Source organism: Carassius gibelio, chromosome A20, assembly GCF_023724105.1.
Source record: "Carassius gibelio isolate Cgi1373 ecotype wild population from Czech Republic chromosome A20, carGib1.2-hapl.c, whole genome shotgun sequence".
Classification (NCBI taxonomy): domain Eukaryota; kingdom Metazoa; phylum Chordata; class Actinopteri; order Cypriniformes; family Cyprinidae; genus Carassius; species Carassius gibelio.
This window is the reverse complement of record NC_068390.1, coordinates 8,530,535-8,801,719: the sequence shown is the minus strand read 5'-3', so window position 1 is coordinate 8,801,719 and position 271,185 is coordinate 8,530,535. Positions and strand designations below refer to the sequence as shown.

Below are 271,185 nucleotides of genomic sequence, written 5' to 3'. Positions count from 1 at the left end.
TTGAACTGACCGCGCAGGGGCGTCGGACTGGGGGGGTAAAGGGTACCGAGTACCCAGGGCCCGAGGCAGGGGGGCGGGGGGGCCTTAAAAGTCAGTTTTCTACACATACATATACATGCACTAACATTTGTATAGCATTTATGTACAAATAAAAAAGTTCCTGTGCAAAACTAAACTTGTAGTTAGGCACTGGTTTGGTATAACAAAGTCATTTTCATTCTGTGCAGGGCTCCACCACCCCTCTCGAATCAATGTAAATGGTACGACCCGCAGTTCAGGTGCTTCAGCTGCGGACCAGCGGTGAATCAGTTAATGAGACAGGAGCATATAGACAGTAAAATAAGACAGGAGCTGGAGTTAGCCGTGATATGAACTAGGAAGACAGGGGAAGAGTCATGTCTTTCCTTAAGAAAGGAAAATCAGGGGCTCAAAAATGAAAAGAAATGACCCACCCAGCACCAGACGTAATTTGGACGTCGTTTTCTGGTCTAAATCAAGTCGGCCCGTCATGGCCATCTTTTAGACCAAAATGCGACGTTGAAAATTGGTCTTCATTTGGTCCGTCGGATTTGGTCCAAATTAAGCCCAAAAAGCGACGTTGAAAATTGATCTTCGATTGGTCCGTTGGATTTGGTCCAAATTAAGACCAAAAATCAACATTTAATGTCTTTTTATTTTATTTTTTTTATCCAAATTTAGCCCAAAAATAGATGTAGATGGGCTTTAGTCCAAATTTAGCAGAAAAAAAACTTTTATTTCGCACCACAAAGCCATTAACATAAACTAGTGAAGAAATATATTAGACATCATGTCTGAAGCACTGTTAAATATATTGAAATATATTTTGAAAACACTTGATGGTCACGCGCTGAACTGCAGCTGAGGAAGTCACCATGGAAACGGGGCGCAGCTCAACCGTCAAGCAGCTGAACGGACGCTGTCTCTCATGGTTGTTTTCACTAATTTCAGGTAAGTTTAATCCCTAAATTACACAAATATTACATAAAAGTGTCCCTGAAACTTTATTTAATGTAAATGAAGATTAAAGAGAGAAAGGCAAATGAGGGCAAGCAGTTGCTCACTCAGTTTTTTTGAAAAGAAAGGTGAGCTCCAAATGCATAATCGAGCATTGACATTGTTTTAACATAAATATCTACTCTTGGAGGAGTTCTCCCCAGAGTCAGAAGTTTACATGAAAACACTGTATATTTCCCTCCATTGTCAAAATCTAACACCCGCGAAAACACAGATCGTTAGCGCCTATTTTACCGCATTGTTATGCAAATTAGCTCGCACACGCTCAGGATTGTTATCAGTTTAATGCACATCTTAATGATTGAAAATTACTTATTTTAAAACGTAAAGACTGAATGTCTAGTTTGGTGGTTAGTGTACCCTGTGATTCTATAGTCTGCATTTATTTTAAACAGACAAATAATCAGCAATTAACTTCCCTTACGAAAATTAACCATGGTTTTACTACAAATAAAACCAAAAAACCGTGGTTACTGTAGTTAAACCATGGTAACCACAAATTAACCATGGTTTTGCTATATTAACCATAGTTTAACCATGGTATTTGTAGTAAATGTGTGGTTTTACAAATGGCAGTCAATACGCCAAAAAACCATGGGTTACTACAGTTTTACTATAATAAAACCATGGTTATTTTTCGTAAGGGTTGTACTTAGCCTACACTTTAGAAAAGGTACAATGACAATAAAGGATATTTTAGCAACCATTTGAAGCCATATATTTCAGTTTCAGACCCTGCAGCAGCAGGCCCCTCATCATGGCCAGGTGAAAGCAGTGACAGTGAGGTGGATGTGACAGTGAGACAAGGTGAGCTTTTAGCGGAATTGCCTGTTTTAACACTTAGTAATTAAGTGTTAAGAGGAAATAAGCAAAATGGGTACATTGTTATTGTACACATTTAAACTTTAAAGGGGCAGTTCACCCAAAAATGAAAATTCTGTCATCATTTACTCTCCCTCAAGTTATTCCAAACCTGTATGGTTTCCTTTCTCCTGCTAAACACAAAAGAAGATAATTTAAAGAAGGTTGGCAATGAAACAGTTGCTGGTCCTCATTGACTTCCATAGTATTTTTTTTCCTACTATGCAAGTCAATGGGGTCCATCAGTCGTTTGGTTACCGACTTTCTTCAAAATATCCCACCTATTGGTATCACTATGGTATTTGGTACGGGGGCCCAGCAAGATGGTTTGTACCCAGGGCCCAAAATTTGGTGCTACGCCCCTGTGACCGCGATTTGACATGGCGCAGTGAGTCCCTTTTCAATGATAATGATTCAATAGATGTAGAAGCCTTTGACATTTGTAAACGATTTATTTTCCCTGTAAAGCTTTTATAGCAGTATTGGTGATAGCCAATTGTATCCAAAGACAAGTCCTCTAATTTCAATGGAATCTGTTCACAAATATCCCTCATGTGGTATGGTGAACTGATGTCTTCACAGAGTCTCATATCTCATATCCCCCACCCAACTAAACTACCAACACTGCTAGTCAAGAATACAGATTCGATTTCCGAAAGCCTGTGATTATAGTAAAAACTGTTGAAAAAAATCACTTTAAATTATGACTACAAAGGTATATCTTAATTATAGTTTCAAGTACTTACTGAAATTTTTCTAAACGAGAAAGCAGTGGGAGATGGCGATCTGCAGGTATGAACTGACGACCACCAACTGCAAAGCCCCAAAATTCAAAAACTTGCAGTTTATGCTCCGTCAACTTTTTGGACCATTTTGGATTTTTTCTGTAGTTTTTTTATTTATTTATTTTATTTTATTTATTTATTTAAGCTAATTTGCTTTGTTTTGTTAACTTCAAAAATAAAACTATTTTAAATATCTTTAGGTTCAGGATAGGTGAAGTAAAAGGTTCAAATAAACCCTATTTCAGGCTAAGTATAATAAAAACGCTGTCAAATGAACTTTTTTTGCTCTTTTTGACCACAGATGGTCAAGATGTTATAAAACATGACAAATAACAATTTCTGGGGTCAAAATTGTATTAAAAAATGTGTCCATTTGTCTCTGTGAGATGTTTACATCAAAAGTTACGCCACTTTAAATCATTTTTAGAGTTTTCGGGTTTGGTGCAAAGGGTTAAAAATATAGCATTTTGGAGATTATTTCAGCTTGGTACCCAATTTAATCTTAAAACAGACACTTGAATGATAAAGAAATAATATGTTGTGGAAAAAAAATCACCCTATGCGCTTGAGAAAATGAAAAAATAGTTGATCCTCTACACATCTTTGGCCATTTTTTGCTATTTTTGTCCAGAAATAAGGTCAATATGTTGTAAAATGTCAAAAATAACCATTCCATTAAATTCCTGGGGTCAGAATTGTATGGGAAAATGTGTTCATTTGTCTCTGTATGTTGTTTACTTCTAATGATATGCCACTTTCTATTTCACTTTTAGATTTTTCGGGTTCCGGTCGGGTGCAGCAAAGGGTTAAAAAAGAACCCTTTGGGACATTATTTCAGCTTGGCACCTGGCAGATTATGAAAATAGACACTTTAAGGATTTTAAAAAATCAGGTGGCATAAAAAAAGCCAGGGGGTGCGCGTGGACCCCTATTTCCATCTAGACTATTAAGCCCCTTTCACACTGCACGTCGGACCCGCAATATTTCCGGAACATTGCCGGGTCGCCTTCTGTGTGAAAGCAACCACGTCCCGGAATTGATTATCGAATTGAACCCGGGTCGGGGACCTAGTAACATTTCGGGGTTCGACCCGGGACGACCTAATTCCGTGTCGAAGTGATGACGCGTGTTATCTCGCGACTCTTTTACCGGCTGTTTTGAAGGAAGATCAACGTTCGCGACGAAAACATATGTGCAAACTGTAATGAAGCAGAGATCAGTTAGTTCCTCACTTTCCGCGCTGACGCCGAGATCGTTTGCTTGCTTCAGTGAAAGTATAACGTGCCTAGCGTTGTCGACTCGTACATTACACGTCAAAAGTGTGTGTAAACACACATAGTGTTTTCACATATGGAGCAAATCTAGCCATGAAATCGTACTTATTTGACTTTTGCTGTAGTCGTAAACCTTACACATACCTCTGCTATTTTCAGCCACAAAGCAAACTACATAAGCATTGCATTTTAATGATTTAATGCTTTAAATATTTCTTTAAATATTTCTACCATATAAACTGATTGTCATAGATATTAATAGCCATTAAATATATTATCTTTATGGATAACTTAAGCTCATTCATGATTTGATCTAAGAAATATTTAAATGTAACAATTTTAAATGGTTCAGAATTAAATTTTAAAAATAATCAGTATTTTGACCTTTGATTTATTTTTCTGTAATGACATTGGTGGAAATATGTGGGATCAATGCAAAAAATGGCAAAATGCCAATAGCTGATTAAGCTGCTGTTTGGTACTGTATACTAGGATTGCCGCGATAGACGGTGTTGACAGTGATATCGGTGTTAAGCCAAAACACCGGCTACATCACTTGTTCACCGACCCCCATGTCGTTTAGAATTATTATTATTATTTATTTATTTATTAGAACTATTAAAATTACAAAAGAAAAAAAAAAACATAATAGATATACAGATGAGTACCAAAACCACCAAAAAATACAATTGTTTTTTTCTTTTTTCCCTTCCTTCATCACATACACTCAACCTGTTCGAAATAAAAGAAATGTAGGTAGAAGCCCTAAGTTTATTAAATCCTACCCTCAGTAATTACCAATACCAAATCACAGTCAGCCATAATAAATCAGACATACAATTTTAAATAATACAGAAATACTACTCCAAAGTACATCATACTTTATTACATTTACATTTAATCATTTAGCAGATGCTTTTATCCAAAGCGACTTAAAAATGAGAACAATAGAAGCAGTCAGGACAACAAGAGAACAACAACAGTATACAAGTGCCATGACAAGTCTCAGTTTGTCTAGTACAGAAAGCATAGCCAGTTTTTTTTTTTTTTTTTATAAATGAAAAGAAGGAAAAGTGCTAGTAGTTGGTTAAGTGCTGGCAAAAAGATGAGTCTTTAGATGTTTCTTGAAAATGAATTGAGATTGGGAGGTCATTCCACCAGCTGGGCACAGTCCAGGAAAAGGTCTGTGAGAGTGATTTTGATCACTTCTTTGGGGTGCCACCACAAGGCGTCGTTCACTTGCAGAGCGCAAACTTCTGGAGGGGACATAAGATTTAACCAGTGAGTTTAGGTATGTTGGTGCTGTGCCAGTGGCCGTCTTGTAGGCAAGCATCAGTACATGCAGGAAGGCCCACCAGGAGAGCATTACAATAGTCCAGTCTGGCGAGAACAAGAGCTTGGACAAGAAATTGGGTGGCTTGCTCTGACAGGAAGGGCCTAATCTTCCTAATGTTGTATAAGGCAAACCTGCAGGACCGGGTCGTTGTAGCAATGTGGTCTGTGAATCTTAACTGATGATCCATCACAACTACTAGGTTTCTGGCTGTCCTCGAAGGTGTAATGGTTGATGAACCCAGCTGTATAGAGAAGTTGTGATGAAGCAATGGGTTAGCTGGAATCACCAGGAGTTCTGTCTTTGTAAGGTTAAGCTAAAGGTGATGGTCATTCATCTAGCTAGAAATGTCACTCAGACAGGCTGAAATGTGAGCAGCTACTGTCGGGTCATCTGGTTGGAATGAGAAGTAGAGTTGGGTGTCATCAGCAGTGATAAGAAAAGCCATACTTCTGAATGACAGATCCTAATGACGTCATGTAGATTGAGAAGGGAAATGGTCCAAGTACTGAGCCTTGAGGAACCCCAGTAGCAAGGTATTGTGACTTAGAAACATCACCCCTCCAAGACACACTGAAAGATCTGTCAGAGAGGTAGGACTTAATCCACAGGAGTGTGGTTCCAGAGATGCCCATCTTTCTGAGGGTGGACAGGAGAATCTGGTGATTAACAGTGTCAAATGCAGCAGACAGGTCCAGCAAGATGAGTACTGAGGATTTTGAAGCTGCTCTTGCTAGTCGCAGGGCTTCAGTAACCAAGAGCAGAGCAGTCTCAGTTGAGTGGCCACTTTTAAAGCCAGATTGTTTGCTGTGCAGGAGGTTGTTCTGTACAAGAAACATAGAAAGCTGGTTGAACACAGCTTGCTCAAGTGTCTTTGCAATGAATGGAAGAAGGGATACCGGTCTGTAGTTTTCAAGAAGCGCTGGATTTAGAGATGGTTTCTTGAGGAGTGGGCTTACCTGAGCCTGTTTAAATGCTGAGGGAAATGTTCCAGAGTTAAGAGAGGAGTTGATAATGTGAGTAAGCAAATGTATGACTGAAGAAGAAATCGCTTGAAGGAGGTGAGTGGGGATCAGATCAAGTGGACAAGTAGTAGGATGATTGGACAGGAGAAATTTGGAAATGCCCATCTCTGAGAGTGGGGAGGAGGAGGAGGAGAAATCGGTCCTTGTGAAGTTGTCCTCAGTCTGCGGTGTGGCGAATTGGTCACTGATGGTTCTTGTCTTATTTGTGAAGAAAACTGCAAAGTTGTCTGCTGTAAGAGTCGATGGAGGAGGTGGTGGAGGCGGATTAAGAAGAGAAGAGAAAGTTTTGAAGAGTGTCCGAGCGTCACAACAGTTGTTAATTTTGTTGTGGTAGTAGGACGTTTTAGCCGTGAAGACATTTGCAGAGAAGGAAGAGAGGAGAGACTAATACACACTGTGGTCGGTAGAGTTTTCTTGATTTCTCCCACTTCCTCTCTGCAGCCCTGTGTTTAGAGCGATGTTCACGGAGAACCTAGGACAGCCAGGGGGCAGATGGTGCGGTGCGTGCTGGTCTAGACGACAGTGGACAAAAGTTGTCCAAGCAAGATGCTAAAGTGGAGCAAATAGTGCCAGTAGTGATGTTTGTGTCCAGAGCTGAAAACTGAGAGAGTGCAGGAAGCGAGGATGAAACCACAGAAGATATTACTATGGAGAGAGTGAGCGTAGGTTCCATCGAAAGGTGACTTGCGTTGGAGTAAGTGCTAGATTAGCAGTAATGAGGAAGTGGTCTGAGGTGTGCAGTAGAGCAACTGAAGAGTTGTCCACAGAGCAACAGCTCGTGTAGATGAGGTCCAGTTGGTTGCCTCATTTGTGAGTCACTGTAGTAGACACTCGCTTGAGATCAAATGAGGCAAGCAGAGTTTTGAATTCAGCAGCCTGGGGTTTATCTAGGTGGATGTTGGAAGTCACCAAGCAGTACCAGAGGAGTACCATCTTCAGGAAAGTTTGCACATCCAACTCCTTTATCTATCTATTATGATAAGACAAACAGAAACTAAATCAAGCAGCATTAACAACATTGTTGAAATTCTCTCTCACCCCCCAATTCTAGATTTAGCAAAAATAAATCTTTTTTACCTTATTTTAAATTGCAACTTATTAACACTTTCTTTGATATATCCATTTAATCTATTCCACAATATCACCCCACAAATCAAAATACACATACTTTTAAGTTTTGTCCGTGCATTTTGCTGTCTCTTATTTAAAGCCTCTAAAATTATAACACCCGTCTATCTGAGAATAATTGTTGTTTATTTCTGTTTATTTTTTTTTATCATTTGTGCAATTTGTGCTACCAGATCATTAAACTTTAAAGTATTAGATTTTAAAAACAATAAATTATTATGCTCATAATATCCTACTTTATTTACTATCCTGATTCCTCTTTTTTGTATTGTACTTAGTTTTTGTAGGGTGGTTTTATAGGTGTTGCCCCATACTTATACACAATTTTTTTTATATGGCAATACAAGTGAACTATAAAGTTCTTTCTCATTCAATACATGCCTTGGTTACGCAATTACTCCAATACTCTGTGCTAATTTTGCCCTAACATGTTTAATGTTGGGTTCCCAACAGATTTTGTAATCAAGAATCATATACTCTTTCTATTTCAACATTATTAATCATTACTTTTACTTGTGTATCAGTTTTGCAGTTTCTAAAGTTCATAAATTTAGTTTTATTTAAATTTATAGATAATTTATTCATCAAACCACATTTTTATCTTATTCATTTCTGCTGTGACAACCTCCAAAAGCTGCTGCAAATTTTCCCCAGCACAGAAAATATTAGCAAATTTGCTCATCAGCAAAAATCACCCTACATATGACACTTATATACAATATAAATAATTTTGGACCCAAAATCGACCCCTGTGGGACTCCACATGTGATATCTAAACACTCAGATCTATGTTCCCCAATTTGTATGAATTGAAGTCTTTTAATCCAATCAAGTACAACCCCTCTGATACCATACGTTTCCAATTTATTGATTAATAATCAGTGATCAATTGTATCAAAAGCTTTTTTCAAATCTATAAATACTACCACTGCATAGTTCTTATTATAGTACTAGTAATATTTTCAGTTAACTCCATTAATGGCATGGATGTGGATCTGTTCGACCTAAATCCATACTTACTGTCAACTAATAATTCATGCTTTTCCATAAAGTTTTCCTGTCTATTAACAGACAATCTTTCCAGTATTTTAAAGAACTGAGAGAGTAGAGAAAACGGCCTATAATTAGTAAACTGATTTCTTTCTCCAGCTTTATATAATGGAATGACTTTGGCAGTTTTAATTATAATTTTAATTTTACTTGTTTTAAAAGGCAAATTACAAATATAAGTTACCAGTTTTAAAATTGCCCCAATGACTTCCTTGATTAAAGCCATATCAATGTCATTGTCACAACCACACCTGCTACACTCCCAGGATCGGACACTCACGCCACACCCACTCGTCCCCAATCACCCGAATTCTAAACACCTGTGCATCATCACCAGCACCACATATAAAGCCACCAGTCACCATCACTCAGTGTCTGGTCTTGCACCGATCTCCTCACTTGCCTGAACTACATTCGTCTACCTACCTGATCTGCCTTCCCCTCTTCATCCTCATCGGAACTCCTACTACCATCGTCTGAGTCACCATCTGCACCACCACTCACCTGAAGGAAAGTTGTGTTGTTTCTGTGTCCTCCACGTGTCAAGATTCACCTGTGTCTGAAACCTCTGATTCACATTAAATACCGTTTCACTGAATCCTCTGTGTCCTCGTCTGTGTCTGACAGTCATGCTAGTCTGTGAACTTTTTATTCTTAAATTTGATAATTTCAATAATCTTATTTTCGTCAGTTGATTTCAAATACATAGAATTTGGTTTGTTGTCTAAAAACTCCATAGCCTTCACCTCTCCTATTACTGTCTGTTGGGTTTCAGTTCCCTCTGCTAGTCTTGGTCTGACACTTACCTAAAAGTTATTAAACCCAGTAACCACATCATTCATGTTGCTTATAGTCCCCTCATTATCTATAAAATACTGAGGATATTCTATGCTCCTTGATCCATTCCTGATAATATTATTAAACACATTCCATATTCCCTTCATATTACATTCCTTTCATATCATGACAGTCGTTTCACAGATCAGATATCATTTAGCCAGTGAGGAGAGTGAGTCCAGCTGACTGACAAGAGTGAGGTGAGACAGTCTCTAGACAATGACGGATGAGTTTCGGGACGAAATGCTAAAGCGCATGTTTGGAAATATTTTAGATTTTGAAAAGTCTGTTAACTTTTGCTTTTTAATCTAAGTTATTTAAAAGTGAAAGAAAGAAAGGAAAATAGGGAAAATTCAAACAAACAATTGCTTTATGATGAATTTCCGCTATTTGAAAAGTGAGGTAAGGAAGGAAAAGAGGGAACCCCACGGTGATACTGGTATTATCAGTCTTGTCACACGTCAATTAACCGGTGGGAACATTTCCTCACCATCACAAACCTCCTGTAGGCTATACTTGATAGCAGAATAAAAGTCAAAATATTTTAGATACAAACAAGCTTAGGGTGGTTCTTAATAATGCGTTTTTAAATTCAGTGGAAAGCTTTGAAGCTGGAGTTTAGGAGCACAGAATCCAGTATTTCCTCAAACTTAGTATGGTTACTAAATGGATTCTAAGTTAGGTGATTTTCAGTAATACCAGCCGCTGGTATCAAATGGTATTATCAAAACCTGTGAGCATGTGTATTTGCATATTGTGGAGATTGTTTCATCAGGTATTGAGGATTCTCAAACATTTATTTGAAATGTTTCTCAAGAAGAAACTCCTACTATTGTTGAGTCATTTCAGGATCTGACTACTGTTATGTAATCTGTCAGTGCTGTTTTGCAATTTAAGGTGTTGATGTGAGTCCAAGCGTTGCAGGCAATGTTTTCATCCGTTCATGTGACTGATAGTCTAAAGTCAACACACACTTGGGAGTGAGAAAGTGGTTTGTGATTGTAGCTCCGCTTTTCTGCTGAATATCTTACTATAACTCTCTGTTGTCTAAAGTGATAAAATATAAACTTAATTCCCACCATATATTTGATATTATCTATCAATGTAATTCTAATCTGACTGTCGATTTAAATTTTTTAATTGCAAGTGCAGTGTGCCTACAGTGCATTAGCATTTGTTAGCTGATTAGCTTGACATTCAAATTTCTATCCACATTTCTATTTGCGTCTATTATCATTTTCCTTTCTTTTTCTTTTGCCTCGTTTCTTTTCTCTCTTGTGCCGTTTTTAAAGATTTCATCAAACAACAGTGGTAAGTCAGAATCATTTTTCTGCTGTTGTTGTTTGCACCACTTGCCACATGTAAAGTTTAGCTCTCTCTGTCAACAATGAGGGATTCCCATGTGATAAATGCAGGGAAATAGTTAGGTTGACAATGTTTCAGAATTAGAGACATGCATCCAAACTTTCATTGAGGACAGTAAGAATATGAGGGCTGTAGATACGGCTTTGGATTTAACAAGCTCAGGGAGTCCGGTACATTGTTCGGTTCAGCTAAAGCACCTCTACAGCAGGGCAACTAGGTGACTGTGAGGCGGCATAGTGGCGGGTCAAAACACCACTCTTCCGTTCCAATCAAAACATTAAACCAGTTCTTCCCACTCAGTGACGCACCCACTGAGAAACCTGATGAAAGTACGAACTTGCAAGTACGATGTCAGACACTGTAATATGCTCTGGTCCCCTCTCTGCTTACTGTGGTGATGATATACATAGCAGATTATCATCACTCAATGGCTGGTTGTCTAAGTGGTGCCCACAGAATAACATAGGTTTCATAGACAATAGGATGAGTTTTTGGGACAGACCTGACCTGTTGAAAAGAGATGGTCTACATCCCTCCTGGGGTGGTACCAATCCAAATATGGCACATACTCTTAAAGGTTGCACTTGACTAACTGGGACCCAGGTCAGGAAGCAGACAGACTGGATAGCTGCCTCATGCTACAAATATCAGTTATTTCTCAGCACATAGAGACTCTTTCACCAAGAAATCGCACTAGAGAGACTGTGTCTATTCCCCGAACTAGAAAAAAAAATTCTCAAACCAATATAAGAATAACAATTTAATTGATGTTCAAGAAAAAAAAAGATGTAATATGGATAAAACAAATGATAAAGCTCGGCTTATTTAATATCACGTCTCTTTCTATGAAAGCACTTTTTGTAAATTATATGATCACTGATCATAACCTAGATGTGCTCTGTTTGACAGAAACCTGGCTAAAATCTAATGATTACATTATTTTAAATTATTCTACCCCCAAATATTACATTTATAAACATGAGCTGCATCCAAAAGGAAAAGGGGGAGGTATTGCTACAATTTATAAAAATACTTTCAGTATTTCTCAGAGGGTTGGCTTCGGGTACAGTATAACTCATTTGCAGTAATGGTGCTTCATATAACATTATCCAGAAAACCAAGTGTTAATGATAAATCTCCTGTGATGCTTGTACCTGTACTGGGCACCATACAGAATTTATTAAAGAATTTGCTGTTTGAGTTAGTGCTGGCCGCAGAAAACCTTTTTTTTTCTTGGTGATTTAAATATGTTTATAATGAAAAATATTGGGATCAGCATTCATAGACATTTTGAACTCTGTTGGGATTAGACAACACTTGTCAGGTCCTACTCATTATTGAAATCATACTCTAGATCAGTGATCCTCAAATCTGGCTCGCGAGATCCACTTTCCTGCGAAGTTTAGCTCTAACCCTAATCAAACACGCATGAGTTTGCTAATCATTGTCTTCAGGATCATTAGAAAATCACAGGCAGGTGTGTTTAATTGGAGTCGGAACTAAACTCTGCAGGAAACTGGATCTCGCGAGCCAGATTTTAGGATCACTGCTCTAGATGTAATACTGCCACATGGAATTGATTTTGATAGTGTTGAAAGTATCAGATTATACTTATCTGTGTCTACTGTTATCTGAATGAAGAGGTGTCATATTTATCACAAGTGCAGTATGGAGTGCCTCAAGGCTCAGTATTAGGGCCGTTACTTTTCATGCTTTATATGTTACCCTTGGAGAGATATCACCAGGAAGCATGGTGTTGGGCAGCCGGCAGGTGTCCCCCGTATCCTGCTCCACCGCATCATGGTGGACGGCAGCAGGCTCCTGCCTCCAGGCGAATGGCGGTTTACTCCACTCCCTCACGGACGTGAGCTCGTCTGTCCCCGGCAACTCACTCCAGCCCACTGCCTCGAGCATCCCCGGCGCCCGACTGCTACGCCTGCTCGATGGCACCACAGGTTCACCCCAGCGGTGAGGGATCTTCGGCAACGCGTACCTCCTTCCTCCCGGGCCTCGGCCCCAATGTAGCAATGTTATTTCGTGGGAAGAAGGAGGAGGGAACTGGCAGACAATCAAATAAAACTTGTCAAGACCTGGTCCTCTCTCGTCCTTCAATATTGTCGCTCCCCTTTTGTATCCTGTGTCGCAGGTGTCATTCATTTCCAGTCACTCCACCGGCCTTGCTCTGTTCCCACAGATCTCGGCCCCGCCCCACTCATTACAGAGGACTTTCCGGTGGATATCCCACACGATAGTAGCACCAAGTTTACTACCGGGCTAGCTCCTTTAACTGGGCAAGAGAGTAGAAAATGTCCAGAGCCACCACTATATAAGCAGAGTCCCCGGGACCTCCGCCTCTCTCTCTCCTGAGACATCTGAGCTCTACCCACCTGCATGGGCTCGTGATCGAGGATGAGACCCGCTGTGTTCTCTCTGCTAGGGTTGCTAAATGTTGTTCAATGTTGTTCAATGCAGGCATCCACCCGAAGAGCCAAGTCGATTAACCCGTTGAGACTCGATGAAAACTCAAGTAGATCTCCTTTAGAACATGGCCTGCCAACCCATGCAGGAACATATACCACTGCACCTCCTCATTCCACTTGCATTCGGTTGCCAAGGTATGAAACTCAATGGAGTAGTCAGCAATGGAGCAGTCCCTCTTTTAGAGATCCGCGAGTCTTCTGGCAGCCTCTTTGCCGGCTTCTGCTTGATCAAATACCCTCCTCATCTCGGCCACAAGAGTGTGGAACAAGGCGCAGCACGGGTCTCGGTTCTCCAACACCACCGTTCCTCACAACGCTGCCTTACTGGAGAGCAAGGTGAGAACAAATGCCACTTTAGACTCCTCCATCTCGAAGGTGCTGCTTCCATGGTTGGTCAGATCATTCTGTAATGGTAAGGAGGGTGAGGAATAAATTGCAAGTAAAATATAGTTTTAATCAAGATTACACAAGAGAACTGTGGTAATCAACAGGAACAACAGGATGAAGAGAGATGATGTCACAGGTGTCAAGAAAGTAGTGGTGAGATGAGGCAGCAGGAGAGCGTGACACAGCAACTGAGATGAGCGATCTGGTTGTTGAGTGGAGTGGATGGGGTTCCAGAGGGGTGAGGATCCAGCGAGGAGAAAACAGGAATAAACTGGGATGAGTAACCAGGCATACAACAGGGAGCTTCAAACTATGATCTGACAAACACAAGACGAAAGACGGGGCAATAAATAGGGAGCAGGTGATGAGTGAATGAATTAACTAATGTTAACTAACGAAGCCCTAATGTAAAGTGTGAATTAACAATAAAGAATCAAAACACTTTCAAACAATATCTAGGGAAGGTTGTATTCCAGATTAAAATGAAAAAAAAATGTTTAAAAATAAATAGCCTATTATGTCTAAATACTTAAGTACAGTATTTAGCACTGTGATGAACACACAAGTTGTTTTGAATACACAAATCTGAATTGCTATTTCAAATTATTTAAATATGTTTTAGAAAGTTGTGCAGCTGCATTATTTATGGGGCTTCCAGGGTAAGGGCTGCATTTTCTGCAGTTTAGCGCCATCTGCTGTCAGGGAGTGAATATTCTTCTGCACAATCTGACTTTGCTGGAGCAGGGAATTGAACTGCTGGTTTCGTCTGGTCAGAGGAGAACTGGCCTCCTGACTGAGCCTGGTTTCTCCAAAGGGTTTGGTTCCTTGCTGCTGTCGCCTCTGGCTTGCGTAGTTGGGGACACTTAGTATCTGTGCAATCAAATCAATGAAATCGCTGGAAGTTATTTAAAATTAATTGAACTGGAAGATGACATCATTTAATTCAATGATAAACTGCCTTTTTGCTGTATTGACATGCTATTTTCCTATTTAATGCTGTTCAGTTGCTTTGTTACAATCTGGATTGTTTAAATCGCTATATACAGTAAATAAAGGTGACTTGACTTGGACATGATCTTCAGGATATTAGACCTCAGATATCAGTGTGATCGCAGTGCATTGGAGGATGTTAATGATTTTTGGAGCCACACAGAGAGACAAACAGGGTTAAAAAAGAAAACAAAAACTACTGCTATATTAACTATTATTTCACTATGTTATAAGAGTACTTGTATGGTGAAAGGGCAGTATTCAGTAAGGAGAAAGCTTTAGGGAAAAAGCTGTTCCTAAGTCTGCTGGTCCTTGTCCGGAGGCTCCTGGAGCGCATCCCAGAAGGCAGGATGTTAAACAGTCTATGGTCAGGGTGAGAGGAGTCCTTAAAAATGCTGCAAGTTCGACGTAGACAGCGTTTTCTCTGGATGTCCTCAATAGCAGGAAGAGGTGTCCCTGTGAGGCATTGGGTGGTTTTTACCATCCTCTGCAGTGCCTTGCGGTCAGCCACTTAGCAGTTCCCATACCAGACTGTGATACAACTGGTCAGGATGTTCTCGATCGCACACTGGTAGAAGATCACCAGGATGACTGAAGACAACTGGTTCTTCTTTAGTGTCCGAAGGAAGAAGAGATGCTGGTGAGCCTTCTTGACCAGGCTGGAGGTGTTTGTGGTCCAGGACTGGTCCTCTGAGATGTGGGTTCCCAGAAACTTGAAGATGGAGACATGTTCAACAACCATCCTGTTAAATGTGGTTTAATACGTGCTTCCTTTCCTCTTCCTGAAGTCCACAATGAGATCCTTTGTCTTACTGGTGTTAAGTAGCAGGTTATTGTCAGCACACCATGTGGCCAGGTGCTGAACCTCCTCCATGTAGGCAGTCTTATTGTTGTCTCTGATTAGGCCAATCATTGTTGTGTCAAACTTGATGGAGTTGAATCCATGCACAGGTCTGTAGTTGTGGGTATAGAGGGAGTAGAGGAATGGGCTCAGCACACAGCCCTGTGGTACGGCAGTGTTGAGTGTGATGGTGGTGGAACAGGTGTGACCTGACTTAACATGCTGAGGTCTGTTGGTCAGAAAGTCCATAATCCATAATAAAGAATTGATTTGAAAGTGTGTGAGAACCAAGGGGAGGACTGTGCATACCGCATCCTCTGTGCTCCCATTGTTACGTTAGGCAGATTGGTGTGGGTCCAGTGTGGGAGGCAGTTCTTGAGGTGTGCTAGAACCAGTCGTTCAAAACACTTCATAACAATAGGTGAGTGCTACAGGGCAGTAGTCATTTAGGCACATCAGGGAGGAGTGTTTTGGCACTGGCACAATGGATGTGGAAGTAAAGCATGTTGGCACAGTTACGTGGGTGATGGACAGGTCAAAAATGTCTTTGAAGACCCCTGCAAGCTGCTCTGCAGATGCCCTTAGCACACGTCTAGGAGTGCCATCAGGGCCAGCAGCCTTTTGTGTGTTAATCCGGCTCAATGCAGTGTAGACATCTGTGGAGGTGAGTTTGAGGGAGTGGAGGTGGCCAAGATAAGTAAACTGAACTTTTACAGTGCTAATATTCCAGAAACTGTGTTGGGCAATATATTTTCATTAAATCATACATCATGAAAGAAATAATACTAATAGAGAGAGAGAGAGGCAAATAGATTGATTGATAATAATAATAATAAAAAAAGTTTTGTTGTTGTTGTTGTTTTCTAGCTTTAAGACTACTGGGATGCCAAAATAATAGCATTAAAATCATAAACCAGTGGACTTAGGGGACTGTGTTCATGATTTTGAGGTTTGGTGGACTCCCTGTAGAGATTTCAACATGAACAAAAATATTTCAGGATTATATCCAAGATACACATTTTCACAATCTTATGATCTCTGATGTTTTCCCAGAAAACTGAGATATGAAAATACATTCATCTCAAGCTAGACTTTTTTCTATTGTATGCTTTATAATTAAGTCATGATTAAGTAAATTACAGAACATTTGGTAAAATGAATTTACCTTTTTAGGTATAGAACACTGAAATCACTACAAACTATGAAAATATTGCATTTTAATGATTTAACTTAAACAATAGTGACTGTAAAAAAATATTTTCATTTATAAAGCTCTAAAAAACTTATTGACTGATGTGTTAGCGTACTTCCTGCAAATATGGAAATGGAAATATGGAATAAAGGGTCTCAATTAAATATGTGCAAATATGTCACATGATTACTAAAACTTGTCACATGACCAGAGCAGTTTACTTCCTGTTTGCACTTTAAGAAGATGATGGCTGCATCAAAGCTCCAAAACTAAAGGCTAGTAAAATGTCTTAACTTAAATATATGACAAAGATTTTTGGTGTCCGGTATTAATATATGCATTTACATATATTTAGTTTTCTTGAGTGTGGTGTTGAGTAAACAAGCTGATGGTCACAGTAGTGACCAGTGGGATAACAGTGAACTTAAATATACAATATAAATCTAATTGCAGTTGCTCAGAGGGAGTGTCAGCCACATTAAAAAAGTTAACAGCTTAAGTCATTTGTGGATTAATGCGTATTGGAGACACAAACCATTTAAAACGATTCAGTTTGATTTGGTGAACTGGTTCAAAAAGATCTGGTTACATCGAATGATTCATTCGCGAACCGGATATCACAAACTGCTTTCACAGCAGACTGTCTCACAGCAGACACGGAAGAGAAGACAATGCTGAATAAAGTGGTAGTTTTTGCTATTTTTGGACCAAAATGTATTTTCGATGCTTCGAACTGACATGTCACATGGACTACTTTGAAGATGTTTTTATTACCTTTTGGATATGGACAGTATACCATACACACAAATACATATTAATTCATGACACTTTGATGTGTGAAAGTCTATAGGTTGACATAAATTCAGATACAGCAGCAGCATGCTGGGATTGGTAATGCTGCACTGTAATCATAGTTATTTATTTATATTTTTCATTATATATTATTATATGATATTGGTTTGAGACTGAGAGTATTTTATTTAGTGGAGAACTTTGCAGCAGTATTTTATTTCTTATTCTATTTTTATTTTATATATATTTTATTAAAAAGTATTTTATAAAAAAAAAATGTATAGTAATAAACAACCTGCAGTTTAATGTTTGCATTTCTTTCCCTTACTGTACCGAAAATGAACCGAACCGGGACTTTAAAACCGAGGTATGTACCAACCGAGGTATGCATACCGTTACACCCCTAATATATATATATATATATATATATATATATATATATATATATATATATATATTACAGTGTAACTAAATCTCATCCATGATTTGATCTAAGAATTTTATTTCAATTTAACAATTTAAAATTGTTTAGAATTTAATTTAAAAATCAATCTGTTATTTTGACTCATTTTTTTCTGTAATAGATTTGGTGGAAATCTGTGGAATTAATGCAACAAAACAAAAAAAAATGGGCAAAATGCCAATAGCTGATGAAGCTGCTGTTTGGTAATGTATACTTGATAGCGGAATAAAAGGCAAAATATTTCAGAAACAAACAAGCTTAGGGCGGTGTCAGAAAGACCATAGGAACGGAAATTAAGAAACTGTTTCTGACGGACTGATATTGTAGTTGCTACTTCCAGTACAATGATGCAATAGCCAGCTCCAGACGTGCGCTCTCCATTATTGTTCATGCAAACAAATGTGAGTAATCATGTAAATATTTAATTAACACTTTGTAGTTATAATTGTGAATGTCTGGCGATCTGTGGAATGTTTAGATATGTGTAATGACGATCGCGATTTGACCGCGAATAGGCGCTAATTTCCATAAGACGCGTTAGTCTGATCACATTGAACACACCTGTTGTTGTATTTCATGCTGCGTCATGCCTGTATTGGAGTTTACATATATAATATTCATATATTATCTGATAGTTAAATATTCGTTTGTGATGAGTGATTTAATCAGTTATTGATATTTTGTGAGTTAATTTGCAGTGAAAATATACAGATGTTGTATTCATATTGTATTCTCTTTATCTGTTTAACAGACCACACACAACGCAAAAACCTGTCAAATACTGCCATTTGATCCATCACATCTTCAGATGATGTTGTAAGGGATATCACTGCTTACCTGAAAAGTACTATTAAAGAAAAGCTTGAAAGGATTCACATCGACCATGCCTGATTCTCTAACCGGAATCAATGTCCATATTTGTCCGCAAGTAGAACTGAGAATTTAACAAGGTTGACAGAGGTGGTAATCTGCAACAGGCGGTTTCTGATAATGCGTGTTTAATTTCAGTGGAAATCTTTGAAGCTTTCCTTGGAGTTCTGGGAGCGCAGATTCCGGTATTTCCTCAATAAACTTAAGATGGTTACTAAATGGATTCTGAGTTAGATGTTTTTTGATAATACCAGCCGCTGGTATTAAATAGTATTATCAAAACCTGTGAGCATGTGTATTAGCATATTGTGGAGATTGCTTTAACAGGTATTGAGGATTCTCAAACATTTCTTTGGAATGTTTCTCAAGAAGAAACTCCTGCTATTGTTGAGTCATTTCAGGATCTGACTGCTGTTATGTAATCAGTCAGTGTTGTTTGGCAATTTAAGGTGTCAATGTGAGTCCAAGCATTGCAGGCAATGTTTCCTCAGTTCATGTGACTGATAATGTTAATGATTTTTGGAGCCACACAGAGAGACAGATAGGGTCAAACAAGAAAACAAAAATTACTGCTATTAAAAGAAAAAAAAATAGTCACTATTATTTTACCATGTTATAAGACTACTTGTATGGTGAAGCTACAAATTTGGGCTTCTACAATGATTGTACAATTCATGTTTAAAACAACAACAACAACAAATTTATCATCAATATAGACGATCCATTGCATATGGCATTTTCTTACTGATACTTCATCTGAAACTTCATAAAAGGCATGACAAAAGTCATAAAAATGACTGTGGGGGCATTGATGTGCATTTAAGTCTTATATGAGTTTTCTAACATGACTTGAAACATATTTCCTACTTTATTTATTTATTTTTTTCTCTGTAAAGGACTGGTTATTATTGTTATCAATGATGTATTAAAATGTCTTAAATTATTTTTTTAGTAAGAACTTTTTGTCTGCAAAAAGGTTTCTCCATGAATAAATAAAGAAATACTTTTTTGTTTTCACCTTTTGGGTTTTCGTTCAGCACTGTGGGAATATTCTGAAAAGGTTTAGAAATAATTCACCAAAGTTGTTTACTTGAAATGACAGCATTTATGTTTTGTATTTGTAATATGTATTTTAAAAGCTAGGAAATTACGCAAGCCAGTTTCAAACCTGCATTACCAAATCAGCATCATAGCTCAGCTGTGCCACAGCACCGATATTTATTTTTCTTTATAACTTGACGTAAATTATAATGACTGCAGCTGTGTGCAATCATAAGCGCTCTGACTAACCTGAAACATTTTTCTAGTGAATATTGCAGAAGTTATTATTTGTGTCGAATGAACCATTGATGTCATTCATTTGTGATTAAATTGTTCTTTTAAATCGGTTCTTTCTTTTAAGTGTATTGGCTGAACGCGTTTGGACTGCTCTCTCTTTCTTGAATCATGCCTCTTTTTAAAAATGATAATAGAAGGTGCAAGGTGAATATCCAGTGTCAACTGATTCCATAAGTGAGGGGCAGCAACTGAAAAAGCTCTGTCGCCCTTGGTTTTTAAACAAGATCGAGGGACATATTAAAGATACTGATCAGCAGACCTTAAGGATCTACTAGATGAATGTGGGATAATAAAATCTTTTAAATTTGAATTTAAACTGAATCCTGTAATGGACTGGTGAGCCAATGGAGCTATGTTAAGATCCGGGTGACATGGTCAAATTTCTTTGCTTTGGTTAACATCCTTGCAGCTGTATTTTGAACCATCTGGAGACGAGAAATGATTGACTGAGTAAGGCCCAAATACAAGGAGTTGCAATAATCTAAACGCAATGTGATAAAAGCATGAATGATCTTCTCCAAATCTTGAAACATTAAGAATGATTTTTTGTCACGACCGGGATACAGGAAAATATGGAGAGAGATCCAAATGCGGGTATGTCATTTATTATGGGTAATCCAAATCGTAAACAGTCCATGCAGTGGTCAAAACCAAAGAATCAATCCAAGCAACATAAACAGACAAAAACACAAGGCAAGAACAAGACTATGAAACGGATGTGATAATCATACAAGGACTCTGTGCCACATACTAAGACAGACAGGGTATAAATACACAGGGAGATGACAACCGCGAATGGGGCATTGACTGTGTGCAATGATTAATGATTAGTGACAGCTGAGTGCAATGCGAAGACAGGGATTGTGGGAAATGTGGTTTAGGAAGTGACATACACCGTGGGGAAGGAGGACATCTAGTAGTTACCCAGGGAACACAAACCAGACACTGTGACAATACCCCCTCACTACGGAGCGGCTACCAGACGCTCCAAGACATGATTGACAAAACAAGACCGGGAGGGACGGAGGGCCAGGTAAAAAAAACAAAATATATGGGGAAACCAGAGAAAAGAGGAACATGTAAGGAAGGGGAACAGAGACCAGAAGTGCAACACAAAACAGGGAGAACAAGAGGGAGGTGGACCGGCGGAGGATCAGGGGAGAGGGTTGGAGGGCCAGGCTCACAGAAGGGAACAGGGATAGGAAGTGAACAAACAACCAAAAACAACAACAACAACAACACAACAGGAGATAGGGTGGGTCAAGGCGTTCGGGAACCCAGGACAGCGCCGACCGGGCAGGACCCCAAGGTGGAGCAGAAGATCACCACAACCCTGTGGTCGAGACGGAAGCCCCCCAAGGCAAAGCAGAAGACCACCACGTCTGTGTGGTCAGGACGGAAGCCCCCCAGGGCGGAGCAGAAGACCACCACAGTGGGATCAGACTGGCAGGAGAGCAAGTCTGGTTGGGCAAGTCTGAAACAAAGAACATGAACAAGTTAAGGGTAGCGTCTGTGGCCACGACAGGATCAGTCGGGCGCTCAGAGAGTTCGACTGAGACATGACTCTGGAAGGCTCTGGAAGTTTCGCAGAGGCGAGGAAAGACTCTGGTAGATCAGCCAAGACGTGACGAGGCTCTGAAAGTTCCACAGAGGCGTGGAGAGACTCTGGCAATCCAGCCGAGACGAGGAGAGGCTCTAGTAGTTCAGCAGAGACATGGAGAGGCTCTGGTAATCCCATGGTGTTTAGACTGGATTCCAGAAGATCAATGCTGACTTGACTCTGCTCCTGAAGATCATTGGTGGCCTGACTCTGCTCATTAAGATCATTGGTGACTTGCATTTGTTCATGGAGATCATTGGTGACTTGCATTTGTTCATGGAGATCATTGGTGACTTGCATTTGTTCATGAAGATCAATGGTGAATTGCATTTGTTCATGAAGATCAATGGTGACTTGCCCTTGTTCATGAAGATCATTGGTGACTTGCATTTTTTCATGAAGTTCATTGGTGACTTGCATTTGTTAATGAAGATCAATGGTGATTTGCCTTTGTTCATGAAGATCAATGGTGACTTGAATTCTCCCATGAAGATCACCGGTGACTTGACTCTGTCCTTGAAGATCACCGGTGACTTGACTCTGTCCTTGAAGATCACCGGTGACTTGACTCTGTCCCTGAAGATCACCAGTGACTTGAATCTGTCCCTGAAGATCACCAGTGACTTGACTCTGTCCCTGAAGATCACCAGTAACTTGGCTCTGTCCTTGAAGATAACCAGTGACTTGACTTGACTCTGGAAGGTCCACGGTGACCAGCCCTGACTCTGGAAGGTCAATGGCGACTAGCCCTGACTCTGGAAGGTCAACGGTGACTAGCCCTGACTCTGGAAGTTCAATGGTGACTAGTCCTGACTCTGGAAGGTCAATGGTGACTAGCCCTGACTCTGGAAGGTCAACGGTGACTAGCCCAGCGTCTGGAAGGTCAATGGTGACTAACCCTGACTCTGGGGGGTCCACGAGCACCTGACTCGACTCTGGAGGGTCTATGAGTACCTGACTCGACTCTGGAGGGTCAACGGGCACCTGACTCGACTCTGGAAGGTCAACCGGAACCTGACTCGACTCTGGAGGGGCAACCGGAAACTGACTCAACTCTGGAGGGTCATCTGGAACCTGACTTGACTCTGGAGGGTCCACGGGAACCTGACTCAACTCTGGAAGATCAGCTGTGGCTGTTATCCTGTGCAGAGGCGCTGGGCAAGCAGCCATCAGGAGCTAGGCTGGCGGCCATCTTGGGCTGTGGTGTCGGCTCAGCATACGTGATATGAACAGTCTCTGGATCAGCAGACGTGACGTGAACACTCCTGGGAATCTCTAGGATCTTGTTCAGCATGGAAAAATAATCCAAGAATGTTTCAGCGGCCATCTTGGGCAGTGGCTCTGGGCTGGCGGCCGTCTTGCCTCGTGGCGTGGTGCTGGCGACCACATTGTGCTGTGGCGCTGGGCTGGCGTCCATCTTGCCTCGTGGCACTGGGCTTGCGGCCATCATGGGCAGTGGCGCTGGCTCGGCGGACGTGCGCTTCTTCTGCCTTCTCCATCCGCCATGGTGAGACGGTGACTCTGATCCGTCCCACAAAAGCCCCGGAAACGTAAAACTTAGAAACATTCCTGAAACATCATCTAAAACAGGTTGGAGAAAAAACCTGATAAAAATATAAATACATATAAATATAAAAAATATATATATATCTTTCATTAGGCACATTGTTGCTTTCACAGTAATCCAATAAAAGAGTCTTTTCCCCATTTTTCTAATAAATGAAAAACAAATAATCTTGACCTCTAGACTCGTAGTATTTCTTTCCATATTCTCAAAAACTGGTCCAGTCAAATTAACTAGACTCCCCATTGTTCATATTTTGGAAGCCAAAAGTGTTTCAGTAAGTCCAGGAATTGTAGTCATTGTGTGTTAAATCAAAGCGTGCTCCATATATTAGTGGTTTTTCAAGGAGCCAGTGAAAAGATTTCAAATATCCTTCTCTGTGTACTTTGAACATGTTCTATACTTTAATAACATTCAGATAAAAAAAATGTAATTCTGATGTTCAATTTTGACAAGTCCATTAAAAAAAAAAAGATTTCTGACCAATTTCAAATTTCCAAGATTTTGTAATATTTTAAACGCAACTACTTTCCAGCATGAAGTTACTGAACCACTAAGTCTTTGCAAAAATGATAACTGGAGAGCTGCTGTTCTACTATGAAGATGTACCAATCCTTGTCCTCCTTCTTTTTTGGGTTCAAACAATATACTCGGAGGAACCCAATGTAACTTTTCCCAGAATAAATCTACAAAAATAGTTTGAAACTCTGCTAACAAACACAATGGAGGACCTATGCAGGTTAATTTATTCCATAAAGAGGAAGCTATTAAATTATTTATTACTAAATTTCGACCTCTATATGACATATTTGGCATTAACCACGTATTTCCTCTAGTCAACCTGTAACTTTTTCAATAGTTCCTTCCCAGTATTTTTGTACAGTTACTACATCTCCTACAAAAACTGCCAGATATTTAAAGCCTCATTTTTTCCATACTAAACTAGGAGGAAGGGAAAAACACTCTATTTTCCAATTTCCTATTAGTAGCGCTTTTTTTCTCTGTTCATTTTAGCAGAAGCCATCATCAAGTCATTTACATTGTTACATCACTCTGTTGGCTAGCAAACACTAAAACATCATTAGCATGCAGATAGATTATACTTTTCCAAACACTGGCATATTAAAACCTTGCACATTTTTTCTTAATTATTCTAAAAAAAAAATTTCAATTGCTAACAAATATGACATTCCAGAGAGCAGCCATTTCTGCTTCACACCTCTTAAAACTTTAAATGGAGTGCATAAGCCACCATTACTTTTGAGTATTCTCTCAACATCACTGTACAAAACTTTAATTTTTATCTACAAACTTTTATTAAAACAAAAAGTTTTTAATGTTTCCCATAGGTAAATACATTCAACCCTGTTGAATGCTTTTTCTTGGTCTAGTGAAGTCAATCCAATGCCACTATTTGATAACTTTTGAGGCATCATAGATATCCTTAATAAGGGAAATTTTATCAAAAATTGACCTTTTGGGGACACAGTAGGTTTGATCTGGATGGATCACCTTATAACTTTTGATAGAATGTTTGTTAAAATCTTGGAAAGAAATATATAGTCACTGAACAGAAGTGAAACCTTTGGTGCCATTACCAATGTTACCAGTGATCCCCTGTAAGGGGCGGAAAGCTCAATATATATTTTCACATTTAGAGGTGTCTTGTAGCCCGGGCTCTAGCCTCTGAAATTGTGTTTAAGACTCACTCTGGGAGGCTCAGAGGCTCCTGTTAACGGGCCAGAGGTGCAAGGCACATAAGTCGGGCTAAGGATGCCATATTGTCTCATTCGCTTGAGAAAGGAGATCCCGTCTCAGTGGAATGGGCCAAGGGGCCATGATCAACAGCTGAGTTAGCTCTGGTAGCCATGGCTGGTTGTCCAAAGGGGGGCCACCAGGAGAACCAAGTAATTTTGTTCCCCAACTCGCCAGATCACCTGTGGGATCAGGGCGATCGGGGGAAAAGCATAGAGAAGGAGGTTGGGAAAATAGTGGAGAGTTGCCTTCTGAGGCGAAGAGGTCTACCTCGGTCTTGCTGAAGATCTTCCAGATCCTCTGAATGTCTGTGGAAGGAGCGTCCACTCCCCCCCCCCCCCCCCCCCCCCCGATTATGTTCTGAACCGTCACATTTGACTCACGTCATAACCGTCATCACCAATTCTGAAACCGGCACACCCCTATGAGCAGCCTTTGCTCTCCAACCAATAGCCATGGGCAAGCAGAGCTTTTCGTTGCCGTTCTCTTCAGGGCCATCAATGGAAGTGAGGATGGATGAAGTAGAGGCACGAAGGGAGTAGGGAACACACCACGATCTGGTGAGCTTGTTGTGGACCTCTGGGAAGAATGGGGAGGGATGATGATGAGGAGATTTGTGGCCCAGCTCTTCAGCTCTTCAACCACTTTTGAGAGGATATGGATAAGCTCGGAATCCATCACGTATTTGGCGGCGCTGTGGATGCTGATCAGAATGAGAGAAGAGGACAGGAAAGCACTCTCTCTGTGGTGAGGGTGAGGCACGCGGGATCTGGGCTGACGTGAGCTCACTCGCAGCCAGTCACTCAAGTCCTCTGCCCAGCTGTTTTTTCCTCACATGTCACTGGGAGGAAGAAAATGGGAGGATGCAAGGGGCGGAACCACTCTCTGAAAAGAAAGCTAGCGGAGAGAGGCGAGACTGAAGTTATAGCAGTGAGAACAGTTAGTGCAGGCAGTTTCCCCATGCAGCAAATGCACCCCAAGTGGCCGTCATCGGTGTGCAGGGGGGACCCACACAAGCCGCAGTAATGGCGTGGCATTTGCAACATTGCCAAGCTCTTTTAGTAAGATATCTTAGCTGCGAAGGCATAATTCAACAGGGAGTGACTTCAGATCAGCATGGGGGGATGGGGGGGGTATTCAATATTGTGACTTTCTTTGATGGTAACATCAGAGGAAAAACAGGTGTAAGTATTTAATCAATGATTATTCCTCGGCCAACCACTTTGTTTGCTCTTTCCACCATATTCAAGAATATTATGGTCGCGTTATTCATTCTGGATGCAGAGAGAATATTTTCATGGCCAACAACTTATTATTTTGTTGTTGTCGATGTTGTTGTTTTCTGGCATTAAGACTACTGTGATGCCAAAATAAATAGCATTAAGATCTAAAACTAGTGGCCTTGAGGGTGATGTTCATGATTTTGAGGTTTGGTGGACTCAGTACAGTTTTTTACATAAATAAAATATCTCAGGATTTAATCCAAGATACACATTTTCACAATCTTGTGATCTCTTTTTTTCTCAATCTAGATATTCACACTAAATTTTATACATTTTTTTACACTGGATGCTTTATAATGAAGATTTCTACCATATAAACTGATTGTCATATATATTAATGGATATTAAATCTATTTAAATATTAAAATATATTTAAATATAACGTGTTCATGTTTCGCGTGTAAAAAAAACAGTATTTTTCACACAATTAACTTATCTGTATACCACTGTTTTTACGGTCATAAAAACGGGCTGATGACTTCCTTGTTCTATAAAGTCCCTCCTTTAGAATTACGTAATGAGTTCTGATTGTGCCAGCGGTTCCTGTGTTGTTATTCGACACCAGCTTAGTGCACGCTGCCCTCCTGGAAACGCAATTGGGCTAGTTTTGGAGTAGATTTGAGAAGCAAGTGGGTAGGATTTGTTTTGAAAACCTGGCAATCCTGATCTGAACGCACATGCTGGAGATGTACTTCTAATCACAGAATGCCTTTACTGACGAGATGCACATGAATATCGCATTAGATTTTTTTGCACAGCCCTACCATCTAATTAACAAAGCTACGTAAACAGCGTTGCCATTTGTGTAATAAGTTACAGAACTGTTAAGCGCACCAACTTAAATAATAAAATAGACTTACCTTTGGTGGTCCATAAACAACGCCTTCTCCAGACAAAGAGGGAACTGCTGCATCTTTCAAGAATAATATTTGTGCGAATCCGGCATTAAACTGATTGAGAATGAGGAAGCTGTCCTCAGCAAAATGTGCTGCACATAGTTTTACATGTGGATTATAATTTTCGGGAGCCGAGTTAAACATAAATTGTAACCATTGATCTCTGAGTGCAGCGTCCCTGGGAAGCCCAGACAAAGGTGATTGGTCTCCGAGATTAAAATAACAGCGTTTCGACGTAAAATGCAACTCTTCCCCTTCAACGTGGGAGCGCAACAAGACCACGCCCCTTTTTTGTGTATTCCTGTGGGCGGAGGTTAGTCAAAAAACTGTTCTTCTGACATCATTAATGGAGGAAGTAGAGGGATGTAGTCCAAACTGGTCGTTCGATGTAGGCCAATTGTGTTAAATAAAATATCTTGCTTGGCATTGAACTTTGAGCTTTAGAGTTTTAATGATATTATTTATACTCTAACAACAACATTACACACTAACTAAAGTTTGAAACATGGGATCACGAAGAATGGGACCTTTAATTTTATGTTATATTTTTAATGGATGTCTGTGGGATTAATGCAAATAAATGGCAAAATTCCAATAGCAGATTAAGCTACTGTTTGGTACTGTATACTTGATAGCATAAGAAAAGCCAAAATATTTCATAAATATTTTTAATTTAAATTCAGTGGAAATCTTTGAAGATTTCCGTGGAGTTCTGGGAGCGCAGATTCCATTTGGGACTGTATTACAGAGACCTCTTAATTCTTGAGTATTTCCTCCATGAATAAATAAATAAATACTATTTTTGTTGTTTTCACCATTTGTGTTCCGTATAAGGAAATGACTCAAGACAGATTTGAACCTGCATTCCCAAATCAGCATCTTAGCTCATGTGTCAGCTTGCCACAGCACCAATATATATTTTTTTCTTTATAACTTGAAGATGGTTGCACAAGAGAATGGCCCAAATAACAACAACCCTTATTTGTTAAAGATGTTTACAATTCACTCAGAATGTTTCGCATTAACTTGTGTGCACCACTTGAAAAAGTTCCAGTCCCAAAGCGGATCCTTAAGCCTGCAGCGAAGGAGGTATAAATTCAGCCAATACCAGCACTAAATCTACACAAGGAACTGCACACAACAGACAGTCTCTTAGATCAGGTGCCCACAATCCATCTGTGACAAACTGTGGCAAAAATTGGATAAGCAAGCACTGGTTTCTGGAATATTTCAACTTTATCAAATAAATAACATCTCTCAGGCTTGTGCAGACTACATTACAGTTACCACACAATGGACTGTTATATATGACCAAATTGAAAGATTAAATGTTTCCCTGTTTGCACTCTTGCCTTATATGGATCCCTCTCTTCTCTCCACCAAATGTCCAATTAAAGGAGCACATTAAATGAACACATGGACCCTGTCAGAGTTTCTGCTCATAAAGGTGAACAACAGGACACCCATTACTTTTTCATTAGTCTGAGAGTTTCTATTTACTGTGCAATTAAAACATACACATAAAACATGTAGACCGTTAAGGAAAAGACCAGATGCAGCTCAGGTAATACCTGCAAAAAAAAAAAACGTATGTGTTCTACACACAAGCTGATGTTTATTGTGGGAAAATAGCACAACTGCTTAAGAAACGTCTGGTTTTTCCCAGATCATTATTCAATCTAAGTGGCTGTAAAATGTTAGATGTTTACGTTTCTTTCACTGTAATGGACTTAATTATCATAAACTAGAAAGAGCTTTTCCAAGGAATATTTCTGTCATAGTTCTTGAGTTTAATACCAAGTTCTGCATGCAAAGATGTAAAACCAAAAAAAAAAAAAAAAGACTTGGAGGAAGTGAACTGATGGAAAGAACCAGTCACTACCATAATGTCTTAAATTGATATTTTTGTCAAGTTTTAATGTGAATGGTCATGTCTGACAACACGTAATGACTTAATATAAAAAAACAGCTATCCAGTCTGACTCCGAGTCACAAAGGTCATAAAGAGTGTACTAAAGTTTATTCAATTATTCTTGAGATATCCTCTCTTAAAAATAAAGTTTTTTTTTTTATTGGCGTTGATTGTTCCATGAAGAACTTTTAACATTCATGGAAACTGTCTAGGTTGTTTTGTTATTGGAACTTTCATTTTTAAGAGTGGAACTAAAAATGCCCATAACTTTTGCGGATTTAAATATTAGCACGAATCAGATAATATAACTACGGTATTCTGCATCTAAAAATGAGAAATCTGTGATCATTTTTATTTTCACTTTCTACTGTAACCACAAATGCAGACATTTGAAGAGGAACCAAACAACATCGGAACCCACTGACAAAAAAAAAAAAAAAAAAAAATTCCCATTATAGTTCTATAGAAGTTTTGCAACATGATGGTGAGTAGATTGTGAACTAATAATACAGATGCAGCCTTTATCTTTATTAAAATGATGATATCATATTACCAACAACTACCTTAAAGGGTTAGCTCACCTTAAAATCATAATTATGTTATTAATAACTCACCCTCATGTCGTCCAAAACACTGAGACCTCCGTTTATCTTCGGAACACAGTTTAAGATATTTTAGATTTAGTCTGAGAGCTTTCTGTCCCTCAATTGAAACTGTGTGTATGGTATACTGTCCATGTCCAGAAAAGTTAATAAAAACATCTTCAAAGTAGTAGCATCCGCAAAATGCATAAATGTACATTTTTCAAAATGTTTTCTGTGTTTATTGCATGTGTAATATGCAACATATGGTGATTTTTATCAACACTGAGATTTCCTAACTGTTACATCATTTTAAAACCATCTTGTAACTTCAATTCATTCACTGTGTAAACATCAGGCAATGTCAGGAGATTCGAACATATTGAACAGACTGATCAAAAACAATAGACAAACTTTCATTTCCTCGGATTAGCCTGTTTCACCTTCCCTCCACAGAACCATCTTCAGTCATAGGACTGTTGCGCAATTTAGTAAAGCTGTTTGGCTCTTTCACAATGAACTGACTTGCTATGACATGATTCAGTCCTGCATGTAACTGCAACGCAGTGTAAAAACCAAACATATAAAGTGTGAAGCCACACTAAGAAAGACATGCAGTAGAAACAGGAAGTACAGCTTCATTTCACCCTGTAAATATTTATTTATATTAACCAATGGGTTTCCTGCCGATAAACACTCACTTATTTTCCATCCAGTCTAAAATAATGTTTTAGTGTCCATAAATAATGAAAATAAATAAGTTTACTTTTCTAAAAAATATATATGTATTTATATATAAAAAACTCTTTTATGTTCTCCATGACATTATAGGTGCATTATTATACACCACACAGCTCTTTCATCCTCAGGTCTCAGATCCATCTGTTTAGGTATCCAGTGACCTGGATCTTCAGTATCCGTTATTTTCATTATTTGAGTGAGCGATCGCTCCATGATCCTTTCCACAACACAGGGAGGTTTTAGAGATCAGGAGCCGGGAGTTCCAGGAATTCCTGTGTTAACTTTCATCACACTGCCTCCCGAATCGCCAGGTGCGTTTGACTGATACAGGACTGGATGAATGCTCCGGACCTTCTCCTGGGTGGATTTGAACTTTGCAGTCTTGCACATCTTGTCCCAGAGCAGACGAGGCACTGGAGGGCTGAGGATGATGAAGACCCAGGGGTCTATGATGGGGTTGGCCGATACTAAAAGAAGGGCTATGCGATTGTTTTCGTGAGGACATTTGTAGAAAATGTTGATGTACAGTTGAAACTGTGGAGACAAGAGCACACCGTGGTATGTTGTGCATAAACAATAAATCAAAAATTATGTATTAACATAAAAACATGGTCCCATTTTCCATTACAATGTTCATGTTATAGTGTAAACAATTGTTAAGCTGCTAGAAATGCATTTTGAATAGTGTTTCTAATCCTTAATAAATGAAAATTGAAACTAATTTTTAATTTTACATTACTAGTACCTAGTTCTAAGTCTACTAAGTAATAAAACAGTTACACGTTTCTTCATTCATTCATTAGATACTAGTTTGTATTCCAATATTGACTTGTACAGTATGTAATCAATGTAACTAGTATTGACAGTATTCATTTCATACTACTGCTTATTAATTTGCTATTTATCACTAACTCTGCTTAGTAATTAGTAGTTAAAATGTTACTAGTAACTATTAATACACACTAATACAGCACGTGACTACTCGTATGTCTACTCAATAATAATATGGGAATGGATGCCAATGCCTATGGATAAAAACAAACAAACAGCTATCTAAAACATACTGGTGGACTAGTTATGTGCATAGAAAAAAAGTTACTGTATATTAAGACTAGTGAATAATTTATTAATAAAGATAAGGGACTTTAAAAGATGCTAGTCTTTATGGAACAACCTACTAGTTTAATAAAATATAACATTCTGTCTAGAGTCTACAGATGAAAAAATAGCATTCTGACTCATTTATAGTATAGTGTTCATTCATGTGCATTGCCCCTGTAAACAAATACACTTAAACTTCATAACACAGACTTATAACGTTGAAGAAACAAATAAACTATCTTTATAAAACGAACACTACAGTGTCCTTGCACATACAGGAACAGGACAGTAGTCAGCTCATGTATAAGTAAAGTTTGAAAGAGTGTTTGACAAGTCTGAAGCTGCCTTACCACAAGAGGAAGAGAGCAGATGACGAATGCTATTGTCATGACCCCGAGCAGTACCAGATGTTCAACCTCCTTCGCGATGGATCGTTGCCTCTTGTGTCCTCGCTGCCTTCGGACAGAGCTCCGGTGCGCCTTGCGTCTTCGGTACATGAGTGACAGATGATAGATGACGGACGCGTTGCATAAAACCGTACACACAATCATAATGAGCAAACAAGACGCGTAGATGATATTGAACACTTTATGCTCTGTCGCAGACGGGCGCATGTCTACGAAGCACCACGTACCGGGACAGTACTGAACATATTTCCCAAAGCCGAAGAAAGGTGTGGCACTGAAAAGAGCGCAAAACAGGTATATGAGAGCGATGGTGATGTACCCGCAGCGTTTACTCATGCGCTTCTCGTAACAGTAAGGATGTCCGATGGAGAGCCAGCGCTCCACTGCCATGAAAAGAAGAATGGCGAGAGTGACCATACTGAAAAAAGTCATGGCGTATCCAAAGTGGCCGCAAACTAATCGGCGTTCATTCATACCGATCAGAGATTCATTCCTAAAGTACGCGGTTAAAACCAGTGGACTGACGGAGAAAGTTCCCAGCAAATCCGTGAAGACCAACGATGTGACGAGGACTTGGAACAAAGATGCGGGTTGTTTCCTCCGCCGTAGTTCCAAGAGAATTAGGGCGACCACGTTCCCAAGGACGCCGGCGGAAAACATAAACGCAGTTGTTGTAGGAGATCCACCACCAGAGAGAGTGGGTTTATCATGGCAACTGCCATTAAAGTCTGGAGCCATGCAATCTTTTTCTTCTTCTTCTTCTTCTGAATTTAAGGGAAACTAAATATCATAGCAGAGATGATCCATACTTCTAGTGAAGCCGAACTTTTACCCACAGCTCTTAAACTTTCAAACGAGCGTGAGAGTGAGGAGGAGTTTGAGCAGAGCGTGCTCTGATGTCAACAGCCAATGACTCACCACATCTAGACTTAAAATGCCAAATGAAGTCTCTGAAAATTGTAAAAAATTCAAAAGCTATATCTATTGTAAGATATTATAAATCTGTATTTGGCGTATTGTGAATGTCTCCTTTTATTTTATTTATTTATTTTCTTTTATTTTTTTTATCATCTGTGGAGTTTGTTTTTTTGATGCCTGTTTTTTCTGTAATATTTTTTTTTTTTTTACATATTTTCAATAAAAAAAAGACTAAAAATGCCATCAGATTATTTAAAACCAGATTTGTTTTTTTATTATTATTATTTACTTGTTTACTTTCTAATACTACTTAGATATAAATAAATCGCTAAATTATTTATACATGTTAAATATGTATAAATATTTAATAAACAATGCATTACAGGCTACTATAATATTTTAATTTTATACATTGTATTGATTAATAGTATTTAAAATTACATAACATAAATACTATTTATTTGCAAATTACACGCTATTTAAAAGTTATATAGGGTTTATTTAATGGGTATAAAATCTTGGTTTACCATCTGCATGGCATCATAACGCCTCCCTGTGGAGAATATTCAAGACACAGACGAGTTTTAGTAGAGACCAGTGTTGATTGGACCAAGTGCGCATTATTTAACATTACAAAACATTAAAAGGTCAAAACCTGTAGAGTACAGCTTTTCACTTTTCTATATCAAAGCAAATATTTGCTGGGACAGGCCTCCTGCTAAAAATATTATAACAATTCAAATAAGTAAAAATTAAAATATATTTAAAATGCACAACTTTTATTAGAAATGGGAACCATTCATTTCACAAACTCTACATTTGACATTTACATAATTAATGAAACAGTGTGTGCTCATATAGCATGTGTTCACCATGTGCTCGTTTAGAAAGCAGTGATCAATCATCAGGGGCGTCAGGACTGGGGGTAAAACCAGTACTGATTACTAGGGCCCCAAAGGAAGAGAGAAAAAGTCTGGAATAGATTTTATTTTACCTTGATATTTTCATGGGGGGGGGGGGGGGGGGGGGATGGGCATCAGGACTGCCTATGCATAGGGCCCGGGATCTTGTGGGGGATCATCATCACAGTATCATATTGGCAATAACCCACTTTATCCTCAAATCAACTGGAGCTCCACAGGGATCAGTACTGGGACCACTTTTGTTCTCCATTTCATATTACAAGCAAATTGAATGTATTTTTCTGTCATTCCCATTAAAATATACTTAATTAAATCTCTGTTTCTGTCATTTGATTAATGGGTTTCTTAGCATGTCTGGCGGGCATTTCTGTCTGAAATATTTGAATTCATTGAAAAAGAAGCAGCTGTTCATCCCAGCCAAGTCAAAGCCTTTGCCAAGATCTTGTCATTTCAATAGACAAACTCAACCATCTCACCCAGAAAGCCAAGAGCCTTGACAACGACCTGTTGTTTGCACCCTACATACCACAGTCAAGACATGTAGATTCCTCCTGCAGAAAATCCAGAACATTCATAGAAAGCTGTTGCCAGTGATGGACCCTACATTTACTGATAGCTCATGAGAAGTAACCCGTGCAACTACAGAAAAGTTTTTTCAATGTATTACAGTGACTGTATGATTTATATTTATTACTTTATGTATTACAAATAAGGTATATTGTCTAGTGAACTGATGGCACTGTGCTATTATTGTCTTACTTCATTAAAACTGAAACTCTGTGAAATTAAAAGAATGGGAATGGAAACATTGTCAAAATTTAGTCATGTAATGGTTTCATTAGTAATCATGTTTCAAACCTACATATGTATGTATTTATTCTGAACACAAAAGATAGTTAAAGAATGTAACCAAACAGCTTGAGACTTTCATGGTTGACTTCTATTGTACTTTCTGTCCATACAATACAAGTCAATAGACACTGAACCAGTTTAGTGAGTAAATGATGATAGAATTTTCATTTTTGTGTGGGCTATATCCTTTTAATGTAGCTGTAAGACATTTCAGTGGTTTTGCTACTTAACATCTATTTCCTTTTAGGGAGAGGGTTGGAGTTACAATAATGCTAATGTAAATGCTTTTTAGATTTCATGCTGTCATCTGGGAACATTAAAATATTAGACACTCAGTACTATAAAATGCAGTTGTTTAAATTATAAGAAATGCAACACAGAGGTTGAGGTCTCAATGGCGCAACATGCTAAATTAAGAATGAATGATGAAAAAAATCCTTAAAGGAGTGTGTAACAATATAAAAACTTCACAATATTGGGGAGAAGGAGGCGGGAACTGGCAAACATTTAAATCAAGACTTTAATAATAAAATGATCACAAAACAGTGCGACAGCCCCTCACGGACGACTGCCGCGCACAAACACAAAATAAAGTCCAGGGCTGATCCTCTCTCGTCCTTCACTGTCGTCACTCCTCTTTTTTATCCTTCTGATCTCCTCCGTGGGACTCAAGACTGGTGAGTGTTGCAGGTGTCGCTCATTTCCAAATCACTCCACCATTTTTGTAAGAAACAAATCCAGCATTGTGTCCTATATTGTGTCCGACACGTAAGTGCTACGTTAGCCGAAGGTAAAGTGCACACTCATTGTTTGCCTGGTGCTCGTGTTCTCGATGTTTCTGCGCAGATACCCGCGATCCTGAAGGACGGCGAGAGCCCCAGAGCGGTCGTGCTTCACGCCGGGGTTAACGACACCACGCTGCGGCAGACGGAGACGCTGAAGAGGGACTTCAGGAGCCTGATCGAGACGGTTCGCAGCACGACGCCCGCGGCGACGATCGTCGTGTCAGGACCACTGCCCACGTATCGACGAGGACACGAAAGGTTCAGTAGACTTTTTGCTTTAAATGAATGGTTGTTGTCATGGTGTAAAGAACAGAAACTGCTATTTGTTAATAACTGGAATCTTTTCTGGGAGCGTCCTAGACTGTTTCGCGCTGATGGATTACACCCCAGCAAAATTGGAGCGGAGCTTCTCTCTGACAACATCTCCAGGACACTTCGCTCCATGTGACTAGTAAGACAATTCTCAAATAACCATTATGATGAGTTTTGTTCTAACCGCTTAAATGCTAAAGGTACTTGCGCTGTAAAACCTATTAAGACTGTGTCTGTTCCCCGAATAGTGAGGTCAAAATATAAATATAATGTAGGATCTAGAAAAAATCTTATCGTAATTAAACCAGAAAAATGTAAAGTAAATGAACAAAAACAATTTTTAAAGTTTGGGCTCATAAATATTAGATCACTCGCACCAAAAGCAGTTATTGTAAATGAAATGATCACAGATAATAGTTTTGATTTACTCTGCTTCACTGAAACCTGGCTAAAACCAAATGATTATTTTGGTCTAAATGAGTCTACTCCACCAAACTACTGTTATAAGCATGAGCCCCGTCAGACTGGTCGTGGCGGGGGTGTTGCAACAATATATAGTGATATTCTCAATGTTACCCAGAAAACAGGATACAGGTTTAACTCTTTTGAAATACTTCTGCTAAATGTTACTCTGTCAGACATGCAAAAGAAATCTAATGTATCTCTTGCTCTGGCTACTGTGTATAGACCACCAGGGCCGTATAGAGAATTCCTAAAAGAATTTGCAGATTTCCTCTCAGACCTTCTAGTTACAGTTGATAAGGCGCTAATCATGGGAGATTTTAATATTCACGTTCATAATGCAAATGATACATTAGGACTTGCGTTTACTGACCTAATAAACTCCTTTGGAGTCAAGCAAAATGTCACCGGGCCCACTCATTGTTTTAATCATACACTAGATTTAATTATATCGCATGGAATCGATCTTACTGCTATAGATATTGTACCTCAAAGTGATGATATTACAGACCATTTCCTTGTATCGTGCATGCTGCGTATAACTGATATTAACTATATGTCGCAGCGTTACCGTCTGGGCAGAACTATTGTTCCAGCCACCAAAGAAAGATTTGCAAATAACCTGCCTGATCTATCTCAACTGATAATTGTACCCAAAAATACACACGAATTAGACGAAATTACTGACAACATGGGCACTATTTTCTCTAATACATTAGAAGCTGTTGCCCCAATCAAATTGAAAAAAGTTAGAGAAAAACGTACTGTACCATGGTATAACAGTAATACTCACTCTCTCAAGAAATTAACTCGTAGTCTTGAACGCAAATGGAGAAAAACTAACTTAGAAGTTTTTAGAACTGCATGGAAAAACAGTATGTCCAGCTATAGACAGGCTCTAAAAACTGCTAGGGCAGAGCATATACACAAACTCATTGAAAATAACCAAAACAATCCAAGGTTTTTATTTAGCACAGTGGCTAAGTTAACAAATTACCAGATGCCACCTGATTCAAATATTCCACCAACGTTAAACAGTAATGACTTCATGAATTTCTTCACTGATAAAATAGATAACATTAGAAATACAATAGCGAATGTAGATTCTACAGCGTCTAACACTTCAGTTTCATCCATCGCACCCAAAGATAAACTGCAGTGCTTTACAACCATAGGACAGGAAGAGCTAAATAAACTTATCACTGTATCTAAACCAACAATATGTTTATTAGATCCTGTACCCATTAAATTACTGAAAGAGCTGTTACCTGTAGCCGAAGAACCGCTTCTCAATATCATAAACTCGTCGTTAACTTTAGGACACGTCCCAAAACCATTCAAGCTGGCAGTTATCAAGCCTCTTATTAAGAAACCAAAACTAGATCCTAGTGTACTGGCAAATTATAGGCCTATTTCAAATCTTCCATTTATGTCTAAAATTTTAGAGAAAGTTGTGTCTGCTCAATTGAGCACCTTCCTGCATAAAAATGATCTGTATGAAGAATTTCAGTCAGGTTTTAGGCCCCACCATAGCACAGAAACTGCACTTGTTAAAATTACAAATGACCTGCTCCTTGCGTCAGACCAAGGCTGCATCTCATTTCTAGTCTTACTTGATCTTAGTGCTGCGTTCGACACCATAGATCATGACATACTCATAGATCGATTACAAAACTATACAGGTATTCAAGGGCAGGCTCTAAGATGGTTTAGATCCTACCTGTCCGATCGCTACCATTTTGTTTACTTAAATGGGGAGTCATCTCATTTATCATCAGTAAAATATGGAGTGCCACAAGGATCCGTCCTAGGTCCCCTTCTATTTTCAATATATATGTTGCCCCTTGGTAATATTATTAGAAATTACGGAATTAGCTTCCACTGTTATGCTGATGATACTCAGCTATATATCTCAACGAGACCAGATGAAACTTCCCAATTATCTAAGCTAACAGAGTGTGTTAAAAATGTAAAAGATTGGATGACACACAATTTTCTCCAATTAAATTCGGATAAGACAGAGATACTAATTATTGGACCAAAAAACACTACACAGAATCTTGTAGATTACAATCTGCAACTAGACGGATGTACTGTTACTTCCTCTACAGTCAGAAATCTGGGTGTTATATTAGACAGCAATTTGTCTTTTGAAAATCATATTTCCAATGTTACAAAAACTGCTTTCTTCCATCTTAGAAACATTGCCAAGCTACGAAACATGTTATCTGTTTCTGATGCAGAAAAGCTAGTTCATGCATTCATGACCTCTAGACTGGACTATTGTAATGCACTTCTACGTGGTTGTCCTGCTTCGTCAATAAACAAGCTACAGGTAGTCCAAAATGCAGCAGCTAGAGTCCTTACCAGGTCAAGAAAATATGATCATATTACCCCAATTTTACAGTCTCTGCACTGGCTACCTATTAAGTTCCGTATCAGTTACAAATTATCATTACTTACCTATAAGGCCCTAAATGGTTTAGCTCCAGCGTACCTAACTAGCCTTCTACCACGTTACAACCCATCACGCACCCTAAGGTCACAAAACGCTGGACTTTTGGTCGTTCCTAGGATAGCAAAGTCCACTAAAGGAGGTAGAGCTTTCTCACATTTGGCTCCCAAACTCTGGAATAGCCTTCCTGATAATGTTCGGGGTTCAGACACACTCTCTCTGTTTAAATCTAGATTAAAAACACATCTCTTTCGCCAAGCATTCGAATAATGTATCTTTTTAATTGTGAGTGTAGTTGCATCTGTTCAAAGGTGCATTTTTATTCATTAACTTGGGTTAAACTAATTTTACTTTGTTGGATCAGCAGCTATGCTAATGATGTCTGTATTTTGTTTCTATGTTTCGCCGCGGGATTTACATCCCGTGGTAACTAGGATTTAAACAAGCTCCAGTCTGGATCCAGAACACCTGAGAAGAGATGATGCTGACCCTCAGAGGACCCCAGATGATGCTACCTTGAATCAACAAACAGAACTAACAATTATTGCTAAATGTGTGACTGAATCATATAATAACTTAATTAATAATATTGATAGTTCATCGTCTAGCTGACTACGTCTTGTATTATTATTATTATTTGTATTTTTTCTAAAATCCTGTCAAATGTGCACAAACTACTAGCTACTACTAAATATTGTAGAAACATAATTTTCTGTAAAGTTGCTTTGTAACGATTTATTTTGTAAAAAGCGCTATACAAATAAACTTGAATTGAATTGAATTGAATATAATACCAGGAATGAGCCCCCAGAAAACTCTTTTGGTACTGTACGTACTGCATGTTTACTATGCAATGCAGTACAAGAAATCAAATTAAAATTAAAAATAAATTTCAGTGGCTCAGAAAAAGTTTGTCAAATATGTCTCCTTTTCCAAAACCAGAAATATGAAAACGAAACCCTATGTTCAGGAAAATACTTGGAATTGAATAGTGTTCCTTTACCAGCACTGCAGGTGTGTGTATGTCACAGCAGCATGATGTGCTAAAGTTAAAAAAATATAAAGACAACAGTTCTTATGCTAATGCTTTAGGCCTTATCTGAAGGAAGTGTTTATGAAAATCCAAGGATTCTAACAATCCTGAAAATTATCAAATTTTTCTAGAAATCTAAGTACTTAAAGTAGTTCACCCCAAAATGAGAATTTTGTCAGAAGAACTAAATTTAGCAGTTTTTGGAATGACATGACAGTGAGTAAATGATGATTGAATTTTTATTTATTTATTTATTTATTGGAGGGGTGGGGCAGGTGGGGGTGAACTTCCTCTTTTAAGCTTAGCATTTTATTTTATGGTCTCCAACGTACATCCTACTGGATGTAACTTTTGCAAATACATGTCAGCTTACTAATCCTAACAGTCAAGTTGCAAAGGTACTTATAATTAGTAAAATGTCCAAAGTGGACTTTTGAAATAAAGTGTAACCTAGGGGAATATTTAAAATACTGATTTACTGAAGCACTTGTTTGCACAAATGATTTTCTATTCAAATTTGATGAACATTTGTGCATTGGATGCTTTGTACTCGCATAGAGATTTTGTTAACTATGTGGATTGTGGTTAAGGCATTCTTTAATTTTAAGTGACCACATTGTCACATCTCATGAATTTCTTCAGGGACAATTATATTTAAGTGTTCCAGATCGAAGCTGCTCCCTCTCGAAATGAAGAACTGCTGCGTATTTGCTTTGCCGTTTACAAACGTTTGTTTTATGAATGCTGTTGAAAAAGGAAAAATTTTTCCCTTTTGGACATTCAGTTCTTCATCAAGCTGATAATGAAGTGTATGAAGCACTGAAGATAAAATGGACATGCCAAACACCAGGTTGGTTTTAATAGAGGTGATACATCAACCAAAGAAGAACTCTTCTACAGTCTGTTTGGCTCCAATGAGACCAGCAAGAACCTCTATATGTGAGTGCATGAAACGTTAATTACAGTAGAATCAAACACGCCTCCAGATAAGTCTGCTTATGAGACACAAATGGACATCCCTGCTTCACTTATTCAATAGCTTTTAAAATCGAACCAAGAACTACTACATGCCAGTTCAAATAACATGACCAAAATGTGTGGCTTGCACCTGAGATTTTGCTCTCAGGATGGTTTCTGTACAGTCTATCTATCCAACTGGTCCATGCTGTCATAAAGTTCAGCTAAATAATGTGGACATCCATGGCTTTGCTGTGGTGGGAGAAGATCAAGTAAACATCTCCACAGTCCTGTCCCAGGGCTCTGATGGCTGTGAGCCTGCTGGTCTTAACATTTGGCTGGCTGTTTGCTCTTGAGCTCCAAGACGTTCTGAATGGCTTCAGCATAGCTGCTGTGACTGTTTTTTTTCTTATCTTATCTATTATTTTATGTCACACAGATCATGAAGAAGTCTAAAAAAGAAAAATATGTTTTCTCCATGCTAAGTTTTCTGTTCAGGCAGAGCTGGTCTTCAGCCAACAAGGTCAGTGTATTACCATTATTCAAGAGGCTCGAGGAATGGATTCATATAACCACTTGAAGTTCAATATAAGAATCCAACAGTTTCTCACGACCAATTTGTAGGTATTTTAAGAGGTGGCTAATTCATTCGACCTCACTCGTACGATTTGTCTAGACCCCAGTGATGGGTAGGATTAGGGGAGGGTTCAGCTGTAGGTCATGTGTACAAATTCACTCGAAATTGTGCAACTCATAAAATACATACGATTTAGCACAAATCATATGAAATCGTATGAGTGAGCTCGTATGAATTAGTCACCTCTTGAAAAATGTATGAATTGACATGAAATTAGGCTGAATCAATCAGGTAATTCTTGTAAACAATCTTGGGAGAGTACTGACTAGGGTTCATTTTCAATAATTCCACACAAGATGCTCATTACTGAGTAACTTCATTTTAGATACAGCATTTCGGCAGTCAACGTTTCTATAAATGATCCACTAAAAAAAAAAAAAAAAATGAAGGAAGGAAGGAAGTAGCGCTGTAATGATAACAAAGTAACCTGTAAGTTCATCTAAAAAAGAAAAAAAAATCTAATTGCTGACATTCTGTATGGAATGTGATAACAGATAAAAATGGGGTAAAAAAAAAAGTTGCAATTATGAGATAGTAATTTATGAGATGAACTTCAAAGTTATGCAATAAAAAGTAGATTTGAGATTCTAAGTCATAATTATGACGTTTTTTTATGACAAAAAAATTGAAATTATGAGGTATTAAGTCATGATTATGAGGCAAAATAAAAGTATGACATAAAAAATGAGATTATGAGATTCTAAGTAATAATTATAAGGTAAAGTAATACGTATGACATAAAAAAATTGGTACTAATTCATGAGATGAAGTCAAAATTATGAGATACTAAGTCCTGGGATAAAGCTGAAATTATGAGATAAGTCCCTCTCGCGACTGTAGACGGTAATGCTTTCTCTTGGTTCATGTCTCTCGGTTCATTTATCTCGGTTCATGTTAAATTAATTTTGATAAATAAGTCGCACCTGACTATAAGTCGCAGAACCAGCCAAACTATGAAAAAAAGTGCGACTTATAGTCCGGAAAATACGGTAATTATCACTCAGTATGTCATCGTTTAGAAAGTTTGTGTTATAGTTGTTATTATGATTTACCAAAGCATTTAGTTGTTATATGGCGGAAATGGGCTCTCATAAATGGTGTGAGAAACATCCCACTGTTGTTGGACTAAACATCGACACCACTAGGCCAATGAAATGTCCAAAGCTACAGGAGATATTCTGATTACCTGAAAAATCCTTCATTCCGATAATACTAATGTAACTCTTTTATGAACATTCATGTTTTTTATTGATAGTCCTTTTGCATATTTTAAAAGCAATAAACTACTCGAGTCCAAAGTTAATGCTTTAATAATGCTCAGCTGTGACATCATCTTCACTGCAAGAGTACATGGTGGTTTCAGAAAATTGCTGATCGGAGACATTCTCCTAGCTGCTACACCACAATGTGAACATGATGGTCATGTTCACAGAAGGAACCACCTTTAGATATGCCAGAGCCAAGTGGGGCCTGTAGGAGGTAACAACATACTGATAACTAAACCATACTACCTTATGGCCTTTATTAGTTCCGTTTCAGAACATTTTGTATCTTGTTCAAGTCATTGTTTAACTGTATGTTATCAGACGAGCTCCCTGGACTTTTGGAGTTGAACCTCATTTCGACTGGGAAGCACCACTGTGACCCCACGGCTCTCTGCCTCCCAGGGGATGGCACTCATTACCATTGTCAGTGTGCCATGGGCTTCCAAAGGGATGGATGCAACTGCTATGATACAAATAGTTCAGTGTTTATCTATGACATATTTTGACATCAAGCCAAGCGCTTGCTATGACTGCTCCTTTGAGAGTTCCCTTAAAGACTGTGTGTAATTTTCTCATGCCATTATTAAATTACTGCCTTAGTTAAAGTTCAGAATGGCTGTCTTGGATTTTGTGTATGTGATCCAGATGTTGATGAGCGCACAGAGGCACATAAGCAACTTTGCAAGTACGTGTTAACTTATTCTAACCCTATCTCTACCAGTCTACTTATACACTACTAATAATCTAATGAGAGTCAACATGTATGTGCCACATTACCGATAGTCAACAAAATGTGTTAAAGGGACCATCAATATAAAGTGAAACCCATTTTTTATTAAATGAAGCCTTATTGAAGCAAAAATAGACAAAAGTTAATGGTACGATTACGCTGATATTGGCTCAGTATTAATTTCTTGTTTATTGAACTACAGTGATGATGTGACACAGAGAGTTTTTAAAAACTCGGTTGAATCTGTTGCTTGTTGAAATGATTCACTGTTTAGAAGCACTTGAAACCCCCAACGTCAAGTTCAGATATTTCAAACTTATTTCCCACCCTAAGCGAACAAGGAAAAAAAACCTTGATATATTCGTATATATTGGGGTTTTTACATGTGTGAAACTGCTATTTAGTTATGGCCACTTTTGAAACACTGTTTTATTTAGCTTGGAAACTTCTATGAATCTTTGTTGTGAATCAGTCATGTTTCAAACTGTCTAAGCTAAGCGATTTGAGAAACCAAGGCTTTGTGCCATCATATGTTTTCTAAAGGTTTCTGCATTTTGGTGGTTCACCACTTGAGGGGGTGGTCTCGTGAACCCTTGTGAGTATAATGAAAATAAGAGAATTCATGTTAATTGCATCTGATGGGCCTGATTATCTTTCGAGTAAATGATTCAATGACTCGATCTACTGACGTAATAATGTTTTCTGCGGAAAAATTGCCAATGAAAAATCCTACCACAGACTGGCAACTTAAAGTGCTGTAGGATTGTTGGAACGCTTCAGTTAATTTGCAAAATGTATGTAAATATTCATTTTAAGGCACAATTTACAGTAATTCATGAATCATGCTCATTCAACACAGACATTTTCATGCATGAGGATGACTAATGCTCTTCAATCACAAGTCTAATTTATGCAACCAAACATGTGCTACACATTTGAGAGTTTTTTTTTTCATAGGAGGCCCGTCATTTTCTTCTTTTACAGACATTGATGAGTGTTTTTGCAGCTCTGTTATCTGTTTGCTTCCTGCTCCAACACCCAGGGCTCCTTCCACTGCCACTGCTGGCCTGAATACAAGGGCGACGGCTTCCTCTGCCAACCACCACGTAAACCACAACACTTATCAAACAAAAACATATCAGTCTCCCTGTCAGCTCAGTAACAGACTGTTCTCTTTATTTATAACACAGAAGAAGTCCGGCAACCAAGTCAAATATTATGTTCAGTGGCTAATTATAAATCAGTCAAACACAAATGCGTTGTTTAATCATTCATAAGCAACACGTAGAACATGTTCCTGGAACAATACCCTATGTTCCAGGACTTGGCTTAATCCATCATGCCATTCAGTGAATTCTGATCATGTATTTAAATGTTCAATGGTCCTCTGTATTTTTTTATGCTAGAGAAGTGCAAACCACCCTTAATTGTGTAACATCATCACAGAGAAATTCTGCAGGAGGATCTAATCATCTACCCAGGCTTGCAGGCCTTTATTCCTCAGTACAAAGCCCTGCAATACCTGGACAGTAGAGGGCAGGACAGACAATGCCTGGCACAGCGCAAGCCAACTGTGATCACCCTCACATTCTGCACTTACTGCTCTCTAACCCTTGATATGGTCAGAAAAACACCTCCTTTGTTTTTGAAAGAAGTCTAGTGTGCTTATGAAGGCTGCATTTATTAGAGTATACAATTGGAGTAGTGATATTGTGAAACATTATTTAATATATAGCTTGTTTCCAATGCAACATTTATCATGTTCATATAGTTTAACTTGATGTGTAGAATAACTAAAACTAAAACTCAAATAAAAAGGTATAAAAATATATAGACATACAGTACAACATAAACTAATAAAACGGCAAAAACACAACAATTTTGACCTAAAATGAACACAGTTCAAAATTAAAAATTCTAATTAAAATATTAACAAAAACTATAATAGAATCTAAATGACACTAAAATAACACTAGTCTTCAGTGTCAAATGATCCTTCAGAAATCATTGTGATATGCTCATTTGGTGGTGAAGAACATTTCTTTTATAATAATAAAGCATAGATGTATTAACCCTTAGGGGACTAAGCCCTTTTTGGTCCGTTTTCTCTATTTTTACATTTCGGCTTATAAACCATATGTAATGAGGATGGACCACCATGTATTTGGTATCAATGGATTCAGAAGACCCTAAGCTACCATAAGCATGCATGCAATATGTCTATAAAGGAAGTATGAGTGGAAAATTGTACAATAAACTAGAGAATTTCAAAGACGAAAATTAGATTTTTGTCATTTATTACTGAAAATCCTACCTCACACAACAATAGTTAAAAGTTTTTGACCCAAAAATATATTTTTCAAACTCTTTGCTTGACAGAAATGGGTTAATGTTCAATCAAATGTGTAAAGATCAATTAAATAATTAACTTTATTTACAAACAGTCCTAGGCGTTTTTTTTTATTTTTGGGACTAAGCCCTTTTTGGTCTGTTTTCTCTATTTTTATATTTGGGCTTATAAATCATATGTAAAGGAGATGGAACACCCTGTGTTTGGTATCTATGGATTCAGAAGACCCTAAGCTACCATAAGCATGCATGCAATATGTTTATATAAAGGAAGTATGAGTGAAAAATTTTACAATAAACTAGAGAATTTCAAAAACGAAAATTAGATTTTTGTCATTTATTACTGAAAAACACACAATATAGAACAGTTTTTGAACAAAGAAAATATATTTTTTCAAACTCTTTGCTTGACAGAAATGTGTTATTGTTTAATCAAATGTGTAAAGAACAATTAAATAATTAACTTTTTTTAAAAACAGTCCTAGGCATGCCAGTGAGCAAAGAAAGGCCTCTCCAGTAATTGTTCCAGAGCTTGTTCTGCCGTAAATCTTTTACTGCTTGCCATTTTGATAAAACAATTCTGTAATAATGCTGTATCTCTCTCGAATTTATCTCTTTGTGCTCGCTAACACTCCGATCACTTTCTGCTTTCTCCACGTGATGCTGATTCTCCGATCGCTCGAATTTAGCTCTTTGTGCTCGCTAATACTCCGATCGCTCTCTGGAACACTCCGATCGCGTTCTGCTTTCTCCACCCTGATGCTGATTCTCTGAACGCTTATTGATTACATGTCTTTTACTATAGTCCAGCCAGCTTTTACAAGGCTACAGCAGAGCTACAGAGTCCTCTGAATCGCTAGAAGACATAACCTTCCTCTGATTGGGTTAGAAAAAGACTCCTCCCAGCGGCAATTTTTCCATTGGCTGTTGCGTGTTGAATCTGCCTAGCACAATCGTTTTCATTGGCCTGTTTACGCAGTGGTATTGCGCAATAAGGGAAGTGTTTAATATACAAACTGGACACCGCTGTTTTCAGCGGAATCTGAGGAAGACGGCAAAAAAACCCGCATCTCTCTAGCATTAATAGTTTTTGAGATAACTACACATTTGTAAAAGTATGCCATTTTGGGCGGTACCGCCTAATCCGTCCCCAGAGGGTTAATAAAAACCTAATAACCCCAAACATTTGAACAATATTATGTAATAATCTTGTTTTTATTCAGTAAAATTGCCCCTTGAAAAATGTCCATATATATGTATATGTATGAGCACATCCTGGTCATCGTTGACTAAGTCCATCGCCCAGGAGCTGTTTCTGCTGGCCAGCCGAGTCGGCCTCCCCTCGGAGATCCTGACTGACCAGGGAACCCCCTTCATGTCCCGGCTAATGGCGGACCTCTGCAGGCTGCTGCCGGTGAGGACCACCGTCTATCACCCCCAGACCGATGGGCTTGTAGAGAGATTTAACCAAACCCTCAAGCAAATGCTCAGACGCGTAGCGGCGCAGGACAAGCGGGATTGGGACCTCATGATCCTCTACGTGCTCTTTGGGATCCGCAAAGTTCCTCAGGCCTCAACTGGCTTTACCCCCTTCGAGCACCTGTTCGGCCATCAACCTTGGGGCCTCTTGGATGTGGCCTGGGAAGCATGGGAGCAGCAGCCTGCCCCCCAACGTACCATCATCAAGCACGTCCGACAAATGAGGGAACGGATCGACCGAGTTATGCCGTTAGTCCGGGAACACATCACCAGGGCCCAGCAAGCGCAGCAACGACACTACGACTGGGCTGCCCAACCACGGGAGTTCCAACCGGGAGACCGCGTCATGGTCCTGGTCCCCAGCTCTGCATGCAAATTCCTGGCCTCATGGAAAGGACCCTACTCGGTGGTGGAGAGGATTGGGCCGGTCACATACCGCCTGAGACAGCCGGGACGATGGCAGGCGGAGCAACTCACATCAACCTCCTGAAGAAATGGGTGGGGACCCGGGACCAAGTAGCTGCCCTGAGCCTCACCGAGCCCATCGTTGTGGATGTCAACCCCCACCTCTCGGCTGCCCAGAAGACGGAGCTGCAGCACCTGGTCAGTCAGTTCCAGGATGTGTTCTCCTCCCAGCCCGGGCAGACCAACGGGCTTCAGCACCACATCAGGACGCCCCCAGGAGTCGTCATCAGGCAACGGCCCTACCGGGTCCCGGAAGCTCGTCAGCAGTCTATTGAAGAAGAGGTCCAACAAATGCTGAATGCCTGAACAAAGTCTCCGAGTTCGACGGGTACCCCATGCCTCCGGTCGAAGAGCTGCTGGACCGCCTAGGAAGGGCCCAGTACATCAGTACCCTGGACCTCACCAAGGGCTATTGGCAAGTACCGCTCTCCAAGGCCGCCAAGTCGAAGACTGCCTTCTCCACCCCCAGTGGCCATTGGCAGTACCGGACCCTTCCCTTCGGCCTACACGGGGCCCCCACGACGTTCCAGCGAATGATGGACATCATCCTGCGGCCCCACCAGGCATACGTGGCCGCCTACCTGGATGACGTCGTGATCCACTCCGAGTCATGGGAAGAACATCTGGATCATCTGCAGAGCGTGCTCTTGGAGCTCCGGCGGGCTGGGCTCACCACCAACCCCCGAAAATGCCACCTAGCCCTCTCTGAGGCCAAATACCTGGGCTTCCAAGTCGGCCGAGGTCTCATCCGGCCACAAGACAAGAAAGTCGAGGCCATCCACGCCGCCCCAAGTCCCCGGACAAAGACCCAGGTACGAGCCTTCTTGGGGTTGGCTGGTTATTAACGATGTTTTATCCCCAACTTCTCCTCTTTAGCCGCCCCCCCTGACAGACCTGACCAGGAAGGGGCAGCCGGAGAAAGTATGTTGGACTCCGTCTGCACTCATGTCCTCACCTGTACTCCGCGCCCCGGACTTTAGCTGCCCCTTCCTGCTGCAGACGGATGCCTCTGAAGCCCTGGCCATCAGGTGGGCAGTCCTTGAGCTCCGGTACTACCTCCTTGGCCACAAATTCACCCTGGTAACTGACCACGCGCCCCTACAATGGATGGCCCGCGCTAAGGACACCAATGGCAGGGTGACTCGATGGTTCCTAGTGCTCCAGGACTTCCACTGTGAAGTTCACCATCGAGCTGGGGCCACCAACGCAAATGCCGATGGCCTCTACCGAATCTGGACAGCTTATGCAGGTCTGTCAGGGGTCATTCCCCACCCTCCCCTAACTTCACCCCTACTGTCTACATATGTTCACAGGACCAGAACGACGCTTGGGGGGGTGGGGAATGTGACGAGCGTTCCAGGAGGAATCAGCGTTGCCCTGGCAACCAATGGAAAACACCTGCACGTCCTCATCACCAGCTGATCGGTCACAGCTGCTCCCCATCAGCCTGCACCCTCTTAAACAGCATACGTGGCACTCAGAAGAGGTTCTCGAACCGAATGCAATGCTGGTCTAATCCCTCTCTCATTTCTTCGCAGAAAGCAGCGAGTGACCGACAGCCCACACACTTTGGAGCTAGTCAGGACACCCACTTTCACCTTGACTGGCACCGAAGAGCACGGAGAGCACACGGGAAGCACCGGCCACCAGAAAGCAGATCAGCTCACTTCACCAGGCACCCTACACTTACAAATAAATCCACCCTCCGGGGCATTTAATTCAAGCACCCCTTGTTGAGTGATTCTTCACCCCGTGACTATTTCAGACAGGAACCACTTTGGCAAGTTAACTTGAGTTTAATGAACACAATTTATCTTTGGCGGTATGGTTCCTTATGGAGGTTCTTGCTCCCAGAATAATTGAACTTACAAGAGCTTTAACATTAACCCCCCGGAACCATGAATTTAGAAATACATAATAATTTAGACTTTTTAATAAAGTCTTTAAAGCAAACGGTGATAATCATGTAGATGTGGCAGTGGTACGTCTATCCTGTAGCCTGGTTATGAAGATGGGTGTCTCTCCGCAAAGAGGTCCATGCCAGCTAAGATTTTTGGAAGCCTTAGTGATCTGAAACAAACAAGACGACAGCCAGAATGTGCGCAGTAATGTGCTCATGCATATAATGGGGAGGGAGGGAGGGTTGCGAGTCTTTGAGCATACTGACCGAGCAGTAGTGGCACGTATATATATATATATATATATATATATATATATATATATATATATGTCCCGTGTCTAATAGGAGAGATGTGGTGATTGGAGCGATTTGACAGCTGACCGCATCAGCCGTTCACAGCCTTGCCTCCGTGGCCTAACTGAACTGACGCTGCGCTCGATATATATATATATATATATATATATATATATATACACACACTGTATATACTATTTGATGGCAAAATTATTTTACTTTTATTATTATGATTAATACTGTTGTTATTTTTGTTATTATAATACACATACATAAAATAACTCTCAACATGAGGGTCATTTATCTATCTAAAATATATATGTATTTTGTATTCTTTTAGTTTTTATTAGTTTTAATCTGCTGAAATCTGCATGGTCCATTGCCATTGAAGTTGCTGTAAAAATGTGAAGATCAGCAATAAGCTTGCAAATGAAATCATTCAAAACACATGGACTCAGATGTTGTACTGCATGTGTGTTGTGGGAGTGGTGTTCAGTTCCAGCTCTACATGACTTGATTATCCCTCAGGAGACAGCCTTACTGTAATTAACGCTCACATAGTCAGTCATTGAGGCAAGATATATGGATGCGGTCGAAACTTCAGAAAAATGGGTGTGTTTTTCAGAAGAAATATTGTGTCTTACTCAGTGGCGCTGCTTCCCCGTGTGGAGACTTCCACTCATGACTCACTATTATGGTCAGCCGTCTGTCCTCTCAGGACTACATGCCCCTGTGTGACGCTCACGGGAACTTCCTGTCTGTGCAATGTTACTGCAACGGCAGTTTCTGCTGATGTGTGGACCGTCGAGGAGGAGAAATAACGATGATGTAAAGCCTCCCTGTGAGTAATGAAGCTATTTAGGACACACTTCATACATGGAAAAGCCTGAAAAGAAACATTCCATTGAAAGATTTGCAAAATCACAAAATCACATTAAAACTAAGCAGTGTTATCAAAGATGCACACATCTAAAATAAAACAGCTTTTTCAGTTTTATCTTTTTTATCTATCTATCTATCTATCTATCTATCTATCTATCTATCTATCTATCTATCTATCTATCTATCTTTCTAGACTGTCCCATTTTAATAATAGGGAATTATTATGGTTGCATTACCATCATTTTCTCTTCAGATTCCCTAATTATGCAATGTGAAATTCCAGGCTTGGTCCAGCTGGAGGGATTTGCGGTGGACACTGTGCACAGGAAGTTATTCTGGGTAGACAGTGGGAAAGACAGGATCGAGACATCTGACCTGGATGGCAGGAACAGAAAAGTGCTGATTGATTCTGATTTGGTGAATCCCATCAGCATGGACGCTAAGAATGGGTCAGTACATTGTATTTACCATTATGCATAAACAAATTATTTCGAGCTATCGTAAAACACAAATAAATGTATTAACTGGAAGCTTGTGTGCCTTGTTTTTGCAAAAATACATATGGGAAAATGTACATACACACTACAGTTAAAAAGTGTGGGGTCAGTAAGAGTTTTGAATGTTTTTGGAAGAAGTCTCTCATGCTCACCAAGGTTGCATTTATTTGATCAAATACAGTAAAATCAGCAATACTGCGAAATATTTTTATGATTTAAAATAACGTTTTTCTATTTTAATATATTATAAAATGTTATTTATTCCTGTGATGCAAAGCTGAATTGTCAGCATCATTACTGCAGTCTTCAGTGTCACATGATCCTTCAGAAATCATTCTGATACGCTGATCTGCTGCTTAAGAAACATTTATTAATGCTGAATTGCAGTTAAGTGTAGTTGTGCTGCTTTACATTTTTACAGAAACCCAGACACTTTTTTGTTTTTTATTATTAATACAAAGTTCAAAAGAACAGTGTTTATCTGAAACTTAATGCAACCTTGCTGAAGAAATGTATTCATTTATGTTTAAATAAATATGACTGAGAGTGTGAGGAGGGACATGAGAGGACGCCCACATTGGTGTTCCTGTGGGTCTCATGTTGCCCAATGCCCTGACACAAATCACCTGTGCTTGGCAGATGCAGGTAAGAGTTTTCACAAAATATAGCATCTTACAAAGATGAAGTACAAACTGAAGCTAAAATTCAACTGAATCACCAAACACAAAGAAACTGGAGTTTATATCTCCAGACGGGACAGAGAGAGACATGGGTTCCAGGATGCTTTGAACTAGTTCAGCCTGGCAATCTATAACAGCCACTTTTACTACAGTGACTGAGAGAGGTGAGTCTCTGACACACTGCATCGATTTGATCTGTTCATTTATAGAGACCCCTGGACTCTGCACTCAACAGATTTTTGACTCTATGGATTTTCGGTTCATAAATGAAAGTGAATAATGAAAACAAAAGAACCCAAATCTGAGAGAGACTGCCAAATGATTGGACTAGCATTTTCAACTATTTTTTTTTTTAATTCCACCCAGTATTTTTTTTTATATATAATATTACTTTAAATTAACTATTCGTTTTATATTCATATTTAAATTTATCTTATTTTAAATTTAACATTTTGTTTAATATTTTGTCATTTTGTCATGTGCTTTTGTCGTTTTTATTTGTTTTATGTAATTCATTTCAATTTATTTAAAAATAATTAAAATTGACATAATTAAATAAAATTGGTGTTCGTCTTATATGTGTTATTTTATTTCAGATTTATTTTAATCAACAATAACTTTTTTTTTTTATAATAACCTTGACGTCACCCCAAACAACCTGAACCTGAAACTCAGTATTTTCACCAATAGGTGGCGCCACTGACAAACATATTGTTATTTTTTGGAATTCATTAGAAAAACGTGAATGGTTCGAAATGGTGTGTGTAAATTAGAAATACGTTAGATAAAGATTTCAAACCAAATGAAGATTGGTGGGGTTCTTTTATAAGGCATGCATTTTTGTCACTTAAAAAATGTATATAATACAAAATAAATAAATGTATTTTCTTAAATGCATGTTTTATATCGGTGCTTTGCATTCATGTGATGCCTGTCAGGCTTAATGCACAGGATAAAAAACTATTTGGCCCTCAACCACACTGGAAAATTCACTGTCTAAAATAATGTTTAAAAATTACAAGGGTTATATGAGCAGAGAGAGTCTCTTCCGCAACTCCTCAGCATTGTCTTCATGTTGTTCTGCTCAGTTTGAATAGAGCCTAGTTTCACATTATTCTCTCGTCCATGGGAAGGTGTGGAATAATATTTGAGCATTGCCATGGGGTTTCTGTAAACCCACGGTTTGATATTGCTAAACAAACAGGATGGGTTACCCACAAGCAGTGTTGTGGGTAACGCGTTACAAAGTAACGCGTTAGAGTACTCTAATTACTTTTTTCCTGAAATTTGTAACTTAACGCGTTAGTTTCGTGCGTGGGTAATCAGTAACTTCGTTATTTTTTTAAAAAAAGTAATCCGTTATTTTAAGGAAAGGAAAATCCCGACTGCAGCCTGCTTTTTGTCAGACAGTAGTCCTAGGTCTACTGTGCCACCTGCGGATGTACAGTATCAGCGGAGCCGAAGCTCTGTGATCGTAAAGTCAATGGCTGTGATGCGTCTGTGCCCTGCGCCTGACCCTGTGTGTGTGTGGGGTTTTTTTTTTTTTCGAACTCCATCTTCGAACTCTTTTCGAACTCCATCTCCAACTCAATTTGTCAACGAAAAAGAAAAGAACATAACGGTAAAATGCACACTCTGCTTTGGTGAAAAGCTTCTGTCGACCGCCAAAAATTCTACCTCAAATTTAATAACGCTACGTTTTAATCACTACTTTGAAGAGTAAATGTAAGAGGACTGTGTTAAAGCGAATTTAGGCTTGTGACTGTGAGTGACACTTTAATAATAATTAGTTCGGCTATTAAGCGATTTGTCATTTGCCTGTGTGGCAGTGAAGGATTTAATTTTTGTTTGACAGGCAGCTGTTAATTTCTGTTAGATCGTTGGCTGGCTGGTTGTTCATCATTTCTAAATGGATTTAAATCTGCAAGCCTGTTTAAGGTTGTATTTACAAGTAAGCATACTTGTACTTTGATAACTGCATTATTTAAAGTTAAAGAAAAATCAGGAGTTATCTTGTGGTGCTCATAATATACAGTAGCCTAGGCTACTCGGGCTGGGTAAGGTTAGGTGCGAATTTTGATTAATATGTTCTGTGATAATAAATAAATAAAACGCCTTGTGGAATAGCCGATTGCTGACTGTCTTTCCTGTTATTGTTATCCTGCAGTGTTAATTTAGTCGGATGACTGACGCTATTCATTTTTGGGAGTCACGACTTCTAGGTGCATTTAAAGGGGCTGGGGGCTATGTCTGTCGTGTGTGAGCCGCTGCAAACGGCTTTTAATTTTTGGTAACGCATGAGTACTCTAACGCGTTACTTTTATGAATAGGTAACGCTGTATCATAACTGATTACTTTTAATTGATGGTAACGTTGTAACCTAACTAACTACTTTCCAAAGTAACTATACCCAACACTGCCCACAAGGCACAAGAACCGCCAAAAGACGGCAAGACTTCACCGCAGACATGGGGACTTGTGACTTGGACTCGAGTCGACTACTCGAGTCGCTATTTTTAGGACTTAAGACTTGACTCGGACTTGGAAGTTAAAGACTCGGGACTTGACTTGACTTGAGACACGATGACTTGAATGACTTGAGTGTTAATCACATCACGTTTTCAGTTTGAATATAAAATATATAAATTATTTTTTTTTAAATAAAGTTGATTACTCAGCTGGAGCGCAGGCTGAGAATAGCGTCATGACTGGATCAGGACACTATCATCAGTCATGCCCTCTCTACCTTACACACACCACGCCCACTTAAATCAGATATCACATCACATCAACATGTCAGCCTGAGGGTTACCGACGGTCATCGCTTTTGTCTTCAATAATTCGCGCCTAAAAACGCGTGGAAAACGCTGAGTTCGCCGCTTTCTCCTTCTTTCCAAAGCGCTCGGGCAGAAGTGCTCCTGGGGCATCTGTCGTTGCTAAGCATCCATGACACGCTCTCTCTCATTGAAGACGCGGAAATTTCAGCAAAGGATAAATGGATTTGCAGCACTAAAAATCGCTCGCAGTAGCTCTGCTACTAAATTCATTTCAAAATGGCAATCCATATACAGCTATGAACAGCTGTTCCTTCATCTTAGCTGAGCTTTCAACGTTGATACGGGAAAGGATGAAGCTGATTGGTTAGTTATTGTCACATGACCCGCGGTGCGCTTGCGGCATTCTGAAAAGTTTAGATGTTTTTAACTCGATGCGGTGCCTTCCATTATGAGCGCGCATACCGCGCGCCTACATTGGAAATAGCGAACTTTCGCGCGCAAAAGACGTGATGTGAACGGCCCCTAATGATCCGCTAGCAGGCCGTCAAAAAAAACGCATTCCAGGGGCGGCGCTAGGGCTGGGCTAAGGGGGCATAAGCCCCGAAAATTTTGTTACCTTGTCTTTCTCATAGAGCAAAACAATTAATCAGAAAAACAAATGTAGATGCCGCGATTACCCAATCATGAGAAGTGCACATTACATATATATATATATATATATATATATATATATATATATATATATATATATATATACAGTATGACGTATTTTAAGTTGTTTCATACTTTTTTGTTATGTACAGTACAGACCAAAAGTTTGGACACACCTTCTCATTCAAAGAGTTTTCTTTATTTTCATGACTATGAAAATTGTAGAGTCACACTGAAGGCATCAAGGGCTATTTGATCAAGAAGGAGAGTGATGGGGTGCTGCGCCAGATGACCTGGCCTCCACAGTCACCGGACCTGAACCCAATCGAGATGGTTTAGGGGTGAGCTGGACCACAGACAGAAGACAAAAGGGCCAACAAGTGCTAAGCATCTCTCGGGGAACTCCTTCAAGACTGTTGGAAGACCATTTCAGGTGACTACCTCTTTAAGCTCATCAAGAGAATGCCAAGAGTGTGCAAAGCAGTAATCAAAGCAAAAGGTGGCTACTTTGAAGAACCAAGAATATTACATATTTTCGGTTGTTTCACACTTTTTTGTTATGTATATAATTCCATATATAATTCCACATGTGTTAATTCATAGTTTTGATGCCTTCAGTGTGAATCTACAATTTTCATAGTCATGAAAATAAAGAAAACTCTTTGAATGAGAAGGTGTGTCCAAACTTTTGGTCTGTACTGTACATAACAAAAAAGTATGAAACAACTGAAAATACGTCATATTTATATTCTATACTGAGAGAGAGAGATGTGTGTGTGTGTGAGAGAGAGAGAGAGAGAGAGTGTGAGAGTGTGAGAGAGAGAGAGAGAGAGAGAGAGAGAGAGAGAGAGGAGAAATGTAACAAAGTTTAATGTTGTATGTAAACTGTGTTTGAGAGAGAGAGAGAGAGAGAGAGAGAGAGAGAGTGTGTGAGAGTGTGAGAGAGAGAGAGAGGAGAAATGTAACAAAGTTTAATGTTGTATGTAAACTGTGTTTGAGAGAGAGAGAGAGAGAGAGAGAGTGTGTGAGAGTGTGAGAGAGAGAGAGAGAGAGGAGAAATGTAACAAAGTTTAATGTTGTATGTAAACTGTGTTTGAGAGAGAGAGAGAGAGAGAGAGAGTGTGTGAGAGTGTGAGAGAGAGAGAGAGAGAGAGGAGAAATGTAACAAAGTTTAATGTTGTATGTAAACTGTGTTTGAGAGAGAGAGAGAGAGAGAGAGTGTGTGAGAGTGTGAGAGAGAGAGAGAGAGAGAGGAGAAATGTAACAAAGTTTAATGTTGTATGTAAACTGTGTTTGAGAGAGAGAGAGAGAGAGAGAGAGAGAGAGAGGTGTTCAGAGAGGAGTCTGTTGGATGTTTAGCTGTTATTTGTTTTATGGACTCAATGTTGAAAATGTAAAACATTTCAAACACTGTTGGCAGAAGTGAAAAATAAATAATTTTAGGAAGGTACAATTTTGTTTGATTCCATGATGTATTTTACTGAACATGAGTATTTACAATGCAAATCCAAATTATTTTAATTTACTGACAGTTACTTATATCTTGTCTTTTAACTTTATTAAGATCAGATTCTGCAGGTAAAATAACAATATTAAGGTGACTTGACTTGGACTTGACTTGACATAGCTTGTGACTTGACTTGCCCAAGAAAAAATACTTGGGACTTACTTGAGACTTGAAGGTTAAGACTTGAGACTTACTTGAGACTTGCTCATGTGTGACTTGGTCCCATCTCTGCTTCACCGCCGCAGAGGCCGGACCTCCCAGCCTGTGGAGGGCAGCCAACACCGGCTTCTGTCCTTCAGCAGTCAGAGGGTTCAGGGAAGTTTACTCAACAGAGTGGCCATATACCCAGAGGTGGGGTGTGAACTTTGGCCATTAGGCACACAGGGGAGCTGTCTGAGCCCACTGGCTACAGTAAGTGCATGTTTCTCGGATCCAACACGGTGTCCTCTTAACTCCTTCTGGATTAAATGTTTATTAAGCCTTAGGAACTTTCTGGCTTTTTAAAAACAAACATTATTGGATTTCATTTGAAAGCATAACAATGTGAAGGGGTTTAGGAAACATCAGTCAAGAACTTGTTACCTCAAAAAGAACTTGATTTGATCATTATTGCTCTTTTAAAGCGACATTGACTCAAAGAGAGAGAGGAGAAGCGGTGTGACAGGGGCTCTCCTGGGCTCATTGAAAACGAAACATGCTGCTGCGTCATTTGCAGAAGTCTGATTGCACAGTTTACAAGTCCAGCCAAAAGTGCATCGCAATAGTCCTTCTTAGAAATGACAAGGGCCTGTATGAGAAGCTATGTGGCATGCTCTGTTAGAAAGGGTCTGATTCTTCCAGACGCTGTGTAGTGCAAGCCTGCATGATTGTGCTGTTTTTGCAGTGGGATCTTTAAAGGTCTGGTTATCACCCCAAGATTCCTGGTAAACTGCTTGTGTACTGATGGGGTGGCAGTGAAGATGAAAAGGTCTGTCTTTGCCAGGTTGAGCCGCAGGTGATGCTCTTTCATCCATGCCGATTTGCTAATAAATCCAAAATGTGCTGCTCAAATAACCACACAAGGTGATGCAAGGCACGTTCCCATGGCATTAAAGCCAGGGGACGCGTCCAGCTGCTCGTTGGTTAAACATATAGTGAATTTGATCCCGGGCAACAGCAGTGCGAATGCTGAACAGCTCCCTTCACATGCAGAACACCATAAGAACATATTCTGATTCGTGAAGGTTGCATGTTGATGTCTGAAGTACACTATGCATAAACATGCCATTGCAGATTTAAAATCAGAAAACAGGCATGACTATAGACATCACTGTTGAGTCCAATTAGACCAGCGCGGATAGTTAGCGTGCTAGGAACAGATTGTGCTGTAGACTTGTTTTTCTTTCATCCAATCATTTAAGCCACTCAACCCTTGCCTTTTCAATTAAAGCCCTCTAGCATGCATTATTTTAAGTCCTAGACTCAATATAAGCATCCTAAAGCATTTGTATAGGCCGAGCATTCAGTGGCGCAAAAATTGGAGACAGTATAATTCCTCGAGTTCTTTGAAACTCATGCCAACTTTGTCTTGAAGGTGCACTGTATGCCAAGTAATAAGAAATAACAAAACACCTAGTCTTTTTTCCGATCAAATTCATGTTCAAGAGAGGGAAAAAAGAATAGAAATAAAGGTAGACAGGAAATTGAATGGCATCTTGATGTGTACCGGGGGGGCTCTGTGTGCAAAGCAGTCCTACATGTATTGTTCTATAGCCGAGCTCTACTGTATAACCTCCACAAACACCGACAATCACGTACACACATCTCTCACAGTTCATCTCTATACAAACAAAAGCCCTCCTGCTGTCACATTACGCAGAACCTGATTTTACCAAGTGAGACATGTTCCTGGAACAACATTGTGATTAACCAATCAGATTTGAAGAACCAGTTTATAGATTTTGTGAAGTTTATGCTTAAAATCAGTGTTTGGTGCTTGTACATCAGTGTCAATAATCTATCAATTCCTCAGATTTTAGGAAATTACTCATTGTTAAGGTTAGGTTTAGGTGTAGGGATATGGTCAAGAATACATTTTTGGAGTAAAATGTTGTTCCAGGGTCAACAAAATATGTTGACCCTGGAACACATCTAACTCAGCAAAATCAGGACGTGCGTCACATTACACACACACACAAAGAAGTAAAGTCAGTTCTGTTGTTAAGGTTGTATGTTACATCAAGAAATTATCTTTTGATTATGAATCAGCATGAGCATTCAAAAGATAACTGTCACAGTGTCTGGGTTGTGTTCCCTGGGTTTCCACTAGGTGTCCTCCTTTCCCATGGTGTCTGTCACCTTATCACTTCCTGTTCCCTTATTTGGTCACCTTCCTCCTTGTTTGAGTTAATTGATTGTTCCCCACCTGTCTCCAGTTCCCTCACCATCCTTCTGTGTATTTATACCCGGTCTGTCTGAGTCTGTTTCACGGAGTCCTTGTCTTATGTCTGATACTTTCCTGAGTCTGCTCTTGCCGTGTGTTCTTGTTTTTGTTTGTTATGTTATTGGATATTCTGGTTTTGACCCTGCCTGGACTGTTTACCTTTTTGAATTTGCCCTTTAATAAAGACTCATACCTGCACTTGGATCTCTTCTCGTTTCCTGTATCACCGTACGTGACAGAAACGTCAGTTTAGGATACAAATTGGTGTCCCATTGCTTTCTCAAAGGCACAGATCTCGTGGTTTAACTTATAATTAAGTCATATTAACCAGTATATCAGTATAACATGAATCTAGCATGAAAGGTAGGTAGTTAAAAACACATCAAATAAATGGTGATTGATGATTTTACATTTATTCTAGTCCCTCTACCTGAATCACAAGCAGCATCACAATTCTGATATATAATTATTAGTCAATATTCCTTTATTTTTATACTCTTCATTTTATATTTTAAGTCTTATTTGTCTGGCATACATATGTTGACTGCTTCAAAATGTTTGGTTAAAACACAAATACTATTAATCAACTTCAATTTTCTGTCATTTTCTCCACTTCATAAAAGGAGCCCACATATAAACACTGAATGAAGTCCTGTGGGCCGCACCCTCGGCCAGGAACATGTATTTGCTGAACCTTGAGAATGAAATGAGTTACATAAACCCACTCTGTGGTCAAACACGAGATTACAGTACAGTAGAGCACAGTGCTGCACTCTTATCTGGACAAGACCATATACAGTAGAGTGTGAAAGAAAGATAGACAGTGACAAAGTGCAATTGGCGGTCATTTCAATAAACCAAAACGGTTCGAAACAGATGACTCACTTTAAGAATTTTGTCATAATGTGTGTATGTGTGCTCGTGCTTTGTGATCTTAACAAGGTTGCAGCGGACTTGCACAGAGAGCAAAGAGCATTGTGGGATTCTTGCCATGTTATTGAAGGTTACTGAAACCAGACTGTGCTTAAACTTCCTTTTAAAACTCCCTATTCTATTCAAATCTATTCACAGCAACATCAGCTCAGCCAATGTTGTGCATTTAGGGCAGGAATAAACTGAATGTCTTATTATTTTGCAGTAAAAGTGTATTTTGCTGATTCTTCACAGGGGTTAAGGGTGTGCGTTATGACAGTCAGGAGGTTTATGAGCCCTTGCATAACTAACAAGTCAGTTAACTTTAGAGCAGGCTCCTGAAAGACTGGCAGACTTCAGTTACAACTCTGCTCCAACACATCTGCTTGTTATTTTCAAGTAATCCTGAACATCTTGATTAGCTGGTTCAGATGATTTTGATTAACACTGAGTCTAAACTCCGCAGGATGGTAGCCTTCCAGGAACAGGTTTGGAAAACCTTGTTGTGGAGTGGTATAGGATTCAACTAAATGGTCTGGCATGTTCAGAGAAGAATTTTTGTGCTGTTTGTACCATTTGAAAACAAGGATCCCAACATGATCAAGAGGTTGTATGCGGACCACAAAAGCATCAGTGATTTCCACATGATTCTCCCAACCGAGAATTTGCATGACGGGATAACATCATCTGACCTAAGATGTTAAAAAAGAAAAGTTAAAAGAGTTAGGGTTGCATGCAAGAATCCTAAGTGCATAGAGTTTTTGTCATCAATTTGAAACAATAAACCATCTCCAAGAGCTTATTGGTGAGGGGAAATGAGATGAAAGAGTGAAAACTGTAGCTTGGTGTCTGGGAGAACAAAGACCAATTCCCAGTTGTTAACCGTCACCCAAGCACAGAATATTCCCCTCTGATGAGTCCCTGGATGGAGGTGAATCACTCAGCCATGTCTCCTCTCGACATGTGGAAGCCATCGGAAAACACAGCTCCCCTCTTCTATGTGTGGGTGGGAATACAGCATCTGAAGTGAAGTAGGGTTGTGTTTGGAGATTGTATGTTAGCATCGGTTTTCGAGTGTTCTTAAGCTTACGGGAAACGTCCCCCTGTCAACGGTCGGTTGATTCATACTCAGACTGGATTATTGGAAATGACATCTGCTGATGAATGTTTGTAACTGTTAAATGACTACCTACTCATACCCCGGATCTCATTTCTCTCTAAATACTGTGTTTACCTGTGTTGATTGTTACAAGGCGGATGAAATGGCACGGAGTAAGCTGGATTCAAATTTTTCAAGTAAAAAAAAAACAAGTCAAAAGTTTGTTGGAGTGCTCAGACCATCTGCACAGATCTATTGGTTCTCATCCAAAAGTCTTAAAGAAAATTCCAAAGTCGTGCAGCTATTCTAATCCGCCACGGTGCTAATGTCTGTGATTTCATTATAATTTCTGGGGTGATTCTATGTGGTGGGTTGAACACCAATTTCAGGGAGAGCACTTGGCAATAAATCCTTATCCTGTGGTGCGCGTACAGCCAGAATGCTGTAACATGCTCAAAGCAAGCATTCCTGCTCCACTAAGCTTGATCTCTGAAGACATTTCTCATTGCCACTGCCAAGAAGCCAATTCTATGTCTACATTTAAGTGGATGTTTTTGGCAGACGCTGTCTTATCAAACCTGCAAGAGAGTGCATGTTGTTGACAATTAACCAGGCTGCTAGAGATGCATATTTTATGAATCTAGGCCTAGCTGACGTCACTGTAATAGCATCAACCTCTTGATGCTAACATTTTGCTTGAGGGCTGCATGGTTGTTTAGGGCCACAAACAAGCAACATTAATCAAAAGATGCTTCATGCAAACAGGTATTTTTAGGTCATTGTGACATTTGCCGTCTTTAAACATTTACTGTATATAAAGGAACTAATGCTTGATTTGACGTCAGTGTGAAGAAGCACTATGGATGTAAACAACACATAGCATACATAATGTTTAATGTAAACAAACATTCCTCTGATCTTTTGGGGTTTTATCGGGGCAGCTGTGGCAATCCATATGAAGAATATATGGATATATTCTGCATATAAAGAATAAAGGGGATCATGAAAGATTGTATCTTTTCTTTGCATGTCTGTTCTGGGTTAAACACTGATCCCATCCAAGAATGCATGCAAGAACTCATTCAAACATTCATTCAAAAAGGTATGTTGATAGATATATTGTATGCACTATTGGTGTGTGCAATGTGTTTTATGTTTATTAGATCATCTCAGTATTCGCTCTGCATCACGGAGAGCTATTTGTGTGGTGCAAAGTTTCAGTTCATAGTAGACTGCTAGGTTTTATTAAGTTAGCTAAAAACAGGTTAAAAAAATTAGCTAATGGAAATGTGGCAATGAGACTTCAAGATATAAGGGGATCATGACTAATCTCTTTAAAGGATGTGTGTTTGTACTGTATAATTCTTTGCAGGTCTTTTCTAGGTCAAACTCTGAAGAGAGGTCAGTACAGAGATCAGGTCAGAAGGGTTACTGATTAACATTGGCTAGCATTCACAGACGGCAAGCTGCTGAAGGTCAGCAACATCCTGCGCACGTACGCAACTGTCTGGCCAATGCATTGTTCACACATACTGTATACAATGTTTTTGTGCTATGTTGAGGAAAAAAAAAAAAATCGGTTAGATAACGTGTCACAGAACACAGTTTACAGTAATGACTGTGATAGCGCCTCTTGTGGCCATGTCGAAAAATGCAACACACACTAGTGTCAGAAAGCAATTCATAATTCAGCACATTTTAAAATTCAGCAGTCCATAAAACTGAGATTGAGTAGCGTGGTTTGCAGTTACATACTTCGGGCCGAAAGATAATGCTCCACTAACAGATTTTTTTCACAATATAGAGCTTTTCATTCTCAATCTAACCCTGGTTTATCGCCGATCTAAACCTCACTTTTAACCCGGGTAAAGGTAAATTTCACACCTGCCAATTAGAGGCTGTGTTGGCGCTGCTTTATACCTGGAGTCATGAAACACTAAGGTTAACAGGGTTGCGGTGTTAACTTTGCATAGCAATACCAAACATGTACAGTGTTACAGTTAGATGCTTAGCAACAGACACTCAATCGCATGCCTTATATTCACATACTTTAGACAATCACTGAAACAGGACGCATTGGACAAACAGTTGTTTCAGGCCATTTTATTGATAAATTTCTAGTCCACCAAAAAGTCTTTTCAGAAAAAAACTTGATTGAACGGCCGTTCTCCAGTATATAATATGAGGATGTGCAGGTCTAGAGCCGTACGGTAAACAGGTCACATGCTACATTCCTCCAAACAGTGACACTGACAAACTAGCCAATAAAAATGTTAACCTAGAGCTTAGGAACGTACAGTGTGAAATGTCAGCTCATGAACACGCAGGATTAATTGTTCATCCGGAGTAAAGATTGTTCCCTTTGTGTGTCAATAATTATTATTATCGTCATTCACTATGGTTGTATGATTTTGCATCTGTGTTTCTGAGTACTACTGATAAAAATAAAAATAAATGGTTGGCAAATGGCACGACAGGCATTGATGTTTGTCCTCCTTTTCTCCTTCCATTGTGAACCCTGGTCCACTTAACATGTGTTTGCTCTGTGCCCTCACCTGTGGCTCGCATTGGCCGGCACTTTCCCTCCTCTATTTGGATACATCGATTAGTTTCTTCTTATCTCACACATGACAGAACCCAATCACAAAATCCCCCGAGATACAGAGAATTCTGTTATCCAATTTCAACTACGCACAGTGGTGGGAATTAAGACTTATCTGCTTGTGTGTCAATAGAGTGTGTATGTGCTCACACAAGCAGCGTTTTCTTCAGTTCTGAGAAATTTAGGCAGGAAACCAGGTGAATCTGACAGTGTCTCAAGCTCGGCAGGTACGACAGGTGCTCTGTGTACCAGAGAAACAACACAGTCCCAGATATATACTGACCCAGTTCTCCCGCGACTGTCCCACAGCAAACACGCGCAGCTCTTTGTGTGTGCGATCCAATCCCCCGGCCGCTTTCTGACTTGCTCAAAGCTCAGTGTTTGTTTTATCTTGAATAGATGTAATAGCCATAAAGTTTTGATTGCTTTGGAGCTCATGAACCACATCTGGCTGTGTGTCCCTGCGAGAACAGAGCGTGAGACAACAAGCGCAAAACTTCAGACTGCACTGGAATGGCCTGCAACAATCAGGGAAAAGTCTATGAAGATGGCACAAAGACATGAATAGTGCTACCGTTTCTAGGCTTTGACTCGTGTCATCTCTCAGAAACTTCGAATAGACGGAGATGACATCATCATGCCTCAGCTTATGTGTAAACCACAAGAACGACAATGACCTTGCACCACCAATAGCCCAACCACAGGCTTTTTGGATGCAGGCCAGAAAGATAGATAGCTCATTTTGATATTTGCAGACAGTCCACCACCTTTAAAGTAAATTGCACCGATAACTAGTTAAGCAGTGCAGAGGTTCTACATACCGTAGTAAACAAATAACTTTCCAAGCTTAAAAGTAGACGTGAAACAAAGTGTGGTTTATCAGACGGAGGTGTTGCGAAACCACACGCTGTTGTATTTGGCAGTCGTTCAACGGTGCAAGGTTCACTGTCTCACCCTGAAGCGGTGTGGTAGTGGGGATATAGGCAGTTAAAAAGAAAGACAGAGCATGCTGTGAAATTCCCTTATAATCCCCTGGGGAAGAAAGTTGTGTAAATTGATTTGTTTCACACATTAGCTCTGTCCAAAACAGAATGCTACCTAGAAAGAATATAAAAAGGAATATTCTGGGCTTAGTACAAGTTAAAGAGATTCATCATTTAATCACACTCAAGTTAATGCTAGCCATTGACTTCCATAGTATGGAAAAACTACTATGGAAGTCAATGGCTACCATCATTTTTTTTTTTTTTTGTTTGCTTACTAACATTCTTTTAAATATCTTATTATGTGCTTAACAGAAAAAGGAAACTCAATCTTGAGGGTGAATAAATGATGAGAATTTACATTTCTGAGTAAACTAACCCTTTAAGCTCAATCAACAACATTTGAATTGCAGAGTAATGTTGATAAAAAAATAATAATACTTGAATGCAGCCAGTATGACTTCACAGCTCAAAAAATGCACACGTTTAACAGATAAACTGATTTTTAATAAAATTAGCTTTACGTTTTAGGTTTTAAATCCTCTAAAATGTAATAATTTGCACTATTTATTGTGTGTGCCACATGTTTTTTTTTTTTTAAATTAGCAAAGATTTCTAATAATACTTTGTGGTAATCAACATTATGCCACAAATGCCACTGCTTGAGCTTAACTTGTATAGAACCCAGACTATTTCTTATTATTCAAGTTTCCAAGACAGAATGAAGTTTTTGTTGAGAAATAAATGTAAAGTTTAACGATTCTGAATAACTGAACAGTTGTGCCAGTTATAGCATGTTTGTTGTTATATCTAATGTACATGAAAGTTTTCTTTTTTTCTAGTGTGAATTAAAATGTTCCCAATAACCAAGTGTTCCAAAAGCACTGTTCCATTGTTCTCAACATAAATAATTACAATTCAGACAATTAGATTGTTTTAATTGTATTAGGCCATCGCACCATTAGCTTAGCAAAATGCTAACACAATCCCTATAATCTTTAGTCATGATGGACGCCATATTGAATTTTACATGGATGAGAACAAGGCAGTGAGCAACGGAATTACAGCCTTTACAGTGGCATGCACTGTATATAGCTCATAGATCACATGCCATTTTCATGTTTTATGGGGTTAATGTTTACCGAATGGTTTTCAGAAAGTATTTTGCGAGCTGAATAACTTGCAAGTTGTTGAACAGAAGTACACTGGACACAGTTGTTGTCAATGTAGATTGTTCCAGTTCAGTCACTTGAGGAGAATCCTACAGTACCTAGACACCTATATGACTACGTTTAACGTTAGCTAAGTTAAGTATTAACATAGCTATTAACAATGAACAACAGATCAAGTCTACTAATTTAAACGATCCTAAAAAGAATCAAATAGGGGTAGATCAAAACCAAGAGAAAGGACAAATCTGCCTCATTCATTGTCTATCTTTATCTCACTGCTCTCAGGATTGGATTTCAGGAATGGGGATAAATAGGGATAATATCCCAGCCACAAAGAAAGGCTTCTCTTTCATGTGTGGTGAAATAGATCTCACGGAGTCCGGCTGCAGCCCGAGGCACTGTGAATCCCTACATTTTCCTACTACAGAAGAGTATCACAGACGATCCGCCGGCTCACATGTTGATTTCACCTCTAGTTTCACCTTCTGGACAGTGACGGGAGCTGTAGACCAACAATGGTGATTGTTATATCACAAATGCAAATACCACAAAACCATCTCCTGGAAAGAGCAGTGACCTAAATGCATAGGTGCCGTCAGCTGATACTGCAGTGGGGAAGGCCCTGAGGAAACCACAAAATATAACTTTGCAAATCTGGATGACAGCGCACTAGATACATTTAACACGTATTGGTCACATGCTTATTTAAAATCAAATGATGATTTAAAAGCATGTTATAAACTACAGTCTTCCAAAAGTTTTCAAATGGAGTTAAGCAATATACATCGATCTGGATATGTTGTGGTCAGTTGCTATGTTTGTATGGCCTTTCTTTTTAAATCTTTCCCCTACATTTGTAGCATTCAGAGTATGAGAGCATGCTTTCAGCTCACTGTATGCTGCTCACTTCATGATTCAGAGATAACAATCCTGAAATGAAACAAAAATAATAAGTACTGCTTTCTAACTTCTGTGTCATTGTTTATCTACCAGAACGTTGTGTTCAGACACGAGAAGTGTCATTACTAGCGTTACACATGACTGATTACTGCATTTGCATATGTTCCCTGACAGATCACTAAAACACTTAATAGCTAAATGCAAATCAGGTTTCAGAAACAGATCAGACCTTAAATGCGATACATAACATGAGTCTGTGATTCTGCCTGTGGGTTTGATGGATGTCTGCGGATATTATAATGCTGTTCACGCAAGGGCTAAGTTAGAGGGCTTTCATTTGCATATGATTATCCTTCATTACATAGAATAACATGGTATGTTAAATTAGACTCTGGATCAGTCTTCCAGTAGGAGTATATTAATGGGGTTAAAAAATTTTTTTAAGTCATTATTTACTGGAATCGTTCCGAACCTGACTTACTTTCTACACAAAAGGTACATTTTTGAAGGATATACTGGCAACTCAGTCTATATATACATAAAAAAGTACCACAAAAGAGGTCTATGACTCATGTACTTACATTTTTCTGAGGTCTTGAATCGTTTGTGATGAATAGACCTAAATTTAAGCCACTTTCTGTTCTTCTTCAAGACTGGATGGTTCATTTGAGTCAGACATTTTCATTAAAGCGGTTGATCCACTTAACAATAGCTGTCTGAATGATTTGTTTATGAATCTGACTGATCTGGGGTGCGTTTCCCAGAAGGCAATATTAGCCAACTATGATCGCAAGTTTTGTCAGTGCTAACAAAGTTCAACAAGTCTCGGTTTCCCGAAACCATTGTAATAAACATTTGCAAGCATCTTTACAAAGTTAGATGGTTGAAATAAATCTCTGGCCTGCTTATTGTTAATGTGACAAATGGTCTTTATTGGTCAAAATGCAGTGCAATCTATATCTTTCATTCCACACTTCACTCTTACTTTCACTCCTCACAAATTAACTGCTGTTGTCCTGTCCTTTCTTCCGGCTCTCATTCATTTTCAGCTGCATCACAGGACGGCTGTAACTCTTCCCTTGTGCTCCAGACTTGTTTTAAGGGAATAATCTAACACAGAGGAACAGCCCTTGGCTTCGGCCTGGGTGTCAGTGAGTTCGTCTGAGACGCCGGAATAAAACTTCTTGCAATGTTTGATGAAGGTTTAAGTTGTATTCCAAGATCGACCAGAGGCTGAAATATTGCTTTTGCAGCTCAATAGGGTCAAAAGTGGTTTTGGACAAATAGATTCTTCAAATTATCTTCTTTTTATGATCCATAGTAGAAAGAAAGCCTTTCAGATTTGGAAAGGCATGATGATGAGTAAATTATCAGAATTTACATCTCTGACATTTGATGAAACTCTTGGTAATTTTGGTAAAATTACCAAAATGTGTTGTTGAGCTCAGTACAGGTAAACTTGAGCTGTAAAGTGTCTTTTTGTTTATGCCTAATTTCTTCTAGCTTTTACAAACATTTCTGGCCTACACAGATCACACCAGATGTGTCTATGTATTTGTTCCAGTTCCTTAAACCTCCCAGATGTTGTGGGGTCTCTAGACACACCAGTTTTGGCGCTGCAATTTGTAAAAACATGTTATGTTCGACCATGGGCTGGATTTTCTTGTGAAACGATGTATTTTATCTGATGTTGCTGTGTTACATAAAATGAAGGCAGAGAAAATATATGAGCGTAGCATTCATAAGCTCTGCATTGGAAACACAGAGAAGAAATCATAGATCAATCATATTTTATACTGGGGTGTGTGAACCAAAATAAATCACCTCACTCCCCTTTACCCTTGATTTTTGGTCTCTCGTTCTCCCTTTTTCATACATGGGAATGTCTACAATAACATAACAGCAATGAGAGGCAACATGTTGCAACATTCTGGCATGAAAAAAAACACACTACTGAGAATTAAACCAGCTCACTTTCAGAAACAAAACACATCATCAGTCTGGGGCAAACTACAGTTTCTGCCAAGGTCTCTGGGCACACATGCAGGGCACAACAGGGCAAAAAGTCCCCCTTCATTTAGAGTTTTTTTTTTTTTGGTTATATAATAAACATATTAGTATAAAACATATATTAGTATAAAACATAATAATAAAAATATATATATATATATATATATACACACATATATATATATATATATATATATATTATATATATATATATATATATATTTTTTTTTTTTTTCTGAATCACCCTAAACAAAGTTAAAACATAATATTCCTTTGTCACTAGTTGCATAAATAATAAATAAATGAAAGCAATTAATTGAATGAATTAATAAATCCAAAGTTCTATCATAAAGTTCTAGATGGCAGATTGTTTGGATAGTTTATTATTTTTATTTATTTTTTCCAGATCCAATGAGCCAATGAGCTACTCAGCATTCAAATACTTGACTAGTGTTTATTGTAGCAGCAGCTGTGTGCTTCAGCAACCCTCCACCTTCCCCAGCTCCACCTGTATCTGCTATGGGATGATTTCATGTATGTTATATATGGTAGATATTTTACATACTGTATGATATATGAGCAGCAGTAGTATTTCGTACATGCTCACAGCAGCATTTTTTTGATAGTAGCAAGTCTCGGTACTGCAGCAGCAGATCTACTCCCCAAGACTAAACACATTAACATTGTTGTATATTACCACGCTAAACCCTCTGAGAGTTGTTATGAAAACACACTGAATTAATTAATTACATTTTAGATCACACTTTTGTGACAAACTGTAACTATTTTACATATTGGCATATTTCTACAATCTCATTCGTATGTTTTCGTACAATCTGAGGGTTAGGTTTAGGTGTGAACCTTCATGTACAAATCAAATTTGCCACCAGTTTCCAAAACATAATATAATTATGTTGAACAAGGGCCATGGAAATCTGTGGGGAAACTTTGGGATTGCCAATGTATCACATATACATGCATCATCCATATGCCATCACTTAGAGGGCAAACACTTGGACGGCAACAACACTTTTAGACTACTTTTAGATCTATTTGAACCAAACAAGCAGTCAATTCAAAAGGCTTCTAGAATTAACTATAATAAATCCACTCCACACATGAACCCAGTGGCACCAGGATTTGAGCAGAGAAATCTGGTAAGAATAAGCATCAGATGATAAATCCCTGGAGCACAATAGTTCACCAACATACAAACCCCCGCATCATCAGGACAGAGCTGCTGTGACATTGATGATGAGTTCAATGCACTGCCTTCATTGAAAGCTGAGGGAATGGTTCTGATTATTTTGGATTTAAAAAAACATCATCAACCGGGTTTTCGAGTGACTCACTTTGAGTAAAGACATAAAGGCATGACGTTGGTGCTTCTACACATTTTTAGGCATGAGTCACATGTGAACGTGGCCTGCTGTGACCTGTCTGAGGATGCAGGGAATCGGTATCATGTAAGAGTGATTTCAGGCCATTTCCAAGGCCATGGCCCGAGATGCCCACCCCAAGGTAAATAAGGACATGGCAGATGATAATAAGCATAGGCTATAAGTGACAGCTGCGCTGCCTGAGGACACGTTCTCCTGTTTCATATCAATGCATAAACATAAGTGAAAGTCCTTTCTCACCGAATTTGAATCTAAAAGCTGTTTCACATTTACAACACGGCTTTGAAAAAAGGCCCTAACGTGAAACAGCCATTTTTATGTCAGGGTGCATCTTGAAGTTACACAGCTAAACCGCAACATCTCTAAACGACTCTCAGGCGCCACAAACCTAGCTGTTGTTCTGTTCCTTTCCATTTCCTCTGACACCTTTTACAGTTAGGAGACAGGAGTGTGCAAAATGTGAGCATCTTTAAATTAGAGAACGTCTGCACAAAGGACTATCCATCTCTTTTCTTGTCTCGATCCCATATGTTGCACATTACGGCTAATCGCATCCAGATTTGGAGCCAGGGAATTTCACCACCTTGCTTTTGGTTTTATTTTCCATCGCAAGTCCTGCTCTCTCGCAGGAACAATTATATTTGACTCACATTCCGCTGACTTTACTGAATAATTTCAGCAATTAATCTCGGAGTTAATGTCATGAATGGAATAGGAAGCAAAACTTGACCTATGGTCACGAGTGGGGCTATAACAGGATTGTCCCTGCGGTCACCCACCCAAAAGACAAACAAAAATTAATTGGACTTGGCCGTTTGAGGCCTGCGTTTGTTGGCTGTACGGCTCAAGTATGACCTTTTGTTCTGTAAATTCAGTCACATCCAGAACACATAATTTTATTGACGTGAAAATGCATCAAAAACAACGCATGGGATATTGGGTAATTGGAAGGACTCAATCGAGCACAGCTTTTGGGTTTCAAGGCCTTCAGCTGAGGGAAAACCTTTCCATGAATAAACCTTTTAGAAGTCCAAAATAAACCCGTCACTCTTGAATCTTTAGTAAAACTGAGAAGGGCCTTCTAGGAGAGAGAAAACATGTCTTCCAAGTTCAAGTCTATCTATTCTAAGACAAACCTCAAGTGTATGAGGTAAACATTGTCTAACATATCTATTACTGAAGGAAATGTTCACTCACAATGAAAAAAAAAATGTCAATGGTGCTTTTACATCCTTTGGGTTGACTCAATTTCTCAAATCCATTAACTTTTTGTTATTTTAAAAACGGTCGCCATGATGTTTTTGTGTTCCGAGAAAAGTCATGTAGGTTTAAAACAACATAAGAGTAATCTAAAAAATGTCAATTAAAATTTGACATAAGACGTTAAGTAGCTTGTGTTCCTTCATAATACCAGACTAAACATTTTTTTTTCTTTTTTTTTGTTTACTTTTTGCCATCCAAACAAGAAAAAATGCAGCATCAACTATATTAAATATTAGTGGCCAGATTTGATAACTGGGGGAACTCGTCCCTCTCAGAGTCTATTGGTGGTTATGGCCTGTGATATACATAACAAGCTGAAATAGACATTGACAAGCACTTCTGTGAATTCTTTGGCTGGATAAAAACTGATAAAAATTTAAACCGAAGGTCAGGGTCTTTGGCTCGGGATGTTGCAGTTGACAAAGTGTTGAGGACAGGAGGTTTTACACAGGGTCAGCTGAATCTGCAGAAACTATTTTTGGGTAATGTTTGGAAAAAAACGGCATAGAGGAAACCAGAAACTGGCATTGCAAAAATGCCAGTGCTTGGCTTTATAGGATCAAGACCCTGGAAACAGTGAAGGAGAACATGCTGGCAGCGTGTAGAGCAGTCATTAAAGGTCATTCTCCTCTCTTACACTCACTCGATGTCCTTTTTACCTAATAATGTCTTTGATTTTGGTGGCCTTATATAAAATAAAATAAATGAATAAATAATACAACTCAGACGTGAGACTAGAAAGCCAAACAATGTCTCATGCATCATTAAGTCCCTCTGATTCTTTAAAATCTGACAGAAAATATATGACCTTATTTCTATTTAAAATGCATCCATAAATGTTTCTAAAAGTCATTTTATGATCATATTTTTTAACGTTTCGATTTTGTGCATTTAAATAAATTACTAATACAAAATCATTGTAGATGCAATCTGATTAAGTATTAAAATAAATAACAAATAGAATAATACAAATGGGTTGTACGTATTGATTAAATAAATATGAGTCTGTAATATACAGTACAGCTCTTTTGTTTACACTAAGGCCCTCCGTGCATTACAATAGGCAGCTGATTTATAAAGAATTTTAATATGATCCTTTTAGGCTTCACTTTAAAATAGTCAAATCGTATTTGTGTTGTTTTAGATATAATAGGTTAATTTAAATGCTCAGGGGGAACTCCAGTGTGTGTTTAAATCCATGGCAAGGATTTGCCACAAAGTCACGTGGGGATAAGAGTTGTGGCCGGAGACAATAACCCCGCCCACTCCGGCCGGAAGACTGCGCGAGTTTTTATAAAGGATATGCGCGCAAGTTGTGACAGGACAGAGGGGGCTCTCTGCGGGGCAGAACTATATCAAAGACCCTTCAGACACAGGAATACTCCCACCGTAACTTAACAAACCATCTGTTTGTCAACTTCGAAGAATTCTCGACAATGACCGCGACTGTTGTGTCCCCCTTCTTCGACTACGAAGTGACGAATAAGGTAATTTATATATTTTTTGGCAAGTAGCTTTAGCATTTTACAAGTCTAAATGTGTGAGTAACACAGCAAAATCTCATAAACTCAATACACAAAACGTGGCAGTTGTCTGAGATGCTGTTTTCTGCACCGATGTCAAACTTCTCTGGCTTATGACGCGGCGCGCGTGTTAGAGATGGACGACAATCTTGCTTGTGTACTTTTATCAAGCCTGTTTAATTCAGCTGCGTTTATGCGTCACATAAACGAGTGCATTATTAGCTGTCTATTCCAATGCACACAGGAGGAAGGAAGGCCACAAGTCTAGGTTTAATTTGATCAGCGAGTTCTCTATTATGCGAAACATGTTTGGGCTAGACTTCAACTTTTAATAATTAACCTTTCTTAACCACAGTAGGTTTAAACTGAAATGAACAGCACTTTTGTCTGATTTATCACGTCAGTGTAGATAAACCTATCTTTTAAAATAATCCATAGGTCACTTGTGAGCATATGCAATGCCACATTGTAGTGTGTGAACATGAAGCTTGACTCTCTGACGCTTTGAGGGCGTTCACGAAGGACGCGTTCGTGCATTCAAACACAGATGGACGCAATGAAACTGAACACAGGGCGCGAGACGCGCTTTTAAAACATAATCCGGTGTCACACAGATTGTTTGCTCCAAATTTACAAACAGTTTACTCACAGTTTACTTACTCCGTTTACTCATGCCATTACAATGCAGTGCTATTTTCTTTCTTCCAGGAAACAATAAAGGGAAATTGCATTTTGATTTGATGAAAAGTGTATGGTGGTATTTAAAGGTCTAGCCTTAAAAAAATAAAAATAATATTATTATCATAAATGTAGTTTATATAACCGGTCCTCTGTCTGAAGCCATATGATAGCTGTGTGAGAAACAAACTAAAACTTGGAGTCATTATTGCTATTAATCTCACCCTCTGCTGTTGTTTTTTAGACATTGCTATCACGTGACATACCAGAACCAATAGTGCTTGGCAACAGTGATATCAACCCTATAATGCCCTGCCATATTTTAATAGAATCAACTGCTAATTATATTTGAGAGCTATTACTGATGGGAATACTAGGCCTATCAGTCGGTAACAACTTTAATTTCTCATAGTTCTGTTGTCAGACTTAAATAGAATTGGAATATTGCTCACTATTCAGCATGGAAATTCATGGACAAATAAATGACAAAATAGTTTTGGGTTGAACCATATTTCCATAAAACTTTAAAAGCCACCTGACACTTGAAAAACTTGAAGATTTTATAATAATAAAAATAATAATATTAAAAAGAAACAACACAATGGCCAAATTTGTCAATCAAACATGTTGTCTATCATAAAACATGGTGTTCTTATCACCAATATATAGGCTATATTTTAATACTATACTGAATTTTTCCCTCTGCTTGTAACTTTAATAAAGTAATAGGGGGGAAAAGTGTTTCGTAGTTGCTAGTTATGCAATAAATCATCACATTATTTTTATTTCATTTTATGACTTAATAAACCTTTCACTTTTTAAGAGATTGCCGGGTAGGTTAAAAGTGCAGGATCATTAGTGTTATCTCTTAAAAATATGCCTTAAAGCAAACTTGAATCCAGGCCCTAGACCTGACCTGAAGATAGAAAATACCATCAACATGTAATGAACTCCCACTGGTGGTATGTGGAGCAAAGTGAGTCATAGTCATGCCAAATTTTTGAGACATTGTTTTGTTTACTTCATTTTCAGAACAATACAGTGATGAGCTACAACAATGCCCTCTCCAGTCCCCATTTAAAGTCTGTCCCCACCAACGGTGCCAATACCCCCTTTACCCCCACCGGGTCCCTGCTGGACAGGAAGGTGGTGGGTACCCCTTCATTGGGACTCTATCAGCGTCGCCACTCCGTGTCCATTACCAGTTCCAAATCAACGCAGAACCAATTTATCAACAGTCTCAAGATGGATGGCTCCACTTCCATGAGCTGGAGTAACAACAACAAGGAGAACAGCTTCCGCGACCGGTCCTACTCTGAAACCGGGGAACGTCTAAGGCCGAACAACATCATGTGCATTAATGCCAACGGAAACAGCCAGGTCAACTCAAGCCGCTATAAGACCGAACTCTGCAGACCCTTCGAGGAGAACGGCACTTGTAAATATGGTGACAAGTGCCAGTTTGCCCATGGGATGCACGAGCTTCGTAGTCTAAATCGGCACCCCAAGTACAAGACCGAGCTCTGTCGCACCTTCCACAGCACTGGTTACTGCCCATACGGGCCGCGCTGCCACTTCATCCACAACGCAGAGGAGCGCCGCGGTCCCCCTCCTCTCTCCACCTTCAACAAGATGGAGCGCCCCCGTCTTCATCACAGCTACAGTTTTGCCGGTTTCCCAAGCTCAGGTGGCTCCCAGGACAGCCCAACCTCTGTCACACCTCCGCCCATATTTTCCAGCGAAGACGTCAATGAGTGGCCCAGCAACCCTTTCACTTACTCGAGTCAAAAGCTCGCCAACCTGTTTGCGCCCAGTTTGGGTGGCACCACTGTTCCTGATCTGCCCGGTCCTCATTCTCCCACCGCACGTTCCTTCTTCAGGCAAATGTCCGAGTCGCCCCCAAGCCCTCTGGATTCCCTCTCCGACCAGGAGGGTTACCAGAGTAGCCTGGGTAGCCAGAGCGGATCCGAGTCACCTGAGCAGGACGCGACACGTCGCCTCCCCATCTTCAGCAGGCTCTCCATCTCTGATGATTAAAACGTGCCCTCAGAGATTCCAGGCCTGAGAGAGGGAAAGCGCCGAGTGCTGGCGAGAAAGAGAGTCATTATCCTCCTAACAACCCCTTCCTGTCCTTGCCTTGTTTACAGCAGAGAAGTGGACTAAAGTACAGTGTTCTTGTAGCTACTGAGTCGAATCAGAAAACCTACTACCCTGTAGCATCAAACTAGAGCGTATTCCCAAGCCTCCCTAGACGTCTTTAACATGCCTTACGATAAACCGTTCCCCTCAAGGCCCACTCAGATGTTAAGGCCTCGAAGTCCTCACTGGAACATGTTAAACAAATCCATATTTAGTTCACAGTGTTCAAACTGAAAGAGAGTTTTCTAAATCGTCCGAGGACCTTCTTGTTCAAAGAATCTACTGATTATACCAACAATGTGCTTTATAGACCGGGAAGTGCCATTTTTCTTGCTGAGGACCCGGTAGATCGTCTGGACTTAAAGTGCCTATCAAAACAATTAGTTTCCTACTTTTTTCAGTCACGTCGATTTTTGGAGATCTGGCGTAGACAAGGTTTAAAGGAAAAGAATCAAACCCATCTTAGATTTGTATTAATCATTTTGAAAGATATTTGTACATCCAGTGGTGCTAAATGTTCTGTCACCGTGGTAATTATCCCTAGAACATGTGATCCAGTACGCCAAAAATAATGTGTTCTGGTTGTTGGAAAGAATATGTGCGAGATGTTGCCCTTCCTGTTCATGTTACCACTAAAGATGTGACTTGACTGGCCACTAATTGTTTCGTTGCTAACAGATCGTTGAAATGTTCTATCGTTAATTCAATATTGTATTTCCCCTTTTATTGTTATAATATAGTTATTATTGCACCATTACAATTGTTGCTATTTTCGGTTTGGAAATGAGAACGTTCAATCTGAAAGTTTTGCTTGTCAGTGCTTATTTAACTTATCAAAATGTATTTATTGCTGATTTTAAGCATTTTTTTATTTCGTTTGTATTTATCTGGATAATGAAAAAATAGAATATATTTTCCTTTTTATGTTAAATTATGATCTTCCGTATTAATCGTAAGATTGTGAATACCTTTTTTTTTTTTCGTTAAGCTTCAACAGTTAATATATTATACTGCAATGACATTTTGTAACTACATTTTGATTTATTTTTTCAAGTGAAACTTAATTTAAAATGAGTATGCAATGAGGATTGTTTTGCATTTTATTTATTATTTTTCTCCCTTATGTTGGACTGCAATTTCAGGTTGTTTATGCCTCCGCAAGCCTTTATTATTTGGCTTTGACCGTCTAGAATGTAACCGAGTTGTCTTGACACAACAGTCCTGTGCCTGTGATTTTATAAATCCAATGTTTAGACTGGGATCCTCTCATTAATACTCCTTTTGGTATGAACAAATTGCAGACAATAAATGCATTACAGTACCAATCTCATTAACCCTCGCTGTGATCCGAACGTCTGATCGCAGCATTTTGATTTAAATGGACAGTTAATAAGGGAATTGTGAAATATGCATTTGTGTATTTATTTTGCCCATTTTGAAACCATATTATGTACACCAGCAAGGATGTTTTGTTTTGATTTGTCATGACTCAAAATTCTGATTTGTTTACAGATTTTGGACCACTTCTACTTGCTAAGTGCCTAACAGTACATTCCAAGAGGCTTGAACCTTTTAGGATTGTAATCCAGAGTCATTATATAGATTTTGATCGAAATTTCGAGGTTAACAGGATTGACATTGAGAGAGCTACAGATGAATGTGTCCTATGTTAGCAGCTACTGCTGTTCACATCAATATGTTTCGTTTGTAACGACAGATTGCAGTTTAAACCAATAAAATTCCTATTTATATGCAACCTGATCTAATCGTTTATTTCCACACACATGACAAGCTCAATAAACGTGACAAAAGAACAGAGAATGACTCCAAAAATGGCTTTCAGAAAGTCATTTTTTTTTGTAAGTTGGCAAGGCATTGGCTCTGATAACTTAATACAAACAGCTGTACTTATAATTTCATACCAAATTTTGACATTTTCCCTGGATAAATTTGTATTCTTCCACTTGCATTCCACACTGATTCAAATACAGCTGAACGCTACGAGACAGGTGGCTGCTGATTAACCAGCTAAAAAGCTTAAACTGTTTTCCTGGAAAATGATCAAACACATGAGATCAAAACTCTGTCCCGGGCCCAATAGTAACGTTGTGAAAAGCCCCTTAACTGTGTCTTTTCCTGGCATGGATTTCTACGGCTTTTTAAATCTCATTTAAATGTAATGGCAAGGACGGGACTACTAGATAGCAAGCACAGGCCCCTTGAGAACAGACAGTTTGTTACTGTAGTAACTGTCAGGAAGGGTCTTGTGCTGGGACCTAGCAGTCTATAGTGCATGTTTGCTCCCGACGTCACTGAACAAGCATCCATGCTCTGCGAGCAGCACAGTCGGTTTTTGCCTGGTTTTAGTTTAATTTGCCTTAGAGAGAGAATCCCTGAGGAAAGCTGTGATCATGAATACAATCATAGCAGATAGGAGCCAGATGGCCATCTGAGTGGTACAAAGTTCAGCATTGCACTGCTTTATCCTTTGGTCTTAAAAGAAATAGTTAACCTAAAATGGAAAATTGTGTTGTCATTTGCTAACCAATTTTTACACTTTTCCATTGATAAAAAAACGTATATTACTATACTGTTCATAAGTTTCGGGTCTTTAAGATTTTTATAAAGAAACTGATACTTTTAATTTAGCAATGGATCAAAAGTAACACTAAAGCCTTTTATATATATATATATATATATATATATATATATATATATATAATAAATGCTGTTCTTAAATCAAAGTTTTTCCACACAATTACTGTAAGTAGCATCTGTTGTCAACATTGATCATAGACATACTGTATTTCATGAGCACCAATTTTGCATATTAAAATGAAGGATCGTGTGACTGAAGAATGGAGTAATGATGCTGGGGATTCAGCTTTGCATCACACAAATTACTTTTTAAAATATATTAAAATATAAAACGTATTTTAAAATTGTATGTTTTACTAAATGACAATTTTACTGTAAGAAAACATTTCTGCATAAAAAAATGGGGGGTGGAATACAATCTGAGGGCAATGAATAAACAAAAAAAGTATCAGAAATTTTATAACGATTTGCACTTGAAGGGGAATTTTTCGGGGAGTTTTAAACTTAGAGAACGCGTGGTTCTCGGTAAAACCTCAAGCCTGTGCAATGCCTAAACAAGCCTCACAAAGCAAAAGAAAACAAAAGGTGCGGAACAGAAGTGAATTGAGGTCACAAGTATCCAATTTTATCAATTCCAAAACAAACACTGCTGGAAAAAAAGAAGGCTAATCTAAATATACTGATATTCGACAGAAAGCATTCACATTCCTTAAACCCAAGTACAATAAAACCCCAAGCAGAAGTGTGCATACTCTTTTTGTGCGGTTGATTTGTAGTCTGGCACTCAGACAAAGCCTGATGTGACGGACGAGCACAGATCAACATGGACTTTGCAACCACGTCAGGATCTCATGACTCTGCTCCGATTTTTATGTCTCCCTCCAGAGCCTTCTGTTTTGCAGGAGAGGAAGGAGTTTCTTTGGAAGCAAGGAGAGTATTCCTCCCTTTCGGTTCAGGCACAGGCAGCGATATCGCCACAGGTCAAAACATATCAGCTCTCAGCCTATCAGCCTGAAGAGGGGCTGAAGATATACAGAAAGAGGGTGAAAGACAGAGATACACACCTACTTAGCAATGCATGTTGGGTTGTCACAACTGACTTTATCTGATGGCTGAGAGAGCTTTGCACTGTCAGCAAACCTGCTAATGAGATGATAATAAAATCGAGTTTGGAAGACATTGAGTTTGAAAATCAGTCTCATTTATAAGTGTTTGAAGTCTATAAAAGCCATACTAGGAAGGAATAAATCCTAAATATAAATACAAAGAAATTTTTCCTTGTGTATATGAGCACATTTACAACCAAAAGCAAAACAAGACGGAAAAGGAGGAACCACCCAAAATAACACCATTGTTCATCTAATCAGACAAACTTCCCTTTAAGGTTGAGGAACCATGGGAACAGGAGTCATGGGAATAGAAGCCATGGCAACGGCCGGTCAGGGTCAAGAAGCATTTGTTCAAGACTGCCGTCTTATCACTCCACCGGCGACAGGGATATTACGTCTGTCAATCAATGGCTGACTGATGCTGCAGTTTTCTAACTGGATGAGAACTGAGGTCATGTTCTGGGAAGGGGAGTCTGGGTCCGATCTGTTTGCGTTGTGTCTGGCGCTCTTTGCTGATCCACCACATGTTCCTGCAAAGTTTAACCAATCAGTATTTCATTCTTAGGAATATCTATAATGGATGAAAAAGTTCTTAGTTATCAAAAAAGTTATCAAAAATGACCAATCGAAATAGCCTTGATGTTCAAATGAAGATAATGCTGTGACCTTCAGATAATGCACGGCATTGAGAGTTCAACATAAGCCACTTCACAGCTGTTAAAAACAGAAGAATATCAGCCACTATGTTCTGCAGCCAAAGGAAGTTTTTAACAAGTAGAAGGTGTGGCCTGGGATAGGTTGTAGAGGAACCCCATCCTTACTCTGATTGGCTGAAGTCCTGGATCTGTTCCTTGGTTTAAAACACTTTCTGGGTCTTCATTCCCTAGAAAAAAAAAAAAAACACAAAAGCATAAAAAAAAAAATATTTTGATATTTTTAATGGGGCTTAAATCATCAAAACATCTAGATATTTGTAAAATTTTTGTAAAAATTATTTGTAAAAATTTGTATTGTTCCTGTAGCTCAAGTGGTAGAGTGCTGCGTTAGCAAGCACAAGGTCGGGGGTTTGAATCCCACGGAACACATGTTAGGAGAAAATTGTTAGCTTGAATGCAATGTAAGTCAAAGCATCTGTTAAATGCATAAATAAAATAAAACAAACTTTTACTGGTTAAATAAAAGCCAATGTAATGCAACTAACACACAACAACCCATTTATTATTAGTTTAATTATAAGTTAATATTTTTACAGTATGAAAACAACATAAATGCAAATGATTTCTTAAAAACTCAACATCTGTATTATGAACAGCAAGATTTCTCTTTAATCACTTTATTTGACCTGTGATCTCCTAGTGAGCAGCTGAGGCAAATGAGCGACAAATTTAATGTGGCCTGTTTTGTGGGGGAAGACAATGTAGAACATGGCTAACTGCATATCCAGCTATGTTTTGCTACTATCATTCCTGTGGCCATGATGAAACCTCTTGATGCCCAAGCTTTGGTTTTTCATGAGAAGAACGTCTTCCTTGAGGCTGGGTGCCTAGTCTTGTTTCATTTTCAGTCCAAACCTCGTGATGGGGCCCTAGAATAGAAAGCAAATACATGAGCATAAAACTTCCAGAGAAACCCCACTCCTACAGGCAGCGATAAAAATCTGTATCGGGTGGAAGATCACTGTAGGCACTCCCATTGGTAGTCCCTGCATTGCTTATTTGTATAAAGCCATCACATCAGCAACAATCTCTGTTACTTGTGTCTTGGAAACCGCCGGCTCTTACTGAAAATGACTGCTGTCCGTTGCTTTCACATTGCATTTTGAACACCCCCTAAGATCTACTGTATGTACACTGCACTGTGCTAAAGCTAGCACAACCTTTGAGTGATATTAGCATCCCACAAACTGGCAGGTTCTACGTTTGGAGTAATAACAGGCCTGACTGATTTCTCCAGTTCCTCGTAACAATCACAACAAGTAAAAACGCATGACACGTCAAAACAAGAGGGTTTGATTTCACATGGCTGGTGTTCCAAAGTTCTAAGCTGCTTGCAAACCTAATTATTTACCTCTTCTGGTTGCGTTTCCATTGCGTCATTCTACGCCGCCAAGTCTGATCCTCTCCTGGTACTACGGCATCTATTCAATCTGGAGATAAGCAAACCCATAAACATACTTGAACAGAGTGTGGACGGATGTTGACTGGATCTCCAAACAAGCCTCTATATCAGATGCAACACATCAGTTTCGTGAGGCAGCGCCCAGCTAATACCATGAAGCAGAGTGGTCAGGAAATGCTCTCCAGCAAGAAGGCCACTCATACTCATGTGCTCTGCATTTTCCATTTGACTGCCTCTGTACAGTACAGCCACTGTAATCACACCAGCGGCTTGAGACAAAGCGTAAATGTTTACATATGCCTTCAAGGGGGCCGCTCCAAATTCCCTTCATATCCAGTCTTTCTCTCACCCTTTGTCACATTCAGACAAACGCACACTGTGCGGTTAAACAGAATATATGAATGCTATTATGCTTTTTTATTACTCAATACAGCAGAATATATGGGGCAAGTCCTAGCAAGACTAGCGAGACAGGAAACCTGTAGCTCAGGAGGGTGTACATGGCCTGACGCTCACTGTTTTTAATGCTGCCCCTTTTGGAAATGGCATTTAAGAGCTTTGAGAACTTAGTAGTAGAACAAGTGGACATGACATAACACAGATATTAAAAAAAAGTGTGATCCGGTTCGCAAGGCCCAACTCACTGAACCAGGACAAGCACTGAGTAAACGGAGTGAAGAGACGACTCCTCTTGAGGGCTCTCGCACTGACCCCCAGCGTCTCTGCCTCTTTGATTTATGGAGCTCAGGTGGAGTCTGGAGGGCTGGAAGGAGGAGATAAAAGGTTTCTTGAAATGAACACCTTTAGTAAAACCTGCTGCTGTATAAAGTAACACAGAAAGAGTCCCTTCACCTGGAGCACCGCAGTCCAGAAAACTTCTCATTAGGGGCACACATCAGTCTGTGCACTGAGAAACCAGAGCTGCGGAGAACCTGTCAGCCCCATCAGAATGTGTTTTTGCACTTAGGAAACAGGAAAAAGATAAGTAAACCCCCTTTGCTCATCGGCCCAAGCTATTCTGGGTTCAGTCGAAACAAAATCCCCAAAATAATCAAACCGAATTGCTAAATTACAGAGATGAGCAGCTTGAAAAATCGTCTCACAGTCATGGGAGCCTTTACCCCACAGAACCACTGCAGCAAAAGGCATCCAGATCCAATGCTGATTGCTGATGATGAGTCAGTGCGGCACTGGCCAAGACACATGGTACAGCTCTGTAAAATCCCTCTACTCTTCACCCTGCTGGAAACACTGAGTCAGCCAAGGCCTTTTGTTTCAAGTTTATCTGTGTGAAAATAATGTGAGGCTCCAACTTAGACACGCTGGGTAAAAGAAAAGAATTTGTTATTTTCATGTTGACCAGGCTTCAAATAAGTTGCTTAGTTTGTCGTAGGTCTAGGATCCTCTGCCATGCTTTCCTGACAGGATGAAGAGTTTTGTTTTTCCTGCAGATCCCATTGGACTTGCGAATCCTCCATGTGACCTGGCTGTGGCCTGGCAAAGGGGCAACTTAATAGGGGACTTGTTTTTGTTCTTTGTGAGTCAAAATGTTCTGATTTAGAAATGCTCCATTTCCTCTGTGGAGATTCGAGGACACTGCGGCTTTTTAACAGAGACAAAATATGAAGACCAGAAAGTTGTGTAATTGCCCTTACATAATCGCAATATAAATGTAATGAACTGGATGATAACCACTGTTGACAGTAAACACCATTGTTTGCAGGCTCGTTTTTCATTGGAGATAAGATCAGGATAGTTCATGTAGCTCAACCTCGTTCTTTGTAGGCTAGGCCTCAGGAATCAGGAAGACCAATACAACTGACAGAGCTGTATCTGGGTTTGACTCGCAGTCTAAGAGTGTACAGCACACCCCATTTTACTTTCAGGGGTTTGGGTTTTGGTACCCATGTATGCAATGCCCTCTGCTGAAAGCAGAACACTGAGTCCTGAGAGTATGGACATTTGCAGCTGTGACAGGGTGAGTCATTCTGTTTGGCACTTAAATAGAAAGGGGGTTTCTGTTCAACAATGACACTTACACATAAGTACAGACAGAAATCCGCACATGTGCTTAAGTGCACACATGCGCGCACACACACACACACACACACTATGTCTCAATGTGTATTGGTAAACCAGCACCTGTGAAACGATTGAATCTTAAGGGAAACATGGCTAAAGCAGAGGCTTTTGTTTGTTACTTCCATATTCACATGCTTGCAAATGTGGCTGGAATACAGAGCAGCAGCTGCAGTCTGAGATGTGAGCAGATGACAGTTCCTAGAAGAAAACCCGCCAGTTCTTGCATGCCTTTTCACCAAATGACCAGGCAAGAAGAAACAAATTTCCAGAAATTACCCAACACCTGGGCAAATCCTCTTGGCAGCACAATTCTCTCAATGTCTCTCTAATATGAGCTTGGGGAAGTGTCTCACAACATAGCTAAAGCTTGAGGTTCAAAGCAGCAAACAAGTTATATTTTGGAGAATTTGGTCAAGTTCCAATCAAGCTTTTTCAAACAGGTCGGTTCTAAGTTGGTCATCAATGACAATGCAAAACACAATTGTGCATTAGTGCACAAATAAAACATTGTAAATATGGTTCTGCACAGTCTAAGCATTATAAGACTTTGTGCGAGGTTTTAGGGTTTGGTAAGGCAGTGTTAAAAAAAGAGGATGCCTTGTTGTCCTGCTGCTTTCAACAACTTATTTTCTGTATAAACAATAAAGATTTTCTTCTGGAGAAAACAAGCAATTACATAACATGAACAAAATGAAACATGGCAGTCCAGAAATTTGATCTTTCAAACAAAATAAAAGTAGGGGAAGGTATGGGAAAAACCCTGAAGCCACTAAAAAGAGAGAAAGTAAAAGTGGAAAAGAGGAACACTGACTGACTGAGAGAGGGAAAGTAAAACTGGGATAGAGGAAAGCAAATGTGAGCTAGAAGGAGGCAAAGAAATGAAAAGTCAAGAGAGAGAGAAAGAGAAAGGGGAGAGGAGGAGAGAACAAAGCCATCTTTGTGAGCCTCTGAGAGAGTGGAACAGAGCCAGGGCTTAGGGGGTGTTTCACAAGAGTACACTGACTGCATTCCTGCAATGTGATTATGGCCACATTCAATTTATTCTCCTGCAGGAAACACACTAAACCCTACACTGTCCATCGACTCTTATCAGCTGTTCTTGAACCTGAAGTCTTTCCCTATATAATTATCCAGTAAGTGAATAGTATGCCAGTAAAATGTTTTCGTTATGACCTAACGCAGCTTGCCAAAATAACCAACTACAGACTCTAGTTGTTTTTCAGTCATTCATTGACTTTGATTTGTGTTTTGTGGCGCAGACAGCTCCAAATCCAGGCTAATTCTCCCTAAAGCAATTATGCTGGGGATTCCCAGCACTGGATATTCTTTCCGTACACAAAGGCAGATCTGAGGTGAAATTGGTTGGTTTAACCAACCACAATCAGTACAGGAAAGCCACGTTTGGTGAAATGGTTTTAGTGATGTGGTGACTCAGAATCTTTTTTTTTACTTTTTTTTAATCTTTTTTGCATTTATTACGATAGGATAGTGAGTAGACAGGAAACGAAGTGGGAAAGAGAGAGGGGAACAGGATTGGGAAAGGTCCATGAGCCATGATTTAAACTCGAGAACGCCGAAGTGCAGTGGCGCTATATGTCGGCACCCTGCCTGTGAGCGCTGATAGCTCATAACATTTTGACATTTGGTAGTACTTTTGCAGGGTACTCTATTGTGCCAATAAGAAACCTTTGGTGTCAATATGAAGACATTGTTGAGAAGTGAGTTAGTTTAGCGTAGGGGTGGTGTTAGGTGTTCCAAAATATCTAAATATAAATGTATATAAACGTATTTCTATTTTTCAAATGCATGCAAATAATTAAATGTGTCATGATCTGACACATAAGGAAAACAACCGAAAGTCAACAGAGTACCCTGCATGTCGAAAAATGACACTAATGGAGTACCCTCTGCATTAAAAAGTGGCCCTCTGGGTCTTGACCAAGTGTCAACATGTGACGAGTTTGATGATGATGCCCGATGAGCCTGATAATGGAAATGAGCAGAATCAATACAACTGTTCTGAATTTTCTCATTTAAGGAAACAAAATAGATAATTCCACCTTAAGTAATTTCAAAAGATTTCAAAAGAGCATTTTTGCAGACTTTGTGTCTTGGGCAAAGCTGTGCATTAGCTTAATTTGTTGAGTCAAGCTTGATGGTCATGGCTGCTGACCTCTTTGGTTAGGTCTGTTTCCAAAGTCCTGGAAGACCACACACAGATCTGTCAGCTAGAGAAGACAACCCCTGTTTTGACGGGCCCAACCCCAGCTGCCTCTGTGATTCTGTGTGTTTACACCTAACACAAAGAGAGGGAAAATGGGATAATGAAGAGAGAGCAGCACATCATTGGGGTTGACCACTCCCTGAGGCCACAAATATGGTGGCCACCTCTCCATACAGTCTTGTATACTCCCCTCTTCATCTCTACCCAGTTTCTGGGAATGAAAAAGAGAGCAGTTGAGAGAGAGAGGTAAGGTGGGGGGCAAAACCATTGCTGGACTAAATAAAATACCCTCTCCAAAGGATCAAAGCTGAACTTGGCAATTTAATTCCAAGAGGTTAATGCCATTCCCAAAGGCTTCCCTTTGCCTCCAGCCACCTAGGCCTGTTATCCCTCTCATTAAAGCAGAGTCTTAGGCTCTAGTGTAGCAACAGGAGCAGCATTATTCCAGACCTGCTTTTCCCTGCCCATTATGGAAAGAAAGTTCTGTCTGTCTAACCACAATCCAATGAGGTTGGACCAACACTACTGTCATTTAAAGGTATTACATAATAGTTTTCCAAATTAATCTAATAGAGCATAGGTGGAGCCAAGGACAATTATAAAGTGTCATTGTTTTAGCTGTGCCAGTACAGCTGAAGTTCAGCTTCTTGGGAAACTTTTTTCAGCGAGGCCAAATGCTCCAAACGATGTATGGGTAACTAGCTTTGGCAATCGACTCTAAAATGTAGTGATATTGATTATCAGCCAATATTAGAGATTATTTATATCCATTAGTATTGGATGATATTGGCGATACACAAACACTTATTTCAACACTGATAGTAATAAGACATGGTTTGCACCAACACAGTATATTTGAATGATTTCTGAAGGATCATGTGACATTGAAAACTGGATCGATGGCTGCTGAAAATTCAGGTTTGCCATCATAAGAACTTTATTATAAATGCACACTTTATTGTAAATAAATGCAGCATTGGTGAGCATATGATTCAGATTACCCTTAAGTAAGCATTTAGAAAACTGTTATATGTAATGATTTGCCTCTTGGGGAAAAAAAGAAAATTCACAGTGAACATTATAATGTTGCTGTGATGCTGAAATGTGTAGCACATAAGTGTTTTTTTTTAGACACAACAGAATGAATACTACTACTACTACTAATAATAATAATAATAAATAAAATAATATTCTTTATTATAATTTAAAATAAGCTGTAAGTGAGCTTCATCACATCAGCTGAACCACTTTGTTCCTGTTGAACAAAGCTTAAAAAATCTTTGCTCTGAGCAATAAGTCAAGAGAAACAATTCTACAATGAAAAGCCCTATTTAAATGTTTTGAATCAGCTATCTGCGAAGAGTTCAACAAGAGTGCAATATTTAAATTCAACATCTTACCAAGAGTAAAGGGCTGTGAATCTGGTACAGAATCTGGTATAATTCACATTGACAGAATAAGGGCTGAGAGGTGCCAATAAAACTTTAAATGAACAGTACTGTGCATAAGGAGGCAATCAGAAACTGAAAGACACTAAACATTGAGCAAAATTATGAAGACATGTGTTAAAGGGATAGTTAACCCAAAAAAAAATTACCCCATGATTTACTCAGCCTCAAGGCATCCTAGGTGTTTATGACTTTCTTCTTGCAGACAAATCCAATAATATTAGAAAATTCCTTGCTCTTCCAAGGTTTGTAATAGCAGTGAATGGTTGTTGTTTTTCAGTTGTCCAAAAGAAGCCCAATGAAGTGCATCCATCCATCATAAAAAGTGTCACACATGGCTCCGGGGGGTGAATAAAGGCCTGTTGGACACTTTTTATGATGGATGGATGCACTTCATTGGGCTTCATTTGGACAGCTGAAAAATAACACCTTATTCACTGTCATTATAAAGCTTGGAAGAGCCAGGCCATCTTTTAAATATAACTCTGATTGGATTCGTCTGAAAGAAGAAAGTCATATACACCTAGGATGCTTTGAGTGTGAGTAAATCACAGGGTGATTTTCATTTTTGGGTGAACTATTCCTTTAAGAGATAGTGGGAACAGAACAAGAGAGAAAGAGATGTATACAGCTAAAAGGGAGAAATAGACAGCTAATCCCTACGAGCAGCTGTTGTGTTCTGACCTACACCAGAAGCTGCCGTCTGTGACCTCACTAACACTGGTGTAAAGGTTAATCATTAAAGTGCATATACACTAACACTCATCTCTTAGGTACAGAGAGGTGTATGACTCACCACATGACAGCCCCAGGTTATCTAACACTGCAAACCGACCCTGAATCACGCTTTGAACATAAGGAGTTTCCAGTTTTGCATTGAATTATTCAGGTACTACTTCAAATATTAAACCTCAACGACATGATCCCCAATATGTTTATTTATTTATTTTTAATCAGGGTGGTTTGGGAGAAGGCTACATAATTAAAACCTGTGCAATGTGTTGCTGAGGCTCTAGGTGTTCTTCCAGTTTCTAATGCCCCACTCGGGTTAAGCCCATAGTATTCGTGAGGGTCCGTGGCGTACAGTGTGGGTGATGCAAATTTTATTACCAGAATAGTATGCATGTGTTGTACAGGAATATGTTTTTGTCAAGGTACACTATACATATACCATAATTAGAATTCTTTGCACTGATTTTCAATGATTGGTTCAGTTTAAGGAGCACTTGGGTAACAGTCCATCATTCTTGGAATCTTCCCCACCTTTGGCGCTTTACCCAATGTGTACGCACATGAGCAGACATGCAGTTTCAGTGGAACTGGGGTGGCCAAACATTAGCTCCAACCTGCCCCAACACAACAGCTTGGAAGTTTCTAGTAACCTGGAATACCTTGATTATCTAATTCATGGTTTAATTAGGATTGGAGTGGAAATCTATAGGATAGTGCCCCACCAAGGGTGGAGATTGGACACTCTTGCAACATACTTAATTGCATGCTCAGGAAAGGGGCTAGTCAGTTTAAAAACTTTAGTGGAGGAAAGCCAATGCTAAGGAAAGCTGCTCCTGGTTGAGGGAGCTGATTTTAGTCAATGCCTCTTGGCTGTTCATTCACAAATGGATAGGAACATGATTGCCTGCAACACAAAGAGTAGGTTTTGATGGTCCATGAAATAGTCTATTTCTGAATTTCCTGGTGGCACTTCTCAATATCAATAAGCCATTTAAAGACAATTCACATGGATTAATTCACATTAGAAGGTGTGCCAGTTAGTTGCAATGAAAAGCTACATTCATATCCATCTCATGGATTCTCCGGCTTATGCCACTGGCCATGAACATACGGGAAACCTAGCACGCTTCAATTAGATCTGCACTAACACATGAGTTTCTTCCAAATAGGCCACAGAAAGTTTGGCCATACGGCTTCATTTGTAGCCTATGCAGCATGCTGTCTGTTTAGACATTCAGTCTCTAGTTGAAGCAAATTTACCTTTGCCAAGAATTCAGGTTTGACAAGTTCAATCATTTCAATTCGATTAGAATGACACCAAGCTGGTCTTTAAGAAAAGATCAAATTCAGCAAGTTGCACAGCATTCATCATCTTGTACAGAATTTTGTACTCACACATTCAAATGAACAGCAAAGAAATATATATATATATATATATATATATATATATTTTTTTTTTTTTACTGTTTACCAGCAAGACATGAGTGGCACACCACAATTTGTTCTCTTTCCCAAATGGGGGTTCTTCCAGACAACTATTGCAGTACTAAACCAATACTCACAAGCATTCTGTAATGACTTTGCTGGAAGCTAGCACAAACTCTGATTCTAATTTATTGGATTCCTTTATAGAATTCTTCTTACACACTTAGTTCTTGCTTTGGAAACATTAATAAAAAGCAAAACATGATAATACCGCAAGGAACGAAGAAGGATGCAAAAGGCATTCAAATCAAGAAGTCTCAATACCAAAATATGTTTTACAATCCCTCAGACTGCAGAAATTCATATGGGGAAATGGTAATAAAACACCTAATTTCTTTTTTAAATGACTCATCGCTGACAGGAATCTGACTCTTGACTCTGTAGTAACTGGTCCAACATTGCAAAAAAGCCATTTTCCTAAGAACAATCTGTAGCTAGACTTGCTGTAAAGTTCCAAGTCGCCCTTAACTGTAGATCCTGGACTAGTTAGACTTTGTGAGATCATTACACCATGAAGCTCAAGAGTTTTGTTCTCAAAGTGAGAATTTACAAATCTTAGGTGATTACCAGCTAATCTGTTACCACTATGAAAAGGCTTGTTTGTGTTTAGTTCATAAGACGTGGGAGGCATAAGTTTGTTCTTTTTGTTGTTGTTGTTCTTTTAAGAATATGATGTGCATACAGTACCATCTACTGTAGCAGCATTATGACCTACATTATTCATAGTGATACATTTGCACACACCTTTAATAATACATTGATATAGGTGTTCTGGGAGTTTTTTAATCTGCTAGGTTATTAAATGAATGCACCTAATATTTATTTAGGCATGAAGCTCTAAGCTCAGTTAAATGAATCAGCATGAGCTGAATAAGACTGAGAGGACAGAGAGGCAGATTATGATTAATGTTAGCACGCTTGTATCATCTGGCGCTACAGCGTTTACTGTAACGTATGAAAGCAGGTTTGAGTCACTTCTCGCTCATGGTGAGATAAAAAGGGCGACCATATGGAGACGGACAGACAGATAGACAGGCAGACACAAACACACACTGTGCCGACCAGCTCTTCTATTCTGTAGTGACAGCATGTTCCATATGTGCTCCATGGTTAGTCTCAGCAGGCTGTTAAACAATCCTGCAACCCTAAGTGAAATCCCAGACATTTGAGATCCTTGGGCAATATCTTTTTTGTTCCTTTCTCTCCTCTGCATTCTGCCTTGTTTTAGGACTACACAATTATGACAACAATCATAATTATCAATTATTTATCCTAACACCGTGTCCTAACCAGACGCGACACGACAGAATCACTCAAATATCTCTTTAAAAAAAGAAATAATTATACATATATATATATATATATATATATATATATATATATATCTTACCAAGATATACCAAGTCTTCTTACCAAGACTACATTTATATGATTAAAAATACAATAAGAAAACAACTTTTTTTAGAATATTAATCCAGTTAAAAATACATGTTTTCTATTTAAAAATATTGTTAAATGTTATTTATTCTAAGAATTTTCAGCATCATTATCCCAGTCTCGAGTGTAACATGATCCTTCATAAATGATTCTAATATGTGGGAATAAACATTGAAAATAGTTTTTAATGCTTAAAAAAAAAATAATATATATATATATATATATATATATATATATATATATATATATATATATATATATATATATATATATATATATATATATATTAGGATTATTTGAAGAAGAGAAAGTATTAAAAAACATTTATTTAAAATTTAAATATTTCGTAAAAGTGTTTTCTAATGAGAGATGTCTTGTGTTTTTCACAGCTGGGCGAAGAAGTGTTTGTTTCAGAAATATAGGAGGAAGTTGAGGTTTCTATTATTTAGGTTATTTGCATGAGCCATTTTGGCATCACCCACATGCCAGAAACCAACAATAATTATTTGTGGATTAAAGTATATACAGAGACGTGTTTGGATCAAATATTGGCTGGAAGCATGCGTGTGTGATTGACTTGAGGACATTGTGTAAAGAGCTCAGAGAGAAGTGTGTAAATAGTGTTTCAAAAGGCCTTTTTCATACAGGGGCTTTATTTGAGGCTGGCAGGCATCGCGCGCCACACATCAAAGATGCACTTGTTAAGAGAGAGAGAGAGACTGATTAACAAACTGATGCAGAGAGCCAGACCACAGCGAAACTATTCAATAGCTGGATTCAAATGAACACACATAAGACTCTCTCACTCTCTGACACGACACACAATCACTTTATAGAGAAGCTCTGTCAGCAAAATACACAAATAGGCCAATGCTTAGATGTAGTGGTTCAACAAAGTAAAAAAAAAAATCATAATATCTAGGTTCAACATTTACAATTTTGGATAATATTGTTAAATAATAATAATAAATAATTATTAATGTTTGGCTGATATAAGCATTTGTACCCTATAAAACGCATAACAAAAGATTTGTATTTACTTTTTATTTACAAACTCTGGTCTACGTACAGATTGACTGATTTTATTTATTTATTTAAAACAGTAAAAAACATATAAAAATTGTAAAATAAAATTTTAGCCCAACTAAAACAGTAAAAAAAAAAAACATTTACATTGTTACAAAACATTCTATTTGAATTGCATTCTTTCTTTTAAACTTTCTATACATCAAAGAATCCGGAAAAAATATAGTGTGCGGTTTCCGCTAAATTTTGCAGCATCGCTATTAAACAAACGTAAAACAGATTAGAACGATTTATGAAAGAAAATGTGACACTGAGTAAAACTTAACTTTGCCATCACAGAAATTCCATTTAAAAATATATCAATATAGAAAACATCGATTTTTAGTTGTATTAATAATACTTCACAGTATTGCTGTTTTTACTGTATTTTTGATCAAGTAAATGCAGCCTTGGTGAGACGATAAATCCTATACAAAATCTACAACATCTCTCTAAACAAAAGCACCAAATGCGTTAATTCAGAACTTGCTTCCTCTAATAAAACCCAAAATAGAAGAACAAGCTTCTGAATGTGAGCTCATATAAGCGATGGCACAGGCATTAACAGGAAGTGTGAGCTGTTTGACTATTCTTTGATATTAAATTATGCTGAACTGATACTACTGATATCAATCATCAACCACTCGGGGTGCATCAAGGTCAATTACTTCTGAATTCTCTTCTGCAACATATACTCCCATAAACATCTGCTGAAGAGCCAAAACATTCCCACTATGTTTTCCCTCTGTTATCCTCTTTCCTCTGTTGGAAATCCACACAAACCACCCGAGGCAAGCTGTGCTAGCTGTGAAGCCTACAGATGAATTGAAATGGTCCCAACAGAGGTCCTGGACGTTAAAATGCAGCGGGCAGAAGTTCTGACCAAATTTGAGTTATGACTTGAAGTTACTAAAAATTAGATTAACCTGCAACAACTGAAATCTTGCATGACTAAAACGAAACTAAACCTTAAAAGATATTATACATATACTTTTAAGCATGACATGGATTAGCAAAAAGAAAAAAAAAGCCACCTACAGTTCCTGTGTGATATCATGATTACTTAGAGCAACGTCAGATTACTTCTTATGAATAATTTTCATTTCCTCTAGTACTTAAACATGTCTTTAACTGGTGTCATGTTTTAGCATGATATACTGGGATTATTACAGGAGATTACATGAGCATGAGCTCACGAGGTTAAGTTTTGTCAGTTTGCTGTCTATCTAGTACACTCACCCTTGAGACGGATGCCCTCCCTCTGAAGGGTGTAGCTCAGCCCATGGGTGATTGGGTATGACAATCTAAAGGAAGAAACAAGAAGACTTTCAGGATGAGTAAGAGAAGGGCTCTGTGTCACTTTAAAGCCACAATACCAATACAAGGTCAAAGTTAAATAGCTAATAATTAGGGTGGATTCAATATTACATTATATTAAAATAATCTTTTTTTTTTATGAATATTCATATATATTGTATGGAAGCTGTTTCCTCCACTAAATAAAAAATAAAACAAGGTAATTGTGACTCAAAATTGTGAGTTATAAAGTCAGAATTGCAAGTTATAAAGTCAGAATTGCGAGTTACTGTATAAAGTCAGAATTGCGAGATATAAACTCTTTGACTTTTTTACTTTGACTTTTTCATATCTTGCTTTAAATTTAGTTTAAATCTCGCAATTGTGACTTTCTTTTTTTCTCACAACTGCGAGTTTATATCACGCAATTCTGATTTTATAACACAATTCTGACAACTCTTTTTCTTGGAATTACAAGTTTATATCTCGCAATTCTGACTTTCTTTTTTTTCTCACAACTGCGAGTTTATGTCTTGCAATTCGGAGTAAAATAATCAGAATTGCAAGATATGAACTTGCAATTGTGAGGAAAAAGTAAGAATTGTGAGAATATATCTAGCAGTTCTGAATTTATAACTCGCAATTTTGACTTTATAGCTTGCAATTGTGAGTTTATATCATGCAATTCTGACTTTATAACTCACAATTTTGACCTTTTTTCTTAAAATTTTAAGTTTATATCATGCAATTCTGACTTTAAAAAACTTGCAATTCCATGTTATAAAGTCAAAATTGCAAGTTATGAAGTCAGAATTGAAAGATTTGTGCTGGCAGTTGTAAAAAAAAAAGTCAGAATTGTGAGTTTATATCATGCAATTCTGACATTATGACTCGAAATTTTGACTTTTTAACTCGCAATTACCTAGTTTTTTTTTTCTATATTATATTTTTCTGCAAATATTGTAACAAACTTTAATGATCAATTTAATGCAACCCTGAATAGAATAATTAATCATAATAATAATAATAATAATAATAATAATAATAATAATAATAATAATAATAAATAAAAACAGAGCTAAACTTTTTTTTTTTTAACAGTAGTGTACACAAACACAAAGACACCAAATGAGGGTAATAAAAAAAAGCTTTTAAAATATAATGTATTATTTATGTATTTATTTATTTACCACTACATTTATAAAAATGTCAGGAGACAACTGACTTCACCCTACTTTGATTTACTTATGATGATAATAATAATAATTTAGTAGACTAAATTAACAACCCTAATACTCAGATTACATTTTTTTCACATGACTGAACTCTTTCCCCCCTTGCAACAAATAAAGTCATTAATGTGGCTGCTACGTCAATGAGCATAAAAGCAATCAAAGGATCCTTGAAAACAGCCTTTAGGAAAGCAGCAGCATTGAGTCTGCAGGCTGCCTGCGTCACTGCCTACTAGAGATTCTTGAGAATCTACCTAACTCTTTTAGTCAACTAATATCGAAACCCTGCACTGGGGTGTGGCATGTTCAGAATGAGACACCTTAGTAAAAAACTTACTCATCAAAACTCAAAAGAGGAAACGGGCACGAGGTGAAGGGCGCAACTGTCTGCTAACTGTTGCATAAACACTCGTCAGAAATGATTCAGACTCCCAAAGAAAAGTAACTTCTGCTTAATATGACTGCAGTATTCCTTGGAACTTCATTAAAGGCATTTCTGTCTCAAGTTAACCCATCCACAAACAGCAAGCCTTGCTCTAGGTTTATTTGTAAATGGAAATGGCTGAAAAGCCAGGGAATTTCTGAGTGTTTTTTTGTTTTGTTTTGCCAGATCCACTGAACCGCACAAAACAGCCAGGCCCCATTGCCTTCCTTGTGTACCAGCAATTGTGGACCACTGCCTCTCTATCAGTCACCTTTCTTTAGGTGGGAGCTCAGTCGGAAAAGACAAGAACAAAGTCCTCAGGGCTGTGAGGGTGTAGGGACAATGACGTATGTCATCATTTAACAGGATGAAAACAAGTAGGGCAGGCCTAAACAATGACTGATGGAGTTACTGTAGCAAATTTCTTTCTCTTTGAGCTTGTCTAAAAGATGAAATCTCCAAGTGAGTGCAGTTGTATTCCATGTGTCGACGTCCCTTCTGTTGGAACAGGATGGTAAGGGGAGACATCTTGAAGTTTGTCACCTGGTTAGCTAGGTGGTTTTTTTTTTTTCTCACATTGTTTTTCTGTCTGCGTTCTGTCCTTATACTGGACAATGAGACTCCATGAGTCCTCCTCGGTAGATACTGAAGGGCCAAAAAAAACAAACAAACAAATGATCAGGGTCTGACCTTAGCATTAATGCCTACTTAAAAACTGAGTTTGATTAAAACTTGGTGTTATATATATACTTATGTATCATGTATTTTAATTAGGGCCGGGACTTTAATGCGTTAATTGAGATTAATTAGTTACACAAAAAATAACCCGTTAACTAAGATTAATTAATTACAGAAAAAAAAATGCCCGCATTTTTAATAACTTATTTATGCACCGCGGAACGTTTCTCACTGGATGAGTTTCGGCGGACCGATTATACTGGAGCACCAACTAGCGTTCGCATATCACTGAAGCACATCGAGCCTCAGGTATCACCTCAACGCAAAACATATAGCAGCTAGCGTGGACTTTACACTTTATGTTGAACTATATATTATTTTGTTGGTGCAACAGTTTATGTTGAACTCTTTATTGTTTTGGCCAAGGTTATTGAGAGTTGGACTTAGTATGTTATGGCCTCTGAAGCAACAGAGAGATGTTTTCTAATAGTCAGTGTTTCTAATGTTCTGAATGTAATTGACAGTATTGTGTTATACTTAAAAAAACACTTTACAGAAGGTTCCAGCACCTATAAGCTTCCTGAATTTCTGAAATGTACTATTTCTAAATTGTTTCTAAATATGCTATTGCTACACTTCATGGCAAAAATTGCACTGGTCTGCTAGACTTGGTTGAACAAAAATAAACAATATTTTGTTGCTTAAGCTTATGTATTCAGTCATTATTCAATGGTATACTATAAATTCATGTGAAAAAAAATTACTTCTCACTGTTCTCAGGTCAAATATTTATATGCGATTAAAATGCGATTAATTTCGATTAATTAATTACAAAGCCTCTAATTAATTAGATTAATTTTTTTAATCGAGTCCCGGCCCTAATTTTAATAATTAATTCATCCCTATGATGAAAGCTGAATTTTCAGCAGCATTCCTCCAGTCTTCAGTGTCACATGATCCTCCAGAAATCAGTATAATATGCTGATTTGCTGCTTAAGAAACAATTATAATTAAGAACGGTGAAAAAAAATTGTGCCATTTAATAAAATATGTGGGATACTTGATGGATAGAAAGTTTAGAAGAACAGCATTTATTTGAAATAAAAGTCTTTTACGGTCACTTTCAATCATTTTAATGATAATTATTAAATAAAGAAAGAAATCAAAAATCTTACTGACCCAAACTTTTGAATGGTACAGTAGTGTATATAAAATGCAAAAATATGTTTTCATAATCAGAAATAAATATTCATGACTGAAAATTTTCTCATTTCATCCGCCACTGGGATGTTAACTGTGGACTACAGCTGTTTTGGAATATTACTCCGCTTCCCAATTATCATTTCTCACTCATCCACTGTGAATCACTTGAAAACTTAGAGACATTAAGTCATTATTGAGGTTTAAGGAGTGCAGAGCAGATGATAAGCCTGAGAAACAATGGAAACGCTTCTTTAGATTAAACACCTGAGGAAGTATGTATAGACAACACTCACAGGGGTCTTCTTCAAACTGCTATATAAACACACCTGCGTGTTTTATTTGCTTGCTGTGCCAGTCAGAGCCTCTGAGGTCACGGCCTGAGAGTCGTTCTTTCCTGAGAAATTCTTTGTTATGCAACATTTAAGCACCATGCTGTCATCTGACAATACCATTCAAAACTGTCACATCAGCAGCAACTCTCACTTCCTCGAAAAACATTTCCTGTGGAAAGTCGAGTGTGGGGAAAAAACCTGGACAGGCTGGCATGGCATGTGTCAGTGAACTGGATGCCTGGAAGGCCCCTCCTCTGAAAAAACAACATCCTCAAAAAACCAAAAAAAATCTGGAAACTATAGGCAACCACTTTACAGCTCCAGATCGGTTTTGAGCTCTGTTTCACATTAACAGATACAAAGGACTACTTTACCAAACAGTGCCACTTTTCATACAGAATTTCACCACAAAATCACGCTTTATATACTAAACACACACAATCCTGCAATGTTTGTGTGTTCTCTATTCATCAAATAAGTCATCAAATGAAAATAGTGTTATAACCTTATATCTTACACAATGCTCTGGTAAACGTCATTCTTACTGGTGAATCATGGCATTCTTCATTCCCTGTGACTCAACCTGGCACTACTTTAAAGAGATAGTTTAGCCAAAAATGTCAAAAATTCTGTCATCATTTACTCACCTCCATGTTGTTCCAAATCTGTAAGACCTTTGTGCATCTTTGAAACACATATGAAGATATTTTTAATGAAACCTGAGGAATTTCTGCACCTCGGTTGAAAGCCTATTTCACCAAAGCTTTGACACAGAAGGTTTATATAAACATTGAAAACGTTTGGCAAGTAGCTGCATACGATGCAAATGATGTACAGTCAACCAGTCATTATTGCAAAATAAACACTTGCGTGAATCCAGATGTGTGTGTAAATGAGCGCATTTTAAAGAAACAAGTGCAAGTAAAATACACCAGATAGTGGTAGTCTGCTGTATCCGCCACCCGCAAGATGAGGAGCTGCACCGTTTGAATTGCATTCAACAGATTTTATGGGCACGTTTATGCATAATTACTATAGTGACTCAGGCCTGACAACCGTGTGCAAATAAACAGCACTATCAGCAGGCAAAACTCATTCTGATGGTAATAAGGTTAGAGAGGGCCAGACTAAACAAATGTGACGCCCTGTTAAGATCCAGCTTCTTAAATCAATGCTCTGAGTTCCAGAACAATCCGCCTACACTCTCCGATCCCAACAGAAGCGACGGGTGCTTTCCCACACTGCGTGACAACAGGGCTATTCACACATTTCAATCAGCTGTCTTTTTAATAACCCATAAATCAGTCATTATAGGATCCGCTTCAATGTTTGCACCAAATTCAGCATGTCCAAAGATTTTTATTGATGGATTGTCAGACAGGGGAATGGGAAAGTTGTTGACTTGGACTGGATGTAGACAAGGGAGTTTCTCTCCTGTTGTGATGTAGATTCAAAGATAACACGGTTACACAATTTGGAGAGTTTCTTTGGATTTAAAAAGCCTGTTTGGCAACTGAACTGTGCCAATAATCATGCAGACTTGCAGTTTTTCCAACTATCTTCTCTGTTATACTCTCCATCAACTGGGAAAGTTTTTGTGAATGTCTCATTGATGTTGTAAGCTCACTTGCTGACTTGTTTAATAGATACTTAACTTCTCCTTAGTCACAAGTAGAATGTGCAAAACTATGTGCTTTCATCCGTGGATTCTCTGAATGACTAGTCGGTTTTAAGGAGGCCTATGTAATCACACTGATTTAAGGTCAGATCCAGCACACGTTGATTTTTTTTGTGTGTTTAAACGCTGCTTTAAACTTTGCACAATCGTCAATTTGCATTGGATAAGTGGTAGAAAGAGTCATAACCTAGCGTTTATGTGTTGCAATCATGTCAAAACCCTTGCTAGTTCATCATCTAGTTCCGTTCCTCATTGCAAAAGGGACACTTTTATAAGCCAGGATCGGACACACTGTATAAAAATGGCAGGTTACCAAAAAATAAATAAAATAAACATGCTAAAATAAAAGAAAACGCTTTTACAAGTTACCATATCTTATATGGTATGCAAGGAAAACAAAAATAGTGACTTTATTCAACAATTCGTCTCCTCGGTGTCTCTCCGCATCACTGTAGTAACATTTTGGATAATATCCATTTAACGCAAGCAGTGTACACTCTTCTGTGTCAGCCGCGGCACAAGGATAAGTTTTCTACGTGTATATATACGAAAAACAGCGCAGCCCCGTGGAGCGGCTAACACAGAATTGAACTGAATTCAATGATGAACTGCCTTTAACTATCATTTTGCATTATTGACACACTGTTTCCCTAATGAATGTTGTTCAGTTGCTTTGACGCAATGTATTTTGTTTAAAGCGCTATATCAATAAAGGTGACTTGACTTGACTTGACACAGAATAGTGTACACTGCCTGCGTTCAGCTCATATTCTCCAAAAAGTATCGTCGTCGCTTCATAACGTTACGGTTGAAGCACTGATGGCAGAAGGACTATTCTGACGATGTCTTTCTGGACCTTGACACTGTTATTTATTTGGGAGTCAATGGGACAGTCACAGGCCTTCCAGTTTTCATCCAGAATATCTTAATTTGTTTTCAGAAGACGAATTAAGTTTTTATGGGTTTGGAAAGACATTGTATACCCACATGGTGATTAATGTCAACATTTTTATTTTGGGGTGGAGTATCCCTCTAACGAACTACGCAATATAGAAAAACACATTTTCTCAATAACTTGGAACCAATAAAACCGTCTTAATCAGTTCCTCTTAGCTACATAATACAACAACAGCTTGAAAAGCAGACATCATTATTTGAGGTGCTAACAGACATCTAAGTTGCAATCAGTATTTCTAAACTAATTTGACATTATAATGCAAATGTAAGCATTTTAAAGGGGGAGCTTTCTCAAATTATTTTTCTATAATCATTTCTTCACTCTTACGTAGTTACAAAATAAATTGTGACTTTCTTTTGTGAAGCACAAAAGAGAGACTCTGAACTAGAGGTGTTTCATCTCAAAATTTCAATAGATATTGTACTTCTAAAGTTAACATGAATCATAGCATTGAATTTGGTTATCATGCAATTTTTCCTTTCAAAATTTCTATAGATATCGTAATAATATTATTTTTAATGGGAATTATAGTGTGGGTTTAGTTACCATGCCATTTTCTTCTATTGATATTACAATTACGTTGTTAATGTGAATTAACTTATGGCATTTTTCTTTTATTTTTTTCTTATAATTAATATAAATGAAGCTCCCAAAATGATAAAAAAGCATCATAAATGTTGTCCACATTGACTTGTTATGCTTCATTTCAAGTCTTTTTAATCCATGATATCTTTGTGAGATGTCATAATTGAATAGACGCAAAATTTGAGTAGATATTTGTAAAAAAAAAAAAAAAAAAAAAGATTAAAAAAAAAAAAGTTTTCACTTGATTTCAAGATTCTCACTTGGGCGTATTCAAACAATGCATGGGAAAGAGAAAGATACAGAGAGTAAGTGAGTGGGAGAAACCTTGCCGAGTGGAACAGTGGGATGCAAAGAAAGAGGTGTCTGGGGGTAAAGTTACAGACCAGGAACATGGGTCTGTTAGATAACACAAGAACAGAGCCTGTATCTCTTTCCTCAAAGCTTTGCCCCCAAAACAAGACTCTTTCCCACTGTATACCTGGAGGTTTGCCAGAGGATCCATGCGCTGGTCCATACGTACAGTGACAGAAGACACGGGTCACTGAACAGCCATGGAATCAGAGAAGTCGTGGGATCCGCAGAAGGCCCAGACAGGTTTGTAGAGTGAGAGGATTGCGGTTTCGGCCCCCTGGTTACCATAATACCATCCAAGGTCAAGCATGTAGTTCCAAAGATCCTACAACAGCTGCTTGTTTGGAAGGTCATATCAGATGCTCATTTGTCCCACATACCATCTAGGAATGGCTGGGAACGATGACTTCCATTAGCCAGATCAGAGACCTGCTCATCCGGCAGGGATGAAAAAAAGAAGAGCCTCTTGATGGGAATTTCTGGTCTAAATTATCACCATCGAACCCCTTTTACACAAAAATCACTTTAGGCTGGAGTCGATGGAAGGCTGTTCTTACCATCTGCCCGATTCCTCTGAGGACAGTCAACCTTCTCGCCCACACGTGTGCTGATCTGGCTCGTTAAAACCAGCTGAGGGAGACAGAAGGGAAACATCTGTCCTCGAGCTCAGCCCAGTTTGAAGGGATCGCACAAAGATCAGAGTAAATAGTCTGCTGTCACTGTGAGAGTTCAGCAGACACCACTTCAAAAACTTTACTCTCCATAGTGAAAATCGATTTTTAATAACTGATAAACCTTTACAAACAGATCTGTTGTGAGCTCTGAGGTTGTTAATCAATTGAACCCATCTTAATCATGTCTAATAGCAGAATTCAGGATGAGAATCTAGATTACCCATGATGCTGTGCAGAAAAATCCACCAATCAGAGAGGCACAGCAAGCATGGTGTGCTAAAAGAGATATTAAGCTCCGCCCACTCACACGAATAATTCCCCTTATTCTCTCAAAATATTAAATATTTGTATATTTTGCAAAGAACTTACAATATATTGTTTCTATAATTCCAATTCTATAATCCAAATTTCTCCACATGCAATCACAATGTAATAAATGTAATTGTATTTTTATTTTGGTGAAATGTGTGATTTTTAGATGCTTTTCTGATAGGGCTCTTCCAGAAATATGCACACGGGCCACCAGGCAAGTGACTGTTGCTTACAACATGATCTATTTTGACTATATTAATTATGGGGTTAATTAAAACATAGCAGTATGCCATTCACAGAGCTGGCACTGAAAAAGACAAGACGGAGTGAAGACTGTTGTATCTAGGTCGATGTTCTGATCTGATAAAACACTTGCACCGGGTATCTAACACAGCTCTTACTCAAACACACAAATAAATAAATACAATCAGCCAAAGCCTAAAACATTTCAACATTCCTTTAAATGCATAAAGCTTGGAAGAACAAACTTAATAACTCAATTAGAGTTTGGCTCCAGGTGCTAAAGTGTAGGTTTTACTTCGGAAACCTAAAGGGCTGACCTATTTTACAGTTATGAGCTTTTATGTGTGTGAGGGGGGCTAGAACATAGTTACCTCGAGGGGTTATCTAGCATGTGGTTTCATCATGTTGAGGCCCATTTCTACTGCTGTGGAAAGCTGTATTAAAACTCATGTGTGGCCATTTACTGCTCTAATTTAAAACACAAAAGCTAACTTTAAAATGAGCCTGGCTGGAGGGGGACCACATTTAAACTTGATCCCAATGTCAACAAACCACAAAAACAGACAGTAAAACGATCATCCTAATTTACCATAAGTAACTAAATGTGATCTGTAACCACATTTGTAATGCAACCCATATTCAATTATAGTTTGTCAGTACAACAGAGTCCACACCAAAGTCTGGAAATCAGGAATTTATGATCAAACTGAAGAAATACTGTAAATAAGTTCAACTGCTGTCATTAAAGCAAAAGGCATGCAAAACAATAAAAAAGCTGACTGCTGACTGCTTCTATTTGTGCTTTTTCGGCAGATTATATCATAATAATAATCATTTATTCATTCTTTAAAAAAAGAAAAAGAACAAATTTCTTTGTTATTTTATATGTTTCTCAATATAATAATCATAAAAAATTTAATTATATAAAATATAATTTGCTCAAAATATGTATTAAATGTGAAAAAAAATAAAAAATATAATAATAATAATAATAATAATAATAATAATAATTGGACCCCACTGTATGTATTTTTTTTTTATAAGCAGGAAGCGGAAAACCATATTCCGGTTCAATCCTACCTTTCCTCACGTTAGAGAAACGTGCTGGTGATGCAGGAGGTGAGTAAAGACGTCACGTATGCATCTTTGAAGATCTTAAACGAGTGCGGAAATTCCCGAGATCAGATAACATGGAAAGGGAGAAGGCTTTATGTGAATGGGCCTAGAGTGTTTCTAATTCATCCGGGCTTTCTGGGCTCTCGCACGCCCTCTGGTGTTACCCACAGAAGTGACCTCAAATAGCACTGACGGACATAACCGTACATTGTGTAGTGACACTTTGTGGTTGAGTGCATGTACTACAAGTACAAATGCACACAATCCTGTAAAGAGTCTTACTGTGATGCAGAACTCCAGCGAGATGTCCTTCAGTACAGGGGCTTCCTGGCCAGTAAGTTACTCCTGAGCGTTAGACGAGTCAAACACCACAGAGGCAACTGGATACAAAATCAGGAGCCCCGCTCAACACACAATTATGTCCTCCTCCAGATGCTCCAGCCTGTGCAACATCAATAAAACACCCCACTAATGTGTGATCACAAGCTTAAATACAGCCTGGCACTATCATGATCTCATATATCTTCATTCATTCAATAATGCTATAGTCAAACCCATTTTAAATTCAAGATTCGTATTCATTGCATTTTTATTACAGTGAAATATTTAGCAGCCATTTAATCCAAAAGTGTATATAGCAGATGTTTTTTTGTTTTTTGTTTTCAAAGCGACTTTAGTTAAATTCAAGGTATACACTACCAGTAACAGATCCTTTAAGGAATTCAACAAGGAATAAAAATAAATTGTTCAATTGTTCAAAAGTGAAAATATGCAGATATATATATTTCAATGAAATTCTGTTCTGAAGGATTATGTGACACTGCGGCTGAAGACTAGAGTAATGATGCTGACAATTCAGCTTTGACATAAAAAGAATAATTTTTATATATATATATATATATATATATATATATATATATATATATATATATATATATATATATACACACATTAAAATAGTTTTTAAAGAACCAAGGGTCTCTTTTATAAAACTCAAATGCTAGAGTTTGGCACAAATGTTTGCATCTGCATATCATTGCCATTTCTGATTATAAACGAGGCCCCAGGATTCCCACAGTCTTTAGGAAACCTGGATATATGAGGGAATGTTACAAGTTTAATTTTCTGGACCTGGAAGAGTCACCGAAGTTATTAGATTATTTAAAAAGTAATTTCTTTGATGAATATACAATTTCATAGTTAGCACTCAAATATGTCATCAGATAAAAATGGGTATTTATTTAATAACAATCGACTATATAAAAGTCAGCATATCCTGATTTTGGCAGACTCTGTGGGGCGCACATAGTGATTACGTCATAAACGTTGATTGGCAGTTGAGGCAGTTGTTGTCCCAGGGTCATCATAAACAAATATTGGTCTCAGGACAATGAGGACTTCATAATCAGGATGTGAATAAAAGTCATGTAGATTAATTTATAATAAAGTGTAAGTGTAAAAACTGAAGAACATTCAGTTATTCTATAATTATGAAATTTAATCATATTAATAATTTCACTTAATTGTTTTAACATATTTACATACTAGTTTCTAAAAATGAGCAGCCTAATTTTTAAGTTATATTTCATGATGTTGAAACATGGGAAAAACAAAAAACAAGACTAAAAGCTGTGGTTGTTGTCAATCATTCCCAAAACTTTGCAGTACGTGGCCATATATGTAAAAACAAAACAAATAGTGACTATGGGCTGTCAAGCCAAAAATAATGGGCATGATGGACAGGACATCCTGCAGGTCAAAGAGTACACACACTGCAGGAGTCATCTGTTATAATCAGGGGGCAGGGTTTCATATTTTTTTGAAGCACCTCTGGGTGCCGCCTGTTACGGATCACTCGGAGACAGAGGAGTAACAGATGAAGTTGATGTTTATTTATAGACACAAGCAGAGGAGCAGGTAATGAGGAGTGGATGGGTGTTGGGATCCGTGCCGGGAAGGTAGTGACCACACACACGCACCGTTGGGGCCCACCCCAGGAATTGGTTCCAGGAGTTCTGGTGGCCATGACAGAAGGTACGGAGGAAGCGTCCGATCTCCTGGACCTTTCTCTCCGTCTGCCCGTTGGACTGTGGGTGGTAGCCGGAGGACAGGTTGATGGCCACACCTAGGAGGGAGTGAAACGCTCTCCATACCCGGGAGATGAACTGGGGGCCCCGATCCAACACAATGTCCTCTGGAATGCCGAAGTACCTGAAGACATGGTTAAACATCAGTTCTGCCGTTGCCATGGCAGTGGGGAGACCCTTTAGAGGAAGAAGACGACAAGCTTTAGAAAATCTATCCACAATTATCAGAATACATGTGTTGTTGTCAGAGGGTGGAAGGTCCGTTATGAAATCCACCCCTAGGTGTGACCACGGGCGGTTGGGAACGGGCAGAGGATGGAGTTTGCCAGATGGTAGATGGCGAGGACTTTTGGACATGGCGCAGCTGGTACATCCACTCACGTACCTTCTGACATCTGAGGCCATGTTTGGCCACCAGAAGTGTTCCCGTAGCAACGAGAGGGTTCCATTGACCCCCGGGTGACCAGTGCCAAGTGATGTATGGGTGGAGTGGATGAGAGGAGTGCGCTGTGTCCTAGGAATGTATTGGTGTCCTGGTGGGCAAACCGGCGGGGTGTTGTTGGGAGCTTCGGCTGGAGGTAGAGTCTCTGCTGACCAGGTGATAGGGGCGACTATGACCTTGTCCGGGAGGATGGGTTCGGGGTTCTCCGACTTTTCCTCGGGTGCATAACACCTGGACAGAGCATCGGCCTTTACGTTCTTAGCCCCAGGGCGGTAGGTGATGGAGAACTGGAAGCGGGTGAAGAATAGCGCCCAGTGGGCTTGTCTGGGATTGAGTCTCTTGGCTGCTCTAAGGTATTCCAGATTCTTGTGGTCTGTGAGCACTAGAAAAGGATGTTTGGCTCCCTCAAGCCAGTGTCTCCACTCCTCCAGGGCAAGCTTGATGGCAAGTAGCTCCCTATTTCCGATGTCATAATTTAGCTTCGCCGGGTTGAGTTTCCTGGAGAAGAAGGCGCATGGATGGAGGCGGCTGGGTGTCCCTGCTGCTGGGATAGGACCGCTCCCACTCCGGTGGTAGAGATTCAAGAGATTCAAGATTCAAGATTTTTATTCGTCACATACAAAATTATATATAGCATATATAACCAGCAGTGAAATGTGAGTCAGGTCCGCTCCATGGACAGTGCAATTATTAAAGAAAACAACACAGATTGAAATATACATAAATAAAGCTATGTAAGAATGAAATAAAAGTAAACAATAAAAATATAAGAATAAAATATAAAAAATGTATATTGTAGAATTAAATATAGAACGCAAAATAATGTGCATGAGTGTAAACTGTAGTCTTAAATATTAAGATGTACAGGGATGTACAATGTGCATATATGCATTTTACTGTAGTCTTAAATATTAAGATACCCAGGAATGTACAAGAAGCAGATGTGCAAAACAGGGCGACACTGTCAGTGTGTCTATGTGAGGTAGTGAATATAGTAAAAAGATAAAGTGAACATTAAGTGGAGGCATGAGGATGTTAAGAAGCTGGTTTAGAGTTTAAGAGCCTGATGGCCTGGGGGAAGAAACTCCTCCTGAGTCTCTCAGTTTTTGCCATCAGGCAACGGAAGCGCTTACCAGATGGCAGCAAAGTGAAAATATGATTACTGGGGTGGGTGTAGTCTTTGATGATTTTTGCAGTTCTACTTCTGCAGCGTTTGAGGTAGCTGTCCTGCAGAGAGGGGAGAGCAGACCCTGAAATGCGCTCAGCTAAGCGCACAACTCTCTGCAGGGCTTTGCAGTCTTGACTGGAGCTGTTCCCATACCACACTGAGATACACTGAGTCAATACACTTTCTATAGCCCCAGAATAGAAAGTTTTCAGGATTGCTGGTGAGACCCTGAATTTCCTCAGCTGTCGCAGATGGTACAGTCTTTGCCTGGCTTTATTGACCTGTGTTTGAATATGAGTAGTCCAAGTGAGGTCCTCCGAGATGTTTACACCAAGGTACTTGAAAAGCTGCTCACCCTCTCCACAGGGGTCCCGCTGATCGTAAGAGGAGTATAGGGCTGCTGCTGTCTCTTCCTGAAGTCCACAATCAGTTCTTTAGTTTTGCTCACATTCAGAGAGAGACAGTTGTCCTGGCACCATGATGTCAATTTCTCTATCTCATCCAAGTATGCGGTCTCATTATTGTTGTGAATGAGGCCCAGAACCACAGTATCATCAGCAAATTTGATTATAGATGTGGAGCTGTGCGAAGACACGCAGTCATGTGTGTAAAGAGAGAAGAGCAGGGGACTCAGGACACAGCCCTGCGGGGCTCCTACGTTCAGGGTGATGGAGCTGGAGGTGTACTGGCCTAGTTTCACCACTTGAGGTCTGCCGGTGAGGAAATCAAGGATCCAGTTGCAGAGTGAAGAATTCAGTCCGAGGTCTATGAGTTTGGAAGCTAGCTTTATGGGGACTATAGTATTAAAAGCTGAGCTATAGTCAATAAATAGCAGCCTTACATAGTTCCTGTTATTGCTGTCGATGTGTGTGAGAGAAGAGTGCAGGATGTGAGAGATGGCATCATCTGTGGATCTGTTTGGGCGATAAGCAAACTGAAGAGGGTCCAAAGTATCCGGGATGGAGGAGCAGATGACGTTTTTAACCAGTCCCTCAAAGACCTTCATGACTATTGATGTGAGGGCAACTGGACGATAGTCATTCAGACAAGAGGGTTTATTGTTTTTAGGCACAGGGATGATGACTGATTTTTTGAATGAGGTGGGAACCACCGATGTAGCAAGAGACTCGTTAAAATTGGATGTAAACAAACCAGCGAGCTGATCAGCGCAGGACCGCAGAACACGGCCAGAAATCCCATCAGGTCCAGCTGCTTTCCTTACATTCACTCGCTTTAGTGCCCTCCGAACCTCGTCCTCCGACACGGTGATCACATGATGATCGCTGATCTGACTGCTGCTTCCTGACGCGCTGATCGGCAGACTCGCACTGCTTCGATTGCTTTCAAAGCGGCCGTAGAAAGTGTTTAGCTCGTCAGCCAGCGACGGATCTGCTCTCACCTCTGCAGAGGATTTATTTCCAAAGTCACAGATGGTCCTTAGTCCTTGCCACATGCGTCGGGAGTCATTTAGCTGGAAATGTGACTCTATGCGTTCCCTGTGTCTGTGTTTGGCGGCTCTTACTGCGCACCGGAGAGCATAGCACGATACTTTGTACTCGCTCATGTTTCCCGATAGAAGACCGGCGTTGTAAGCAGCAGTGCGTTTGTTTACTGCTACACGGATTGATCTGTCCACCCATGGTTTCTGATTTGAGAATGTCCTTATAGTTATTGTATCTGTAGCTTGTTCGGCTAGTGTGTTTACAAAGCTTAACGCTACATCCGTGAACTCGCTGACGTCAGATGAACTTGCGCGAAACATGTCCCAGTCTACGTCATCAAGAGCCGCCTGTAACGTTGCTTCTGATTGGTCGGACCATCGCGTCACCACCCTCTGCACCGGGGGATCTTGAACGAGCCGTTGTTTATATTCCGGTGTGAGGAAAATGGCGGCATGGTCCGATTTGCCGAAAGCCGGTAGTGAGCGTGCTTTGTAGGCATTCTTAAACTGAGTGTAGCAATGATCCAGTGTATTCGGTCCTCTGGTTGGACAGGATACATGTTGATAAAAATTAGGCATGACTTGCCTGAGTTTGGCTTTGTTAAAGTGCCCAGCAATGATAATAGCAGCGTCAGGATGTTTGTTGATGTTGCCGCTGAGCGCATCGTGAAGCTCAGACAAAGCCAAGCCAGTGTCTGCTTGTGGAGGGATGTAAACAGCAGTTATGATGATCGATGAAAACTCCCGAGGCAGATAGAATGGGCGGCAAATAATGGATAAATGTTCCAGATGAGGCGAGCAGGAGCGCGACAGAGTGGAGATATTCCTGGGGTCACACCATTTCTTGTTAATCATGAAACAAACTCCTCCGCCTTTGGATTTGCCGGCCTCGGCTGTCCTGTCCATCCGTAAAACAGAGAAGTTTTCAGACGGCGTTACAGCAGCGTGAGCCACGTTTCAGACAAACAAAGGATGTTACAGTCCCTAATGTCCCGTTGGAACTTATCCTGGCTCTAAGATCGTCCATCTTATTCTCCAGAGACTGGACATTGGCGAGCAAAATGCTCGGTAAAGGAGGGCTGTGTGCTCTTTTCCTCAGTCTGTTGCGAATCCCAGCACGTTTCCAGTGGTGTTTCTTGTTCCGTCGCCTTGGGTGGTTATTCAAGTGGTCATTGTTAATCTCGGCGTTCCGGAGAATCTCAGATGGCCACGATGGGTTGGAGGATAAAGTGTCCTGAAACAGGTCAGTGAAGCGGTGTCCAATGTCCAAAAGTGTTTCCTTTTCGTATATGAACAGTGCAGAGGTAATGTGTGTAAAAAGAGAAAGCAAAAGTAGGTAAAAAAGTAAATAAAAACATAATCTAAGCGGAGCGACCTGGACGGCGACCGGACTCGGCGGCACCATCTTGAAGTATGACATTCAGCCAAGTATGGTGACCCATACTCAGAATTTGTGCTCTGCATTTAACCCATCCGAAATGCACACACACAGAGCAGTGAACACACACACACACACTGTGAGCACACACCCGGAACAGTGGGCAGCCATTTATGCTGCGGCGCCCGGGGAGCAGTTGGGGGTTCGATGCCTTGCTCAAGGGCACCTAAGTCGTGGTATTGAAGGTGGAGAGAGAACTGTACATGCATTCCCCCCACCCACAATTCCATCCGGCCCGAGACTAGAACCCACAACCCTTCGATTGGGAGTCCAACCCTCTAACCATTAGGCCACGACTTTCCTTGTTGTGGAAGGCGTCCACTTCCACAACAAATGGTAAGTCTGGGTCTGGATGCACGAGGAGTGGAGCGGTCGTGAAGGCTAGCTTCAAGGCCTGGAAGGCTTCAGTGGCAGCAGGAGTCCATGACAGGGACTTGGGCTTCTGACGAAGGAGGTTGGTTAGAGGACTGGTGATAGTACTAAAATTCTGAAAGAATCGTCTATAAAAGTTGGTGAAGCCAAGGAATCGCTGCAGTTCCTTTATAGTGGTAGGAATGGGCCAGTCCCTGACAGCGCTTACCTTCCCCTCGTCCATCCGGATGCGGTCGATGGTATATCCAAGGAACTGCACTGAGGGTTGATGGAATGAACACTTCTCTGATTTTGGTAAAGCTGGTAGTCCCTCAGGCGTTGCAGGACCTCCGCAACGTGGCGTTGATGTTCTGCCTGGCTCCGGGAGTATATCAAGATGTCATCGATATAGACTAGGACGAACTGATGGAGGAAATCCCGGAGCACCTCATGAATGAAGTCCTGGAATACGGAGGGGGCGTTTACAAGCCCATACAGCATAACGCAATACTCGTAGTGACCAGTAGGGGCGATGAAGGCGGTCTTCCACTCGTCCCCCTCACGTATCCGGATGAGGTTAAACGCGCTGCGGAAGTCCAACTTGGTGAACACAGTGGCACCACGGAGATGTTCAAGGGCCGCTGGGACGAGGGAAAGAGGATATCGGAACTTCTGAGTTATCTTGTTAAGGGCTCTATAATCAATACATGGCCGTAACCCTCCATCCTGCTTGGCCACGAAGAAGAAACTGGAAGCAGCAGGGGAGGTAGATGGGCGGATGTATCCTTGAGCCAGTGCCTCCCTGATGTAATCCTCCATGGCCTTCTCCTCGGGAACGGATAGGGGATAGATCCGTCCCTTAGGCACTGGTTCACCCGGCAGCAGATCTATTGCACAGTCCCACGGCCGGTGTGGAGGCAGCTTGGAGGCCCGCTTCGGGCAGAACACATCACTGAAGGGGGCGTAGCACTGGTGAATGGAGATGGACTGGTTCTTGACAGGGCTTTCAATGGAGGTGGAGTAGACTGGTAGTGGTTCGGGGGGACGTTCCACTAGAACAGGACAGCCGGAGATACATGATTGAAAGCAGGCTTCGCCCCACTTCAGGATTTCTCCGGTCTTCCAGGAGATCACCGGGTTGTGCTGCTCCAACCATGGGCGCCCTAGGATGACGTCAGCGGTGGAATCCTCCAGAACCAGCAGATGGATATCCTTGTGATGAAGAAGTCCTGTCTGAAGGGAGATAGGGCCCACGCAGTGGCGTACATATTTCTTGCTTAGCGGCCTGCTGGTGATTCTGTGGATCTGGTAGGCGGCCGGCATGGCCGTGGTTGGCAGCCTGAGCTGACGGCAGAGGGCGCTGGAGATGAAGTTGCCGGCGGAAACTGGAAGAGATACATCAGCCGCAGTAAGTGTCACAACAGTGGTGAGTGGTTTCATTTGATATCGTGAAGGAAGGATGGCACTCACCATGGGACGAGGAGGATGAACGGGGCACCCAGCTATGGTATGCCCCGCAGCTGCACAGTACAGACAAAGATTCTGGGCCAGCCGTCTTTGACGCTCCGCCATAGTGAGGCGGTATGAATCCACTAACATGGGCTCGTTGGCTGGTTCTAGGGAGCTGACGTTCTCTGGTCGGCAGAGCGGTGTGGAGGAATGCGCCTGGCCCTGGTGCTCTTCTAAGCACGACTGCATACGAGTGGCGAAGCGGATGGACAGCTGGATGAATCGCTCGAGGCTGATGGTATCCTCGTATGCAGCGAGATGCAACCGCACTCTGGGTTCCAGTCCTTGGCGATAGGTAGTGAGCAGGGCCTGTTCGTTCCACCCACTGGAGGCCGCCAGAGTTCTGAACTGCAAGGCATAATCATTGACAGACATTTTCCCTTGTTTCAAATGATATAGTCTCTCACCTATCGAGGAGTCCCAGGCAGGTTTGCCGAAAACTTCCCGGAAATGTTAGACGAAGCTAGAATATGACTGGGTTACAGGGTTATTCTGAGTCCAGAGAGAATCTGCCCACTGCAATGCCTTGCCTTGTAACTGGGAAATTACGAAAGCTACCTTGGATCGGTCCGTTGGATATGAGAGCGGTCGCATCTCCAGGACCAGTGAACTCTGAAGCAGGAAACCGCTGCATTCCTCCGCCGAACCAGAGTAGGGCACTGGCCGGGCCATGGGACTGGCGTGCACGGCAGGTGAAGGAGCTGGTGATGCTGGTGCTGACATGAGTGTCCGACGGAGTGCATCAACTAATTCCTGGAAGGGGTCCGTGAGGCTCATGCTTGTGTCTCTCGGTGCTGGTCCGGTCATCTGTTATGGATCACTCAGAGACAGAGGAGTAACAGATGAAGTAGATGTTTATTTATAGACACAAGCAGAGGAGCAGGTAGTGAGGAGTGGATGGGTGATGGGATCCGTGCCGGGAAGGTAGTGACCACACACACGCACCGTTGGGGCTTAGAGGAGTCTTCGGGGGTTATCCTTAGAGAGAAGATGGAAGAGGAGTCTTCAGAGTTTATCCTTGGAGAAAAGGTAAAGAGGAGTTAGTCCTTATAGTTAGCGCACATGAATGATCTTGTCGCCAACGTGACCGGACAATGACTGGGTGCGTGTGTGTGGCTTTTATGGTGCTGTGGTGGATGACTGGTGATGAGGATCAGGTTGTGATGGTTTAGTACTCAGCTGTGATTGTGTGGAGGTGGAACCTGGCGTGTTAGCATTCCATTGACTCCAATTCATTTTGGTATCACTTTGACAGCGAATAACTTTACATCTGAGACATTTAAAGACTCCATTTGTCCATTAATTGTTTCTAAAGAAACACGAAAATGTATAAAAGGCCCCATTACCTTGTATCTTATGTTATGGCCCTGTAGAAGCAGTTTTTGTAAAAAATTTTTTAAAAAAAATAGGCTAACGATTGCGTCATAACTTGCGACTCTCTGTGGCACAGTAGAGAAATTACCATATGGACAGGAGGAGAAGCTCGCAGACAATCTTTTACTGTCTATTTCCGCGTTTCCACCGAAATTACCCGGAACATTTGTACCAGGAACTTTTTTTCCCAGGAAAAATCTGTGTATCTCTTATGTATCTCTGCGGATACATAAGCACTGAGCTCCCGCTGATCGCATGGAGCTCACCGTCTCTGAGATTGGCGAAACACATTTTTAAATAGGCGCTGTCTTTATAAATAAACCACTGAGTTGAGTTTTAAACAACTACATTCTCACTTGAAATACTTTTAAAATTACATTTCATGACATAATAACAGTAATATTTTAAAATGATCCGAATAAATGGTGGTTGAACTCAACCAATGCTGCGTGAACTCAACCAATCAGGATGTTTAGCGCACAAGTCCTGCCCCCGAAAGTTCCGGAACTTTGAAAAAGTACCACCTCGCCAGCAGGGATTTTCTGAGGGGCATTTTTTTACCCGGAACTTTTTTTAGTTCCTGGTTCCTGCGGTGGAAACACACAGAGTACCAGGCCAAAGTCCCTAGTTCCTGGTTAAAGTTCCTGCGGTGGAAACGCGGCATATGAGGCCATTGGGGGGACGTGGAGGCATGAAGTCAAGGGAGAAGCCAACAAAGAGTCCATGAAAGCAACAGGACAAAATTATTCAAAAAAAAGTGTACAAGATTAGGTGGGTGATTCAGATTTCTCTTGGCACAGTGGTTAGAAGACTTACAGGTTGCTCACGTTTCATTTACATCATCAAGCTCAGTACGTTCGAACCCCAAGAAGTGTGTGCTTCTAATTGACTTAATTTGTCTCCGTTGAATCCAATGGGGTCACTGTGTCCATTTCTTTTACTGTCTATGGTAATAATGGCAGTGGTCAGCAGTCTCTCAGCTGGCAGGTTTCCTCTTGATGGCGATCGCAGAGATCAGATGAGACTCCCGTCCTCCATCACTTCTTATTGACACGAAGCAACCTGTCCTCCAACCAATATGCTCTAATAGGTCGTTTGTCCAAATCCCTGAAATACGACCCATCAGAGCATATACTACAATTGCGCCCCATAGGCAAAAGGTTGTTTTCATATTAATGTTTTGTACTCTTTTATTTGCACTCTGATTTGCGTTTTGTGTAGCTCAGTTGGTAGATTATTGCGTCATATCTTGATATGTAATCATGCTATCATGGGTTCGATCCCAGAGAACGGATGTGCACGTGAAATGTATATGCTCAATAAATCATAATTTTGCATGATTTCTGTGAGGGTTAGGTCTAGGGGTGGGATTAGGTGTGGTCATTCGAACGAATAAAAGCCACCTAGTAAAATATGCATGAATTACTGTGAGATCGTTGTAAAAACTCCACACATTGCATTTAAATAAACATGCCTTTTGATTGGTAATGACATTTTACGTCCTTTCATGAAGACAGACGCTACGTGATTATGCCATTATTTTTACGCCCACTAGAGGCCAAACGACCTAAATGGTCATTTTTTGTTGGAGGACAGACTCGCAGGAAGAGATAGTTAATGGATCGCAGGACAACTATAATAAATGACACCCTTCCTTAACGATTGTACACGTGATACAGAGAACTTTTCGGATTACGTTTTTCCATGGATATAAAAAAACGTTAGGGCTAGGAATCGCGCCTGAAACAAAACAGGGACATAACAACAATGTACCACTAAACATATTAGACAAAAAAATAAAATAATAATAATTTTGGACACAAGAACAATATAAAGAGTAAAAAGGACCGCCTGGAAATTGTACATTTTCTGGCATTGGTGATTGTAATTTGTTGTTTTTACTAAGAGAGATTATTTCTTTTCATTATTCAACATTTCTAATTTTAGTTTGGTGTTACTTTAAGGCTACTAAGATATCTAAAAACAAATTAAATTTATATATAAAAAATTATAATAATACAAATGGACAAAAGAATAACACTAAATCTTTTACAAAAATTACAGTGAATATAGAAAAAAAAATGCTTAATAAAATATTACCAAAAGCTATAATAGTATATCAATGATGATTATTTATTTATTCATTTATCTATGGTTTTTATTTTAAACTTCACTAACTTCGTAAATTTCACAAAATGTTGAATGCCAAGACTGTAATGATGATTTCATTAGTTGTGTTTGTGAAAGAGGTTTAATAACCTCTTGTATAAGGGGTTTAACCTATCTGGAAATATATAATTCATCAAAATTACCATAATTATTGTTTATATTTGCTTGATTAAATGCTTTCCTCTGAAGCTCTTACTGTTTTGATAACCTTTGTGATGCTCCCAAGTTATTTTGTCATGCCTTGCTGTCAACTCTGCCCTCCTGGCCTCAATATAATGGAAGTCTTTTTATAATATCCTCATTTAAATAATAAGACCAGTTGGTTGAAAAGAAACCTAATTTACACCTACATGGAGGAGACAAAAGGAGTGACAGGATTCAACAAATTCCTGGAAGAAAGAGACATCATTGCATAAAAAGTCAAAAATATAACGTCGGAAAAAGTTTTGATTTTAAGTGTGGGAATAAAAAGTTAAAACGCTAATTTATATATATATATTAGCATGATAAATCTGTGGGGGCCAAAGAGTCAGTGACCCTGTCCTCAAAAATACTTTAAAGTCATTATGCTTTGAAAATAAATATGCTTTAGTGCATAATAGGGATGCCAAATCAGTTGACCAAATCTCTGATGACACATGATATTTAGAGATCATTGTGATGAAATCAGCAGCAGAAAGATCATCTAAACTCAAATGAAACCCCAGATGACCCCTGTAAAATCCTTTGGTATAGAGACACTTGCTGTGCTGTCTTCAGGCTCACAGACTGTATGAGCCACCAGCATTTCACATTGCTCTCGTGGCATCTGAAGGCCGGTGTGAAGTCTGACTGAGACAGACAGGAGGCCCATGTATGGACAAAGTATCAGGCCAGGCTTTTACTATCTCTGTACCTGATAGAGATAAGCACCCTGTCTGTTTATGACACTTGTGACAGCCTGATTAAAATAGACTGAGAGGAATGACTGCAGATAAATCCAGCCATATGTATATTTTTTTCTATAAAATATATTTTGGTAAAATATTTATTTCAACATAACTACCAAAACATAATGATGTCAGTTATTAAATGTCCCTGTGAAAAAAAAAAAAAAACTACAATTTTTTCATCAGTTTAGTAAAATACGACATGTAAGAGTTTTATAAAGCTTAGATATTCTCAACAATACTAAAGCTGCCTTCACATGCTATCGGAATTATCGTAAATACGAGTTTCCACAGCGGAAATTGGACATGAACGGCCTCTCAAGTCGTTACTTCAAGGGAACTCTGAGATTATTTTGATACTCGAGATTCTGCGGGCCATAAACCTTTAAACGTGGTGGAGAGGATGACGATTGCTCAACAATCATTCGAAGCATGTTGTATGTTTTATAAACAGTGAAATAATCATGAATTTGACCTAAATTTCCAGAATCTTGTGAGGTGAATGTTTATGATTATCAACCAATGGAATATTAAATTTTAAAGGTGCAGTTGGTAGATTTTAGCGGCATCTGGCGTGAGGTTGCGAACTGCCACCAACGGCTCAGTCCCCCGCTCACCCCTCCCTTCAGAGAAGCTATGGTGACCAACTTAGGTAAAGATGTCGTCAGTAAAGACAGCAGAGAGCAATGAGATTTCTTTACAAAGGTCTTATGTCATATTTACATAAGATTTTACAATATCTGCACTTTTTGAGGTGTTAATAGACGGTGGTTACGATTACACTCATGTTAATTTGTTATCTTATTTTTCGCTGTTAAACTGAATGTACGTTCCTAAAGGAAACAGCATTATGTAATAAAGACTAGCATAATTATTTTAAGGCTGTTAAAGTGGTCATTGTTAAAAGTGATGTTTTGCATGTAATATTTGCATGTAATATATGACTTGTTGAGCTTGAGTCTTCATTGTGCCCGTGCCAGGAGTTAACTAAAGTTACACAGAAGTCTGCTTGTGTGAGGAGGAGGCGGTTTACTCAGCTTTATCAGAAGAGAGGGAAAGACAGTTTAAGGCAAGTGAACTTCATAATTTCAAGTTATTCGTTTTTTTTTTTTTTTTTTTTTTTTGTTTGTTTGTTTTTAAGAGTAAAATAATATTAATATTAATTATAATAAAATTTGTTGTAAATGTTGAAAGCCAGAGACATAGGAGAGCATCATTATTTTGAGATTTATGTAAATTAATTTTAGAAAATAAATGTTTCTGATGACTCCTGCCTGTTTACTTCACATTTTGATGCAACAACAGTATGATTTCGTGCTCATTTCATTAAAACCATTGATGTCTGTGTTTTTTATTGCAGAACTCAAACCAGCTTTGGAGTTGTCTGATTTGAAGAGTCATCATTCTTGGTCTTCCTTCTTAAAGGTAAAGTTCAAACAAAAAATCATTTACTTGCACTCATGTCATTCCAAACCTATAAGACTATTGTCTGTCTTTATAACACAAATAATATATTTTTAATAATCATAATTTTTAGTTAATCCATTGATTAGATTAGATTAGATTTGATTCAACTTTATTGTCACTGCACATGTAGGTACAAGGCAACGAAATGCAGTTAGCATCTAACCAGAAGTGCAATAAGCAGTAAGTACAGAATAAAGGTCTATAATATGTACAATAACTATACAGGTAAGTATTATGGACATAATTTACAGATATTAAATACTATAAGCACTATATACAGATAGGTGTACTATGAACATACTATACAGATGGGCTATGTAAAAGTGTATGTACACTATAGGCAGAACTATGAACATAATTTACAGTATTGCAATGGACAGTAAAGTGCATAGAAAAAAAATATGTCAATGTGCAAATGGATTATACAGTGTTCCTGGATGAACAGGCAGTAGTGCAAGTAATAACAAGTTACTTTTTGCTTGTTGTGAGTAAATAAATTAATCAGAGTGTTGAAGAGGGGGAGGAGTCTATGTGTGTGGTGTGGGGGGTGTTGAGGGGTGTCAGAGGGAAGAGTTCAGCAAGGAGACAGCTTTAGGGAAAAAGCTGTTCCTGAATCTTGTGGTCCTTGTCCGGAGGCTCCTGAAACGCCTTCCGGAGGGGAGGAGGTTAAACAGTTCGTGGTCAGGGTGAGAGGAGTCCTTGAGAATGCTGCGAGCTCGACGTAGACAGCGTTTCCTCTGGATCAGAGGTGTCAAGTAACGAAGTACAAATACTTCGTTACTGTACTTAAGTAGAAATTTGGGGTATCTATACTTTACTTGAGTGATTATTTTTCAGCCGACTTTTTACTTCTACTCCTTACATTTTCAGGCAAGTATCTGTACTTTCTACTCCTTACATTTTAAAAATAGCTTCGTTACTGCTATTTCATTTCGGCTTGTTTTCATTCCGGCTTGTCATCATTCAAAAAAAAAAAAAAAAAAAAAAAAAACCTATCCAGATAAATCGCGCCATCCGGATGGAGTGAATTTGATTGTGGTTGGATGAGAAGTATAAACATATACCATTCCTACACCCTATTGGTCTGTACGCGATCCATCGCACCTGCACGTGACACAAATCACATCACAGTCCAGCCAGGACAGACAGTTTTGGGTTCGTTTATCAAAAAATATATTTCTTAAAAGTAGGGTTGGGTATGGAAGCGGTATCCGATCGCCTCAGAGTCAGTCCGCTTAAATTTCACATGAAACCAGCGTCAGACCGGTCTCCTCCCGTCTTTCAGCGCGCTCTTCAATCCACAGAGGCGCAAACCGCGAACGGAGCAGCGCATGCGCACTTAAACAAACAGAGGACACAAGGTATGTGTTTATCGATAGATTGTTAGAATATCCATATCTGTGCAGTTCTTTGTCATAAATACAGTTTACAAAAGGTCACGAGGTAGCAGTCGGTTTCTCATCTGTAAAGTTTTCGCTCATCACACCACAGCCGTTTCCTCCAGCGAAAATCTAGCCCTTAACACATATGAACGAACACATACTTTAATTACACTTACTTAAATATACTTAATTTAATCATACGTACTTTATACATACACTACTGTGCAAAAGTCTTAGACACGTTAGTATTTTCACTTAAAAGAATGGTGTTCGGACAGTTATTTATATATTTTGCTGTAGTGTGTCAGTATAAAATATCAGTTTACATTTCCAAACATTCATTTTGCCGTTGTCAGACTGCTTGTGCATTCAAAATCGCACTAGATTATTATTAAAATTAATGGCAAACTGATATTTCCTACTGACACACTACAGCAAAAGATATAAATAACTGGCTTAAAACCCTTTTTGGGGAGAAAATACTAATTTGTCCATAAGACTTTTGCACAGTACTGTATTTTAAAAACGACATTGTTGCTACTTTATAAAGAATGACCATACAGTAATTCACAGAACTGATTAAAGACAGTGACAGACAGCACTCATCTTAACTAAATATCAGAGTGAGTGACAGAGATACAGTAGAAACATTATGTGTGGTTTTGTATTAAATAATGACCCAGATTGTGAAATACATTTATTAGCCTTAGAGTAGGGGAAGCACAACTTGCACAACAAGCTATGGATTTATTTTAAATATTTATTTTATTGTAATGTTCTTTTAAGTTATCCATAGTTTTTTTTGTGGTTCTTTTTTTTAAAGTATCGGTTCAGGCACCGTTTAGGAGCCGGTACCATTTTAAAAGTATTGAAAAGGCACTGGACCCTACTTAAAAGTTATTATTTCTCACTGGCTCATTTACCAAATGAGTGCTTTTTCTTCGTCCTCCACAAATTAAACTACTGTAGGTAGTTCGGTAGCGAGACGTTTTAATAAATTAGCGTTTTCGATTGACGATGCGATTGACAATGTTGTGATAAGTAGGCTATACCAACTTTGTAACTCGTTCCCCCCCGAACACTGGACATAGCAGACGTATGGACCAAATACAAGAAGCTATCAATCAAGAAAGTATCAGGATTATGATTTCTTTTTCTATTTTAGTTTTTGATTAATCACTTGGATTAATCATTCATTTTGACAGCACTATAATGTTTACTGTAAATAGACAACCATACAAGTGTAATTGTTACTAAGCCTGCACCAATGTTCTTGTCCATTGCCCTCGCAGATTCCTGCAGCTAATCTTGGATGTACATTTACATTCCATTAAAAGTTATTGATGACAAGCCTCTGAAGTTTGACTTTTTGCACCATAACAATACTTATTGGCAACTAGTCATCATATCTCTAGTCCTTTAATGTATTTGCATTGTACTAAAGTGCGTTCATTTTAAATGGGCATATATGCGGCTGATGAAGACCTGAAGGTCGAAACGTTGCTTGATTAAATTCCTCTGGAGCAGTAGTTTTCAGTGTTCAGACTTCACTTCTTTATTTGTCTATATCATTTAGTTGTCTTGCACCTGCGTCCTAATTGGATGTTTGGGATGTGCACACCATTTTTGTATTTTCATATATGCGGCTGAAACAGGAAGCCTAGTGCATCCCAAATTTTTCAACATGAACATTTTAATATAACATTATAGTCATTATGGCCTATGGCCTTTAGAAAAATGTTTTTTTGAGGAGGGGTAGTGCACAATAGGCCCCTGTGGTGCGGCCTAAGCTTTTGTTCTTAATGGCATTTTTTTCCCCTTACATTACTTTTACTTTTATACTTTAAGTAGTTTTTTAAACCAGTACTTTTACACTTTTACTTGAGTAAAAAGCTTGAGTTGATACTTCAACTTCTACAAAAGTCTTTTTAAACCCTAGTATCTATACTTCTACTTGAGTAATGAATGCCAGTACTTTTGACACCACTGCTCTGGATGTCCTCAAGAGCAGGAAGTGGTGTCCCTGTGATGCGTTGGGCAGTTTTCACCACCCTCTGCAGTGCCTTGCGGTCAGCCACTGAGCAGTTCGGACACTCACAGATTGAGAGTCCGGATAGTATTTTCAAGCCTCATAAATCCATTCTGATATTTATGTATGAATGCATTTTAAATTATATGATATCGAACATGTACTGTATGTTCAAAATAAAATACTGGTCTCCCAGACTAGCAATGGAGGACACAAATATATTTATGTGTTCCAAAAATGAGCAGAGTTTGTTTGGGTCTGGAACAACATGGGGGAGAGTAATATATGACCTTTTTTTTTTTTTAATGAACTAACCCTTTGAAGAGTGGCCCTACACGTACATGACAATTTGTGAGGTATGTGAAAGTCATGACTGTTTTAATGATTCTGAAAGCAAAGTATTTATTCATTACATGCCCTCACACTAGTGCTGCCATTATAGCCTTCTCGAGCGCTGCGGTAGACAGAGACATTAAACATCCACACAAAGTGTTGAAACTTTAACACAGATTATTTACCTATCCTTACGGATGTGAATACACCTCTATCTGAAAATGGATAGAGTTTAATTAAGTGTTTTCTCTTTTCAAATGTGTTTCTCTTAGGCCACTGATTAAGAACAGGCGGTGACTGGGATGAATGCTGGTCAAAGAAGATATTGTCCTTTGTCCTAAACTGATGCAGCAGTGGTTTTAAAGGAGGACGCTGCCCTGGATGATGTAGAAGATGTCAGATGCTGTGCAGATGGGGCTTCTTCATGACTACATCAGTTATGCTGAAAAGATCATGAAAATTGACAGTGATGCATGATCTGTATTCATGGACTATGAAACAAACTATAAGTGTATAATTTGTAAAAACAAAATGTTAAATGCTTGTTCAGAAATGGAGTTTAAACTGTTACTCAAACATACTGCTCACATTCTTTCACACACACATGCGTCTGTTAAATGTTATAATATCAGTGTTAATGTTGTGGTTTATTTGTGTATAATATAATAATAATAATAATAATAATAATAATATAAGAATTTTTTATCAGTGTAGTGGCCTAAAGTGTTCAGGTGAAACAGCCATAAATGATAAGGTTTTGATATGATGTCTGTGAATGCTGTGTAGCTCCGCAGAAAGAGGAGTTAGAGTTTAATGAAATGAAGGGTGCAGCACATTCACTTGTCACATTGCCTGACGTCATCGAGGGAGGTTCCGCGCTGGAGATCTTCAAAGGGAGGATGCGCTCGCGCTTTGAGCATCGCTGAGAACGAGCGAGTACGAGCATTCACGCATTCAGAGCTAAATAAAAGACAACGTGCTGAAATCAAAGGAAATCCCAGCTTTGCACAGAAGATGGCATCAAAATGTCCCAAATGTGACAAAACTGTTTATTTTGGTAAGTTGTTCAATTTTCTTCTATTTTGCAAAGCCTCGGATAAAACAAAGCATGCACGCGCTGGCTGAATCGACTGCACTGTAGTGTCTGAATGTACTTTCATTATTTTCATTCTCGCATGCATTGTAAACAACGTCTGCAAACCACACAACGTGGGCTCGATGGTAATTACCTGGGTAATCACGAGTGCGCGTTATTCTTAGGAAATGAATGAGTTTTCTTATTAAGATCCACATGATTTGTGCATGAGACGGCGCAGCAAATCATATTTTGTCTGCATGGTATTTGAGATACCATAAATGTTGAGCCCGTGCAGTGAAATAAGATCCATGAAACTGTGTTTTCTGATTTGATAATGGATGACACATGAAATGCAGAATCAGGATGAATGAAAGTAGACTATATGACAATCATGAAATTATTAAAGATGATAATCCCATTGCACTAGAATTCATTCTTTGGTTAAAACGGTTGACTTTAAAACATGCGAAAATTAATAATTAGTTTGATGGTAGATTCTCAATATCAGACGTATTATTATTATTATTATTATATTTTTTATGTGAACAGCCATACATGAAACAATTTAATTAGTGTCAACCAATACACCATCACAAACTGAACACACTAGATTGAATAGCCACAATCAATCTGATTTTACCCATTTTTATTTTTATTTTTTTTGGGGGGGTCTGATAAACCTTCTCTCCTGTCTCCAGTTTATACCTTATTTATGGGCCTGTTCTTTCCCTCAAAAAGCCTACTGTGAATGGGAACACATTTTTATAAATTGGGAAATTATAAACTGCTTATTTATTTTCATGCTCTTTATCTTCTCTGGTTAAATGTAACTAAATTATTTTAAAGTGCAGGTGTCATTTGGGATTTGTCGCCACTGCGCAATTACTCATTATATTAATTTAATCTTATCATTCAGCTAAAATGATTACATACAATTAGTACAAGGCTATACTTTGTCTTTTTAAGGCAGAAAATCAACATGCATGATTGGCAGATTTAAAATTTGTCTGTGTTAATATCATATGCTGAGCTGACTCCCTCCCACTGAACGCTTTAATAATTATAATGTGAGATCCACTTTGTGTCTGGCTGCTACTCGCTCTCTTGAGACTTTAATAGCGTTGACCTGAGAAAGAAAGCATTCCTATTCACTTGAATACTGCAAACAACTTTTAAGTCTGCAACCTGGCACACGGTTATCTTTAACTGGCTTTAGAAACATGCTTTTTGCCCACATAATTGTGTAGTTATGCCATCTAACAGCAGTTTGCCTTTCTCTTTCCAGTCAGTGGTTTAAAGAGAACTTTTAATGCAAAATGAAAAATTACTCATGTCAGGCCATCCAAGATGTAGATGAGTTTGTACATACAGTATCTTCATTGGAACAGATTTGGAGAAATTTTGCATTGCATCACTTGCTTACCAATACATCCTCTGCAGTGAATGGGTGCCATCAGAATGAGAGACCAAACAGCTGATTAAAAACATCACAATAATCCACAAGTGATCCACACGACGCCAGCCCATCATGATTAACATGATTTAGGCAACCATTATTTTAGAATGCACCGCTTTATTGTTTCCATGGCGATGTGTCACGCAGCCACAATAGCTCTGTATGACACATGGATCACATTTATTTAGTTTTTCCTGTTTTATTCAAAATATTCACAAACATGTTCACTATATTAAGAATATCTGATATTCTGATTTTGAAATATGTGCAAGTGAATATATTTTGTAGTTTAAACACTTTTATAAGGACCATGATAGTTGATCCGTACGGGGTGATGGGTGCCATGTTAGTTTGTGCTGAATCTGAGCTGTGGGATTTACAACATGTAAATTCATTCTCTTCTCAAGAAAAACGTTAAAGTAAGTCTCCGGTAAACTGGGAGTAGAGCAGAGGAAACTTTATAGTTACCTACACAATCTGTATTTGATATCAATAAAAACATAGTCAGATTATAATTGTAAGGATCATTATTACGGTTTCCATAGACATCTGCGTGCATTTTACAAACTGTAAATGTATGGTTTTGCTAGTACGCATGTGTATTTAAATATCTTACACCTAAAATAAGCATTACCGTATTTTTCGGACTATAAGTCGCACCTGAGTATAACTGTGCTTTCACACCGCCGGCGTCGAGAGCATCAAAAATCGCTCTTGCCGCTCTGCTCACGACGCTGCAGAAAAATGAGTGAGCGCTCAGACGCTCTGACATAGATCGAATGCTTAATTTGTATTTAAAGCGACCGCAAAGCAAACAAGCTTGTTGATCTCGTGCAGACTAACTACAAGGAGTTATAAGTTAACCTCATTAAATATTGTTGTGGACGAAATATTAAGATCCTTTACTTAAAATGAACAATCTCAGACACCTTGGTCCATATATCACTTTTAATTTATTTTTTATGTCCCTGTACGCAAACAGGGACACATCATAGATTATTGCAAACACAAAACAGCAATAATCAAATAATCCTCCATTGTGCTTGGTAACTAATGGTCGGAGCTGCGTTCTCTGGAGTCCTCTCAAGCGGTGGACTTCTACGTTCCGATTGGTTGCTGCCCAACCGCGTCATAGCTCATTACCATAAAGTTGCCTTGATTTCAACTCTCCTCGACGCTCTCAACGGCCAAGTCGCTCTGCGCCGCTCCTCGCCACTGCTCGACGCCGGCTTACATTGAAAATGAATGACTTCCGGCCACTTTGACGATCTCGACGCCGGCGGTGTGAACGCACAGTAAGTCGCATCAGTCCAAAAATAGTCGCACTGGACTATAAGTCACATTTATTTAGAACCAAGCACCAAGAGAAAACATTACCGTCTACAGCCGCGAGAGGGCGCTCTATGTCTTCAGTGGTAGACTACAGGATCACTGAGCAGCATAGAGCGCCCTCTCGCTGCTGTAGACAGTAATGTTTTCTCTTGGTTCATTTCTCGCGGTTCATGACAAATTAATTTTGATAAATAAGTCGCACCTGACTATAAGTCACAGGACCAGCCAAACTATGAAAAAAAAAAGTGTGACTTATAGTCCGTAAAATACGGTATATGGTTGAAAACACTGAATATCTGTGATAATGACAAGCACTCAGCGTGTCCGATCTGGCTCCGCGCCAGCCAAAGTGTGAAAGGGGATGATGTTGATGATGTGACGCACTGAAAGTTCTAATTACACCGTTGTGATCGTACGCATTAAAGGGTTAATGACAGAATTTTCATTTTGGGGTGAACTAACCCTTTAAGTCTATTGTGAAATATTATTACTAATTAAAATAACTGTTTTCTATTTTAATTTAACATGTATTTGTGATTATTACTCCAGTCTTCAGTGTCATACGATCATTGAGAGATCATTCTAATATACAGAATTTCTCAAAGAACATTTCATGTATATATGTTAAAACAAATCAGTTGTGCTGCTTAATATTTTTGTGGAAGCCATGATATTTTATTTTTTTCAGGATTCTTTGATGAATAGAAAATTGAAAAGAGCAGCATTTATTTAAAACATAAATCTTTTATAACACTTTTATTACATAAAAACATGTAGAACACTTGTGTGGGACTGTGATAGATAGATAGATAGATAGATAGATAGATAGATAGATAGATAGATAGATAGATAGATAGATAGATAGATAGATAGATAGATAGATAGATGGCCTTATATGCAACAAGTGGTTGCAAAATGAAGAAAATGGAAGTGTTACCCTGAAGCAACATCCTACAATAGAAAACACTAAAATAAACAAAAACATCCTTTAGTGGACTTCTCAAAGTTTGACTTAAAATGTAATTGTGCTGTTGTTCAGCCTTGACTCACAGTGACGTGACGCTGCTCCATGGAGAACGGCTCGTGAGGGTGTTCTGTGCTCCCTGAGGCACGTGCCTGGAATATTCCGGCCTCGATATGATGGGGTCAGATTTGATAAGAACCTTTTACTCTATCAGGGCCGTGCACGGGGGGGTGGCCTGGTGGCTAGAGCCTCAGCCCTTCTGCTCTCATCGTCTGAAGTGCTGAAGTTAATGTTTTGCTTCTGGTCTTTAATATGGTGTTAAGTTAACAGTGTGTACAAAATATCCACATTATAATCTATTTTCTTAGTTAATACCAGTAATCTGTATAGCATGTATCATAAAATATTTATAATATTTTATTCGGATCATATTAATAGTAGGACTATACATAATCCAAATGCAATATTGGCTACTATAAATGTTCTAAAATATTTTTACCTTAACATATTGCGTAATATATAGATTTATGCTGTATAATATTAAATTAAATGTCTAATACATTGCTGTATTAGACATTTAATTAATTCCTGTGGGTCAGTGGTAGAGCATTGCATTCACAGGGAACACACACTGGTAAAGTAATGTGTAGCCTAGATGCAATGTAAGTCGCTTTGGATAAAAGCGTCTGCTAAATACATAAATATAAATGTACTTCCATTCAGGATGAGGCCGCAGAGGCAGGCTCAGAGAGTGAGGAAGAGCCCACTGAGCATCAGCCAAATCAGACAGGTACAGGTAAGCCTGTTAAACTGCCTGAAAGTAGCAGCTCAAGCAGGGGTGTCCAGTCCTGCTCCTGGAGGGCCACTGTCCTTCAAACCCAACTTAATAAGCATGAAAAAACACTTCCTGACTGGTGTGCTAGAGGCAAGTTGGAGCTAAAATCTGCAGGTTAATGTCGTTCATGGACTGATCTTGAGCAATAGTGTGCTATAGTGTGACAAGTAGAAAGATAAACAATTACAGCAACATACATTTACATTTATTCATTTAGCTGACGCTTTTATCCAAAGCGACTTACAATTGCTATATATGTCAGAGGTCGCACGCCTCTGGAGCAACTAGGGGTTAAGTGTCTTGCTCAGGGACACATCGGTGTTTCACAGAATATTCATTTTCTATATCACGATGATTCTGCCTCAGAGTCAGAAAATATTCAGATTGAGACAGAAAAGCAATACAGGAAGACAGAGAGAAAAGAGACAGAGGCAGAACAAGAAGATATGGAACAGCAGTGTACACAAGAAAGAAGAGCCGGAGGACTTTATGAAGACGAAGTTAGGGAAGAATCAGTATATTCAGTATATTTTACTTGATGAGATGACTGATGTTTCACAAATCGAACAGGTGTCCTTTGTTGTGCGTTATGTGCATGACATCATAATAAGGAGCGCTTTATTCAGCTCTGTGATGTTCAGTCAACAACAGGAGAACAACTTAGTAATGACTGTGCTGATCGGAGAACCAGCTGAAAGTTGAGGACCTTATATGGCCAGGGTTACGATGGAGCATCCCAACATGAGCGGGCCTTATAACGGACTAGAGTCAAGAATACAAAAGCAAAATGAAAAGGCATTATATGTTCATTGCCTTGCTCATTGCTTGAACCTTGTTCTAGTGGAGAGCGCTTAGTCAAGCATTCACTTTGTCAGTTTTTTCACAGTAGCTGAAAAACTTTACACCTTCATTGCCAACTCCACAAAACGACATGCAGCATTTGTACGAACGCAGCAAACCATGAATCTAGGCCAGAGTGCCCTTGAGCCACAGAGTAGAGGGCTGCATTGGGATTGAGTCCCGCCGGGTCCCGCGGGACCCAACGCAAATCTCGCGGGATCGGGAATGGGCGGCTAAAAAAAACACCGCGGGATTGGGAGGTTGCCTAGCAACATGATGGAGAAGATGTCAATAGATGATGTAGAAAAGAACCTAATGTTATTTATTAGTGTTGTTTTTTGAGCACAGCCCCTCGTTGCCATTTGTTAATTATGTCAAGAGGCGTGATGATGCCAGTGTTATTGAACACTGCCTAAGTTTGAATGTTTTTATTCTTATTTGTATTTTTCAAACAGAATACCTGCGACGTTTGGCTAAAAATTGTAAAACTGCTGTTTTTCATGTAGCCTAGTTTATCATATTATGTATATTTTTTTGCAAAGCAGTCTATTTTTATGTGCAAAGTTTTTGATAAAAACTAAATTATATTTGAATGTATTATGTGTTTTGTCTGTTTTTTTTTTTGTTGTTGTTGTTTTTTTTTGTTGTTGTTGTTTTATGCAGGCCAGGGAAACGAAACAAACAACCCCATGAATTTCTTTAATAATATCAATACAAATACTTGTTTTTTTTTTCCCTGCGGGACGGGAGAAGACACAAAATCAATGCATCTCTATTATTGTGCGGGAATAAATTGTCAGAGTTTTGCGGGTGCGGGCGGGAGTGGACATATATATTGCGGGAGCGGGCGGGAGTGTAACACATACATTGCGGGAGCGGGCGGTAATGGTCAGAAATTCGGCGGGAGCGGGCGGGAGCGGGATGAAGAAAACAGTCCCGCGCAGGGCTCTACCACAGAGGCTCTCAGACACCTGATGGAGATGCAGGGAAACAGTCCTAAAGACTCTCCGGAAATGCCTTTTCGACACTGCCCGTCTCCGTTGAACGCTCGTTCTCAAAGCAGAAGCTGTTGAAAACTAAACTTCGTAATGCGACTTAATGATCTTCTGTTTCTGGCCATTGAAAAAGACATCCCAATCATCAAAGACGAGGTTATCAAGATCAGGGGCTTCATTTATAAACGTTGCGTACGCACAAAAGAAGGCGTACGCCACTCTCTACGCAATAATTGATATTTATAAAAAGCAAACTTGACGGGAAAATGTGCGGTCCTTCACGCAAGCTCTGACCCAGGCGTACGCACAAAAACGGGTGAAATGAGAAATGGCGACACCGTCGGCAGATGGAAGAAACACGTGAAAGTGAAAGTGAAAATGACAATACTGCCTCTCATAAATAACATGACTTCACAAAGCAAGTCTTACAATTAACAGCCTACACGAACACCCGTTTGATCGATCAGCAGTGAAACAAAGAAACAAAATCAAACGAAAATTACAACAGAAATTCAAATGAACACATATTTGCAAAAAGAAAAGTGAAATATGTTCTGCAATATTGGCATGTTGTGCAATTCATCCTCATAAATAATATAGTTAACAGAACGAAATAATGTACAAAACTGATATTCTCGTCAACACGGCGGTTGAACAGGCAAACAAGAAAGCTCAATTTGCAGCTATGTATGGTTTCCCAAATGTCATCGGTGCTATTGACTGCACTCATGTTGCCATAAGGGCACCGAACGTTAACGAAAATACTTTCATTAATAGAAAGCATTTTCATTCAATCAATGTCCAAATTATTTGTGATGCAGACATGTTGCTCACTAATGTAGTAGCTCGGTGGCCTGGGTCAACCCATGACTCATTTATTTTAAGACACAGCAGTGTTGGACGCAGACTCGAGGCTGGTGCTATACGTGATGGCTGGCTTCTAGGTACGTTTGATTATAGACATTCACATTTTAATGTACTTCAATGTCTTAACCCTTTCACTATCCTTGCAGGGGACAGTGGATATCCCCTCAAACAGGGGCTGCTTACGCCTTTCCTCAACCCACATAATGCAGAGGAAAGGCACTACAACATGTGCCACAGCCGAGCTCGCGCTATAGTGGAGCGCACCATCGGCCTGTTTAAGGGCAGATGGCGCTGCCTCGACTGCACTGGAGGGAGGTTATTGGACACGCCTGAAAAAAAGGTGTGCCAAATCGTGCTGGCATGTGCTGTGCTACACAATGTGGCACAGCTTAAAAACGTGCCTCTACCCCCTGGCGCCGATTGCTGTGTTGGCCCCGACCCTGAACCCCATCCCCACGCATTTGAGCCAAATGCTGCTGCTGTGCGCCAGCGTTTGGAAGTGATGCGTCGCTTGTAAAGAACAACAAAAGGTGTGGAAAATATTATTTATTCAAGAATTCCCTCATCGTGCAGTTTATTTCAGTCAGGGCAGTCTTGATTTCGCCCAACTCCTTTGCCACCTCTCTGATTGAACTAATGACTTCCCTCTGCATTTCAAGGACTGCATCGGTGAGGACACGTCCACTGCTGGAGGGTTGAGAGCCGCGTGCCGTGGAGACGCTGGGTCCAGACGGCTGCTCAGCTGCAGCATCGTAACCACTGGCCCCGCTGGAACACCCAGCAACTGAAATAAAATTGTTCTATATTAATAAACTGTAATTGTGTAGCCTGCATACATGTGACTTTGACTGCATTCATTTTACTTATTTCTCTTACCTGTGTCACCCGGTGCATCTGGCGCGTCAGTGTCCCCCTCCGCCTCAGGTCACCACTCCACTTAATAGGGATTCCCCAATAATTGCCGCCAGTCTCTCATCAAGAGGGGTCAGCTCCGGTGTCCCCTTTCCCCCACCCGTGGCAGACACACTCTGGCGATGGAGCGCAAGACGTTTTTTTGCCTCGACTTTGATGTCCGACCATTTCTTTTTTATTTCGGCCACGGTCCGAGGTTGTGAGGCTACAGCATTTACAGCGTCTGCCACCGTTTGCCACTCAAGTGCCTTTTTGGCATTAGTAATGCCCACACTGTGCCCTCCAAACAACATTTTTCTCCTCTTTTCCACCTCGCCAACGATAACTTCTACTTCACATTGAGTGAAGTTACGTTTTTTTGATTTCCTCTCTGTGTTTGCCATGATTTCGCAATCAATGAATATTAACTTGTGGACGTTTCACGGACTATTTATGGGCAACTATGGGCGTGTCATGAAGCCGCAAAAGCTGCGCTACATTTAGAATTGATTGTGATTTATTAAGGGAAAAATCCGTAGGATGTGCGTGCGCACGGTTTTATAAATCCGAATATTTCTGTGCGTACGTACGTCCTATGTTTCATCCGTACGCCACTTCTGACGCAAATCCTACGCAAAGTTTTATAAATGAGGCCCCAGGACATGGTATCGAATAGAAAGGTTTTGCTGTTAAAAAAAAAAAAAAGGAATAGTTTGTTATCAGCAATGCGTAGTTGTGATTATTCTTTCAAAACATCTTTAATAAAGTCTGCAATTTCTTAAAGCGTGTGCTGTCTACTCCTGCCCCAACCCTTAAAATGTCTGTGCACGGTCCTGCACTCTGTGATAGTGTTTCACAGTCGTCCACATCTCCCTGACATCCTCGATGAGACAGTTAACAGATGCACATTAGGCTTCACGTTATCTCTGGACTTAGTTAAACACATTAAAGGGTGCACTGACAGAAGGTTAACTGGATAAACACACTTAGGTGGAACAGGATAGACAGGTTTTCTTTTCTGATGAGACTCAGTCAGATGAGACTCAGACCTCCATTTCATAAAAGCTGTGATCTTTGCCAGGCGCCATTACAGTAAGAGTCTCTCTATACAGAGTAATTTCAGCTCAATTGTTAAAATGAAGATATAGTGGCTTCAGGGGAGAGTTTTAACACTTTTATTCAAAGAGCCCCTTAAACCATCATCTTAATGTACATCTTCAGATGAATGATGATCTATAAAGAGAATAAATGTCTTTGTGTCTTATAGCGGAGAAAGTGACATCTCTGGGAAAAGACTGGCACAAATTCTGTCTGAAGTGTGAACGCTGTAACAAGACCCTGAATCCAGGAGGACATGCAGAGGTGAGAGGAATACAGCTTAAAGGAAAAATGGAGAAAACGACAGTGTTGAAGATAAAGATCCCATTAAATGCACATTTCTTTCATGTGTATCTTCTACCGAACTGGAAGCTGCTGTATGTCATTGAAATATGGAATAATGTGCAATAATCTAATGTGGTCACAATGTCGATTTATAATTAGCAAATTCATGTAATTTAGCAATATTACATAAGTAAGAGTGTTGTTCCGAAAATCAGCACAACTGGAGCCATAGCAGGTATTACAGCCATCAGTGTCAGTGTGATATTTATATTCAACAGTTCAATGAACAAGAAGTTAATATTGCGTAACTGTCATTTTAGATACAGCTTTCGTTATTATTTAGTTATTTCTATTTTTGATCCTAAAATGAAAATGTGTAAACAAAGCAAAAAGCACAGTCACCGTGCTTCGGGTCTGAGTAAATCAGTTCATGATGCCGTCCAATTCAATTGTGATCATGAATCAGTGTTTTTGAACCAAACGGTTTAGTGAACGATTCAATGACTGATTCACAGTTCTGGCTAAATTTAGAATAGCATGCTATCAAACTACTATTTTCTGTATTTCTGTCATCTTTATATGGCTAGTAGTATTAATACTAAAGGCATATTCTCGCCAAAAATAAATAAAATAAATAAATATATAAATAAATAAATATATAAATAAATATATAAATAAATATATATATATATATACATATATATATATATATATATATATATATATATATATATATATATATATATATATATATATATACATATATATATATATATATATATATATATATACATATATATATATATATATATATATATATATATATATATATATATATGTATATATATATATTTTTTTTTTTTTTTTTTTTTTTTTTTTTTTTAATGCTATTTGTCTGTTCAGAACAATGGTAATTCACACACCTGACAGGTAGAAAAGCTTATTACTTACTGATAACAAATACTGTGTTTACCCTGGTTACTACAGTACACAGAGCAGAGATACTCAACTTTCTGTTTCCTGAATGAATTAACTGGTGTTGAATGAATTGGTTCAGGAAATGGTTGGATAATTGACTCAAAGGGTCAATTGTTGAGGTCTGTTTGCAGATAAATGTGACCTGCAGAAAGGTTATTTGCAAAATGAGAAATTATATGCAGTATTGCAGCATTGTATTAGTGGGTAAACTAATTTGTTGATTTCAAACACACCTCATGATTCAGTACTTGCTATTGCTATGCTGGTGGTATTATGGGGAGGGGCATTCTCATTCTAGAGCATTTTCGATTGGTCAAAATTTGTATTTGTAGCCTACATTTTCCCTATACATTTTATCTGATTAAAATCAAGAACTAAAAATCACCAAACTCTTTAAACTCTTAGAGACTCCAAAAAAGAAGTGCACCTGTGTCCAAGAAAATACATGACATACAAGTTTCATTAAATTAAGGTATTTTTTAGTTTACCATGAATGCTCGTCACTTCATTTATCATTATTTGGCATAATTATTTTTATTAAGACATATGTAAATATGAAGTAAATATGAAATTACATATAATGATGTATTTAAGTCCTAGTCTAAGTAGTTGTATTTAAAAAAGAAAAAAAAAACTATAATACATTACATTTAATTTAACTGTAAAGCCCCCTTTCCACTGCACACGACATTCAGACACGATTGTCGCATTTCTCCCTCTAGCGGCAGTCGCGCAGAACTTTCAAACTGGTCGTGAAGCAACCGTTTCCGTGGCATATTCACCATGGTAAAATGTATAATTTTAATGAACATAGTTAATGTATGAATGCATCGTCACAAATCAGGTGACCCCCAAAATAAAACTGTAGGTTTTATGGGGCTAATCAACGTAAACAATGGTTTAATAAATATTAAATAATTATTTCTGCCATAAGTATTATAAACCACCACTTTAAAGAAATAGTGTTTAAAGGATAATGTTAATGTTAACAAAATATTGGTAATTCTGACCTCGCACCGATAGTTTTGATTAGAATACATCACATCCGGTCGGGCGTTCGCATACTGTCTAGTCGCAAAAGTTCAAATTTTTGAACGTATCCGAGGCTCAAATCGGATCCGAAATTTCCGCATACGCATGTGATCGGAACTCCACGAAGCTCCCGCATTACTTTCCATTGGAAATTAATGACTTCCGGTCTGTCGCTTGTCGTTCGTCGGAGACAGTGGAAAGGCGGCTTAAGATTAATAAGTATCAGAAAACATTACATTCAATGAGCACTTGAATATATTATTTTCAATTGTATTATTTCTATAAAAAGACTCTATTTTAAAGGTATGTTATAGGCTACTTATTTTTCACAAGGGCAGTTGTTTACTCTTTTAAATGTTGAGAATATGTCATACTTTAATCTTTGGACAGCATGAGTGTAATGTAATTTTTGATGACAACAGACAAGGATGGCAGGATCTGGATGCCTAATTAATATCAGTAATGTGTTTTATCCACTGTTAACAGCATGATGGGAAGCCATACTGCCACAAGCCATGCTATGCTGCCCTCTATGGACCAAAAGGTGCAGTACATCTAATTAATATCTCGGATGCAACTGTTTATCATTTGTGGGGCTTGCAGCAAGTAGGACACTCTTTCCTTTGATGCCACAGATTCTTAATGAGACAGCCAGCTTGCACAAGAGCAGCTTCATCACTGAAATCTCTGATCTTCAGATATGGAGTATAGGGATAGCTGACCCAAAAATGAAAATTACCTTCTTGAATTCTTTCTGTAATGTTTGAATACCACCCTTATAATAGAATCAGAAAAGAAGCAACTGTACTGCCTGTCCTATTCCTGTAGGTGTGAATATCGGGGGGGCTGGTTCATATGTCTATGACACCCCTGTCAATGATGACACTACCCCTGCCATGGAAACTAAGCCGAAAGCTGAAGAGAGAAAGGCCACCAGGGGCCCAGTGAAGGGTGAGTTTGTGCTACTGTAGATCATAATGCAAACACTTAACCCTACACAGACTACTGTATCATATTTGATAGGCCTTTAAATTCTCAACATGATCAAAACTTTGATGAAGACCCTGTTGTACAAAATCTATTACGTCGTCTGATTGATACTTTTCTGATAGACTTTTTTAAGCATAATTCTAAAATTGTCAGGTCACCTTCAGTCCATGTTTCGTGTACTTCTATGAGATCTTTACTGATTTTTATAAAATAAGTGAATGTAAGAATAGCTTTTATTATTGTGATTAACTGAAGCAATTTTTTTATGTTTTATTAGAAATATGATATTCAATGATACTTTATATTCTCATATATCATTACATATGAGCCACAAAAGATTGATGTATCAAACACGAAACTAAAAGCAGTTTTCCCCTCAATTTTGTCTAAAGGTTAAAAAAACTGTTGCATATATGCATATATGTATATAGTTCAGGGATTGTTCAAAAAATAAAATTATGCCATCATTTACTCACCCTCATATCTGCATTTGAGTTTCTATGTTCTGTTGAACAAGAAAGAGGATCTTTTGAAGATTGTGGATAACAGAACAGTTGCTGTCATTGGCAATGTCTACCGGCAACTGTTTGGTTTCCAACAATTTCCATTTTGGGGGTGAACTATCCCTTTAATTGATATGTTAGGCTTTAATAGGTTAATTTTCAATCACTGGAAATCCAACTTTTGTGGTGAAACACTTAATATACACTATAATATTGTTAATTTAAAGAAAAACCCCAATAATGCAATAGAAACCACCAATAACACTCTGTAAACTGCATAACAATACACTTAACCATTTACATTACATTTATTCACTTAGCTGACACTTTTATCCAAAGCGACTTACAATTGCTATATATGTCAGAGGTCACATGCCTCTGGAGGAACAAGGGGTTAAGTGTCTTGCTCAGGGAAACACTGGTGTCTCACAGTGGATTCAAACCTGCGTCTCTCACACCAAAGGCGTGTGTCATATCCACTGCGCTAACCCAACCCAAAACTTGTTAATTTGCTGTGCAACCATCTACTTTTTTTTTTTTTTTTTTTTTACAAAGTGGGTAGTGATAATGCATTTTGTAAAATATTAGGATTATTGCATTTATTTCTAATTAAATGTTAATATTATTTAAAAGAATGATATCTGTGAGAATAACTGTCTACCTAATTTTCTCCAGCTGCAAGCTTCAGTTCGTTTTCTGGTCCGCCGAACGTCTGCCCCAGGTGCAACAAAACAGTGTACTTCGGTAAGTGCTGACATTCAGACAGTAAAGTTCAGCAGATATGGACTTGTGCTGGAACGTGTGTGTTCAGCAGTGCCAGGACATACATATGCATTTCCTGAGGTTGCCCGATACTTACAGAAGGGCATGTGTTTCCTTCTTTGTGTTTCAGCTGAGAAGGTGAGTTCCCTGGGTAAAGACTGGCACAGGCCCTGTCTGCGCTGTGAGAGGTGCAGCAAGACTCTGGCTCCCGGCAGCCATGCAGAGGTCAGGGACACTTACATATATTTTAATCTAAATACAGTTATATTGTGCAAACTATAAAAATACATTTTGACATTGCCCAAAATGTAATTTAAGATTTAAAGTTTATTTTTATTGCCCCTCAAAGTGCATTTTGTGATCTATTTAAGCATTTAAAGGTTTCAACTAAATATATTTTTAGTCTATAAAGAAAAAAATTCTTACATCATGCTGTTCACAACATATATTTACATATATCTGAAACATAATTTGGTCAGATTTTTTTTTTTTTAATCTGCATGGATGAGGTAGAAACGTATATACCGTATACCCTCTCTCAGTAGCATCATAAATGTGGTCAGAAATGTCCAGATTAAACTATTGTGCAAATAGTAATGACATTTGAAGACAAGTATGATTTAATAATGTACATGGGTTCTGTTTTAAACTACAGCACGATGGCCAGCCATACTGCCATAAACCCTGTTATGCTGTTCTTTTTGGGCCAAAAGGTACATTTCCACTGTCCATTTTCCAATCGCATTCTTTATATACACTATATTATATATATATATATATATATATATATATATATATATATATATATATATACAGTACAGACCAAATGTTTGGACACACCTTCTCATTCAAAGAGTTTTCTTTATTTTCATGACTATGAAAATTGTAGATTCACACTGAAGGCATCAAAACTATGAATTAACACATGTGAAATTATGTACATAACAAAAAAGTGTGAAACAACTGAAAATATGTCATATTGTAGGTTCTTCAAAGTAGCCACCTTTTGCTTTGATTACTGCTTTGCACACTCTTGGCATTCTCTTGATGAGCTTCAAGAGGTAGTCACCTGAAATGGTCTTCCAACAGTCTTGAAGGAGTTCCCCGAGAGATGCTTAGCACTTGTTGGCCCTTTTGCCTTCTGTCTGCGGTCCAGCTCACCCCTAAACCATCTGGATTGGGTTCAGGTCCGGTGACTGTGGAGGCCAGGTCATCTGGCGCAGCACCCCATCACTCTCCTTCTTGGTCAAATAGCCCTTGATGCCTTCAGTGGGACTCTACAATTTTCATAGTCATGAAAATAAAGAAAACTCTTTGAATGAGAAGGTGTGTCCAAACTTTTGGTCTGGAGTATATATATATATATATTATTTTTGTTTTGTTTTCTTTTTTGCACGGAAAAATACAATTAAACAGGACACATTCTAGTGTACATGAAAAACAAAACTCTATTCACTTTAATTGTTTTGCTGCTTGCAAACCCCTATTCTTCTTTGACCGTGCATTATGTTATTTCACTGTTTTTGTTCAGGAGTGAACACTGGAGGTGTTGGCAGTTACATATACGAGGACCCAAACACTGAGAACCAGTCCTAAGAACCACAACCACACCAGCAGTATTATCAGCAACCTTAGATTCAAGCCTCTTGTCTGCTTCCTTTAAATTGACTTCCTCTCTTTCGTGAATCTGCACTGATCTTGTTCATTTACAGAGTGCCACTTATATACTAATTGTACTAAAATGAGCTAGTATTACTATTTACTAACAGGAATAATATATGTGTTTAGCCTTTTTGCTGTATTTATACAGTATATGATTTCTATATTTTTAAGAATGTACTTAAGATATTGATTTTTTTTTGACTGTGACATTGGATTACTGGTAACACAAGAAAATTTTGTTACGAATGAATTATTTTTTTCATTAGTTCTAACATGTTTAGTTACTGTTGTCAGTATATGTTTTCTGAACTTTGCACTTAACGTCTGTTTATGTATTAAACACTTTGTATTTTAAATTTAGTAGAAAAAAAATTGTGCATTGAAAAGTGCATTGAATTGTTTTGTTTCATTTGACTTTTGGGATATACTGCCTTAAATGAATAAGTGGTGTCAATACATTCGCTACACTCACCACTTTGGATTTAATTCCAATGAAGAAAATTATTCGGAAAATGCACAGAAATCTTACAAAAAAAAAAATAAAAAAATACATACTGTACATACCAATCTTAAGAAAATCAAGCATGAAATTAAATGTAGCTATTGAGGCCAGTTAAACTGATGGAAACATAGATGCTGTTTTGTTGTTGTATATGTTATAATTTAGCTAATAAATATCTATGTTTGTACAGAAAATACAAGGATCTGTCACAAATCATATTGCTGGGATAGAATAAGCTATAATTAATGTAAATATCTACGATATTGTAATATTTTAGAAACTCTCTTTAATCATCTAATAGTATATGTCATTAGATTTTCCAGTCATAGTCTATATCATAAAGTACAGAGTGTTTTTCTTTAGAAAACTTTATTTCACAACATTCCAAAGCATTACTGCACCACATTTCATATTAAATATAATTTAATACTTATTTACATTAGAAATTAATTTTACTCAAGTAAAAGGAATTCAAAGATTTAATTAAAACCCTTTGGAGTCGATTTACGCGATTTACGCATTATGAGTCATTTTCTCCTGATAACCCCAAAAATAACTTAAATTACACTTTCAGTTTTGATCGCACAGATAAGAGCAATACATCACTTTTTTGCATACAGACATAATAACAACAAAACTTTGTGCATTTATAACATAAAGATAACAAACAAGGTGTGCTGTCTGCAGCCTTTGTCTGCGGTAATCTTAATTTATGGGTCATTAAAATGAACTGTAACTCCATGAATACTCAACGAAGAGACATGACAGAGATATCTAAAGCGTGAGATGTCTACTGTTAAACTAAACAAGTACTGCCGAAATCAAATATTCAGTGATAAAGTAATCCTTATGAAAACAACGCAATGTCCATTTTTCACGTCTCCCTTCATTATCTTCTAATGCGACCACGCCCCAGAGCTGAACACTCTATTCAGATTATAATGTTTCACTGAAGCGCGCGGCTTGAATACGCACACACAACAGAAGACAACGCAGTGAGACTGTATTTCAAGTTTTTTTATTTACTGTTTGCTTCACGATGAGAGGAATAAGACATAATTCACCCCAAAAAGATGTGATGTGGTTGAGGATTTGAAATTTGGATTTCCTCAGAAAAAAAGAATGAAGCACTTTATTCAGCAGAGATCTTAAACATGAGTAAGTCTCTTTTTATTTATTCATATAGATGGTTTCAACGGCAACAACATAAACAAACGTTACTGCACGTGCCCGTTTTGTGGACCTAACTTAACTTCCGGTAGTCTTCCAAATAGAATCAATAACGACAGCCAAGTCCCTGTAGAGTAGATATTATTTTTTGATAACAAACAAAATATGTTTGCTGCGTGGATCAGGCGGACTTAATGAATATGCAAATTCATTCTTTGCCAGCAGGAGATGTTTTAAAGCATAGACATAAAGCGCGAGAAATAAAGGTTTCCCCAGTAACAGCTGTAAACAAAGCAGAGCTGGTACGCTCACACGCTGCTTTATCAGGCATATAACATGCAAGTCTTCCTTCAGAAATACAGCGATATAAAAACACCTGTGTCTCGCTTTGATATTTAAACATATAAATGTAAGGAATTATTATTATTAAACGTGCAGTACGTAACGTTACTCATGTTTATTCTACAAAGCCTTTTTGAAAATCGATCAGTTTTAAAATTGTGGCGAGTCTACAAAAATAAATAAATGTATGGGAAACACATCCCGCAGCACAAATCACCTGAGCCCAACTTCAGTCTACTCATCACCTTAACTTTAACTGTGTTTGTAGAAGGCACTGCAGCCAACAGACCGGAAGTAAACTTACAGTAGGTCCAGGCGCGTGCGCCCGATGAAACCGTCTATACTTGTACTAGTTTTCACATAACGTGTAAACATTTCACTAGTTAGACTTTTTCCAAAGACTTTTTTCAAACTATAATTCCTGACTAAATGTATAATCAAGTGAAATATGAAGTTTCAATAACAATATACATACTATAAATGTAACAAATAAATGTAACTGTAACAAATGCAACAAAGAATGCTGTTCTTTCAATTTACCCCCCCCCCCCCCACCCAAAAAAAAATTCTAACTGAAAAAATATTCTCAGCTCTTTTCAACATTCATAATAATAACAACAATAAATGTTTTTTTTTTGTTGTTGTTGTAGAAAATCAGATTTTTAAAAGGATTTCTGAAGGATTGTGTGACTGGAGTAATGAAAATTCAGTTTGAAAGTCAGCTTTGATTGTTCCTAATAAATTGCTTAAATGCTCCCCCAAGTGGATATTCAATTATTTTGTGGGATAATTAAATATAATCTAAGTAAACTACAAACATATAATTATATAGATTTATTTTGTCCTCACATTCTTTCCTGCAACTCTTCCCTCTCAGTGACACAAGCTGACTTAAAGGCTCATTATGCAGCTCATTATGCAGGCCTTTGTCTTCTAAGGTGTAAATCACAATGATCTTCATGATTACAGTGAGATTAGACTTTAGCCATTTAGATGTTTATAAGAAACTGAAAAAAGCACAAATGTCAGGGCATGACAAAACTTCTCCAGGCCCCCCAAATACCCTTATATTCCAGAGGGTTAAGTACAAGGAAGTTAATTTTTTTTTATTATTCTTAAGTATTAAAGATGAAACAAACAACTTTTATTTTGGAAATTAAGAGCAGTAAAAATACATTTTGCTTTGGAATGATGTGAAGTAAAGATTTCCAAAGAAAACACTGGTAAACTACAGATACTTTTTAAATGTAATTCTGTATATGTACACACACACACACACACACACACACACACACATATATATACATATATATATATATATATATATATATATATATATATATATATATATATATGTATATGTATATATATATACACACATTATATCCACTACATAATATAAAAATTAGTAACTAATGAAATAATTAATGAATGTACTTCTCAAACAGATTATAGTGATTAAGCTCTGCAGTATATCGTACAATAAACCAGAAGGCTTGAACTGTCCATATCACAAATAGGAAAATGTATTTAAAACCATAACAACACAATGCATTCTGGGTGATGTGGTCCGTGAAGCTCAACACTGCGTTGATGTCTGCGGCGGTCATTTTAGCCGCTGTCCTCGGTGGTGGGGTTCTCCTCATTGCCCGGAGAATACTCTCCAGGCGGAAAGCGATGAGGTCACGGATCTACCCAGCGAGTCTGATGCGCGGAAAGACTGTGATAGTGACCGGGGCGAAAAGCGGCATCGGGAAGGCAATGGCGGCGGAGCTGCTGAAGCTGCAGGCCCGTGTGATCATGGCCTGTCGGGACAGGAGGAGGGCTGAGGAGGTGGCCCAGGACATCAAGAATCAAGCCGGTGTGAATCAGGGAGAGGTCGTGATCTAGGGTTGCCAACTGTCCCGAATTAGCCTAATTGATTTGTCCCGTATGGGACCTCACTTGTCCCGTTTTTTTACTACTGCGCTGATCTAACCACTAATACAACAGCAGTGCTGTCTGATCACGACACTTGAGAATGATCACCGACACGGCAACACACACACACGCGACACCTCACACCTGACCTATCATCATCATCCAATCACAGCCCCCCTCCTCTCATGCGCATCAGTATACATTGTAAATGCACCAATTCCTCCACACACACACACACACACACAAACACACAAAAAGTCGATAATCGATTTGGCATGTGGGTAAAAGTGCAAACATGGATAAACCTGCAAAAAAGAAAAGACTGTGCAGCTACAATAAAAATTGGGAAGTAAAACATATATGGATTAAGCCCGTCAGCGGTGACTCAACAAAAGCATTCTGTAGTTTACGTCACAGGGAATTTTCAGGTGCCCATGGAGGTGAGAATGACTTGACTAAACATGCTTCCACAGAAATGCACAAGAAGGCCACACTAGCTAAAGTTGCAAGCAATATCTATGGATTCTTCGGGGTAACTGGAAAACTTGTTAATCTTGTTTGTTTACAGTGTTGAGACGTGCTGCGTTTGGTCTCGTGCTCTATCGCATGCGTTGTCGGTGTTGTGCGCTTGCTTGGACCTTTGTTGAGGTGAACAGTGGAGTGTGTTCAAGCACCAGCCAAGAGAGTCTAGGGAGGTGCCATTTGTGAGAAGCAGTTGAATTGGTGGGAGTTAAAAGCAGATCGTAGGTGTATTTGTTTCTTGTCTCATTAGTGTTTGGCGCAGTTGTCGTTGCTGGGAAGCACTTGTTTGTTTACTGTGTTGAGACGTGGTGCGTTTGGTCTCGTGCTCTATCGCATACGTTGTCAGTGTTGTGCGCTTGCTTGGACCTTTGTTGTGATGAACAGTGGGGTGTGTTCAGGCACCGGCCAGGAGAGTGTGAAGAGGTGCCCTTTGTGGGAGGCAGTTGAATCTGCGGGAGTTGGAAGCAGATCGTAGGTGTATTTGTTTCTTGTCTCATTGGTGTTTGGCGCAGTTGTCGTTGCTAGGAAACACTTGTTTGTTTACTGTGTTGAGACGTGCTGCGTTTGGTCTCGTACTCTGTCGCATGCGTTGTCGGTGTTGTGTGCTTGCTTAGACCTTTGTTGTGATAAACGGTAAAGAACATTCAGCTGAATTCAATTTCCGTTTTGTCGGGTTTAAAAAAGATTAGTATACCGCGGTCGCGGCAGCCCTCCAGTTAAGCCCTCCTCGTGTGAAGACCGAAGAGTGTAAAGACCATCGTCTCTACCATGCGACTCCACCGGGCAGGGACACCGGCAGGAGATATAAGTATTGTTTTGATTAATCTTTTTTCCTTTTCCTTGTTTCATTTCTGTTTCAGTTGTTTTTTGTTTATTACCTAATCTTACTATGTGTTTCCAGATCCCTACTATCATTACCACTCGTAAACCATGCATCACACAATGTAGACAGCGCAATCTTAACAACCTGCATACTTTGCCTATGTCTGATAATACACTACTTTCTTTTCCTATTGGTCTCTGGAATTGCCAGTCTGCTGTAAACAAAACCGATTTCATTACTTCTATTATTAGTCATTCAAAGCTTAATCTCATGGCCCTAACAGAGACCTGGATCAAACCAGAGGACACTGCTACACCTGCAGCACTCTCCAATAATTTCTAATTTTCCCACTCCCCCCGTTTGACTGGAAGAGGTGGAGGCACTGGTCTGCTCATCTCTAATGATTGGAAATGTAATCCTTTACCATCTTTGGGTATCAACAGCTCCTTTGAATCTCATTCAGTTACTGTTACCTACCCTTTTAAAATACATTTTTTAGTTGTCTATCGACCCCCAGGACCACTGGGTAACTTTTTGGATGAATTAGATATGTTGCTCTCAACCGTTTCTGAGGATTGTACTCCCCTAGTTATGCTTGGAGATTTCAACATTCCTCTAGATAAACCTCTGTTTGCCGATTTCCACACTCTGCTTGCCACTTTTGATCTCAACTGAGTGTCAACTACTGCTACTCACAAATCAGGCAACAAACTGGACCTTATTTATACACAAAACTGCTCTACTGATCATGTTCTGGTTACTCCACTGCACACGTCGGATCACTTCCTCCTCACTCTTAACCCCAACATGATCCCTGACACATCACTTACCCCTCCACATGTCATCTTTCGACGTATCCTATGCACACTTTCACCCTCCCGGCTATCTGCAATAGTTTCATCTTCACTTCCTTCCCCTAAACTGTTTTCATCTTTGGATGCTAACAGTGCTACTGATACTTTCTGCTCCACTCTTACATCTTGTTTAGACACTGTTTGCCCATTATCTTACAGGCCAGCCCGTAACACCCCTTCTGCCCCTTAGTTATCTGATGTTCTACGCAAACACCGTTCTAAGCTTAGAGCTTCTGAAAGGGTGTGGTGCAAGTCCAAAAATACTGCTGACCTTATTGTGTTTCAGTCACTCCTATCTTCTTTCTCTGCTAATGTCTCCTCTGCTAAAATGACATACTACCATAACAAAATTAACAATTCATCTAACTCTCGCATGCTTTTTAAAACATTTTGCTCACTTCTTTGTCCTCCTCCTCCCCCTCCTGATTCATCTCTAATAGCTGACGACTTTGCAACGTTTTTGTGAGTGATAAAAAAAAATGTGTTTAATAAAATTAAACACATTAGTGCGCAATTTTCCACACCACAATCAGTCAAGCTCATATCACCAGCAAACTTACACTCATTTACTTCCTTCTCTTCACTCTCTGAGGCAGAAGTCTCTAAACTCATCCTTTCTAATCACCCTACAACTTGCCTGCTTGATCCTATTCCATCTCATCTCCTTCAAGCCATTTCTCCTGAAGTTGTACCTGCACTCACTCACATCATCAACACTTCCCTCCACACTGGTGTTTTTCCCTCATCATTTAGACAGGCACGTATAACTCCACTACTTAAGAAACCCACCCTCAACTACAGGCCAGTTTCCCTTCTTCCTTTTATTGCAAAAACACTTGAACGAGCTGTGTTCAAACAAGTCTCTACATTTCTCACACACAACAATCTATTTGACAGCAACCAATCTGGCTGCAGAACTGGACATTCAACTGAGACGGCCTTGCTCTCAGTTGTTGAAGTCCTAAGACTGGCAAGAGCAGAATCCAAATCTTCAGTACTTATCCTGCTTGATCTGTCCGCTGCTTTTGACACAGTTAACCACCAGATCCTCCTATCAACCCTCCTGGCAAATGGCATCTCAGGAACCACACTTCAATGGTTTGAGTCTTACCTATCAGATAGGTTCTTCAAAGTATCTTGGAGAAGTGAGGTGTCCAAGTCTCAACATCTAACTACTGGGGTGCCTCAGGGCTCAGTTCTTGGACCACTTCTCTTCTCTGTCTACATGGCATCATTAGGTTCTGTCATTCAGAAACATGATGACACTCAACTCTACCTCTCATTCCATCCTGATGATCCGACGGTAGCTATTCGCATCTCAGCTTGTCTAACAGACATTTCTTCCTGGATGATGGACCATCACCTTCAACTCAACCTTGCCAAGACAGAACTGCTTGTGATTCCAGCAAACCCATCGTTCTATCACAATTTCACCATCAAGTTAGGCACATCAAGCATAACTCCTTCAAAAACAACTAGAAGCTTTGGAGTTATAATTGATGATCAGCTGACTTTCTCAGACCACATTGCTAAAACTGTCCGATCCTGCAGATTTGCTTTATTCAACATCAAGAAGATCAAGCCCTTTCTTTCGGAACATGCTGCAAAACTCCTTGTTCAAGCTCTTGTTCTGTCCAGGCTGGACTATTGCAATGCCCTCTTGGCAGGTCTTCCAGCCAATTGTATCAAACCTTTACAATTAATTCAGAACGCGGCAGCAAGATAAATTTTTTAATGAGCCAAAAAGGATACACGTCACACCTCTGTTTATCAATTTGCACTGACTTCCAATAGCTGCTCGCATAAAATTCAAGGCATTGATGTTTGCCTACAAACCATCACTGGCTCTGCACCCATTTACCTAAATTTATTACTTCCAACTTATGTGCCCTCTAGAAGCTTGCGTTCCGCAAGTGAACGTCACTTGATTGTGCCATCCCAAAGAAGCACAAAGTCACTTTTACAGACTTTTAAATTAAATGTTCCCTTCTGGTGGAATGAACTCCCCAACTCAATCCGAGCAGCTGAGTCCTTAGCCATCTTCAAGAATCGGCTCCATCTCCATCTCTTCCATCTTTATTTGACCCTCTAACTTTAACACTCACTATTCTAATTATATTCTTTAAAAAATCGAACTACCTTTCTAATCTTTTTGTATTTTATGTTCTTTTCATTTATTATGCAATTGTATGTATGTGTGTGTGTATGTGTAAAGACCTCTAACTAGCTTGCTCTATTCTTTTATTTTTGATTTTTTTATTCTATCTGTTTTCTTTTTATTTATTATATTATTTAAAATCCCATGCTATTTGACTGTGTTAACCTAACTGAGACTTGTTATAGCACTTATATATCATTGCTCTTTTTGTTGTTTTTGATTGCTTCCACTGTCTTCATCTGTAAGTAAAAGTGTCTGCTAAATGAATAAATGTAAATGTAAATGTTAACTGACAAAATAGCGGCAAGCGATGCCTCATACGTGTATCACACAGGGACTCAGCTATAACAGCAACGACTGTCTTGTTAAGCTAAACGGTGCTTTGTTTCATGACTCAAATGTTGTGAAGAAGATGCGCTTGGGGAGAACGAAAGCAGAGATTATCACAATGAATGTTTTAGGACCAAAGACTGTGTGTGATATCAGAGGCATGCCCCTCTTTTCTTCTTTTGCACTTAAATGTTTTATTTTGTACTCCTACAGTGCAGGAGTGACAAGTGTTTTGTCTCAGTCCTTTTATTGAACCATTACCTATTACCTTTACTATTTGTCTGTGTTAATGCTGCTGTAAATGAACAAACTATTATTAAACCTACTGTAGGTTGTCAAGGCATGAGAGTTATGTATTAATATTTTATTAAAGGGATAGTTCACCCAAAAAAGAAAATTCTGTCATCGTTTACTCACCCTCAAGTTGTTCCAAGCCTGTTTGAGTTTCTTTGTTCTGCTGAACACAAAGGAAGATATTTGGAAGAATGTTTGTAATCAAACAAATCTTGGTACCCATTGACTTCCATAGTAGGAAAAAAATATACTATGGAAGTCAATGGGACCGAGATCTGTTTGGCACATATTAATGGGACTGCATATTATTATCATCATCTCATATTATTATGATTATTATACCATAATTGTAGTAACTGCAGGTATTTTGGTACTGTACCTTGATAAATTGTAAATAATGAAAATAAATGGGAACTGGACTGATTGTCACACTTTTAGGTCAAGACGATAATTTTCACAGGGTTGATTTATTATTTTCAAGTATACATGTCCGGATACATGTTATTGTCTTGACATCAATAGGAACCTGCCGTTAAATACCCATTTAATAGATTTTCATTAAACTTTAAAAATGAAATAGCATAGATGGAAAAAATAACATGAAACACACCAAATTGCTAAACTATTATTTTGGCCAACAGAAATCTATGAATTATCTATAACATTAGAAGTGTCGCTTTGGTTGAGACTTGATCTTGACGGGCTGACTTAGTGTAACATGAATCCTAATACTCTAAAATATTTTGAAATATTCTCACTCACAAACATCTTGAACGATCCTTTAATGGGTCGCAGTGAAATCTCAAATTGTTATCATGACTTATTTCGTATTAGGGATTTTTAATTGTTTTCAGTATGTATAATTTTGCTCATTGTCCTATTGAAAGCAAAATAAATAAATTACAATTACATTAATTTTTCTATCTTTCCATGGTGCTAACATTTATTACAAAATTATATGAGTAACACACTTAACGATAAATACAGCTATTTTAAAATTAAATGAAGTTATGACATAACACATGCGCAGACCTGAGCATGACCCTTCATTATATAGTTAATATAATGCATATTGGTTTTACTTAACCTTCTAGTTACTCAAATACAACCACTGTAACAACTTCCCCATGTAACAACCACTCCTGACGTCCCATTTTAGATTTATCAGACATTTACAGTACAGACCAAAAGTTTGGACACACCTTCTCATTCAAAGAGTTTTCTTTATTTTCATGACTATGAAAATTGTAGATTCACACTGAAGGCATCAAAACTATGAATTAACACATGTGGAAATATATATGGAATTATAGACATAACAAAAAAGTGTGAAACAACTGAAAATATGTCATATTGTAGGTTCTTCAAAGTATCCACCTTTTGCTTTGATTACTGCTTTGCACACTCTTGGCATTCTCTTGATGAGCTTCAAGAGATAGTCACCTGAAATGGTCTTCCAACAGTCTTGAAGGAGTTCCCCGAGAGATGCTTAGCACTTGTTGGCCTTTTGTCTTCTGTCTGCAGTCCAGCTCACCCCTAAACCATCTGGATTGGGTTCAGGTCCGGTGACTGTGGAGGCCAGGTCATCTGGCGCAGCACCCCATCACTCTCCTTCTTGGTCAAATAGCCCTTGATGCCTTCAGTGTGACTCTACAATTTTCATAGTCATGAAAATAAAGAAAACTCTTTGAATGAGAAGGTGCGTCCAAACTTTTGGCCTGTCCTGTATATGAAGCCATTTTAGTTACATTTTCTACAACAAGTCATTATCTGGCTACATAAAATCCTTGTGGGATAGAATAGCATTTTCACTCTTATACCCGTGTCCCATTACAACCTCTTCAGACAGCCTCTTTGAGGTTTTCACCATGCACAGTTTATGCCTCTGAAACAGCATGCCAGAAGACTTGAGGATATTAGTCTATCTGTATTTTTAAATTTCAGTCTTAACCAACCAAATGACTATGGGTTAACCACATAAATAGTTGTTTTCTTAAGATAAATTAAGTGTTTTTAGATGTACACAAACTCAAATCTCTAAACTCCTAATTGTGTTACAAAATTAGGAGGAGCCAAGGATTGATGTTCTTATCAACAACGCTGGTCTCTACCAGTGTCCATACAGTAGAACAGAAGAGGGCTATGAAATGCAGTTGGGAGTAAACCACCTTGGTCACTTCCTTCTGACAAATCTTTTGCTGGACCTTCTGAAGCAGTCGGCGTCCAGCCGTATCGTCGTGGTCTCACGTGGTCTCATCCAAGCTCTACAAGTACGGCAGCAACAACTTCGAGAACAGCGAACAGAATTACAACAAAGCTTTTTGCTACAGCCAGAGCAAGCTTGCCAACCTACTATTCACTCGTGAGCTGGCACGCAGGCTGGATGGTACTGGGGTAACTGTAAATGTCCTCACTCCAGGTATCGTAAGGACCAGATTGGGCCAGCACGTCAACATCCCCCTGCTGATTAAGCCTCTTTTTTTGCTGGTCTCTTGGTTGTTCTTCAAAAGCCCACTGGAGGGTGCTCGGACCCCACTGTACCTGGCATGCTCGCCTGAAGTTGAGGGTGTGTCTGGAAAATGCTTCTCTAATTGCAAAGAAGAACAATTGCTTTCTAAAGCCACTGATAACCATACTGCTAAACGGCTCTGGGACCTAAGTGAAAGCATGGTGGGTCTTAGGAGGTGAAGGGAAGAAGCAAGAACTACCCTTCTCAAATGTGCCAAATGCAAACCTCGAACATCAGTGCAATTGATTTTTTGGGGAGTGTTTTTGGCCAAGTGCCCTGAGGGACTTACTGGATAACAGACAGGAAATTAAAATGTCCATCTGTTCCCCCGTATCTTTGCTGCAGTGTTTTCAGAGATGGCCTCAGGCTTGTGACTCATTCTACTCTGTGAATGAGAGCCTGAAAGTATGGAGTCCGACATATCTCTTGAATACAAATGACAGGAGCAGTGTGCCCGAGAAACATATGGCTCAAAGCTATCGTGAATATAGAATAACGCAAACACCACTGTATATCTCTCAGTGTAGATTAAGTGGTGATTTGTGTCCACGTTATTACAGTACATCAAGATTGTTGAATCTTGTTGAAGCAATTAATTTGACAGAACTATTGAAATATGAAGTAAACTCGACACAATTTAGCCTCCCAGAATATTCTCTTCTCATAATGCTGAAAGTAAACTCGGTAGCTCCCACCCTGTGACTCATTTCAAGATATATTTGAAAATGTTTTGACATCCCAGTGTCCAAAAGAAATGAAAAAGGAAACACGTAGGTTGCAGCTCTGCAGATAATGTGGTGTCACTACTCAAATAAAGAAAAAGGGAATCAGAGTAATGGCTAAAATTTCATATACCTCCTATATACTCCTGTACATTAGGCATTATTAGATCATTTTCATTTGCAGTGGAGGTGTAGGGAGTTTACAAGCTACTGTCCTCAATCACACGCACTAACATGAAATGTTTCGAGTGTAAATGCTGTGCTTCTGTTATTCTCTAAATCCTGAATAAATTGAATGCTGGAAAAGAAGCCTGTCGTTTGTGGAGGAGGACCAAGGTCCTTCCTTTGTATGCTGTCATTCACACTGTACAATGAGGAAACATTTCATGCAGGATAAAGAACTCTAAATTATAAATTCTCCCCAATACACCTCAGCAGCAAGCTTTACTCCCCAACAGGAGCAGTGTAGGAAATAAGGGGGAGTTAAAGAGACGGGCATTGTGCAACTTTTGTGCTTTATTAGATATAGAAAGCAAAGCAGAAGAAACAGAGTCATGCATCATTGTGTCAACTGACACAGGATCCCCGCTGATTAACAAAGAAGAGAGGGATTGAATCGTGAGGTAGAGAGGGCCTGAGGGAGGGGCTTACAGCACTGAGAAACAAAAGAGAGAAAACACTGAAAAGAACAATCACCTCGGAAATTCCATCGCCCAACAAAACACATCAGGAGTTAAATAAATGCCCAGTGCTTTCAAGAAATTGTACTTGTTTGATGATGTAATAGACTCAAGTATTATCAAATCTATTTGAAATAGAAATAGATTAGAAGTATCACTTTGGTTGAGACTTCATTTTGAAGGGCTGACTTAGTGTATTATGAATCCATGCAGAGTTTATTCTCAAAAAGTGTTTTCACAAGGTCTCGCTCACAAAGCTGTAGAACGATCCTTTAATGGGTCGCAGTTAAATATCAAATTGTTATCATGACTTAAATCATTTGAGGCATTTTTAATTGTTTGCTACGTTGCCCGTGAGAGGACATGGTCAGTTCACTTAGTTTTGTCGTGGCCACGACATAATAACTCGTGGGAACGTGATAATATGTCGTGGCCACGAGATATTAATTTTTGGGAATGTCATATTATGTCGCTGCCACGAGATCCTTTTGTCAAGGTAACGACATCCTTATGTCGTGGCCTCGAGATGCTAAGTTTAGGGAACAACATCTATTTCTCCTAGCCACGTCTTCTTATGTTGAGGGAGCGACATGTTTTTCTCGTGGCCACGAGTTTAATGTGTAAACAAACCTCTGTGACCATAGCAACTCATTCATGTTTTATTTTAAATTATGAAATTATTATATTATTTATTATAGAAAAGATTTAATTATTAAATTATTATAATAACCATATGCCTTGGCTACGGGACTTTATTGGGTGTGATAGTCAGCATTCAAATGAAGTTTATCACGAATAAATAATAAATTGAATAAATAATTGTTATAATAAGGAATTAATAAACAGATTCATTTGTAAATGAAAACACAACACGCTTATTTATCATCACATCACGTCAAAACTTTATTGGCATAATTGTCAGATAAATGATAAATGAGCCTGTTGTGTTTTCATTTACTAATGAATCTAGGGGCTGAGCAAGTTTCTGATAGGGCTATAGCACCACTCTAGGGCAGCCACTGGCATGCTATAATAAATAATATAATATTTTCTTAATTCAAAATAAAATATTATAATTAATACATCTCTGATAATCCTGGGTTGCTATTGTCACGCAGGTTTGTTTACGCATTAAACTCGTGGCCATGAGAAAAATATGCCGTTCCCTCAACATAAGAGAAGTGGATGTCGTTTCCTCAACATAGCATCTTGAGGCCACGACATGATGACGTTCCCACAAATTAATATCTCGTGCCCACGACACATAATCACATTCCCACAAATTATTATTTCGTGGCAGTGACAAAACTAAGTGAACAGACCATGTCCTCTCACAGGCACCGTAGTTTGCAGCGTGTAATTGTGCTGACGTCCTTATTAATAGCAATATAAATCATTTACAATTATATAGATTTGTCAGTCTCTCCATAGTGTTACATTTATTAAACAGTTATAGATATAGCATACTTAACATTAAATACAGCTATTTATAAATTAAATAAAAGTTCAAATTTCTTGTCAAAATTAGCATTTCTTTTTTACAAAGCATGTGTTGTCCATTCAGAAACCCTTATGAGCCCAGAAGGCTTTTGGTAAAACAAAGTTAATCTCTCTCTCTCTCTCTCTCTCTCTCTCTCTCTCTCTCTCTCTCTCTCTCTCTCTCTCTCTCTCTCTCTCTCTCTCTCTCTCTCTCTCTCTCTCTCTCTCTCTCTCTCTCTCTCTGCAGACAAGTTTGAAAAATTCATAATGCATCTAATGTACTTAAAATACTTTCCAAAAACCACACAGAACCATTAATAAACTTTCAAAATAGGCTATACAAATAGTGCCGAGTGTTAGAGCTTCATATTAACTGTAGAAACATGAGCAAATTATGTTCGATGTTTAGAAAACACTGTAACAGATACAGAAATAGAGGGGGATAAAGATAAGAGAGCTTATGGACTGAAAATATTCAAGAGAAAATCCCATCAAATGTTTGCCTCAAACTGTAGCTTAACATTCAAAACCTACTGACAAAAGAGAGGAACTAGGAAACCCTGCTCTTAGTTTAGTAGAGTACTACAGATCCGTGAAAGAGAGTTACCAGGAAACTCTGCTCTCAGTTTAGTAGAGTACCATAGAGCTGTGCCTTGGTGAGACTGTCCTTTCTTGACAGTCCTAGTGTGCCAAATTTTTGGTACGGTTGTTGTGGAGGGGGTGGTGGAGTGGTTCCCTGAGGGGACATGCTGTGCCTCTCGGGTTGGTAATGCTGCAGCTCAGCAGCCATCTCCAGAGATCCATGGTCCAGTGACTCATTTGAACTGTTGGGACTTACGTCAACATACTCTGTTGCCTGGCCCCCAGCTGCCACCGCACCATCTTTTGGGCTGTAGAGGCTGTGCTCAGACTCTTGGCTATCCTCCTTGGAGTGGTAAAGGTGAGGTTGGCTTTGCTGCTGCCGTAAGCCTGGGCTGCAATCAGGGCTGGGGCTAGAGAAGGGATCTACTACCCCGGCATGATGGTGGTATACATCAGTACCTTCCTGAAAGCTACTATAGAGAGGACCAAGACGGATTTTTGCAGGCCGGACTGAGAAGTGCTGCTCAGAGAAGCTGTAGGGTGATGCCCGGCCGGGACTACGGTATGAGTGGGCACTCAGGTCCTCCACACTCAGTTGCCTCCAACGACCAATCAGCTCTTCCTCCTCAGGATTAAAAGCACTTCCACGGCGACTGTCACCATAGGTGATGCTGGGGGAGGTGGAAGGTGGCAGGGGCTCATAAGGTTCACTGTAACAGGAAGACATTGTTCTGCTGTAGATGGGTGAGCTTCCATTCTGATGGTGGCTAGACTCAGGCTGTTGAAAAGTGTGGGCCTTCGTAAAGGCGCTTGGACTCTCCCTCTCCCAGGAAGAGTCACTCTTGTGCTCGTATTCACCTCCATCCCTCCAGTCCATGTAAAGAGCTTGGTGGCGCGGAGAAGATGCAGCACTGCTTGGAGGATCCTGACCCTTGTCCTCTGATCCTCCTCCACTAAAACTTGAGTAAGAGCTAGAGCCTCCTCCCAGAGAGGTTGTAAACTTTCTGAAGTCCTGGGAGAAGCCAGGCTGCAGGGACATGGATCCCTCTTCTGGGTTGCTGTCAGTGGAGTTCTGGGGTTCATACACTTTCCGCTGTCCATGGAGGTCCATGCTGGGTCTGCGCTCTCGTCTCCGTTCATCAGGGCAATAAAGTGCTGTATCACTGCTATGCAGGTCTGACTTGTAAGTAGCTCGGAGGCCAAGGCGCTCAGTGCTACCCACAAGGCTTGTGCCCACAAGGAATCCCTGGCGTTCCTTGGGTTGTGGGCTGGGTGAGCGAGAGGCTTGAATGCCGCAGACCTCGTCTGGTTTCTCCAGGACCTTAGCAATGACAGAGGCAGGCACTGTGTCGGCATACGGGGAATGGCAGAGAGAAGAACCCTCCATGTGCAAGCTTACACGCTCCTGAAACTCTGCAGGCAACTGAGAGAGTAAAACAAATATTTATATTAGATGAACCAATAAACAATAAGAGTTGAAACTTGCACAAAAAGAGAAAAAGGTAGACGGTTATGGAAACGTATCTGGAAGGGATAAGTGGGGAATAATATGGAAGGTCAATATCAGTACGAAGTTTGCAAGAAACATGCAAGAGATTGGTGAATGAAACCAAAGCACCCAGTGAACACAGACATTTGTAAAGCAAACCACCAAAGATATCGTTAAAGACCAGTATTAAGTCTTCAGACAAGTCCGTACAAATGGTCTACGTAAGTACATGATTTGTAGTATTTCATTTAGTGAAAATTGGCCAGAGAGAAAACCACAGATTTCATTATCATTGACACAACACACAGCGTACTAAGCATCAATCCAATATCACAACCCTTTTTACTTCTCAGTGTTTTTCACCATAGCAACAAGAAGAAAGTAAATTGCAGTATATGGCCAATTATAGAAACGTAATAAGAGCAAAGACAAATCAAAAAATGTATTCTTTCAAAATCAATAGGGTAGATTTTGGTTGATATCTAATTCATACAACATCTGTTGACTTTCTGAGTGTTGTTGCTTTTGAGACATTTGAGCTGCTTTTAAAAATATTCTCTATGGTTATTCAGAAACTTGATTTTTCCTCTAACCACGAGACACCTCTTGTCCAGCTATGTCCATCTATGAATGCTTAGTGCCAAATCTTTGACATTTTCATATAAAACAATATGCAACGCTGAATTCCATCAACACATCGTGTAACAGACACACTGATGTTTCCATTCAAATATATCTGCCAAATATGAACAGGTTTTTTTACAGAAGGCATCATTTCAACATTAGTCTCTGCTCTAAACATCGTGGGACTGGAGTAACGCTTGGAGCAGATTTGAAGAATAAACTGCCAGGTTTATTGGCACACAGTATTATTACTAAACATCCTCCTACTTCTTCCTTGCCAGAAGAGTCACCCATTCTTAATTGGGACAGAGCCTCAATTTTTCTTTAAACAAGAACTTGATTTACTTATTGCTGACCTAAATATTAGTTTCTTTCAAACAAAGTTTCTGTAGCTAAACTTAAACGATATTGCACTAAAGGGAATAGTTGGGTTTATTTATATAAAATATATTTTCGAAAATATATTGTTGTGGATGACATCCAAAAAGGCTGACAGAGTGGGGTTTTTATTCATTGTTGTTAAAAAGACATATCCAATTACATTTCACTGTATATTTAATTTTTAGATACTTAATTTTACCATTTTCAAAAAGTAAACTCCGCTCATACATGTTAGTGTACCACAGAGGCAATAAGGGATATATGTTATTATTATTATTATAATTATGCCTATTAGCATCCTTTAATTAAAAAAATGTTTAAATAAAGAAAGCAAACAATGAAGAAGCTAATGAGTGTTTCATGTCACAAATTACTGCATACTGTATTACCCATAAACATAATACTGGCAACATTTGCTCAAATCAAGGTAAAATGTGATAACTTACCTCAGATAACTGGGCTCTGTAATGTGACTTATTACACTGCAAGAGCTGTGCAGCCAGGTTACAGTCCTTTCTGTATAAGTCCTATTGAGAGTGGCAGAAAAGCAACTTTTAGATAAAAAAGCAAATACACATTCCTCTAAAGGGCTGCCATTAAGCCTCAGTGTATAAAATAAAAATCACACTGTCATTATTTCTCTTACATTGTCCTCTCTCAGTTTCTCAATGGTCATCTTAGCTTCCATGAGATGATTGTTAAGGACGATGATTTCTCTGCTAAGAGCCCGTTTCTCATCATCGTGGTGCTGTGACTGGATGAAAGGAGCACATTTTCAAAAAAAAAACTATATTATATGCATTTACAATCATATATACCCTGAGACCCTGATTCATACCGCCAGTATGAATACAGACAATTTCACAAAGGGAGAAGTCAATGCATGTGTTAAGTCATTCTGTACTCCTGGGAATTAATCGGCGTATTCAAAGGAACATCAATAAAAGGCTGATATCACATGATTTTCCTTTCATACCTGAACCCTTAACCTTCACGGTCATTATTGACGTCTATGGGCGTAATCTTTTGCTAAAAACATTTGTTTACTATACTGTAACAAACTCGGAATAAACCCTGAGGAGTGGATCCTAATACAGACATGTAATGGTCATACAATGAACTGCAGCAGGCAGGCTAATTATATTTCAATTGTTTCAAACTTCAAATTAACAAACAGGCTGTGGATGCAGATTTTGTGAGTATAATAGACTCACTATCACATTGTCATGTAAAGGCGGATAGGCTGTTGTAATGGACTATAATTAACGTCAGGCGCACCAGTGGCAGTGTATTGATATTCAAATAGACTCTAAGTGCATTCAGCGCTATTGTACACGTTTAACACATTCCCTAATCTTTCACACCAGAAAACAAGTACACACATGGACAGAAGTGTGGACAGCGATGTAAACATTTCCATCCGAAAAACACTTAAAGAGGATGATGAGTACTCGTGAACACATATGCAAACAAAAACCTTCACATATTAAAACAAAAAGCAGTGCCCATACACCTCTTGTATAATTTGGGCTTTTTTAGTGTGTGGCCGATGTGTGCACTCACATTTTGGTGGATTTTATCCTCTAAGTCCTGGTTGATCCTCTGCAGTGCCGAGTAACTGCTCTGTATTCTGTGGGAAACACATGAACAAAACATCTTTTTATTATTATTATTATTTTTTTTTTATCCAACATGCACTGGGAAGTCTTAAACGCTTTCCTTATTTCCATGGACACAAGTCGGTTACCAAAACTCTTACCACCTGTTTATCTTCATCATTATGGTATCTCTTGTAGTATTAATTCATAACATTTATTTTACGGTGGACCGAGGATCCCAACACATGGCGAAGCTATAACTGTATAACTGACTCCTACATATTTGGCATCAGCCAAGTGAAGTAAAACAATCTCTGTGTCCCAATTCACTTACTATCCTTCCACAATAGTAGGCAAGGCTAGAAACAGTGAATTCCAAATTATAATATGTTTAAACATTAGCGCAGAGGCACCTTTTTAAGTGGCATGAAAGGAACATAATGGGAGCTACCTCAAAAATGGTTAAAACTATATAATGTCAAGAAGTCTGCAATATTCTCTATTACCCACTATTATTAACTGTATTCACAGCTTAATGGTTGCTATTTTCTTCCCCAAAGAGAATTAATGTAAAATACCATAAGCAATGACCATAGGCATAATGCAATGTTGTAATGTGCTTTGTTTTTCTTTCCTTGAATTGAAATTGTTTCCGTTTCACTCTAGTCAGTTTTCATCATTTTAGCTTTCAGAACGGTGCTTGCAAGTGTCACCTTTGTAGCTACAGTACTCTGCGCCCTTGATGCATATTTCTGTCAAGCCCACACTGAGAAGAGCTCCACAGCAGACTTCTAACTAACAGTCAATGTGGCATTACGTCAAGAAAGTGTGGACCCAGAGAATGAACGCAAGGGTTGAAGGTGGTGTGATTTGGGACGGGGTCAAAGAGTACTGCATTTTAGGCTGTAGGCTAAAACCAGTAATCATGTAAACATTTTAGGACTTCTGGTAGTATCGTCCTAAAGTATCAATGTATCAATATGAAGTGACAGTTCAGTGGTTATAGAAAGGTAAACTTATCTACTCACTCATCTGCTTTTACAGCCTTGTTGTGTTTTTGATTGCGCTCATGCAAACTATTCTAAAACTTACAAACTAAATGTTTTTTTGTTTTTGTTTCTTAATAAAGTCTTGTCACATTCAAGTGAGCATGGTGTAGTTCGTTTATATAGCTTACGGTTTGCTTTTTACTTCTGGTGACTGTATTTAGGCTCTAAATTTCCTAAAAGTTATGGTAATTTGTGAAGATTATTGTGATGAACAAAATGTATAAAAATCATGAACTTTTCTTGATCTTATTTTCTGCAATAATTTAAATGCCAATGAAAAAAATATATTGGGTTTGTTTCAAGGGAACCAGAGGGATTCAAACTTCAAGGTAGGCTTACAAAAGCATGTCATCAATGTAGCATATATGTGCTATTTGTCAGTCTTTAGTACTTTATTTTATTAAGCATGGGGGACTGACAACTGAAGGTCTGGAATCCATCGAAGCTTTCATTGGCCATTTTCCATGAGGCCGTTTGACCGACATGTCAAACAACCAATCACAGTTAGTTTTGTTCAGCTTCAAGTTTTGAGGCATGGAAATGTCGCCACAATAACAGACTAGGTGTAAAACTCTTTAACATATTTTAAAGATTCCATGCCGCACACTTTAATTTTTACATACTTTTATAGCTCCTGCATTTACTTGATCCTGATAAGCGCTCATCGTCACAGTTGTAAACACAACAGCTTTCTTCTTTCATGAGGAGTTTGTGGTTACGGAATCTTTGTTTACAGGCAGAACGTTAAAGAACGCGACACACACGTCTCCTGGAAATCCTGTAGAATTCAACCAGTCGGATGATGACTATGACACTCCTGAAGTGTTTCCATGTTTGTGACCCATATGCATCAGATGTTTAGCCAGTGGTCCGTGGGCGTGACGTCTGAGGCTGGGACTAGGCTGCCTCTGACAATAGCCACCTACCAGATGTTGCGTGCTTCTGAATCTTGGTAGCTAAGTTTTTTTCTGTTTTGTTTTTCACAAGCTCATCATGACTAGCTAGTCAAGACTGTTACCTGGAAACAGGAACTTAGTCACATAAATAAACTATGCTTCTAAGCATAGGTTGAGAACTGTAGTTCCAACCGCACAACTTATGTGTTGTTTTGTGAATTTCCATTGGAACTATAGATTCGGAAAACATCAAATTGATGAACTATGTTGGTAATGATGGAACTTGCGTCCATAGTTGGCTAACAATGCTGTTGGGAAACACACCCCAGGATGACCGCTGCAAAATATCCCAAAACAATCAGAGTTCCACCATCATGTTTCACTGTTTACTGACTTCCTTACAAGAAGACTCACAACCTCTAAAATGATTTTGATACATTTTGATTTAAAAGTCCTAAATGGAATATCATCTAAATTGGTACAACATTTGTTAAGGAACACACTTTGAGACCGGAAAATATATGTTCTATATTGGAGGAATGTGTGTTGTATGAATGAAATTCAGATGTACTAGATCCACAATGTTGGCTTTGTCATGTGACCAACATCAGTTGCATCATTTCGCTACCATTAGTAAATCTTCTCCCATGGGTTCTTGGGATAGTAAAGTGTCCACTGGATGTGCAATTCAGAAATGTAGGCGAAACTAGTAGTAGAAGTGTTTTATGAACATTACAAATTTAGACATGCTACTCTGGCAACTGCCTATTACATAGAATAGAAGTAGACATATTTGGATGCTTTCTTTGTGTTTTGACCAATATAAACCCATAAAAATTGAAATCAGGAGGGGTGCAAATACTTTTTTTTTTACACTACTGTATTAACCTTAAAGATGAGTAAGCTTTAAGGTGATGAATTTGGAAAGATGTTAGCACTTACATACTGCCGTGTATTTTGCAACAACAGCAGGTACATACTTAGAGAGCATAGTAGGCGAATTGGGATAGAGCCAAGTTGATTGTCCTGTCTGATAAATTGTTTAATGAGTTTCCATATGTGAACAGAAAGCCCCACTATTTAAAAGCCAGATGCTATTGTGTACACTCTTCTTACCGGCGTAATTTGTCGGTGAACTTGTCAAGCTCCTCCTGGGCTCGGCGCAGCTCTGTCTCCAGGTACTGCCTCGTGGAATCAAACTCGCGCTCTAAAAGCTCCAGCTTATGAGTGGTGTAGGAGAGACGTTTGCGCAGGTCTTCTTTTTGTTCCTGCAGAGAGCTGTATACAGATGTGCATGCGATTACATTCACTTCAAATGACAAGAAATTACAAAAATAGTCCCTGAATCCGTTCGACATGGATCAGGTAGACATTCAGGATCAATGAAGGCAATGTAAAATCTCAGTTTGGGCCAGATTTCTGAATGTATTTCACTTCATTGTGCTGACATGATCGATAACTGCCATGCAACCCACTGATCACATTTAATGTAACCCAAACACACTCACGTCAAGAGTGCCTTGGTAAATCAGGTTTACTGATCTATTTAATCCCCAACACTCATTTTTCTCATTTCCCACATCGATACTTAGTCACATGACCTATGCCATGTACAAATGGTCTATATATAGATCAAACACACAAGCGGGGATGGGGCGAGAGAGATGGATGGAACCAAACACAGCTTTTTACGATACACAAGAGAACCTCTGAGTGCCCTAATGATTTCATATTGATGGACAGATGTGTGGTGAACGATAATGACTTTCTGCCTGCTGATAGAGGCGGCGGCTTTCAGCATGCCACAAACCACACTCGATCAGACGTGCAGACAACACGTGTCTAAAGCAGTGAGGATGCAACACAATCGATGCACACGTGTATTTGAAAGTGAGCAGGAGCCAGCACACACTTGTTCTCAGCAGGACGCAGTAGAACACACACATGCACACACACACAAGCCAAAACATTAAGTCTGACATCAAATGAAAGTTGGATTCCCCTAATAAAATGTAGTATGGTGGTGTCATGGTAATATTATGAAAATGAATAAATAACATATTCAGATATCACGGTATTCATGGTACTCCATAAAATGTCAAAAAACTCCATAGACACTGAACTGCTCTGTAGGTAATTCTGCATGTCCATTTATTTATTGATTTATGTGTTTGTTTATTTATTATTTTAGCATTTAATATATATTCGCAGCATATATTTAGCTGATCACATAGAAAATAATTTTAGTCTGCAAGTATACTAGTGAATTAAAAAATAACCATGATGACATAAACATGAAATGAAATAGTGAAAACTAGGGCTGTCAAAAGATAAAAAAAAATGTATTGCACAGATTTCTGTGAATAATTGTGTGAATAATTGCACATGACATTAAAATGTCAACATTGTAAGTAATTCAAATAAACTAAAATTCATAAATTAAAATAGTAAAAACTAGGTCTGTCAATAGATAAAAACAATTGTAATTGCACATAGACCTGAAATTTTTTAACTGAAAGTCATTTTAATTTTCAAGTTAACTAAATCGTAAAAAAAATCATAAAACAACATAGTTAAAACTATAGGCCTATCAATTGATAAATTAATAATAATAGCACATATTTCGTTGAATAATTGCACTAACATTAAAATTTGAATTCCTAAATATATTTTCACATCTCCATATTAATGTATTTTATAAAGTATTGGACAGATGATGCTACAGTTTAAACTTTTAGTTATAATCTACCCTCATCATATAATTGATATCCCTTTTCTCCTTACATGTAATATATACCAGTGTGTACTCTCAACTCAAAACGTAACAATTGCTGAGATACAGTATATGTGACAACTAGCCTGGTTTTCTATGAACTTTGCAATATTAAATTAAATTAAATGTATGCATTTAGCAGACGCTTTTATCCAAAGCAACTTACAGTGCATTCAAGCTATCAATTTTTACATATCATGTATTCCCGGGGAATCGAACCCCCAACCTTGCGCTTGATGGCGCAGTGCTCTACCAATTGAGCTACAGGAACACTACAAAAACAGATGGATATAAAATTCTCTATATAAAGGAGATGAGTCGGTGTATAGTCTGTATATGACACTACATGATTTATTCCACATTACCCACTGTATACTGACATTGTATATATAAATATATATATATACAAGTTGATTTGACTAATTTCTTTAAACAGCCCTATTTTACAAAACAATAACACTTCCGTAGTCAGGAGTGGATTGGTGGATTGGAGAGCATGATTATGGTCCTGTATGTGTGCACAATAGCATATTCACTGCTCAACACTTGTAGCACCAGCAGTCTTGATGGTCAGCACTGGACGGAGATGGACATGGTCGATGGGATGACTGTGGTGGGCGGACGACGGGGTTGAGAGAGCGTCTTACCTCTTTTTCTGAAGTTTACAACCATTTCGAGAGGTTTTAAGGGCTGTTTTTCCAATATATATCTTTTTCATGGTTTTGGCAGTAGACCTCCTCTCATGAAGGTCTGTGTATAAATTCTCTGCTCCCTAACAGGGATTCCTCTTATTCCTGCTTGAGTTTCAGGTTAGGTTTCCCATGCAGCCCTGACAGACCGCTGGAGATCCTGCCAACAGAGTAAAGAGAGTGGCGGCCTGCGCTTGCAATCATATTACAAAATAATAACGACAGCAATTCAAACAGTCTCATCAAACTTGTGATTCATCTCCAAGCTTCATGCCTGAAACTGTCACGCCGAGAATGAGCGCGCAGCGACAGGCTTAATTAACCTCTTTGGGCCGGGTGCGTTTGTGAGCGACGAGATGAAGTAAGGTAGGAACGCGATGAGACAGCTTGCGACTTCATCAAAAAAACATTCACCTAGTTCATCTGTAGAGTGCTGCAGCTTGGGGAATATTTATACCTCACATTTATGGCACCTTTTCCACTAATAGGGTTCGAAACAAGGCCCAAAACTCTTCAAAAGTTTAAAAGGAGGAAAAGGATTTCAGAAAAGGATTGTCCGTCCAACTATATCTTATATGAGCAATTGAAAAACCAAGATTTGGGAAATGCTAAATTTGTTGTTTTCTTAAAAGAAGTCTCTCATGCAAAGCAAGACTGTATTATTTAATCAAAAATACAATAAATGAGTAATATGTCTCTTTCAGTGTTACGTGATTGTTTGGAAATCGTTCTAATATGCTGATTTGATGCTCAACATTTCTTGTTATAAATGATGAAAATATTGAACACGTTAGAATGTTTTCTGAAGGATCATGTGAGACTGAAGACAGGAGTAATGATGCTAAAAAGTCAGCGTTGCAACACAGGAATAAATTACCTTTTAAATATATATATTATGACAGAAAACTGATATTTTACGCTGTTATAAAATTGCACAATTTCATTGTATTATTCTGTATTTAAGAGATTAAAGCTTGAATGCAGTTCATACAGCCATACATGGCAAGATATTACTTTTGTTTGGACAGTTAAAAATGAGTGAATTAAAATCATTTTTGCTAAAACCGTATTTTTCGGACTATAAGTCGCACCTGAGTATTAGTCGCATCAGTCCAAACATACGTCATGATGAGGAAAAAAACGTATATAAATCGCACTGGACTATAAGTCGCATTTATTTAGAACCGAGAGAAAACATTACCGTCTACAGCAGCGAGAGGGCGCTATATACTGCTCAGTGTAGGCTACAGGAGCACTTTTGAGCATCATCTAGCGCCCTCTGGCTGCTGTAGACGGTAATGTTTTCTCTTGGTTCATTTATATTGGTTTATATCAATTTAATTTTGATAAGTAAGTCGCACCTGACTATAAGTCGCAGGACCAGCCAAACTATGAAAAAAAGTGTCACTTATAGTCCGAAAAATACGGTACATATCAACAGAATATGTGAAGATTATTGCATTGTATTATTTTAATCATTTTGTTTCCGTTTTAAAGGGTGCCACCACTACTCTAAAAGTGGAGGGGAAAATGTTTTTGGGATGTATAATGGGGATTTATGATTTTGTAATTCCAAACTCTTTACATCAAGGTTACAGTATACACTACCATTTAACATGTACTATATCCTAAATTAGGTATCATGAATTATTTAACTTCTTTTTCACATATTTGTCCATCTTGATTTAACATTCATTTTTAAATATACAAGAATTTCTGGCATGCAACAAGATAAAATCAGAAATTTGTTAACATTTAAAGTGTTTTAATCTCACGTACAGGATCTATTAGTTTGAGTTATTTTATCATTGATATACTATTATAGTTTCTGTGACTTAGATTATTATAATTTATTTTTTCATTTTAACGTTTTAGTAAGTTTTAGATGTTGTGTATTCTGTCATTTGTCTTGTATTTTTTTGTAATGCTTTATTGTTTTATTTCTTTGTTTAAATGTCTATAGTTTTTATTAAGTTTTATTTTTGAATTTACTTTGATTTAAATTAAATAATAATGGAAAAAAATACCTTGAAAGCTAGCTGAACTAAAATATGCTATAATTTTAATTTAAATAAAAAAAATGTTGGTTCTAGTTTTAGATAATGATACTAAAACTGTGAATAGTTAAGAGAGTTAGTAGATAATCTGATGTATCTAATACTTTGCAGAATAAACAAACACTATTTATGCCTCCAATGCTTTAAAAATGTAATAATAGAATTTATTAAACCCTTTTCATGGAAAGTGTTATATATATATATCCATCAGGTGAGGTTGGACAGATTTTTTTGACAATTGGTCATGAGTTTCTCTTTGGTTTCCCCCACCTCTGACTCATCGCACACTCATTTTTTTTTTCTCTGCCATCTGAATCACCGCAGGGTGTCAATATAACACCTCTCCCTAAATCCTCACCCACCAACATTTACCACATCACGAGGGGCAAGTATACTCCCACAGCAGGCCATGGAAGTCAATGCATCTTATATCACGGGGGGCTGCATTGGCTGCATTTGATCTTTCGGAAAGAGAAGCTGACATTTTAGAGGCACGAGGGAGGTAATGAAAGACGAGTGGAGCTGGAAGAGTAGAGGGGCAGGAGTGAGATGGAAGAAAGGCTTCAACCCACAGACTAAAAGAAAAAAAAAATACAACAAGAGTGTAAAAGTAGCTCAACTCTGAGAGAGACCAAACTTACAACTGCATCTCATATGATAAGCAATTGCATTAACCAATGCACTGACAATACACTGACACCAATAATATATACATTTTTTAACCCTTGTGTGGTCTCTGTTCAAAAAGTAGTCACACTCATTGTCTTCAGTCAGAAATGACCGACCATAGAGCAATACAGAGCATTATTTTATGTGTACAATTTACAAATCGCCCACAATGCAGACAAAAATTGCACAGCAATGAAGGGGTGAAACTCTAAAACAGAGTGAAAAATCAACACACCAACTCAAACGCGCGGACACACACTTGTACCCACAAATACACACCTATGAACTGGTGTGACTGTCAAAAAAAAAATAATTTGAGTACAATGGAGTAAGTGGAGAGGAAGGAAGGGGTTAAAACATCAAGAATGTAAAACGGAAACATCCACTCTCACTCAAAGACACACACACACACACAGAATTATACATACTCAAATGAATTGGTATGGCTATAACCATAGCCTAAATGAGTCAGAAGACATAAGGGGTTAAAGTCAGACCAGACCCAGAGAGATTAAGCTCTGATTAAGCATTCCTGATCATTTTTGTTACATTTTTATAGAATTGTTATGTTTTGTGTAACAAAGTGCTTTCTGTGTTCAGGTTTGAATGTAGTAATAATAATGCAAAAACCTACACTACAAATCAACATTTTAAACAGCAAATAAATATAAACCTTGACAAAAAGTAGTCTTTGAGAATGCCTAAATATACATTAAATTCCACAACCTAATACAAGTAAACAAATGTTTGTAAAGTCCTATACAGGAATCTAGTGGTTACACTATGCAATTATATATATATATATATATATATATATATTTTTTTTTTTTTTTTTTTTTTTTTTTTGCTCTCACCAGGAAGTGCTATTCCACCTTCAAAACTTGGAGTTTAAAGACCTAGTCTCTATTTTAATCTGAAATACTGAATTAAATGAAACATTATTTTTTTTTAAATTGGGGGGAAAGTACCATTTTCAATGGGAAAAAAATTATCATAATTATTCCAGAAATATTAATTAGTACCATGAAATTCTCTCCCTCCAAAAAAAAAAATAACAAAAAAAAACAATATATATATATATTTTAAAATATATATATATATATATATTAAAATATATATATATATATATATATATATATATATATATATATATATATATATATATATATATATATATATATATATTAAAATATATATATATATATATATATATATATATATATATTATTGAGCAAAAATATATTAGATTGATTTTACTGATGAAAAAAAAAGTTACATTTCAGGTGTCCAGTCACTTTTGACCATGACCATGAGTGTGACTCTCAAATGAGGAGCACACAAGGGTTTTATTATTGATTGATTATAATAACTACAATGTGACTATGTATCTGTAATTACATGTTTGTCTTAGAGAGAGAAAAACAGTAAATAGTACTGTAGATTAATAATAGAAGAATAGAATAATACTGTAGATTGAAAGTCTCACAGACTTAAGATATCCAATGCCATTTAAATGTTTGGGGTCAGTAAGAATATTTGATGTGTTTAAAACATGTCTCTTATGCTCACTAAGGCTGCCTTTATTTCATTAAAAATACAAGATAAATTGTAATATTGTGAAATATCATTACTGTTTTCCATTTAAAATATTTTAAAGTGTAATTTCTTTCCTATAAAGCAAAGCTGAGTTTTCAGCATCATTATTCCAGTCTCAAAATCGACAGTAAACTCACATTCAGGTCTGGTATTTTGGGGATTTTCTTTTCTTTATCTGCTCTGACTTGATTTGTTGTTACCCTCTCCGTCTCTTTTGCCCTCTATCTTTCACTCTCACTTTCAATCTCACATCATCCCTCCTTCCACCAGCCACCCACTTGCGAACAGCGAGGAATAATTAAGGCTTAAGTGGATTATGCGGCCTGCAGATGGCAGATAAACGAAGAGGAGAAGAATCGGGACAATCTATCCAGGCCGAATTGAGGATGAGCAACGGAAATCTGATGAGGGGAATGGGATTTCAAGAAGCAGCAGCAACACGTCGCGCCGAGGGCCGTGATAAAATGTGTCATGGTGCCCAGCAAATCAACCGGGAGTCCTTTTTGCTGTGGGATTTAGGTTAATTTTCTGTGGGTAATTGCTTGAAAACTAGAATCGAAAAGTTTTGGATGACACCGAATGAGATTAATTGTTCCGTCCCCAAGAAAGCTTTCAGTTATGTTAACTACACAATGCCAAAAAAAAGGGTCCTGTATTTTTCCAGCAAAATGCATTTGTCCCGAATTTTTATTTTGTGGTAAAATACAACAAATTAAATAAACACAGACACACACACACACAAAGAGAGAGGGAGAATACCCCTGGGATGCAGGGATCTGCTGGTATATAAAATATTCAACGTGCAAGGCTGAATGCTGGCAAGGCTGAATGGTACATAGAGATTTCTGAACATGCGGGGATATGTACACATTCAAGAGCGAACAGACGAGCTCACACATGTTAAAAATAGCAGCAGCGATTGATTTAAAGTACATTTTAATAAACATTTCTTCAGAACAGACAGAGAACATCAGCGCCTAAGGCTAAAAAACATGGATTGTTTTTAGACACGTGATTGCGGATATCGTTCAGCTGATAGACTAAATGCACAAAGCAAGATACACTGAAACCAACAGAATGACCACATGCAACAGATTTTGAAGACTAACTGTGCTGCTGTACCATCAAAAGTCACTTTTTAGTGAGGCATAGTGACCATTATTTTAAGATTCTGGAAAATAATCATTACACTTTTCAAAGACACTCATGTAAAGTGTTTCCAAAAACATATTTACGTCGCAGATTACATGGAGCTAATCTTTGTTACTCAAAAAAATCTCATAAACAACCTTGAAACATAATATAATATATATATATATATATATATATATATATATATATATATATATATATATATAAAACACAAAACTACAATATTACCATGTTTCGAAAACCTGTTTCGAAAACCATGTTGAGAAAAACGACTTTATATTCAGATTTGTTTGCAGTGCAGTAAAGCTTGTTCTTATTTTTGCTTTTGATATATATAAAGACAAATTATTTGTATATTACGGCAGTTTTTCTTTTTAACCTATGCTAATTTATAATAAAGAAAGTATGTGTCCAGACAGGATGAATTTCATAACTTTGTAACAGTAATCTAATGGGAATCATCAGTTAAAATAATAGGAAGTGTGGGGTTGCACTTAATTATCATAAAAATAAATGTCACAACCAAAAATAATATAATATAATATAATTATCCAATTGTTATTATATGTAATATAAATAATAGAAATTACTTAAAAAAAAACATATAGTCTTCATTTTCTACATGCTTTTTTATTTTGGGGTGAAAATGAGGTGGACATGTTTTTGACAGGCTTGGGAATTTCACCAATTTATACCCAAAAACATCATATGGTAACTTGTACAAATGTTACTTCCTGTCTTTTGGAATATAATACCTGAAATAAACGTCAATTTGTACAACTGTACAGTATAGGAGAAGAGAAAAAGGAGCAAGAAGAAGCGATTTCAGTGTGTTACATCAGATTTGCTGCACTGAGGGGTCAAGGCTATGCTGGCCAAAAATGGGATGATAATTGGTGTTTCACCTTATGTTTGCATATTCTGTCCATCAGCTCCATCAGCTCTCGTGCCTCCTTTGCAGAATCGTCGATGACATAATGATTCAGACCTTCGCACCCTTTGCATGCACCTTGCATGCTCCGCACAATGCAACAACATCACCCATGGAGCAATTATTACAGAAGTTAACCAACAATCACTAACTAACTAATCAACTCAAATGACTTGTTAATTTTTCAGTCCAGCTCAAGCTATATTTGACAGATTTTGGTGCACTGTGAACTTTAACCCTCATATCATTCCACTTGGATGATTAAGTCAGTTTTTTTTTTCAACTCCATTGCAGTTTATTTAATTTGCAAATAGTTCATATCGGCATGTTTAATCAGGCAGGAAATGAATGTTGGATTGCTCTCTGCCAATCGTGGCGATCCACTGTGACAAGAGGTTTCCATCATGGATGCAGGGTCCTTGCCAACACATTTACTTTAGTTTTTCATTTCTCTCAGCAACACAAAGACAAGCCTGCTGAAATCCATCAGCATGATTCGAAACATCTCTGTTTCACCCTGTAATCTATTAATAATTCATGCAAAGGAGGGGGAACCCCCAATAAATCGCCCAGCCTCCCGCACAGAGCTTGAGTCATATCTTTTCTCCCCCTCATGACTTCTATACTATAATATACAGCAGCGGCGGTGAACGCTTAGCATGCTCACAAATCATTCCCCAAGCCCCATCTCTGATGTCACCTCGATCTGATCGCAGCACACACATGGCTTGAATATCCTCCAGCCAATGGAAAGGTGCCGTTCAGATTGGGAATGGCCATTATGTGGCTTTCAACATCTCTACAGGTCTCCTCCGATGAATCGATATCCCCAGGAAAGAGGGAAGCGATGCATGCACATCGTGAAATGCGAATGTAACTAATCAAGAACACTCGGATGTGATCCACATTACATACAAGTTTCCAGGCAGGCGCTTTCTAACCAGCTATCTCCCATTTTCTGGTGGAGAATGCGTGCATCACTGTGAAGGTGAGTTCATGCTGCAGTCCTGCTTTAAAAGGCACCATGCATAGAAGAAAAAGAGGGACAGAGGAACAGAAAATGACAGAAAGGTGAAGCCGCTTACCTTATGGTCTGCATCTCCTCATCAGGAGCCTGGAAGAAGGAAGAAGAGGAGATTACTGAAACGAATGTGTGCCTGCTTCCCGAAGCTGCCAAGGCATCACTGCGCAGTCTGAGGCACACACAGCCGCTCTCTCTCCTTCTGTCTCTCCCTTTTCTCTTGCTCTCTCTCTCTCTCTCTCTACTTAACAGTGCCAGTATACTTCTGCACCGGTCTCATGTGCGAGGAGCGGAGAAATCTTGACAGATTAAGTGCGAATGGAAAGCACAGTCGCAGCTAGAGTTCAGATACACAACATCATACACGCCGCCCCCTCGCCTTCCTCCTCCCCGAAAGATACTCACTCATCGGCTTCATGAAGATCCACGGGATGTGAGGACTGACAGCTGACCAGAGAGAGGGAGCGGGTGAGAAAAAGAGTGTGAGATGGTGTGTGTGTGAGAGAGAGAGAGAGAGGGGTTTAGGAGAGAAACAGGTGGGTTCATCTGTTGATGGGGAGGCACTCCGGTTCTCACGTCCACTGCATGCTACAGCTTTCTCTTTCACTCGGTCTGTCTCTCTGCTGCCCCATGAATAATGCAAGAGAAATTCAGATTCTCATTCAGATTTAGTGTGCAGCAGTGACCAAGGGCTGTCCCGGCAGTCCTATTAATTCAACACCAGGCAGGCAATGTGTGATCCAATGTGGTATAACACGCTTGTTTCATAGTTTGAATGCCTATCAAAAAATAATAATGACATGTTATGTTTGTACATTACACTAATTTTGTAAAGTACTTAATAATATATTTTTATGTTGCATATACATGTCAATATATCCTTTATGCAGTCCAAAAATCTCACATGGATGTATAACCAATGCGATACAAAATTTATAGCTCAATGTTTTTAGAGCGTTTAATTAGATTTGTCATCTGGAAATTTAAATGTGTATTATGAAAGGAGACTGCAAAATTTTTCCCAGTATTCCCATTCAATTCAAAACGGCAGGTTGTGTGTGTGATTTATGTATTTCTTGCAAAAAAATAAATAAAAATTAATAAAAAATGTGTGCCTGCTTTTAAAAGGCTATCATTGAATAAAGATTCTTCACACACTTTTGGTAAAAAATACATAAAACACTTTTACAATGTTTATACAAATTTGTTACACTGACTGGTTTAATTACTTTTCCTACTTTTGTAATACTTGTAATTTTTCGTGTTGTGAGTCGTGAACGTTTCAACCACATCAAACATGAATGCAACAGAAATCGCAATGCCAGAAATTATATTTTAATCATTTTTGGAATGAAACGTAAATTATTTGTCTAGGCATTGTATGTTAAAATATTATCATATTCACATTAACGTTTTTTTCTCATATCTTGTGCATTTCATTGATACTGTTGTTAAAAAAAGTCGAATAAATATAATAGAATACTTTGCACACTCTTAAAAATAAAGTGTATTTATTGATAGGGTTCCAGGAAGAACCTTTAACATCCCTGGAACCTTTTCATAAATAAAAAGATTAATTGGGGTCCAAAATAAACAATACAAAAAATATGAAAAGCTCTTTTTGGAACCATTTTTAAGGGGCAAAAATGTTGGTTGAGGTGGATAGGATACCACAATTGTACCAAATTCTTCATGTGATATAATTTAGTCATAATTCTGGTTAGTTTTACAAAAAAAAATTTTTTTTTTCAGTTATTTAGCATGCTTTTACTAGTATATTGGCTGTTAATTAGTAATTATGAAGCACATATGAATGCCTTATTCTGCATGACCATATTCTAGATCACTTAACCCTACCCTATACCTAAACATAACTAAAACAACTACCTTACTATCAACAACCAGATTATTAGGGGTTTATTCTTGGAAAACTCTTTAATAATGAGTAAATGTTCCCTAAAGTGTTACCGAATGCACGTATCAAAATCCATATTTTGTTTAGCCTACATTTATATGAAAATTTGGTACTACTGTAGTTGATGACGCAGATGTTCACTTATCATCTTCAGTGTCCATTAAAGCAGGAAATCGACTCAATCTTCTGATATAAAGATCAACCTCATATGTTTGTTTTCTGGAAACGACTGGAAATCTCACTTTCCGACAAATGGCAAGGGAGCTCTGCTAGTTTCATTTGACAGGCACACTCTCTCTCTCTCTCTCTCTCTCTCTCTCTCTCTCTTCTCAGGCACACACAGACTCGTGTCTCTGCCCCCTCACCGCCCACCTTTTTTCAAGCAGTTGCTAAGGTGACGGCAAAGACTGCATTTTAATCAGATAATAAATTAATTCAACGTTTGTGTGTGTGTGTGTGTGTTCTACAAATGAATGCTTCACGAATATAATGGGTAAACATATTTAAATCACTTAAAAGTTAACAGGTTCAACTAGCAAATCTGGAGTATTAAAGCTTATTGGATAGTATTCCATTCCCTGTGCATTTTGTACTTAAAAAGTACATGATCACAATAATACAGCGTGACCTGGTGTAACCAAACACATTTATTTACACTACAGTTATGTAAAACTACATTGATCCAATTAGTTGCCAGATACAGTATGTGATCCATACAGTCTAATGCACCCCCCCCCCCCCCTCAGCATCTGATTGGTTGATGCATTCGGTTTCTCCTGCTGAAAGAACACACACACAGACTGGGACATACAGTGAGAGCACAGGAGAGGATTTTGAGCTTCAGAAACATTAAAGATGCAGCACACACTATGACATGTGCATGTGTTTTGGTCTAATATGGACAGTAAAGTGCCATTGCTCTGTTCTGCATGAGTTCTGGCAGTCTTATCTTTTCAGAGCTCAGCTAGACTAAAAGCTTGATTCAACAGCAATGCCTTCTGATATAGTTATGAGTCAGGGACAGACAGCATTGTTTACTACTGCTGTGGTATGTAGGATAACGCATCCTACTCAGCCAGGCCTTTATATCTCCAAAATGTGTGCTGAGACAGTATTTAAAATGTATTTTTATTCTTTTTTTTTTTCAGTTTTGGATGGCAGCAGTACCTAAAGAAAAAAAAAAATCACTGCTTAGAGGTTGTTGTTTTTCAAAGCTCTGGGGACTTTATGGACTTGGAATCAACTCGGATATTTTCACTGAAACTCTGTAGAGGAAATAAAACCTAGAAACATTTAAGGCAATTGTTGACATATGATAAGAGTTATTAAATTAATATAAATAGCAAAGCTTAGATGCTTAGATCAGTGTTTTCAACCAGGGGACAAGGGTCTACTGGGGGCCCCAGAAAACTTTCAAGGGACCACAAATATATATACTATAGCACTGGGGAGGCTAGAGGAGACACATATGAGATGATTAGTTCTTTACTTCAGGATAATAATCTGAGAAGCCAAAGATTTACACAAAAAATCTCTGTTTTCTCTCCAAGAAGAAGCAAGTGGTACATTTAAGGGATGAGATTTGTTATTTCATACTCTATGTGCATGACTGTAAAAAGAAACATAAAATAAAATAAAATGTGACAGGAACGACTTACCATGTTGATGTCCCTGGGAAGGGAAACAGATCGGCAAGGATATTTAGTGGGGGTTTCCCCTCTGTAGAGCAGCGGGCTCAAAGGTCTGATTCTCTGGATGGGGTTTGGAAGACATTCTGTAGTAGTCTTAACTTCTTTTCTCCCGTTGCTCTCAAATGTGATGGCCGTCTCTTTCTTGGTCTTCACTTCCTTTATCTCATCCTCTCTTCGCACACAGTCGATGTCCGTCTCCAGGTAGGCTTTTTCTAGAGTCTCTGGAGCACCTTGTTCTTCCTGCATCCCATCCACGGACTGGATGCTCTTCAGCTGATCTGGGCTCTGAGAAAAGTCCACGTCCCCCAGCTGCTGTTGAGGGTCTGGGATCCTGGACTTGCTACTGTGACTGGAGATGGAAGAGTTAGACCTGGAGGATTCAGTCTGCTTGGACAACACGAACGGGTTGGTAGGGCAAAGGACTCGGCTGCTCACTTCATCCAGGAACTGTGAGAACTTCAATTTGGCTTCGATTTTTAGTTCCAGTTGATGCTGTAACACAGCCAAATGCGACGCGGCCTGTCCAGAGGTCATATTGACACCTTTAGTGGAGCTCCTCCCTTCTTCCACACTGGTCAACACTGCCCCCTGCTGGCAGCTCCCTGCTTTGGTATTGGGTTCTCTAAGGGGGCTGTGTCCTTTTGGTTGGTCGCAACATTGCTCTACTTGATGGCATCCGTTGGTGTTAAGCTTTAGGCATGTAGTTGCCTCTGAGCTCATACTATCCCAACTAGAGGCCCATGAACTGCTGCTGTTACTGGTGCTCTGTCCACTGGGACTGGAAGTGAAGCTGCGCGATTTCCAGCTGGTGTGTCCAGCTGCGAGATTCCAACCTACACGTCCTTGAGAAGAATAAAACATCTGAGGCGAGGTGGACGAGTTGGAGGAGGTCGTAGAGCTGCAAGATCTTCTCCTTAAAGGGAGCTTTTGGTACATACTGCAAGCGGGATCCATCACCCCCAGTAATCCTGTTGGCCTGAGCTGAAATGTCCACAGGATCTGATGCCTAGACAATGAATGAGCACAAAACCCAGTTTTTAAAGCATTTAGCCCCAATCACTGCCCACCGTCTACATTAGTGGCTGGAAAAAACTCAATATTTAGGCCACAGAATCATTCAGTCCCCTGGCTGCCGTTTATACAGAAGAGCAGGTTCATCAACTACATCAGAATCCAGTTCTGTTTATCTAACAAAATGGGAGATGCTATTATGAATAGTATTTTGGTCATTGACAAAAAAAAATAACAAATACAACAAAAGATAAAAATGGAAATATTCTGAGAAATGTACTCTTCAAGCTGGTTACATTTGATTTGAAATGCTTTTATACCATTTTCAAGAATGGTTTAAATTTAATGACACATTTCCCTTACAACCTTTCCTATGGAATGATATTCCAGACTTTATTCAAAAGGAATTGCAAATTGTATTTGCAATTGTGTTTTCAATTTGTGGATGCATAAAATGTGACATAATCCAAACGCAAATGCAAATCGCGCATTACCGTTTGCATTTTCGTTTAAAGGCGGGCGTACACGGTGCGAATTCGGATGGTCGGAAGATCGTATGTCGACACACATGGCACGAGTGAGTTTATCTGAAAATCGTACGGACGACATGATATACGACACGATTTTACAACCTGCGAATTCCAGAAGCAATCGCAGGAAGTTGATAGACGCGTTCGACTTGAAGCAGCGCTGCACGCACAGAAGGATCACTGACATTACCGCGAGAGCGATAAGAGAGCACACATATCCAATGCATTCGAATCGCTCTCGCGGTACTTTGATGTCATAAAGGTGACCATTCTGTGCGTGCAGCGCTGATTCAAGTGGAACGCCCCTAATATAACTGCTCTCCCTCTCTCATAACTGCAAATAAAATATTGATACGAGCCGTCACTGTTTCCTACACGTACAGGTTATTTTTCAGCAATAGGAAACCGGGACGTTTGGTTACCCTGTGTGTGTGTGTTCTTGTATATGGTTTATAAATATCTGAAATGGGTATTAAAATGTAAACATGGTTTGTGAGGACAATTACTGTGCTCTAGTAAACCAAATGGCTTTAAAAAATACTATACGGTGTTTAATAGAATTTTAAACATGCATTTTTCGTGATGGATAGAGGTAGTGTATGGGGATATACAGTATAGAATACCGTAACGTTTATTGAGAGTCCCTGTAAACTACATATGCATGTGTGAGCGAGCGAGGGAGAGAAAGAGAGAGAGAGAACTAAAAAGGCATTGGAATACGTTGCTAGAAACATCATACAGCGCTCGCTGTTCCTGTTTTCCTAGTTCGTGATTGGTCAACTTCAGATAAATCAACCATTCGGCTCGTTCAACAGCACAAATGGCACGAATTCAAACCGATAGCTCACGAACTTTTTAGACATGTTTAAAAATGATCGGGAGGTCGGGAAGTGCTCGTAAGCCACTCGGCTCGGCTCGTAATTCATCGCAAATGATACGAGCCGCGACCATACGAGAATACGCGATTTCCACACGATTGAAAAAAATCGCATGCGAACTCGTACGACAGCAAAAATCGCACCGTGTACGCCCGCCTTAAGCGAACGCACAGTGTCTGCTAAATTTAAAATGGAAATGCAAAGTCCGTTTGCAATTGTGTTTCCCATATCTTACGAGCTATGAGCCTGTCATATTTAAATAGCAAAATTAATTACCACATTTGCCTTTTCACTCTCTCTGCACTGCGCATGTAAACTGCCAAAACTCAAATGGAATCGCAATTCCATTTGCATTTGAATTTCCAACGTCTACACGTAAACCTGTCAATCAAGTGACAGGGGTGGGGCCATTTTATTGGGCGTGTTTGCATTGGGAAGTGACGTTACTCAGTCAACGGTAATAAAAGAGGCAATTGATATAATATTTAGTCCCTGAACTAAGAACATTTCTGCTGCTTTTATTATGTTTAAATGAAAAATGAAAAGAGGCCGTGGTATTTCATATCCTTTTTCGTTTTATTGTAAATATACAGAGGAAAATTGCAGTAGTCAAGGCGAGCTGACATGTTATCAAGTACGCTGCTGTTTGCAGAATTACCGGACCGCGTTCGCAGACATCACTCCCGAGTTGAATGCATAAAGTCTGAACTACTGAGGATGCAAATCCGAGATCAGCATACTTTGTATTGAAAAACGCTTGCAGACCTATGTCACCAGACTATTTGCCTTATCTTCCCGGTGTTACGGTTTAACTGGTTACCGTGTTATCTGGTGACCAAGTTCCTGGTTCAGGTCTCTGCTGCAGATGTGTTGGAACGACGGCAGCAGATTCAGCGATTCTGAAAGCACAAACTGACGCGATATTAAGTGTTTAATAAAAGCAGACCTGCGCATTGCATGATTCAGATATTCTTGTAAAGATTACAAGTTATTAGTATGATCACCGGTTTCGCGGCTGAAGTAAGTAGAATAAACAAAAAAATAAAAATAAAGTACGTCCGTGTTGGCGCGGGTTTCGAACACGCGCTAAAAGACAGTGCACTGCAAGACGAGAGTAACTAACCACCGAGATACCGATCTAGACCGAATCAGCTCCAGATCTCTAGATTCAAGACAGGACTCTCGGCTTCACATAGTGCTGAATCAAAGAAATGTGACCGTGTTAACTTGTGACCTGTGTTTACCTATTATGAAAATAAACCATAGCAGAACACTGACTACATTTTATGGTTCATGATGTTAAAGAACATTTCATAACGTCTCAGACAACTGTACATTTGTGGCTACTGCGGTTTAACCCTTGTGCACTGTTCGATTTCTGTGTACACCCTTTATGGAGCGGGTCAAATTGACCCTAATTGGATTCAATACAATTCCTCAAAAATCACACTATGAAAAACAACAAAGATTCAGGTACAAACTGAAAACTTTTATTATCAACATTTGTCAAATAGTCCCCCAAAAATATATCTGAAGGTATGATTTAATGAAAATGTTTTTAACCATTTTTAAAGATATTTTGTTTTGACAAAATTTGAAAATAAACAGTATGCTGACTTGTTTTGCATATACATTTTTTTTTTTGCTTTTTTTTTCTTAGAACATCATAACTGAACAATTAAATGTAGCTGTATAATGAAAATATTTATTTTCTTCAGTTGGCTGTTTTGTAAACTCATTTCATAAAGTCATGAAGTTACTTTTGACATGATGAGCACACAGCAAATGTGTGCTTTTGGCATATGAATTTCTTGCACTTCACACACATGGTGCTGGTTTAGCTGTTGCACATGAATGGCACACCTCACATCTCTTCCATTTTTTTTCCCCTATCATCTGTGTTCACTCCTTTATTTTCTGTGGGTCTGACTCCAGATGCACGTTTCTGCCCTCCATGTTCAGAATCTCTTTGGGTAGCTCAGGTTTGTCATTTCTAATTTGCCATTAATTTTGAACACCATGATTTAGCTTTTTGAAGTGTGTTTGGTTAGGGTTAGAGCACTTTTAGATACACTTACACTTTAGGACTGGAGCTGATGCCTGACATACATGAAATATATATTTTTTTTTATTTTGTGTCTGTACAGTTTCTTTTGAATGGATGTGAGGGTCAAACTGACCTACGAACATCACACAAGTAATTTTAATTTTGCGTGTATATGTAAAAAAAAACAGCATGTTGAAACTTTGCATGCATATCCATGATGATAAATGAGAAAAAGTCACAAAATATCAATAAAAGAAAAAATATTTAATAATAATATTATTTCAGGTAGCTTGAAAAAATAAATGATACGTAATTTTTACCATCTGTGGCTTACAAAATATTTTCTGTACCTATTGAAATAAGTGTGGAAAGCCTAATTTTTTAGCTTCAAAATGTAGTAAAATAATAAAATAACAAAATATAACCAAGAAATGTTATTATTTTGGTTCAGTACAGTTTCCTTAGAGCGTTAAAATATGCGGGTCAAATTGACCCGCGAACATCATGAACGGAATAGTAATTTTGTTTGTATATGTCAAAAAACACCAGCATGTTGAAACTTTGTATGCATGTTCATGATGATAAATGAGGAAAAAGTCACTAAATATCAAGAAAAAAAACATAGGTTAACCAGTATTTCCAACAACTAGAAAATCGAAACGGGTCAAATTGACCCACAACATAACACAAGGGTTAATTATAAACACTATCATTAACTTATATTTACCATAGTAAAAACATGGTACATTTTAGTATGATCGAAGATACAAAAATTCTACAAGAACAGGCATTCCCAGAAGAGATGAGAAATGGATTCGTGTTCAGCATGTTTAAAAACAACATAAAGTGTCAATGTCAGGAAACATCTTTTTTAAGTAAAGCTTCACAGGATAGAAAAGATGAAGTAATTTGTAAGACACATCCTTAACATTATTGGTTATTAAGTATTTAGATGACAAAGTCCACACTAATTAATTGATATTTATTTATTACCGTTGACTGTGAGTGACGTCACTTCCCAATGCAAACACGCCCAATAAAATGGCCCCACCCCGTCACTTGATTGACAGGTTTCCGTGTAGACGTTGGAAATTCAAATACAAAAGAAATTGCGATTCCATTTGAGTTTTGGCAGTTTACATGCGCAGTGCAGAGAGAGTGAAAAGGCAAATATGGTAATTAATATTGCTATATAAATATGACAGGCTCATAGCTCGTAAGATATGGGAAACACAATTGCAAACGGACTTTGCATTTCCATTTTAAATTTGGCAGACACTGTGCGTTCGCTTAAATGAAAATGCAAAGGTAATGCGCGATTTACAATTTGCAGTTCCTTTTGAATAAAGTCCGGAATATCATTCCATACTTTCCTGTAAGGTATTAAGAAAGGTAAAAATCTGTTAAATCACACTTACATTTCTGACTTTGTGCCACCAAAAGATCTTAAAATGAATTTAATTCAGAAATTAAAAACATGCTCTTCATAGAAGTGTATTCAATTATGACCTGCATTTTGCTTTTAAAAGCGAACAGAAGTCTGTATCCGACAAATATATCAAAGCTAGTCAGGCACATGCAGATCAAATGAGTACATTTTATGAAGTGATGTGTTTGTCAGGTCATGAGAGAAATTGCTTTAGAAGTTTGCCCTTAATTGGGGCATCTATTGATAGCACAAAGACTGGGTGTTTTTTTTTTTTTTGTTTTTTTTTTGTACTTCTTTCTTCCAGGTCAATGCTTACTATTGAACATTGATTACGGATAACCAGATAACCTCACACAGACTCATTTTTATGGCTTTTGGAGTTTAACATTTTCATCATATATGAGGCAATCTCTCACACAAGCATGAGATTGTCTGTTGTTTAGTTGTTTAATGAAAATGCTTTATTTCCTGATAATAACACCATTCCACATTATCGACCTCTCCTCCCTCCACTGTTTGAGACTGACGTGATGAGTCACTGATGACTAGTTTTAATTAGACTGCTTGTGTGGCTAATAAGTGTGGCAGAAGTTCAACACAATGAAAGATGGCCCTCTATGATCTTACATCTGTGGAGTTTCTCATGCAAAAACACTTTCCAGCTACAAATCATCACCTCTGTTGTGCCTTCAGTGTATATTTCTCTAAATCACCACGCAGATTACTTTTACTGCCATGTGTTTTTACACAGCTTAATAGAGACCTAAGTGTATATCAATGATAAAATGCATTGTAAATCAATATTTGCTAAATGAAAGGGGCAGAGAGAAGGACTTGAGGAGGTTTGGAAACGATAAGGGAGTAAGGGAAATAATGGCACTAAACCAGCTAAATGATTACGGGGGGCCTGTTGATGGGTAATTTTAATTTTATTGAGCAGAAATGTTACAGAAGGGAGAACACAGTAAAAGTGCTGCCGACTCGTTCTACAATCTGCATCTTTATTACTATAACCAGTGTTGGGGAAGCTACACAGAAAATGTAGCTAAGCACTAAAATGTTATACACTGAAACCAAACCCAACCAAAACTGAATTACTGTTATTCACAGACAGCTCAATGAACTGCCAGCGAATGTATATCCAATGTGACCACTTAAAAAGAGTTGATTCAGAAGAGTCAAGTCCCGAATCGAACATTACTTGTTCTGATTCTAAAGAGCCGACAAAGAATACTGCACACGAACATGTTTACTGCAAAATATTGCAAAATGTAACATTGTAGCAGTTCACTCTACTTTTTAACACAATAGTTTTACTAAAAAGCTACATCATTTAGAAAATACAGCATATTAATCGCAAATAGTATGGTGGAAGCAGACCCTAGTTGGTTTTTAATAACTCTAGAATATAAATATCTATACAAAGTCAGCACCTGATAGCTGAAGCAAGTTCTTAGTCCGATGTGCTGCAAATAGAGTAAATTTAAACATACAAGAAATGCTGATGGGGGACAAAAAGGGGGTAAAAACTGCATTACTTAGTTACTTTTAAGTATACTTTACTTTACTTTTAAATGACCTTTTGTCATCTTAGATGGTCTTGCTTATTTATTTTTAATGAGGAAAAAAAAGAAAAGGCCCTTTCACACCAAAAGTGAAATGAATAGGCTAAGCCGCAAGCTGAAGGAAGTGCCTCTGTCTCCACACGTTACTCCCAGTTTCTCTCAACACAGGGACGGGAGAGGTGTCAGTGAACAAATGGGAAAATAAATACTCATTACTTTACTCGTTTCTTGAAAAAGGCAATCTGATTACATAACATAAAGTTTCTTGTAATGCGTTACCCCCAACACTGCTCAAAAACCTCCAATCAGGAAACATATTAACTGAGATACCTCGCATGGTTACCCAGAAAACTAACCCAAGTCCATGGTGCTACATACTGCTGTGGATGTTGCTAAATATAGCCTTGGTTTGAGAGCATTTTCATGAGCTCCCCCTGGTGCTGTGCTACAAGCCCAGCCTTCTGCACACGTTCAGGCAAACAAATCCTTCCGGGCTCCTTCTTGCTGCCAAATGTGGGAAGAGCCCAAGCAAAGGGGACCTTTATCCCGCACGAGCTCCAGAACTGAATGAACTGTACTTTATAATAAATGGACAGTTTTAGATTCTCCTATGATGAATCTCTTTAATAATCTCTCTATTTTCATATTGTGCCAGAGGCAAATTTAGCCTCACACCTTCTGACAGGAAGATGATGAGGTGATGGGACCCTAGGGAGCTCGTAGCTGTGAAATTGGTTTCTGTTACATCAGCACAAGCAGGGATAGTTGGTGATGGCTCGGCAAAAACATGCTCTCTGTTTTCTCCAATAGCTAGTCCAATCGTTCACCATCAGGAATCCCTGGATGCCTGGAGATACGCTGAAACAAACAGGTGCGGGATCCTGGACTGTAGATTCAGTTCCCAACTGCTAAACACGAGTGAATCAACTTCACTCCTGGAGATGGACGGTTTGCTCTCTGCTGTGCACTGCAGTAACCATAAAACCTTCAAATTTAACCCATAAAAAATTTAATTGTTGTTAATTGATATATACTGTAATTTATTGCTTTTAAAACAAAATGTTTCTACCTAATAATTGGGCTATATAAGCAGAATTTTTTTATTATTATTATTCTTTTTTTTGGGGGGGGGGGGTAGAGATAAGAATAATTTTATTCAGCAAGTATGCATTAATTGATAAAGACTTCTGCATTGTTATAAAAAATACATTGCAAATAAATGATGTATCAAAATCTTACCAACCTATGGTAGTTTTTTTTTTTTTTTTTTTTTTTTTTTTTTTTTTTTTTTTGATGTTATATACATAGTATACATTTTATTATTATTACAATTTATTATTTTATTTTTTTTATTGGTTCATGTAATGGAATTTGACATTTCTGTGCTGAAAAACATTCTGACTAGTGAATCCAATGTTACAAAGGACTTTAAAGAAATACAAACATTACAAATAGTAACTTTTTTTTTTAACTGAAAAAAAAAACTTCTGCCTTGCCAGTGGAAAACATATTTCATTATATTGCATTAAACAGTAAAAGAAAGTTTCTTATGCTTCAATATTTATAATGACTTTTTTCTGAGTCCCAGAAGATTATTCTGCTAACACACTGCTTATCTCTTGTCATATTGTGTGTTTCCTTAGAAAAAAGTGCTCCCTATAATCCTTCCTTTATCATCCAGGTAATGTTGTGGGAATTAAAACAGTAAATCTTTACCCCCCGCAGGAGCTCCATACCTTTCAGCACTGGCTTTACTGCCTAGAAAACTGCCTAGAGTCGTCCCAGAGTAGTGGGGCTTGGTGCTTTGGATCATAGGGGAGCGCTGGCCAGGCATGATTCTTTGTAGAAGCCAAGAAGCAGCATATTTAGTGTGTCATACTGAGACAGATTTAAATACAACTCAGGAAAACCCACCGAGCGCTGGAAACGAGAGTTGTCAATCATGCTTTTATGAATCTTTTAAAGGCTTCACTGTAACAGACATGCTGTCATGGTGTTTTACTGACTACTGGTTCTGGTTCCTGTTGACCTGGAAACCATTGTGCTCTGGGAGTCCCACAGGCGAAATGAGGGTTGGTCTGACCTGAATGCATTTCATTACATTACAGCAAATGCGAGGGAAAAACACTAGTCTGCTCAATCTGTGGGTTTGGCTTACAGTGTAAACATAATCAACATTCAAGGGCTCACAGAAATAGTATTTCAGCTCTGTCTGAAGATGCTTGTTTTACTGAAGCACTGAGAAATTATTTTTATTATAAAGCTTTTGTTTCCCTTTTATTTTCAGTGTTTCTTGAAGTTTGACATGTTGAATATGAAAATCACATTACTTTTGGTGTATCATTAACAGTGATCATGAAAAAAAAAAGATGACAAATAAGACAATCTAATCTGTTATTACTCATGCATACAAATAAACCAATATTATGCATGATACAATTATGAATTAATAAAGTAATACAAATTGTGCACAATGCTGAGCTAACAACAGTTTGACATAAACAGTCGTCAAAAGAGTGAGTCGTCCAAAACTTCAGAAATGTACGCTTGATGATTTTTGGCTTTTATGACAATGTTCTGGAATGTTCCAGAAAGCACTAGAATGTTACAGAATATTGCAGAATGTTATAGAAACATCTAGAACATTCCCATCCTTAAAGAAGTAAAATATATATATATATTTTTAAATAATAATAATTACAATTATAAAAACCAAATGTTCAAAATTTTTACAAAAACTTATCTGTACTAAACCAATGTTTCATCATTAAATTATAGAAGTCCCAAAATTCATCTGACCTAAATATTTAACAAAATATATGAAAATGAACAGTGCAATAAGAATTTTAGAAGAACTGTAAAAAAAGGTACATTTTGTTCCATTGCGTAATCTTTTTAGCATTCACATTCAAACTAGTTTTGAAACTGGATCACTTGAATCATTTTTGGTCTTTTTATACAAACACTAATGGTTTGTACTGATGCAAATCCAAAAATGATTTCTAATCACAAAATCTAAACCATTTTGAACACGCCATACGCTTTATCAACATCACCAATGACACCCAACTAAAATTCATGTTTCACATACAGTCTCAGTTACACTCTGAAATATCCAAGCGCTCAAGCACGACTTTCTAATGCTATTACACCCACGCGTGTCGCAGCCACACTTCTCCCAATACCCAGAACGTGCAAACTGGCACATACACACGTCACCTCAGCCGCAGAAATACCACCCCTGACTGAAAGCATATAGCGCATTTCAGCCAGAACTGTGAGTCTATGTTTTATGTTTAGTCCCCTTTCATGAACACTAATTATAGTGTATGTGAGGTTAAGCTTCTTTTGCAGGAGCTCAGGGCGCTCACTGACTGTAATCCATTGTCATTAATTATGTCTCAAACATACTGAGCCCACTCACTTCTCCTGGAGTCAGTGCTGAAGTATCCATGGAAACTGGAGGACAGGCAGTGCTCATAAAGAGAGGCAGTCTGTTGCCCAACACTGAGAGAACGGGCAAATGTTTTAAGGGGCTGGAACAGGACATTAGCCTGTTGTGCTTCAGTTTTAGTTATGTTCCCTCTTTGGAATTTCATTTAAACTTTCATATGAAATATTTTACTAAACAAAGGTTTTTTTTTTTCTTTAAGTGTACTCTTTGAAGAAAAATAGTGTGGCCGGTGGTGGAGTAAAGGCACATACTTCAGTCTCATAGTGCCCTCTTCTGATTAGTACAGGGATTTCTATTAAAGCAATGCTGATTTAAAGGGTTGGTTATTTAAAGTGGTCCTAAAATAGGAGTAATATCTTTCATTCTCAACATGCTATCAAATATTTCCTATTTCAGAAGTCATCATTTTCAGCTTGTCTTGTTCAAGTGCTTTGCTAAGTCACTCAGGTTTAAAGGGTTACTTCACCCAATAATCAAAATTATGTAATTAATAACTCGTGACCCTCGTGACATTCCAAAACAGGGAGACCTCCGTTTATCTTCGGGACACAGTTTAAGATATTTTAGATTTAGTCCGAGAGCTCTCAGTCCCTCCATTGAAGCTGTGTATACGGTATACAGTCCATGTCCAGAAAGGTAAGAAAAACATCATCAAAGCAGTCCATGTGACATCACAGGGTCAGTTAGGATATTTTGAAGCATCGAAAATACATTTTGGTCCAAAAATAGCAAAAACTATGACTTTATTCAGCATTGTCTTCTCTTCCGTGTTTGTTGTGATAGAGTTCAAAACAAAACAGTTTGTGATATCCGGTTTACGAACGAATCATTCGATGTAACCAGATCTTTTTGAACCAGTTCACCAAATCGAACTGAATCGTTTGAAACGGTTCACGTCTCCAATATGCATTAATCCTTTAAAGGTCCCATTTTACGTGCTTTTTTGAAGCTTTGATTGTGTTTACAATGTACAATATAACATGTGTTCATGTTTTGCGTGTAAAAAAACGGGCTGATGACTTCCTTGTTCTATGAAGCCTCTCCTTCAGAAATACGTAACGAGTTCTGATTGGGCTAGCGGTACCTGTGTTGTGATGAAAATCGTTTTTTTGCACAGCCCTAACATCTAGTTAACAAAGATAACAGCGTTGCCCTTTGTGTAATAAGTTACAGAAACTGTTAAACGCACCAACTTAAATAATAAAATACACTTACCGGTTGTGGTCCATAAACAACACCTTCTCCAGACAAAGAAGGAACTGCTCCATCTTTCAAGAATAATCTTTGTGCGAATCCGGCTTTAAACTGATTGAGATTGAGAAAGTTGTCCTCAGCTAAATGAGCTGCACATAGTTTTACATGTGCATTATAATGTTCGGGAACCGAGTTAAACATAAATTGTAACCATTAATCTCAAAGTACAGCGTTCCTGGGAAGCCCAAACAAGGATGATTGGACTCAGAGATGAAAAAAACAGCATTTCAACGACATGGCGACAAACACAAACAGCTCTTCCTTCTTCTCCGTCGGAGCGCAACAAGGCCACGCCCCCAGTTTGTGAATTCATGTGGGCGGTGGTTAGTCAAAAAAACTGTTTTAGTGACGTCATTACTGCAGGAACTAGAGGGATGTAGTCCAAACGGGTCGTTTTTTGTAGGCGAATTCTGTTAAATAAAATATCTCGCTTGGCATTGAACTTTGAGCTTTAGAATTTTACAGATATAATTTATACTCTAACAACAACATTACACACTAACTAAAGTTTGAAACATGGGATCACGAAGAAGGGGACCTTTAAAAACGAATCTTTTGATCGTTATCTGGCTCGGCTCAGTGTTCATCTTCAGTTCTCTCTTCACAGCAGTTCAGTCAGTGTACTGTTTGAATAAATGAATTACTCCGGGATATTGGTTTGTTTTAACTCAGGGGGAGTGTCAGCCACATTAAAAAAGTTAACAGCTTAATTCATCTGTGGATTAATGCATTTATGAGACGTGAACCGTTTCAAACGATTCAGTTCGATTTGGTGAACTGGTTCAAAAAGACCCGGTTACATCGAATGATTCGTTCGCGAACCAGATATCACAAACTGCTTTGTTTTGAACTCTCTCACAACAGACACGGAAGAGAAGACAATGCTGAATAAAATCGTAGTTTTTGCTATTTTTGGACCAAAATGTATTTGCGATACTTCAAAAACTTACCCTCTGATGTCACATGGACTACTTTGATGATGTTTTTCTTACCTTTCGGGACATGGACCGTACACACAGCTTCAATGGAGGGACAGAAAGCTCTCGGACTAAATCTAAAATATCTTAAACTGTGTTCCGAAGATAAACGGAGGTCTTACTGGTTTGGAACGACATGAGGGTGAGTTATTAATTACATAATTTTGATTATTGGCTGAACTAACCCTTTAACTTACTGATGTAGCAATATCATGCTTGTTTAAAACAGTACATCACTCTTGTTTGTGATGCTTAATTGCAAATAATGACTAACATTTTTATCTGTTCCTGCTGCAAAGGTATCATATGTCTTTAGAAGACTTATATAGCGCTCTGTTCAAGTTATATGAAATACTTTTATGGTTCTTTTTGGTCAACATATGCTATCTCATTGTATGGGAAAGAGCAGCAGAAAATTTTTTCAAAGCATCTTCTTTGGTGTTCCACAGTAGTTCACACAATATCTGTTTGGAATGACATGAGAGTTAGGAACTTGACTCATACGAAATTAGATTTTTTTCTAAATAAACACCTTTATTTATCACAATTACAGGTCTGGAATCCAATTTTACCCAGCAGCCTAAAAACAAAACAAAACCGACGCAACATAAAATATAATTTAGTGAAACTGCTTGGTCACATTTGTAAACATACAAATGGCAGTGCGTTCTGGAGTTTAGGAGTTAATGAAGACATCACATAACAGTATTAACAAATATTTTATCATTCAGTGACATGCAACATAACCTTAACACCAATTAATAGTGTTTTTGATCATTTTAATACAAGCAGAGACATCAACACATTATGTAACTGTCATATGCAAAACAAGCAAAGTGTGGAAAGCAAATGAACCCCAGAGAACACTGATAAGAACATATCCCCACAGTAAATATTTGCAACTGAAAGCACCATAATGCCCAGATGATCGGCCTGAATTGCACAGAAAAAATCTCACTTTAATGACTTCTGAAGTGACGTACATTCCTCCTCAAAAATAAGAACAGTGCATACAGAACAGTCATAATATCTATTATGAAAATCTACTGGCCAAAAAGATTTCAAAGTGTTTGTTTAATCTGATAAGACAGACCTTTATTAATATATAGGTCAAATCATCTAGTTATATGAATGCCGTAAAAACAAATCCATAAACAGATATTCCAAATATTCCTTAGAAATATATAGTATCTATATATCTATATAAATAATTATTAAACATGAAGTAGATAGATAGATAGATAGATAGATAGATAGATAGATAGATAGATAGATAGATCTATAGTGTATAAATTATTATACAAGTTCAGAAAGTATCAAAACATCAAACAGTAAGCCTTTGAGATGTCTAATAAACAAAAAAATAATTTCCAGCATTATTGCTAATGAAAACAATTTCATTAGCAGTTTTTGTGCGAGAAAAAATATATGTTTAGAAAACATAATTCTACACAGCAGCTCCTATGTGTTGCAAGTAAAAGGAAGATATCTTCATCTAAACAGTGTAAGCTATATAATGAACTCCTTTAGTGGCTGACCTGTAACATCCTTCCGATCTCTTATTTCTGCTGCTTTTCTGCTTCAATCAGCTTCCCTTTGTTATATTTCTGTCCTATCCCATATGGTACATGGGCAGCAATAGTGCCCATCTCCATGGCTCCCTCAATGTGGAACATCTGGTCATCAAAGAATATGTGCGGGCGAATCTTCAGCAGCAGGGGCCCTTTAGGAGCCCCGGCAAGGAACAAAGCCTCATCAATCTCCAGGCCCCAGCTTCTGAGTGTCTTGAGCACGCGGGCCCCAGAGCTGGCCGCGCTTCTGGCCGTCACCAAGAAGGTGCGGATAGGGCAGTTCAGTCGCTCATTTTTGGCGTAGAATTTCTTCTGGAGCTTCCCAAGAGCCTCCAGAAAGCACTTAAGAGGACCCTGAGGATGAACAAGAGAGGATCAATGTGTCAGACAATGGGATTAGAAAGAGCCTGATGATTTATTACAGGCACCTGCCTATGGAGCAACCACAGCCATCCACATAAAATTAACAAAAGTCTGCATTCGAAAGCTGAAAAACGCTGCCTTCACAGATAGCATACGGAGTTAGGAAACCAATCTATTGATTGCATCACATTTTATGCAGCATCGTTGCCTATGATATTCCATTAACTTGGGCATTTGATTAAACATTTGCTTAGTTATCACCAAAGCTCGCTCTGTTTTGTTTAAGATCATAGGTCCGTTCACACAAAGAGCAATAGCTACAGCGGTAACTATACTAGTGTCCACACAAACACACAATAACTTCCTGTTTATTATGAGCATATGTTTTATTTTTGTTGTCTGCCAATTTAAATGCTTGAGATCAGGATGAAATCTGATTAGCTGTCAATTTTTATTGTCTCTCAATTATATCATTCCTTTGTGCCATTACTGTTGTGGTGTGGACTCTGCTATTCTTTTAATTCGGATTGATTTTTAAAACCATATCTCTATCATTATAGTTATCATCCTTGGAGTGAACAGGCCTTTATGCTGCCTCAGAAGCCTGTCTGAAATCAGTTTCAGTAGGTACCTTTGCCTGTGAATTAATTACCTGTCATTGCATTACAAGTCAGCTTTTGTCTTAAGCACGTAAAAAAAAATAATAATAATAATACGGAGAACCACATGGTGTTAAATAAATACCATGTCCCTGTGTCCATTAACAAAAACCCCTTGTAAGGTATGTAAAGCATCTTCTCTAAAGGACTTGCATGACTTATTTTTAGTAGTTGACTAGTCATCAAAAAAAGAACCAAAGACTTAAACTTCAGTCTGTGTGCACTGAATTTATTTAATACACGAGTTTCACCATTTGAGTTGAATTACTGGAATACATTAACTTTTCCACGACATTCAAATTTATTGAAAAGCACATGTACAATAATTTACAGCATTGAGTTTAAAAAAAAGAGTTAAAAAATCTAGCTGTTTTTTTTTTTGCAGAAAAAGTACATCAACATCTAATTACATTATCAAATTATCTATTTAATTTCTATTTACGACTTTCCCATTCATAAATATGCACTTCGAAGGAGGACATGAACACAACATATTCTAAAGTAATGTTAAGTGAAGCTACAACGAGACTTTGTATTTTAATTTTTAATAAAATAAAAAACATGATCCATATCTAGCTGAAATACCTGAAATACTTGCCATACCTGTGCGAGTGGTTTGTTCTCATGCTGTTTTTCATGCGCAAAGAATGTGTCTAGGCCATGCTGTTTCACTATGATCTCCGACTCATCGGAGAAGAGCACAGCATCCCCATCGAAGGCCACGCGCAGCTGAGTCTCAGACAGCTGAGTCTCCACATCAGGCTTAAACATGGTGGCTGCTGCTATACCTATCATGATGAAAAAAATGTCAGAATATTACTGCAAAGCAAAAAATGGCATAATGGGGCACCTTAATCTATGCAGTGTAAATATGGGAAACTGCAGTCAATTTACAGGGTTAAATGCTTTAATTAAATATGCATGCAGTAGTTGTTACATTACATTTGTGTGTTTGTCATCAATTTACCCTCCTCAATGGCCTCCTGGACTTTCTTGGAGTCTTTGGAGAGATACAGATTAGTCATGTAGGCCTTGAGATATCCAATTGGGCTCTGACCTCCAGTCATGCAGAATCGCTCAATTGTCATATCTGTAAAGAATCATTTGAATCACTCAGCTACTGTATTTTCTAGTAGAACTGCATTGCATTATATGCACTGACTGTACAGAATTCCTTATAGTACATTGTACTGTTTAATGTTGAGTGGAAACTTTCAGTTAAACTTCAGTTGTAAACTTTTAGGGATTGTTCAGAATTACGACAGTTCGTCTAGGCTTATGCAACATCCAGATCAGAATGCATTGAGAAATGACACACCTACCATAGTGGTTAATGCTGTTCATGAGTCGCACCCCAACCTGGGCGTGATTATTGGTCATGAGAACAATGTCAAACAGCTCTTCACTGTCAGGATAGAGCTTCCTCAGTCGTTCATTTACAGTCATCAGTGCCTACGTGCATATTAGAAGGAAGAAACTCCTGTTTTCATAAGCAAGCAAGCACACAGCCTTTAGCAAGAGGCTTGCAAATAGTAAGCCTTTATGTTGTCATTTTAAATTAAGTTTACTTGTAAAAACAAATACCTTATTTTTCAATGTAAATGTAAGCTATTTTCTGGGCCTTTCCCAATATTAAACTTAAAAGGCCCTTTTTTGCTCTTTTACATAAAAAATAAGATTGAAAGAAAATAAAATTTGAGCAATATGAATTTACAAGTAATTACAGAATCAGATTATTTTTCAAGTAGCTAGTAAAGTTACGTAATACTTTTAAATATACAATGGGCAGCTATATTGTTTATGAACAGCTTTATTGTTTAGATTTGAGTTGATCAATGAGTTGTTATGCTGAACTTCTCGGACTGGGTCCAGGTCATGAATTAATCATTCAGACCGATTTTGTTAAAAGGATCATTCGAGTCACTGAAAATAACTATTTCTCTAATTGGACATTTAGATTGTCGCGTTGTTCACTTGCATTGTAGACAGCTAAATAGGATGACAGAGAAAGCACCCTTTTAGTCAAATAAAATAAATAAAGCAAATTGCTTTGTCAGGCTAGGGGACATTTAACCCTAGGGGCACATTAATGCACCAGGGGCCTACACTTGGGAAGGGCCTACTGGCTGCAGGTTAATTATATTTTTGAATGATTATTTGTAAATATGGGAGTTTGCAATAGAGACAACAGTATTCTGTAAACAAACCAAGACACTCATTTTCAGCGACACCCTGCTTGTAGTATGTGTAGTGAATGGTTCAGTTTAGGTTTCCCCTACATAGTTTGTATAGCTGGTATGTTCCAGCGATATACTGTGAGCGAAAGGCACAATGCGCTAGTAAAGAAGACGAGTGCTAATCTGTGTACCTGTCTTCATGCTACGATTTAATTATTTAAATGCGAGCACAGCATGTTTCAAAATTAAAATGCAGTTAGTAATCACCAAATAGCCCACATTTGAATGATAGTTTTGATCTAATAATAGTGAATAATTAATATTTTGTGCAATTTATGGTCTTTAAATCATAGCTGTAATTCACATTTCGGGCAAAAAAAATTTTTGATGGATTTTTTTATATATATATTACCCCCATATATAATGCCTGTAATCAGGTTAAGTTTATTTTATGTAAAGACATTAATTCTGCTGCGCCATAAGCGCCACCTTCTGGCAAAGAGTGAATTTGCATAAACTGTAAATAAATTCGACATAAATAATTGTCAAGAAGATGATACACATTTAACTTTTGTTTCACACATAAATAATTAAACAGTCTTTAAGTGGGGCGTTTTCCCTCACTCTACCCTATAAAAAATACATATAAAGGCTATAAAAATCAAGTCGAACTTAGCTTACAGAGCCAAGTGTATTTTAATTTGTGGACGCTGTTGATGAAGATAAACGTTATTCTCACTTTAACGAAAGGGAAGGCAGGTCCTGGTTTCAGCGGCTCACTCTCGTGGTCCTGCTGATACTGAACATACTTCTCCACTCCTTCTTCCACAAATATCTTCCTTTCCTCCACCATATCAAACAAGGTCCGGGAAGAAACGGCGATAGTAACTGCATGTATTGGCTTGGGCTGTTAAAAGACACATCCAAAAACAAGAATTGTGAAACTGCCGGCAACTAAGTCTACACAGAATGAGCAAATCGCCTCACTGAACTTCACTGAAAAAGCTACTTACAGGTCTCGGTTTCGTTGATTTTAAGTTTTCAAAGTGCGCTTTAGCAGCTGCCCAGTCCTTTTCCTCAGTCGCAGCTTCCTTTTTGTCAGCTGCAGCCGCTTCTTTTGGTTTTATTTCGCTCATTGTGTCTTTTTAATAGGTTTGAAAATGTTAGTGTGCGTACTTCACTTCCTATGTACTGTATGCTGAGGCAGGGCTGGATGTCAGACATCGCGGAAATGTGAAGGGGTTGGATGCTGAGAAGGAGGCGTTCCGTTTGACGCAGGATGTTTGTGCTTTCACTCACAGCAGAGATTAGTCCGAGATTCACAGCCAGCCAGTCACTTTTAAGGGCTTTTATATCCAAGATCATGTTCAATTCAAATTCATTTATAGGCTACACGTTGTTTTAAAGCAGCGCAGAAAATCACAAGTGAATGTGTCCAAGTATAGGCCTAATATAATGGATAGGCCAAGATAATGGAATCATAGCGTAAGCCATTCAAAAACATTGATTCATTTGGTGTACAAAACATTAATTTATCGTAGCGGTCGGAATGACGTTGATATGTAAAAATTGATGGCCTGAAGTCGTAAAAGCGTCTGCTAAATGCATAAATTAAGTATTAAATTATCATGAAGTGTGTCTGTCTGCCTTTATTTATAACATAATGGAAGCAAATAAGGTGCCAGAAGGGGTTTGACATTCCCCGGGTATTAAGACTTTTGTGTCTTAATAGAAAAATGATGTCTCTTGCTGAAATATATAATAAAAATATTTACATTATTTAAAAATTCCACATCTGACAGAAAGACAAACGTTGTTTTGAAAGATGCACACTATATACAATCTTCAATTCCATGGGGACCCATATGGTCCAGGCCCCGAAACTATCAGAAATGCAAAATAAATAAAAAAATTTAAATATATATATATTTTTTTTATCAGAAATGTTCACATATATGCATTTCCTTTATCAGAATATGTAATAGCCTGTCCATATATTAATTTCTAATATTTGTTAACATTTCTGTACACGCAAATATATTCGATTTCTGTATATGTGGCCTAAATCTATTTTAAATCATTCAAACATTTAATTGATGCTCTTTTTTACTACTTCACGATTAAGTGATTAAATATTCGTGTATTTAAATAATTATGTAAATAAATTAAATCTCCAAATGTATAAATGTTTTCATTTTATATAGATTATAATTTGCCCCTTTGTAATAAATCAAACAGAAATTGAATAGAGAAAAATGTAAATAAATAAATTAATTAATTAAAAAACTGGTAAAAATCTCCAGATAATGTGGCTTAAAAGCAGTGTATATAAATTTCCATTAACATAAAGAGTGCATTTATCAACACCAGTTCATCTACGTACCTCTGGGTACTTTTGTGGAACAGCGTTTTTACGTACCTTCCTGCACGTTTCACCCCGGTTTTTAAAGAGAAGTGTCCACTGAGTGGCGCTAAAACATAGGTTCAAAACGCCAACCTTGGTACGTTTTTATTACGTTGATGTAGGCATGTATTGGTGTTTTTTTTGTTTTGTTTTTTTGTTTGTTTTTATTAAGTTGCTTTAGGTACGTATTATGGCTATTCTATTGTGTTGGACATATGCCCTACACTAAACCCAACCCACCTTATAGGCTAGTGTTAACAAATGCAAAACTGATATAAAAACACATTTGGTAGCTAATACAACCGATCTTTTGAATAAAAGATGTTGGAGTTCACTCCCTCTATTGTTCATTTCTTTTGGAAACTGTAGTGATATGTTCTTATTGGTACATATTTCGAGTCTCGCGAAAAAGTGCCCCCAAGTATGTTTTTACTATGAAACCAGGTAGCACATGAACCGCTGATGTTTCTGGCACATAAATTAAAAGTTGGGTCACAGAATTCGGCACAATACAGGAAAGAAACAAGATTGTTAACAAGGAAATGTTTTGAACTTTGAATATAACCAAAAAAATAACTTTACCATTATTCTGATGCTTCAATGCATTGACTAGCACTGACACCTGTCATGTGAAATCCCCTTAACCACTGAAAGAATTCTATGACAAAGATATGGATATAAATATGTGGGACATTATGCTTCACATTGGTGCTGTACAAAGTTAAACAAATCTGAAACCTATGGTCAGATCACACTGACACAAAAACTCGATGACCAATCTATTTTTTTTATTATTATTATTATTATTCATTTATATACTTATTTAGTTTTGTTTGGTCAGTGTGTTCACCCTGTTTGGTTTGGTGTGAATTGGATTTTAGGTGCTTAGGGAACAGAAAATGAAAAAAAAAAAAAACGTTAAAAATATATATTTTATAATATTTATGTGCAATGATTTTAGATTACTTTTTTTCAAATGAGGTGCATTGCCTATTCTTGCAATATTCAAGTGTTCATACAGGGTTCATACACCTTTTCCAAATTCAAATTCAATCACTTGTCAAGCATTTTCAAGGTGCATTTCAAACTTTTCCAGCACTTTACATCTCTGGTAAATTGCATGTTTACATACACTTGAGCTCTTCACTTTAAATCAGATTACTTTGTTCTATTAAAAACCACCTGTCTTGGTTGCATATAACATTGCCCTAATAAATCGCCAACATACATCAATTATAGCATTTATTTGTTTATTTTTTTAAAGAAAGAATTTACAGGGAATCAGCAGGATTTTTAATAAAATGTAAGGGTTTTAAAGACCTGCACAAACAAGTATGAGAGGGGTAGGGCAATGGTAACAAATTAAATCAGGAGCCCTTAACGTTTTTCGGGGCAAGGACGTGGAGCAGTCCCCCTGATACATCATGCATAAAATACAACGCTACATATTAAGCCTATTGAATTCAATATTAGATATTTTGATTAAGAATAAATTACATTGTTACATGTATATTATGTTCAGACAGTAGATCAGAACTATGCACATTATTGTTGTTGCATGAATCACTGCCTGTATATCACCTGTTAAAATGCATCTTAACAAAACAACATGTTATGATAAAAAAAAAAACATTCCATTAGTTGTTTTAAGTTGTAAATTATTTTAAAGGATTTGACTAGTCATGCATTTTAATGTTACTAGTCAGACATTTACACTAATCTGAACTTTACAAGTTTATTAAAAACCACATTTTAATTTTACTGTCAGTGTCAGATGGACAAATAAAGGGATGATCAGAGAGAGAGGGAGGAACAACAAACTTTGGTAACACTTTACTATAAGGTTTCATTTGTTAACATTAATTACATATTAGTTAACATAATTATATATCATTTATAATGGTAGTTATTATTAAGTTTAAAATGTAGCCTACTTACACAATATTGTTAACATTATTAATATACTGTGAATTAACATGAAGATTTCATTTACTGACATTAAAAAAGATTAATAAATGTTGTAAAAATATTGTTAGTTAATGCATCTACTAACAAATGAGATTGTTGTTAAGTGATACAAAAACTTTTAATGATCTAAATACATTTTATGCCAATTTGCCAAGTTTGGTTTAGATCTACTGATGATCACTAATTAATATTTTGTGTAATTTATGGTGTTTAAATCATACCTTTAAACTCACATTTCGGCCAGGAAAGTTTTGATGCCATTTATTTTCATATTACCTTTGATAACATAATGTTTACTTCATGTAACTGCTTCGGGAAGTCGTGGCCTAATGGTTAGAGGGTTGGACTCCCAATCGAAGGGTTGTGAGTTCTAGTCTCGGGCCGGACGGAATTGTGGGTGGGGGTAGTGCATGAACAGCTCTCTCTACACCTTCAATACCACGACTTAGGTGCCCTTGAGCAAGGCATCGAACCCCAACTGCTCCCCGGGCGCCGCAGCATAAATGGCTGCCCACTGCTCCGGGTGTGTGCTCACAGTGTGTGTGTGTGTGTGTGTGTGTGTGTGTGTGTGTGTGTGTGTGTGTGTGTGTGTGTGTGTGTGTTCACTGCTCTGTGTGTGTGCATTTCGGATGGGTTAAATGCAGAGCACAAATTCTGAGTATGGGTCACCATACTTGGCTGAATGTCACTTCACTTTTCACTTTCTGGCATTCACATTTTACGCAGAACTATGGTGGCCGAGAGAACTCAACGCGCTGCAATTTAAGAAAACACATGCAAATTGAAAAATACCAGCAAATAAAAAAAAACATCTTCATCAGTTTGACAACACAAGTGTTGCAAATCCTCACAACAAATGCATATAACGAAACGCACTGCAAATCCTCACAACACATGCATATAAGCGAAATGTGCTGCAAATGCTCACAACACATGCATATAACGAAACGCGCTGCAAATCTTTCACAACACATGCATATAACGAAACGCGCTGCAAATCTTTCACAACACATGCATATAATGAAACGCGCTGTTGTCAAACCAATGAAGATGTTTCCTTCATTTCCTGGTGTTTTTTCAATTTGCATGTGTTTTCTTAAGTTGCAGCGTTTTGAGCCCTCTCGGCCACCGTACAGAACAGTGTTATGAACGTTAACTGGCAAGAACTTCAACAAGGTGAAAAAAACAACATAATTTGACACAAGTAAGCTGTAGCTGCTGTAGCTGTCAGAATGGCTGAGTGGTCTAAGGCGCCAGACTCAAGACACGTCCCCCTTCTCAGTTGCTGAAGTTTCCGGTCTCCAAATGGAGACGTGGGTTTAAATCCCACTTCTGAAAACAGACTTTTACTGTGAATAGATAAAAAGTAGCTCAAATGAAATTAAAGCCAACGTTATCATTTCTATATAGGACTTCTATGGGGGAAGTTCTGAATCTCGGCACTGGGCAGCACACCTGCAAGCTGCGACCAGCTTACCTCAGTTCACCCCCTAACACGGCTCATTTTTTAGCGTTATGATAAGTAGCTTCTAAATTGCACACTGTCACTTTTACAGTGTAGCCTGTGTTTTTGTCTCGCGCGCTGCAGCATGCATCACTGTCCCAGTACATTCTCTCCTCCCTATTCACAGCATGGAAACACTTTCTCTCTACACCACCCCTTATCACGTCCCATTCACAGCATCATGGCGTTTGAGGGTGAGTACCACTGACCAGCGTGGGTAGAGTACACCGTGATCTTTATACCTAACAACGTAGAACGGGATGGGTCTGAACGTACTTTTGCGCGAGACGATTAGGGATGTTAAACGTAAGCGAATTAATTATATGATTAAGTGTAAGTTTTAATGCATTTTGGTCACTAGCTGGTTTGTGCTAATGCGGACACAGCCATATAAATTAAGCGTATTGCGTGAAATAACAGCTAAATGCAACACAATAACGCTTTTTAAAATTAGGTAAAGTCATTGAAAAAAATGTATGAGCAACGAGGGCAAAATCCTGGATTTATAACATGGTTTGTTTGTTTGTTTGTTGATATTATGTCATCGCGTTATGAAATGACCAGTGTGTTTATAGCAGCATGTGAGCCGTCTCCATCTGTTATTCGTGTCTTTGACCCTCCAGGTGGTCCAATGAAGTATTTGTAATACTACAAGATGGCTTACTCGCGGATACATTGTCATCTGGTGTGATTTGCCATCAGTAAAAAATAAATAAATAATAATAATAATAAATAAAGTGTCATTAAAAAATTGTTAAATATGCTATGGCTTTAATAATATGGTACTGGATAAACTTGATACATATAATTACCCTTTCCAAAACATGGCAATACCATGATATATATTGTTGTAGTGCGTTTATGAAGACCAGTAGCTTACATGGTCAGATAATTATCTGAAAGCGCATTCTGTTAAAATCCAAAGACACTTTTAATAATCTAAATAGCTTGTTATCTTGAAAAATAAAAGTGTTAAATGCCAGATTCAACTCTAACTAAAGAGATTGACAATAATATGGTGAAATTGTATTTAAAGTTTAGACTGTAAATTCGGTTACTTCCATTCCTATTTTTCTAACTTTGCCATTGTTGATCTTTTCCCTCCAAACAAGCCATGGACCATGAACTGAAGTTGCCAGGTCTCAGTAGTTAGTGTAAAAGTATCATAAATAAATGTGTGTGTGTGTGTGTGTGTGTGTGTATATATATATATATATATATATATATATATATACACACATTTGTATATGTATATTATTATTAAAAACATAACAAAATAATTCAGCACAGCAGAGACTGGGATACATTGTGGTATCGACTTAGTTCACTCAGCTAACCTGATCCTTTAGTCTAGTGGAAGTCCGTGCTGTAATTATCAGCCCGCAGTTCTGTATAACCAAGCAGGACCGTAACAAGCATAGATATTGAGGTAGATGTGTACGCCCGAATATCAATACTATCTCAGAAATCTTCCTTCCTTACATCCTTACAGTCAAGTTTAGTTTGGTGACCAGATCAGCTGATTTAAAGATGGGAAGATTTTATAGCAAGTGGCTCACCCACAGATTAAACTATAGCTAAAAAAGATAAATTAAAACTTGTTTTTAAAACTCATTTAATATTTTGAATATTAAAGCTGCGGTAGGGAACTTTTGATGCTCTAGCGGTTAATAAACAGAACTGCTTGCGTCTTGCGGAAGAACATCGTAGCCGGATCTACTTCTCTCTGTTTATGTCTATGAAGAATCACAAAGGTACTGGGTTACTCCGCCGCGGTACCCCCGAAGCAATCTAAAATAGTCTGAATATAAACACTTATTATAGGTGCACCCTAGTGATTCAGGACAAGCTAAAAACACGGTTTGGAAAATGGATGCATGGTGTACTCGCTTATTATGTTCATTATTATACATTTTGAACACAAACAAAGTTACAGACCGCAGCTCTGATTGGTTGTTTTTTACCGGGAGCACATGACTTTCTGCAAATGGCAATAGGACCACTGGGAGGAGCCAGAGGAGCTTGATTTTTTTCACAGATTATCTGTCTCATATTCTACTGTCAGGACATAATGACAGGTTTAATAAATATGTAAAAAATATTTTTTTACAAAAGTTCCCTACAGCACCTTTAACCGTAGGTCGCGCACAACCACCATGTTTGTAGTTCTCAACCGAATCATTCGTCAAAGTGCAATGGATTGTGGGTATTATAAACCATTAGAGCGTGCACAGATCCACACTTCAAAAATCTGTCTGAGGTTGTAGACCATCAAGGGACTTCTTGCATACTCTTTTCAGCATACTATGCTTTGGTACACACTTATTCTAATCTCACTTACTATTTAGGGTGGATAGTGTGAACATTGGGATGCAGGGAGAGTGCTTGCTTGCCATTCTGTCCATTTCCTATTTCCTGTCATGTGATCAGTCTCATGACAGGCAGACCCAGACTCATTTAAAGACATACACACATTAAAACAGGTAAGAGGAATTTCATGTAAATCCATACAACTCGAATATACGTAAAATCATCATAATACATACTGAGTGAATTTAAACACGTGACAGTGTCACAAGTGCGTGTAAGAGAGATATGCATCATCATTAATCGGACTGTCACCGGCAACATTTTAACAGCTGCTTATTTTGAACTGTGTCCCCGTAGTGCGCATGTAGAATATGAATGTCAAGTCGATGACGTCAAAGAGAGTTAGTAGGCACTTTCTTGATTGCAAGTGCTGTTTCCTGTCCTCAGGTGGGGGGCGGAGCTGTGGTGTTCATGAACTCATCTGCGCTAGAAGAGGTGAGAGCATCTTCCTCATCCATGATAGCATGCACCAGTTGCTCCTGAATATTAACTGTGTTACTGCTTTATCCTTTTTAACAGATAAAATATTTTTGTACCCCCTCACCTCCCTTGTCCCACACTTCTATCAATTATGAATGACCTATCAGGTTTGGAGAACAAAAACAAGCGTCATTATTAATTCACGACAAAGGATTGTGTTACTATGAGAAGGAAGACCTCTGTGTAAACAACACAATTTCTACTACTTAGTGGCTGATATTTAAATAAGCATGTCTTTGTCTCCGTCTGTCACGGCCACAGAGCAAAGGGGAAAATTAAGCGTAGTTGCTTTGCCTCATGGGATTTGAGCTCATATGGATTAGCAAATTTGCACTTGCTTGCATTATCACATCATGGGGTAACTCGTAGATCTAAATTGTATACTGTGAAGTACATGTAGAAAGATATTTTCAGTATCTGTCTACATGTACAGTACAAAGTGCCATTCAGTGCTTTTATACTCTAAACTTGGTGGTGTTTCAAGTGAGCACTAATTAGTTTATTAGGAACATATCTTCAAAATTATTCTGTATTAATAATCTGTCAGCCCCATGATATCCCTGTCTATCCATGGTCCAATTAGCATGTGGTCATGTGTTTGCCTCTTATATACTAGTCAATCCAGTTTCAGGTTAATGTAGGGTAGGTTCCAATGGAAGGTCCAGTGGTATTGTGTGCACAAAGTGTGAAGGGGCATCTAGTTACCTTAGACTAGTGAATTATTCAGCACTGGGAGAGATAGATTGAAGACAGTGCTATAGATTCACTCATTGCAAGAGATGGAAGGCAAACCTTTTAAATATAACTGATCTATGAGGAATAAAAAACATTGGCAGACGAGAAATAAAGGTATCGTTGTCTACATACTGACTAAACAAAGAGATTATTGGATTTAAGAGATATCGAAGGACTCCTGTTACCTGCAGATTCTGGTAATGTTTGCTGGAGTGTTGAATGCTTTTACTGTTTATTTCTTTCTGGTCGTAAAGCAGAGTTTGGTTTAAATAAACTGTAGCGAGTGTATATTTCATGATCTGTTGCGGTAAGCAGAGTAAGTCTGTGTTTTACTCTCATGTTTAAATAGGAGGTATATTAAAGGTTTATATTCAAATCTTATCTAAGTATCTGAAACCTAGACACATGAAAGGTCTATATGAACAGCTTAATAATGTGTTAAACTTAACATTCTGTCATCGATGGAGTGCAAAAATCTGTGACCACTTTGAAAACAGTATTTTTATTCATCTATTTTGCTATGACCTAAACTGAATAAGAAATTTAGATGTTTACTATATATGAATATACTTTTTTAAAAATGCATATTAAATCGTACAATGCAAAATAGAAGCATCTTCAATAGTGGTCATAACTTTTGGTCCCCCATTATTTTGGTCTATACATTTAACTTGTAAGTGTTCCTGTAGCTCAATTTTTTGATCATTGCCTTATCAAGCGCAAGGTTGGGGGTTTGATTCCCCTGGGAACACATGATAGGTAAAAATTGATAGCCTGAATGCCCCTGTAAGTCACTTTGGATAAAAGCATCTGCTAAATGCATAAATTTATCTAAAATTTAAATTTAAGAATGATCTATAGGGTACAAGAATAATGTAGGATTTAATTTCTAAGTAAGTAGCAGTTTCTCACAGTGATCTTATGCAATATATGGAGGGCATCAAACTGTCTGAAAGGGTAGTCATCCATCCATTTTAATAAAACCACAAAGTAATACGGCAGTGTGATTTGCACCACATTGACTCTGCGACTAACTTTTCCTTAAAGGAAATGAGACTAAGGTTCTGATACCTCACGATAGCATCCGTCACCATCTACAATGCTTGTCTGTTATCTAGGTGGATCAAATTCTCAACTCTTGACCTTTACTTTCTCAGCTTTTATCCTCCAACCCTATGCTTTCTCTTTCTCTCTTTCTCTTTTTTTCCTTTAGTATCTCCTGAACTGCTAGGTGTCCTGTCCTCCATTGCTTTCTTCATGGCCGTGATCGCTCTGTTTTTTCTTTACCTCAGCAGCAAGCTGTCAGTGGAGAGCCCGAGCAGTGATCTGCCACATTTTGAAAGTTGTAACAAAGGTTCGCAAGGTAAATACTTAAAAGAGTTTTCAATGAATGCATTCACTGTTTGCATGTATATGGCCATGTGTCAAATCCTGGTTAGCAGGCTTTGTAAAATTTTAAATGGGTCTTAGAAATGCTATACTATGCTATGTCATACTTGTTCCTTAAATATGACATGCTTACAAACACATTGTTACTGGTGAAAGATCCTAATGATTAATGTGCCAGCTGACTCTTCAACAGAATTTGTGGTCAGTTAGCAGACACACCAAAGGCACAAAGCAATGGCGTTTTTCAAGAGCTTCCAACAGAGCCTCCCTTCTGTCAGTTCCCTCCTGGACTCGGTCTCAAACACCGTCTCAACTGCCGTGGACGATTTGTCCTCTGCAGTGAGTGACGTCACCTACACTGTCAGTGACCAGCTAACGGAGCAGGTCAATACGATCATCAACAAAGTACAGACTGAAGAGGATGACAAATCCAGGAAAGAGGATTTGGGTTCTTCTGAAGACATCCGAAAGGAGAAGAGGACCAGCAGGCTGAAGCGTCAGGAGACAGAGGGTAATGCTGCAGACAGTGGAGAAGGAGAAGGTCGAAAGAGCCGAAAATCGAAAAAGAACTCTATGTGGACTATTGAAACAGATGAAGAGGAAATAAAGAGGGAAAAAGAAAGGCAAGAGGAAGCAAGAAGAGCTGAGGAGGAGGAGTGGGAGTGGGTTTACACCCCTGCTAAAGGTTGGTATCGTAAAAAGAGGGACCCAAACCAACCACAAAGCCTTTCTCCGACCTCAGACAACAATAAAGGGAACAGTGACCAAGCATCAAAAGAGGCAGAGTCTGTCGCCCAGGAAGAGAACGCCTCCTCGTCTGGCAAACACAATGATGAAGGTGACAACCACAATGAAAATGCTAATGGGATGCACCCGGGTAATAGTCAGAAGAAGCAGGATTCTCAGGAAATGTCTGGTGATACTGATACAACAGCATCAAAGTATGAAAACAATGCAGAGCACAGTAGTGTTGAGGAAGATGGTACAGGCAGAAAAAAAGACAAAGGAGGTAAAGGTGAGACTGGATGCTGGACTTGCTGTGTTGTGCTTTTCTAACGGGATAGTTCTATTTCTCTGCTTCTCTTTGATTTTTCATTGCTCCCTTCGTTCCACACTAGGTTTCAACCAAGGACACACACAAATGGACCTTTCTCTTTATAATACTTGCTGTCTTACTCCTGACCAGGGCCGTTAATGGAAGAACAACCAGGATAATAGTCATGTGATCCTGGTGTCCAGCTAGGGTTCTCTATGGCAGTGGTTCCCAGACGTGATCCCAGAGTACCCCCTACCCCAACCCGATCTGAGAGTACCAGAATCCATTCACTTTTTTCCTGCTTACATGTCAGTGGATCATATCCGAATTGTGCCACATGGATGGAAAAAATTGTCATTGGGTCACTTGGACCATACGGTGAATGCGGCCATAATATGCAGATTTGGAAATACTCCAGGACCAAGTTTGGGAACCACTGCTTTATGACATAACCTGCTCAGTCTTGTGCCTGGAGATCTATCTTCCAGCATAGTTGACATTCAAGCTTAATTAAATACACCTTACTGAAGCTACTGAAGACTTTAAAGAACACTTGATAATTACAAATATTTAAGTTAAACAGGCTTGGAACCGAGCTCTAAAGAAAATCAGATCTTCAAGAACAGGAATGAGCACCACTGGCCTACTCATTGGACCCAGGAAAGATGGGGGAGAACTAATTATGTCCCAAACCTTGTGAATTTTATTGACGCCCCTACCTTTACTGGTGTTTTCCTGTTTATAGGTGAAGTGTGAAATTTTGCACTGTTGAAATACTTTCATATCCCAATTTGGCATGTAGATATGACTAAGCCATTTATTGGCCGACTTCTTGAAGAGTAAAACACTGTAGCCAACTTCTGATTTAACAAAATATATCAGTTTTTTGGTGGTACTACCTGTTTCCTCGAACAGTGGAAGTGGACTTGGAGTCTGATGAAAGGTTTGGAGTAGTAGAGTGTGTGAAACCTGTTTGGAAACAGTTATTACTTTTGTGTTTAGAGCCAGTAGTTTTGTCTCAAAAATTACACACTTCACCTTTTTCTGGTGAAATCTGTCACTCTCATGTTGTGCCAAAGCTTGCTAAAGCTGTTTCTTTTTTTCATCAAACACAAAAGTAGGAATTTTTGAATACTGGATGTTAATGCAGGCTAGATGCAAGCATCTGGGGAGAATTCACAAGATTATTATCTGTTGCTTTTTTCTGTCTCTTCTCTGCCGCTTGTACTCCAGATGAATCTATCACATCAATCATGAAGATGTTATTTTATGCTGTGTGTGTGTGTGTGTGTTTCCTTTTTGAAGCTGGTAGCTATGAAATCTTAAAATATCCTTCTCCTTTTTCATACCCCTGATCCGCAAAAGGTCTACAGTAGGATATTTTAGAGCATTTTTAGAATCTGAAACTGTAGATCTCCATTCTTTCTTAGATGGGGGTTGTCCAGAGAAAGGATCATCTGAGAGTGAAGACGAAACGCCAAAAAGACACAAGGATCAGCAGAAAAGTGGATGGAAAAACAAAGATACTGAGAATGAGGATTGCAGCAGTGAGGCCTCTGCTGAGCAGGGTATTGTACACCATCTGACTGATGAAATACTCTTAATTATGTGGTATTCGGGATGTAATCTTTTTGCATTTTTGTCTCACTATTCAGTTAAAAGGAAAAATGGTTCAAGTTCCCTGAATGAACTTCAGCCTCCACCGTACCGGGACAAAGACGATCTCAAGTGTGGCTCTAGGGGCCGCAGTGACTCAGCAGAGGGCAGTGGAAGTGAGGTCAGTGAGGCCAGTGAAGACGCTGAGGACACAGAGAGTTACCTGAATAAGGGCTATGAAGAGGACGCACCCAGTGACAGCACCGCTGTTTTGGGCCCGGAGGTGAGCGACTCGGCCCGTCGTTTCCGGTGTGTTCTTCTATGAGAATCACGGCTCTACCTACCGATGCTCTTATTCACCAATGAAACTGCTGAAATCCACACACAGTGTTGTTAATATGTCTCCAAGAGAGCTGTACACTGTAGTTAATGTAGACCAATATTTGTAAAGGGTTTTTTTTTCACAAATCCATGTTTTTTGACATGAGATTTTTTTTTTTAAATCCATTTTGTTTTATTTGAGTCTGCGTGTTCATCCACAACAATGCTTTTGCAATGCCAAACTGATAAACTCTTCGCTGTCTGTTTGGATTCCCATTCACTAGTGTCCTCTCTAAGACTCTTGTGAAGTAATGTTTTCAGCTGATTATTAAAATTTCATTTCATTGTCACATGAGTCATCTCACTGATGGTTTTAATTATGAGGAGCAAGAAGGACAGTTCAGGGATTCTCAGGCTGGGGTTTGGTTCATTCTGGCCACATCTGGTAAGTTTGCATTTGAGCTTGCCTGTGATTGGAGACACTAAAAGCCTGAATACTGACATAGACATCTTAATCTATACGTGAAGCCAGGCTACTTTGGTGTGTGTCATATCATGAGGAATCATATTCCTTGATCTATGGAAATGAAATTTCATAGTGCTGTATACAGTAACGCTCAGTATTCAAAACTTACTTCCCAGTCCAAAAAGAGCATTTATTGAAAGCATAGCATTCAAAACTATGATAACTTTCTGATGTCAAATTGATGCATTTCAAAACATGACCATTCACATACCTACCAATGATGTCTATTCAGTGTTTCCGAACTATCCGTGTTCATTTTGCTATTGGAAAACGTAAAAGGTTAGCCAAATGTTGGTTTAGCACCTACCTCTCTGCATAAGCGTCCTGCTAACCTTTATTCTTAAAAAGGTTCCTGATTATTAATTAACCGTTTCCGTGACATTTCGGAGTGGATTATGATGCCAAACTAAATGGGCAGATTGGAAAACGTCCATAAAAAAAGAAAATTATGACATCAAGACGAATAAGATAACTAAAAATATGATATGACCTCCTTAATGATCTTTATAGGACCACCTTGTAACCAACACAGGCACCCTCAAGAACTTTGACCTGTTTACTTTCTAAATGCAGATCCATAAATTACCATTTCCTCTATCCCATCTGCCCCATCTTTCCCTTTCTCTCACAGGACAGCTTACTCCCACCCCTTCCAGAAACATATGAACCAGAGGCACTGGGGAAATATGGCACACTGGATGTGGCATTTGAATATGACCCAAGTGAACAACGGCTTGCGGTGACGGTGACCGCTGCCACAGATATTCCAACCCTAAAGAGCACAGGGAACATTTCTTGGCAGGTCCACCTGGTTCTACTGCCCACCAAGAAGCAGAGGGCCAAGACAGGAGTGCAGAAGGGACCCTGTCCCGTCTTCACAGAGACGTTTCGGTTCTCATGTGTTGAGAAGGAGGCCTTGGGGGACTATGCAGTCCGGTTCCGTCTCTACAGTGTGAGGCGCATGAAGAAGGAGAAGGTCCTAGGCGAGAAGGTGTTCTACTTAACCAAACTCAATCTGCAGGGCAAGCTTGCTCTGCCTGTTACACTAGAACCTGGCACATCCGTTCCTGTAAGCAGTGTTTGCGTACATGCGGTATACTTTTTCCATATCCAATCCGATTTCAGAACTATCCATTTTATAACGGTAATCCATTAATCTCACTATATTTCAGGGCTGTGGTTCAGTGGTGAGTGTCTCTCGTAGCGCGGGAGCTCTGTCGTACCACTCCACTGGTGAATCCTCCACTCCAGAGCTTCTGTTGGGTCTCCTCTACAACTCCACCACAGGGAGACTGTCTGCCGAAGTTGTTAAAGGCAGCCATTTTAAAAACTCTGCCACCGATAAACTTCCCAGTAAGAAATGCAGGAGTCCACCTGCTTAATCCTCTTAAAAGCAAACCTGTTTCATGCATGTGCATTCTTTTCCTGTGTTCTGCTTGTAATTGAACTGCTCTCTTTTTATCAGTGACTCTATTTTCTATCACATTCCCTTTTTTCTGTGTCCTGTCCTGTAGTTGGCCTGTTTTGTTGTGTAAAACGCTTCATTAGTGGGCAACTGTATATAATGAGAGGTAAGTTTACTGCCATGTCGAAAGCTCAAAACCACCCATTTAACATCCTCCTACTTTTGTCTGCTTTACTCAACTGCATCTACATTTCACTGTGTTCAGTCTTGCAGTGTATGTGTACACTCTTTCTTTTTTGCTGATTTGTTGAATCCTGTAGAATACATTTAAAATGTCTTGACCTAGGTCTATAGTAAATTAACCCCGAATCATGCTGGGAGGGGAATACCAGTGTTTTAAAGTATGCAAAATCTGCTGTGAGTTCATGTTGCCCTCCTGTCATATCTTTAAAGAGCTACTAGCCAGAGTTAATAGACATGTCAGCAAACCAAGGAGGTAAGGTTTGGCCAGTTTTTATGGTCGTGTTAGTCACAGCTGGATGTTATTTTCCTGTGGCTCTAGCTCTAGAATAATTTGTCACATGACATTTATGGCTCAGTTCATTGGCTCAACACAGTGGCATACTTCTGGGTCCCAAGCAAGAAGTGCCATTGAGAATGGGAATGCTAACGCTTAGATTTCTCAGTCGACCGATTAGCCAGACTATGCAGAAAGTGTGATTTCTCAGGACACCTATTTCAGTGGGTTTCAAAGGGTTGTAGAGGCATGGGGATATTTATGAGTGGTTAAAAACCACTAACTCACCAGTAGTGAATCCTAGTTTGCATTCTAATGAAAGCCATACACAACACAATTTTTAAAGCTGTTGGATCGCTGTTCCTTTCACGCCACATGGCTGATTAGGGTTTCATGAAGTGTCTGTGGTTTGCACATTACACGACGGATCGGCAACTGGGAGTCACAGAAAACAATATTTCATAAGAAAGAATCCCTGATAACTCAGTCTTGTTTACAAAACACGTGCATGAAGAGATACGGGGAATGGCATAAGACTACGACTCCTCCCCTTGAAATTTCCCTTGCTCAATATCTTGCTCTTTCATTGGCTGTAGGTTGTTGCCGATGTCAATTCCAGTCGAAACACATTTCACACTGCAAGAGACTGAGATGCCAACGGGTCCAGATATTTAGCCTGTTAAATATTTCTCGGGCAGCAGCGGAAATATCTTTAATATTTCGACACTATCCAATCGCCACTCACTCAAATGAGCACTGATTGGCCTCAGATTTGGGGCTTTTGTCTGCGGTTACCAAAAAACATTCAGCAAGTGAAAATCGGGCCTAGAATCATGTATACTCAGTATTAGTCTACTTGTGCTAACTTAAACTGGAATGGTGATGCCAAAGTAAGTTTAACTTTCATTCTGGTCGTTAGCATCTTGCTAACCTCATTACCCTAAAGATGAGTTAATGTTTCTAGATTTAAACACCATTAAAGCAGCTTCACCTCACATTCACTGATCAGTTTTACAACAACAACAACAACAAATGTTTTTGACAAACCTCTGAAAGTACTTTTTGTTGTGCAAGCAGCTGTGCAATGTTGAATGCATACTTGGAAAATCCTCGCGAATACACACTGTAGTATGATTTGTGTGTAAATCATGATTCGCCGAATATCTCCATGGCTTTTAGTAGTGTGCTACCAAACTACTTTTTCTATTGCTGCAGTATAGAGTGTATGTGCATGAAAATTTATGCATGATGAGGTCATGTGATAATGTACTGCGATTAAATGCAGGATACATATATAGTGCCCAATAGAACGGTAGTACTATCTTAACATAGTTAATTTGTTTAACTTGGTGCATCAGCTCAACAACACCACCAGGTAGTGCTAACTCACTTTTCCCCTTCCCTTTCCATCAGACACTTACGTGAAGCTTACAATGCTGGACTCCAAAGGGAAAGAGATGTCTAAATGTAAGACCTCCGTCTGCCGTGGCCAGCCCAACCCAACCTACAAAGAAACATTTGTCTTCCAGGTGGCGCTGTTCCAGCTGTCTGAGGTCACCCTGCAGGTGTCGGTGTACAGTCGGCGGAGCAGCATGAAGAGGAGAGAGCGGTTGGGTTGGGTCGCTCTGGGCCTCAACAGCACCACAGAGGAACAGGAGGAGCACTGGACCCAGATGAAGGAGTCCGAGGGACAGCAGGTCTGCCAGTGGCACACGCTCCTCAATTCATAGGGGAGAAGGGAAACAATGCTGTATGGTTTTTGTCCATCTGAAGGTTTAGTAGGACAGAATGAGTACAAAAGGATTTGTTCACCTTAAATTGAAAGTTGTTTCCTAATTGACTCCTTCGTGTTGCTCTGAACCCGTCTTACTTGCTTTCTTCATGAAACATTATCTATCATATGGCTTCAAATGACTGGCAACTTGTCATTTTTGGGGTTTGGTAGCCCCTTTATATTGAAAAGTATCTTCAGAATATTCTTAGAAAATAAAGTTTTGCGTTCCATAGAAGAAAGTAAGTCATAGGTGGTTAAGAACGGCATGAGGGTGAGTAAATGATGACAGAAGAGTGATTTTTAAATGTGAACTATTCCTAAAGTAAACTTCTGCAAAATGTGGCGGGCAAATTAGGTCAATTGTTGCTTTTCAATAGTATACCGATGCATGAAGCACCACTTACTCTGCAGTTACTTCCAAAACAAGCCAATCTATGTTGGACATCATGGCAAATCTGTGTTTAAAATTCAACAAACCTGACTCTGATGTGAAATACGCATGGGGAGGTTTTTGTCATGTGTCATTCAGCTGAAATTTCCAATCGCATCCTACTGAGATTTAGACTGCATTTCGCCCACTGAATTTATACAGTAGAGGAATCCTCCATGTTGGAGGTGCTGTTGACTTTCTAGAGAGACTGTTTTCCTCAGGATAGCAGTAATGGACCTGATGTTTTTCGCAGTGTTGGGATGGGAAAGCTGAAAAAGACGTCTTATGACGACATTAGAGCACTGAACTGACCAACTGCCATTGGCACTGCCATCTGTACCAATCATTTATTCCCTACAAAGCATAACTGTAACTGTACTGAATTACTGGCAGTTGCATAAGCATTGAAACTACTTGAGGTTTAGCCTTTGTACTTGACTTGCAAATATGCAAATACAAATATGCACCGCATGGTAACTGCTAAAGCATCAAGAGAAACATTCAGAATAAATATCGGACCAAAGCGCAATACCACATACATAATTCTGCTTTATGAAGGGATATAGGGACTATTTCACACCAGCATTATTGAAAAATATTTTATTTAACATGAGAATGTACAAAAAAGTAGGGCTGCTGAAGACTGTCTAAATGTAACTAATTTTACAATAACTGATGTCTAAATGTAACTGATGGAAATTTGAACAGTTTATCTCATGATTTTATTTTTCGTATCGTGTAAGCTAATGCTGCATAATGCATATGTTAATGCTGATTCAGGTCCATTTTTAATCTTTGAACACTAAACATTTAATAAAATCGGAATTTAGAAACGCTTAAGCAATCTTTAGTAATGTTATGCATGCCACTGTGGTAGCTCGGAAACACAACTTTACAGTTAAACTGTTAAATAATGGAATTCAAATGAATTCATATATTATGGAGAATTTATGCGTTTTCAGAAATATCTCAGTGCAGTTTGGAAGGACTTAACTAAACTACTAAGAAGTTGGTTCATCATGTATAATTTCACCACTTCTGCCAACAGACCGGATGTGGTCTGGCAAGAGCAGATAGAGGCGTCCTGTGAAAAAAAATACTTTTTATTACCAAAAGTGGCATACAAAAAAACAACATAAAATATACAGTATATACAAATGATGATCAAAGAGTGAAAAAAGGCTAAATTCATGAGTAAAATCCATAATCAGTCAGGTGTAAAGATTAAGTTTATATCCCATTAGCCGATTCTTAAAACGCTCCCCAATAGCAAGTTGAGCATTGCATTCAAGCATTCAAGACACCCAGAATTCACTCTACCATTTTATGGTCATGTGACAATGCAGTATTATTTTCATACTGTTTCACATATACTCTTTTCAAAAGTGATGTTTTTTTATGTTAAAATACCTTGTATTCCAGCTAAATGTATGGGCATAGACACATATAAACACACAATCTCTACTTAATATTACATTGATTCCCTCTGACCAAGTGTAAAACACTACGATGGCATCAAAACATTGCCCAAACAATAGCGTGAGTATGGGATGGGACATTCTGGTTGTCTAACTAATCCAGGGGTATTGTTTGGGAAACCTGTTTGGAAACTGTCATTATTATCCCAACTCCTTTGCTAGTGGTGGAGCAAATGAGCTTAGGATGTATTTAACTAGGAAGACTACTTTAAAAATAGTGCTTTATTCAGTCCATACTGCACTGTTAGCAATACGCTAGGATTCCATTCTTAACATATCCCAAGATTTCTCCTAGCGGTCACTTTGGTAACTTAAATCCAGAGAAAGAATGAAAAAACCATGGTTAAAACCACAGTACCACACCCAAACTTTCCAACGTGGGTGAAGGAAATCAAATTCATTTCCTCTGCCAACCCTCACATACTTATCTTTGTCACAGTCCGGGACCTGTTTTTCAATACTGTGGAAACCAACGAGCGCGTCTACAGCTTGATTTAGGTAGAGGAAGCACCTGTCTGTGTATCAGAGCAAAATTCATTGGTTTTGAAAAGTCTTCTTAGTTCCTCACAAGCTCCTCATTGTATCAGCTCAGCCAAAGTGACCTTCACATCTGAAAATTAATGATGTAAAAATGGAGACATTTTTGGGTTTTGACCTTTTTGATCAGACTCTTCATCAACCAATGCTTTTTCTCTTCTCTAATAAACGGTCTTCTGATATTTTAGACACTGAGAATCTTGATCCTCTATTACTGGTGGTAACGGTAGGGCTTTGAACAGGGCTCTGACAGATTGAAGGGTCAGATTTTCGGGAGTCCCATCCATTACGTCTAGGCTTCTCTTCGCTCTTTATTTCTTTTCTAACATTTTTAGCATCTCTTTGGTGCTCTTTCAGAAGCGTCTGTTCCTCTTGGTTGTTGTTGTTGCTGTTGAGGCCATCCGTTGACTCTCCAGACGTGACCATGCACATGTTTGCGCTGACGCTGAAGCGGCGTTTCAGACGAGGAGAGTGATCGAGTGGGATGACCAGGCCGCGCAGCAGGTCACTACAGCTCTTGGACCGTGCCAGTTCCTCCTCCTGCTTCTTCTTCCTCCTTTCGTCTGCTCCGATGGCTCGTATAACATCGCTGTAGTCCTCAACCTTCTCAGACATGAAATCAAAGATGTCGATGACGCCAGAGAGAGGTGGCGGCTTGAAGGCTTTTTTGACTTCTTTTTGTTCCGGTACGTCATCGATGGGCAGCCTGTGGCGTCTCAGCCTCCTTTTCTTCAGAACTTTGTGCGCCTCGACCACCATATGCACATTCCAGCTGAAGAACAGAGACAGCCAGGCAAGACCCAGGCAGATCCATAGCTGCACGAAAAATCTGTATAGAGTTGGGTAATTTATATCTGGGTTCACACCTACAAGAAGAAACAAAGGGAACTTCCTTTATTCAATGTAACAAGTTATTTTTACACCACGTAGAAGCTGTTTTTAATCAGCATAGGTCTATACAGAATCACAATCACAGGAAACAATGCATCATGTTGATGCATCATAAGTTGGTTCACATTTTACAGTGGACAGAATGAAGATGAAGATATTCGCAACATCACTGATTAACAGTGGAGCAAGCAAAATTCGGACGCCACTGGGTTTAAAGAGTAGGTTTACATTACCAAAGACCAAATTTGACGCCTACTCACTGTGTATGGAAAATAGTAAGCAGGGTTATTACAGTCATTATTATATAGAAAGGGTCATTATTATATTAAAGTCAACTAAATCCATTAAAATTGTCCATTTATTTATTTTTCAGTTTTGTTAAGTGAAATAAAATAAAATGCAGATTTCAGCAATATTCTGTCATTCATTTCATTTAGTTTAAATCAATGCACCAAAATAACTAACATTAACTGATATGTCATTATTCCATTTAAATGAAATAATTAATATGGACTATTTAGAAACAACAAAGACCTAATGAAAATGGCACAAGCACACAACAAAATAACTAAAAAAAATTAACATGAAAACAAAATAGAATTCAAAATATTAACAAAAACTATAACATCTCAATGATACTAAAACGAACACTGATACAAAGCATATATTGTAAAGAAATCATGTTTGCCCATTAAATGTTTAGCTGAAATGTTTAGAAACTAATGCAATACTATTAGTGAGGGAGCAAAAGGCAAGTGGTGATGAAAACACTGGTTTTCATGCTTTGCTGTTGAATGTATAAAAATACATTTAGTTATCTTCTTTAGCGGGGTCATGAACTGAGAAATCAAAATTCCCATGATTTTTTACATTTAAGAGGTCACTGTACTATGAAAACATCTTGTAAGTTTCAGACCTCAAAACTTTCTAATTCGTCTAGCTTATATTGAAGCCAATCTGCCACAACGACAGGTTGTACTGTAGAATGTGTCACTCTATGATGTAATAGTGTGGCTAAACCCCGCCTCCGCAGAAGAAGATCAGCGCCTGCTTCTACATCACTTCCTGTTTAGCCCCGCCCACCTATTCATGCATGTTGTGTAAATAACAAGAGGCAAACGCAGGTTTAAGCAAAAAACGAATGATAAAGATGGATCTAAAGACAACAAGTCTGTGTGGTGCTGCGTCAGTAAAAACTTGGTCCTTTGTTCACTTCATTTTACAGCGTATTCGTTCACAAACAAAGCACAATTTGATGCAGGATTTCCAGAAAGATTGAAACTAAAAGATGATGCTGTGCGATTATACAAGTACGATAGTTATGTCGCAACACACAAGTGTCAGTAACTGTTTTCATTACGTGATCACTTGTTTTGTCTGTTTATTTTACAGATTGTTTGATATTAATGGAGTATTTATGCAAACATACACAACTGTTAGCCAATCATAGCAGTGGGTGTTAACTTCCGAGTCCTCAATCCGCCGCGCCTATTCAAACAGATCGTTCTGATGAGAGGGCGTCAAAACAGGACTGAAAAGAGCCTATTACTTCTAAATTCTGATGTATTTTGATGTGAAAATCTTGATAACATTATAAGAGGATACAATAAAAAACAAAGGCAGTTCATTATCCCTTTAATTTGTAATTTTCCATAAGTTTGTGGGCTCCTCACTTTCAACTTTTTTCTGCAATAATGTAAAAATCTATTTGCAATTGTATAGTTACCTGCTACGTAGTCACCAAAACCAACAGTCGTCAAGGTGGTGAAAGAGAAGTACAGGCCTTCTAAGTAAGTCCAGTCCTCAAAGCCCATGAATACAACGGCTGGGAAGATCAAGTGAACCAGGAAACCCCATAAAAGGAATACAACTGTGCAGATGAACTGCACTTTTTTCTGTAGTAAAAGAGAAAACATGAATGGGGATGTTAATGATATTGTTTTTCTTTTTAAAAAGTAAGGGCTCTGATCATGATGTTCTTACCACAGTGAGGCCTCTGTGAAGGAGCACCTGACTCAGGCGCTTTGCCCTGCCGCCAAAAAATGTACCCAATTCACTTATCCAGGTGAGGCAAAGAGGAATGCCACAGAGCCCATACAGGATACAGAATAAACGGCCTCCATTTGTCTTCGGCGCAACATTTCCATAACCTGTAATCATTGAGTAGACGAGTCTGTGTAAAACATCTTTACTCTGCCTAAAGCCAGATCATTGGGTATGGAAGCCTTTTGTTCTCCACAAGAAAAGAAAAAAACTGTAGATAAAAAGTTGCAATTACCTTTCATTTTTATTCTGTTGTAGAAACAAAACCAGAATTTGCGGATGTAATTCAGAGGAAAAAAGTAAGAATTACATAACATTAACTCATAAAATTGCAAGATATAAATTCACAATCATAAAGAAACAAAAGTCTGAGTTTGCTTGCGATTAAAAGTTTATTTCTTGCAATTATGAGGTTTTTTTTTATTCTTTCTCAGAAATGCAAGTATAAAAGGTCTGCACTGTGTGAATAACCTTTTTAATAATAACGCTAATAACCTTGATTTGTTTTATTCTATGGTGGAAACAGTTTTTCTAAATCCAAGTCTTCTACTGATAACAATGCTATGACACTTAAACATTTCAGCTTTGCTCTTTTTACTGTGTAAATCGATATTTTATATTTTGTGAGCTTTTCAGAACCACTGACCATTAAATGTTATTTCAACGTGGAAACAACAACTGACATTTCAGCCACAGTTCAACACTGAAGTTTAGCTGGGTTTCGTGTAATAGAAAGATATTAACTTTAAATATTTATAACTTACAAAAAAGTCAGTCAGTGCAGTGTGTATACCTATGGTAGTGATGACTGTGGCAGCAAAGATAACAGCGTTCTCCCAACTCCAGTTGTTGAATTGGTTTTCTCCTGTTACAGTCACACCTCTTCCAGCCGCCGCAGCCACAACCTGATGTTGAAACAGAAAACTAAATATTAACCATGTTATTTAACAATAAATGCAAATAGGGCTGCACGATTACACTGAATGATGTTTGTTCCACTGTTCGATGCAACTGCACGCCATATTTTTATATGAAAATACACAAGCTGAAAACACTCCAACTGAAAAACCTTTAGTACTTTTCTGTTGTATTAAGCCTCAAATGTCAACTATACATCAGATTGGTTTCTTCTTTGAAATACATAAAAGTAAAAATATGAATGGTATTATAATGTTATACTAAAACTAAAAATAAGCAATGGGAAAAAACCTTAAGATGACTCGTAGAAAGAAAAAACGCAACTTAAGCACGCAGAATAACATAAGTGGGCTTCGAACGATTAATTGCCGCTTTGAACGATTACGAAATTCTGGCATCCACAATAGTAATCGCGATTAGAAATTTTATTAATTGTGCAGCCCTAAATACAAATGTGCATATTTGAATATAAAATGAACTGAGAAGAGAAATAAACAATGTTTGTAAACAAAACAAAGAGGATGAACGAAAAATTACATCTTTGAGAAAGACTTAAAAAAAACTATTTGCCCTAATATAGAAACTGTTTACATCTCAAAATAAATAAATAAATAAATGTGACTTTATTTATTATTTCTCACTTTATATCTGACAAATTAAGACTTACAGGTCACTTTTTTTTTCCTCAAAATTGTAATTTATTTCTTGATTGTGATTGTGTCTTCATCTCATGATTACCCATTTTGTTGTTTTACTCCAAGGCGGAAACAGGCTTCAATACAGAAGTCAAAATAACAGGAAAAGAGGAAGAGTGTTTAGTGTTTGTAGAGATATCAGCAAAATAAACCCTTGTCTTCATGTACATAAGTTAGAGTCGGTAAGGCTGCAGTCAGCCTATCTCTGTAACTGTAAACAGGGCTATTTAAATGCCCAAATCAGCGACTATGCAAACAAACACACCCAACCCAAATTAACTTAGTGGAGGACATCCCGCAGATTCAATCTCCATCTGACTTCATGTACAAGTAAACAACTTTAAATTAATTTTCCACATCTCTTTGATTTTGAACAGAAACACACTTTTTATAACTATCTTCTAGCTTGATCATGTAAAATATCAGTATTCAGCCTACACCACCACAACAATGCTGTTGTCTGAAAACCTGAGGAACAGGCTTTCTTTGCCACATCATGTTACAGGATTCATGACTGACAAATGTTGCAGTACTTATAAAGTACAGTTGTCATGTTAGTAAACCATACACAGCATCAACGAAAACATGCAGAAAACCAATACAAGCTGAAAAAAAAAAAAGATTTCCATACCACTCAAGTGTTAGTTTTAAAAGTTATTATTAGTCAAGATAATTGTAAAACAAGTAGGCTACATGCACTAATGAACAGAGCAAAATGCCACATTACTGTAAGCTATTGTAGATCGTGCATAATTACTGATGTCCTTGATTAAAATAACTATGACTGATTTCATACTTCACATTTTTTCAGATGAGGTGAGTTAAACATATGGTAAATTCTGTTATCTGGTGACAAATTACAAAAGCTCACACTTCTTTGAGTGTATAGTAAACATATGGGGTTAACACAGGAGATAAGATTTCAATACTAATGAGCTATCCAGTTACAACTTTTAATTTAGATGTTGATACAAACCAGATAAAACGTGTATAAGAACTGGTTTATGGATTTACCATTAATTTGAGCTGCCCTACATTCATGTCGAATGAATCGGAATGAGATGTTCAGAATCAATAAGTATAAATTAAACTGTTAACTAGGCTATATTTATTATAAAGCATTTACTTTAAATGCATGCTATATGTGGGTGAAACTTACTAGGTGGAGTTAAACTTGTGTGTGTGTGTGTGTGTGTGTGTGTGCGTATGATTTCTTTTGTCTTGCATTGAAGTCAAATGAAATAAAAAAGTCCTTAGATGAGACCTTTAAGTTCTGAAGGTAACCAATTTTGAAAACAGAACCAAAGCGAAGACAACCGCTTGCTTTGTTTTCATATTCGATGCATAATGCACGTGCGCGCTCTCTCTCGTGGTAATAGTATTCTGACTCCGTCACTTTTATTGCCCACGGGGGGAAAAGTCCACAAACTGGGAACAATCGCGCCTCAGTCTTTTTTAAGGATCGCCAACCTCAAGAGATTTTACACGTTTAGGCAAAAAGTGTTTCAACGCTGTAAAATTACATTAAATTCAGACGAAAACTTCTCAGTCGTCGCTTGTGTCTGAGAAGCACTTCTATTATACTGGCAACAACAATTACCGATACTTAAACACTTGGGAAAAAAACTTGGAAGGACTTTTTCCCAGCCTCTGGAAATGTTTCCTTAAAATCACCAAACTATTTTTCTAAACAACGCTTGAACAATCGAATCATACAGCCTACCTCGATTATCTGGTCCAAATCATCTTTATTTAAGCAGGGATATTTCATTAATAACTCGGCAGTGCGGTTTTTATACTCCTCCAGAGCTGCATTTAAATGCGGCTCCTCGAGGATCTGAAATATCGCGGCTCCGATGGACAAGTAGAAAATGATGATTGAGGTCAGAATAGGTCCTTTATCTGCCATAATACTGAAGTAGATCCTGCTCTGTGCTCAGTTACATCAAAGTAATAACCAATCCTGAAGTCGCCTAAGTTTTTGGTGGTGTTACTTAAACGTAATGATGCGTGTGGAAGGAAGTTGAATTCGGAGCCACGCCTGGCTGTAGGTGTGAACGCGAGGAGTGTCCGCCTTGACAGGCTAAACTGCGTGGCTTTTCTTTGTTTTTTGTTTTTTTTGTTTTGTTTTTTGGTCTTTGATAGATTTTAAGATTCATTTTAGTTTTGAGGAAAGACACATTCAGGGAAACAACAAACTTACAAACATTAGAAAACGAACAAAGAGATCTTTTCACAGAACTTAACTCTTAGTAATTTCTGTATGCACTTTTAAGATGTTTTTAATGAATGTATGAAGTCAGTTTCACTGAGTATACACAGGTGTTCTTGCAGAGTACCAAGGAATGTCACAGAATAACCATTTTAGTTCTCCCAAAGAACCGTCCAGGTGATGTTTCTTGAAATAATATTTTTCTGGACCATTTAAAAATTCTAAAAAACAACAACAACTTTTTCCCGTATGATGAACCCTTTTCTTCATATTCTTCATATAGCCCAACAATAAATGGCAAAAAAATAAAATAAATAATAATAAATTATATATATATGACTGTAACATTTTGTTTTGTTTTCCAATGCCATACTTCTAAGTAAGGGCCCAATTACTTTGGAATTGGTGTATCTAGATTTCAGATTTCATACTGATGTTCTCTACTTCCTATTTACTGAGTATACTATATATAGTAATAGATATCCATCTTGGTTGAGCCACATACTAGACCTGTTTTTAAAAGGAAATGTGAGTCAAGGTTTCTTCTCGTGTGAACGCCGGTCACTTAACACCATTCTTCCTATTTCACACCTGAAGAAAGCAATTAAAATTTAGGGGATTTTTTCATAATATCCTGTGACCTTGAAATAGAAAATGCAAAGGCTTCTGTGAATTGAAAGTCAGATTCCCAAATCCCAAACAGGAACTCATGCTCACAGTGGACTGGAAATCCTCCTCCTTTGTAACGGGATGGGGAAGGGGGGCTCTCCGTGCATGCCTGAGCATTGCCTTTGCAGATGTCAAAATATCTTCCATTTGTTGCATGCTATGTGGCATGTTGTATCTTGCTGCATGTAACTCTAAGCTTACTGCTTAAAAGGCTAGTTCACCCAAAAATAGAAATTGGCATAATTTACTCATGTTTTCTAAACCCTTCCTAAAAGGAGATTTTTTTTGTTGTGGGGGTATATAATAACTGAATTGTCATTCTAGATAAATTAATCATTTTACTTGTCCTCAAACATCAATGCAAAAAAAGAGAAAAAGTTTAGTTCATCTAATTGTTAAACAAGTGTAAACATGTTTGAATTCTTCACTGAGCATTATATTTTTATTAAACATTTTATTAAAGTGTTTGAAACAATATTGTATAGTTGCATTCTAAATGATGCTTCTAAACGGTTACACATTATTAACTGAAAGCCAGCTGGATAACATTACCGTAGTAACTTATTTAAATAAGTTAAAGTACAATTCACAATAATGTACAATATCTTCAACATCAGGCTGTTCTTTTCTTACTGTCGAGCCCTTTTTATTTTTTTGTTGAACATATAATGTCAGTGCATTTAGAGTTAGACGTACATACCACAATAAAAAAATTCCAGTCATTTACAGCCATTGTTAGAAAATATCATTGCTACTTAAAAGACAGTTATAAAAGACATGGTCACTACATGGAAACAAGCAACACATATGATAACAGAACACCAGAATTGATTTCACTCTCATCTGCAATAGGTTTCTTAACACAGGAAAAGTTGGATGTTGAACACAGTGTGTCTCTTTAGTAGTGGTAATGAGGTATTTACAAAGATAGTAAATAAAAAGCACTGGTGCGTCATCGTCTTTACTGAATTTAGTGTAATTTAGAGCCTTTCTCCGTCTGTTGGAGTGCCAAATGTCCCGACCCACTTACGTCATCCAGCGGTTCCTGTTTTACTGTGATGGAAATTTTGGATGGGAGGTGCTCTCCTGGCAAAAAAGTGTCCAAGGAATAAGGTTTGTCCTGTGCCAGCGTGCAGATGGATGCATGGGATGCCAGTAGCATTTTCAGCTGCTCTTTCTCTCGTTGCAGGCAGCTCACCTGCCTCTGCAGCACGACTTGCTCCATGTGCAGGCGCTCAGTCTCCTAAAAACAAATTCACAGCTGGATCCCATTAGCATGTGCTGCTGCTTCTTACGTAACAGTAACAGATTCCTCTGAAGCAGAGTCTACTGCATTCTTAAAACTAAAGGGTGCAAATGAGGTTTTCATAGCAATACCATAGAAGATCCATTTTAGCTTCCCGAAAGGTAAAGTTCATAGTGTAAAGAACATTTTTATGTTCTTAAGAATTTCTGGTCCCAGTGTATATTAATTGGCCTCAACTACTATGCACTACTAACCATAAACCTAATCCTACACTTTGGTGGTTTGGGTAGGTTTAAGAGTGGGTTAAGGTAAGGGATGGGTCAACAGTGTAATTATAAATGTAATTACAGAAATTAATTATAGATGTAATTACATGCAGATATTTTTTCAAATATAAGTACAATGTAAAACCATGTATGTACACAATAAGTGCATTGTACCAAATGATTAATATGATGACCGAATTTCTTTCCACTACAATGCAATGGAGAGTTTCCATTGATGTTAAAGGAAGAGTTCATTAAAAAATGGGTGATGTCAGATTGAGAGTGATTAAAAAAAAAAAAAAATCACAATAATATGCAAGTAAACCATGTGTCTCTTTTTTTTTTTAATTAACATCTGTAGTGAAAAGCTGCATGTTTGTATGAAAAAAATCCATTGAAGTGTTTTACCTGTAAACCATTGCTTCTGGACAAAAAAAAAAAAAAAAAAAAACACATAATAATGCTTCTTCTATTGAAAAAAATTCTATCTTCTGCTGTCCTCTCACATCAATATTCACAAATTTATTTAGTACTGTTTTAACGGTTTTCACTTGCAAACACTTGATCTGTGCATATTTCTCTCCTGATTAAGACGAGATGACTTTTTCAATGTGGAAAGCAATATTACGGATAGAGGAATTTTACACGGAAGCAACGATATAGTAAAAAAAAAAAAAAAATTGTCTTAATGATAGTGTTATGTTCCTGAACTTTCTGTTTCCTTATGTGGTCATCTTCCTTTTCTTGTTTTGTTAACTGATTGATCCCCACCTGTCTCCAGTTCCCTGATTACGTCCTGTGTTCTCAAATACCCTGTCGGTTCAGTTCTTCCTCGTCCGTGATTAACCTAATGTAATGTGAGTTCAGTTGTTGTTGTATCCTGATGTTAATGTGTTGTATACTGTCTGTTATCTCCATCAATGTTCAGTTAACTCCTCTTTTGATTAAGACCCTCCTCGAGCGCTTTATTCCTATGCTAGAGTACACCCAACTGTAACAGAATCAAGGACCAAAACAGTGTAGTTTATTTAGCGGCATTTTTTCTTTCTTTTATTTTTGTTTTCCTCCCTCTCCCGGAATGGCGATTCCAGCAGTCTGACTCCTATGCCTGGAGCAACTGGACTGTACGCTGGAGGACCATACCAGGGACTTTCTAGATCTGGCGTGCCTTACCCACTTCCTCGACCGCTCGCTCTCAGATTTCTACTACACCGGCCTGAGCGAGCAGTGTAAGGCACACCTACCAGCGAACGGTCCCCGAGAGGATTTCGCCACTTTCGTGGAGTGGGTGCTGGAGAAAAATGGATCTTCATGGACCATCTGCACCGCCGAAGAGGAGATCTCCAGCCCCACTCCCAAACCAGAGACCAGCCAGCCGCCATCACGCCGCACGGAGCCATAGCCCACCGCAGCCGCAGTGCCCGAGCCTTTCACCGACTGGGAGCAGGACCTCAAGAGCGTGACTGACCAGGTGTGTGAGCCAGCAACATCGTGCGTCGTGGGAATTTTAGTGGAGAACGAGGGCGTGGAGGAAAGCCCTGCCCACACTTCTACGACTGAGGGTGAGCTGTTTTTGGTATCTGGAAATGATATGGAGCAATTTATGGACCTTATGGACTGGTTTATGGAGGTAATTCCTGAATCCCCTGTTTCTCCGCTGGTTCCGCCCAGCCCTGATGCCCCTGTATACCGTCTCAGTCCCCCACTCCTACCTCCTCCAGTCAGTTCCTATGCTCCATTTCCGCTGGTTCCGCCCAGCCCTGAATTTTCTGTGTCTCCGCTGGTTCCGCCCAGCCCTGAATTTTCTGTGTCTCCACTGTTTCCGCCCAGCCCTGAATTTTCTGTGTCTCCGCTGGTGCTGTCCAGCCCTGAATCTCCTGTATTCCCTCTCAGCCTCCCTCTCCCACCTCCTCCTAGACCAGACAGTTCCTCGATCTCATCTCTGCTTGTGACAGTCAGTCCCACAGCTCACCCTCAGTCTGCGCCATCTGGGAGCAATGGTTCGCCGCAGGACTTCCAGTCTCCAGCTCCACCTTGCCGTGTGGATTCCCTGTCTCTGCCTCCAGCCTCCGAGCCCTGGACTCCTCCTCGGTCCTTTGACCCAGCGGCTCCGCCTTGGCTCTTAGCTCCCTCATCTCCCCCGTGGCCTGGCATCCCACCTGCTCCACCGGGCTCCCTCGTCCCTCCGGCTCCACCTTGGTCAGTTGTCGACCATCCGCCGCTTGAGACTTCATTCCTCTGGCTTCGCCTCGTCACTCCATCCCTCTGGCTCTGTCAGGCTCCTCCTTCCCTATGGTTCCAACTCCATCCTCAGTCGCTCCGGCTCTGCAGTGGTCTTCCAGGGCCCCGCCTCTGCCTTGGTCGCCAGACGCTTCTGCTCCGTCTTGGCCCTCCGGATCATCGGCTTCACACTGGCTCTGCGGCTGCTCTGCTCGATCTTGGGCTCCTCACCCAACAGTGTAGTCTGTCTTTCGGCCCCCTGGTGTCGTCGGCTTCTCCTCCACCATGGCTCCTCCTCCACCATGGCTCCTCCCATCGTTGACTCCACCGTGGATCTCCATCCTGGCTGGTCTCTGGAGCACCATCTGGCTCCTCCTGCTCCGGGCTCCTCCCTGGCTCCTCCCTCCATCCACTCTGCCCTGGTTCCTAGCTCCTTGCACCCTCTTTGCCTGCCCCACGCCCGCCTCCATAACCCCCACTCTCCCTCCGCTGGTATTCCTCTTGCGGTGCGAGGACGCACCGTTCTGGGAGGGGGCAAACTGTTATGTTCATGAACTTGGTTTCCTTATATGGTCATCTTCCTTTCTTGTTTTGTTAACTGATTGATCCCCACCTGTCTCCAGTTCCCTGATTACGTCCTGTGTTCTCAAATACCCTGTCTGTTCAGTTCTTCCTCGTCCGTGATTAACCTAATGTAATGTGAGTTCAGTTGTTGTTGTATCCTGATGTTAATGTGTTGTATATTGTCTGTTATCTCCATCGATGTTCAGTAAATGCCTCTTTTGATTAAGACCCTCCACGAGCGCTTTATTCCTATGCTAGAGTACACCCAACTGTTACAGATAGTTTGTTTCTAACAAACATACAGCATTGAACTTCACAGGATTTTAACTGATGGACTGGAGTGGTGTGGATGACTTTTGGATTGTTGTGATGTTTTTATCAGCTGTTTGGACTCTCATTCTGACGGCACCCATTCACTGCAGAGGAGCCATTGGTGATTAAGTTATGCTAAATTTCTCTAGATCTGTTCCAATGCAGAAACAGACTCGACTACATCTTGGATGGCCTGAAGATGGGTACATTTTGGTGAACTGTTCCTTTAAAGGTTTTTCATGGAATCACTGATGCCAATAAACAACCTTTGTTTTTGAGAGTGTGACTGTCCATTCTTGTTTCTAATTGAAACTATGAAAACATTCATTTATGTGTTAATACCTGGGTGATTCAGTCAATCAGTCTCAAGTTAAAACTGGATAAACAAGAAAAGTGCACCACCCTGAACACAGTATGAAAAAAAAGAATGGCAGTAAAGTCCTAGTATTCACCTCCTGGAGAAGGTCAATAAGTTCTCGTCTGCGGTTGCGGCATTTGGCAGCAGCCATTTTGTTACGTTCTCTTCTCCGTCTTATTTTCTCCTCTTCATCTGGACTGAGCTAATGGTGAAGCAATAGAACAGAGTATTATTTTAAAAACTAGAATAACATATGTCTGTCTTCACTTTATTGATCTGTTGTTACCTTTTAAAGATTAATTCAGTTATAGAGAGAGAAGACTGGGGCTAGTTGTCACACTGGAAAGTGCTGTACACAAATGTGTGTTTTAGATTCTGATTAAATTATGATATTTTTGTGTGAATTCAATATATCAATATCATGTTTTGCTATAGCCTTATAACACTCATTCAGTCAGAGCCCATCTATATAATGTTTTTTTCATTTCAAAAGTTGAACAGGACGAGCATTTTTGGAAAAACTGCAATCATTTATTATTTATTTATGACAATTGTATGTGTTTATTGTATGCATATGTATATACAGAAAATAGTAAGGTGTTGCATTTGAAGTATTTTTACCTGTAGATTTCTTTTGAAGCTTTCTCTCTGATTTTCTGGAGGTTGACTGGTCTGGTGCAGACTCTCACTGGGCATCACTGGCTCGATTGTCCAGCGCAGCTCTCGTCTCGATGGGGCTGCATTGACAGTGGTGATAAAAGGACTTTTGGATATCTGCATTTCGACCTGGCTGAAAAAAGAAAGAAGAAGAAGAAGAAGAAAATATACGGTAAATTTAATTAGATCAAATGCAAAATACCGCGTGCTTGTATTAAAAGGTTAAAACATGCGAATTTATTGACCTATAACATAATTATACTACTCACCTGATGGAATTGGAGATAACGCCTCCAGAGATGCAGTTGCGTTCAGCTGCGTTCATTCCAAATATCTCCTAATTAAATGGTATTTTGCCATGAATTTTCCTGGTTGAGGTGTAGGGTATTAGTCCCGATGTTGAAATTCCAGTTCCACCCATGCACCTCTCAATCAGTGCAGCAACAGGCATTCACTGGCCTAGTATTGCAATCATTTGAATGACGAATGTCTCCTTAAAAGGGCAATTGCGTCAGCGCGCAAGCGTTTGATGGTCGTGGAATTACCTGCCGTGAGTTACGTCACGTGTTTCCACGCACAAGCGGCACTCATCCCTCAGGATAGATACACACCCCAAATAAATACACATGCTCTATCAGTGTCTTATATACTGTTATTAAACTTAGTCAACATTATTTCATAAATTTGCATTTGATTAGTATGTAATGAAGAATAAATAAAACATTATTATTATTAGTTTTAATTTTATTTTATTTATAAAACTTTTCTTTCTGGTTTTACCTGGTCTCTATTTTTTCCAACAGGGTTAAAAAGGGAAATTGTAGAGTAAATATATATGTGTGTGTGTGTGTGTGTGTGTGTGTGTGTGTGTATAATTTCTATTGATATTTTCAGAAAAAAATATGATTATGAGAAACTGTAGAAATTGTATAGACATTTGTCTTTGTTCAAAGCTGATACGCTGTCACATTTCGTAATGTTTTTAAATCATATGCCTTTCTGAAGTGCATTGTTACATGTCTCTTTAAACCATTAGCATGCAGCAGGGCTTGGGTTTATAAGCTCCATATAACAGCCATGCTGGAGTTAATGAGCAAAAGCACAGAGTGTTCTTAGACTAAACACTGAGACCTATGCCTGCATCTGTGAGCTCTTGAGTGTGTTTTGTTTGTGTGTGTGTGTGTGTGTGTGTGTGTGTGTTTATGTGTGTGTTTAGCAGGGAACAGCATGTGCTCGGCCACACTACCGCAGTTGTGTAGGAGTGAATGTCACACAAGAATATTCTCCAAGGCTCAGTATTATCACAGCTCAGATGACATTTTATGGCCTTTCAGAGATTGAAACTACCTTACCTTCAGATTGAGATCCATTTCACCAAAGATTTTTGTGAAAAAGAGCCATGAGAATTACAACATTTTTGTGAACGTGTGTTACATGATTAGTTTATACAGCCGTCCATGTGCTGTTCTGCTTTAAACTGTGTCTTATTTTAATGGACACACCAAAGCATGTTGAGACTAGTCACTGTGCTGTTTATTAAAGACATGCTGATATAATGAAAGAGTGTGTGGGACTAAAGCACGTAGACTCTTATATGTGAAAGGGATCATAATTAACCCACAAAGAGCACGAGAGGCCGGATATGTGAGCAGGCATAAGAGCAGACACAAGGAACAAAAACTCAGGGAATAAGATGAAGAAGTATGGTTGGAGATAATGGAGAAGCAAGATGAAGAGAAAAGGGAAATGTTGCTCTTCATCCGTGCTAAGGCCTGCTTGTAGCTCATTCACTTCTTAGCATGAATAGACTACAACAATTAAACACTTATGAAAAACCTGCATTCAACCTGTCGCTTGGCAACACCACCAGCTCTCAGTTACATAGTAACACTGCAGTCTCTGTCCATATATCTCGGCTGTGTTTCATCAAACATGTGACAAGATGCAGTTGAATACTGCTGTGAATCAAACACTGGTTTTTATTCCATCAAATTAGATCCATGCATTTGCCAGACACGTTTACTCACAGCATACGTTTAATCAAATCATCCAATTCTGAGCTGGGAATCACACTCATGACTTTGGTGGAACTAGCACTGTGTTCTACGGTTTGATAAAACATAATACCAATACACAATCATGGTATCAGTATGGAATTAAACTCGTAAAACACTGCACATTTAGATTCGATTTACTCATAAGTTAACTTGGTGGTTAAAGATTTGGGCTAATAATTTAAAAGTATCCGACTGTGTCTAACTTGATCCTTTAACTGAATTATTGGATTTATTTCTTTATTTGTTTTACCCATTTGAGCATGACACTTGGCTGTCAGTGTAATTCATATATGTCACATTTTGAATAAGAAAGTGTCTGCATTTGTTTAGGTTGAGTTGTGTAAGTGCAGGGAAATGAAGTTAAGTATGTAAAACCTTTACTCGGTTAAACTCAAACTGTATATAGCCAAATTTACTTAAGTGAAAATTATCCACATTTAACTGTACCTATTTAAGTATTTAAAAGTAAATGCACATTTCTTTTCCCGTTGGAAATGAACAGATGAAATAAACATGAATTACCTTTCATGCAATTTGTAAAGCAGTTCATAATGAAACTTTTTTATTATGTGTCCATGACAGAACACTTTTCAAGAACACTTTTCAAACATTCTTTAGACATTTTCTTGTCTTCTTGTCCAGTCACTGTAAATGATTTTTGGGTAGCACTTTATTTTACAGTCCTGTTCCTCATGTACATACTATGTACTTATTATATTAATTACAATAACTATGTAATAACTAGGTACTAACCCTGAACCTACCCCTAAACCTAACCCTACCTAGTGTAGTTACCTTGTATTACCTGAACTTTCTTAGATAAGTACACATGTAAGTACACTTACTGTAAAATAATGTGCAACCGATTTTTGTCAGATGCTGGATTTGAACAGAGACCTTTGTGGTGTTTTTTTTTTTTTGTCTATAACTTGCCATCAGAAGTGGCATTTGAACCCATACTTCCATTCAGAGACCGAAAATCTCATGTCCCGAGAAATTTGAAAGCGCTTGAGTGCAGCACCTGGGACTGCTCTGCAATTCTGCCTTGTTGATCAGTCATATCAGTTGAGTCTGTCTGATGGCAATGCAAATATGTAACATGCAAATTACAGCACTTAATGCATTGAGTGTTGAATTTTTGTCTAATCACTCTAAAATGTTTTTAGGGGGATTTGAACTCACACCTCCATTCGGAGAGACCAGAATCCTCTTTTCCTGAGAAGGTAGCAAGACCTTGAGTCCGGTGCCTTAAAAAACTCTGCCATTGCTTGCTCTGAGTCCAATCAGTGGAGCCTTCGATATGGAATGACAGTCATAGCACTTAATGCATTTACATTCTTTGAGGTTTATTTTCTTGTCTAGTTACTCTAAATTGTCAGTGGTGGGATTTCATCCCAATTCTCAATCCAGAGTCCAGAAACCTCATGTCCTGAAAAGAACCCTCGTGTCTGATGCCTTCGACCACTTGGCCATCCTGAAACCTGATGCAAGTTATTCGATGATCAGCGTGCCCTGTGGTACTGTGTCGCATGCAAATTTAACATTTCTCATACATGACACTCTAAAATCTAACTGTCAAAAGAATCCACAGCTTCATCCACAGACCAGAAACCTCATGTCCCGAAAAGGTTGGAAATCCTTGAGTCTGGCACCTTAGCCTTTTCTGAAAACTGATTCACGTTATCTGATGAGCCGTTTTATCAGTTTAACCTGGCTTTCGGTACTATGTTGAACGCAAATGACACATTATTTTGAGTTTTGACTCTTTATCTAATCACTGTACATGGATCTTCTCCAAAGTGGGATTTGAACCTACACCTCCTTTCGGAGACCAGAAGCCTGCGCTTGACTCTTGCTGTTTGAATTTCACAGTACTTTTGAAGGCTGTTGCTTTGTAAGGGTTTTATCTGCTGTGGTAAACCACACTGCATCTTGAAAGGGTATATGAGTGTCCTTTACAAGAGGACAATACAGGTGGAAAAGGAAACAGAATGTATTGTGCATGCTGTGCCAGCATGTTTACATCACTGCATCATAGCCTACATTAACACAATTTGGCCAATGATTCTCTTTATGAAGTAAATTGCTCTTTCTGTCAGCTCTTTAATGGAAACTACCACTCCCTTGTTTTGGTGCAATCACATCTATGCAGGAATTTTGGTCAGAAAATGTATTATTGTTCAGTCATCTTTGTGCCTTTTAGATTTGGCTTGGTTTTATTTTGATACTGTCATGATATTTTAAAGTTTTAATCCATGTACAGATTGCATTATTTTAACACCTAAATAAAATATTTCTTAAAAGTTGCAGTTTGGACTGGTTTTTGTATTCATGTTAGCATTTTCACAACATTTCAAACATGTTTTGATGAGGTTACATAATTATTATTTTTTACATATTGGTTGTTGTTTTAAAACATTGTATTTTGGTGGCACTTTGGTAATGCTGCGGTACAAAGTTTTGAATAGTTGTGGAAACATTTGGTTTTTGTGGGGTTAGCAGCTGCCTTTAGATATGACAACCAGGGCCATCTTTCTCTACGCATGGCTTTTATGAACTGAGCTTCTTATGGTTTTCAAATTTGAAGAATATAATCGGCTTGAGAAAAAAATAAATAATAATATTTAATTTTTTTCATCGCTGAACCAGAGCGAACGGTGGCGCTAATGCGCGTGTCTTTCATGCGGCAGAGTAAAAGAAATGCGTGACGTATTACGCAAAGTAAGCGTCATGCTGAGGCACGCATCCAGACTCGTCGAGGAAACAGCGTTCAGACAATAATTATGAATTTAAACATCTTATGTTTCACACATCTGTAAAGATAAATTATTATTTTCTTCAAACTTTCGTATGATAGATAGAGCCTGGCTGTTAAGTGCGGCCATATCTGCAAACAGTTCTAGCGATAGTTGCGGAGTAACCGGCCTTATGCGCTCAGGCGGCTAGGCCTTGCCTGGCCCGCAGTGTCTCGGTTCAAGCATGCATCCGTCCTGGGGCGGTTACGCAGGGGCACACCAGCCTCCTCCACACTTCGGCCCGCGGTCTCATCAGTTTAGGGGACCTCAGCCTCCAGCAGTAGCAGGAGAAAAAATTGGAGGATATGGCGCTCCGTCTCTTACAGCGTCGTCTAATTTCTCTAGTTTACAAGAACAGCATATGCAACAAATGCAGCAGTTGCAGCAGCTCCATCTGAAGCAGCTGCAGTCGGTGCTACATCACTCCGGCAACAACACCACCAACTCCAGCAGCAGCAGCGGGCCTCCGTACTGGCAAACCGGACACACCGCGCCACCCAACAGCTTTCAAGATCCATCCACTCTGAGAGGTCCTGCTGGCCCCCCTCAACCACAGCCTCCGCCATCAGAAGTGAAACCTCCAGCTCCCGAGCCTCCTCCATCTTCATCACCGGCACTGAAGAGCCCCGCTCCAGCACCAAAGGTTAGCGAAGACAGTGCGTCGGTGGCGGATGAAAAGCCCGACTTCTCGTCGATGTCTCAACAGGCAAGCTTCTGGGGCATGCTTTAATATTAATCTCGTATTGTTGCAATAATACAGGCACTTTATACAGCATATTACCTTTCCAGCTCGTGTAGATCACGAGATTGCATTGAGTACTGTATTAAAACATGAATTATACTAAAGTCGTTAATTTCTAAAATTACTGTCATGTTCTGCGGTATCATACAGCATTTTACAGTTCATTTTTTTTAAATAGCAATGTTTTATCATACTGAAAAAAATATGCATACAAAAAATGTTAATATCATTGGTTAAATATTAGGGATGCAACAATTCTTTTCAGACCAGATCCGATGCCACTGTAGAATTGCTATACTTTTGTGGGTGTTAAAAACAATCTGCTAAATATAGACAACTTCATTTTAATGAAAATAACTATATATATATATATATATATATATATATATATATATATATATATATATATATAGTCTGACAAAAAAGACTACTATAAACAAGGTTAGTGGATAATTCAGTAAGCAAAAGTTATTCTATTCAAAATTCATGGGTGCACAATAATTTTATAAAAACATTCAAACTAAAGTAACAATTGAGTGAAACAACATTATTTAGAGGGGAACAAATAAAATTTAATAAGTGCAGAACTAAATCTGGTAAAAAGATATATATATACAGAGCTGGGTAGATTACTTATGAATTGTGATCAGTTACTGACCGGCAAAGTGCTTATGCGTATCCTTTTTCAGTTTGCTGAAAAATGTATCACCCCATAGGCCATAAAAGTTGTTTACGAGTTTAACTTGATTGTGAATGGATCCTGTGCAGTGAAAGGGTGCCGTAAGAGTCAAAAACTCTGATAAAAACATCACAACAATCCAAACAACTCAACAAAGTTAAACACCTTAATAGTGACAGATTTGTTTGTTAAAACAAGGCTTTTTAAAATTATTTTATTTTTTTAACTTCACAACACAATTACTTGTGGAATATTGTGATGTTTTTATCAGCTGTTTTAACTCTCATTCTGACGGCACCCATTCACTGCAGAGGATCCGTTGGTGTGAAAGTGATGTAATGCTAAATCTGTTCTGATGATGAATCATCTACATCCTAGATGGCCTGAGATAACATTTTCAGCAAAATAAATTTTTTCTTTGAATATTTTAAGTTCATATTAACTTAAAATTCCCACTAAGGACTATGGTTAGCCAAATGTTGTTCACATTTGTATTTATTGTGTACAGGAGCAGCAGGAATATTGGTATCAGCAGCATCGTCAAAATTTGCAAAAGCTGAAAAACGAGAAGGCGAAGCAGAATCAAAGTTCATCTCTTGGAAACAATGCTTCTGCTCCACCACCTCCAGTTGAACCCCCAAAGAGCACCCCTCCTCCCCCACCTCCCAAAGAGGAACCCCCTCCACCCCCACCACCAGATGAATCAAAAGTAATTTTTCTGAGTAAAATATAGTGTTCTGAATCATGCATTGTGAATATAAATTTATTTAACCTGTCCTGTGAATTCAAAAATGTGGTACTGTATCAATTGATAACTAGGATTTAATAGTTTACTAATATTCACCACAGCCCAGTGGCATCACTAATACAGGAGACCCAGCTGAAGCAGCACGTCTTCAACAGCTGCAGGCGGCAGCTGCCCATTGGCAGCATGTGCAGCATCAAAGGGCCAGCATTCAGTACCAGGCACTGATGCAAGAGCATGCTCAACTACAGCAAGTCCTGCAACAGTACCAACAGCTTATTCAACAGCCAGCTCATCTCCAGGTACAATTTCTTGTCGTATTATATTGTTAGCTCTAAAAATATTTTGGTGTAGGGCAGAAACATAAGAAAAATGTAAGAAGGTAACAATATAATTTCATTGTGATTTTTTTATATTCACCAGACAATGCCCTTTGAGATGCAGTTGCAGCACTATGAAATGCAGCAACAGCGGTTTTCTCCCTTGTACCAAGAATGGGACCGGCACTTTAATTTGTGGTTAGAACAGTTTCAGGGATACCCACACAAAGACCAGCTACATGATTACGAAGCCCAGTGGAGACAATGGCAAGAGCAAATGAAATCAACTTCAGCACATCTGCAAGAGAGAGTCACAACTCTAAGAGCTATGCAGCATCAGTATGGTACAGCTTCTTCGTATGGGGGTATGATGGGACCATATGGGCAACATCGACTTCCCGGACCAAATGGAAACATGCATTTAGCCAGCCCACCAGTTAATATGGATGCCATGCCAAGACCTTCACAACAGGCCCCGCCACCTTCTGGACCGGTTATTCCACAGGGGCCATCACCTGTACAACGTTTTACATCTTCTAGTTCAGATTCTGTCTCTGAAACAGGTAAAACTGCTGGACCACCTGGACCAGGGGTTCGTCCTCATGGGCCTCATGGAAGATTTGATGGCCCAAGGTAATGCATTTAGAATAAGTATTTCACACATTATTAGCGCATTTTTCTGGTGCTGGGTTGCTGATTTTTATTTTATCATCTTTTTCAGGTTTGAAGGTCCCAGAGGCCCTCGGTTTGAACAGCCACCCCAGCAACGGTTTAGTGCACCACCTAGATTTGACACTGGTCAGCGATTTAACCGACCTCCCAGAGGTATTCCTCCTCACCCTGGGGGTCCACCAAGACCTGAGAACCCCCCTAGGCAGAATGCACCTACACGATTTGAAAGACCCCCTGTACCTCCTCAACAACCAGGGTATGGAGGGCAATCCAGTCCTGTCCCTAGCGTTCAAACAAAGCAACAATCAGCAAAACCTGATGCACCACCAGTTGCTCAATCTCAATTGGAACCAGAAAAACACAAAAATACCCAAGATCAAAGTAACAAAAAAAATGGTGCTTCAACTCGTCCGTCACTGACAGATGACATCTTGGACTCAGTGGATGGATTTTTTATTCAGAGTGGACCCATTCCCCAAACTCAGGATAATACATCTGACAATACTAAATCTGATGCTGCAAAGCAGGATAAGTTAAAAGAAAATACTACTAAACCATTCCTACCTACAGAAAGTCCAAACACCACCAACAAAAATTATCAGAAGTCTAGCTCACAACCTTCTAATACCAACAATGTAACTAAAGGGCCACCACAACAAACAAAGCCTCCTCAAAATGATAAGTTTAAACCTGATACTCCTAAGGAGGCTCCTAGGGGGCCACATGTGATGAATCAGACAGGCCCACCGCAGGTAACCAGAGGAAGGGGAAGGGGCCAAGGGCCTTTGCCTCTCAGAGGCAGGGGCCGTGCACGTGGTCGAGGACAGTATGGTGGACAAATGGCTGATGCCAACTGTCAGAGAGAAATTATGCCAGAGGATCCCTATGACTATCAGCAACCAGATGCCATAACACACAGCGAGGACCAGGATTCGGCTTGGAGAGACCCCTCTTTAGAAGTACCTGGAGAAATGGATGAACAGGATGCACCCCATGAGATGTGGCATCCAGAGGAGGAACTCTTCCCAGAAGAGTACTATGAAAAGCCTAGAGAGAGAATACCCCCAGTGGATCACAGGGAGCACCCAGAGAGCACTCATCCAGATGAACACTGGGAAGAAGAACCACAGGAATACTGGGAGGAAGAAGATCCATACTTGGCAGAGACAAGACCTCCCATGCATGCTAGACCTCCTTTTCCTCCAGGTGGCCCTAGAAGACCCCCATTCCATCCTCGATTTATGCTTCATGGTCCAAGACGCCCCCCACATGGACCTCCTCACATGGGACCACGTGGGGTAATGGGACCACGGTTCAGACGTGGTCTAGGTCCATGGGGACCACCACCCCGCCATGACCTGATGGAGCGAGACATGAGACGGCCACCACCTCCTCATGAAATCTTGGAAGGGGGGCCAGCTGGACCCCTCGGATATGAAGAAGAAATGGACAGAGAACCTGTATGGACTCATCCTCGTGGGAGGGGGCTGAGACGTCCTCCTTTACCTCCCCATGAAATGGTGAGAGGGATTCGAAGACCTCCGATGAGGCCCACAATGCCAAGGGAGAGGTGGCATGGCCAACCACCTCATGAAGGAAATTATGAAGAGGAATACCCTTATGGTGCAGAGGATGATGCGTCCAGAAGGCCAGACCATGAATATCATGAAGATTATGAACAAGATGATGAGTATTATGGTTCTCGTGAGGAATGGGGCAGGGAGCAGCCTGACAGAGACTATCCACCACATCGTCCCCCAGAGCACATAAGAGAGGATCCCTGGTTGGATGAAAGAGAAAGGTCATTCCCATATGATGATGAGAATCGGTATAGAGAGGAACGGAGAGGACCACCTTATGCTGATAATCCACCTTATCAAGAACGTGATCGGGAGCCTCCTTATCACTCTCGTTCTGACTGGGAAAGGATCCCTCCTCCACCCCCACCAGAGAGATCTTACTCCCATCAAGTCGATGAAATGGAGTCCCATTATGAACACAACCCAGAGCCGCTAACTGGGATGCCTGCATCTCAATCCCTTGATCCTCCACTTGAGCAGTCTTCATCTAGTGATAATAAAACCGTACTTGCTCTGTCTCAACGGCAGCATGAGATCATTCTCAAAGCTGCCCAGGAGCTGAAAATGATAAGGTAGAAACAATTCCCATCAGTATGTCCTCATTTCATGTCATATAATCAAACTACCTGATAAGCCATAAGTTAAAATATTAACTTGAGGGACATTTTTGTTCATAGAGAACTTCAGGAAAGCAAGATGGTTTTGGGAGGAGCTTCAAACTCAGAGTCAGCTGGGATAACTTCAGAACTTCCCCCTGGAATTCTTGGATTGGAAATTCCGCCTGAGGTTAAAAGTGCCCTGCAGGTATGCCAACCTTGAGTTTCAAATGGGAATTTTTACCCCCAATGGCAAACTAATTTCCATTATTGCAATAGCTTGACCATTTTGTTTTTCTTAAAGGCTACCAATTTATTGTCAGAAACTGGACAGAGTAGTCAACCTTTGGAAGCTGGTTTGGCCCCTTCAAATCAATCTGCAGGCTTCCTTCATTCATCTTCAGCACCTGCCCCTACAGCCACATTCATTGCTAAAACAGTGGACTATGGGCATGGCCGAGGTCTGTATGTCTTCTACCTGTGGTAACTGATATGAGATTAAATGTATATGTACAAAAAAAACATTTTTTAATCATTTTTTTTTTGTTTTTCGGCAGATGTTGGTACCACGGTGGAAAGGATTTCTTATGGAGAGAGGATTGTTTTGAGGCCTACTCCACCGCCATCTGAGCGACTTTATGAGAAAGGTTGGTTCAGTTCTTTTAATTTGTGAGAACACTGTTTTGGTTTATTTTAATTCATATCTGTGTTGAACCGCTTGATTAGAACTGCTTGGCCACAGAGACCCGTACTATGACAGAAGAAGTGACCCATACGGTGGTTCCAGAGATTATGACCGGGACTGGGAGAGAGATCCATACAGAGAGAAGCCACCTCTGGATTATGAGAGAGACAGATATGAAAGGGAACGTTACCTGCGAGAAGAACGGTAGGGTTCTCCCAGACCTTTCCGCTACACCCTTCACAGTTGCTTATGTTATGAGTTTTATGTATGTTATGGCCACATTAGTTCATTTAATGTCAAACATTTTATTACCTACATCAAAATGACGGTGAAGAGCACCAAGCTGGACTGGAAGAAAGTGTGGCAATATGTATTTGGAATGATGTTTTGATAAGTTTTTGTTGTATGTCTGGTTTAGACCTCCTCCAGGACACAGAGAAAGGGATCATCCAAGCCGCTCAAGCAGGGATCGTGAGGTGTATAACCGACCAAGCTATGACCGGTCTTCATATGAAAGGAATCTTGAGCATTATGACCATGGATCCTCAAGCTTTGGTAGTAAGTGATGCATATAAAAGATTCCATCTTTCAATGTTTATTGATGAGGCGTTTGTAAGGAGTCCATTGGTGATTTCATTATGGCTTAATCAAATGGTCTCTGTTGGCTTGAACAACATGGCCATTTTGACGCAGCAACATTAGCTTAGATAATGCTGGTACTTTGGTTTGAGAATATTCATTTGTCCAATGAAAGGCTAGTGGCATAGAAATTGCACACCTATAAAGATCCTGTTACACAAGCCATTTCAAATGTGAAGGCAGTTTACCATAAATAATGGAGTAATTGCTAAGCTTGAAAAGTAGAGGTTGAGTTGAAAGGTGCCTGTATCTTGTACCCAGGTGATCGGAGGAGTTATCCAGATGAGCGCCCTCCACCACCCACATCACTGCCCCCTTCTGCTCCTGTTGCTCCCCCTCGTGTGGAGAAGAAACCAGAGACAAAGAATGCTGAGGACATCCTCAAACCCCCAGGTCGAAGGACTCGGCCTGACAGGGTACACCTCAATTTTCTTCTCCTTCAGAATCTTCTAAATCATCTTCTGAATTCCATGCTCAGTTTTCTTTCTTTTCAGATTGTGGTCATCATGCGTGGATTACCTGGAAGCGGCAAAAGTCATGTCGCAAAACTTATTAGGGTAATATTTTTAGTTTTGTCTCCATATTTGCTGCTAAGCTTAACTTTGATGTGGTTTTATTTTTTTCTCAAACATCTGTAAATTCTCTCGTCTCAGCCGGTCCTGTTGGTGATCTTGACATAAGCTTTTGTAGAAACACAACTAAGTCTTGATGGTGGATAAGGGAGTTACTTTAATGTCTTTAATGTTATTAAAGGGGACATCAGATGCCCATTTTTCCACAAGTTGGTATGATTCTTTAGGGTCTTTATGAAATGTCTGCAAAATACTTAAAATTCCTACATGTTCATGTAAAACAACATGCTTTATACCTTGTCGAAAACATTTGGTGCATGGTTCTTTAAATGATAATGAGCTACTGCTCACCCCACCCCCTCTCAGAAACAAAACTAATCCACTGCGTCCTCAGTGGCTCTCATGTTGGAAGAAAATGAGGACTCTTATGTTTTTATTTTGCAATTTTCCTTCATCCACTTACCAGTTCATCCATTAAGTAAACTTAAAAAACTGCCTTTGTTGATACAGGATAAAGAAGTTGAATCTGGTGGTGCGCCACCTAGAGTTCTCGGTCTGGATGACTATTTCATGACTGAAGTGGAAAAAGTTGAGAAGGACCCTGATAGTGGGAAGCGTGTCAAGAAAAAGGTTTTGAATGAATCTGTCCGTCATTCCTTTCTAATGATAAATCGACTCATTTCCCCCAACTGATCATGCAAATCTCTCTAACCCTCTTCATCAGGTTCTTGAATATGAATATGAGCCAGAGATGGAAGATACGTATCGAAGCAGCATGTTGAAGACATTCAAGAAAACACTGGATGATGGATTTTTTCCCTTCATAATCCTGGATGCCATTAATGATAAAGTGAAGTACTTTGACCAATTCTGGAGTGCTGCTAAGACTAAAGGGAAACTGTGATTTTTGTAGTTGCTTTAAATGTGATGCAGTTTTGCCAAAAACAAGGTAAGTACCCATACCATGCATCAACGTTACAGGATACTCTTTCCAAATCCAAGTTGACAGATGAGATAAAGAATATTCTTGAGGCATGGGATCTCTTGGGGTATTTGGTATAATTGCAATCCATATTCTTAATATGGATTAATAAATGCTTTCACAAGCAAATATATTGGCAACAGCAACATAATGATATCTCACTAATGGAATTGAGGTTCTTATTGCATCTATAATGGAGAAGCTCTCATTTATCTCTCTCAGCGTTAATCTTCTCAAATCTTCATATTTCCTACTTCTTGGTTTATGGAACCACGCCAATTTTTGCTAATTAAAACTGAATGATTTTACTTTTAATACTGTATATTGAGATTTAGAAAAATAATTGGCAATTACTTCATTGAATTGAATTGGCAAGATCTTTTGAGTTTGTACATTGTTAAATTGAAGCTAAGCTTTATAATTGCAAAATACAAGCTGAAGTATTTTTCAAATATATTGCTCACCGGACGAGAATCACAGTGCAGCACCGCGTCTAGGACAACTCGCAGGTATCGCACACTGGATGAGTCGCGTTCAGTTCGAGACGGCAGTCAATTAATCTAATCTCCATACAAGCAAATGTTCACTCCAAGAATGCACATAATGGCATAGATAGTTTTGTAATACGGTATTTGACAGAACAGTATGCTATGACAATGGTGCTGGAGGATTTTGAACAGCGTCCTGAGCTGCCGTGGACAGTCGCAAGTGGCTCCACCAGTGTGGATACTCATTGAAAACGGTGTATTCGAATTTGTGCCGCAGTGCTGTAGTTCTCGTCCGGTGTGCAACCCTCTTAGGTGGATGCAAGAAAGTCCCTTGACGTAGCCATTTTGTCTGCATCTCATTTTATTTAGCCAATTATTAAACCGCCTTATTATTAGTATGATGTTCACACATAAACGCACCAATACTGTACATCTAGCTTGAAGTTGTAGTCAAATTCCTAATACAGACTTTGTATTGTGGGACTTGAATTTGAATGCAAGACTTCCTAAAAAGTTTGCTGCACAAGCCTTGTCTTTGTGGCTTATATTAAAACAGCTCTCACAATAGAGCCATTGATTCAGTAAAGCTACTTAAGGAAGGAATTTCTTTTGGTATATGTGTGAACCAAATAATCACCTTGCACAAAAAAAAAAAAAAAACCTGTCTAGTGTTGATAAGCATCAGAATTGATCATCAAAGGCACTTTTTTTTAAAAACTACAGTCAGAAGGGTTAGTAACACATGTTTAGTGTCCGTGCAATGCAGTAGATATTAGGGTTGAGTACTGTTCACTGAATTTAAGTGCCGGTACCCAACGGTACCTTTTTCGGTACTTTACTCTGTGTAGTAAAAACATATATTTCAGAAAAAAAGTCCAAAAGTTTCAGTTTCAACATTTTGAACAATAGGGTCCTACAAACTATTTCTTTTTTACATTGTTTTACTATTTCTGAAAAACAAATGGCATTAAACATGCATTTTAAATCAAATGAAAATTAAACCCTTTCATTTTTTTGGCAAACAAACTGAGTTTTACTGTTGAAATGAATACATGGAAGAAAATGTCTATTCCTTTAAAACAAGAAAATGTAATATTTAAAGATGTACATTATACTGTACAAAAGTAATTTTGTTTCTGTTACATGTTAAAGCATACTTTTATTTTGACAAGTTGCCATGAAGTTTCTGTGTGTATACAGTATGATGATGCTAGTTTTCTAAAATGAAACGGTAAAATTCTCTCGTTTTGGACATGTGCCCCTCCCCAAATTAGAATTAAAAGCTTTCTTGAAGAGGTGACCGATAAGGTTACAGATGTTGGGCTGAAACCCACCTAAAAGTTTAGATAGCGTGCGTAATTCTACTGAAACATAAATATATAACCAGTTTACCTGATTCAGTATGATGGCTGAGCGTGTTTCTGAGATAACATGTCAATCTGTGGTTGGATTTCTGACGTGGCTAGCCGTAAGTCATCTTACACTGTCAATAAGCGTGCCCCATAGGTTGAAAACCCCTGTATAGTTGGAATATTGTAAGAAAGTGAGAAACTCTTACATGAGGCATCAACTTGAACTTTTGAACTTTAACAGTATGATGGTTCATCTTGGCATTAAAAATTGTAAAGAACAATTGAACTGAATGGTGGTTATATTAAGGAAAATTAAGCTTTTCTAAATTTGAATCAGAAAGTGTGAGTATTTCAGATAATGGCTTGCAGAATGAAGCCTGATTCAAAATGCAAAATTTTTAATGACCATTACAATTTCCATCATTTATGATTTTTGTACAATTTAAGTTTGGGTATTTCAGTGCTATTTTCAGTACTCCTTACTTATTACAGAAGCATGCATTATACATATTTTAAATATTTATGCATTTTAATGAAAACCTGGGATGTTAGAGATTAATTGATGTTTGTGAAACACTAAGTGAAGTGACGTTTCCAAGTATGGTAGCCCATACTTGGAATTTGTGCTCATTATTTAATCCATCTAAGTGTGCACACACACCTAGAGCAGTGGTTAGCCATTTTTGCTGCGCAAGGTTCGGTGTCTTGCTCATGGGTCTCACCTCAGTTGTGAGTATTGAAGGTGGAATAATTCCTGCCGGTACTGAGACTCAAACCCACAGCCTTTGGGTTACAAGTTTTTGAGTCTCTAACGCTTAGGCCACGACAACTCTAACATCCTGGCTGTTCAGTTCAATGCCTCCTAACACTAATTAAAATCTTTTTAAAATGCTGAAGAGCAGTATATATATATACACACACACACACACACACACACACACACATATACAGGCCTGGATAAAGACCAAATTGGTCCTGATCCTGCAGCGCAAAAAAGGCCTATTTTTTCTCTGCATTGGTACATGTACATGTGGTCAATGCACATGCGCACTCAGACCGACCAAGAAGCGACGCAAACAGTCAGTCTTTATTGAACATGAATAATAATGATGTATTATTGTAACAACTCAAGATTAAAATCAAGCTGTGTAACATCAACATTTAATAGCAATTGTCTGAAAAATGAAACTAAATCTAAACCAGATAAACTTAACCTAGTCATTGTCACTCTTACTACTGCGCTAGTGCTGCTTATATTGCTGTTTTCGAGCCTTAGCAAACGCAAGTTCTTGGATCATTTCAGTGAAGTCAAGGTTGCGCAGGAGCTCATGCTCAATGCTCATAAGTGCCAGCATGCTTAGCCTTTCCTGCTCCACTGAGGACCGCAGCTCTCCTTTGACTATTCCCAACTTTGAGAAGCTCCGCTCGCCGGAAGCATTGGACACCATTATAGACAGCCAATTTCGACATTTGGAAATGTCTGAGAAAGATTTGACGATGACAAAACCTTGTACAAGCTCTGCTGATATTTATCTAAATATTTAAAAAGGTTTGCTGCATGGTTAAAATACGCTACGTGTTTAAAAAAAATATAAATATATTTCATTCAGAAATAGACCTAATGCAGACACAAAATTTTTAAACACTTAACATAGCTAGGCTATTTTAGTTCCCCTCACTCCACAACAAATCCTTTCAATTAACAATATTTACAAAAGGACTAAAAATATAAGAAGCTACAGCAATATTAGCAAAAAGCCAAAACTAATTAATTTAGGCTAAAACGACCCTGAAACCAACATTGGGTCTCTCATTCGACACAATCTAATGTTTCTGTATTCCCAATGTATTTGAATGCCAAATTATTATCATGTAGTTCACTCACGTTCCAATATCCACGTTAAACTAAATGTTTTGCATAACATCATGGTTGCACGGTGATAACATTTAAAGAAACCAATTTTAATATTTAAACTGAGCTGTGTGTGTGTTTTTCTTTTCTTTTTTTTCATGTTTGACTATATTTTATGATAAACAGGCTGCATTGTCAACTTTGTGTGTGCATGCATCCTGCACGGCTGCAATCACTTAATTTTTTTTTAGGACCCCTTTTAGTCATAAAGATAATCTGAATTATAAAAGGTTTGCATTTATTTGTGTACATTCACAATAAAAACAAATCTTTGTGCTTTTGTAAAATAAGCCTAAAGAAAAATAGGATGCCGCTTTCTGCCATCTGGGCTCATACACGCAGAACAAAAATTAACCGAAACACAGCCACCCATTGCACCGCTTTTTTGTTATTTTTCTTAATTTATGATTTAGTAAAAATATATATTTCTGGTGTAGGCCTATTCCTTCATTATATTTATATAGGCCTATATAAAGCCTAACTTTGTTTTTCTGTTAGTATTTTTAATGGGTCACAGACACCTTTCTAATTTAATTCAATTCTAATTTAAAATAATCTTGTTTGTTAATGGTTAATAATTGGTCGGTTAGGGGGAAAAAATAACGAAATTAACATCCCTAGTTATGTCAGTAACGTCACAGTGCAAAGAATATAGAATAATAGTAACTATAATAAGTAATGCTGTTTATGCATCTGAAAGTCGGACTCCCAAATGTCATTCTAATGAAAATGAAAACGGTTCAGCTTCAGGAAAATTCTCATCTGTTTTCATCTGGGCCTATTTCAGGAATGGGCCTAATGCTGCAGCATCAATAGCACCCACCTTAATCCGGCCCTGGACACATACATTCACGTGCAAAAACATGCAGTGTTTGTGAATTCTTTATGGATGTAATTGATCTTATGATCCCTCATACAATCATCACTTTATAAACTGATTTGAGTGTTCATATTCCTATCAAAGAGTGTATATTTATGGCTTCAAACTGTCAAAATTGATTGGAAGTTGCAATACCATTTTTTTTTTATTTGTATGTTTATGTATTTTTAGTTATAGTGTATAGGGATGTCCCAATCAGGAATTTTATGCCCCATCCGCATCATGCATTTTTTTCATTATTAATGCTCAAGAACAGTATACAAACAGTAACTGACAAATAAAAATGCTAATTTTGACATGTCTTAAGACGTATGTGCCGTAACTTAATGCATTACTGCACATGCGTGTCTTGCATTATTACTAGCGTGTTTATTACTTTAAAATTAGACCAAATTTTTCTTGTAATTTTTTAACCAAAAACAAAAACAAACTACTGTGCTTTCTTAAAATCTCAACACTTAAGACAATAAGGTAGCCTATGGTGAATTGTTTTATAGATCCTATAAACTCTATAAATCCTATCTTTTTCTTAAAAAAAATACTTAATGGCTGAAATGTGAGGTGTCATACTTTTTAAATTTTTTTTCTATCAAGCTTTGCAGTATTGTTTTTATTCATTTATTTTGCATTGCATTTGTGCATGTTTCTGTGTTGTTTCTTTGGCCATTAAAAAAATGCTGACAGCAGAATCAAAGAGTATATAACATGTATACGTATATAACAATGCACATTACACAAAGGGACTGATGGTAGGGCAGTAGCACACATATATTCACACTACAGCAGCATGTGTGTAGTCTGCATTAACTGTATTGTACAGTATCTGTATTATACAGTGTCCACCACTGAAAGTGTCTACAATGGGCACATGAGTGTCAGAACTAGACCATGGAGCAATGGCAGATATTTCCCTGGTCTGATGAATCACAGGACTCTGCTCCTCATGTTCTTTGTTGAAGACACTCCACTTTATGTCCCCTGTTTTAGACAAAAACTGAACAATGTTAAAAATAAGGTTTGAAGAAAGGCTTTTACACGGTACACAGTTTTAAAGCAAACTCTGCAACAATGTTATGCATTATCTCTCGCTTGTTGTAAGAAATGCATCTTTAAAACTGTGCCTGACATTGGACATTTCAATATTAGGAAAAGCGTTATTTGCTTTGTCTGACAGGTACCTGAGAGACTTATTTTATGAGAAAAAAAAGTGCTTTGGAATATAAACAACTGGTAAAAGCAATGTTTGTGATGTAGAATATGAACAGAAAAAAAGTGAAAAAATATCAGAGACAATCATATATACTGTATACTACAACACAAGTATTGCTCAGTTCATGTTAGTTCATGCATCAACTAATGGGATGTTGAGTTAACTGAAGGGTGCGTTAAAGTAATTTGGCAATCTCTGCCATGGTAAGGCCTCCGTTTTACATTATCTCGCTCTCTCTTGTGCACACACACACACACTCTCTCTCTCTCTTTGTGAACATTGTGGTTGCCATGTGAGAGAAATCACTTGCATTTAGTTATTGATAATAGTTATTTATTAGTTATTAACCAGCTCGGGACATCCCTAGTGTATACATTAGTCCTAAATCTAGCTGAAGTCAAACATTTTTTCTTTTAGACTTGGCTCAAGCTTTTGTGGGAGTGTTTTTGACATAAGCAAGCAAATGACCTCTGTACTTTTGTGACATAAATTATCAAAACATAATAAAAATTTTTCTGTCATTATTACAATACAATAACAATTACAATACAATAGGAAATTGAATGCATTGAGACAAAACACATTCATGTTTGTGCATTAGTAGCAATGAATTATTTTACCTGGAAAATTGTTAGCGTTTGGTCCAAAAAGGTAAAAAAAAAAAAAAATTAAGCTCATGTAATACCACAAATATTTAATGTGGACCATGACTTTATACCAAAGTTCTGGGTAATTTTCATGGTTTTTGTGAAAACGGCCACTATCATAATGCTAGTCCTTTTAATTTTAATTAATTTCCATTTGAGTTAGTTATCCATTTTCAGTTAAGTGAGTTTTAATGTTTTGTACTTTGTCTATAACTGTAATTGAATGTCTGTTCTCAATTACAAAAATATTTCTTATTAATATATTTGGCATATGAAAGGAGAGCTTCCTTTTAGGTCAGTGTTTCTCAATCCACAAATCTAGTGTTGTCTTAATTTCATTAGGGCAGGATTGAGAAATACACCTAAAGGCTGCAGAAAACAATATATAATAATTTCACATTTAAAAGTGGACTCTTGTCACTTTGCCTGTGTTGTGCTGTTGGCTTTTTTGTCTGATCCCATAGTTACTGAACTGCAAAAATCTGTCTTCCCTTTGTGATTTATAATAATGCATAACGTTGTCATTTTTGTAGGTATTTGGTTCATATACACTTAATAGTGAATTTAAATATGCATGCAATACTGTTCAATAGACATTTTCTCATCCTGAGTAAGGACTGTTCGTCAGTTTCTGAGAGCTCGTTGTTGCCTTTGTGACTTATTAATGATCTCTTTTTCAAGCTTATTCTCTCATCATCCAAATCATCATCATCATTGCTCCCCAGTCCCTATTCTGTCCCTGTCCTCCCTCTGTCACGCTGTCTGTCCCCTCTGTCTCTCATCACCTGAGGATTAACCACTGGAGTGTCTCTCTGTAATACAGGGATACCTTCCGAAAAGCAAATGGGAGATGGACACTTCAGAGGCAAAGCTCGGTGGGTATTATTTGAAGTTTAACACAAAATATGCATAGCAATATGTTTTCACTCTATGCTGTTGTTGTCTTTAATATATGGTTATGTATTGTTATCGTTAATATAATTTTTTTTTTCTTCATATAGAGTTAATCTTTTTCAATACTTTATACTGGGTTGATCCTTCATAAATCGATTTCAAGATCGCACTTTGTAAATGTTAAATCAGGGATAATTAGTTTTTGCATATTAGTGAGGTCAGTAACAAAAATTGGACCGAAAGCATCCGATCTCTTTTAATAACTGCTCGTCCATCTGTGAGAATTATCATGTAGGTCTGCTTCAAATCAACTGGAGCTATTTAACATTTTCATTTTGCTCCCAGACAGTTAAAAGAAAATAGTTCTCCCGAAGAATAAAGATTTAGATCCGTTTTTTCATTGGAACTGAATTTGGAAAGGGTGCCGTCAGAATGAGAGTCCAAACAGCATCACAATAATTCACAAGCAATCCTTACAACTCCTTACGTTTTTAACTGAACCATTGCTTCCAGCTAAAATATGAGTCCTGTATCCTTTGCTTTCACCAGTAAAAAAAAACAAAGTTGTCCCCTAGACTTTGTAAAGAAACACTGGACACACATGCATTCAAGTTCTTGCGGGTGCTTGTACACTGAACATGTAGAACAAATACAAATGTGCGCTTTAGTAGTTTAAACGGTGACAATAATGGTATAGTTTTCAAAAACTTGCACTTTGAAACTCTTTTTCAAACGTTTGTTTTCAGGCCCCCAAAATGCTGTTGTCTTGTAAATAAATTAAATTAAATTTATGCATTTAGCAGACTCTTTTATCCAAAGTGACTTACAGTGCATTCAGGCTATCAATTTTTACCTATCATGTGTTCCCGGGGAATCGAACCCCAACCTTGTGCTTGATAGCGCAGTGCTCTACCAATTGAGCTACGGGAACACAAATGAATGGCCAAAATGCATAAAAAGCATAACCAATTTTTTAGTGTGTAAATGGCCCTATTATTGTGAAGCTTTTATCAGCTGTTTGGACTACGATTCTGATGGCAGGCGATCCGCTGGTGAGCAAGTGAGTTTGTGAGCACGTGAAAGTTTTGTTTAATGGGCTCTAGCTGTTAAAAACCGCTAGCCTTGGAAACCGTGCCTACAATATACATGTCTTTGGACAGCTATTGATCATAACCGAATAATAGCTTTGATTGTTCTAGTGTGTGATTTACTAGGTTTTAGTTGCTTTGACACAGTTAAGTGTTTATCAGATGTAGAATTGGTGATGACTTTAGATGGTGCATGTTCTTCCAGACAAGCTGGATGGTCTGGCGGGTGGAGGCAAGAGAAAACGAGTAACTGATGTGTCTGGCATGGAAGACTTCCTTCAGCTGCCCGATGACTATGCCAGTCGCATGTCTGAACCTGGAAAAAAGAGGGTAATTTGCTGCACATATTTTATACATTGGCTTTCATTTGCTTTTGTTCAGTTATTAGTTTGAATGTTCCTGAGAACTGCAGATTGAAACTCCTCTTTTGAAAAGGATTGGATTGTTGGTCTGTTTTTTTGTTGTTGTTGTTGTTGCTGAAAAAGACTCACCAATTGGTGATCCAATTTGAATTTTCTTTTCTTGCTGAGTTTAGGGAGGGTCATGATTTAAACAAACATTTTGCACTCATTAAACTTGCTGATCCTCCAGGTGCGCTGGGCTGATCTGGAAGAGAAGAAGGACGCCGACAGAAAGCGCGCGATTGGTTTTGTAGTCGGTCAGACAGACTGGGAGAAAATCACGGATGAGAGCGGCCAGCTCGCTCAGAGAGCTCTCAACCGCACCAAGTATTTTTAGGAGATTTTGTAATGACATTTATACAGCATTTATGGTAAGTTTCTAATAATTCAGATCTTTTGATTAGCCAAGACTGATAGCCGTTTATGGATACAGATAGAAAGCCAGAGACATGAGTTTGGATTCCTGTTTTTAGAATGTTTTTTTTTTATCAGCTTACTCATTTACATCTAAACCGGTTTAATTTCAAGATTGTTTTGGGTATAGATTCCAACCAAATTTATTTCTGAAGGAAAAAATGTAAAATTTTAGATTGACTGGGCCTTATTCAGTAACAGTGTTCTTAGTAGTAAATGCGATCCACTGTCGTCATACAAACAGATTTTTACAATTATCTCTTCATGTCTTTTTAACTAGTCATCATCTTTTTCCAGGTCACCAGTTCATGAAATTCGTCATTTCTAAAGTGTGCTGCCTGATGAAGAAAGAGCAAGATCTCTTCACAATCTGGCGCTTAGTTGTTGGCCGATCCTGTAGAAAACGCAATGGCCTTGGTGTGATATCTGGTGTTGTGTAAATCTTTGTTTTGTTTTATCCACAATCTTTTTTTTTAATAGTGTAAGCATTGTGTGGTTTTGTAGCAGTGGTGCATTTGATTGTAGGTGTTACCTTTTCTTTTTTTATTCCATAGATCTAATGTAATTGGCCGTAAAAAAAGTTCTTGTAGTTCACACATGTACACACTCAATAAAGCTTACAAAACAGTCTCAGAAGGAACCCTCATACACTCATTTTTCACTCTAGGTTGCTGTTAAAAACTGTCTGTTCAGCTGAATTGTGAAACTTTGGGGGCTAAGCTGTAATTAAAGATTCGAAAGAAACTCTTCAGACTGACGCAAGACACATGACTTGCTTACAAAGTAGTTTACTGGCTTCTCATGTGGCAACATATTGACTGACAGGTCTGTTCCAGTGGTTGTTAATGGCCTGCTTATTATTTGGTTTGCCAAATAAGTTGCCAGGAAACATGGGCATGAATTTTGCATTAAATACTTATGACTTGTACAGAGTTTGGTACTGACCCAAGTTTTTGTGTTGTGAAACCTTTCATTATACATTTGTATTTCTATACATTTGTAAAATTCCACTTGTGAGCCTAAAAACCATTCTATATCTAAATACTGCAGTTTTAAACATGAGCTCCATGTTTGCTTTTTGATACAAAGAGACAATCTGTTCTCCTTATACTAAGGCCCTGTCCACATGAATGTGGGTATTTTCCAAACCGTAGTTTTTTCTGTGCGGTTTGGCCGTTTGTCCACATGCAAACGCAGCACCAGGTCACTGAAACAGCATTTTTTTTTTTAACTACTGCCAGGGTGAAGTTTTTCAGAACCTCTGGTTGCAGTGTTAATCATGTAGACCGTGACACCGGAGATTTTGGCTTGTGATGTCGAAGCACACACCTTTATCTCTGACTACTGGCAACATTTTCAGGCTTCTGATTGGCCAACATGGCTTTAAGGTTGAGATTATATCGCCTCCTGTTGGCTTGGCATGCTCTTGACAGTGCTTCATAGCATGCTTTTGCGTTTTCATGTGGACAGATTATTTTTTTTTAAATGGAAGGAAAAACTCAGTTTATATTAATACATGTGGACATGGCCTAAGAAATAAGCTTTATTAATAACAAAGTTCAATATGCAGGAACAGTAGCTGTTTCTAAGAGTATGTATTGTAACAACCCCATTGTTTAAATATGTAATGCATTTCCTAAGGTTTTAGTTTTTGCAGTATTATTCGGGTTCTTTAATGAATGCACACTGGGTATTAGTGCACTTATCAAGTGGTCCAAACGTCCGTTATGTTCATTAAATGCTTATAAAACCACATTCAGTAGTTAAATATTGAAACAAATACGAATGAGATGGCATGAAAGGTAAGTGTGAACAATATGCACAATCCATGATACATATACAATCTATGAATCTATTTTTTCAGTCTTTCAGTGTTTCCTCAGTATTTATTGGGTGCATTTTAATTTTATTTTTTATTTTTTTTATTGCCAGTTTGAAGGGGGGAAAAGTTCCTCATACCTTTCTTCATTGCAACAGTTTTTAGTAAAAGATGATAATAATTGAAGTCTGTGCCTAAAATAAAGGTTATAGAGTATACATAGCTTTATTTGAAGACCCTGAATGCTGTTCAGGAGTTAATAGGATTACTGTGGTGCTTTTGTTGTCTTTAGAGCTTGACAGTTACTGACTGCTGTCTGTTACTTCAAAAGGAAAACAGTGTTGCAAAGAAGAATATCATACGATTTAGAAATAAAGTGTGGGTGTCTTTTGATTCTTGGAAGCTATTCATTGATTGCACACAAAGTTTAACTGCTCCCTTTTGAGTAAAAAACATACACAAAATTAGTATAGTTCATTCTTTTGTGTTGTTAATCATTTACAATGTACAAAAAAAAAAAAAATGTCCCCAGTCAAAACAATGACTCATTGGTTGGTGACTTAATAGAGAATAAATAAACCAAACTTTGTATTGCTACTAACATACTTGTCCTTGAAAGTTGTAATTGTTGATTACATGCCTCTCTCAAACACAAGAAATTAACACTTTCAAAAATAACCTCTCAATGCTCAATTAAATGTACTTATTTAAATGGGTAAATTTAAGCTGATATTAATCAAGATATTAATTTGCAGTATTTTTCTTTCATAATGCAGTATACTCTACAGCCTGCATAAATATAATTGTTTGCTGCCACCAAAAGACATTAGTTCACATGAGTTTGTATGAAGTGCTTGTAATACCTTTGTAATACTTAAAAACAGTGCTGGTATTGAATGGTATTAACAATAAAAACCCAGAGGATAAACTTTTAAACAAAGCTGGGGGCCTTTACATTTTTGAGCAGCAATTTTGTGGAAACCATCAGATCAAATAATTGTTCTATGCCAGAAAAAAAAAAAAAAAAAAAAAAAACACAAGCCCTAAGAATAATGAGCCATGTTCCCCCATTCCCATGCAAAGTTGGGAAAATCAAGAAAGTCCATACATTACGATTCCAAATACTGGGTTCTTTAAACCTCCATGAACTTCTCAAATTGTGTGTGCATTTACATGTTTTATACCTCACAGATGTGTGACAGCTATTTGAATGAATTTTATGTATCCTATGCACATTTTCTGAGTGTATTAACTGTCTGTGTATGCCGTCTTTCAAGGTCATACAATACATTTTTGCGAGGGGGGCATGTTAGCATGTCTTCCTAGCAGCCGAAATAACTCAATTTTTAGTTCGAAAAGTGTCATGACTTCTCTGTTTTAGCTGAAATCTCACTGTTGTCATTGGCTGCATTTACACTGCAGGTCTTGATGCCCAAATCGGATTTTCGGACTATATCTGATTTTTTTGACGACCCGCTTACATCATCTTTCAAAAGTGACCCGTATCCGATTTTTGCATTTACACTATACACTGCTGAAACTACCAAACGTAGACGTTCTGACCCGGAAAAGGAAGTAAAACAGCACGAAATACAAAGGATGCAGATGCAAATAAAATTACCGTATTTTCGGCACTATAAGGCACAATTAAAAGCCTTTGATTTTCTCAAAAAACGACAGTGCGCCTTATAATCCGGAGCGCCTTATCAAGGATCAAGGAGCTCTGTCAAAATGTTGACATTCCCTTTAGCACAGGTCCATCTAGGGGATGCATAACACAAACCCAGTCACGTTTGACTGCAGTATCTTTTATTCTATGTGCCTTATAATCCGGTGCGCCCTATATTTGAAAACCGTTCTAAAATGGGCCATTCATTGAAGGTGCTCCTTATAATCCGGTGCGCCTTATTGTGCGGAAAATACGGTATACAGTGTTTTTCCGCAATATTTTGAAAAGTCAACAAAAAAATCAGCAAAACATTGGTCTCGTATGGCGGAGAAAAAAAGGAGAGCCCTTTAATTTCTGTAACTACCCTGCATTTTTGCATGCACTGTCTCTTCGCCCCAAAGACTTAAAAGACATGAAACCTCCACATTGCTCCATTATGTGTATCCTTCGTCCTCCATCGCGCCAATAATTCATGTGAATGATCTCAGTTGGTTGTGTCCACCTGAGTTGACGTGACTTTTTTTTAAATTACGTATTGCTCGCATTTACTGGGGAATATCTGATATGTCTGCTTACATGGCACATGCAAATGCACGTATCTGATTCATATCCGATTTATTACCACATATGAATGAGGCCTGAATCAGATCTGACAAAATCGGAATCCTTGTGATTTTTTTTATTATTTTTCTCTGCTTACACGTTCACCAGTCATATCCGATCTGTGCCACATGAGAGGAAAAAATCGGGTCACTTGAACCATGCAGTGTAAATGGGGCCATTGAGAGGCCTGTAACCCGCCAGTTAGAAATGGATGGGGGTGTCTCTTTCTTAGTTATTAGTTACACAGTCACCATGGATAACGATCAGCAGGAAAAAAGTTTGCATCTGATTTGAGCAGGATAATGGCTTTTTAAAGCTAACTGGTCACCATGCCACAAGAATCTGACCCATTAATATTAAAGCTGTCTTTTAGTTGGCAGAGACATTGTGAGTTGTTGAGTCTGGTAATACTTCCCTAAAGTTGAGAAAGACAAGAGGCAGGCCAACCCGATCTCACGAGAACGTTTAGGTGCATAAGTGGCACAATTGTATATGATATGATTTTCTTGAATTGATTCATTTTATTATATATATTTTTTTAATATTAAGATCTTTAAGAGAGAAAAAAAGTGAATGTTTTGGGGCATAAAAAAAAAAAGATTTTGAAAGCATACGGATAAAGATTATACAAGTTCTCTAGAACTAAAAAAGTTATGAATTGCCATGATTGAGTTGGACACCCTATTGCAGTGAATGGATGAAATTGGAATGCCCAATATTCCTTATATGGTAAAAAGGAAGTCCAATTTTCCAAATAAAAGAGCCATTTGATGAAGCCATCGCTCGGTTTTATAAGTGTTATAAAACTTATAAAACTTGTTTAATGATGTAAGCGCAGCTGCTGTTAGAAGCTCCAGATCAATACACAAAGTATATTGAAAGAACTATATTGCTATTTATCAAGCATAAACACCCCCCCCCCCCCCACACACACCTTCCACTAACTTTTCACATTACGACTCCGATAGTTAGTGAAGGTCTTGGGACGGTGGATGTTCGTCAGCCAATCAGCATTGTCATGATGTCATTTTCCGTCGGCTTCAAAGTGATCAGTTACATGTTTACATATAGGGAGAGAAAACTTCAGTGTGACCACAACCAAACATTTTTTTTTGCAACTCATACCAGTCAAGCAACTTCTTTTTGAGTTAAGTGGAAATGCTTACGGATGGCTTCAGGAATTTCAGACACATGTCTCCCACATTTCTACAACCAACTGGGTAAAAATGCTTTGCAGATGAAAGGATAACAGAGGAAATTTGGACGGCAGCCATTAATTTGGCCTGGATATCTAAACAAGCCATTTAAGGCTGTTTTTTGTGCTGATTTTGTTCCATATGTTTATATGACAATGTTCTTCATATACCAGCAGTGTCGGGGGAATTAACTAACCTGGGTGTCCAAGCTTGTGCTTGGAGGACCAGTGTCCTGGCCCCGTATTCATAAAGAATCTTAATGCAAAAAGTAGCTCCTAGTGACAAAATTCTAAGAAAAATCTTAGGAATGTGGGCGTTTAATCTTAAAATGGAAAGGAAAAACTCTTAAAAAGGAAAAAAGTAATTTAGAAAGCATCTTAACCCTTACGAGGTCTTAAGGCCAAACTTTTTAGGAGCACAGAAGAGGACTTTTAAGAGGCTTAAGAGTTTTTTTTAGCAGAGGAGAATATGGCAGAAAGAAGAAGAGGCAGAAGAAATGTGTTGCAGACCATGGATGACAGTGAGTTAATAAGACGCTATAGATTAGATTTTGCATTGATCATGTTTGTGACTGATCTTATTAGAGACGTTCTTAAATCTCAGACACAGCGCAGAAATACCATAGCGCCAGAAATTAATCACTACATTACGATATTTGGCAACTGGGAAAATGCAACAATGCAATAGTGATGATTTGGGTCTGTCACAACCTTCTGGAAGCAGAGTGATCACACAAACAATTAAAGCACTTTCAGAACATTTTATTGTGTCGCAGTTCATTTCGTTTCCACTGGACAATCCCACCTTGCGGGCTCGAAAAAACTGTATTTATGAATATAGCAGGTTTATAGGTACGCACAAGCAGGGGAAATTAACCGTTAATAGTTTGTGCTATACGCTCTTTAAGAATGGCCTTGTGTTCATCCACTAACTGGGCTAACAGTAAACACTGTTCCTCTGTCCAGTTTGGCTATCTCGTCCTTCTTGGTTTTGATTCCATGTTTGATACAGTAAAACCAACATTCAAACCTCCACTTAAATACGACAGCAATCACTGCAATTTGAGTGGAACAATTTTTATCATTGTTCTTATTTTTATCATCAAATACCTTATAGGAAATTAAAAGCATTACACATATAAATTCAAAGTGAGAATTAGAATAGACCCTATACTTAAAATCACTCTTTTTTTTTTTTTTTTTTTTCTTCTTGGACAACCAACCAATCACAGTCTTCAAAAGATTGTGTCATACATAGCAACAGGGTCAACCCCGCCTCCTCACTAAGATGAAAGTTTTAGTCTTTTCCTTACTCAAGAGTTGCTCTCAGATCGGTCCCGAATCGCTCTTAAGCTAAGACTCCTACGTAAAAGTTTTTAAGCTAAATTAAGAGTTTCCTGAGAGGATTCTTAGAATCTTTATGAATACGGGCCCTGCAATTTAGCTCCAACCCTAATTAACTCTTTCCTTGCCATTTCCGGAATTTTGAAGCAGTCACATCACATATGCAAGCGGATACATATGTGAAATAACGTGATCATTGAACGGCATTTAAGTCAAAAATGCCTGTTACTAGATAAAATGATGATCCAGGTAGTGGTGTAGGACTGACCAAGCGTTGAAGGTGTTGATGGAAACGGTTTACTCCATCCATGTTTGATCATCATTCTGATCAGATGTAGCCATGAACATTTTGTGAAAATGCTGGTGGTGACTGGCAACTAAAAAAAAAAATTAACTGACAAGGAAAGAGTTAAGCATACCTGAACCAGCTAATCAAGGTGTTTGGACTCATTGGTTCTTCCAGGTGAAGGATTGGACACCCCTGAACTAACTAAACATTAGCTACTTATCTACATCTTTCAGTGTTCAGGGGCTCAGCTGTGTAGCTTTTGTACCAGTTGTTCCAGAAAGTGGTGGGGTCAAGCTGCAAAAACCTACATTGCTGTGTTTCTGTGACGTGATTTTAAATCAGCACGCGACACACATTGTACCTGTAATTTTTCACCTCGTGCCCAATCCTGTTCCTGGAGATCTACCTGCCTGCAGAGTTCAGTATCAGCCCTATCCAGTGCTTACGAAGAACTCCGTTAGTTAGTTCCAGTGTGTTTGATCAGGGTTTGAGCTGAACTTTGTAAGTAGATAAATCCTCAGGATTGTGCACCCCTAGTCCAATGATGTGATACAAAAATTGTGTCAGTTGAGGGATGAATGTACTCTGAGGCAAAACATTTTCCTTTCATGCTTTTGATTCAAAAAGCGCACCAAAAGAATATTAGATACATTTTACCTATTAAAAATAAATGTGTGGCTGTTTTTAATCATTTTTATATTATTCCTGTGATAAATTATCTTTATACTGATATGTTGCAGTCTCCTTAGTTACCTTAGTTGTTGTCTGTCAATGTTCCATAACGTGTGAGAAAAACTCACACATCTTCACTATCTGTTTTTTTTTTTTCTCATGATCTGCTTTGCATTTTGTCTTTTATGCATATAGAGAAAAAAATTAAGTTATATTTTCAGAATATTCTTCTTAGGGGCATGTGCCCCTTTTCCCCATTTCCCTTTTGTAAAGGCTTTTATATTTTAAAAACCCTTTTGTGAAGGCATGAGAATAAATAAATAAAATGATCCACATGATGACATTTCACCTGAGATCTCATCTGGGACGATCCCACACATTATACATTTAGCACTCTACACATCCGCAGCTGCCGGTAAGTGGAGTTCCCAGCGGAGTGGTGTGCTTATATGCTAATATTAGTATAATATTATTTATTATTTTTATACAAGAATGATGTGAAGAGAGCATGTATAGCTGTTGTAGCCTGTAGAAGAAACGTAAAGCTGGCTGCACACTAGACAATTTTCAAACCATGGGAGACCACAGCCATAAAGACGGTTTCAACCAATTTTTTGCCTTATCATCTTCTGAACGCACACTAGACGATTCAACCAGACCACGAGACCACACACTTGATGATTGTAGGAACGATTTCACAGTGACACGACATCTCATGGAGACTCGCGAGATCAACCGTAACTAGAGGAGAAAAATAAATGGAGGACAATGTTGTCAGCAGACTCTCTGCGTGATGTTCTCTGCTTTCATGGCATGTTTGTGGCTGCCAGGTTTCAGCTATAGAAGCACGCAACATCTGTGACGCTTGCTCGCTCGCAGGTATCACGTCAGAGGCAGCCCGATCAAGAGTCGTAAATATCAAACGTGTGATATTTGTTTTGAGTTTGGAGAAGCTCTGTCTCAATCGGGAGCAGATAAATAATCATAATGACACCAGGGGCCAACAGAGCACCCCCCCCCCCATCATTGTTAGGGGATAAAATTGCCCAGTGTGTGGCCAGCCTTAGCTGCAGCAAGGGCCTATCATATTTTTGTACAATATTTTCCCAATTAAAATTTTATGATTGGTTTAAAAATGCAACAGTAAACACCATTTTCACATTTTTATCACAGAATAAGGCAGAAAATATATTTTATAGCTTCTATACTAAATATGTCAAGCATTATTCATATAGTTCAGGCTATTTATTTATTATCTGGAAAAGACTTGAAAAACACATATAAACCCTATATTTTTTCAATCGCGTGTTTATCGTCATCCTGTTTCATCAGTAAAATCGTTTCTGTTTTTTATTCAGTACAGCTACAGCCTGATGCTTTTGTCCATTTTAGGGATTTCCTGCAGTTCATAAGTTATTACTTTTATGAGACTGTTTTGGACTTTCTGCACGAGAGCGCCCTCTGGCTTCAAGTATGAATGAGCTCAGTACTCCATGGTGTTCACATCTCCTCATTTTGGATATGAATAAAGTGTCAGGACAAGCATAGACTATCGATACTTTAAAAAAAAAATCTAATCTAGATTTAAATCTAAAAACATCTACTTGAACACCTGCCCAAATAACATTTTATTAAAACTAAATATTTATTAAATATAAAAAATGCAACGTTATTCTACACACAGCAATATAGCCTATAAACCAGGGCCCGTAATCATAAAGAATTCTTAGAAATGTGGGTGTTTACTCTTAAAATTAAAGAAAAAATCCTAGAAAAGAAAAGAAGTAATTCAGAAAGCATCTTAACCCTTAAAAGAGGTCTTAAGGTCAAACTTGTTAGGAGCGCAGTCGAGGACTTTTAAGAGGCTTAAGAGTTTCTTTAGCAGAGGAGAAAATGGCAGAAAGAAGAAGAGGCAGAAGAAATGTGTTGCAGACCATGGATGACAGTGAGTTAATAAGACGCTATAGATCAGATCGTGCAGGGATCATGTTTGTGACTGATCTTATTAGAGACGTGCTTAAATCTCAGACACAGCGCAGAAATAGCATAGCGCCAGAAATTAAAGTAATCACTACATTATGATATTTGGCAACTGGGAAAATGCAACAATGCAATAGTGATGATTTGAGTCTGTCACAACCTTCTGGAAGCAGAGTGATCAAACAAACAATTACAGCACTTTCAGAACATCTTATTGTGTCGCATTTCATTTAGTTTCCACTGGACAATCCCACCTTGCAAGCTTGAAAAACTGCATTTATGAATATAGCAGGCTGATAGGTGCGCACAATCAGAGGGAATGAACCGTTAATAGTTTGTGCTATATGCTCCCATGTTTAACAGCTAACAGTAAACACTGTTCCTCTGTCCAGTCTGGCTTTCTCGCCCTTCTTGGTTTTGATTCCATGTTTGATACAGTAAAACCAACATTCAAACCACCACTTAAATGGGACAGCAATCACTGTAATTGGAAAGAGTAAAATAATTTTTAGCATTCTAAGCCAGTCAAATACCTTATAGGAAAGCATGGTAAAAAATAATTTATATTCACACATATAATGTGTGTGTGTATGTGAGAAAACGGTCAAATAGGAAAAATAATGCATGTAAATTCAACCAACCAATCACAGTCTTCAAAAGATTGTGTCATACATAGCAACAGGGTCAACCCCTCCTCCTCACTAAGATGAAAGTTTTTGTCTTTTTCTTACTCAGTTGCTCTCAGATCGGTCCCGAATTGCTCTTAAGCTAAAACTCCTACGTAAAAGTTTTTAAGCTAAATTAAGAGTTTTCTGAGAGGATTCTTAGAATCTTTATGAATATGGGCCCAGGAATCCTCAAATCTGGCCCACGAGGTCCAGTTTCTTGCAGAGTTTAGCTCTATCAAACAGTAAAATCACAGCTAGTTGAGTTTGATCAGGGTTGAGTATTCTGAGTATGGGTCAACACACTTGGCCACTTTCACTTATTCCTCATGCATACATATATTACCCAGAAGAGCCTGCACAGAAAACATTCAGTACTACGTAAAGACCGTAATGATTTCCGGAATGGTTTTTCAAAAAGAAGTTGTGCAGTGTCATGATCAATTACTTAAAGGGATAGTTTACCTTAATATGAAATTGTACATGATTTACTTCTTTTCTCATGTCATTCCAAGCCTGCATGACTGAGTTCCTATCGTGAAACACTAAAAGAGAAATTTGGAATAATGTACTGGCTTCTCTTTTCCACATAATGAAAGTGAGGTTACTTATAAATGGCTATTGTATCACTTCAGAGGACTTGGGTGCAGATCTAAGTCATATTATGTAGCTTCTAATTTTAATTTATCTACTTATCTTTGGTTCATTTCGGAGTTTGACTGGCTGGATCTCTATTCACTTCCATCATGTGGAGGACACTGACCAGTACATTTATCAACATTTATGCTTCTGTGTCCAACATGCAGGTTTGAAACAACAAAGGCTGTCAGAGAACGACGAGAGTGTTTTTTGGGTGAACTGTGTCTTAAAGTCTCCATGTCTTGGAACTGCTGAACAGATGGCCTGCAAGCTGCCATCGGCTCTGCTTATCAAATATGAACACTTCTGACAGCATTACACCTCAGGTAAGCCTTTTTCATATTATGCATTACTACAAATATGATTAGCACTTTTTTTGTTGTCGTTATGTCACATTTTTAAGCTTTTTTTGGACATTTCAATACAGTGATGCTTCAATGAAGTCTATTATTTAAAATAAAGATTATTTCTCATCCAACTTGTGGTCTTGTTTCAATCTAACTGGTTACAAGTAGATATAAGAAGACTTTAAACTAAATATTGCAAATATAGCAGCATAATCAATCCTGGTTGTCAACAATTTAATTTTATTAGTGCACTTCTGTTGTAATGTTTTGGTTATGGTTGATGCAAAACTGTCAAATACCCTTAAATGGAAAACACATTTCACAGTAGCAGAGTAGTGCAGACTTTCCTCATGCAACTTTCAACACCATGAAGTTAAACAGAAATAATTTTAAATGTCATACCTAGCTATAGCAATGAAAACATAAAACATTGGTTTTAAAGTGTTAGCTAGATTAATGGGCAAACATGGAATTAAAAAAAAAAAAAACTTTAATGATTAAGACCATTACCATGTATATGCAATAGGACATCTATATATACACATGTATAATATATGTTTCCTTTTAAATGGCCTGCATGCTATATTTTTATAAACATTTAGAAAAGAATTCTATTTGGTCCCCTACTAAAAATGGACCAAAACATGTTGTGAATGTCCTCAGTAAATAATTAACTATTTTTAAGTTAATTCTAAGAAATAATAACATTTCAAATAAAAACTGTACTTAATCATCTTTGTTTTTATATGAATGAAGATTTTATGGCAATGACATCAGCTTTGAGGCACAAAGGTCACAACGGTTTAGAGTATGACTTCATATCCTGTAATGGGTCAGTTAGAAGGAAGAGCCTGTAGGACAGCCTGTGGCACTCTGCTTAAATAGTACTCGTGATTCCTCAGTGTTGCTAGCACTCCAGCGGAGTTCATGTGCTGCACATTGGCATCATATTTATATGCATTACCATGCATGTCTGTCAGTTTGCCTGTATATAAAAAACAACATAAAATGTATATATTTATATTAAATATCAAGTTCATTTTCAAGAATATATATGCAAAAAAAAAAAAAAATGACTGTCACCTCCAACTGCGTGCAGAATTGCTTCAGGTGCACATGTGTCCCACTTTTTACATCCTGGACTGGCAAACACATAAGCGGAGGCTTTTCCCTCCACCAGCTGGATGATCTACCAGGACCAGAATCAAGATGTTATTAGTTTTCTTCTATGCCAGTACTGACTCAAATCAAAGGCTGTGACCCACCTTATTCCCAGCCCCTCCCACTCTGATGACATCATGAGGCTCCATGGCTTGCACTGCGTCGATCACAAGTTTATTGCTATGGGATCGTGTAGTAGTAATGATTCTTTTACCATCTGGGACTTCCTGGAGTTGAAACCCAAATGCGCCCAAACCCAGTACTCCCCATAATGTTCTGCCCAAAGAAGCACCAGTCCCCATCTGAATGAACAGAGAACACAAAAAAACAGGTCAACCAATCTCAGCCTTAACAGATATAGTGTAGCATGTGTCAGTGACCAACAAGTTGGACCTGGTAGTTGTAGAAGGGTTGATTGATGACTCCAGCAATGGCTGTCCCTCTATAAGCAATGCCTATTAGCACTGTCACATGATCCAAGAGCCCTGCAATAAAATGGCACACAAACAACATTATAAAAAGTATTAGTCAGCTCCAACATTAAAATATTGTTAACCCCACTATGCTCTTGTAAATGTACAGTATATGACACTGTATGGGTAAGACCTAAGGGTGTGTTCACACTTGACATGTTTGGTTCGATTGAACAAACTCAAACGCTGATATTGTGGTTTATTTGAATAAGGTTAATGTTGCCATCTGAGCTTTGGTGCATACCAAACAAGCAGACCGATATCCCCTAAAAAGATGGATCTCGGTATGCTTGTTTGGTGTGCACCAAGGTTCGGGACCTTAGGACAGGGGTGTCCAAACTCAGTCCTGGAGGCCCACTGTCCTGCAGAGTTTAGCTCCAAATAGCCTCAATACACCTGCCTGGAAATTTTTAGTATACCTAGACCTTGATTAGCTGGTTCAGGTGTGTTTAAAAAGAGCTAAACTCTGAAGGACAGTGCCCTCCAGGAGCAGGACAGGACACCCCTGCCTTAGGAAGTGTTCACACTTGGCAGGTTTGATTTTATTAAACGATTCATCAACTGTGTATGCTGCCCTCCAAACCTTGGTGCACACCAAACAAGTGGACCAAAGACCCATCTTTTCAAGGGGTCTTGGTTTACTTACAAATTAAATCTAGTGCAGTTTACATGAAGTATGAACACAACATGGACTTGAAACAACTAAATGAACCAAAACCCATTATAATCTGGTACAGGCACTGGAACTGGCATCTTGCAGAAGATCTACATTTGTGCAGCGGACAAATTTCGTGGCACTGGTTTAATTCCTTTACACAACTGTAAGTTCTGTCACAAAATATATGTAATAAAAGTTGTTCAGTCATGTTGTGTATTTTATGCCTTAAGTTTGTATTATGTATTTTGGCTTGGTGTAAAAAAAAATAGCAATGTGAACCCTAAGCAAACCAGGAATAAAAAATTGTGTTCTTTTGTGGTCCGGATCAAAAGAACCAAGGGAACAGAACACAAGTGTGAACACACCCATGCTGGTAATGCAGGTTCAGGCCAGGTCTGCAACATGTCCTTACCCATTCCACCTTTCTTTCTCTCATAATTTCCACTCCATTCTTTGCAACCCTGATAATGAATTTGTCCAATAAAGTGATGGTAGTTTCTAAAGTTGAATAAACAACCAAATACCAACTAGCAATGGAAGGAAAGAGGTTTTTTAACAGGTATATTAGATAACATTGGATAAAAGCAACAAAGAGAGCAAATGCAATTCAACTATTGCTTGTCAACTATGAGAACTTTTTCAACCATCATACCGTTTCTGATTGAAAGCAACCTTTTACTTGTCTAATTACAATGTGACATCTCATTCCTCAAAAAGAAAATAAACAAACAAACAAAAAAAAAAACTTTAAATCACCGTACGGTTAGGGGCTCTGTAGGGCTGTTCTGGCTTCTGTATGTAAACTGGGCTGTACAAAACCCTTGCAGCTACAGCAGAGACAGGAGAGCAAAGACAAAGAAGGAAATAGGAGAAAGAGCAGATCACCATGTGACAGCACCAGATGTGTTGGACAAATGAAGGTCAAGTGGAGGTAGAGATAGACAAAAAATTAAGAGAGATATAGGAATGAGAGATAGATGTAAATGATAAAAAAAAATTCATCATTCTTCAACGGAAGTGGACATGCTTGCACCCTAATTAAGCATAACGCAAGTGTACTTTTAGTATTGTGTCCTCAATGAAAATGACATTTTCAGGAAAAGCCATACTGCTATCTGATCTGGATTAAAAAAATAAAATAAAAAGATTCTGTTGTCAGTGGGACTAACTTGTGTGACAATAAAAAAAATGTATATTCTTAAGGAGCGGTCATATTAACAGTATTTCAGCCAAATTTCACAGGCAAAAAAGAAAATTTTCAAAAGGTGTAGTAATGTGCACAGCTTACCCAGAAATCACTTTCAAACCAAGCAGATTTCTGTTGGTCAACGCAGTAAATTCACATGACCAGCTTGAACATGAGTGAAAGAGCTTTTGCCCTCTCGCATAACTCCACATGGATTCATATTTAAATGACTGATTTGGCCCACAAAATTTCCCCAAGCAACATTAAATGTGACCACTCCTTTGAGACTCCTTTACGTCTGGTATCGACATCTGCCCGAAGCAACTTGATCGACCAAGGCCATATACACCTCAATCTCCACAATTAACCACTTGTGGTTGGACTGTAGCTGAGCGGTAAGTGGACAGGCTATCCTTAACTGTTGTCTGAGAAACATCCAAATGCATTTGAAGTGCACTTAATTTGTCTGCATTCTGCACTGCTTCACAGACTGCATCATTTTTAATATAAGCACAGTCTACTGATGTCCACGCACTCTGTCAATGTGCAGCTCAATTTGTCTGTCCATCCAGACAGGGCTCTACATGGAGGCTTATATCGTTTTACTAAAGTGACATCACTGATGATGTTCGAAACCTCGTTTGAGTGCAGATCTATCTACTGTATCTGTCTTTCTGTCTCTCTCTCTCTATCTATCTATCTATCTATCTATCTATCTATCTATCTATCTATCTATCTATCTATCTATCTATCTATCATGTGTTTACTATATGGCTGTTTGTGCAAATTTATCAAGCCCTTTTTAACCATGTAGCTCACATTTTGCCACTGTCACACTCCTGACCAGCAGGTGTCCCTCAAAGGGCATTCAAAGCCTTGAGAAATGAACCACTTTTCAACACATCTGCCTGGAAGCTTCAAAGCTTCATCTTGCCATTACACTAATAAGAAGTAATCCCCATATAAAACACACATGACATCACCCCATACCAGATCTATACAAGTGGATGGTGTCTGAAGCGCACCGCAACTGCTACAGCAAGCACTAGCCAAGTATCTGAATGTTGAGCAGCTCATTGGATGCTGGTGCGAAAAGAAACCAATCAGCTGCGCCATGTGAATTATGATGAAATTACATCAGACTGCACCATCTGGAGTTTCTTGAAAGAACTTTCTGTTTATTTTCAATAATAAATATATATATATATATATATATATATATATTAGAATCAAATAAAATGTGGATTATAAATGTGGTTTGTGTAATCAGATGACTGAATGTAGACGTCATTTACACACATATGTAATGCTGTCCACTTGTGATCACATCACCCCGTACAGATTAATACCAGGTGCTTTATTGCACAATGATGTTTACAGTCTTAGCTGAACAAGGCCAAAACTCAAAGAGTAGAAGTGGAAGAGATGTAATTTATTGTCTGACGTTTTATCATGAGACACAAAATGTTGAAAGCTGTTTATCTGCTCACCTTCTGTATATTCTTTAGTGCCATCAAGAGGGTCCACCCACACAACCAGCTGAGAATGATGAAATATTACTTTTCTATTACTTTTTGTTTCAGAAAAACGATATTCTACATTTATAGCATAGCTGTAAGCATTATGCCCATATTCTGTTTCCTATTCCTCTTTACCTCTTCCTCCTTCAGGCTGGCATACTGATCCGGGCAAGATTTTTGTAGAATTAGGCTGCTTTGTCCGTTCTCTATTAGGTCCTCTTCAACAGCCTCATCTGGTAATTCCTGGACAAATAAAATATTAAAATATTATATTCCACTGGTTGTAGCCAAAACAGGCTGAGTGTCTTCATATTAGGAGACGTACGTACCTCCTCCCCAATGATAGTGACTTTAGGGAAGCTTTTCGTCAGGGATGCACATATACTCTTCTGAACAAGCCTGTCAGCCAGAGTCTGTAGATCATTGGCTCCTGACTGTTCCAAAATCACAGGTTACAAAAACATCATGTGCAAAGCATGTGTAAAAACTATTTACCAACTAAATTAATTACTACATTAACAGTCATGTTATCTTCTCATAAGCCAAAATTGGCCTTGATTTTACCAAGTAGGAAGGGTTAGTAATAGTGGATCAACATATTTCAGATTTTAGGGTCTTAAAACAATGCTGTTTCATGAGTTCAGTTATTTACACTGTTAAAGAGTTGGATTCTCATGCTAAGCATGGACAAAGTTTCAAAAAATAATTTGGATGATTGACAGTATTTATGTGCCAAGTATCTTACTTCTGGGTTCGTACAAGTTTTGGAGCGTTTTGTTTTATTGCACTTCATGACTTAGACGAGGGTGGAACTCCTTATATGGGCATTTCTCCCAGAAAAGACACGCCCATGCATGCATCGACCACAGTGAGAGCAGATCGTGCCCATCAAGTAGCTTCATCCGGTGCAAGCATTGCACAGGACTTTGCTCGGGAAGAAAGTATCCAAAGAAGTGTTTTTGGTGTAAGTGAAAGATCATTTTGTTCAGATTCCTTAAGAACCCAGCGTTATGTAAACAGTGGATACAGTTTTGTTTTTCCGAGGCCACGACGGAGTTTCACAAGTGTGTTTGTTTACAAACGTTTTATAAACAAAGCCCATTCCGACGCTGGATTTGCACATCGTTTGATACAGAAAGATGGAGCGGTCCATGCTATAAAAGATCCCAGTCATGATTCAGAACTGCAGACGGTAAGTGAAACGGCATCAAATCTCTTTTTTTTTTTTTTGGCATTCAGTGTCACTCTTTAGCTCTGCCCATGGCGCGCCTCCAGGAGCATGGCTGTTTCCGGAGAGAATCGTAAAGCTGTATCTTTCTTTTATAAATGTGATAAAACTAAAGACTTTTTGGAGATAAGAAGGATGCAGCACTACTCTATATGTACTCAAGATTAACATGAATTCGGATGAAACTGTGTGTGTTACGTCCCCTTTAACGGAAGTTAAGAGCTCAGGACCACCCAAGAGTGATGAGATCATCTCAAGTTTTTTTTGGAAGAACATCCTTGTTGGTAACATGCCTCTACTTGCCATACCTTTTCAACGATCCCCAGCTCTCCACTTTGAAGCACTTTCCGGACAATAGTTCCAGCCTTTTCGGCCACGGCGTGGGCTGAGGCCATCAGCCGCATCAGCACTGCAGGTTTGCTTGCCATGACACCTGCTGAAACAGGAAGCACACCTCACTACAGCTCAGAAAGACACACCTACTGCAAACAACCAGGGGAAAAGTCAAAAGACAACACGTTTTGCAAGTCACTATTACATGACCATTAAGAGGAATGAGATTCTCGCCAAAATAAAACTTAAAATATGGATTTACTACTGTTATGTATTTTTGGAATCAGTGATCCTTAAGATTTTTTAAAATGGGTTTTGTCTTTATTTTATCAGCATTATGACATTTATGTTATCATGCATCCCTTAAACAATCTGTCCATATACATTGTGTAGATTTTGTATATACTATTGATTAAGAAAAAGAAGAACGCTACTGTTACATCCTGACAACCATATAAAAAATATTAATCTTTTATAAAGTTTCACTGCTGCATCCCTGTTTTGGTCACCACAAACAGATATTTATGAAACTTTATTTATTTATTTATCCATTGTCAAGTCATCCCGAATATCCTGCTGCTGTATTTTTAGCCAAACTGTTTTGTTACAAAATTATAGTATTGTTATATCAGGGCTCTCATATTTTCTGTCTCAACCATGGTATATCAATTGTAGATAATTTATTGGCTTTTTAAGCACTTGACAATTAAACAGATGCAGCTAAGATAAAATGTAGATGACTTTTTCTAAACATTTGAAAAGATTAACATTAATAATTATCAATCATAGTAAATCAATATTATTTGTCCCAGTATTAAGCCAGAATCAGGTATTCACTTGATCACGGAACACAATGATAAAGCACATCAACTTTGACAATAGTCATTAAGTGTATAGCTAGATGGTTAATGAGTAATTATGCAAATGGACTCTGAACATTATTGTCTGAGACCAAATATCATGGAAGACAAGAAGAGACTGTTTTCAAAATAATTTACCATTCGTCCCCAAACATTTCTGTAATCACACTCAAGTCATTACTCTTTAATCACGTTATACTCGTTCGTAGCGTTAATTCACTGTTCAGTTCGTGGGCGATATGTTATTGGTGTGTAATGTCGCAGTGCAGACGGATATTTCTCAGTAAGTGTGTGTTTTATGTCTCGTGGGATGGAGCTAATGCTCTGTGATCTTACTTTAATCGCAGTCCGTGTCCAGCGGGGCTCCAGAGTTCAGCAGCACTGTGGACAGGAAGTCGTGTACAGTCGAGTACACTGGGTTTGTCTTGTAGTTCTCGGAAGGAAGGTCTTAGTGCCCCCTGTGTTGCTTTCTTTTTTAAGAAATAGTTCCCGTAAAAAAAAAAAAAAAAATAATATATATATATATATATATATATATATATATATATATATATATATATATATATATATATTCTTTAGCTACCCATACGCATTTGAAATAAGTGTAGTGTAAGTTATGTAAATGACAGAACCTATATATATATATATATATATATATATATATATATATATATATATATATATATATATATATATACCATTTAATTTAATTCACATGAGTAAAAACATTACTGAAATTAATCATTTGTGGAATGCATTATGAAATTTGTGAAGAAAATAGTTGTCTATAGAATAATAAAATAATAATAGAGATAATTTATCTCACAATTCTGACTATTATTCTTAAAATTCATTCAAGAGTTGTGAGTTATACAGTGTCTATAGAAAATAATCACCCCCTTACAAAATAATCACATTTTGATGCTTTGCAGCCTGAACAGAAGTGACTTTTTCTCCCAATTCTGAGGGTTTTTTTTTTTTTTCAGAATTGCAAGAAATTTTTTAATTGGGAGGTAAAAAGTGGCATTTACACATTCATTCAATCATTCATGGCTCTAATTTTCCTATCAATTTCAAAAATAAGTCATACTTTGTATGTACCGTACTTTATTTTACTTCAGAGCTATTTCAGTGAAACCATTAGAGCTCCCTAAAAGTATGAACGATTAAACATCTGCTTGTTATTCCTGTGTAGTAGTCTGTAATATCAGTAGGTCAAACTGACAAACGACTAAACTGAATTAAATCAAAGAGCATAAAATACACCTGAAAACATCCAGTCACAAGCAAATGTGAATCCTTTTGTGTAAATGAATTTAAATAAACACAGTCTTGACAGAAAGAGGGATTCATACTCCATAGTCATCCTTGACGAAGCGGTTGAGTGATAATAATCCAGCTAATATCAAACTGAGTCTCACTGACGACCTTTTATTGGAAGTTTATCCTTCCGTAAGTGAATCCAAAAGGAAGTCCTGTTTCTTAGTAATACATTTCAGCTGAATAAATTGGATAAGAAAGCCTAAAATAAGGTGACATTCAAATTTTTTTGATATCTGAGGAAGCATATATTTGTGTATAGATGAATAAAATAAAGCATTTTATTAATGTAAACACAATAAATCATTTAAGATGATTATAGGGTACATTAATATAATGCAAACAAGTTTCCAAAGTGCAATTTACATCTCCACATTTAGACGGTTTAGTGTTTTCCTTTATTTCCAGATAGTTGTCTATGAAAGCAACGTCTGCTTTCTTTCAAACACGTTCATCTGTTGACCACTGGCCTGTATCCCATCTCTCCTTCCAGCTGTTCGGCTGTTAACGTTCCCAGGATGGGTTGACAATCAGGGTTAAACACAGAATACGCGCTCATTTCTCCAGGTTGCCGGGCTCTTGGGCTTCGAAGGCCCTCATAGAGCCAGTAGAATAATGATATGAGAAAAAACGGCAGGCCAAACTCGAGTTCTGAGAAGAGCCCGAGCAGCACGAGCCACAGCAGCACTTTGAGCAGGGTCAGATGGGTGAGAGCCACGCGCTGGAGCCAACCACCACACGTAGGGTTCAGCAAACGATGACTGGGATCCTAAAATGACAGGAAGACTGGGTATAGGCAAAACGACACGGTCGGTTTCCAGGTATGTATCTGTTGTGTTGTTGTTATATTTGAGTAGTAAGTGTGCTCATACCTGTGTGTGTGGAATCTGAAGGCAGCTGGTGGGCTTCTGTTCCGGTGTGTCAGGACTCACTGCTGGAGAATCAAGGCTCATGGCTTTAGTTTCAGTCTGGATCACACTCTCAGCAGGTTTCTGAGCTTCAGCTTGGGCTTTCTTTCGGGCTCTGAACTCAGCCAGCTTACGCTCCATATTTCATACCTGAAAAACTATAATCAGAGGAAAACGAACGGAGTCTGCGTCGAAATCGCTTCCACGTTCACTTGTCAATATTTTCCCAGACTTCCGTGTTAGTTTTGCACCGGTCTGTAAATGCTTCTTTCTAATATTCGTTTGTCACTAACATAAATGTTTTGTGTTTTTTTCCCTCCAGGGGGCGCTTGGTGGCTCATTAAACCAAATACTTCATTCAGCTACATTGAAATTTCTGGACTTTTTTGTGTCTCAGTGAAAAACAATTTATTTATTTTTTTAAGTTTATCGATTCCAGTGAATAATACGAGATAAACACGAAATAATAAGCGCGCATCTCTGCAAAATCAATGAATCTTGATCTTGTAATCGCAGATCACTGTTATTGGTCCAGACTGAGTACCGTTGAGTAATGTAACAGGTATCACGTGACAAAAAAAATGGATATTAACGCACAAACTTCAGGAGCAATTCGACTGAAAATACACAGTGAAGAGATATTTATACCAGTTGCCGAGATCCATCAATTAGGAGAGTTCAGGTCGCAAAGCCGAGTCCATTTTATGACGTTATTGATAGTTTCATCGCCATAGCCATCTTCTATGGTTCATCAAACGAGTTGCAGTTGCACACGGACAGTTTTATGGCTGCACCCACCGGAAGTCTGTGCGTCACAGGAGAGGCTGTGATTAGGTACTGGCTTCATCGATGTAAGTACATGGAAATATTACAAATATTACTTAGGTATAAAATATTCCTATATATATATACATCTGGACAACAGAAAGAATGGTTATTCAGTGGTTTCGCGGTTAGCGGAAGTAACGATCCAATGATAGATGACAGATGAACCCAGCATACTCTCATTCTTTATAACAACAACAACAACAACAACAAGACATCAAATTAATATCACATTTCTAATAATCTAACGTTATATAAATTGAAGCTGCTTGCAAGCAATCTGTGCAGCCATTTATTCAGTATGTTTAAGTATTATTTATTGGATATTTAATCTTTGCCCTATAATCAGAATCAAGGGGTTGATATGGTCGTCTTTTTATTTTCTCTCTCAATTTTTTATTGACAAATTAGATGGGGACAATATATATATATATATATATATATATATATATATATATATATATATATATATATATATATATATGTATATGTATATGTATACATACATACAGAGAGAGAGAGAGAGAGTTTTCTCATAGTACTCAATATTCTATTTTAAATTTTATTTTATTGTTTTGTGCTTTTGAAATGTATCGCCAATTAGGCCAAGGACTTTGCATTTAAGACTACTATTGAATGTGTGTTTTCAGCAAATGTAATTAAGTTGTTTTATACCTTCACCTACATGCTATAGTTATAGGAAGTGTGTGGAGAAATTACTGCAACATTGTAAAATAATCCCGCACCATGATATATATAGTGCATTCAAATAGTATCATTTACTTTAATGTGCATAGTTAGTTTGCAGGCTGCTTTGAACGTGCTGCAAAACAGTAACATTTTCGGGTACAGGAAACCAAAAAACAGGAATGTCTGGTCACCCTATCATTTATGACACCGAAAGCATAAATGCAGATAGACAACACAATTATAATATTTTTTTCTTGTTTATTTATGTATTGTATATATACAGATTTGTATATATACAAATGATTTGATACCCATAATGGTGTCACAAATCAGCCAGTGTCCCCGTGTTGATGTGGAAAGTGTGTTCTGTCAGGGCAAGAGAAACAGTCGAGCTGTGTAGTGTATGCATAAATCATCACATAACATGCAGCAGCAGCGTTTAATTGATTTGAATTGATATCTGTAGTGAATCTCCTCCGTGGAGTGAGCCAGCATGGCCTCTGCCCCAGCACAGCAGCCCACGCTCACTGTAGAGCAGGCCAGAGGTGAGACGTCAGTCCTTAAACCATACGCTCAGGAGTCACGGCTCGACTCTGTCTCACCCAGACCGTTTCCCGTCCATTGCAGTTGTTCTTAGTGAGGTGATCCAGGCGTTCTCTGTGCCTGAGAATGCAGCCCGCATGGAGGAAGCCAGAGAAAGCGCATGCAACGACATGGGCAAGATGCTGCAGCTGGTGCTGCCTGTGGCCACTCAGATCCAGCAGGAGGTCATCAAAGCATACGGCTTCAACAATGAAGGAGAAGGTGAGATTTAATCTACAAACATGCAAACACAAATAAAATGCTGTCATTCCAACTCCTGCGTTTTTGCCTTTCAGGTGTGCTAAAGTTCGCCCGGCTGGTGAAGATGTATGAAACTCAGGACCCAGAGATTGCAGCCATGTCACTGAAACTCAAGAGTCTCCTGCTGCCGCCTCTCTCCACTCCTCCTATTGGCAGCGGCATCCCGAGCTCATAGAACAGCGACAACCTCCCACTTCATCCACTATAACTAATTTCACATTCATGCTTTCCTATTGTTGTCAATTTGAACTTATACATTCCTGTTTTTTATCAGTGGAATTAATATTCAAACAGTTGTTGTTTTTTTCCACATATTTACTGTAACAACGTTTCGTAGATCAGGAAGAAAGATGTGGGAACCTGGTGAAAATTTAAATATAAAACTTAAATAAATATACGCAAAACGAAAGTAAAAACAACTAAATAAAGTCCTTGAATGTGCATATTTATCAAGCATAACACTAATTTGTTGATGCCTTTTAAAGGCCTTGTTTGTTTTCATACAGTTGGTATTGATTATTGTCTCATTTGGCCATGTAAACATAAATGATAACCTGTGACATTGCTCTTGTGATCTTTACTGTTTGCAAAATGAATTATAGTCATATAAACAGTGTTTATTCAATAAAGTGTCTTTTTATTTAATAGGAAGATGTTTCTTATCATGAAATTACTGTTTTTATGAAATGTCTCTCAGTACTTTAGTTTCCATTGTCTAAGTCCACCAAAGCGTACAAACAGCATTCATTTATTTACTGTAATACAGAAGTGCTATAATTTAAGCATTTAGAGTTTTTTCATATTCGATTCAATTCAAGTTATTTGTATAAAGCTTTTTTTTACAATACAAATCATTGCAAAGCAACTTCACAGAAATGTTAAGTTTTT

The 271,185-nt window shown here is 38.5% G+C and overlaps 12 protein-coding genes, 1 long non-coding RNA gene and 1 pseudogene across 37 annotated transcripts; 6 read left to right on the top strand and 8 right to left on the bottom strand.

Moving 5' to 3' along the window:
* Positions 1–28,199: 28,199 nt before the first annotated feature.
* LOC127939063 (prostaglandin E2 receptor EP2 subtype-like) lies at positions 28,200–32,825 on the bottom strand. Its single transcript, XM_052536064.1, has 2 exons — positions 31,830–32,825; positions 28,200–30,912 (listed from the first exon to the last, which is right to left on the bottom strand). The coding sequence occupies exons 1-2, from the start codon at positions 32,622–32,624 to the stop codon at positions 30,625–30,627; spliced, it is 1,083 nt and encodes a 360-aa protein (XP_052392024.1). The 5' UTR covers positions 32,625–32,825; the 3' UTR covers positions 28,200–30,624.
* A 39,875-nt stretch (positions 32,826–72,700) lies between these two features.
* Positions 72,701–77,555, top strand: LOC127938564 (mRNA decay activator protein ZFP36L1). Its single transcript, XM_052535261.1, has 2 exons — positions 72,701–72,946; positions 74,693–77,555. The coding sequence occupies exons 1-2, from the start codon at positions 72,896–72,898 to the stop codon at positions 75,695–75,697; spliced, it is 1,056 nt and encodes a 351-aa protein (XP_052391221.1). The 5' UTR covers positions 72,701–72,895; the 3' UTR covers positions 75,698–77,555.
* Positions 77,556–79,576: 2,021 nt separating this feature from the next.
* On the bottom strand, positions 79,577–103,292 carry LOC127938006 (uncharacterized). Of its 5 annotated transcripts, XR_008148611.1 has the most exons (4): positions 103,144–103,292; positions 93,337–93,401; positions 82,477–82,586; positions 80,145–82,387 (listed from the first exon to the last, which is right to left on the bottom strand). It is a non-coding gene; the product is annotated as an uncharacterized LOC127938006 (long non-coding RNA). The 5 variants fall into 5 exon arrangements; XR_008148613.1 differs by lacking the exons at positions 93,337–93,401; positions 103,144–103,292 and adding an exon at positions 79,577–80,036 and having other exon boundaries at positions 80,173–82,387; positions 82,477–87,418; XR_008148615.1 differs by lacking the exons at positions 93,337–93,401; positions 103,144–103,292 and having other exon boundaries at positions 80,145–80,389; positions 80,849–82,387; positions 82,477–87,418.
* Positions 103,293–122,178: 18,886 nt separating this feature from the next.
* Positions 122,179–138,510, top strand: LOC127938060 (cysteine-rich protein 2-like). Its single transcript, XM_052534453.1, has 8 exons — positions 122,179–122,355; positions 131,824–131,918; positions 134,436–134,493; positions 134,778–134,900; positions 136,118–136,186; positions 136,335–136,429; positions 136,860–136,917; positions 137,736–138,510. Exons 1-8 carry the CDS (start codon positions 122,313–122,315, stop codon positions 137,798–137,800), a joined length of 606 nt encoding a protein of 201 aa, XP_052390413.1. The 5' UTR covers positions 122,179–122,312; the 3' UTR covers positions 137,801–138,510.
* A 2,963-nt stretch (positions 138,511–141,473) lies between these two features.
* Positions 141,474–149,469, top strand: LOC127938059 (retinol dehydrogenase 14-like; annotated as a pseudogene).
* Positions 149,470–150,510: 1,041 nt separating this feature from the next.
* On the bottom strand, positions 150,511–173,839 carry LOC127938021 (brain-enriched guanylate kinase-associated protein-like). The gene is made up of 7 exons (XM_052534384.1): positions 173,252–173,839; positions 169,743–169,771; positions 159,907–160,068; positions 156,811–156,877; positions 155,894–156,001; positions 155,694–155,774; positions 150,511–154,176 (listed from the first exon to the last, which is right to left on the bottom strand). Exons 1-7 carry the CDS (start codon positions 173,816–173,818, stop codon positions 152,794–152,796), a joined length of 2,397 nt encoding a protein of 798 aa, XP_052390344.1. The 5' UTR covers positions 173,819–173,839; the 3' UTR covers positions 150,511–152,793.
* Positions 173,840–186,942: 13,103 nt separating this feature from the next.
* LOC127938969 (cytosolic 5'-nucleotidase 1A-like) lies at positions 186,943–192,427 on the bottom strand. The gene is made up of 6 exons (XM_052535915.1): positions 192,213–192,427; positions 191,939–192,106; positions 190,345–190,474; positions 189,990–190,112; positions 189,626–189,810; positions 186,943–188,354 (listed from the first exon to the last, which is right to left on the bottom strand). Exons 1-6 carry the CDS (start codon positions 192,333–192,335, stop codon positions 187,989–187,991), a joined length of 1,095 nt encoding a protein of 364 aa, XP_052391875.1. The 5' UTR covers positions 192,336–192,427; the 3' UTR covers positions 186,943–187,988.
* Positions 192,428–197,110: 4,683 nt separating this feature from the next.
* Positions 197,111–210,494, top strand: LOC127938808 (synaptotagmin-14-like). Of its 16 annotated transcripts, none has more exons than XM_052535686.1 (11): positions 197,111–197,269; positions 199,424–199,558; positions 199,833–199,880; positions 201,953–202,023; positions 202,243–203,064; positions 204,516–204,653; positions 204,741–204,964; positions 206,160–206,597; positions 206,701–206,881; positions 207,043–207,099; positions 208,864–210,494. In XM_052535686.1, exons 5-11 carry the CDS (start codon positions 202,284–202,286, stop codon positions 209,178–209,180), a joined length of 2,136 nt encoding a protein of 711 aa, XP_052391646.1. In that variant the 5' UTR covers positions 197,111–197,269; positions 199,424–199,558; positions 199,833–199,880; positions 201,953–202,023; positions 202,243–202,283; the 3' UTR covers positions 209,181–210,494. The 16 variants fall into 16 exon arrangements, with proteins under 16 accessions (XP_052391646.1, XP_052391652.1, XP_052391651.1 ...); XM_052535688.1 differs by lacking the exon at positions 197,111–197,269 and adding an exon at positions 197,294–197,381; XM_052535692.1 differs by lacking the exon at positions 199,424–199,558 and having other exon boundaries at positions 201,956–202,023.
* Positions 210,495–210,741: 247 nt separating this feature from the next.
* On the bottom strand, positions 210,742–218,287 carry kcnk5b (potassium channel, subfamily K, member 5b). Its single transcript, XM_052535701.1, has 5 exons — positions 217,940–218,287; positions 215,397–215,508; positions 214,544–214,710; positions 214,287–214,455; positions 210,742–212,535 (listed from the first exon to the last, which is right to left on the bottom strand). Exons 1-5 carry the CDS (start codon positions 218,123–218,125, stop codon positions 211,808–211,810), a joined length of 1,362 nt encoding a protein of 453 aa, XP_052391661.1. The 5' UTR covers positions 218,126–218,287; the 3' UTR covers positions 210,742–211,807.
* Positions 218,288–219,644: 1,357 nt separating this feature from the next.
* Positions 219,645–225,188, bottom strand: fosl2l (fos-like antigen 2 like). Its single transcript, XM_052535820.1, has 4 exons — positions 224,990–225,188; positions 224,685–224,853; positions 224,158–224,265; positions 219,645–220,340 (listed from the first exon to the last, which is right to left on the bottom strand). The coding sequence occupies exons 1-4, from the start codon at positions 225,043–225,045 to the stop codon at positions 220,068–220,070; spliced, it is 606 nt and encodes a 201-aa protein (XP_052391780.1). The 5' UTR covers positions 225,046–225,188; the 3' UTR covers positions 219,645–220,067.
* Positions 225,189–229,486: 4,298 nt separating this feature from the next.
* LOC127938191 (YLP motif-containing protein 1) lies at positions 229,487–247,706 on the top strand. The gene is made up of 19 exons (XM_052534629.1): positions 229,487–230,278; positions 231,502–231,702; positions 231,843–232,040; positions 232,162–232,691; positions 232,780–234,882; positions 234,988–235,114; positions 235,211–235,367; positions 235,464–235,553; positions 235,633–235,795; positions 236,010–236,149; positions 236,492–236,646; positions 236,725–236,787; positions 237,313–237,432; positions 237,527–237,702; positions 237,736–237,751; positions 245,097–245,148; positions 246,461–246,585; positions 246,847–247,027; positions 247,368–247,706. The coding sequence occupies exons 1-18, from the start codon at positions 229,757–229,759 to the stop codon at positions 246,991–246,993; spliced, it is 5,085 nt and encodes a 1,694-aa protein (XP_052390589.1). The 5' UTR covers positions 229,487–229,756; the 3' UTR covers positions 246,994–247,027; positions 247,368–247,706.
* Positions 247,707–258,515: 10,809 nt separating this feature from the next.
* Positions 258,516–266,187, bottom strand: bpnt1 (bisphosphate nucleotidase 1). Of its 3 annotated transcripts, none has more exons than XM_052534487.1 (10): positions 266,048–266,187; positions 264,827–264,954; positions 263,620–263,724; positions 263,426–263,533; positions 263,261–263,309; positions 261,346–261,411; positions 259,847–259,938; positions 259,558–259,755; positions 259,376–259,481; positions 258,516–259,277 (listed from the first exon to the last, which is right to left on the bottom strand). In XM_052534487.1, exons 2-10 carry the CDS (start codon positions 264,944–264,946, stop codon positions 259,126–259,128), a joined length of 996 nt encoding a protein of 331 aa, XP_052390447.1. In that variant the 5' UTR covers positions 264,947–264,954; positions 266,048–266,187; the 3' UTR covers positions 258,516–259,125. The 3 variants fall into 3 exon arrangements, with proteins under 3 accessions (XP_052390447.1, XP_052390448.1, XP_052390449.1); XM_052534488.1 differs by having other exon boundaries at positions 264,827–264,951; positions 266,048–266,181; XM_052534489.1 differs by lacking the exon at positions 261,346–261,411.
* Positions 266,188–267,282: 1,095 nt separating this feature from the next.
* On the bottom strand, positions 267,283–268,725 carry saysd1 (SAYSVFN motif domain containing 1). 3 transcript variants are annotated; one of them, XM_052535923.1, is made up of 3 exons: positions 268,588–268,725; positions 267,904–268,097; positions 267,283–267,800 (listed from the first exon to the last, which is right to left on the bottom strand). In XM_052535923.1, the coding sequence occupies exons 2-3, from the start codon at positions 268,078–268,080 to the stop codon at positions 267,483–267,485; spliced, it is 495 nt and encodes a 164-aa protein (XP_052391883.1). In that variant the 5' UTR covers positions 268,081–268,097; positions 268,588–268,725; the 3' UTR covers positions 267,283–267,482. The 3 variants fall into 3 exon arrangements, with proteins under 3 accessions (XP_052391883.1, XP_052391884.1, XP_052391882.1); XM_052535924.1 differs by having other exon boundaries at positions 267,904–268,089; positions 268,588–268,720; XM_052535922.1 differs by lacking the exon at positions 268,588–268,725 and having other exon boundaries at positions 267,904–268,538.
* Positions 267,832–270,948, top strand: LOC127938976 (protein C10). 2 transcript variants are annotated; one of them, XM_052535926.1, is made up of 4 exons: positions 267,832–267,852; positions 269,921–269,999; positions 270,082–270,258; positions 270,333–270,948. In XM_052535926.1, the coding sequence occupies exons 2-4, from the start codon at positions 269,948–269,950 to the stop codon at positions 270,470–270,472; spliced, it is 369 nt and encodes a 122-aa protein (XP_052391886.1). In that variant the 5' UTR covers positions 267,832–267,852; positions 269,921–269,947; the 3' UTR covers positions 270,473–270,948. The 2 variants fall into 2 exon arrangements, with proteins under 2 accessions (XP_052391886.1, XP_052391885.1); XM_052535925.1 differs by lacking the exon at positions 267,832–267,852 and adding an exon at positions 268,658–268,790.
* The last annotated feature ends 237 nt before the right edge of the window (positions 270,949–271,185 follow it).

Excerpts from the sequence above, each read along its gene's own strand:
- LOC127938808 (XM_052535690.1), top strand. The coding sequence starts at position 202,284 with ATGGCGTTTTTCAAGAGCTTCCAACAGAGCCTCCCTTCTGTCAGTTCC. Across the intron at positions 206,598-206,700 it reads AACCTGGCACATCCGTTCCT|GGCTGTGGTTCAGTGGTGAG; the intron begins GTAAGCAGTGTT and ends ACTATATTTCAG. Across the intron at positions 207,100-208,863 it reads GCAACTGTATATAATGAGAG|ACACTTACGTGAAGCTTACA; the intron begins GTAAGTTTACTG and ends CCTTTCCATCAG.
- LOC127938060 (XM_052534453.1), top strand. The coding sequence starts at position 122,313 with ATGGCATCAAAATGTCCCAAATGTGACAAAACTGTTTATTTTG. Across the intron at positions 122,356-131,823 it reads TGACAAAACTGTTTATTTTG|CGGAGAAAGTGACATCTCTG; the intron begins GTAAGTTGTTCA and ends TGTGTCTTATAG. Across the intron at positions 134,901-136,117 it reads CACCAGGGGCCCAGTGAAGG|CTGCAAGCTTCAGTTCGTTT; the intron begins GTGAGTTTGTGC and ends AATTTTCTCCAG.
- LOC127938976 (XM_052535926.1), top strand. The coding sequence starts at position 269,948 with ATGGCCTCTGCCCCAGCACAGCAGCCCACGCTCACTGTAGAGCAGGCC. Across the intron at positions 270,000-270,081 it reads CACTGTAGAGCAGGCCAGAG|TTGTTCTTAGTGAGGTGATC; the intron begins GTGAGACGTCAG and ends CGTCCATTGCAG. Across the intron at positions 270,259-270,332 it reads CTTCAACAATGAAGGAGAAG|GTGTGCTAAAGTTCGCCCGG; the intron begins GTGAGATTTAAT and ends TTTGCCTTTCAG.
- bpnt1 (XM_052534487.1), bottom strand. The coding sequence starts at position 264,946 with ATGGCAAGCAAACCTGCAGTGCTGATGCGGCTGATGGCCTCAGCCCAC. Across the intron at positions 263,534-263,619 it reads TCACTATCATTGGGGAGGAG|GAATTACCAGATGAGGCTGT; the intron begins GTACGTACGTCT and ends TTATTTGTCCAG. Across the intron at positions 263,310-263,425 it reads CCAGCCTGAAGGAGGAAGAG|CTGGTTGTGTGGGTGGACCC; the intron begins GTAAAGAGGAAT and ends CATCATTCTCAG.
- fosl2l (XM_052535820.1), bottom strand. The coding sequence starts at position 225,045 with ATGAACGCAGCTGAACGCAACTGCATCTCTGGAGGCGTTATCTCCAAT. Across the intron at positions 224,854-224,989 it reads GTTATCTCCAATTCCATCAG|CCAGGTCGAAATGCAGATAT; the intron begins GTGAGTAGTATA and ends TTCTTTTTTCAG. Across the intron at positions 224,266-224,684 it reads GCTTCAAAAGAAATCTACAG|CTCAGTCCAGATGAAGAGGA; the intron begins GTAAAAATACTT and ends CTTCACCATTAG.
- LOC127938969 (XM_052535915.1), bottom strand. The coding sequence starts at position 192,335 with ATGAGCGAAATAAAACCAAAAGAAGCGGCTGCAGCTGACAAAAAGGAA. Across the intron at positions 192,107-192,212 it reads AATCAACGAAACCGAGACCT|CCCAAGCCAATACATGCAGT; the intron begins GTAAGTAGCTTT and ends GTCTTTTAACAG. Across the intron at positions 189,811-189,989 it reads CCAGGAGGCCATTGAGGAGG|GTATAGCAGCAGCCACCATG; the intron begins GTAAATTGATGA and ends TCATCATGATAG.
- saysd1 (XM_052535923.1), bottom strand. The coding sequence starts at position 268,080 with ATGGAGCGTAAGCTGGCTGAGTTCAGAGCCCGAAAGAAAGCCCAAGCT. Across the intron at positions 267,801-267,903 it reads TTCAGATTCCACACACACAG|GATCCCAGTCATCGTTTGCT; the intron begins GTATGAGCACAC and ends CTGTCATTTTAG.
- LOC127938564 (XM_052535261.1), top strand. The coding sequence starts at position 72,896 with ATGACCGCGACTGTTGTGTCCCCCTTCTTCGACTACGAAGTGACGAAT. Across the intron at positions 72,947-74,692 it reads ACTACGAAGTGACGAATAAG|AACAATACAGTGATGAGCTA; the intron begins GTAATTTATATA and ends CTTCATTTTCAG.
- kcnk5b (XM_052535701.1), bottom strand. The coding sequence starts at position 218,125 with ATGGCAGATAAAGGACCTATTCTGACCTCAATCATCATTTTCTACTTG. Across the intron at positions 215,509-217,939 it reads ATTTGGACCAGATAATCGAG|GTTGTGGCTGCGGCGGCTGG; the intron begins GTAGGCTGTATG and ends TTTCAACATCAG. Across the intron at positions 214,711-215,396 it reads CACAGTCATCACTACCATAG|GTTATGGAAATGTTGCGCCG; the intron begins GTATACACACTG and ends CAATGATTACAG.
- LOC127938191 (XM_052534629.1), top strand. The coding sequence starts at position 229,757 with ATGCATCCGTCCTGGGGCGGTTACGCAGGGGCACACCAGCCTCCTCCA. Across the intron at positions 232,041-232,161 it reads AACAGCCAGCTCATCTCCAG|ACAATGCCCTTTGAGATGCA; the intron begins GTACAATTTCTT and ends TATATTCACCAG. Across the intron at positions 237,433-237,526 it reads GGAAGCGTGTCAAGAAAAAG|GTTCTTGAATATGAATATGA; the intron begins GTTTTGAATGAA and ends CCTCTTCATCAG.
- LOC127938021 (XM_052534384.1), bottom strand. The coding sequence starts at position 173,818 with ATGACCTCTGGACAGGCCGCGTCGCATTTGGCTGTGTTACAGCATCAA. Across the intron at positions 169,772-173,251 it reads TTCCCAGGGACATCAACATG|GCTCCTGATGAGGAGATGCA; the intron begins GTAAGTCGTTCC and ends TCCTTCTTCCAG. Across the intron at positions 156,002-156,810 it reads AGGATAAAATCCACCAAAAT|TCACAGCACCACGATGATGA; the intron begins GTGAGTGCACAC and ends CCTTTCATCCAG.
- LOC127939063 (XM_052536064.1), bottom strand. The coding sequence starts at position 32,624 with ATGGCTCCAGACTTTAATGGCAGTTGCCATGATAAACCCACTCTCTCT. Across the intron at positions 30,913-31,829 it reads TCTGCTCTCTTCCTCTTGTG|TTTCAACTGTACATCAACAT; the intron begins GTAAGGCAGCTT and ends TTGTCTCCACAG.